Raw genomic sequence first — 242,500 nt, 5'->3', positions numbered from 1 at the left:
GGCTTTTGTATGGTAAGTAAGGAGAGATAGTACAATCCAATATACAGTTACCCCCATCTGCTGCCCATCCTCATCAAGAGAGCGGAAGAAGGGTGAGAGTAGGGGCACTGATGGATTGATAGAAAAATAGCCCCAGTATCCCCTGGTATCTCCGTTGTCGGTGTTAGAGTAGTCCTGTTGCCATAGGCATTGCAGGACTGCAATGCGCCGCGGAGACCAGCAGGATACCTGTGAAATGAGAAAGGAGAGTGTGTAGACCTGAAAAGGCCAGAGATTAATAAATACTAAATTTGAGCTCAAAATCACTTGTTGAATTTAGTACACTAATGTACTTTGTAAGAGTGATCCGTAGCTTATGGCCACTCCAAGGCATATACACAAATTGAGAAAAAATTGAGAAAAAATTGTAGTCCCAAGCTTTAGATCTTATCAGCATATGCAATATTTTTCAATAACTAAGATCATTCAATAAAGAGTGGAAGCAGAACACTGCAATCTGTAGGTATGCAAAAAAAAACCTAGGGTGTGTGGTGTGTGGTGGGAACTTTGCGGTCAGCGGTTGACCGAAAGTAACCTCACCGCTGACCGCAAAGTTCCCACCATTGGCTACAATGGAGCGCATAGGCGCTACATTGTATCTCTGCCGTGTGCTGCCTCACAGACACTACAGGAGCACACAGCCAATCAGGAGAGTGCCACGACGTGGCGCTCCCTGATTGGCTGAAGGGACCCTCTTTGACAGGAGTCAGGGGGGGTCCTGGCAGTCGGGGAAAGGGGTCCCATGTGTAAACATGGGACCCCTTTCAGTGCGTGGTCGGGTTTCCGTTTTTTTGTTTTGCCAAGTACGTGGATTATTACAAAAGGACACGACACACAGGATTTAGGCGAGTATAATTTTATTTTCAGGTACCCTGGAATCGCCGTTGAGACGTGGGCCGAGTCGGCATGTGAACATAGGTAAGTATGTGTGTGTCGGAATGTATGTAATAAAGTTGTACTTTCAAGGTGTGTGTGTCCTGTTTTTATTTCGGTATTTTTTTTGCAGAAGAACTATAGGTACCAGCGGGCCCGTTTAACCCCCGCATGCTGGTACTTGTGGTTCTCCAAGTACCAGCTTGCGGGGGAGGCTTGCAGGGACTTGTAGTTCTTGTGCAAAAAACAATATTCTTTTATTTTACACTTGGCTATCAGCCCCCCCATCCACAGCCCATGGATGGGGGGGACAGCCTCGGGCTTCACCCCTGGCCCTTGGGTGGCTGGAGGGGGGCCACCCCTTGATTTAAGGGGTCCCCACTCCTCCAGGGTACCCCGGCCAGGGGTGACTAGTTAGTGATTTAATGCCAGGGCCGCAGGGACCAAGATAAGTGTCCCCCGGCTGTGGCATTATCTCTCTGACTAGTGGAGCCCGGTGCTGGTTCAAAAAATACGGGGGACCCCTACGCTTTTTGTCCCCCGTATTTTTTGGACCAGGTGCAGAGCCCGGTGCTGGTTGATCAAATATGGGGGAACCCTTGTAATTTTTTCCCCATATTTTTTAATCCAGGACCGGCTCAAAGAGCCCTAGGCTGGTTATGCTTAGGAGGGGGGACCCCACGCAATTTTTTCCAGATTCTTAAACACTTTAAAAACCTTTTTAAGGTACACAATGAAGCCCTGCACGGATCTCACAGATCCGGCCAGGATTCCTTGTGTTTTGTCAGGCAGTGTTTTACTCATCACTACCGTAAAACACTGCCTGATATTACGAATCACATCGACATCGGAAAATACGAATTGTGAAAAGTCGGCAGCTTAGTGAATGACCGTATCAGGATTCAAAAAGTTGCAGTAAAATGCACCCGATACCATTCGAGTTCAAAACGGCCAAAACACGAATCTTTGTAAATATACCCCCATGTTGGGAGGACCAGATATGTGGTATTAGTAGTCAGTAGTAGTCAGGACCCAAACTGGGTCGATATTATATGGACGATATTATATGGACTCATGGACATGCTCAAAAGTTAGTATTTAAGTGTTATTCTTCAGATTAAGTAAGCATTTATGTACCAGGAATTTACCTGCAATGAATTTCACACCTTAATTGCATGGCCAATTGACATAGAAATGAGGAGCTTGCCATCGAGAGGACTGAGAAAAATGAACGTGCATATTTGTACAGAAAAGGTACAAGAAAGTAGTGAATCTGCTGTCAGCGTTAGGCACAGAGTATGCCAATCACTCCAAACTCTACTAAACTAGGTCTTCCTAGGAGGTCTCCCATCAAAGTACTGACCAAGCCCAACACTCTTAGCTTCCAGTGTTATGTTCCGGTATTCCAACTCGGGTAGCCTGCAGGGTTGAACACAGGTTCAACCCGGTGAGCTGTGCTGTGTAAATGGGAAGCCGGGTCGATGTGACCTGTTTCCCGTTTACACTGCATGGATGGACAGCAAAGCACCATCCTGGTCGCGTCACCACTGATGTCACCAACCCGGCAATATGCCGGGTTGGAATCATCGGTTGTGAGGGGCCTGAGGTGGGTCATACACGGGAAGCTCCCGTGTCAGGCTCCCAGGTGTGACCCGCTATATTAGGTGTAAAAGGAGTATTACAAACACAGTACTGTATTTATGCTGCACTATATTAAGATATTTCATCCATGGTTCATATGCTCTGATTTAGCAAAGTATTGTGAACATATGAGACATTGAATAATTTATTGGTATTCACATTATCCTGCTAAACAGCATATGATCCAAGGAAGTGATTCATTTATTTTAACGGGAGGCCAAAGTAATTGGTGCCTGTCTGAGCAATTCATCTGGTGCTTTGATCGAACGACCATCACTTTTCCTGTGCCGAAATAGATGGGATATACCTGTATAAAGTCCCGGTTACAGTGCCCATACTCCAATTTGGGTGCACAAACCATGGACTTCTAGCACCTTAGCTGGCTTAGCTGTGAGAAGAAATGTGTCCTCCTATGGCTAATAAGTGTCCAAACAGAACAACAATTGAATTGCTCTCTTTTGCACCCCCTAGTGGCAGGGAGAAACATTTGACTCATCCATCAAGACTCCAATATCCTAAGTTAGCGTATACAAGTGTGTGTGTGTGTGTGTGTGTGTGTGTGTGTGTGTGTGTGTGTGTGTGTGTGTGTGTGTGTGTGTGTGTATATATATATATATATATATATATATATATATATATATCAAACGTTTGGTCCACACTCACGTTTTCAAATTTTCTGCTGGGGTGCCTTCCAAAACTGGGGATCTTAAACAGAATCACCAGTAAATTGTATAGACGAAGAGAAATGGGAGCACTCACCAGTCTTCATTATAGTGGTAATTTATTTGAATATCATGTCAGACAGAGCATCGACGTTTCGGTCCTCACTTGGACCTTTGTCAGGATAATTATACAGTGGAACGGACAGCCTTATAAACCCAGTATGTGCCCACCCACCACTTCAATAAAAACCAATCAGAGTGAAATACATATTAACCATTAAAAGATACACATGTGTGGGTGATCAAGTTATAACACTTAGCATATCCCCATTACACCTGTATACACACCTTTAGCCACGGATGTCCTCCCTGTGTCCAGCACTTCCTCATGCTGACTGGCGTGCGTTCCACTGCCGCCATCAGCTGTTTCTTTGAGACCTAGAACGCCGGGGACTCAGCTCACGGCCGCGTCTCCCTCCGGCAACATCACTTCCTGTCTGTGGAACGCATATCCGCTCCCGATCCCGGAAGCGTATGCGTTCCACTGCGTACTCACACATCTATGAGTATTGTATGTGTGCTGATTTGGCAGCATCGCGGCAGTGCTCATATCAGCGCTGATAGATGGGTAATAGATATTAAATCCATATCATTGGTGATTCTCAGAGGATTTATTAATATGTGAGGACACAGGGAATATCTCCATAGTGTCCGGGCGTGTATACTCATGACAAAATAGAAATACACATAGGAAAACCTGTTCCATATATATCAAATGTGCATATAGATAGATTATGCATAGGTCCATATTACAATAACATGGATCCATGCATAAGTCTCATACACATATCTTGACCTAATAGTAGACAACAATCCATAAGGAAAATAGATGAAAAATAAATGAAAAAAAGTCATTAAAAAGGCTATAAACCCTCACGGAGCGAACCTTATTGCACTACCCCAAAAAAAAAAGAGAAAAAGGGGGAAGGGAGAAAAAAGAAAAAAATTTTCAAAAAAACACATGTCAAATGTGAGAAAATAAAAATAATGTCACATTTGACATGTGTTTTTTTTAGAGATGAGCGGGTTCGGTTTCTTTGAATCCGAACCCGCACGAACTTCACTTTTTTTTCCACGGGTCCGAGCGACTCGGATCTTCCCGCCTTGCTCGGTTAACCCGAGCGCGCCCGAACGTCATCATGACGCTGTCGGATTCTCGCGAGGCTCGGATTCTATCGCGAGACTCGGATTCTATATAAGGAGCCGCGCGTCGCCGCCATTTTCACTCGTGCATTGAGATTGATAGGGAGAGGACGTGTCTGGCGTCCTCTCCATTAGAATAGAGATAGATAGATTAGATAGAGAGAGATTGTGCAGAGTCGCAGACAGAGTTAGTTTACCACAGTCAGTGACCAGTGCAGTTGCTAGTTAACTTTTATTTAATATAATATATCCGTTCACTTCTCTCTGCTATATCCGTTCTCTGCCTGAAAAAAAAAACGATACACAGCACAGTCAGTCACACAGTGTGACTCAGTCTGTGTGCACTCAGCTCAGCCCAGTGTGCTGCACAGTCATCAATGTATAAATTAAAAGCTTATAATTAATTGTGGGGGAGACTGGGGAGCACTGCAGGTTGTTAGCAGGTGCCAGGAGTACAATTATATTAATTAACAGTGCACACTTTTGCTGCAGGAGTGGTGACCAGTGCCTGACCACCAGTATAGTATTGTTGTATACTACTAATATCTCTTTAAATATCAACCAGTCTATATTAGCAGCAGACACAGTACAGTGCGGTAGTTCACGGCTGTGGCTACCTCTGTGTCGGCACACGGCAGGCAGTCCGTCCGACCAGAATTGTATTATTTATTATTATATACCTACCACCTAACCGTGGTTTTTTTTTCATTCTTTATACCGTCATAGTGTCATCCTAATTGTTACGAGTATACTACTATCTCTTTATCAACCAGTGTACAGTGCGGTAGTTCACGGCTGTGGCTACCTCTGTGTCGGCACACGGCAGGCAGTCCGTCCGACCAGAATTGTATTATTTATTATTATATACCTACCACCTAACCGTGGTTTTTTTTTCATTCTTTATACCGTCATAGTGTCATCCTAATTGTTACGAGTATACTACTATCTCTTTATCAACCAGTGTACAGTGCGGTAGTTCACGGCTGTGGCTACCTCTGTGTCGGCACACGGCAGGCAGTCCGTCCGACCAGAATTGTATTATTTATTATTATATACCTACCACCTAACCGTGGTTTTTTTTTCATTCTTTATACCGTCATAGTGTCATCCTAATTGTTACGAGTATACTACTATCTCTTTATCAACCAGTGTACAGTGCGGTAGTTCACGGCTGTGGCTACCTCTGTGTCGGCACACGGCAGGCAGTCCGTCCGACCAGAATTGTATTATTTATTATTATATACCTACCACCTAACCGTGGTTTTTTTTTCATTCTTTATACCGTCATAGTGTCATCCTAATTGTTACGAGTATACTACTATCTCTTTATCAACCAGTGTACAGTGCGGTAGTTCACGGCTGTGGCTACCTCTGTGTCGGCACACGGCAGGCAGTCCGTCCGACCAGAATTGTATTATTTATTATTATATACCTACCACCTAACCGTGGTTTTTTTTTCATTCTTTATACCGTCATAGTGTCATCCTAATTGTTACGAGTATACTACTATCTCTTTATCAACCAGTGTACAGTGCGGTAGTTCACGGCTGTGGCTACCTCTGTGTCGGCACACGGCAGGCAGTCCGTCCGACCAGAATTGTATTATTTATTATTATATACCTACCACCTAACCGTGGTTTTTTTTTCATTCTTTATACCGTCATAGTGTCATCCTAATTGTTACGAGTATACTACTATCTCTTTATCAACCAGTGTACAGTGCGGTAGTTCACGGCTGTGGCTACCTCTGTGTCGGCACACGGCAGGCAGTCCGTCCGACCAGAATTGTATTATTTATTATTATATACCTACCACCTAACCGTGGTTTTTTTTTCATTCTTTATACCGTCATAGTGTCATCCTAATTGTTACGAGTATACTACTATCTCTTTATCAACCAGTGTACAGTGCGGTAGTTCACGGCTGTGGCTACCTCTGTGTCGGCAGTCGGCAGGCAGTCCGTCCATCCATAATTGTATTATTATAATATATACCACCTAACCGTGGTTTTTTTTTCATTCTTTATACCGTCATAGTGTCATACTAGTTGTTACGAGTATACTACTATCTCTTTATCAACCAGTGTACAGTGCGGTAGTTCACGGCTGTGGCTACCTCTGTGTCGGCAGTCGGCAGGCAGTCCGTCCATCCATAATTGTATTATTATTATAATATATACCACCTAACTGTGGTTTTTTTTGCATTCTTTATACCGTCGTCATAGTGTCATACTAGTTGTTACGAGTATACTACTATCTCTTTATCAACCAGTGTACAGTGCGGTAGTTCACGGCTGTGGCTACCTCTGTGTCGGCAGTCGGCAGGCAGTCCGTCCATCCATAATTGTATTATTATTATAATATATACCACCTAACCGTGGTTTTTTTTTCATTCTTTATACCGTCGTCATAGTGTCATACTAGTTGTTACGAGTATACTACTATCTCTTTATCAACCAGTGTACAGTGCGGTAGTTCACGGCTGTGGCTACCTCTGTGTCGGCAGTCGGCAGGCAGTCCGTCCATCCATAATTGTATTATTATTATAATATATACCACCTAACCGTGGTTTTTTTTTCATTCTTTATACCGTCGTCATAGTGTCATACTAGTTGTTACGAGTATACTACTATCTCTTTATCAACCAGTGTACAGTGCGGTAGTTCACGGCTGTGGCTACCTCTGTGTCGGCAGTCGGCAGGCAGTCCGTCCATCCATAATTGTATTATTATTATAATATATACCACCTAACCGTGGTTTTTTTTTCATTCTTTATACCGTCGTCATAGTGTCATACTAGTTGTTACGAGTATACTACTATCTCTTTATCAACCAGTGTACAGTGCGGTAGTTCACGGCTGTGGCTACCTCTGTGTCGGCAGTCGGCAGGCAGTCCGTCCATCCATAATTGTATTATTATTATAATATATACCACCTAACCGTGGTTTTTTTTTCATTCTTTATACCGTCGTCATAGTGTCATACTAGTTGTTACGAGTATACTACTATCTCTTTATCAACCAGTGTACAGTGCGGTAGTTCACGGCTGTGGCTACCTCTGTGTCGGCAGTCGGCAGGCAGTCCGTCCATCCATAATTGTATTATTATTATAATATATACCACCTAACCGTGGTTTTTTTTTCATTCTTTATACCGTCGTCATAGTGTCATACTAGTTGTTACGAGTATACTACTATCTCTTTATCAACCAGTGTACAGTGCGGTAGTTCACGGCTGTGGCTACCTCTGTGTCGGCAGTCGGCAGGCAGTCCGTCCATCCATAATTGTATTATTATTATAATATATACCACCTAACCGTGGTTTTTTTATACCACCTAACCGTGGCAGTCCGTCCATAATTGTATACTAGTATCCAATCCATCCATCTCCATTGTTTACCTGAGGTGCCTTTTAGTTCTGCCTATAAAATATGGAGAACAAAAAAGTTGAGGTTCCAAAATTAGGGAAAGATCAAGATCCACTTCCACCTCGTGCTGAAGCTGCTGCCACTAGTCATGGCCGAGACGATGAAATGCCAGCAACGTCGTCTGCCAAGGCCGATGCCCAATGTCATAGTACAGAGCATGTCAAATCCAAAACACCAAATATCAGAAAAAAAAGGACTCCAAAACCTAAAATAAAATTGTCGGAGGAGAAGCGTAAACTTGCCAATATGCCATTTACCACACGGAGTGGCAAGGAACGGCTGAGGCCCTGGCCTATGTTCATGGCTAGTGGTTCAGCTTCACATGAGGATGGAAGCACTCAGCCTCTCGCTAGAAAACTGAAAAGACTCAAGCTGGCAAAAGCACCGCAAAGAACTGTGCGTTCTTTGAAATCCCAAATCCACAAGGAGAGTCCAATTGTGTCGTTTGCGATGCCTGACCTTCCCAACACTGGACGTGAAGAGCATGCGCCTTCCACTATTTGCATGCCCCCTGCAAGTGCTGGAAGGAGCACCCGCAGTCCAGTTCCTGATAGTCAGATTGAAGATGTCAGTGTTGAAGTACACCAGGATGAGGAGGATATGGGTGTTGCTGGCGCTGGGGAGGAAATTGACCAGGAGGATTCTGATGGTGAGGTGGTTTGTTTAAGTCAGGCACCCGGGAAGACACCTGTTGTCCGTGGGAGGAATATGGCCGTTGACATGCCAGGTGAAAATACCAAAAAAATCAGCTCTTCGGTGTGGAGGTATTTCACCAGAAATGCGGACAACAGGTGTCAAGCCGTGTGTTCCCTTTGTCAAGCTGTAATAAGTAGGGGTAAGGACGTTAACCACCTCGGAACATCCTCCCTTATACGTCACCTGCAGCGCATTCATAATAAGTCAGTGACAAGTTCAAAAACTTTGGGTGACAGCGGAAGCAGTCCACTGACCAGTAAATCCCTTCCTCTTGTAACCAAGCTCACGCAAACCACCCCACCAACTCCCTCAGTGTCAATTTCCTCCTTCCCCAGGAATGCCAATAGTCCTGCAGGCCATGTCACTGGCAAGTCTGACGAGTCCTCTCCTGCCTGGGATTCCTCCGATGCATCCTTGCGTGTAACGCCTACTGCTGCTGGCGCTGCTGTTGTTGCCGCTGGGAGTCGATGGTCATCCCAGAGGGGAAGTCGTAAGCCCACTTGTACTACTTCCAGTAAGCAATTGACTGTTCAACAGTCCTTTGCGAGGAAGATGAAATATCACAGCAGTCATCCTACTGCAAAGCGGATAACTGAGTCCTTGACAACTATGTTGGTGTTAGACGTGCGTCCGGTATCCGCCGTTAGTTCACAGGGAACTAGACAATTTATTGAGGCAGTGTGCCCCCGTTACCAAATACCATCTAGGTTCCACTTCTCTAGGCAGGCGATACCGAGAATGTACACGGACGTCAGAAAAAGACTCACCAGTCTCCTAAAAAATGCAGTTGTACCCAATGTCCACTTAACCACGGACATGTGGACAAGTGGAGCAGGGCAGGGTCAGGACTACATGACTGTGACAGCCCACTGGGTAGATGTATGGACTCCCGCCGCAAGAACAGCAGCGGCGGCACCAGTAGCAGCATCTCGCAAACGCCAACTCTTTCCTAGGCAGGCTACGCTTTGTATCACCGCTTTCCAGAATACGCACACAGCTGAAAACCTCTTACGGCAACTGAGGAAGATCATCGCGGAATGGCTTACCCCAATTGGACTCTCCTGTGGATTTGTGGCATCGGACAACGCCAGCAATATTGTGTGTGCATTAAATATGGGCAAATTCCAGCACGTCCCATGTTTTGCACATACCTTGAATTTGGTGGTGCAGAATTTTTTAAAAAACGACAGGGGCGTGCAAGAGATGCTGTCGGTGGCCAGAAAAATTGCGGGACACTTTCGGCGTACAGGCACCACGTACAGAAGACTGGAGCACCACCAAAAACTACTGAACCTGCCCTGCCATCATCTGAAGCAAGAAGTGGTAACGAGGTGGAATTCAACCCTCTATATGCTTCAGAGGTTGGAGGAGCAGCAAAAGGCCATTCAAGCCTATACAATTGAGCACGATATAGGAGATGGAATGCACCTGTCTCAAGTGCAGTGGAGAATGATTTCAACGTTGTGCAAGGTTCTGATGCCCTTTGAACTTGCCACACGTGAAGTCAGTTCAGACACTGCCAGCCTGAGTCAGGTCATTCCCCTCATCAGGCTTTTGCAGAAGAAGCTGGAGGCATTGAAGAAGGAGCTAACACGGAGCGATTCCGCTAGGCATGTGGGACTTGTGGATGCAGCCCTTAATTCGCTTAACAAGGATTCACGGGTGGTCAATCTGTTGAAATCAGAGCACTACATTTTGGCCACCGTGCTCGATCCTAGATTTAAAGCCTACCTTGGATCTCTCTTTCCGGCAGACACAGGTCTGCTGGGGTTGAAAGACCTGCTGGTGACAAAATTGTCAAGTCAAGCGGAACGCGACCTGTCAACATCTCCTCCTTCACATTCTCCCGCAACTGGGGGTGCGAGGAAAAGGCTCAGAATTCCGAGCCCACCCGCTGGCGGTGATGCAGGGCAGTCTGGAGCGACTGCTGATGCTGACATCTGGTCCGGACTGAAGGACCTGCCAACGATTACGGACATGTCGTCTACTGTCACTGCATATGATTCTCTCAACATTGATAGAATGGTGGAGGATTATATGAGTGACCGCATCCAAGTAGGCACGTCACACAGTCCGTACTTATACTGGCAGGAAAAAGAGGCAATTTGGAGGCCCTTGCACAAACTGGCTTTATTCTACCTAAGTTGCCCTCCCACAAGTGTGTACTCCGAAAGAGTGTTTAGTGCCGCCGCTCACCTTGTCAGCAATCGGCGTACGAGGTTACATCCAGAAAATGTGGAGAAGATGATGTTCATTAAAATGAATTATAATCAATTCCTCCGCGGAGACATTGACCAGCAGCAATTGCCTCCACAAAGTACACAGGGAGCTGAGATGGTGGATTCCAGTGGGGACGAATTGATAATCTGTGAGGAGGGGGATGTACACGGTGATATATCGGAGGGTGAAGATGAGGTGGACATCTTGCCTCTGTAGAGCCAGTTTGTGCAAGGAGAGATTAATTGCTTCTTTTTTGGGGGGGGTCCAAACCAACCCGTCATATCAGTCACAGTCGTGTGGCAGACCCTGTCACTGAAATGATGGGTTGGTTAAAGTGTGCATGTCCTGTTTTGTTTATACAACATAAGGGTGGGTGGGAGGGCCCAAGGATAATTCCATCTTGCACCTCTTTTTTCTTTTCTTTTTCTTTGCATCATGTGCTGATTGGGGAGGGTTTTTTGGAAGGGACATCCTGCGTGACACTGCAGTGCCACTCCTAGATGGGCCCGGTGTTTGTGTCGGCCACTAGGGTCGCTAATCTTACTCACACAGCTACCTCATTGCGCCTCTTTTTTTCTTTGCGTCATGTGCTGTTTGGGGAGGGTTTTTTGGAAGGGACATCCTGCGTGACACTGCAGTGCCACTCCTAGATGGGCCCGGTGTTTGTGTCGGTTACTAGGGTCGCTAATCTTACTCACACAGTCAGCTACCTCATTGCGCCTCTTTTTTTCTTTGCGTCATGTGCTGTTTGGGGAGGGTTTTTTGGAAGGGCCATCCTGCGTGACACTGCAGTGCCACTCCTAGATGGGCCCGGTGTTTGTGTCGGCCACTAGGGTCGCTAATCTTACTCACACAGCTACCTCATTGCGCCTCTTTTTTTCTTTGCGTCATGTGCTGTTTGGGGAGGGTTTTTTGGAAGGGCCATCCTGCGTGACACTGCAGTGCCACTCCTAGATGGGCCCGGTGTTTGTGTCGGCCACTAGGGTCGCTAATCTTACTCACACAGCTACCTCATTGCGCCTCTTTTTTTCTTTGCGTCATGTGCTGTTTGGGGAGGGTTTTTTGGAAGGGACATCCTGCGTGACACTGCAGTGCCACTCCTAGATGGGCCCGGTGTTTGTGTCGGCCACTAGGGTCGCTTATCTTACTCACACAGCGACCTCGGTGCAAATTTTAGGACTAAAAATAATATTGTGAGGTGTGAGGTATTCAGAATAGACTGAAAATGAGTGTAAATTATGGTTTTTGAGGTTAATAATACTTTGGGATCAAAATGACCCCCAAATTCTATGATTTAAGCTGTTTTTTAGTGTTTTTGGAAAAAAACACCCGAATCCAAAACACACCCGAATCCGACAAAAATAATTCGGTGAGGTTTTGCCAAAACGCGTTCGAACCCAAAACACGGCCGCGGAACCGAACCCAAAACCAAAACACAAAACCCGAAAAATTTCAGGCGCTCATCTCTAGTTTTTTTGAAATTTTTTTTCTTTTTTCTCCCTTCCCCCTTTTTCTCTTTTTTTTTGGGGTAGTGCAATAAGGTTCGCTCCGTGAGGGTTTATAGCCTTTTTAATGACTTTTTTTCATTTATTTTTCATCTATTTTCCTTATGGATTGTTGTCTACTATTAGGTCAAGATATGTGTATGAGACTTATGCATGGATCCATGTTATTGTAATATGGACCTATGCATAATCTATCTATATGCACATTTGATATATATGGAACAGGTTTTCCTATGTGTATTTCTATTTTGTCATGAGTATACACGCCCGGACACTATGGAGATATTCCCTGTGTCCTCACATATTAATAAATCCTCTGAGAATCACCAATGATATGGATTTAATATCTATTACCCATCTATCAGCGCTGATATGAGCACTGCCGCGATGCTGCCAAATCAGCACACATACAATACTCATAGATGTGTGAGTACGCAGTGGAACGCATACGCTTCCGGGATCGGGAGCGGATATGCGTTCCACAGACAGGAAGTGATGTTGCCGGAGGGAGACGCGGCCGTGAGCTGAGTCCCCGGCGTTCTAGGTCTCAAAGAAACAGCTGATGGCGGCAGTGGAACGCACGCCAGTCAGCATGAGGAAGTGCTGGACACAGGGAGGACATCCGTGGCTAAAGGTGTGTATACAGGTGTAATGGGGATATGCTAAGTGTTATAACTTGATCACCCACACATGTGTATCTTTTAATGGTTAATATGTATTTCACTCTGATTGGTTTTTATTGAAGTGGTGGGTGGGCACATACTGGGTTTATAAGGCTGTCCGTTCCACTGTATAATTATCCTGACAAAGGTCCAAGTGAGGACCGAAACGTCGATGCTCTGTCTGACATGATATTCAAATAAATTACCACTATAATGAAGACTGGTGAGTGCTCCCATTTCTCTTCGTCTATATATATATATATATATATATATATATGTATACAGAAAAATCTGTAATGTTGTTGTGCCATAATTATTGATGATGCGCACAATCATACAGCGCTGATAGTTCAATACTCACCTCAGAACCCTGTTCTTGATTTCATTATAAACTAGACTCAAATGTTAAAATGCTATAGTGTCAACCTAAATATTTGTCATAATAAAAATACATTGGCAATATTTCTGTAAAGAAAATTGAGGATTTTTATCATCATTTATTGGAGAAATAAAATAAAAATATTTTTTACAATATATGAAAAAAACTCAGCAGCAGCACAGAAATAGTCAGCTGCCTTGGCGATAGTAGCACAGAAGGGTAAGGGATAATATGCAACTTCGCTGTGACAGTCTCTGCTGCTATATTCATGGGTCACCCAGCTAATTGACTTTCAGTTCCACCGATTGAATAAAAAAAAATCTGTTACAGACTATTTTACAATGAAAAAAAAACTTACGTAGTAATAAAATGCTTTTTTCCAGGGGTAATGCATATTTATTGTTGTGCATCATAACACACCAAGGCTGTGTATATCAGAGTCCTACCACACACCCAAGAGTGGTATATCCAAATAAATATATATATATACAATACATACATACATACATACATACATACATACATACATACATACATACATACATACATACATACATACATAAACACATGACGAGAAATAGGATTTATTTGGAAGCGGAATAGAACAGAGAATGTTTAGGTCATGACAGTCTTTCAAACTGTCAGTTTTAATACAATATATGCAAATAAAACCGCTCAATGTAACTTAATATTATTTGGTGACTTATATTACAGAGTACCTATAATCCTATTTTGTACTGCATTTTCTTTTTGAATTCATCTGAATAATATGAGGTGTTAACTAACTGGGATCCGGGCTGTCAAAATACTGGCAATACTGGGATCCCAAACGATTGAGTGCGAGGTCGCAGGACAGGTAAGCCATGGGAGCAGAAGGTTAGGTTTAGGCTGTAGCGGAACTCTTAGGGTTAGGCTGCAGGCTGGGGGGGTTAGGTGTAGGCTGGTGGTAGGGTGGTTTAGGTTTAGACACCCCTGGGGAGGGTAATGGTTAGGCTGCAGAGGCGAGGGTTAGGTTTAGGCTGCAGGAAGGGGGTTAGGTTTAGGCACTGGCCCGCTAGTCAGGACTCTGGCTTAGTACTCACCACTCTTCATTCTTCTGGCTCTGTTAGGGTTGGTAGCGTGCGGGAATGTACGCTCGCCGTGGTGGGGCTTGCGAATAGTTCCCTCAGAAGCTCAGTATCCTGTCATCGGGGGACGGGACCATTAACCCTTCAAGAGGTTGGTCAGTTCACGCCCCTAAGTCCCACAAAGCAGTCAACCAGCCCTGCCTGAAAATAATAAACATATAAAATAAATGCAGAAAACTCTTCAGGAACTTCCATAAGCATGACAGGCTCCTCCGAGTAGATTTTCTAAACTGAGTCTGGTAGGAGGGGCATAGATGGAGGAGCCAGCCCACACTATCATATTCTTAAAGTGCCCATGGCTCCTAGTGTCCTAGTGGACCCGTCTATACCCCATGGTACTAAATGGAACCCCAGTATCCTCTAAGACATAAGAGAAATCAAACAGGTTTTGTGTTTCCTAACTAGTTGGCCAGACCATTTTCTTCATTATTTTTTTTCACGTGGGAGCAAATGGCTGGTTATCATTTGTTCTTATGCACTGCAAGATTATCATTTGGAATGATATTGTTCTGATGAAGTGTCGGATTGGAGCATGAAGGGCCCACCGGGGGTATGCAGTGTTAGGGGCCCATGATTAGAGGTGTGGCCAGCCTCCAAAGGGGGTGTGGCCAGCCACCAAAGAGGTTTGGTTAACCATTATAGAGTACCTGGTCTGGACTCCTTGATAATTTATATAGTAACTAATGCTAGTGCATGCATGATAATGTGCCAGATTAATGACAGCAATATACTGTAGAGAATACATCATAATCCTGTGCGGTATAAGGTAACATATGTATAATATATAATTCAAGTGCACAGTCTAGAATCTGATCCCTAGAGGAGGAGGGCCCCTTAGACAGTGGGGCCTACCGGTGGTTTCCCCTGTACCCCTGTGGGCAAGTCCGAGCCTGTTCTGATGTATGGTCAGCATTAAGAACAATAAGTAATCCTGTATCATGATCAAATGCAATCAGAGCCATAAATAACATAAAATAAGAAAGTATTACAGCAAGTAGAAAAACATATAATGCAGGGTTGGTGCAGTCATTTTGGGTAATACATTCTATGGGTTATATATTCAATCCAAGAAAGGTACAAGGAGCGGCAGTCATGTTGGGCGCACTATGTAGTTAGCTTCCCAACAGATGGGATCCCAACGGTTGATATACAGATGCTGGGATCCCGAAGTAGGAGGCAATGAAGACGTTGAGATACCGACGCCGCACGGGATGCCGGCATCACATTATGGACAGCCGGCATCCCGATCGTACTGCCACGGGGGGTTAGGGTTAGGTTTAGTGTAAGGCTGCAGGGCCGGGAAGGTTAGGGTTAGGGACCAGGGAGGGAGGGTTAGGGTTAGGCACATAGAAGAGGAGGTTAGGTTTAGGGACTGGGGAGGGAGGGTGAGGGTTAGGCATCAAGCAGGGAGGGTTAGGATTAGGCAGAGGGCAAGGGAGGGTTAGGGTTACGCACAAATTGGGGAGGGTTACGCACCACCGGGGAGGGTAAGGGTTAGGCCCCCACAAGGGAGGGTTAGGGTAGGGGGCAGATGAGGGATAGGGGATTTACTGGTGGGCTGTCGGGATTATGATGGACGGGATGCCGATGTCAGTAATCAAACCAGTAATCAAACCACCCTCATTCCATCCATCGGCATATCATATTGAGCCCCAGGTGAGCCAGCCATGTTCGGAACATTGTAAAGGTTACTTTGTGGGAGGAATGAGACACTACTTACTTCCACCTGGCATTTCACTGAGCAGAAAAGGCCATGCCTGGAATTGATGACACATAATTGAGGAGATAAAATGCTTGGCATGAACCTTGCAAGTTCATCCAAACCATGCATTTTTTATTCTACACAGAGCCCCAGATGAGGAAGCCATGTTGTTCACACTATGTTGGTTGCAGTGTGCAAATAAGAAATACATGGAACTGGTACATACAAGGATAAAGTGAACAGTGGACTAATGGGATAACCACTGCATAAAATTTCCATGGGTCAATCATCCCGCCCTTGACAGTACCAGGTGAGGCAGTCATCTAGGGTATACCACATAGGTTACAGTGGGCAAGGTGAGTGATTTATAAAGGTGTAACATATAGTGGGGAATTCCAGAGAAAGAAAGAGACAATTGAGGTGGAGTCCATGATGCGGCAGATAGAAGAGAAGGTAGGTAGGACATCAACATAGGGCAAACAAAATTCAACTAAATTTAAACAGAAGTCATTAATAGCTGTAGAATTTGCAAGCTTGATGGTTCAGCAATAGATTTTGGAAAATTAAGTCTGTGGGAGCAGGGATGTGTGTTTTACATTATTAGAGTTATACATGAGTTAAACAAATGGCAAACAGTTGGATAACAGTAGACCTGAAATTTCTACTACTCTAAAGCTACTTTGAAGAAACTGCTTTGGCTTTTCTCTAATTCAAAGACCTGCTTTCTTCATATCCTGGACACCCTGCATGGACATTGCAGGAAGATATCGCTTGCTACACCTTTGATTGTTTTAAGTCTTTTCCCTATAGCTCCTGCTCTCCATCCTGGACGTGTTTGGGTTTGTGTGACCGGCAATCGGGAGACCACTGGTCACCACACCGACGCCACTCAGAGGACTCGGTGGCTCGCTGCGCACACCACAGGTTCTATTCCCACTCTGAGTGTCGTGGACACCCATGAGTGGGAATAGTCCCTGTAGGTCAGCATGCCAATCAGCGGGCTATTAATTGTTCGGGATCCTGGCATTGGTATTGTGGCTGGCGGTCTCCTGACCGCCAGTCACATAACCGCATCCCCCTGGACACTCTCCCAGCTGAATCTTGGGGACCTGGCCCTGAGTATCTGTCCACATACCCTCTAACCCTTATACCTTAACCCACACACTCAGAGGTGGATTTAGACCTCATCGGGCCCTACGCAAGACATTGGTTTTGGGTCCCCTTCCTCAAACTGATTTTAGCATGCACATTGACCACGGCATAAAGCTGCAGTAGTATGGTGTCAAAAAGTTGCAGCTGATTCTCATTTTTCATCCACTTATGAATGACCCCCACTGTATAAAACAAATAGTCTACATCAGGGTAAACAATACTATAATTCATGTGATCGGCAAAAATGTATAATCTGTAGAGCTGCATCTTTTACCATTTGCTGAGCTAGGGTTCATCAGCAGTCAGTGTGTGGTGGCCTGGGGGAAGCTGGGAGTGCTCGTGTCTCAGAGCAGTTCCCATACACACTGCTGCCCTGCTGAGTGCATGGAATGCTTGGTGGGTCACCTGCACAATCACATTGCAAGGAGGTGGGAGGCAGCGCCTCTCTTCCTCCTCCTCCTCCTCCTCATCCTATTTACTCTAATGCCCCCTGGCCTCTTACATTCTGTGCTGAGGGAGGAATTGCGTTCTGACTCTGCTCTCTCTCTCCTCATTCTCTTTGGGCTGTCTGTACAGTGTCCACAGCCACATTATGCCCGATAAATTGCAGCGCTGCCAGCAGGAGAACCACATGCTTTGGTCCCCACACAATCCACATGCCACCCCCCCCCCCCCCCACCCCAGCACTGTCAGCCACGCCTCCTCCCATAATAACTGCACTGGCCAGAACACTCAGTTAAGAAAAGCAGATGCCTGCCCCCAACCCTGCCACTACCCCCCTGCTACCCCTCTTCCCCCAGCTTAGCTACTAACCTGATCGCCACCCCTCTATCATTCAACAATGTTCTCCAGCCTTCTCCTCCCTGCTGCTCAGCTACTGGACATTTTACTGCTTCTCCTGTGATGCAGATACAGATACTAGGAACCACAGCAGCAGTTAAATGTCCATCCACCTGCCAAGCCATACCTCCTGCAGTGGTGGTACTGGGTCACCTGGCTGTACCGCCCTGATGGCAGCCCTGATGGTGTGTTACTGGGTGCAGGGGGGAAGGCGGGCCAAGGAGGTGGTACGGGCTGGGAAGTACTCAGCAAGCTCGGCTATCACAATAACACATGCGGCTGCCCTCCATAATGCATTGTGAACTGTGAGGTGGTCAAAATTGGCTGAAAATGACAAAATTAATTTTATTAAGGATTATAATGCTGTATGAAACAAAAACACCTCCAAATTATGTGATTGTAGCTGTATTTAGCAATTTAAAAAATACAGATACGAAACACGGGGGTCAGCGCACATCTCTACATGACTCGGAATCAGACACTATATCAATGGTTTCCAAACTTTTTTGAATCACGGCGCCCTAGAATATCAGAATTTTTTTCACAGCACCCCTAGGCCAAAAATTTCTTATTGAGAAATTTAGAAATAAATATTACATTAAGTAGATCGCGTCTATATGTCCTCCTTAGGGTCAGTTGTGTGGTGAGGGACAAGATTTGCTTCTGTTTGGCCACATATTTTATGACTGGCAGCCACCAGCACTGGTTTTGCCTATTATATTGACCATGAATAATTTGAATTGGTCCTGGACCACCAACCCAGGGCACCCCTGCAAGTGTCCCGAGGCACCCCAGGGAGCCACGGCACACAGTTTGGGAACCTCTGCACTATATATTTCCATAAGTAACATGACTAATAGATGTCACAGCTTCTATATATTGACGGTATTCTAAATACCCCATAATACATGGAGTGTGTGTATGTGTGTAAATATATATATATATATATATATATATATATACACACTCACTTTTCCCATGGCTGAAAAAAGAATTAGACCAGCACTCACGTTTTAGTTGAAGAAAAAAAGGGTTTTTTTTATTCCTGATAAGACATCAAGGATACGTCAAGGATACACCCCACTGTTTACAGTACGCCCAACAGCCGTTTCAACACTTGGTGGTCTTCATCAGGGGCCCCTGATGAAGACCACCAAGTGTTGAAACGGCTGTTGGGCGTACTGTAAACAGTGGGGTGTATCCTTGACGTATCCTTGATGTCTTATCAGGAATAAAAAAAAACCTTTTTTTCTTCAACTAAAACGTGAGTGCTGGTCTAATTCTTTTTTCAGCCATGGGAAAAGTGAGTGTGTATATCAATCATTAGGACCTTGCACCAATTAATTTTTGACTTTAGACATAGAGTGCTGTCACTTTGCCATATTTTATATATATATATATATATATATATATATATATATATATATATATACACACACACAACTGAGGATTACTAGTGCCAACTGTAAAATATGCTGTGTTAATAATAAAACAATGTGATGGTAAGGTCAGAAATGTAGAAAAAAATAGATAATAAATAAACCAATCATGAATTACTGGTAATGAATCTCCTTTAATGAACTCTAAGGTTATCAAGTTTATTATTAGATATTCATTACTAGTATTTACAAAGGTGGATCACATTTCTCTGACAATACATACCCTCCAACATTTTACACGTAAAAATCAGTACAAATCTGAAAAAGGGTGTGGCCACTGGTAAAGGGGGTGTGACCACGCCCCTTTTCCTATACTTTCAATGGAAGTTTGGAGAGCCAAAAATCGGTACAGACCATAAAAACAAGGTACTGTACCTGCCAAAAAGGTACAGCTGGAGGGTATGACAATACAGTATATACGAACTGCTCTGATAAAGAGATACATACAATCACATGCTGCTATGAACCATGTGAAGTGCCACATGTATTTTTTATTGTAGTGATTGGGTTATTTGTAGTGTGTGTCATGTTTATATCCTACTTGCCTACTTTTGAAAAATAGTTTCAGGGACATTGTAGGAGTTAGCAGAATGCGCCATTGAGAGGGCGTGTCATGTTCCACCCACAGGGCATGTCTAGCTCCACCTTTACATACAAACACACTGATGATATTATCCAGTGCAATAAAGCTGTCACAAAACTTTGTAAAGCAGGCCATTCAACACTGCTTTCACATACAGGTATATTTGTTCTAATGTCTGTTATAAGGCTGCAGAAAATATCATAAACTCCTAAGTATCAGAGTATTTTCATTACATGAATACTCCAGAGGTGCTATTTATATAAGGTATCAATCCCGTATTCACATATCAGTTCCCTAATAGTGCTGGTCATACAATAAGTGTGTGTGACAAGATTCATCTTAGAGAGGATTCAAACTAAGAATTCCTATAATATTACCCAGAAGTGTAATGGGTCAATGACACCAAGGGCAAAAATAATAATGTCACCCCTTGAAAAGGTGTCTTGTGTTGTGGTTCCCCTTGTATTTTCTTAGAACTCCCATTTATTCCCCATAGTGATACTTTGTATATGCCCTGTAGTCTCCCCACTGTCAGCATATTCCCCGTAGTGACCCCCTTGTCAGCATATTCTCTGTATAGACCCCTCTGTCATCATATTTCCCGTAGAGAACCCCTTGTCGGCATATTCCTCATAGCATCCTCCTTGTCTGCATATTCCCCTCTGTCACCCTATTACCTGTAGTGACCCCCTTGTCAGTATATTCCTTGTAGTGACCCCTCTGTCCGCATATTCCCTGTAGTAACCCCCCTTTTCAGCATATTCCCGTAGTGACCCCCCTGTCAGCATATTCCCTGTAGAGACCCTCCTGTCAGCATATTCCCCGTAGAGACCCCTCTGTCAGCATATTCCCGGTAGAGACTCCCCCGTCAGCATATTCCTCGTAGTGACCCCCTTGTCAGCATATTCCCTTCTGTCACCCTATTACCTGTAGTGACCCCCTTGTCAGCATATTCCCTGTAGTGATCCCCCTTGTCAGCATATTCCCCATAGTGACCCCCCTGTCAGCATATTCCCCGTAGAGACCCCCCTTTCAGCATATTCCCTGTAGAGACCCCTCTGTCAGGATGTTCCCTGTAGTGACCCCCCTTGTCAGCATATTCCCCGTAGAGACCCCCCTGTCAGCATATTCCCCGTAGAGACTCCCCTGTCAGCATATTCCCCGTAGAGACCCCCCTGTCAGCATATTCCCCGTAGAGACCCCCCTGTCAGCATATTCCCTGTAGTGATCCCCCTTGTCAGCATATTCCCCATAGTGACCCCCCTGTCAGCATATTCCCCGTAGAGACCCCCCTGTCAGCATATTCCCCGTAGAGACCCCCCTGTCAGCATATTCCCCGTAGAGACCCCCCTGTCAGCATATTCCCTGTAGTGATCCCCCTTGTCAGCATATTCCCCATAGTGACCCCCCTGTTAGCATATTCCCCGTAGAGACCCCCCTTTCAGCATATTCCCTGTAGAGACCCCCCTTGTCAGCATATTCCCCGTAGAGACCCCCCTGTCAGCATATTCCCCGTAGAGACCCCCCTGTCAGCATATTCCCTGTAGAAATCCCTGTCAGCATATTGCCTGTAGAGATCCCTCTGTCAGCATATTCTCTGTATAGACCCCTCTGTCATCATATTTCCCGTAGAGAACCCCTTGTCGGCATAGTCCTCATAGCATCCTCCTTGTCTGCATATTCCCCTCTGTCACCCTATTACCTGTAGTGACCCCCTTGTCAGTATATTCCTTGTAGTGACCCCTCTGTCCGCATATTCCCTGTAGTAACCCCCCTTTTCAGCATATTCCCGTAGTGACCCCCCTGTCAGCATATTCCCTGTAGAGACCCTCCTGTCAGCATATTCCCCGTAGAGACCCCTCTGTCAGCATATTCCCGGTAGAGACTCCCCTGTCAGCATATTCCCCGTAGAGACCCCTCTGTCAGCATATTCCTCGTAGTGACCCCCTTGTCAGCATATTCCCTTCTGTCACCCTATTACCTGTAGTGACCCCCTTGTCAGCATATTCCCTGTAGTGATCCCCCTTGTCAGCATATTCCCCATAGTGACCCCCCTGTCAGCATATTCCCCGTAGAGACCCCCCTTTCAGCATATTCCCTGTAGAGACCCCTCTGTCAGGATGTTCCCTGTAGTGACCCCCCTTGTCAGCATATTCCCCGTAGAGACCCCCCTGTCGGCATATTCCCCGTAGAGACCCCCCTGTCAGCATATTCCCTGTAGTGATCCCCCTTGTCAGCATATTCCCCATAGTGACCCCCCTGTTAGCATATTCCCCGTAGAGACCCCCCTTTCAGCATATTCCCTGTAGAGACCCCCCTTGTCAGCATATTCCCCGTAGAGACCCCCCTGTCAGCATATTCCCCGTAGAGACCCCCCTGTCAGCATATTCCCTGTAGAGATCCCTCTGTCAGCATATTCCCTGTAGAGATCCCTGTCAGCATATTGCCTGTAGAGATCCCTCTGTCAGCATATTCCCTGTAGAGATCCCTCTGTCAGCATATTGCCTGTAGAGATCCCTGTCAGCATATTGCCTGTAGAGATCCCTCTGTCAGCATATTCCCTGTAGAGATCCCTCTGTTAGCATATTGCCTGTAGTGATCGCCCTTGTCGGCATATTCCCCGTAGAGACCCCCCTGTCAGCATATTCCCCGTAGAGGCCCCCCTGTCAGCATATTCCCCGTAGTGACCCCCCTGTCAGCATATTCCCTGTAGATACCCCTCTGTCAGCATATTCCCTGGTAGTGACCCCCTTGTCAGCATATTCCCTGGCAGTGACCCTTTTATCTGTATGTCCCCCTTGCTTGCATTTGTCCTATAGTGATCCCGCCCCAATCTTTATTATAGTTACTTGCCTCCTCCCCCCAACCTGTATGTTCCTTACAGGGCTCTCATTCCCCTAATCCTCCTGTTAGAGCTCCCAGCGGGTGTAGTATGGTATACCGGCGGCCGGGATCCTGGCGACCAGCATACCGGTTTAAGAAAAAAGCTTTTTTGGGACCGCACTAGTCTTGCAATAAGGTTGTAATGCCCTCTGAAAAACTGATTTATGACGCTAAATTGCGTTATGGATACAGCAACTTTGTGCATAGGGAGAAAAATCCGTTTTGCAATTATTTGTTGCTATCAGTGGTGCTCCCTAGAGTCAAGAAGAGTATCAACAAAGAAAACCCAACAAAGAAGAAAAGTTGGAAAGTAGACTCTTGTGTGGGAGCATTCAATTCAGAGGATTATATTAATCAATTCTGATAAAACATAATTTTATTAATTCATTAAAACTATAATTGTAGGAGTAAGTAATACGTAAGATAGTGTAGCTACGCGAAAATATAACACTCTATTATGTGTAATTAATGTGGTTTTCGATACCACAATAGAAACCGGAGATCAAATATATGGGCTATTGGTTTTACTGAGATAACAGTAACACCTTTGTATAGTATATGACCATCATTTATTCTACAGCAGTCCTATTTAGGATTAAGTAGTCGTAGAGAATTGAATCATAGGTCATACAGAACCGAATGCCAATTGGTATTATTAGGGATCACTCTAGATCGGGCAGAAGAATATTTTGCAGTACCAGGGTGTTCCAAGGTGGTCTCCCATCTGAGTACTGACCCGGCCCTCCACTGCTTGGCTTCCAAGATCAGACGAGATCGGGCATCTCCAGCGGGGTATGTCCGCAATTTCTTAATCTGCCCGTTCAGTCAATCCCAATACCCGTATCGACCGAGTTGTATGTCAGTGGTGAACTGAATCAGTCGTGTATTCAGTATTTTAATTTGTCTCATGCCCATGAAATTGAATTTGTGGCAATATTAGTCATAATGCATAAGTAAAATTACATTAAGGACAGTTAGCATATGAAAAAGATTTTTTTATGCAAGGGCGTCCACTTGCATATGATGATGATATATAATCAGGCAACAATTATAGCAAACCTGTTGCTGTATATAATATATGAGGCCTCAAATAATGTATACCATATACGCCACCACAGCAGAAAATACTGCACACAGAGATAGTAGAGTAGTACTTTGCTGCAAGTGTGCAGCTGGATATAATCAGGCAACAATTGTAGCAAACCTGTTGCTGTGTGCAATATATAATATATATGGCCTCTAACAATTTATACCGCACACGCCACCACAGCAGAAAAAATTTTACACAAAAACATTTATAGTTGAGTAGCAATTTGCTGTAAGCGTGCAGCTAATGAGCTTCTTTAAGATTCCTTGTGCAAGAAATCTGCCGTATCTAGGAATATAGTAGTTTACTCCTAATACCTTATTAGATACCATATAAGTCCAGCACCTCTTGGAGCATTTGTAAAATGTGTATGCACTAGGGTAGTCAGATAGCTATAAATTTAGACTATCAGTGATAGACATATAGAACATTATACAATGCACATACACATATAGGCAGCATCTAAATATTTTAAGGCAAGTTAATAGCCTATTTGGGCAGTAGTGAATATACAGAGAAAAATTTATAGAGTTTCTGTAATAATACGATACCAATCCCAAGGGGCTGCCTGTAGGAAGCTGCCGTTTGTAATCTCCTGTAAGTGACAGGATCCTGGAGGTGTAGTGAAGCCGAAGTGGTGGTCGGCTATTTCCTATGCTGGCAGTGTCCGCTGCTCCACAGCGTGTGGTAGCTGAGTGCCTCCCGGCTCTCAGCCGCTGGACGCGGCTGGACGCCGTTGCCCGGGTAACTGTCCTGAAGTTCCGGTTGGTGCGATCACGTGTGCGCACCACGTGACCGCAGGGGGAGATGACGTACGTTTCGCAGTGTAGCTTGATCACAGAACGTAGTGTGATCAGTATGAGTCTCTTATTTACGGACAGTGCTAGGTGTTCATTGGGTATTCCATTGTGATGGACGCTTTGTTTAGCCTATCCTTAAGTTTGTAATGACATCAACCAGGGTGAGGGGAGAAAGGGGAACGTAACAGTCTACACATACTTATTTATCCCATACAATTGGCACATAATTATTAAATGATAGATATTGTAATGATACTATATATGTATATATATATATATATATATATATATATATATATATATATATATATATATATATACATATATATGATATTGTGTATGCCTATTCAATAGCCAGTATAGTTGTGAATAATTGATGCACATTTCTCAGCCGCATTATAATAAGTGGAATTTGAAATCTGAGTACTGACAATTTAGCAGGTTATTTGCCCTAAAGGTGATATGGAAATAACCATGTACATGTCATTGTACATATCTGAATAAGCTGATTATATTAAAGTATAAATTTATATTTAATGATTGTAGGATTCTTATATATAAATTTAACCATTAAAAATTAATTAATTAGTATATTGGTTATTATAATAATAGTAGTGTTTATATGTTAGAGGGCCTATATAATTGTTATAGACGGATGGAGGGGTGAAAAAAGATTTGCTAGGTGGGGGAGGGGGGGCGGGGGGGGTGGAGGAAAGGGAAAGTTTTTGGGGGTTGGGAAAGGAGAGAATTTAGTTAATACGGAAAAATCGGCAGGGAGGTTTTTGGAAGGGGTTAAGGGAGTTTATATGGGTGGGTGGGATAGTGAATGTGGGAGGAGGGGGAGTGAGGGAGTGAAGGAGAGGGGGAGGGGAAGTGGGTTTTATGTGGAATATTGGGTAGAAGGGGATGGGAGAAGGGTTATAGTTAGTTCAAAATGATAGTAATGAAATGTGTGTGATAAATAAAAAGTGAGGATATAGATAAAGGTGATTATGTGATAACAGTAAATTGGTTGATGGTGTATTTAATTAGTGATAAAATGACAAAATGACAATTAGAAGTGTAAAGACAGTATCTTAGTTTGTATGTGGACAATTAATGACATGGGAACCCATGTTGAAATGAGGTGAAAATAGGTGTGTGATGGTATTGGATAAAGATCGTTGATGGTAGTGATTATGATAATTATAATGATGTTCTATATTGTGCTACTATACTGGCTATATGTTAATTGGCATATACCAAATTAGTATGTACAAAAAAGAGGGAAAGAAAATGGGTTCTCTATGGTTCTGATGGTGAGTTGGTTAATTCAAAAAAAACCAAAGTTGATGTTTTCATTCATGCCAGCTGGATATATAGTTCCCATCTTGAAGATCCATTCGCTTTCTTTCTTCAATAGGCTGTCCGTTAAATTTCCTCCTCGTATTCCAAGTCTGATCCTTTCTAGTCCAAAGATCTTTAGCTCTTCATACCTGCTCCCATGGCAGGTGTAGAAGTGACGGGCAACTGATGTCAGTTGTTTCATCCTTTGCCTATCCGTGATGGCATTACGTATGGATCCTATGTGTTCCAGGATACGCTGTTTAAAGGGACGTGTCGTCATGCCAATATATTTCTGGTTACAACTACAGCTGAGGCAGTAGATGACACCTTCCGTTTGGCAGTTCATGTAGTCTGTAATTGTAATTGTATTACCATATTTGTCCTCTACTTCCTTTGTGGGGACAATAAATTTACAGGCTTTGCATTCCCGCAAGGGTATGTACCCGTGATTATTGGTTTTTTGTCAGGGAATTTCTGAAAATGACTTCGTACTAGTTGGTCTTTTAGGTTTTTTGATCTGCGCCAGCTCATAGAGACTTTGGGACCAAGTTTCTTAGACAGTGTAGGGTCTATATGTAAGATATGCCAGTGCTTTTGTATTGCTTCATTCACCCTTCTCCATTCTTGGCAGAAGTTACCGACGAAGCGAATGGTGTTTTCAGACTTTTTTCCTTCTTTTTTCTGTTCCTTGAAGACAATGTCTTCTCTCTTAATGGTTTTGACAGATTTTAATGCTTTTTTCACAGATGTTTTGCTGTATCCTCTATTGCAGAGTCTTTGTGCTAGATCCGTGCTTTGTATTGTAAATTTTTTATTGTCTGAACAGTTTCTACGCAAGCGAAGAAATTCCCCTTTGGGGATATTTTCTATCGTCGGGGGAAAATGAGAGCTTGTTTGATGTAATAATGTGTTGGTCGCAGTGCTTTTGCGATATAGATTTGTAGCAATCATTCCCTCTGGGTTTTTGTAAATCAACAAATCCAGGAATGGTACTTCCACTTGACTTATAGTGTGAGTGAGGCGGATGTTGAGATCATTCTTATTCAGATGTTTGATGAATTGATGCAGTAATTGCAAGTCTCCTTCCCAGATCATAAGAATGTCGTCTATGTACCTATTTCACATGATGACATGAGTTGTAAAATTGTCATTATGATCTTTAAAGACACATTCTTTTTCCCACCATCCAAGGAATATGTTTGCATATGTGGGTGCACAGGCAGCCCCCATAGCTGTGCCTCTTGTTTGGAGGTAAAATTGGTTGTTAAATGTGAAAAAGTTGTAGTGCAGGACAAAATGGAGTAATTTGGTGAGAAAATCATGGAAGTCCTCTTTACCATTGTTGTTCAAAAAATATTCTACTGCCATTAACCCATCTTTGTGACTAATGGAGGTATATAGTGCCTCGACATCCAAGGTTACTAGGTATTGATTATCTTCTAACCTTAGATAGTGTACTTTCTTGAGTATGTCAGTTGTATCCTGAACATACGAGGGGAGGTCTAAGACAAAATGTCTTAGGTGTAAATCGAGAAAGATACTTGCCTTCTCCGTTAGCCCCCCTATACCGGACACTATGGGTCTCCCGGGGGGGTTTGTCTGTCTTTGTGTATCTTTGGCAGCATATAGAATGTCGGAATTCTGGGGTTCTGTACCTGTAGGTAGTCGTACTCCTGCTTGGTGATTGCACCTTGTGCAGATGCCTGGTTGATAATTTTTTCATAGATGGTTTTATAATTCTGTAATGGGTTGAGTAACATTCTTTTATAACAGTCAGTGGTAGTAAGTTGTCGCTGTGCTTCCTTGATGTAATCTGTTTTGGACCAAATGACAATGTTTCCCCCTTTGTCGGAGGGTTTTATGACCACATCTTGCCATGTCTGTATTTCTTTTATGGCTTTCCTTTCTTGCCACGTTAAGTTGGAATGACCCTGGTATCTTTTTTTATTAAGATGAATTTGATCGAATTCTTTGGCTACCAGCTTCGTAAAGACCTGTGCTTCAGGGCATAAGTGTTCTTGTGGGAAGTACGTTGACTTCTTTTTGCAGATTGGTCTGGTGGAAGATTCAGCTCCAGTCCTGGGATTTTGCTCTTGCTCTAATTCTTGTAGGGCAATGAGAGCATCTTGTTCCATCTGAGATAAATTGGAGGATCTTGATTCCAAGAGTATTTGCGATGTGGAAAGTGGGGTTGATATATCTTCTTCCATATTGGTCTCAGTTATTAGTGGTGCCAGAAGCCCAACTGCTGGCATACCAACAGCGTGGTGAGCGCAAATGAGCCCCTCTCTGCGTTCGCCACGCTGTGGGCATGGTGGCGCGCTATGCATGTCACGCTATTTATTCTCCCTCCAGGGGGGTCGTGGGAAAAAAAGTGTCGGTATGCCGGTTGTCGGGATTCCGGCGCTGGTATACTGTGCGCCGGGATCCCGACAGCCGGCAACCTGAAGACCACCCCTCCCAGCTCCCCACAGTAGTTGCTCTCCATAGTAGAAGGGCCACCTTCCTTCTCTCTGCAGTCTCGGCTCCTCTCTCACAGGCAGCTGACTCTTCATCAGCACTTCCTGATGCTGCTGCGGGATGAGTCTCGCTGCTGCAGCCGGGGAGCCTCCTCTATACCTTCCTCCTGTGTGCATGCAGAGCATGACTGCGGGTGGCCCTGGACCCCATGCCATTGCTGCTTACACATAAGGTCTGGTTTATATGTCCTAGTAAAATGTTTATATGGAGGAGCTCTTTAATCAGTGACCCAACATCTGTAGTAACAGATCCTCTCTCTCCTCTCTTCCTCCTCCTCCTCCCCATCTCAGTCTGCTTACTATGACACCCCCGGGACCTTACCATTCTGTGCTGAGGGAGGATCTGTGTGACTCCGCTCTCACTCTCCTTCTGCTCTTCGGGCTGTCTGCGCTGTGTCCACAGCAGCCACATTATGCCGATCACTGCAGCTGCCGGCAGTAGCACCACATGCGCCAGTCCCCACACAATCCTCTCCACCGCACACGCCCCCAACACAATCAGCCACACCCCCTCCCATACTAACTGCACTGGTCAGAGGGAGCACTCAATTAAGTAAAAGCAGATGCCCGTCTCTTCCCCCTGATTGTAGGGCAGGGCCGATGTATAACTGTGTGAAGGGGGATATGCGGGCCCAGAGGCGGGTCAGATCCGGATGTGTTCAACAAGCGCAGACAGCATAATTGCATACCTCCCAACTTTGTCTATAGCTTAAGAGGGACACATGCGTGTTCCCAAAAAGGGGGCGTGACCTAAGAAAAAGGGCGTGGATTTGCGGAGAGCGAGCCATGCCCCCATTTTCATCACTGAGGGGGCATGCCCAGCGCTCCATGAGCCGCTGGCATGCCCCCTCTCCTCCTGTCTCCACTGAATAGACACTGTGCTAAGCAGAGTAGCGAGTGCAGGAACTTCCCAAATGCCCCACCTCCCACCGCAGGACACTGTGGCCCGTGGGTGGAACAGTCCCCAAAAAACGGGACTGTCCCACAAAAATCGGGACAGTTGGCAGGTATGCAATTGTATGTGCAGCTGCAGTGCATAAAATAACCCTGTAAGTGGGATCCCTGACACCTGCCTGGCCATAAGCGGCAGCTTATGTTGCCTAGTGGTCACTCTGCTCCTGCTCACCCTTATACCTTAACACTCACCCTTAATCCTAACACTAATATCCTAACCCTTAACCTTAATTGAGTGGTTCTCAAACTGTGTGCTGTGTCACCCTGTGGTGCCTCGGGACACTTGCAGGGATGCCTTGAGTTGGTGGTCCAGGACAAATTCAAATTATTTATGGTGATTTTAATAGACAAACCAAGTGCTGGTGGCTTCCAATCATAAAATATGTGGACAAATATAAGCAAGTCCTGTCCATCACTACATAACTGAACCTAAGGATGACATATAAACACAATTTACTGAATTTAATATCTCTTTCTAAATTTCTCAACAAGAAATGTTTGGCCTAGGGGGGTGGGGGGGGGGGGGTGTGTGTGTGTGTGTGTGTGTGTGTGTATATATATTTATATATATATATATATATATGTGTATATGTGTGTGTATATATATATATATATATATATATATATATATAAAAAAATGAAGTATAAAAAGCGCCTAATAGTGTTGGTGAATCACTCTTCGTGAATAAAAATGTGATAGTAAAACAGACAAAGTATAACAACTTAGCTGCGGATGTCTTCCTCACATTAGGACGAAATGCGTTGGGACAGGGACTGGATGCTCACCCCTTTGACTTCCCATTCGTGGACAGATAAGCCATGTTTTTACCTTTTATCTTGTACGTTTGATACTTGCATTTACGGATGAAATCTAATCCGAAAACTATATATGTGGACAGATAAGCCTGCTATACTTCTTAATATTGTACGATTAATACCTGCATTTAGTATTGAATCAGCTGCTATATATGTCCTTAAAACTTTGTTACTGTTTTGTCTATGTATGTAACCTGCATGTATGGCAGGAGTGTGTTTATTAAACTATTGTTTTTAACTAACATAGTTTTTTACTATAAATTTGGAACCTGCACAGTTCCTATAAACTGTTTTTTAAACACCTGTGGAAATTTAAAAACAGTACACACTATGTCAATTTTATCTCTCCTTTACATGTCCGGCTTCTAAGAGTCATCTACCAGAAATATCCGCAGCTAAGTTGTTATACTTTGTCTGTTTTACTATCACATTTTTATTCACGAAGAGTGATTCACCAACACTATTAGGCGCTTTTTATACTTCATTTTTTTATATTTATCTTCATATTGTTTAAGAGCTGCCACTTACTTATTTGTGAGGAGTGTTAGGCCTGACCATATAGTCATTATATTCCTCTGTTTTAGGGGGTCTTATTGAATTTACCTAGGCGCTATCCTCTATTGTTTTACCTATATATATATATATATATATATATATATATATATATATATATATATATATATATATATATACACACACCATACCTCCCAACTGTCCCGATTTTGGTGGGACAGTCCCGTTTTTTACGGTCTGTCCCGCTGTCCCACCCGCGGGTCGCAGTGTCCTGCGGGTGGCGGAGCAGTTGGGAGATCCCCCCTGTCACTCGCTGCTCTGAGCAGAGCAGCGGTGAATAGATGCTGTGCGCATGCGCACGCGCACAGCGTCTATTCACGGCAGAGAGGGACAGGGGGCATGACCAGCAGCTCTCACAGCGCTGTTCATGCCCCCATAATGATGAAAATGGGGGCGTGGCTTGCAATCGCTGCACTTGCCACGAGGCCACGCCCCTTTCCGATAGGCCCCACCCCTAATTTCGGTTGCAAACCTCCGGTGCGCGAAAATGTCCCTCCTTCCTGCACTCCAATGTTGGGAGGTATGACACACACACACCCCTAGGCCAAACATTTCTTGTTGAGAAATTTAGAAAGAGATATTAAATTCAGTAAATTGTGTTTATATGTCCTCCTTAGGTTCAGTTATGTGGTGAGGGACAGGAATTGCTTCTGTTTGTTCACATATTTTATGATTGGAAGCAATACATACACACACACACACACACTGTATGCCAGCCAAAAATACTGTGGAGCATCATACATCCCCCTCCCCTCCACACCCAGTGCCAAAAGATGCCCCCCCCCCCCCCCCCCGCATTCCCCCACCTCTGTGGAAGCCACTCCCCCTAATCTCTTTGCAGAGTGCAGCATAAACTGGGCAGAGCTGGACATAGGTATTATAGGCAAATGCCTATCATTTGGAATGCATAGGGACATCCCAAGTCTAGGGCCAGCCTGTATCTCACTGGTGGCAAAGTGTTTTAAAAATGAACAATTGCAGTGTAGCCTTTGGCTGATGGAGGAGGGGAACGGGGATAGAGTAGGCACTGTGACTGATCACCTGCTCACCCAATTAATTACTTTGACATACTGATCTGACCACCATGGTGATCAGTGTGTGGATGCCGGGGCATGGTGTGGGTGGTGCAGGAGTTGATGCATACCTCCCAACTTTGATAGCAGCGGAGAAGGGACATTTTAGGGGGCATGGCCTCACGGCAAGTACTGCGATCGCAAGCCACGCCCCCGTTTTCATCATTATGTGGGCATGAACAGCGCTGTGAGAGTTGCTGGTCATGCCCCCTGTCCCTCTCTGCTGTGAATAGACGCTGTGCGCATGCACACAGCATCTATTCACCGCTGCTCTCCTCAGAGCAGCGAGTGACAGGGGGGATCTCCCAACTGCCCCACCCCCCACCCGCGGGACACTGCGACCCGCAGGTGGGACAGCGGGACAGACCGTGAAAAACGGGACTGTCCCACCAAAATCAGGAGAGTTGGTAGGTATGGTTGATGAGAAGTGAAGGCAGGCTCCAGCAGTCATGGACAATACTGCTGCTTTTACCTGCTGCAGTGCTGTGGGCCAAAGGACCCACAACTGTCCAATTTAAAAATTAATAAAACCATGTTCTAAATATTTAGAACATGGTTTTATTAATTTTTAAATTTGGTTCTTTACTTAAGATGTGGTAGAAGAAATAGAATTCTAACATATGAGTCTGTCCTAGGATTATATATACTGTATGATTAAAGTAATTTTTATGTGTTTTGAATAATATCTTTATGTATTGGAAGGATTGAGTGAACAGGTGTAGATTGTTTGGTGATTAGCAATGGTATAAATATCTGACCAGCTCAGTTACACAGATATCCTTTGATAAAGCTGCAGTGCCTGCAGTGAAACGCGTCAGGAACTTTTCTGGGTCATCATCTGATATATCTTCACTGCCTGTGCATGTCCGGACCAAAACTGGACTTTGATTGGAGCAGAAAAATTGTGGTGATCAAAGTTTCTGAAATCCATCAGCTTATCACCTCCATGAGGAGGACACCGTAACCTAATGAGGAACCCATAATTGGACATTTGAATTACATCAAAGATATCCAAGGGACTTCACCTCTAACGGCTTTGGTAAAGTTGTTTGGTCAGACTGCGCAGTCAGTCTATTTTCATCTAATCCACCCATCTGCATATCCAGTTTATCCTATAGGAACGGACTATAATACTACAGGCAGTTAATTTTGAGACCCTCAGTTTTTAAGTAATTTGATATATGAGCTCGGTATATATGTTCTTAATTGTGGCTTAAATTGCCATTATATTAAATGTGAAGTTTTTATCACTCAATCCTTCATGTGTTACTACCATATTAGCGCTGCTATTGTTTGGTATTCTGACTACGTAGGCATTTTGAACATGTTGGTGTAATGAATGTCGGTATTTTGACCATGTCAGTATTTTGACTGTTGGTCAATGGCTGTTGGGATTATGACCATTGGTATTGTGTTTGTTGGTATATCAACTGCTACCCACCATATGTGCTATGACCTTACCAAGTAATGCACTATTGGCTGCGGTCATATCACATACATTATTGCCAGTTAAGAGGTCAATCCAAACCTTGATCCTAACAATATGCTCTAACCAAAACTTTAACCCAAACCCCTAATCCAACTGTAACCCCTAACCCTAATAACCACACCCTAGAAACATAGACAAGATGGCCAAATGGTTCTTATCTGCCTTCAAATTCTATATTTCTATGACATCATGCAACCTGGGTGGAAAAAAACAAACTTTTAATGTGTTGCCTGCCAGTCTCCCTCTTTCTGCCTGTGCCCTGCTGAATACAGCAGGAGCGCAAGTAATGGGAGCACATGATCTGGAATCCTAAGATTACTAAGGGGCAGGAGTCCCTCAGAATCTTGGAGCCCAATACAAACGTCTCCTTTGAGCCTTCTGTTGCCAGACCAGCATTGTGCTTTTGAACAGAGCCGAAACTAGGGAGGGGCTAGGGGGGCATGTGACCCGGGCGCTGGATTGGATAGGGCGCTGGGATCAGCTGCATCTGACACAGCAGAGAAGGTAGTGTAGAAAAATGGGATTTGCAGTCATGTGTGCTACTGCTTAGATTTTATGCAGTAACAAACAGACTACAAATCCCACGATGCATTGCACCGCTGCTGGAGCTTTAGTAGTCAGGACAGCGTGTGTAGCTTCCCTTCCTCAGCGGCGAAAAAGTATACCAGCCGCCCGCCCTAGCTATGAAAGTGGTCATGCTGCTGACCTTTCACTGGCCCCACACAGAGCTGCATTCAGGCTGAGTCGCTGACAGCACAGTGATGGATGTAAGCACTGAGCAGGACGGCAGCCTTCACCTCCACCTTAGTAAAGAGCGAGAGGACTGGAGGTAAAACACACACACACACACACACACACTGTCACTCTCTCTCTCTCTCATACTCACTGTGACTGGTGTTAACCCCTGCAGTTCATTTATACTGTAGTTTTCTTAAACTTATATACAGTATATTGCCCTAATCTATAAATGCTGAGACCGCTTATTTTCACCACTGTGACAACTACAGAATATATATATATATATATATATATATATATATATATAGTGTATGTGGGTGTGTACACACACACACATATATATATAGTCGGAAATAAATGGCGTCACTCCAGGTCTTGCAATCATCAAAATGTGTATTTAAAAAATTAACACAGTGCCAACATTTCGGGGCCCGTAGCCCCTTTGTCAAGGTGTGTGTGGTATAACAGAAAATCATCTTACCTTATATCACACACACCTTGACAAAGGGGCTACGGGCCCCGAAACGTTGGCACTGTGTTAATTTTTTAAATACACATTTTGATGATTGCAAGACCTGGAGTGACGCCATTTATTTCCGACCGTCTGTATACATTGCTATGGAGGGCACCCAGGCAAATTGAAACCGTAGGACCAGGAGTGCCGGGTAATACTGCTACTATATATATATATATATATATATATATATATATATATATATATAGTATTATGCCATGTTTGTATTACTGGGGTCTGCTGGTCTGAGGGATATCTGTTTTGAATTTTGTTGTTTGTTTCTTACTTACTTATTTTTTATTTTATTTTTTTATATTTTATTTTATTTTTCTATGTAATTCTGTATTTAATATATTTCCTTTTTGTGTGTGTGTGTGTGTGTGTGTGTGTGTGTGTGGGGGGGCGGGCGCTAAATTACGGTCTTGCCCCGGGTGCCGTTAGTCCTAGTTTCGGCCCTGTTTTGAACACCCTTGGACTCTCCTCTGGATTGTTCTTTGGACTCTGTGGGCCTAATTCAGACCTTATTGCAGTAGCAAATTTGTTCTCCAAAGGGCAAAACCATGTGCACTGCAGGCGGGGCAGATATAACATGTGCAGAGAGTTAGATTTGGGTGGGGTGTGTTCAGTGATAAGAAATTATAATTATCAAGTCTAAAACCTGATAATTAACCACTTAACTGGCATGGTCAGATCACGTGACTGCGCCGGCCCAATGTCTCCCCGAGTTTTTGACGAGGAGATCCGTTCTGCAGATGTGCAGAATAGACTATTTAAATATTTGAAAAAATCTGTTTTAAACTATATTAAATAAAATGTACAAAAAATAATTTTATAAACTGTTTTGAAGCGAAAAATTGTCGGTTAAGTGGTTTTAATAAATAGACCTCAAAATGAGATAGGGAAAGGGGGGACTGTTACCTTGCAATAAAAATAGTTATTTTGTCTATTTTTTTAACACCAACATAAACCTGGTTTTATGCTGCTGCTATAAAATCTATGATATTGGAAATCACATGACAATAACACTTCACAATATAAACAAAGAAATACAATAAACTATTATATAAAGCTATAAAACCTTTTTTTATTTTGGGGTGGTGTTAATTCACTGTCAAATACCTTGAAGTGCCCCACATTTTTGCAATTTCCTAGGTACTCTGTGATACTGCAGTACTAGAATGCAAACAGTTTAAGTAGAAATAAGATTGAACAAGATTATTTTGCAGCAGGTTGGGGGTGTATAAATTCACTGACAAATACCACAGTAGTACCCTGATTTTTTGCAGCTTGCTAGGTAATATGTAAATACTGGCTTATGCATGTAGTCTACAAACGTTGGGCAGCTATATTATTATACTGCAATTTAGATCCAATTTTGACACGCCCCTCATTACATCTAAATCTTTCTGCACATTTTACATCTGCCCCACCTGCAGTGCATTCCCAACTTCAAATCAGGCCCTTTGTTACAAACACACCTTATGCAAATAGGTGTAGGTTTCTTTCGTTTATTAGAAAACAAACTTACATTGTTATACAAATAGTCTCCGGCCCCCCGGAATCCTTCTTCCTTTTATATCCCCAGACCCTCTTAGTCCTATACTGGAAATCCAGGTTATTAGAAAACAAATTGTTATATTTTTATACAAATACTCCCCAGAACGAATCTTTCCTCTATATCCCTAAACCCCATTGTTCCTATACGGGAGATCCAGAAAATTGGCCTTGGTTATCATGAAAATATGCAGCAAATTGGTCTCCATGAATATCTGTGGATGAGCCTTGGTCTGCAAAATAGTTTCCAGAAGAATCGCCTTGGTCACGTGCCATAAAGGTGTTGCCTTGTTCCTGTGTGGTAATTGGCGGTGGTCCTGCTCCTGATCCCTTGTCTTCATTACCTACAAAAATAAAGATGTGGTTGCAGTCAACGGTCTATCTGAGCGTGGGAAGATTTCTATTAGATAAAATCTACATTACCCATTATCCAGTGAAGCATTGGGCCTGCACTTTGTGACTATTCTTACTATACCCACATGGTGCAGAGTTGACAATGTTCCTCCACTGTAAAATGATACTTAGAGGCTGATTCAGTTAGTGGTGATGTGCACCAGGGTTCATCTGAGAACATATCCGTGATGTGTGCAGTTCTAGAATGGCACATTGCAGTCTATCTGATAAATGGTCAGTGTATAACCATTTGCTACAAATGGGTATTCTGGCATTTTGGGCCTTGGAGAAAATATTACTGATCAATTTTATTAAAAGTGGATGAATTGGACCATTTCATCTGAACTTTTACCTGGGCAACAATGTAAATCTATAGAATGACATATAGGAACAGTAATTGTTTATGAAGTACAATGCAAACAACTCCTTAGAAAAGTGCTACATTGTTTATTAAGTTTCTTATTTAATACAGCATATTACATAGCACTTTACAATTTATACAAACAATTAATTTTAAAATTCTTATAAAAGACCCCTGGCTGCTGTCTTCTCTTACTGCCTAGATATCAGTTATTTATTAATATATATGGGCTAATTTGCCCTGTTAGAAATATATATATATAATGTATTTTATAATGCAGATAGTTATCAATCAATCCACTTAGAGACTTATGGGCCCTACACACTTACAGATCTCACTTCATTAATGAACAAGAACTCATTCATATCGTGCAGTGTGCAGGCACCAATGATTAACGATACGCGGACCCATGCTTGATAATCGTTGGTGCTAGGTGGCTTATGCATGCAGGCCAATATGGACAATCTCGTCCATATTAGCATGCACTGCTATAGAGCCGGGTGACGGGGGGGAGTGAAGAAACTTCACTCCCCCGTCACCTCCCCCCTGCCACCGGGTCGCCTGTCAGCCGTATCTGCCATCAGCCAGCTCAGCAGCGGATCGCCGAGTGTGTAGGGTCCATTAGTAGTGTTCTCTCATTGCTTTCAGTGTATCTTTTATTTAGTGAGATTAGATTTATCACTTCCACAAATACTGTATCTCCTCTATTATATAGCTGCAAGTATTTATAACTTTATTGGCTTTCAGCTATTCCCTCTGTTATAATTATAGAGGTGTAATCCTACTATGCAGCATTGTTATTACGCAATGAATCTAATAATTCTCTTAATGTGTGATATTCAATATTATAGTGATCTTATAAGGGATGAGCACGTGTTATCTTCAAATTGCTCATTCACTTATACTGCCAATTTCCATAGTTATAAGATTTCCTTTAGTAGAGACAGGTCTGATTGATACAGATATATATTATTTTAATGAATGATAGATCTCACTGAAGTTACTGTTTTGATTGTCAGACCTTCTTATAGCATCTAAATGTGCCAAAATTCTCCCCGTGAGGTTCTTAGCACATTTGCCAAAAATGCCAGCCCATCTACCACATCACTGTGAAGCCCATCAGGTGAGTCCTAAATACTAACATAAAAATACAGGAACTATAGATTGCTAGCTCCACTGGGCACGGACTTATGTGAATGGCCAAATATTCTCTGTAAAGCACTGAGGAATATGTAAGTACTTAATTACCGGCAATAAATAAATAAATAGGGGGCATTCAATTACCCACAAAATATTTTCAGATGAAAAAAAGGGGCTATTAACACAATTTTTGCCCAATGGTAATTATCAGGCTATCCAATTACAGTGCATTTTTTTCAACCAAAAAATTACCTTTTTTCAGGTTAAAATTATGTTCAATCCAGGATAAGTTCATGGACCCATGTCTGTTCATGCAAAACTGGATCTCTAAAGCACCGTACACACGGGTGAGATATGTGCTAACAACTCAGCACACATCTCTCGCTCAGCATGATGTGTGCTGAGTGAGGGCGGGGGCACTCATTTCACCCAGCAGTAAAATGAGCGCTCACACTAGATTTGGCATACAAGCAAGCCAAATCTAGAGCCGGCGATAGCAATGCGCGGGCTCAGCTTAAGTGCCCTTTATGTAAACTATGTCTACACACACAATAAATATATATACACCACACATGTTGCCAGTGTGAGCCTGAATGGATAATAATAAAATACAGTAGCACAATATTAGACATTCTTATCACCAACTATAATCCCACACATCAAACACATGTATATGTTATATGGTCATACCTGGACAGTCAGTACATCCATTGCTGTTGATCTCAACTATAGGGTAAGAATAAGCCATCATTAGTTATTTGTATTAGTTGTACAGTCTTTGTAGTTGTACAGTATCTACTGTATGTGGAGTTATCATGTAAACTGCATATAAATGTGCTTTACTATCACAGTATATACAAAACAAACATTTCTATGTATAACTGATGCTTCCTACAAATATCAGAACCAGGAATTTGCTGTATCTTCCACACGGCAAATTCTCGGGTCTTAGCCCCGACCCTGCTAAAGAGCAGGTCAGGTACTTAGGGGGTAATTCAGAGTTGATCGCAGCAAAATTGTTAGCAGTTGGGCAAAACCATGTGCACTGCAGGATAAGCAGATATAACATTTGCAGATAGAGTTAGATTTGGGTGGGTTATATTGTTTCTGTGCAGGGTAAATACTGGCTGCTTTATTTTTACACTGCAATTTAGATTTCAGTTTGAACACACACCGCCCAATTCTAACTCTCTCTGCACATGTTATATCTGTATCCCCTGCAGTGCACATGGTTTTGCCCAACTGCTAACAAATTTGCTGCTGTGATCAACTCTGAATTAGGCCCTTAGTCTCAGGTAGCTTGCATTCACACAGACACAAGCCCAGGTCGATGCACATTCATGTGCAAAAGCCTAGGACTTTTGTGCTAGTGTGACAGCGATATAAGTAAATGAATCCTAGATATTTCCCATATACACACAAATAGTTTTATTTGCAATGGTCACACTCGTAAAAATATTTTACAGTACAAAGAGTAACATAATATTACATTAGCATGTAAATAACTAGTTAATTTACTACTACACTATCAGAGCTTAGTATACTATAGATCAGAGTTTCCCAAAATCTGCCATTACAGTCCAGGTTTTAGGGAGATCTATAATTGAGCACAGGTGACTTAATTAATACCTCAGCCTATATGATTTAATCCTCTGGACTCAAGCATGGATATCCCTACAACCTGGACTGTAATGTCAGAATTTGGAAAAATTGTGCTATAGAACATGCAGTAGGCTCCAAAACTCAGTCCTCAGGACCCCAAGAAAACATGAACTGTTTGTGGATCCAAGGACTGAGTTTTAGAACTTTTGCTATAGATGTGATAATGGCAGAACTACAGTAAGTAGATATATTGTATACACTCATGCACATATATAGCAATACAACTAATGGGAGCATGACTTACCTGGTAATGACAGGATGCTGGTAAAGCAGCAGAGGGTGAGTATGAGTGCTAGCTGCATTGTGAGCCACAGATCTGAGTCAGTACAGAGTATAAGGAGAGTGAGTGAGGAGTGGAGGTGAGAGGAGTCTTTATATAGGAGTCCCATCCTACTCTCCTATTGTATGTTGGAGGTCTGTGTATTCTGGGAGGGGTCACACTGAACAATACAGACTCCATGTCTACAGTCACATAACAATGTTATCACACTACAAGTTACATTACAGGGTCACACAGCTACATGGTATCTCTAGTTATTAGTCTTATCTGCTTACATTTTACATAACAAACTTTACATCTCTTTCTCACCTAAATTGTTTCTGTTACACATTCAGTCATTCATCTTCTAAGCAGGGCCGGTTCTAGACCTTGTGTTGCCTAGTGTGAAAGTTTCCTGCGGTGCCCCCCCCCCCCCCCCCCAAGTAAAATAGAGTTGGTGTGCCCCCTGTGGCAGTGCCTCCAATAGTTGTGACCCCTGTAGCTGTGCCCACAGTAGCTTTGCCCAAGTAGCTGTGCCCCCAGTAGATTTTCCCCTTGTAGCTGTGCCCCCAGCTGATTTGCCCCTTGTAGCTGTGCCCCCTAGCTGTGCCCCTTATAGCTGTACCCCCTGTAGCTGTGCCCCTTGTAGCTGTGCCCCCAGTAGTTGTGCCCCCAGCAGTTGTGCCCCCTGTAGTTGTGCCCCCAGCAGTTATGACCCCTGTAGCTGTCTCAGTGCCCCCAGTAGTTGTGCCCCCTGTAGCTGTGCCAGTGCCCCCAGTAGTTGTGCCCCTTGTAGCTGTGCCAGTGCCCCAGTAGTTGTGCCCCCTGTAGCTGTGCCAGTGCCCCCTGTAGCTGTGCCAGTGCCCCCCAGTAGTTGTGCCCCAGTAGCACCGCACACACACACATTAAAAATAAAAAACATACACAATACTTACCGCTCCTGCTACGCTGCCCTCCATCTCCAGCCACCGGCTCCGCTCTACTATGGGAGAGACGTCATGACATCTCTCCCATAGTAGCGCCACACAGACACTAGGGGTCAATTATGAAAGCTAGTGTCAGTCAGTGACGCCAGCTGCAGCGGATGCCCACACAGCCCATGGCAGTGACATGCGATGGGGTGAGGCAGATGAGGCAGAGCCCTATCTGTCATACTAATGTTTGTGTCAGAGTTTTGACTGCGTAAAGTATATGAAAAATACCAAGAATATGTTTGAAATATCTTCTTTGCATTATTCTAGTAATTTTTATAACCAAAACTCTGGAGTAAAAAGTCTATGGCAGATGAAGCAGTGCCTCAAATGGCTAACTTTTCTGCACATCTCTGATCAAAACTCACCAAATTTCCAGGAGTTTATACTGCTGCACCTGTGTATAATGCCCAGAAGTACGCTTTGGCTCATATATTGCATGTAAATCTGGCTCTGGTGCTAGCCAGTGCATCCTGAGCTATTTAGCTCAATGCACAATCCTGGCCCACGGTGCCTGCTGCAGCGGGGGGGGGGGGGGGGGGGATTAGTATGCAGCTCTTGTCACGGTGGCAGTGGTGCCCGTGGGGCACGCGCGCCCAGGGCAAAAAGCCTGCTTGCCCGTGTCAAGAGCCACTACTGCTTCTAATGTTTCTGTTATTACTGATAGATGTACTGTTCACGTTATTTCCCAACATTATAATTGTTCTGTGTTCCGTATTGCAACATATTTTATTGTTACACACATAACATGTATACTTCACCCTTTATAAACTGGTGGGTGAGGGCTGCAAAGGGAACCATTCTAAAAAATGGGGGATATGTTCCCCCCATGTTGTAGGAGTGCCAGGCTCTGCGTGTTTGGATGCAGATTTCCTGGCCCCACAGCAGGAGTTCCGGTATCCAGCCTGAGTATGCTGGGACTGTGATTGATGGTGATCTGATGCTGTATCATCAGACGCAGTACTCGGGTCGGTGCTGCATGCAGGAGGTGTCTTTTTCCTCAGGAATATTTGAGCATCGCTGCTGTGACCAAAAATGCAGCATTAATGCTCCCTGCCTGCATCTCTGAATCAGGGCCAATGTCCACAATACAGTCAAACCTACCATCTGTGTTATATTGTATGTTGTATACATATACAATATTGTGTATATTGTATCTTATATAAATTGATTACTTATTGTATAACACAAAGAGGTTTCAATAGACACCAACCAGTCATTGTTACTATGATAGAAAAAGGGGTATACTATCAAGTAAAGAACCATGTTGTAGACAAGTTCTAAATGAGGCCATAGTCCCTTACAATGCCCATGCCAGACCCAGCTCTGACTACAGCCCAAGGCTGCACACACTTCACAGGAAAAAGTATTATTTAGCTAAAGCAGGGATGGGGAACCTTTGGCCCTCCAGCTGCTGTTGAACTACACATCCCAGCATGCCCTGCAGCAGTTTTAGCGTGGCCAAATTGCAAAACTGTTGCAGGGCATGCTGGTATGTGTAGTTCAGCAACAGCTGGAGGGCCAAAGGTTCCCATCCCTGAGCGAAGTCTCACAGAACTTATACTGTGGTTAAGTATTCAATTTAGGCAATGACAGCCAGGTGCTTCACTACCAATGTTTTTTTTTATCATCTTGCAACCACCAGCATTGTCGATTTTATTATATGCTGAAAGAGTCAGCGATCAGGTTGCCTAATGCTTATACCCTAAATTGCTGCCTGCATATAAAGGGGTCAGATCTTTACATTAATAATATGCCCCTTTCCAGTGCTTAAAGTCGTCCTAGAGAGGTGGTAGAACTGACCCTCCTCCCTCCCCCACCTCACCCCCGGCGCCCATGCAATAAAGGTATTGCACATGCCTGCGGTGTGCGGCCCTAAAAAAGGGCATTGTCTCAAAAAGAAAGGGGCGTGGTCACACAATAGTAATAATGCCCACAGTAGTAGCACCCCGTAATACACAATGCCCACAGCAGTAGTGCCCCTTATACAATGCCCACAGTAGTAGTGCTTCTTATGCAATGTCCACTGTACTGGTAGTGCCCACAGCGGTGGTGCCTTATACAGAGTCCATAGTAGCTTTTGACCCAGGTTGTGGCTCAGTGTGAACATTTCCTTGAAAAATAACCTGGGTCAAGTGCTCTGACATTACAAGGTAGCTTGCAGGGTTGAACAAGGGAGAAACACAGGTTGAATGGGCGATACCGCACAGATCATTGATGCTATGCTTATTAGGGTAAAGAAACCAAGATTAAACAAATATGAGGAGAAAATTCCTATTATTGTTTATGTTGGTGGTTCACCCTGAGTCAGTGTTATACTGGACAAAACAAAGGTGAGAGAGAAGACTTTTTTGGGTGCACTCTTGAAATTAGTCAGAAGATGACTAGAATATTAGAAAGTTAAAACATGTTTTATTTTATTAATCTGTTATTAAGAATCAGACAGTGGGTGTATCCTAAATAGACGTATAAACAGCATACACAAAAGTTAAAAACTTAACATCAATGGTCTCTCAATTATAAATGAGGCATAAGATAATTCCATGTTGGGAGGACCAGATATGTGGTATTAGTAGTCAGTAGTAGTCAGGACCCAAACTGGGTTGATATTATATGGACTCACGGGTATGCTCAAAAGTTAGTCTTTAAGTGTTATTCTTCAGATTAAGTAAGCATTTATGTACCAGGAATTTACCTGCAATGAATTTCACACCTTAATTGCATGGCCAATTGACATAGAAATGAGGAGCTTGCCATCGAGAGGACTGAGAAAAATGAACGTGCATATTTGTACAGAAAAGGTACAAGAAAGTAGTGAATCTGCTGTCAGCGTTAGGCACAGAGTATGCCAATCACTCCAAACTCTACTAAACTAGGTCTTCCTAGGAGGTCTCCCATCAAAGTACTGACCAAGCCCAACACTCTTAGCTTCCAGTATTAGCTTCCGATATTCCATCTCGGGTAGCCTGCAGGGTTGAACACAGGTTCAACCCGGTGAGCTGTGCTGTGCAAATGGGAAGCCGGGTCGATGTGACCTGTTTCCCATTTACACTGTATTGATGGGCGGCAAAGCACCACCCCAGTCGCATCACCGCTGATGTTACCAACCCGGCAATATGCCGGGTTGGAATCATCGGTTGTGAGGGGCCAGAAGTGGGTCATACCCAGGAAGCTCCCGTGTCAGGCTCCCAGGTGTGACCCATTACATTAGGTGTAAAAGGAGTATTACAAACACAGTACTGTTTTATGCTGCACTTTATTAAGATATTTCATCCATGGTTCATATGCTCTGATTTAGCAAAGTATTGTGCACATATGAGACATTGAATAATTTATTGGTATTCACATTATCCTGCTAAACAGCATATGATCCAAGGAAGTGATTCATTTGTTTTAACGGGATGCCAAAGTAATAGGTTCCTGTCTGAGAAATTCAACTGGTTCTCTGATCGAGCGACCATCACTTTTCCCGTGCCAAAATAGATGGGATATACCTGTGTAAAGTCCCAGATATGGTGCCCATACTCCAATTTGGGTGCACAAACCATGGACTTCTAGCACCTTAGCTGGCATAGCTGCAAGAAGAAATGTGTCCTCCTATGGCTAATAAGTGTCCAAACAGAACAACAATTGAATTGCTCTATTTTGCACCCCCTAGTGGCAGGGAGAAACATTTGAATCATCCATCAAGACTCCAATATCCTAAGTTAGCATATACAAGTATATATATATATATATATATATATATATATATATATAGTCCCATTGATCCGGCTCTCCTTAGACCTCGTTACTGCACCGGGTGCCTCCGTGATGCCTCAAATGATGTAATAGAGAAACAACAGACGCGGCACTCCTAGCAACTTGACCAATAAAAGCTCTCAGACAGGCAGAGTGTAAAGTTACAAAGTTTCAATGCCGCTTTTATTTGGGCATTTTCCTCAGGTATACAATAAAACATTAGAATCTTACCTTATAAGGACAAAGGGCGTGCAATGGTTAAGGGGTCGAAGCCCCTTGCAACGGCATCAACAGCGCACGCAGAGCCTTATGAATCACCTAGCTACAGCTTCGGCCAGCCAGACTTCATTAGATAAGTGTCTGGAAAGAGAGTGAGTGTGTGTGTATATACAGTGTCTGTGTATACTGTATATATGTGTGACTGTGTATGTGTGCAATGTATGTACAGTATGTATGTGTGTGTGTTTGTATATATGTGTCTGTTGTGTGTATGTGTGACTGCTGCATAATGTGTGTAAGCGTCACTGGTACAGGGGGCTTTACGTGTGTAAGCGACACTAGTACAGGGGGCATTACGTGTGTAAGCAGCACTGCTACAGGGGACGTTACGTGTGTAAGCGGCACTGGTACAGAGGGCGTTATGTGTGTAAGCGGTACTGGTAGAGGGGGCATTACGTGTGTAAGCGTCACTGGTACAGGGGGCGTTACGTGTGTAAGCATCACTGGTACAGGGGGCGTTACATGTGTAAGCATCACTGGTACAGGGGGCGTTACATGTCTAAGCGGCACTTGTACAGGGGGCATTACATGTGTAAGCGTCACTGCTACAGGGGGTGTTACTTGTGTAAGCGTCACTGGTACAGGGGGGGCGTGACATGTGTAAGCGTCACTGGTTCAGGGGGCATTACATGTGTAAGCGTCTCTGGTACAGGGGGCGTTACATGTGTGTCTCTACTACAGGGGTCATTATGTGTGCTGTGCGTTTGTAAAGTATGCGAGAGTGCAAATTTATAGTTTGCAGGGGGGGTGCCGAACACTCTAGCACCGGCCCTGACTGCACACCCACTACACTGCACAGCACTGTCACCTTTTACATTGATTCAGCGTCCAGACATTACCCTCCACGATATCACCCTCTCTATCCACTACATTAACCATCTTAGGGCTTTCAGGCCGGCAGCCCAGGTGCTGTGTTGCGGAGTCAGGGCCTCTGGGGATCTGGGTGTGGCTGTGGGGGGGAGGCACTTCTGTGACATCACACGCGGAGCAGGCTCCGGGGCTCAGAGAGTATGCGGCGCAGGGAGGGCTATGAAAGCCTTCTGCTGCGCCGCTTTCATACACATCTATGCTGGTGGCCGCAGCAGCTTTTGTTCCACCTGCGGCGCGGCTAGGCAGTGGGGATTGTTGGTGCCGGAGGGGGCAGGTGGACTGGCAGCAAGACAGTGGTGGTTATTCCGAGTTGATTGCTCGCTAGCAGTTTTTAGCAGCCGTGCAAACGCTATGCCGCCCACTGGGAGTGTATTTTAGCTTAGCAGAAGTGCGAACAAAGGGATCAGAGAGCGGGTACAAAAATATTTTGTACAGTTTCAGAGTAGCTTCAGACCTACTCAGCGCTTGCGATCACTTCAGACCATTCAGTTCCTCATTTGACGTCATGAACACGCCCTGCGTTCGCCCAGCCACGCCTGGGTTTTTCCGAACACTCCCTGAAAACGGTCAGTTGACACCCAGAAACGCCCTCTTCCTGTCAATCACTCTGCGGCTGCTTGTGCGACTGAAAAGCATCGCTAGACCCTGTGTAAAAGTACATCGTTCGTTGTAATAGTACGCCGTAAGTGCGCATTGCGCTGCATACGCATACGCAGAAGTGCCGAGTTTTTGCCTGATCGCTGCGCAGTGAACGAATGCAGCTAGCGATCAACTTGGAATGACCCCCATAGGACGCTGCAGTAAAAGGATGTTTTCCCCTATCTACAGCGCAGAGACTTGCTGCAGATGCAGTGGCATACCCTCCGCTGCACCTTTTTGGCAGGTACAGGACCTTTTTTTTATGGTCTGTACCGTTTTTTGACTCTCCAAGCTTCCATTGAAAGTATAGGAAAGGGGGCGTGGCCACGTGACTGTACCCGTGGCCACGCCCCCTTTTCGTATTTGTATCAATGTTTATGTGTACATTGTTGGAGGGTATGTTGCTGCAGATGCAGTGGGACTATTTTGGGGTGTGGGGCTGGAGCTGCAGCTCCATCAGCCCCATTGCTAATCCTGCTCTGTGAAAACACAGCAGGCAAAGGGCAGAGCCTCCCATTGGATGTAACCTGTGTGGGAGGGCGTTTCTCGCCCAATCAGCTGCGGACTGCAGTGGCAAACGCAGGATTTGCATGGGGGGTTTCCAGAACTGGGTGGAGCCAATCACGGGGGTGGGGACTGAGGTGACCCAGTATATGCTGGGTCCGTAAAACTAGTGTGTGTGTGTGTGTGTGTGTGTGTGTGTGTGTGTGTGTGTGTGTGTGTATATATATATATATATATATCTCTACACATATATATCTCTACATATATATATCTCTACACATATATATCTACATATCTACACATATATATACCGTATATACACACACACACACATATATATATATATATATATTATATATAATATATATATTTATATATATATATACACATACATATACATAGCATATTAAACATGCATACATATATGTATATATATGTGTATATATATATATATATATACATACAGTACACGTATATATACACATGTATATATATCACGTGTGTGTGTGTGTGTGTGTGTGTGTGTGTGTTTATATGTATGTATATACATGTGTATATATGTATGCACATGGATATATATGTACTATAATTAAAAGAAAGTAAAATTTTATTTAGCACTTACAAGTGCCACCAGGAAGACATCAGGCTGCAGAGGATGCTAGACAGCCATTAATAATACTCATGGTGGAGGGGGGTTTCTGGGTGCTCGGAAACCCCCCTGGGTGCGCCCCTGGACTGGGTGTGATAGACATGCCACTAACCCAATGAGAGCTCCTAGCCACGCCCAGCGTTAGAGACCCAGGCACAGAATCACAGGGCTATTATATAGGAGATAGATATATATATATATATATATATATATATAATCCTTGGTTACGTATAATATAGGTATATTGGGGGTCATTCCGAGTTGTTCGCTCGTTAGCTGCTTTTAACAGCATTGCACACGCTAGTGTATCTTAGCAGTAGAGCGATTGAAAGATTAGCAGAATTGCGAATAAATAATTCTTAGCAGTTTCTGGGTAGCTCAAGACTTACTCCTACACTGCGATCAGCTCAGCCCATTTCGTTCCTAGTTTGACATCACAAACACGCCCTGCGTTCGGCCAGCCACTCCCCCGTTTCTCCAGACACTCCCGCGTTTTCTCCTGGCACGCCTGCGTTTTTACGCACACTCCCAGAAAACGGTCAGTTTCCGCCCAGAAACACCTACTTCCTGTCAATCACACGCCGATCACTTCAATGATGACAATTCTTCGTTCGGACATGAGTAAATCTACTAAGTTTTGTGCTAAAATACTTAGCGCATGCACGCTGCGTACCATGCGCATGCGCATTTTTGCCTTAATCGCTCCATTGCAAAAATCGGCAATGAGCGAACAACTCGGAATGACCCCCATTATGCAATACTAGACTATTGGTACATAATGCCTCCACCCAAGCTAAGTTTTACTTACTTTATTTTATTTTTAAAGGTCTGGCTTGGGACAGGAAGCTATACTTCGTTTATTTCCCTGTATTAAATGAAGTATTACCACTCTTACACTCTGTTGCCTTATGTTTTAAATAAATGTGACAATATTTAATTGTGATATGGTAGTACAATTTTACAAAGATTGTAATATAACAATACAATTTATAGGTTATACTTTCCCTTCTAATCCTACCCTCAATGCCTATACAATTTACCTGCATGCAATACAAAAATTACCTTTTATTATTTTATTTATTAGCAGTTTCTTATATAGCGCAGCATATTCCGTTGCGCTTTACAATTAGAACAACAATTATAGAACAAAACTGGGCAAAGACAGACAGACAGAGGTAGGAAGGCCCTGCTCGCAAGCTTACAATCTATAGGGAAATAGGCATTGATACACAAGGATAGATGCTACCTGTCACATAATGGTTCCCCAGGTTGCTAGGTTCTTAATGGGTTGTATATGATATGATCACCCAGCAATGTTGGAAGACAAAATGTGAGTTTATGTGGACTGTACAGAGGGGATGTAACTTGATAGGGAAGCTGTGAAGGTTATGTGTGTGGGTCTGAAATTTGGTAGGCTTGTCTGAAGAGATGAGTTTTCAGAGAACGTTTAAAGGTTTGGAGACTAGAGGAGAGTGTTATTGTGCGTGGGAGTGCATTCCACAGAGTGGGTGAAGCCCGGGTAAAGTCCTGTAATTTTGAGTGGGAACAGGTAATACATGTGGATGAGAGACGCAGATCTTGTGCAGAGCGGAGAGGTCTGGTAGGGAGATATTTTGAGATGAGTGAGGAGATGTATGATGGTGCAGTTTGGTTAATAGCCTTGTATGTAAGTAAAAGTATTTTATATTTGACACGGTAGAATAACGGTAACCAATGGAGGGACTGACAGAGCGGATCAGCAGATGAAGAACGTCTGGCGAGGAAGATTAGCCTCGCAGCTGCATTTAAAATGGATTGAAGTGGTGATAGCCTATGTTTGGGAAGACCAGTAAGGAGACTATTACAATAATCAATGCGGGAGATGATGAGTGCATGGATTAGAGTTTTTGCTGTGTCTTGTGTAAGATAAGGGCGTATTTTGGATATGTTTTTAAGGTGCATGTAACATGATTTAGAGACAGATTGAATGTGTGGAACAAAGGACAGTTCAGAGTCAAGGGTGACACCTAGGCAACGAGCTTGTGGGGTGGGGTGGATAGTTGCATTGTCAACAGTTATAGAGATATCAGGTTGGTAACTACTCTTAGCTGGTGGAAAAATAATTAATTCGGTTTTGGAAATGTTGAGTTTGAGGTGGCGAAATGACATCCAAGATGAAATGGCAGACAGGCATCCAGTGACACGAGCCAATACTGGTGGTGACAAATCTGGGGAGGATAGGTAGATTTGAGTATCATCAGCATACAAATGATACTGAAATCCAAAGGAGCTGATTAGTTTACCAAGAGAGGAGGTATAGATTGAGAAAAGCAGAGGACCTAAGACTGAGCCTTGCGGTACTCCAACTGATAGAGGTAGAGAAGAGGGGGTAGAATCAGAGAAGTGAACACTGAAAGAGCGATTAGATAGGTAGGATGAGAACCAAGAAAGGGCTGTGTCCTGAAGACCTAGGGATTGTAGTATTTGTATGAGAAGAGAGTGGTCAACAGTGTCAAAAGCAGCAGAGAGATCTAGAAGAATAAGTAGTGTGTAATGGCCTTTTGATCTAGCAGTGACTAGATCATTCACTACTTTGGTCAGTGCCGTCTCTGTGGAGTGTTGGGCACGAAAGCCTGACTGAAGTGTGTCACGATCCGGGTATCTGGACGCCATTACTTACCCTTCAGATGCCTCCTAAGGCTGGCTCAGCATTCCAGGACCGGATCCCGCTGTTTCTGAGTTTCCACATGCAGAATGTCAGAGTGGTGATTTCATCAGCCGCGGCCTCCGCTGTGCCCGCGTGGTTAAATGTGCGCTTGTCAGTCTGGCGTCTCCTGTCTCCTGTGGCCGGCGTCGCCATTACTGTTTCAATTCTCACATGGATTACAAACCAAACTTCCCTCCAAGTGTCTGCATGGGCGCAGCCATCTTGGTTTTTGTCATCTGATCATTTCCACCAATCTGCTGTCTGTATTGTTGATTTGCATAATTGCCTAGCCAACCCCTTCCTTGCTGCAGGTATAAGTAAGCTGTGCCTGAACAAGGAAGGCGTCAGTGCTTTGGTTGTCTAACCTAGTTCCAGTTTGTCTCTCTCCTGTGGTTGTCTTCCAGGTTCCAGCTCCTGTCTCCAGACTTCTGCTATAGAGACCCGCACCAGCATTCCATCTGCGGTGTAGCCTGACTCTCCGATCCATTCTGGACTCACCTGTTTCCAGCTACAGCAATCACCTGCTTCCAGCCGAGCTTCCAGCAGTGTACAACTTCTCTTAAAGGGCCGGTGTCCTTTCTGCAGTTTACCACTCTCCACCGGTATTATTATTTCATCGCTCTCAAGTCAATCACCTGCTTCCAGCCCAGCTTCCAGCAGTGTACAGCTTCCCTTAAAGGGCCGGTGTCCTTTCTGCAGTTTACCACTCTCCACCGGTATTATTATTTCATCGCTCTCAAGTTCGTTTATTATTTAACTGGTTCCAGCCAGTATCCACTCCGTACCAACAACAGTCTGGTTCCAGCCAGTATCCACAGCAGCCGTTTTACCTTCAGCAGCCCAGCCTTTCCTGGAACACCAGCTGGTACGATCCTGGGTTCTCTCCATTGCTACAGTCAGGCCTGGTAAGGACTTTCCAACTAGAAGATTATTAGAACTGTCTCACACTACCAGTGCCTGTGGCCCTTGCCACCCTGTAGTACCCAGGAACTGTATTATTGCCCTGCTGACTTTTATGTTTTCTTATTTTCTGCTGTGTTACGGAGTTTGTCATAATAAACATCATTGACTTTTATCCTGGTTGTCGTGGTCACGCCTTCGGGCAGTTATTCTACATGTTACTTACATGTCTAGGGGTCTGATACAACCTCCCAGGTTCCGTTACATCTCAGCCCCTACAACTGAGGTTGCCTCCCGTCAACTCAGGCCCTCAGTTGTGACAGTAAGCACTGACCTAATGAATCCAGCCGGAGACCAGGATCAAGCGGCCAGGCCGATGCAAGAACTGGCAGCCCGACTTGAACATCAGGAGGCTGCACAGGGCCACATCATCCGCTGTCTCCAGGATCTCTCCACACGGCTGGATGGGATTCAAACGACCCTCCGTGGACCTGGCACGTCCGGTGCGTCCACTACAGTGACACCAGCTGTAACCCCACCCACCTTACCCATTTCCAGTCCACATCTTCATCTTCCAACGCCAGCAAAATTTGATGGATCTCCAAGGTTCTGCAGGGGATTTCTCAATCAATGTGAAATCCACTTTGAGCTTCTACCTGGCAATTTCTTCAGTGACCGTACCAAAATTGCCTATATCATCTCCCTTCTCAGTGGCTCAGCCCTTGACTGGGCATCACCTTTATGGGAGAAGTCTGATCCCCTGCTATCCTCCTATACTGACTTTGTAGCTACATTCAGGCGCATCTTCGACGAGCCAGGCCGGATAACATCTGCTTCATCTGAGATTCTTCGTTTACGCCAGGGAACACGTACCGTGGGACAGTATCTTATACAGTTTAAAATCCTGGCATCCGAACTGGCATGGAACGACGAGGCCCTGTATGCTGCATTCTGGCATGGCTTATCAGAACGCATCAAGGATGAGTTAGCTACCAGAGACTTGCCCTCTAAGTTGGATGAGCTAATTTCTCTTTGCACGAAGGTTGATCTACGTTTTAGAGAGAGAGCAACCGAGCGAGGAAGATCATCTACTCCTAAATCTTCTGCTCCTCCTTCTCGTCAACCATCTCCATCCAAGGATGAGCCTATGCAAATTAGTCGTTCCCGTCTATCTCCTGCTGAGCGCCGAAAACGTCTCTCTGAGTCTCTCTGTCTCTACTGTGCAGCTCCGTCGCACACTATCAATGCCTGTCCCAAACGTCCGGGACTCCAGATCCTAGTTCGCCAAGGAGAGGGCCGGCTAGGAGTGATGATCTCCTCTCCATCTCCTCATGACTGTAACCTCCCAGTGTCGCTCCAAATTGCTCAACGTTACAGGAACGTCATTGCCCTCCTTGATTCCGGAGCAGCTGGGAATTTCATAACCGAAGCTTATGTTAAACGGTGGTCCCTACCCACCGAGAGACTGTCCTCGTCCATCTCTTTGACTGCCGTGGATGGCAGCAAGATTTTTGACGCAGTCATTTCCTTAAGGACTCTTCCAGTTCGTCTGAGAGTGGGAGTTCTTCATTCTGAGTATATTTCTTTTTTAGTGATTCCAAGAGCCACACATCCAGTGGTTTTAGGCCTTCCATGGCTCCGTCTCCACAACCCATCAATTGACTGGACGACTACGCAAATACTGGCATGGGGTCCCTCCTGTGCTGGGACTTGTTTAGCCAAAGTTCTTCCTGTTTGTTCTTCCTTCCCCAGGTCAACTGATGTTCCGCCTCCTCCATATCAAGACTTCACGGATGTGTTCAGTAAAGCCTCTGCTGATATCCTTCCTCCTCATAGAGAATGGGACTGCCCAATCGACCTCATTCCAGGGAAGGTTCCACCGCGAGGCCGAACTTATCCGTTGTCTCTGCCCGAGACACACTCCATGGAAGAGTACATCAAAGAGAACCTGGCGAAGGGTTTCATCCGACCATCTTCTTCTCCAGCCGGCGCAGGCTTCTTCTTCGTTAAGAAGAAAGACGGTGGTCTGCGTCCGTGCATCGACTACAGGGGTCTGAACGACATTACCGTCAAGAACCGATACCCTTTACCCCTGATTACTGAGCTCTTTGATAGAGTTAGTGGTGCAACCATTTTCACAAAGCTGGACTTGAGGGGTGCCTACAATCTCATCCGAATCCGTGAGGGTGACGAGTGGAAGACCGCCTTTAACACCCGTGACGGACATTATGAGTACCTCGTCATGCCCTTCGGATTGAGCAACGCTCCAGCAGTCTTCCAGCACTTCGTGAATGAGATCTTCAGGGACATCTTGTACCGCCATGTCGTGGTTTATCTAGACGACATCCTCATCTTTGCTAATAATCTCGAAGATCATCGTTTCTGGGTAAAAGAGGTTCTTTCCCGTCTCCGTGTCAATCACCTCTATTGTAAATTGGAGAAGTGTGTGTTTGAAGTTAAAACCATTCCGTTTCTAGGTTACATTGTGTCCGGTTCCGGACTAGAGATGGATCCTGAGAAACTCCAAGCAATCCAGAATTGGCCTATACCCTTAAGCCTCAAAGGGGTCCAGAGGTTCTTAGGGTTCGCCAATTATTATAGAAAATTTATACGAGACTTTTCCACCATTGTGGCGCCTATCACTGCATTAACCAAGAAAGGTGCTAATCCGTCCAAGTGGTCCGAGGAAGCTACACAGGCCTTTCACCTTCTGAAGCAACGGTTCATCTCTGCACCAGTTCTGAAACAGCCTGACACCGACTCTCCTTTTATCTTAGAGGTAGATGCCTCCTCCGTTGGAGTAGGAGCAGTGTTATCCCAGAAGGCCAAAGATGGACATCTACATCCTTGCAGTTTCTTCTCCCGGAAGTTCTCCCCAGCTGAGCGCAACTATGCCATTGGCGATCAGGAGTTGCTAGCCATCAAGCTCGCTCTGGAGGAGTGGAGATACCTGTTGGAGGGAGCTTCCCACTCAATCACCATACTTACCGACCACAAAAATCTTTTATATCTCAAAGGCGCACAATGTCTCAACCCTCGTCAGGCCAGATGGGCACTTTTCTTTTCCAGATTTGACTTTAAACTCCAGTTCTGTCCGGGTTCTCAGAATCGTAAGGCCGATGCCCTTTCCCGCTCATGGGAGCAAGAAAATGAGTCCGAGTCTGCAGACAAGCATCCTATTATTAATCCGTTGGCATTCTCCACGGTAGGGATGGACTCTACGCCTCCACCAGGGAAAAGTTTTGTTAAGCCAGTTCTAAGGAAGAAGCTCATGCATTGGGCCCATGCTTCCCGTTTTGCTGGACATACAGGCATTCAGAAAACCCTTGAATTTATTTCTAGGTCCTACTGGTGGCCAACTCTGAAAAAGGACGTTATGGAATTTATTGCCTCCTGCCCAAAGTGTGCCCAACACAAAGTCTCCCGCCAGTCGCCTGCGGGGCAACTGGTTCCATTATCTGTTCCCCGTCGACCATGGACCCATTTGTCGATGGACTTTGTTTCCGATCTACCTATCTGCAACAAGTTTAATACCATCTGGGTGGTAGTTGACCGGTTCACCAAGATGGCACATTTCATCCCTCTCACCGGTCTTCCGTCAGCTTCCAAGTTGGCTCAAGTGTTTATACAAGAGATCTTCCGACTTCACGGTCTTCCTGAAGAGATCATCTCGGATCGTGGAGTACAATTTGTAGCCAAATTTTGGCGAAGTTTGTGTCAAGCCCTCCAAGTCAAGTTAAAGTTTTCCACGGCTTACCATCCTCAGACCAATGGTCAAACCGAGAGGGTGAATCAGGACTTGGAGGCCTTCCTCCGTATATATGTGTCTTCCTCTCAAGATGACTGGGTTCAACTCCTTCCTTGGGCCGAGTTCAGCCACAACAATCAATACCATTCCTCATCTTCTTCTACACCATTCTTCATTAATTATGGATTCCACCCTAAAGTCCCAGAATTCCAACCGCTTCCCGCAACTTCTGTTCCAGCAGTGGATGTCACCTTGCGTCAGTTTTCAAATAACTGGAAGAACGTCCGCGCAGCCCTGCTTAAAGCCTCATTCAGGTATAAAAAGTTTGCCGATAGGAAGCGTAGAGCGGTTCCTGCTCTCAAGGTGGGTGATCGTGTGTGGTTGTCCACGAAGAATTTGAGGTTGAGAGTTCCCAGCATGAAATTTGCACCTCGCTACATCGGACCCTTCAAGATTGAACAAGTCATCAATCCTGTTGCCTACAGGTTACAGTTACCATCCTTCTTGAAAATACCCAGGACATTTCATGTTTCTTTGTTGAAACCGCTGATCCTGAATCGGTTTCATTCCGCACTTCCTCCAGCTCCCAAAGTTCAGACTCAACGGGGAGTCGAGTACGAGGTGGCCAAGATTTTGGACTCACGTTTCCGCTACGGTCAGTTACAATACCTCATTGACTGGAAGGGCTATGGTCCTGAAGAACGCTCTTGGACCAATGCCTCAGACGTCCATGCTCCTGCCTTGGTCCGAAATTTCCACGCAAAGTTTCCTTTAAAGCCTAAGAAGTGTCCTGGGGCCACTCCTAAAGGGGGGGGTGCTGTCACGATCCGGGTATCTGGACGCCATTACTTACCCTTCAGATGCCTCCTAAGGCTGGCTCAGCATTCCAGGACCGGATCCCGCTGTTTCTGAGTTTCCACATGCAGAATATCAGAGTGGTGATTTCATCAGCCGCGGCCTCCGCTGTGCCCGCGTGGTTAAATGTGCGCTTGTCAGTCTGGCGTCTCCTGTCTCCTGTGGCCGGCGTCGCCATTACTGTTTCAATTCTCACATGGATTACAAACCAAACTTCCCTCCAAGTGTCTGCATGGGCGCAGCCATCTTGGTTTTTGTCATCTGATCATTTCCACCAATCTGCTGTCTGTATTGTTGATTTGCATAATTGCCTAGCCAACCCCTTCCTTGCTGCAGGTATAAGTAAGCTGTGCCTGAACAAGGAAGGCGTCAGTGCTTTGGTTGTCTAACCTAGTTCCAGTTTTTGTCTCTCCTGTGGTTGTCTTCCAGGTTCCAGCTCCTGTCTCCAGACTTCTGCTATAGAGACCCGCACCAGCATTCCATCTGCGGTGTAGCCTGACTCTCCGATCCATTCTGGACTCACCTGTTTCCAGCTACAGCAATCACCTGCTTCCAGCCGAGCTTCCAGCAGTGTACAACTTCTCTTAAAGGGCCGGTGTCCTTTCTGCAGTTTACCACTCTCCACCGGTATTATTATTTCATCGCTCTCAAGTCAATCACCTGCTTCCAGCCCAGCTTCCAGCAGTGTACAGCTTCCCTTAAAGGGCCGGTGTCCTTTCTGCAGTTTACCACTCTCCACCGGTATTATTATTTCATCGCTCTCAAGTTCGTTTATTATTTAACTGGTTCCAGCCAGTATCCACTCCGTACCAACAACAGTCTGGTTCCAGCCAGTATCCACAGCAGCCGTTTTACCTTCAGCAGCCCAGCCTTTCCTGGAACACCAGCTGGTACGATCCTGGGTTCTCTCCATTGCTACAGTCAGGCCTGGTAAGGACTTTCCAACTAGAAGATTATTAGAACTGTCTCACACTACCAGTGCCTGTGGCCCTTGCCACCCTGTAGTACCCAGGAACTGTATTATTGCCCTGCTGACTTTTATGTTTTCTTATTTTCTGCTGTGTTACGGAGTTTGTCATAATAAACATCATTGACTTTTATCCTGGTTGTCGTGGTCACGCCTTCGGGCAGTTATTCTACATGTTACTTACATGTCTAGGGGTCTGATACAACCTCCCAGGTTCCGTTACATCTCAGCCCCTACAACTGAGGTTGCCTCCCGTCAACTCAGGCCCTCAGTTGTGACAAAGTGGATCCAATAAGTTGTGCGAGTTAAGAAAGTGTGTAAGGCGAGTGTAGGCAAGCCTCTCAAGTAGCTTGGAGGGACAGGGTAGCTGAGAAATGGGACGGTAGTTAGAGAGTGTGTTTGGGTCAGAGTTGTGTTTTTTTAGAATGGGAGTAATGACGGCATGTTTAAACAGAGAGGGAAAGATACCAGTAGAGAGAGAGAGATTACAGATTTTAGTTAAGGTTGGGATAAGCACAGGAGACAAAGTTTAAAGCCCAGTACTCACGGGCCGATCAAGGAGAGATGCGTGCTGAGCGAACCGCTCAGCACACATCTCTCCTGCCGCTCAGCACAGCGCGATCTGTGCTGAGCGTGCGGGGGGAGACGGGGGGGCCGCTCACTTCACCCAGCGGGTGAAGTGAGCGACCCGCTAGATTGGCCTGCATGCAGGCCAATCTAGCAGCGGCGATAGCGATGTGCGGGGCCGCGCATCGCTATCGCCGAGGGGGCTACACACGGAGCGATCCTGCCGATATTCTAAGCAATCTAGTCAGATTGCTTAGAATATCGCTCCGTGAGTACCCCCCTTTACTGACCTGTGAGGGTATAGGATCAAGAGGAGAGGTAGTGGAGTAGGAGGATGAAAAGAGTGTTGATACTTCATCTTCACTTGTGGGATCAAATGAAGAGAAAGTGCCAGAGGGTTCAGGTAGGGAATTGAGCAGGTCACTGGCTGAGTTAGAGCATACCATTTCATCTCGGATTTTATCAATGTTATCCTTGAATCTTTTGGTAGCTACCAGAATTTGTCTGGGCAATAAAAATACTACAAGGTGTACACCAGGGTTGCGAACTAAATGTCATGCATGACACACCTCTACATATGCACAATTTAGTCAAAGTAATTATATTTTAGAGAAAAATGCATACATCTACACTGTTGTGTTAATATAACATATAATCAGATAAACACTTAGTTTTAAGTTAAAATTCCCTTCAAGCAATTTGTAATGTCTGAATTCACCTAAAAATACCTTATGAGTATATGTAAATATTGAGGGCATATACCAGATCTTGGAAGCGAAGCAGTGTTGGGCCTGATCAGTACCAGAAGGGGAGACATCTTGGGAAGATCAGGTACTGTAATCTAGATCGAAAATACCTCTACAAGTGTGTAATAATAATATCAATTTCAACATTCACTGCTCAGTCACATCTACTAAATATACTGCACTGTTTAATATACTTATTATTTTCACTAGGAATCACTAATAGTAGTAGTTTAATTTACAACTCCAGCACTTTACTAATATTCCTTTATTCCATCTGTAGTATAAGCACTTTAAATGTGCACAGCGCAGTATTATACTTATACTTAATACATTAGTAATGTATTGAACAGCTTTGTTTAAATCACTGTTAATCCTTGTCCTTCTTTTAGACTGCTAAATATGCACTCCCTGTATTAGAAATTACATGGCCTTCTACTATTTACATTTTTTTCTGCTAATTTCCATGGAAACCGGCTGTAAAAAATGAAGACTGTACTGTACCCTGGTATCCACTAAAATGGCTGCCGCATTGAACTCAATACAAGAGACTCTAAGAAAATGGCCGCCACAATATGTGACATATCGCCGCCGAAGTCCGGGCTCTATGATCATCATCCACCTCCGGAGAGGACAGCAGGCGCACGTGCGGCAGGTCCCCGGAAGTGGGGCGGAAGTACCGAGCATGCGCATAGATGGCGTGAGTACACCGGAAGTGTGGCGGAAATACTGCTTCTGTTCATTTAAAGTCATTTAAAGACGTTCTCTTGCATTTTATAACTCTTTAAAACATTTGTTTTTACTGTATTCATATGTAATACTTGTTTATTATGGCTATTGGTTATTTTAACCATAATACCAACTCCAGTAATTAGTGGCCTAATTTCAAGGCAGGATATGATGTCATAATTAAGTGTTGATCAGTACTAGCATAAATAGATGCCCAGTCCCATTCTGCCTTCTTTACCCCTTGATGAAGTCTGTGTGACGAAATGCGTTGGTAAACCTGTACTAACCTCTAATCCAGATAAGATACTTACCTCCTTTTTACAAATATTCTGCACTTTACTCAGATTTATAATGATTTATTTTTGTATATGTGCTTTTTTTATCCCATTTTTTTTTTTAAAGAGAATTGTATATTTTAGAATATTGTGAATAAATTACTTGTTATATTTTTATACTGGTACATCACTTTATTATAGACACCGTTGGTTGCTATACCCCCCATCCCTTTTTTATCGGTAGACCCACCTGTTTCAGGGATTTACCATCCCTGTGTATTTGGGGGTCAGCAGACGCCCTGTATTTTTGGGAGTGTCATTACACATTTGTCTGATAATTTCTATTTTTAAAATGTTCTATTTCTTTGATTGGTGTTGGTTTCACAAGTGGCGTAGTATTTTCCTTTGGCTTCCAATATGCAAAATTTAGTCAACGTAATAACATTTTAGAGAAAAATACATGCATCTACACTCTTGTGTTAATATGACATATAATCAGATAAACACTTTAGTTTTAAGTTAATGTTCCATTCAAGCAATTTGTAATGTCTGAATTCAATTAAAAATACCCTATGAGTATATGTAAATATTGAGGGCATATACTGGCACCTTATGCTGATGCTCAATGAGTTGTTTTACACACTAAATCTTTGCCAGAGTTATCATGGAATAAATACACTGACTGTATTCCTATATGCTCCAGTTGAATATGGTATGTTGTCTGGAAGGTTTCCATAGGGTAAATTACTCTTACTTTCTCAGACAGCAAGTTTCAATATTGTAGCTTTTACTCTTGTATCCAGTATATGTACACAGTCTGGCAGTGCTCCCAGGATCCCAGAATCTAAAGTTACTTTTTTAGCCAGACAATTTTGATACAGTTAATGTGTCCTTAGTGTTACCAAAGCCTTATTAAACCTGTCTGGCAGCACACTCCTGATGTCTCTCTTATCAGTTGTATATTCTGAAAGTCACTCCTTACTTGACGCCAGATATCACTGTACTTGTAATGAATTTGGTTGATAGCTTTCTTTATACTAGTGCTTGATCATCAACAAACTGCAGCCAATTAAATGTCAATGTTCGGAGTAAGCTAGTGGAATACTATAGCTTTTGTGTCTATAGAACAGGCATTCCCAACCGCGGTCCTCAAGGCACACCAACAGTGCAGGTTTTAGTGTTATCCAGGCTTCAGCACAGATGGTTAAATCAAAATAACTGAGGTACTAATTGATACCGCATTCAGATCGCAAATGCCGGATCCCACCCGGTAAAAGAAACGTGTCCTTACCGGGTGGGATCCGGCATTTGCGCTCCTCTGCTGGCTTTTTGACCCGGCAATATACCGGGTCGGTTACCATAGCAGTGGGGGAGGCGCAGCAGCAGCGGGGGTGGTGGCGGCGCTGTGAGATGAGCTCATCTCCTGCGCCGCCTCTCCCTATGCTGTGAATGGGAACCGTGTCGCATCGACGCGGCTCCCATTCACACTACACCTGACCCGGTATTCAACCCGGGTATAATCCTTCTTTTATACCGGGTTGAATTACCGGGTCAGGCGACCCGCTAATTCTTGGAAAGTGCTTTCACATCGCACACTGACCCGTGTCGACATGGCAATATGCCGTGTCGATACCGGGTTATTTGTGCGATGTGAAAGGGGTATAAGTCACCTGTGTTCAAGCCTGGATATCACTAAAACCAGGACTGTTAGTGTGCCTTGGGGACCGCGGTTGGGAAACACTGCTATAGAAGTTCTAGGTGAGTGTAAGTTTTAGTTCTCACCCATCCACGACTTATCTGGACTCACTGCTCTCCCTTGTTCTCTCAGGCTGCTTCTCAATGTACTGCTCTGGGTGAGGTGGACACTGTCTCTCCCTCAACATTCTGCTCTATGACCAGCACCTCGTCTAACTATGCTTGGCTTCTGCATACAGGAGAGAATGGTGACCTACAGCTAAACTCTGTCACAGCCCGGAACTCTGTGGCCACATGTACAGCTGACCAAGCGAGCCCTATCCGCTTGACGTTAACATCTATAAGTGCCCTCCGTTTTCCTGCTCTGTGTTTACAGCATATAGATGCAGGGTGTAAGAGGTGCCTTAGATGTGCCCAACTCTTATGTGTATTAGGAGGGTAGCTTTCTAATCTCCCCTGCTGCCCACTCAATGTTTACAGTTTAGGATGAGTGGCAGCAGACAGAGTGTGATAGATGCTATACTACCTCCCAGGCAAGCATATAATGCTGCGGCCTCAGGGGGTCATTCCGACCCGTTCGCACGCAGCGGTTTGTCGATGCGGTGCGAACGGGCCCGGAATGTGTATGCGCGGCGGACGCACTGCGCCTGCACGACGTTGCCCAGCGACAGGTGTCACCGGGTTATGTTTAGAAGAACGAAGAAAGCAGTCACAGAGCCGACCGCAAGAAGATTGACCTCTCTTCCCGCTCTTGCAGGTTATTACACTCCATGGTAACCTGTACAGTATGTAAGTCTATACTGCCTGCCACAGCTGCTGTACCTCTACATGTGCACTACAACTTTATTTACGTGGCTATGGACAAACTGCCTCATTACAGTACATTGACAACCACTGTATATATATATATATATATATATATATATATATATATACAAATACAATAAATTACATACACTGTACACCTATATACATATATCTTCCACACAACATATCTATTATTTACCTATGTTATAGATGCAACATAAATAATGAATTTTTACTTATATAAAAATATTTTATATTTTTATTTATTTAATAAAATAATACCTGAATATATATTTTTATATTTTTACATATAACCACTATATTAATATTTATTTATTTACTTATTTATTTATTGCATGGCTACATATATAAGGTAATCACTACAGTATGCCAATGCACAATCACACACCACTGTAACACCAGTGTCCCACCATAGGATTGCGTTCTTCAACATTACTGACTGGTCAATTTCTTTCCCTTAAAATACATCTATAGATATCCAGAAATAAATATCTCAAACATGTGAGCAATGATGTTTTATGTAGCAAGATGAGCACCATCTAATATGTAATATTTTTTTAAATGAGTGAAGCAACCATTTAATATCATTGTATACAACTAAAGCAATAGAACAAAGGTGACAGAACAAAACAAAGATATGAGAGAACATAGAAATAGTATGACTCTAATTGGGACAAAGCAAATAAAAGCAAATTTATCACAATGCACAACTCAGATGCGGATGGGATGTTATAAATTCGCCCCAAGCTGCAATGCGTTAATTGAATATATCACAGGGATATACACCGTCAAGTCACATTATCGTGACCACCAGCTAATAGCCAGAGTAACCACCGTGTGCAGCACAGACAGCAGCTAGATGGGCTGACCTTTTATTTTAGACACACGTCTGTTAGCCCCCAGGTTCATTTTGACGGTGAGCAGCTCCACTGTAGTGTGTCGGTCGGCCCTCACACACACCTGTAGCTGACGTTCACCTCTCACATCTATGGCACATTGTGGTCCACAATTTTCATGTCGGTTATTCACAATGGTGCCATTTGTCCAGTCTCATACCCTCCATACTGTATCTGTTTGGCCGGTACAGTAACTTTTTTTATGGTCTGTACTGGCCAAAAAGGGGCTTTGTACCGATTTTTTACTAACAAAATCTCCATTGAAAGTATCGGAAAGGGTACATGGCCACGCCCCCTTTACCCGTGTCCACGCCCCCTTTCCTAATTTGTACCAGTTTTCGAGTGTAAAATGTTGAAGGGCATGCAGTCACAGTACATCTTCACCACAGCAGCACACGAACAGTTAAAAAACTGCACTGTTTCAGAAATACTGCCACCCTTGGCATGAAAGCCAATAATCGTCCCTTTTTGATAAATAGATTGTGCCTTTTACTCATTACAGCAACAAGTGATATGTGTGCAGACAGCCTAGTGCACACCTTATTTACCCACCAATCCAGCAATGTGACGTACTTCAAGGGCTATGCAATGCCTATGTCAAATGTAGGAGGTGATCATAATTATGTGACTTGCGAGAAAGCTTTGCCCCTGTGAATCTCCTTTCTGCAAATCTCAGGTTGTTTTTTTGTGAAGAATACCCTAAGATTGTGTCCGCGCACAACAACTGACAGGCACCCCCAGGGAAGGCTGCGCAGGGGTACTTGAACTAGAGGGAAGCCCAGATAACACTATCTCAAGATAGCGTTATTATCACAGGGCTCCCTCCAGTATTGTTTTATAATTATGTTTTAGTAAATTTGGACAGATCGCTTTTCCCATTACAAGTATGTGAAATGCAATCTGGAATGTAAATTTAAGGGCTTGGAGAAGAATTTTGCTAATTTTACTCCAACTGGCCTTTAGTACATTCCTGTGATACTAACATAATGTGAAAAGGCTGTGGAAACACCCTTTTTCACATTATTTTAGTAAAAATATTATGGGTGAATATGTCTGATAGTGAGAAACATTATGGTAGAAAACAATGGACGGTGTTATGGTTAGCATTACTGCTTCACAGCACTGAAGACATGGGCTTGATTCCCATCATGGCCCTAACTGTGTGGAGTTTGTATATTCTCCCTGTGCTTGCGTGGGTTTCCTCTGGGTAATCTGGTTTCCTCCCACAATCTAAAAATATACTGGTAGATTAATTGGTTCTGAAAAAAAATTAATCCTAGTGTGACTGTGAATGTGTGTGCCTGTATGTACATGTGGTATGGAATATGAATTGTAAGCTCCACTGAGGCAGGGACTGATGTGAATGGGCAAATATTCTCTGTACAGTGCTGCGGAATATGTGTGTGCTATATAAATAATTGGTAACAATAATAATGTCTGTGACATGTATACAGACACCACACAATGAGATGTCTGCAATGTGCCCAATATACTTCAGTGTATGTTATGAACATGTACATGACACACAGTAGCGGATCTTGCCACGGACATGTACATGACACACAGTAGCGGATCTTGCCATGGGCAAGCAGGACTTTTGCCCGGCGCGCCGCCTTCCGGAGGGCGCCGCACCAGGGCAAGATCCGCTGCTGCTGTGCCCCCCGCTGCCCGCTGCCCCCTGCTGCCGCTGTGAAGGGAAACTAGACGCGTACGCATCTAGTTTCCCTTCGTGGAGAGGTCCTTTACTGTGCGGTGCGCGATGACGTCATCGCGCACCGCACATCATTTCAGTCAGTACAGGGGGCGTAAATGACCACGCCCCCTGTACGAAGCCACGCCCCTATTGTTGCCCTGGGCGCACAGCGCCCAAGAACCGGCCCTGATGACACACAGAGAGAAACATAATACAGTTATCAATATTAATCTTTTGGTGATTTTTGCTGCAGGACTTAAATCTACAAAAGCTGGCAAATGGGTTTGGAAAGCCAGGGAATGGGACAAATGTCATCACATTACAGTTATCACTGAGTAAATAGACAGACCTTCAGACATGCAGATTTGAGTAGAAAATGCCTGTTTATCTTGCAAATAGAGTCTCCATAGAGCCTGCCACAGGCACTTCCTGATAAGGGGACAACACAGTGTGTTTGTCCTCAAACTTGGATAACAGATGTATGGAGATTGTGTTAATTACTATAGAATGAGAATATTCTTTATCCTTCTAACTATTCATTAGCATGCTATGACTTGCATATGAAAAACAAAGGAATGGGGCTGCAGGACAGTACACAGACGCACAGACACGTGCTTCAAAGTCTTTCATTTCTACAAAACAAACATAGGTAGAATCATTGACTTGTAAATGAGAGGAGTTGGAATTTGAAACAATGAATGAAACAAACAATTTAATCAGGAAAACAATCAGACATCCAGTTTCTGCAACAACAGAAAATATTGTCATAAGAAATTGCTGACTATTGTGCAATGCTGCTGTGACATTCTCTCATGATCATATCCAATAAAAATGCAGTTTACGTAAACACAATATGACTACAACTATGAAAAGAAATGTGTGAAGCATTCAAGTATAGTGTGTACCACCGACCAATAAATACTGTAAAAGATAGATAGATAGATAGATAGATAGATAGAGATGTAGTTGGAATCCCGACGGTCGAAATCCTGACGGTCAAGATACCGATGCCGGAATCTCGACCACCAGAATGTCGGCAGTGCCGTTGGCGCCACAGCTATTCCCACTCCTGGGTGTCCACGACACCCATGGAGTGGGAATAGAACCTGTGCCCACTGAGCCCACAGCGTGGTGGTCTGACGGTCGGGATTCCGGCGTCAGTATTTTGACCGCTGGGATTCCGACCGCCGGGATCCCGTACCCAACCCGATAGATTAGATAGATAGAGATGTAGTTAATTTGCCGGCAGTTGGGATCGCAGCTATCAGGAAACCACGACACCCATAGAGTGGGAATAGAACCTGTGGCGAGCGCAGCGATCCCACAAGGGGACTCTTTGCACTCGCCCCACTGCCGGCATACTGGCGGCCGGGATGTCATTGTTGGTATACTGACGGCCGGCATCCCAGCTGTTGGTAAATCATGACAGACAGACACTGACTGACTTCTTAGCACCCTAGGCAAATCTTCAGCTGTCTCCCCCTCCCCCCAAAATCAAAAACAAAAAATAAGAATTTACTTACCGATAATTCTATTTCTCATAGTCCGTAGTGGATGCTGGGAACTCCGAAAGGACCATGGGGAATAGCGGCTCCGCAGGAGACTGGGCACAAAAGTAAAAGCTTTAGGACTACCTGGTGTGCACTGGCTCCTCCCCCTATGACCCTCCTCCAAGCCTCAGTTAGGATACTGTGCCCGGACGAGCGTACACAATAAGGAAGGATTTTGAATCCCGGGTAAGACTCATACCAGCCACACCAATCACACCGTACAACTTGTGATCTGAACCCAGTTAACAGCATGATAACAGAGGAGCCTCTGAAAAGATGGCTCACAACAATAATAACCCGATTTTTGTAACAATAACTATGTACAAGTATTGCAGACAATCCGCACTTGGGATGGGCGCCCAGCATCCACTACGGACTATGAGAAATAGAATTATCGGTAAGTAAATTCTTATTTTCTCTGACGTCCTAGTGGATGCTGGGAACTCCGAAAGGACCATGGGGATTATACCAAAGCTCCCAAACGGGCGGGAGAGTGCGGATGACTCTGCAGCACCGAATGAGAGAACTCCAGGTCCTCCTCAGCCAGGGTATCAAATTTGTAGAATTTAGCAAACGTGTTTGCCCCTGACCAAGTAGCTGCTCGGCAAAGTTGTAAAGCCGAGACCCCTCGGGCAGCCGCCCAAGATGAGCCCACTTTCCTTGTGGAATGGGCTTTTACAGATTTTGGCTGTGGCAGGCCTGCCACAGAATGTGCAAGCTGAATTGTGCTACAAATCCAACGAGCAATAGTCTGCTTAGAAGCAGGAGCACCCAGCTTGTTGGGTGCATACAGGATAAACAGCGAGTCAGATTTTCTGACTCAAGCTGTCCTGGAAACATATATTTTCAGGGCCCAGACTACGTCCAGCAACTTGGAATCCTCCAAGTCCCTAGTAGCCGCAGGTACCACAATAGGCTGGTTTAAGTGAAACGCTGAAACCACCTTAGGGAGAAATTGAGGACGAGTCCTCAATTCTGCCCTGTCCGTATGAAAAATTAGGTAAGGGCTTTTATAGGATAAAGCCGCCAATTCTGAGACACGCCTGGCTGAAGCCAGGGCTAACAGCATTACCACTTTCCATGTGAGATATTTTAAGTCCACAGTGGTGAGTGGTTCAAACCAATGTGATTTTAGGAACCCCAAAACTACATTGAGATCCCAAGGTGCCACTGGAGGCACAAAAGGAGGCTGTATATGCAGTACCCCCTTGACAAACGTCTGAACTTCAGGAACTGAAGCTAGTTCTTTCTGGAAGAAAATCGACAGGGCCGAAATTTGAACCTTAATGGACCCTAATTTTAGGCCCATAGACAGTCCTGTTTGCAGGAAATGCAGGAAACGACCCAGTTGAAATTCCTCTGTAGGGGCCTTCCTGGCCTCACACCACGCAACATATTTACGCCAATACGGTGATAATGTTGCACAGTTACATCCTTCCTGGCTTTGATCAGGGTAGGGATGACTTCATCCGGAATGCCTTTTTCCTTCAGGATCCGGCGTTCAACCGCCATGCCGTCAAACGCAGCCGCGGTAAGTCTTGGAACAGACAGGGTCCCTGCTGGAGCAGGTCCTTTCTTAGAGGTAGAGGCCACGGGTCCTCCGTGAGCATCTCTTGAAGTTCCAGGTACGAAGTCCTTCTTGGCCAATCCGGAGCCACGAGTATAGTCCTTACTCCTCTCCTTCTTATGATTCTCAGTACCTTGGGTATGAGAGGCAGAGGAGGGAACACATACACTGACTGGTACACCCACGGTGTTACCAGAGCGTCCACAGCTATTGCCTGAGGGTCCCTTGACCTGGCGCAATATCTGTCTAGTTTTTTGTTGAGGCGGGACGCCATCATGTCCACCTTTGGTTTTTCTCAACGGTTCACAATCATGTGGAAGACTTCTGGGTGAAGTCCCCACTCCCCCGGGTGGAGGTCGTGTCTGCTGAGGAAGTCTGCTTCCCAGTTGTCCACTCCCGGAATGAACACTGCTGACAGTGCTATCACATGATTTTCCGCCCAGCGAAGAATCCTTGCAACTTCCGTCATTGCCCTCCTGCTTCTTGTGCCGCCCTGTCTGTTTACGTGGGCGACTGCCGTGATGTTGTCCGACTGGATCAACACCGGCTGACCCTGAAGCAGAGGCCTTGCTTGACTTAGGGCATTGTAAATGGCCCTTAGTTCCAGGATATTTATGTGCAATGACGTTTCCATGCTTGACCACAAGCCCTGGAAATTTCTTCCCTGTGTGACTGCTCCCCAGCCTCTCAGGCTGGCATCCGTGGTTACCAGGACCCAGTCCTGAATGCCGAATCTGCGGCCCTCTAGAAGATGAGCACTCTGCAACCACCACAGGAGAGACACCCTTGTCCTTGGAGACAGGGTTATCCGCTGATGCATTTGAAGATGCGATCCGGACCATTTGTCCAGCAGATCCCACTGAAAAGTTCTTGCGTGGAATCTGCCGAATGGAATCGCTTCGTAAGAAGCCACCATTTTTCCCAGGACCCTTGTGCATTGATGCACTGACACTTGGCCTGGTTTTAGGAGGTTCCTGACTAGCTCGGATAACTCCCTGGCTTTCTCCTCCGGGAGAAACACCTTTTTCTGGACTGTGTCCAGAATCATCCCTAGGAACAGCAGACGTGTCGTCGGAATCAGCTGCGATTTTGGAATATTTAGAATCCACCCGTGCTGTCGTAGTACTACTTGAGATAGTGCTACTCCGACCTCTAACTGTTCCCTGGACCTTGCCCTTATCAGGAGATCGTCCAAGTAAGGGATAATTAAGACGCCTTTTCTTCGAAGAAGAATCATCATTTCGGCCATTACCTTGGTAAAGACCCGGGGTGCCGTGGACAATCCAAACGGCAGCGTCTGAAACTGATAGTGACAGTTCTGTACCACAAACCTGAGGTACCCTTGGTGAGAAGGACAAATTGGGACATGGAGGTAAGCATCCTTGATGTCCAGAGACACCATATAGTCCCCTTCTTCCAGGTTCGCTATCACTGCTCTGAGTGACTCCATCTTGAATTTGAACCTTTGTATGTAAGTGTTCAAGGATTTCAGATTTAAAATAGGTCTCACCGAGCCGTCCGGCTTCGGTACCACAAACAGCGTGGAATAATACCCCTTTCCCTGTTGTAGGAGGGGTACCTTGATTATCACCTGCTGGGAATACAGCTTGTGAATGGCTTCCAATACCGCCTCCCTGTTGGAGGGAGACGTTGGTAAAGCAGACTTCAGGAACCGGCGAGGGGGAGACGTCTCGAATTCCAATTTGTACCCCTGCGATACTACCTGCAGGATCCAGGGGTCCACTTGCGAGTGAGCCCACTGCGCGCTGAAATTCTTGAGACGGGCCCCCACCGTGCCTGAGTCCGCTTGTAAGGCCCCAGCGTCATGCTGAGGACTTGGCAGAAGCGGGGGAGGGCTTCTGTTCCTGGGAAGAGGCTGCCTGCTGCAGTCTTTTTCCCCTTCCTCTGCCCCGGGGCAGATATGAGTGGCCTTTTGCCCGCTTGCCCTTATGGGGACGAAAGGACTGAGCCTGAAAAGACGGTGTCTTTTTCTGCTGAGAGGTGACCTGGGGTAAAAAGGTGGATTTCCCAGCCGTTGCCGTGGCCACCAGGTCCGATAGACCGACCCCAAATAACTCCTCCCCTTTATACGGCAATACTTCCATATGCCGTTTGGAATCCGCATCACCTGACCACTGTCGCGTCCATAACCCTCTTCTGGCAGAAATGGACAGCGCACTTACTCTTGATGCCAGAGTGCAAATATCCCTCTGTGCATCTCGCATATATAGAAATGCATCCTTTAAATGCTCTATAGTCAATAATATACTGTCCCTGTCCAGGGTATCAATATTTTCAGTCAGGGAATCCGACCAAGCCACCCCAGCACTGCACATCCAGGCTGAGGCGATTGCTGGTCGCAGTATAATACCAGTATGTGTGTATATACTTTTTAGGATATTTTCCAGCTTCCTATCAGCTGGTTCCTTGAGGGCGGCCGTATCAGGAGACGGTAACGCCACTTGTTTTGATAAGCGTGTGAGCGCCTTATCTACCCTAGGGGGTGTTTCCCAACGCGCCCTAACCTCTGGCGGGAAAGGGTATAATGCCAATAATTTTTTAGAAATTAGCAGTTTTTTATCGGGGGAAACCCACGCTTCATCACACACCTCATTTAATTCATCTGATTCAGGAAAAACTACGGGTAGTTTTTTCACACCCCACATAATACCCTTTTTTGTGGTACTTGTAGTATCAGAAATGTTCAAAACCTCCTTCATTGCCGTGATCATGTAACGTGTGGCCCTACTGGAAAATACGTTTGTTTCCTCACCGTCGACACTGGAGTCAGTGTCCGTGTCTGGGTCTGTGTCGATCATCTGAGGTAACGGGCGCTTTAGAGCCCCTGACGGTGTTTGAGACGCCTGTACAGGCAATAACTGATTTGCCGGCTGTCTCATGTCGTCAACAGTCTTTTGTAAAGTGCTGACGCTATCACGTAATTCCTTCCATAAGACCATCCAGTCAGGTGTCGACTCCCTAGGGGGTGACATCACTATTACAGGCAATTGCTCCGCCTCCATACCATTTTCCTCCTCATACATGTCGACACAACGTACCGACACACAGCACACACACAGGGAATGCTCTGATAGAGGACAGGACCCCACTAGCCCTTTGTGGAGACAGAGGGAGAGTTTGCCAGCACACACCAGAGCGCTATATATATACCGGGATAACCTTATATAAGTGTTTTTCCCTTATATAGCTGCTGTATAGATTTATCTGCCAAATTAGTGCCCCCCCCCCCTCTCTTGTTTTACCCTGTTTCTGTAGTGCAGGACTGCAGGGGAGAGTCAGGGAGCTTCCCTCCAACGGAGCTGTGAGGGAAAATGGCGCCAGTGTGCTGAGGAGATAGGCTCCGCCCCCTTCTCGGCGGCCTTTCTCTCGCTTTTTTAAGGAAAAACTGGCAGGGGTTAAATGCATCCATATAGCCCAGGAGCTATATGTGATGTATTTTTTGCCATCTAGGGTGTTTTTATTGCGTCTCAGGGCGCCCCCCCCCCAGCGCCCTGCACCCACAGTGACCGGAGTGTGAAGTGTGCTGAGAGCAATGGCGCACAGCTGCGGTGCTGTGCGCTACCTTATTGAAGACAGGACGTCTTCTGCCGCCGATTTCCCGGACCTCTTCTGTCTTCTGGCTCTGTAAGGGGGCCGGCGGCGCGGCTCTGGGACCCATCCATGGCTGGGCCTGTGATCGTCCCTCTGGAGCTAATGTCCAGTAGCCTAAGAAGAAGCCCAATCCACTCTGCACGCAGGTGAGTTCGCTTCTTCTCCCCTTAGTCCCTCGGTGCAGTGAACCTGTTGCCAGCAGGATTCACTGAAAATAAAAAACCTATACTTAAACTTTTTCACTAAGCAGCTCAGGAGAGCCACCTAGTGTGCACCCTTCTCGTTCGGGCACAAAAATCTAACTGAGGCTTGGAGGAGGGTCATAGGGGGAGGAGCCAGTGCACACCAGGTAGTCCTAAAGCTTTTACTTTTGTGCCCAGTCTCCTGCGGAGCCGCTATTCCCCATGGTCCTTTCGGAGTTCCCAGCATCCACTAGGACGTCAGAGAAACATAAAAACAGCCCCTCAGGTGAAAAGTCAGTGTCTTATAAGTGCCTCTTATCTCCTATATATTAGCCCAGATCTGTGACTTTGTGACTCATTTGTTAATGCTGGGCGGAGTCACAACACTGGGCGGAGTTACAGATCTGGCCTAATAGGTTACAGACAGTTACAGACACCACACAAACACCCATCACCACACCTCCAATTACTGTCCGACCCTCGCCCCGACCAAGGAGACCGACCCCCCTGCACCGCCCCATCCTTCTCACCCGTCCGTCTCACATGCGTGGGTCATCAGCGGCGTGTGGTGCCGGGAGCACCGACTCCCCTTGCACCGCCCTGTCCTTCTCACCCGTTCCACTCACGCGGGTGATCAGCGGCGTGTGGTGCCGGGAGCACCGACCCCCCCCGCACCGCTCCCTCCTCCTCACCCATTCGTCTCACGCGGGTGATCAGCGGCGTGTGGTGCCGAGAGCCAGTAAGAGCCGCCCGCCGCCTTCCTCCTCCCCTCTCCTGGCTTGGCTGCTGCTGTGTGTACGCTGGGTGCTGTGCAGCAGGAGGCGGCAGCCACCGCTCAGGAGAGCACAGCGCACAGCGAATCGATAGCAGGCAACCCCCACCCCGAGGCCTGCGGTTTATCGCCATCCCTGCCCCCGCCTACCAGGCTGGAGCAGCCGGCCCTGCAGCTGCATGAGTGGAGCGCCCGGGTCCGGCCTCGGCACCGCACAATGAGCTGCCCCCATCATTCTCTGCCTGGTGTCAGCGACTCGCCGGGGAAGTGTCCCATCCAGCTGCACCAGGGTCACTGCTGCTGCCACCCACTCACATGCAATGTCCCTGCTGCTGACACAATGGCTGGGCAGGGGGCCCTGCCACTAGATGAAGATGGCCATTACTTATATCCTGCAGCTAGGGGGACATTGTGACATGTGGGGTCATACATGGCCGTGTACATGTGTCTGCAGCTACGTGTGCGTGTGTGTGTGTGTGTGTGTGTGTGTGTGTGTGTGTGTGTGTGTGTGTGTATGTAGGGCAGTACTCTCTGGTACAATGTAAAATTTCTCTATCCGCGGCACCCCCGCATCCACCCCTCGCCCAACCCGCGGCACCTCCGCACCCGCCCCTCCATCAACCGCAGCATCTCCAGACCCCTTGCCCCATCCGCCGCACCCACATCCCTCCCCCACCGCCCCACCTCCGGAACCTCCTGCCCCACCTGTGGCACCTCCACACCCGCCCCTCCACCAACCGCAGCGTCTCCATACCTCCTCACCCATCCGCGGCACCCCCGCACCCGCCCCTCCACCAACTGCATCTCCAGACCTCTTCCCCCATCCGCCGCACCCACGTCCCTCCCCCACCCGCCCCACCTCCAGAACCTCCTACCCCACCCGTGGCACCCCCGCACCCACCCCTCCACCAACCGCAGCATCTCATACCTCCTCACCCATCCGCTGCACCACCGCACCAACCCTTCCCCCAACCACGCCACCTCCGTACCCCCTACCCCACCTGCGGCACCCCCGAACCCGCCCCTCCTCCAACCACAGCGCCTCAAGACCCCCTCCACCATCCACAGCCCCCCCTCCCCATCGCAAGGGGCTACGCCCTCTTCACCATCGGACGCCCCTTCGTTGTGCAATATTTAACCACTAACATGACTAGGAATGCAGGTAATACTCCATCTCCTGCATAATAGCCCAGAGTGACTGTGTGGCTAACGCTGGCCATGGCTAGGAGCTCTCATTGGGTTAGCACCAGGGTAAATCCTCCCCCTGGTGACGTCAGAGGTCACTTCACAACTTATTAGTGGCAATGTCAGATAGCGCTGCTGCGGCTGTGTGTAGGGCCCGCGCCTCCGCCACCAGAGTAACATGCACGTGCTGTGGCACTCTGGACCGCCGTTTAGCCTCTGCCGAGCTGCTCCCGCTGCCCGGAAGCCGTGCCATGGAGGGAGCACCGTAGCGTGTCACCGCGGCTGGCTCATCTGCATGCTGCGCTACATCACCAAGGAGAGGGGGCGTCTCCACACAGGAGACTACCAGCTGGACTTCAGTAAGCAGTGTGCTGCTGCTCTCCCCTTTCCTGCTGTGCACAACACATGGCCTGGCTCTGCGGCGCCATGTGCCACCTATGCTGTGCCTGTGTCCCCTATACTGTCACCTCTGCGGTGCACCACCTGGATGCACCTCATGCAATCCCGCACCCCTCCCAACCGCAGCACCACCACACCCTCCCCTACCCGCGGTGGAACACCTGCATCCGCCCTTCCCCCAACCACGCAACCCCCGCACCCAGCCCTCCCCCACCCACTGCACCCGCTCAACCACCCCACCCGCAGCACCCCCGCTACCCCCCTCACCGCCACCACGGTGGTTCAGGACTCTCCCCCACTCGCCGCTCCCCTGGACACCCTCCCCCATCCACGTCTATCCCGCACCCGACACTCCCCCATCCACAGCACCTCCGGCCTCCTCCCCCATCCGCCCCCCCTTCACCCTCCTCCATCCGCAGCATCCCCCTCATCCACCCCTCCACCGCCCTTAGCACTCCCGCAACCACCCCTCCCCCACCTGCGACACCCCTGGCCCCCCTCCACCATCCGTGTCTCCCCCGCACCCGCCACACCCCCAACCACAGCACCTACTAGGTGATTCATCATGCCCTGCGTGCGCAGTTCACACAGTCGCAAGGGGCTATGGCCCCTTAACCATCACACGCCCTTTATCTGCATACTATTTAACCAATTACACAATTATGTGTGGAGGTAATACTCTATATAATCAACATATTGCATGCCCAAAGGCCGTGCAAAGCTTAAGGGGGCGTAGCCCCTTGCGACGGTGTGAAGAACGCCCGTAGGGTGCGATGAACCACCTAGTGTGTGTATATATATATATATATATATATAAAATCAAATGTATAAGTGCGCGCTCAGGTGGGCCAATGTATTCTGTAATTATATATTTTAAAAATTATTTTAAAAGAATAATTTAATACAAACACACATTTTCAAATGCATTCCTCACAATCATGAGTGGCTGCTGATAGCTATTTGTGACAATTAAAATATGTTAAAAATAAAAGTAATCAGCGCCTATTAATGCCCAGAAAATGGAAGTGGGAACATAAAGTGCAGTTTGGTGATTTAGTGATGTTTAGGAAATGGACGAGCACTTATCTCAGATGAGAATCTTCAGTCCTCAGACCAGTATAATCACAGTAATATGGAAAAAATGAAGAAAAACACCAGATAGTGTGTACCGTTTTAACCTATATGCACTTATAACATTTTTCTACTGGGTGGGTGTTAAATGGAAAACATCCCAAAATATCACACTCCACAGTGTTATAGTAGAAAGAGATTTTTCACATTTAATAAGTACATAAAATATATCCAGGGTTAAAACGAGCAGGTATCACACGTACAAGAAACAAATGATTTAAAAGCTTATCTGTCCATCAAAAGATGGTCCAGGGTAACTCCCGACACGTTTAGTACCTCTGGGACATTATCCCTATGATGAAGTCTTGCTTTAAAGACGAAACGCGTCGGGATTTACCCTGGACAATGTAACATTGTGCATAAAGTACATCATGTATATATATGTAATTGCGGGAGGGGGGAGACATGTAACATGCACAATGCAATTGTGGTGGGGCGGGGAGGTGTATGGTGTGGGACACCTGCTGGAGCCTGCAATCTCTGGGGGGGCGGTTAACATGAGAATGTCTGAAATCTTGGGGGGGATAGTAACATGCTGGACCCTGCAGTCACGGCGGGGGGGGGGGGGGGGGGGGGGTCGGCGGGTTACCTGCGGGTGTCTGCAATCACGGGGGGTGGTGATTAATATGAGGGAGCACAACCTTCGGGAGTCTGTAGGGGGGCTTGGAGTAACACGTGGGTGGCAGGAGCCTGCATTCATGGTGGGGGGGTTGGCGGGTTACCTGCAGAAGTCTGCAATCACGGGGGGGGGGTGAGTAGCATGTGGGAGCGCAACCTTCGGGAGTCTGTAGGGGGGCTGGGAGTAACGCGCGGGCGGCAGGAGCCTGCACTCACAGTGGGGGATAAACTGCAGGAGTCTGCAATCGCGGGGGTGGGGAGTAACGGGTGTAGTACAGCTGACCGGCGGTCTCCTGACCGCCGGTCAGCTTACCGACGCCGGGATACCGGCAGCTTACCGACGCCGGGATCCCGGCGGGGAGGGCGAGTGCAGCAAGCCCCTTTGCGGGCTCGTGGCGACCTGCGGCATGGGTTCTATTCCCACTCTATGGGTGTCGTGGACACCCACGAGTGGAAATAGTCCCTGTTGGTCGGCATGCCAACCATCGGGACAGTGACCCGTCGGGCTGGTGGAGGAGGTCATGTGACTGTCGGTCAGCTGACCGGCGGTCACATGAATACCACCCGGGAGTAACACGTGGGAGCATGCACTCGTGTAGGAGGAGGGCTGGTGAGAAACATGCTGGTGCGTAACCTTCAGGAGTCTGTCGCGGGGGAGGGGGGTGGGTATAACACGCGGGCGGCGGGAGGCTTCACTCGAGGTGGGTGGTAAACTGCAGGAGATTCTGCAATCGTGCGTGGGTGGTGGTGGGGAGTAACATGCGGGAGCATTCACTCGCGGAGGAGCGGGTAGAGTAACCTGAGGGAGTCTACAATCACGTGGGGGCGGTGGGTGTCTAACATGCAGAAGCCAGTTGCACTTACACAAATGAGCCGACTGATTACAGTTGAGGGCATGCTTCATCTCTGCTCCTCATCTCTTAAAGAAGAGGAGGAGCTCAGGTGAGCTAAGGGAATGATGAGAAAAGCATTCTTTCATCGGCAGTGTGCAGTGCCGCCCACCAGTGACAGGCGTTCACAGGCAGCTGCCTAAAGCTGCCTAATGGTGGCACCGGCCCTGGATAGACAAATTAAGTTTTAGATATGAGACGGAAATATTTATTATGACAAGTTTCTGACATTTGCTGTCAAATAGAAATAATCCATCCAAGCCTGTGTGGCAGCACTCAGTACACTCAGTGTACAAGAAATAAGGAAAATAACCAATACAAGCCAATGTTTTGCTGATTTCTCATTTTATCAAGGTTGAATGCATAGCTACTAACCTTTATCACCTCTATCCATGCCCTGCCACGCCTCCCACATGTATGTGGGTGGTGGTCTCTGATGACATCATCACTGGAGCCAGATAATTGAGCGTGGGTATAGAGAAATCTTTTATAGCATTAAAAGATTGGCACAGTACTACAAGCAGCCTAGCCAAGATTACATACAATAGTTTTCTTGATGTCAAAATTATCATTAAAAATGTCAAGGTCCTCACATCTTTGTACACACAACCTACAGTCAAGAACGCATTACTTCTTTTCAGTAGTCATCATCCAAAACTACTAAACAGTGGTTTACCATTTGCCCAATTTTTGAGGGTAAAAAAGCTCACTAGTGACCCAGAAAACACCATTATATAACTCAACTCTATATTAGAAAAATTTGTGCAAAGGGGGTACTCTAGGAATGAATAAGAAACCACCAAAAGTAGGGTTCTCTATATGATATGTGAGTAAACTCTTGTAGCTGAACTATAAAGGTATTTGTTATTGATACCTATTAGAGATGAGTGGGTTTAGTTCCCTGAGAACCAACCCCCCCCCCGAACATCACACTCCAAGCTCAGATCCGAGTCCGGCTCGGGACTTCCAGCCAGACTCGGAAACCAGAACGACGCAAAACGTCATCATCCCACTGTCGGAAACTCGCAGGTTTTGGATCCCATATAAACAGCTGCACATTCGCCGCCATTTTCACACCGGACTTGGAGAGTGAGGGAGACAGACCTCTGTCTCTCTCTGTGGGTGGTGGCATCGGGTAGGGTTAGTGTGTGCTCTGAAGGGATGCTACTGCAGTCACTGTGGTGAACATGTGCTGTTTTTGGGGTGCTGTCCTGGCTATCCTGGCTGGCACTGGCTGTCCCTGATTTTTCATGTGCTGCAGCTGTGTTGCTGTCCTTGCTGTCACTGTGTTGTACAGGGTGCAGGGGCACTGTCCTCCTGTATGCTGGAAAATATAGGGGTGCTGCTGTCCCTGTATGTTGTAAAAAATCAGGGGTGCAGTTGTTAAAAATTAAAAGCACACCGCTCCTGTATGCTATAAAATATTGAGGTGCTGCTGGTCCTGCATGATATAAAAATTCAGGGGTGCAGTTATTAACAATTAAAAGCAAACTGCTGTATGCTGTAAAATATAGGGGTGTTGCTATTCAAATAACATTACACTGGCCCTGTATGTTGTAAAAATTCAGGGGTGCAGTTGTTAAAAATTAAAAGCACACTGCTGTATGCTGTAAAATATAGGGGTGTTGCTATTCAAATAGCATTACACTGGCCCTGTATGCTATAAAAATTCAGGGGTGCAGTTGTTAAAAATTAGAAGCACACTGCTGTATGCTGTAAAATATAGGGGTGTTGCTGTTCAAATAACATTATACTGGCCCCGTATGCTTAAAAATTTTTAGGGGTGCAGTGAAAATCAATGTACACTGCCTCTGTCTTGTATGCTGTAATAATTCTAGGGTGCAGTGAAAATCAATGTACACTGGCACTGTCTTGTATGCTGTAATAATTCTAGGGTGCAGTGAAAATCAATGTACACTGGCACTGTCTTGTATGCTGTAATAATTCTAGGGTGCAGTGAAACTCAATGTACACTGGCCCTATCTTGTATGCTATAATTATTCTTGGGTGCAGTGAGAATCAAAGTACACTGGCTCTGTCTTGTATGCTGTAATTATTCTAGGGTGCAGTGAAAATCAATGTACACTGGCCCTGTTTTGTATGCTGTAATTATTATAGGGTGCAGTGAAAATCAATGTACACTGGCCCTGTTACGTATGCTGTAAAATTACAGGGGTGTTGTGAAAATACAGGGGTGCTGGTACTATCTGCTGTTGTGTTTTCTAGTCCTGAACTTCACTACACTGTATGAGAAGAGGAGGGTCCTACCACCATTTGCACGCCCCCTGCAAGTGCTGGGAGGAGCATCGCCAGTCCAGTTGCTGATATTGAGATTGAGGCTGTCACTGTAGAAGTACACCAAGATTTGGAGTATATGGGTGTAGTTGGCGCTGCGCAGGAAGTTGACGATGAAGATTCTGATGGTGATGTGGTTTGTTTGAATAAGGCACCAGTGGAGACAGTTGTTGGCCATGGGATGAAAAAGCCCATTGTCATACCTGGGCAAAATACCAAAAAAGCCAAAAAGGTGTGAAATTATTCCTCCACAAATCCGGACAACAGGTGTAAAGCCATCTGTTGCCTTTGTCAATCCATAATAAGTAGGGGTAAGGATGTTTACCACCTTGGAACATCCTCACTTATACGTCATCTGCAGTGCATTCATCATAAGTCATTGTCAAGTTCAGAAACTTTGGGTAATAGCGTAAGCAGTCCACTGACACCTAAATGATGTGGTTTGGTTTGTTTGAATATTATTTCTCTGTGAGGATGAGGATGTAAACACTGAAGGAGGGAGGGATCTGAGGATGAAGACGACATTTTGCCACTGTAGAGCCAGTTTGTGCAAGGAGAGATTAATTGCTTCTTTTTTGGTGGGGACCCAAACAAACCAATAATTTCAGCCACAGTCATGTGGCAGACCCTGTCGCTGAAATGATTGGTTTGTTAAAGTGTGCATGTCCTGTTTATACAACATAAGGGTGGGAGGGAGGGCCCAAGGACAATTTTATCTTGCACCTCTTTTTCTTCTTTGCATTATGTGCTCTTTGGGGACTAGTTTTTAAAAGTGCCATCCTATCTGATACTGCAGTGCCACTACTAGATGGGCCAGGTGTTTGTGCCACTTACTTGTGTCGCTTAGCTTAGTCATCCAGCTACCTCATTGCACCTCTTTTTTCTCTTTGCTTTATGTGCTCTTTGGGGCCCAGTTTTTAAAACTGCCATCATGTCTGACACTGCAGTGCCACGCTTAGATGGGCCAGGTGTTTGTGCCGCACACTTGTGTCGCATAGCTTAGTCATCCAGCTACCTCATTGCACCTCTTTTTTTTCTTTTTTATTATGTGCTCTTTGGGGCCTAGTTTTTAAAAGTGCCATCCTGTCTGACACCACAGTGCCACTCCTAGATGGGACAGGTGTTAGTGCTGCCCACTTGTGTCGCTTAGCTTAGTCATCCAGTGACCTTGGTGCAACCTTTGACCTAAAAACAATATTGTGAGGTGATCAGAATAGACTGGAAATGAGTGGAAATGAATGTTATTGAGTTTAATAATACCGTAGGACCAAAATTACCCCCCAAATTCTGTGATTTTAGCTCTTTTTATAATTTTTTCAAAAATCATCCAGATCCAAAACCAAAACCTGAAAGGGTGGTTCTGGCAAAACAAATTCAGATCCAAAACACAAGCTGGGATCCAGATGCAAAACCAAAACACAAAACCCGAAAAAGTGCACGACGCACATCTTTATAATGTGATCCAGAGGCAGAACTATCAGTTGTGCAGCCAGTGCAGTGCACCGTGGGGCCCACTGCCATCAGCATTTCCAGCAGGTCAGCCAGGGAATGTGGTTAAGATGTCGACTGTCGAGATCCCAGCAGTCAGAATACCAACGCCACAATCCCGACACTCATCAGAATGTTAATGACAGAATCGCGAAAGCCGGCATCTCGACCATATGTATAGCGGGTGGGTTAGGGCTGGTTGGGAGGTGATGTTTAGATGCCACCCAGGGGGAAGGGGGGCGTTAGTGTTAGGCTGCGGGGGGGATGGGGGGGGGGGTTGGTTTTGGGTAAGGCATCACCAAGGAGGTTAGGTTTAGGCACTAAGGGGGAGGGTTAGGGTAAGGCTGTGGGGAATGGGGGTTAGGTTTAGGCACCACTGGGGGGAGTTTAGGCACTAAGGGTGAGGTTAAGGTTAGGCTGTGGGTAGGGTGGTTTAGGACTAGGGGGTAGGAGAGGGGGGTAACATACTTACCTCAGCCCTGTCAGGATTTCAAACATCAGGATGCCAGCATCGGTATTGTGACCGCTGGCATCCCATACGGCAGTCAAACATACTAAACCATAGCCAGGTACTACTGATGAGTCAGAATGACTCATTATAGTACCTGTGGCCACCTCAATAACAAAGAAGTAAAATTAGGTATCCCCTCCCCTCATCTCACCCCAGTTCCTCCACCTTCTGTTGCCACTCAAGGGTCTAAAGACCTTAGGGTTAAAAACAGGCCAGAGAGGAGCTATCCACCTACACCAGCCAGCCCTGTCAGTTGCTTTCCTCCCAACTGCCGTGGCAAAGAAGATGCGTACAGAATAGGTAAGTACAGATCACTACTGTGGCATAATGTGCATAAGGGGCACTACCATGGCATAATGTGAATATGCCAGAAGGGCCATATGCCAGAAGGGCCAATGGCCTGTTAGGCCAGTCCGGCCACACTGAGATCCAGGATGGCCACTCACAGCACAGCTTTCTGACATCCCTCCATGCCCAATATGTAGCTGTATCAATGTAAGATAGGGGAATATTACGAGATGCCCAACAAGCAGTAGGCATGTCCCCTGTAACATGCATGCACAATACATGCCAGGGCTGAAAAGCCCCAGTCCATCCCTTATGTGCAGTGTGTATGTATGTACATTGTTTGTATGTGTGCAGTGTTTCAGTGTGTGTGCAGTGTGAGCAGTAGGGGGGAGGGGGTGATGTGGGGTGGTTATGGGGCAGTGAGCTCTCATGAGAGCAATGTGATCAGTAGAGGGGCAGTAAGGGTTGGGGGAGCAGTGAAGCTGGAAGGGGGCAGTGAGCGGTGGAGGAGCAGTTATGTGGGCAGAGATGTATGATGGGGTAGTGAGCTGGGGGGGAGAAGTAAGGCGTGAGGGGGAAGTGTGAGCTGTTGGGGATCACCACACGTATTATGTCCAGTACCTGCTCTTTGTCAGTGGTTCTGCTTGTTGCCAGGGGTTATGCTCATTGTCAGGGGTTCTGCTTCTGCTTCTTGTAAGGGGATTTCCCCCACCCCCACACACAGGGTGCTGCTGACTCTGTCGCTGCTGCGGGTCTGATGTCACGGCGGGGGCCGCTGTTTGCCCCTGCCTGCTTTAACTATTAAAAACGTCCCTCCCAAAATGTCTGACCCCTCAGAGGAGACAGTTATTAAAGATACTAGAGGAGGTCTCCTCTAGTATTTTTTAATAACTGTCTCCTCTGAGGGGGCGGTCATTTCTGGAGGGATGTTTTCAATAGATTGCTGCAGGCGGACGGGAACTGACGGGGACGAACGGTGGTGAGGGTAAGGAGGTGGGCAGGTGGTGGCATGAGCGGCCCCGGCCCTCCCCTTTCTGTCAGAGAGGCCTGGCTGGGGGAAAACTGTGCCCCCAGTACCCACCTGATGGCAGCCATACACACATAGCTTGATAAAGGGTCCTGAGCAGATCTGAAATGCTGCTGCCTCTTGCACCAATTAAACACAAGTATTTTATGAATGCAAACTGTTTTCAGAGTACTGTTCCTGCACAAATATCTTCAATATGTTTGGGCATCTGCAAGAATATCTGAACATCTGGAGTGCCCACCTCTACCCAAATATATATATTTACAAAAAAATATAGAGGGTACCACAAAACATTAAATATAGCTAGACAAAAATGTATCCAACCGACCATAAATACAATCTCTTTGAAGTGCAAATGTTGTTGTTGTCCCAATTTTCTGATTTTGAGGTCCAGCTGGCAAAATACAGAGCATCGCAATCCAAAAAGGTTCAGATACCAAAGTCGCTTTTTCAAATGGATTTTTGATGGAGGGCTAACCTCAAAATAAATAACTAGAATATAAGGCCTGATTCAGATTTGTGTGCTATGCCGATGTTTTTGCCATTTTCAGTGTATATTCTGTCAGCTGCGATGATGTATTCAGAGAAACATGGCACCTGCATCGCTGCTGTTGAATCCAGTCTGCGTAGCCATATGGCTACTCGAGCAGCCAATGTTCCTTATTTCTGCGTTTAGGCAGTGTACACAATTGCGAATGAGTTGCGATGACTCTGGTGGAAGTCTCATTTCATTTGTGGCTGGCAGCTTCACTTGCTAACATTAGCAGTTCCATAGCCTAAAAAATTAGAAAATCACAATTGCTTAAGTGTACAACTCTGATTCAGACCATTAGTGTAATTCTGTATAATAAGGCTCCAAGTGGAATTAAACAATAAATACTCATTCTAAAGCTCAGAAATCTCCAGGCATATCAGAGGAATCTATCTGGCCAAAGAAATCAAATACAATTCCACGATAGACATTCAACCACATCAATTTCATGAAAAATGAAATCATCATGGTGCAGTATATTGGTAAGATGGAAAAATGCAGTAGGGATTCTTACCTATAGAAGGTAAATTAAAACTTGGTAGTAGTAAAGGTGGCCATACATTAAGCCGACGTATCACATGCATCCTCGCATGCGATACCTCGTCAACGCCTCGCTGGCGGCTATATCTCATACAATACATCGTATGCGGTCATTTTGCATACCATTTACTGCCTCGGGATACGATGTATACTTGGTGCAGCAACGACAATCTCTGGATCTGATCCGATGTACATGTCGGAATCAGAAGTAAATTACACATGATTTGACACTTTTCATACAAATTATCATCCCAATGCATCAAAATCGTGTAGAAAAGGGCCAAATCATACAAAAGTATTGAGATCTTGACATGAATTTCATCATAACTTCCAACCATGAAACAATTTACCACCAATATTACCTTAATGGAAACATTAAAATAGCTATTAGAAGTAGCTGCCTGTACTTCAATGTAACAAAAGAATTGCTTATCTGAAGCACAGTATGAAAGGTCCTCAACCAGATAACATTGAAAGTGATCCAGAAAGAGGTCATGGTTGGGTGTCCCATGGAGTCCCAAAGCATTTAATACGGTGTGTGTATTTATTTATTTTATATATATATATATATATATATGTATGTGTATATATATATATATACATATATATATATAAGTTCCAAACAGTCCACACTCTGGCCTTTCAAGTATATGCTGGGGTGACTTCCATTATAGTGATAGGTATTGGTCTATCACTTTCCAATATACATCCAAAAGTAAAGGAGCACTCACCAGTCTTCAAAAGCAAGTTTTCTTTATTTTCAGTGGATCATATGAAACAGGGGTGTATCGACGTTTCGGTCCCCAGTTAGGACCTTTGTCAAGAACATCTAGTATTGGAAATAGCCCCTATTTATACCCAAATGTGGCCCTCCCACCAATCATCCAATTAGAGGGATCCCAAATTTTATACATTAAAATACAAACATAGTACAACAAATACAAACAAGACTTACTAACATATAACAATAAATGTGCAAATCTTACTTTAAAATCGTATATCCATTGTGAACCGCCATATAGAATGCTATAATCACTACAAAAGCGGCGTGCGTTCCACTGCGTCCCGTACTTCCGGTCTGTGGAACGCACGCTCCGGTCACATGACCGGAAGTGTGTATTGAAAGCTAGTGTAGATAAACTTAGAGTGCTCTGCAGATCTCAGTACTTCCTGTCTCTGGAACGCACGTTCCAGTATCCTATCGGGGAGTAATAAGTTTATATAAATAATTGCCTCCGTTATGATAGTGGTCAATAGTCTAAAACGAGATACTAAAAAGTATTAGACTGCTGTGATTATTACAGAAGCAGCGTGCGTTCCACTGCGTCCCGTACTTCCGGTCTGTGGAACGCACGTTCCGGTCACATGACCGGAAGTGTGTACTGAGAGCTGGTATAGATAAGCTTAGGGTGCTCTGCAAATCTCCGTACTTCCTGTCACTGGAGCGCAAATTCCAGTATCTTATCAGGAAGTGATAGATATATGTAAACAGTTGCCTCCGTTGTCATAGCGATCAATAGTCTAAAACGTGATTCTAGGAGCATTCATATATTAGCAAGTATCACCATGGATATATGTATCTCAAACAAGGCCATATTTGGCTAATATTACAAAGACTCTGGTATGATTACATTCTAATAGTGTAAAACTATACTGTTGTTATCTAGTTTATCTGTCAACAAACTTCAACAATTAAGGGCATGGGCACAGACCATCCTTATTATGGAAATCCAAAGTCGCAGAAAAAAATATATGATAATAGGAAAAACAAAAAGTAAAAAGTAAAAAATAAAAAATAAAATAAAAATAAGAATAAAAATATGTATTTATTGAAGATGTGAATTTAGAGGATTATTCCAAAAATATTCCATAGTGAATGCCTTCATTTAGGCCTCGCGGGCGAATAGTGTCAAGCCGGTAGATCCATGATGCCTCTCGTTGCAACAATAATTTTGCTCTGTCTCCTCCCCTTTTCAGGGGTAATATCCGATCTATGATCATGCATTTGAGTGATGCCAGAGTATGCTTCGCTTCATAGAAATGCCTTGCAACAGGCTTGTCTGAATGTCCAACACTTAGTGCTGTTCTGATGGATAGGCGATGATTCGCCATTCTTTCTCTAAATGGACGAATCGTTTTGCCCACATACATCAGAGAGCATGGGCACATAAGTATGTAAATGATAAAATCAGACATACAGCCTACTCGCTGCTGAATCTTAATTTTCTTTCCAGTATGCGGATGATGGAAATATTCACCAGAATTCATACTTCTGCACGTAGTGCAGTTGACACATCGATAGCACCCCATTTTCTGTGGTTGTAACCATGAGTCAGAGTCAGATTTTAGTGATCTATCAGGTTGCATAAGTATATCTTTCAAATTTCGCCCCCGTTTGAAGCTAATTAGAGGCTTAGTTGGTAGATATTTGTTGAGAGCTGGATCACTTTTCACCACCGGCCAGAGATCTTTTACTGCTTGTCGTACTGCCGAACCTGCAGTGTCAAATGTCGTAGTGACCACAAATGGATTTTGCACCTTCTGTTGTTTCCTCCGATTTCCAGAGGAGAAGATCTTCCGTGCTTTATGCAAGCAGTTGTTGATAATCTGTTCGCTGTATCCTCTAGAGAAAAATCTCAATTTCATCTCTTCAAGTTGTATATTGGCTGTATCTGGGTCTGAATTGTTGCGAAGTACTCGCAAGAATTGTGAGACCGGCATGTTTAGTTTAAGAGAACCAGGATGGTAACTTCCAAACTGCAGCAGAGTATTGCGATCCGTGGACTTCCTGAATAGTCTGTGTCCATACCCAAACTCTGTGGCATAGATGGTGACATCTAAAAAATTAATTTCATTCCTACTGAACTCCATAGTCAGCCTGATTGGAGAATCCAAATCATTAAGGCTTTTCAACATATTTTGCAGTGCCACCTCATTATTTGTCCAAATCAGAAATATGTCGTCTATAAAGCGACGGTAGAAGCCGATACTATCTCCAAACAGTGGGAGTATCTGTGTATTCTCATAGGTATCCATAAATAAATTAGCATACGATGGCGCAATGTTGCTTCCCATCGCAGTACCAGCTGTTTGGAGATAGTATCGGCCGCCATATTGAAAATAATTGCACGTTAGAGTTAATTCCAACAAATCAATCAAAAATTCAATCGGTGGTGAACCCGTGTGTGTTCGAGATAAAGCTCGACGAACAGCCATCAGTCCTTCATTGTGTGGTATAACAGTGTATAAGGACGCCACGTCCATCGTCACCAGGATTCCATGTTTGGATGCCGGAAGTACCTTTATCATTTTCAAGAAGTCATCTGTGTCCTTTATGTAGCTCACTGTGTTTTTCACACATTTCTGTAAAAAGCTATCTAAGTACTGTGCCACAGGTGAAAATAAAGAGTTACGGGCCGATATGATTGGTCGGCCCGGAGGTTTCACTAACGTCTTGTGTATCTTAGGCGTCAAGTACAAGATGGGACAAATAGGGTATTCAGTTTTGAGAAAAGATAATGTATCGGCATCTATCCAACCATTATTGAAACCTATATCTAGACTAGTGTCTAAACGTTTTTTAAAAGATGTTGTAGGGTCTCCCCCTAATAGCTTGTATGTGTTACTATCTGACAGTTGTCTAGTGGCTTCATTGTCATAATCCTTAGTATCTAGTACCACCACCGCGCCCCCCTTATCGGCTGGGCGTATTGTCAATAAAGGATTATTTTTCAAATCTCTAAGTGCTTTTTTCTCAAGAGGATTTAAGTTAAATCTCATATGTTTTTGTCTGGAGAGTGATTCCTGTATATTGCAATCCAGTAACCTGGTAAAAGTTTTGATACTTGGGTTTAATGAGGGTGGGTCATACGTACTCTTCTTTTTAAATTTTATTTTAGTGTAATCCATTTTACTGGTGTTTTGAAACTTTTCAGTAAGTCTTAGTTTTCTGCCTAGTTTGAATTTATCAACCGACCACCGAAATTTATCAAATCTAGGTGTTGGTATAAAGCTCAATCCCTTGGATAATAAACTTATCTCAGGTTCAGTGAGTTTGTGAGATGATAGGTTGATTACCGAGTCTTCGGAGGTTTTGTTGTCTTCTTTTTTTCTGTATTTGCCCCGCCTGAGGTGGGGCCTTCTGCGTTTAAAGCAGAGTTATTAATTTTTGAACGAGTATTAGCCCTTGGTAAAGGTGGTTTACCAGTGGTCTGGGAGTCCGAAGAATCCCTATCAGAGGATGAAAAACTATCAAATTGGGATTGATTATATTGGTGTTTATTGTTTCTGCGTCTAAAGGGTACTGAATTATCACTGCCTGTGAGCCACCTGTAGACTCTGTGGTCCTTGTAATCACGTTCAACTTTGATCAACTTAGCTCTTTTAAATGTCACTAGATCTTTGTGATATTTATCAATTTGATCTTTGAGTTTACTAAGCCACTGTTGTGAGCTATCTGCTTGTAAAATATCAATTGCTACAGCACGAGAGGCAGTCAATTCAGTTCTCACTTTCTTTAGATCAACCCCAACTTCTTCTATTACAAGTAGAAGTAAATCGAAAGAGCATTTATTAAGAACCGTGCACCACTTGCTGCAAAAGGCTGGATTACTTCTACCAATTGTCGGGGTATTTTTTATACGAAAACCCCTAGGTAGCTGTTTTTTGCGATAGTAATCTGATAGAAATTGCCCATGCAGCAAGAGGTCCACTTCCTTCTTTTGTAGATTTAATAATTTATGGTACAAATCTAATGCACTTTCTGCCGGTAGTTTCTCAAAATCACTGAACTCAGATAGCACCCTTTCCGCATCCTCATCTGTCAGTGCTAATAGTTCATGTTCAGCTGAAAATAACAGTTCAGCTGATACCAGATTATCCATATGAAAAAGGGACAAATACAGTTTTAAGGAAAAAATATATACATACACTTTATACTGATGTTTAAGTGACCCAAACAATTCAGAAAAAATTTAGACCATCAATGCCACAGAGTAAATTGAAAAAAATGAAAAAGAAAAAAAGAAAAAAGAAAAAAGAAAGAAAAATTATACGGAAAAATCAAAAGTCCAGAGTCCTGTAAAGATCTTCTCCTCTGGAAATCGGAGGAAACAACAGAAGGTGCAAAATCCATTTGTGGTCACTACGACATTTGACACTGCAGGTTCGGCAGTACGACCAGCAGTAAAAGATCTCTGGCCGGTGGTGAAAAGTGATCCAGCTCTCAACAAATATCTACCAACTAAGCCTCTAATTAGCTTCAAACGGGGGCGAAATTTGAAAGATATACTTATGCAACCTGATAGATCACTAAAATCTGACTCTGACTCATGGTTACAACCACAGAAAATGGGGTGCTATCGATGTGTCAACTGCACTACGTGCAGAAGTATGAATTCTGGTGAATATTTCCATCATCCGCATACTGGAAAGAAAATTAAGATTCAGCAGCGAGTAGGCTGTATGTCTGATTTTATCATTTACATACTTATGTGCCCATGCTCTCTGATGTATGTGGGCAAAACGATTCGTCCATTTAGAGAAAGAATGGCGAATCATCGCCTATCCATCAGAACAGCACTAAGTGTTGGACATTCAGACAAGCCTGTTGCAAGGCATTTCTATGAAGCGAAGCATACTCTGGCATCACTCAAATGCATGATCATAGATCGGATATTACCCCTGAAAAGGGGAGGAGACAGAGCAAAATTATTGTTGCAACGAGAGGCATCATGGATCTACCGGCTTGACACTATTCGCCCGCGAGGCCTAAATGAAGGCATTCACTATGGAATATTTTTGGAATAATCCTCTAAATTCACATCTTCAATAAATACATATTTTTATTCTTATTTTTATTTTATTTTTTATTTTTTACTTTTTACTTTTTGTTTTTCCTATTATCATATATTTTTTTCTGCGACTTTGGATTTCCATAATAAGGATGGTCTGTGCCCATGCCCTTAATTGTTGAAGTTTGTTGACAGATAAACTAGATAACAACAGTATAGTTTTACACTATTAGAATGTAATCATACCAGAGTCTTTGTAATATTAGCCAAATATGGCCTTGTTTGAGATACATATATCCATGGTGATACTTGCTAATATATGAATGCTCCTAGAATCACGTTTTAGACTATTGATCGCTATGACAACGGAGGCAACTGTTTACATATATCTATCACTTCCTGATAAGATACTGGAATTTGCGCTCCAGTGACAGGAAGTACGGAGATTTGCAGAGCACCCTAAGCCTATCTATACCAGCTCTCAGTACACACTTCCGGTCATGTGACCGGAACGTGCGTTCCACAGACCGGAAGTACGGGACGCAGTGGAACGCACGCTGCTTCTGTAATAATCACAGCAGTCTAATACTTTTTAGTATCTCGTTTTAGACTATTGACCACTATCATAACGGAGGCAATTATTTATATAAACTTATTACTCCCCGATAGGATACTGGAACGTGCGTTCCAGAGACAGGAAGTACTGAGATCTGCAGAGCACTCTAAGTTTATCTACACTAGCTTTCAATACACACTTCCGGTCATGTGACCGGAGCGTGCGTTCCACAGACCGGAAGTACGGGACGCAGTGGAACGCACGCCGCTTTTGTAGTGATTATAGCATTCTATATGGCGGTTCACAATGGATATACGATTTTAAAGTAAGATTTGCACATTTATTGTTATATGTTAGTAAGTCTTGTTTGTATTTGTTGTACTATGTTTGTATTTTAATGTATAAAATTTGGGATCCCGATGATTGGTGGGAGGGCCACATTTGGGTATAAATAGGGGCTATTTCCAATACTAGATGTTCTTGACAAAGGTCCTAACTGGGGACCGAAACGTCGATACACCCCTGTTTCATATGATCCACTGAAAATAAAGAAAACTTGCTTTTGAAGACTGGTGAGTGCTCCTTTACTTTTGGATGTATATTGGAAAGTGATAGACCAATACCTATCACTATAATGGAAGTCACCCCAGCATATACTTGAAAGGCCAGAGTGTGGACTGTTTGGAACTTATATTTGTTTCAACATATAGTTGAGACGTTATGTCCGGCACCAGGCTAAAAGGATTGAATGTTTTATGAAATAATTTTTTTCAACCGGATTAACTACTTGGCATGTATAAATACAATGGCTCTTTACAGGACTCTGGACTTTTGATTTTTCCGTATAATTTTTCTTTCTTTTTTCTTTTTTCTTTTTTCTTTTTTTCTTTTTCATTTTTTTCAATTTACTCTGTGGCATTGATGGTCTAAATTTTTTCTGAATTGTTTGGGTCACTTAAACATCAGTATAAAGTGTATGTATATATTTTTTCCTTAAAACTGTATTTGTCCCTTTTTCATATGGATAATCTGGTATCAGCTGAACTGTTATTTTCAGCTGAACATGAACTATTAGCACTGACAGATGAGGATGCGGAAAGGGTGCTATCTGAGTTCAGTGATTTTGAGAAACTACCGGCAGAAAGTGCATTAGATTTGTACCATAAATTATTAAATCTACAAAAGAAGGAAGTGGACCTCTTGCTGCATGGGCAATTTCTATCAGATTACTATCGCAAAAAACAGCTACCTAGGGGTTTTCGTATAAAAAATACCCCGACAATTGGTAGAAGTAATCCAGCCTTTTGCAGCAAGTGGTGCACGGTTCTTAATAAATGCTCTTTCGATTTACTTCTACTTGTAATAGAAGAAGTTGGGGTTGATCTAAAGAAAGTGAGAACTGAATTGACTGCCTCTCGTGCTGTAGCAATTGATATTTTACAAGCAGATAGCTCACAACAGTGGCTTAGTAAACTCAAAGATCAAATTGATAAATATCACAAAGATCTAGTGACATTTAAAAGAGCTAAGTTGATCAAAGTTGAACGTGATTACAAGGACCACAGAGTCTACAGGTGGCTCACAGGCAGTGATAATTCAGTACCCTTTAGACGCAGAAACAATAAACACCAATATAATCAATCCCAATTTGATAGTTTTTCATCCTCTGATAGGGATTCTTCGGACTCCCAGACCACTGGTAAACCACCTTTACCAAGGGCTAATACTCGTTCAAAAATTAATAACTCTGCTTTAAACGCAGAAGGCCCCACCTCAGGCGGGGCAAATACAGAAAAAAAGAAGACAACAAAACCTCCGAAGACTCGGTAATCAACCTATCATCTCACAAACTCACTGAACCTGAGATAAGTTTATTATCCAAGGGATTGAGCTTTATACCAACACCTAGATTTGATAAATTTCGGTGGTCGGTTGATAAATTCAAACTAGGCAGAAAACTAAGACTTACTGAAAAGTTTCAAAACACCAGTAAAATGGATTACACTAAAATAAAATTTAAAAAGAAGAGTACGTATGACCCACCCTCATTAAACCCAAGTATCAAAACTTTTACCAGGTTACTGGATTGCAATATACAGGAATCACTCTCCAGACAAAAACATATGAGATTTAACTTAAATCCTCTTGAGAAAAAAGCACTTAGAGATTTGAAAAATAATCCTTTATTGACAATACGCCCAGCCGATAAGGGGGGCGCGGTGGTGGTACTAGATACTAAGGATTATGACAATGAAGCCACTAGACAACTGTCAGATAGTAACACATACAAGCTATTAGGGGGAGACCCTACAACATCTTTTAAAAAACGTTTAGACACTAGTCTAGATATAGGTTTCAATAATGGTTGGATAGATGCCGATACATTATCTTTTCTCAAAACTGAATACCCTATTTGTCCCATCTTGTACTTGACGCCTAAGATACACAAGACGTTAGTGAAACCTCCGGGCCGACCAATCATATCGGCCCGTAACTCTTTATTTTCACCTGTGGCACAGTACTTAGATAGCTTTTTACAGAAATGTGTGAAAAACACAGTGAGCTACATAAAGGACACAGATGACTTCTTGAAAATGATAAAGGTACTTCCGGCATCCAAACATGGAATCCTGGTGACGATGGACGTGGCGTCCTTATACACTGTTATACCACACAATGAAGGACTGATGGCTGTTCGTCGAGCTTTATCTCGAACACACACGGGTTCACCACCGATTGAATTTTTGATTGATTTGTTGGAATTAACTCTAACGTGCAATTATTTTCAATATGGCGGCCGATACTATCTCCAAACAGCTGGTACTGCGATGGGAAGCAACATTGCGCCATCGTATGCTAATTTATTTATGGATACCTATGAGAATACACAGATACTCCCACTGTTTGGAGATAGTATCGGCTTCTACCGTCGCTTTATAGACGACATATTTCTGATTTGGACAAATAATGAGGTGGCACTGCAAAATATGTTGAAAAGCCTTAATGATTTGGATTCTCCAATCAGGCTGACTATGGAGTTCAGTAGGAATGAAATTAATTTTTTAGATGTCACCATCTATGCCACAGAGTTTGGGTATGGACACAGACTATTCAGGAAGTCCACGGATCGCAATACTCTGCTGCAGTTTGGAAGTTACCATCCTGGTTCTCTTAAACTAAACATGCCGGTCTCACAATTCTTGCGAGTACTTCGCAACAATTCAGACCCAGATACAGCCAATATACAACTTGAAGAGATGAAATTGAGATTTTTCTCTAGAGGATACAGCGAACAGATTATCAACAACTGCTTGCATAAAGCACGGAAGATCTTCTCCTCTGGAAATCGGAGGAAACAACAGAAGGTGCAAAATCCATTTGTGGTCACTACGACATTTGACACTGCAGGTTCGGCAGTACGACAAGCAGTAAAAGATCTCTGGCCGGTGGTGAAAAGTGATCCAGCTCTCAACAAATATCTACCAACTAAGCCTCTAATTAGCTTCAAACGGGGGCGAAATTTGAAAGATATACTTATGCAACCTGATAGATCACTAAAATCTGACTCTGACTCATGGTTACAACCACAGAAAATGGGGTGCTATCGATGTGTCAACTGCACTACGTGCAGAAGTATGAATTCTGGTGAATATTTCCATCATCCGCATACTGGAAAGAAAATTAAGATTCAGCAGCGAGTAGGCTGTATGTCTGATTTTATCATTTACATACTTATGTGCCCATGCTCTCTGATGTATGTGGGCAAAACGATTCGTCCATTTAGAGAAAGAATGGCGAATCATCGCCTATCCATCAGAACAGCACTAAGTGTTGGACATTCAGACAAGCCTGTTGCAAGGCATTTCTATGAAGCGAAGCATACTCTGGCATCACTCAAATGCATGATCATAGATCGGATATTACCCCTGAAAAGGGGAGGAGACAGAGCAAAATTATTGTTGCAACGAGAGGCATCATGGATCTACCGGCTTGACACTATTCGCCCGCGAGGCCTAAATGAAGGCATTCACTATGGAATATTTTTGGAATAATCCTCTAAATTCACATCTTCAATAAATACATATTTTTATTCTTATTTTTATTTTATTTTTTATTTTTTACTTTTTACTTTTTGTTTTTCCTATTATCATATATTTTTTTCTGCGACTTTGGATTTCCATAATAAGGATGGTCTGTGCCCATGCCCTTAATTGTTGAAGTTTGTTGACAGATAAACTAGATAACAACAGTATAGTTTTACACTATTAGAATGTAATCATACCAGAGTCTTTGTAATATTAGCCAAATATGGCCTTGTTTGAGATACATATATCCATGGTGATACTTGCTAATATATGAATGCTCCTAGAATCACGTTTTAGACTATTGATCGCTATGACAACGGAGGCAACTGTTTACATATATCTATCACTTCCTGATAAGATACTGGAATTTGCGCTCCAGTGACAGGAAGTACGGAGATTTGCAGAGCACCCTAAGCTTATCTATACCAGCTCTCAGTACACACTTCCGGTCATGTGACCGGAACGTGCGTTCCACAGACCGGAAGTACGGGACGCAGTGGAACGCACGCTGCTTCTGTAATAATCACAGCAGTCTAATACTTTTTAGTATCTCGTTTTAGACTATTGACCACTATCATAACGGAGGCAATTATTTATATAAACTTATTACTCCCCGATAGGATACTGGAACGTGCGTTCCAGAGACAGGAAGTACTGAGATCTGCAGAGCACTCTAAGTTTATCTACACTAGCTTTCAATACACACTTCCGGTCATGTGACCGGAGCGTGCGTTCCACAGACCGGAAGTACGGGACGCAGTGGAACGCACGCCGCTTTTGTAGTGATTATAGCATTCTATATGGCGGTTCACAATGGATATACGATTTTAAAGTAAGATTTGCACATTTATTGTTATATGTTAGTAAGTCTTGTTTGTATTTGTTGTACTATGTTTGTATTTTAATGTATAAAATTTGGGATCCCTCTAATTGGATGATTGGTGGGAGGGCCACATTTGGGTATAAATAGGGGCTATTTCCAATACTAGATGTTCTTGACAAAGGTCCTAACTGGGGACCGAAACGTCGATACACCCCTGTTTCATATGATCCACTGAAAATAAAGAAAACTTGCTTTTGAAGACTGGTGAGTGCTCCTTTACTTTTGGATGTACATATATATATATATATTCGTTCAAACAATTAATCAGGGGGCGCTAACAATCACTTCCCATTAAACCAGCACTACAATTGACCACATATATGGATAATAACAATTTATTAAAAGCACAATCCGCTGTTAGAGATAACAAATACACAAATCAATAATTAGTGTCATAGATGAAATGAAGGGTATTTTTTCTCTCTTCAACCCTGACGCGTTTTGTCCTTTGCGGACTGCTTCAGAGGGATGTTCAAAATAGCTATAAAATCAATCCAAAATTGACAATCAAAGGAAACACCAGGCCCGTTGGCCCATTTTACAGTACAGATTTGTTGGACAATTTCATAAAATGGGACCTCTATCCATGGTACGTAAGGGTCCAATCAAATAAAAGCAAATAAATATCCCACTTTGGGTGAACTTCAATAATAAGTGAAAATCTCCACAGATGGAAAGACCTAGTTCAAGTGTGCTCCTGTGTGCTCTCCCAAAGTGCAAGACTTGACTTGCACTTTGGGAGAGCACACTTGAACTAGGTCTTTCCATCCCATTTTATGAAATTGTCCAACAAATCTGTACTGTGAAATGGTCCAACGGGCCTGGCGTTTCCTTTGATTGTCAAATTTGGATTGATTTTATAGTTATTTTGACCATCCCTCTGAAGAAGTCTGCAAAGGACGAAACGCATCAGGGTAGAAGAGAGAAAAAATACTCTTTATTTCATCTATGACACTAATTATTGATTTGTGTATTTGAAAGGGCTATCTCTAACAGCAAATTGTGCTTTTTATAAATTGTTATTATCCATATATATGGTCAATTGTATTGCTAGTTTAATGGGAAGTGATTGTTAACGCCCCCTGATTCATTGTTTGGAGGAGTGTTTTCTTTGGTCCCAGCTAATAGTAGGACCGTTTCAGAGGGCAGCAACAATACAGCACAGGATGAGGGTGTTTTCGGCTTATATATATATATATACACTGCTCAAAAATATAAAGGGAACACTAAAATAACACATTCTAGATCTGAATGAATGAAATATTCTTATTAAATACTTTGTTCTTTACATAGTTGAATGTGCTGACAACAAAATCACACAAAAATTATCAATGGAAATCAAATTTATTAACCCATGGAGGTCTGGATTTGGAGTCACACTCAAAATTGAAGTGGAACAACACACTACAGGCTGATCCAACTTTGATGTAATGTCCTTAAAACAAGTCAAAATGAGGCTCAGTAGTGTGTGTGGCCTCCATGTGCCTGTATGACGTCCCTAAAATGCCTGGGCATGCTCCTGATGAGGTGGCGGATGGTCTCCTGAGGGATCTCCTCCCAGACCTGGACTAAAGCATCCGCCAACTCCTGGACAGTCTGTGGTGCAACGTGGCATTGGTGGATGGAGTGAGACATGATGTCTCAGATGTGCTCAATTAGATTCAGGTCTTGGGAACGGACGGGCCAGTCCATAGCATCAATGCCTTCGTCTTGCAGGAACTGCTGACACACTCCAGCCACATGAGGTCTAGCATTGTCTTGCATTAGGAGGAACCCAGGGCCAACCACACCAGCATATGGTCTCACAAGGGGTCTGAGGATCTCATCTCGGTACCTAATGGCAGTCAGGCTACCTCTGGCGAGCACATGGAGGGCTGTGCGGCCCCCCAAAGAAATGCCACCCCACACCATTACTGACCCACTGTCAAACCGGTCATGCTGGAGGATGTTGCAGGCAGCAGAACGTTCTCCTTGGCATCTCCAGACTCTGTCACGTCAGTCACATGTGCTCAGTGAGAACCTGCTTTCATCTGTGAAGAGCACAGGGCGCCAGTGGCGAATTTGCCAATCTTGGTGTTCTCTGGCAAATGCCAAACGTCCTGCACGGTGTTGGGCTGCAAGCACAACCCCCACCTGTGGACGTCGGCCCTCATACTACCCTCATGGAGTCTGTTTCTGATCGTTTGAGTAGACACATGCACATTTGTGGCTTGCTGGAGGTCATTTTGCAGGGCTCTGGCAGTGCTCCTCCTGTTCCTCCTTGCACAAAGGCGGAGGTAGCAGTCCTGCTGCTGGGTTGTTGCCCTCCTACGGCCTCCTCCACGTCTCCTGGTGTACTGGCCTGTCTCCTGGTAGCGCCTCCATGATCTGGACACTACGCTGACAGACACAGCAAACCTTCTTGCCACAGCTCCCATTGATGTGCCATTCTAAATGAGCTGCACTACCTGAGCCACTTGTGTGGGTTGTAGAGAGGTCATACAGGGACGTGGAGGCCACACACACTACTGAGCCTCATTTTGACTTGTTTTAAGGACATTACATCAAAGTTGGATCAGCCTGTAGTGTGTTTTCCCACTTTAATTTTGAGTGTGACTCCAAATCCAGACCTCCATGGGTTAATAAATTTGATTTACATTGATAATTTTTGTGTGATTTTGTTGCCCGCACATTCAACTATGTAAAGAACAAAGTATTTAATAAGAATATTTCATTCATTCAGATCTAGGATGTGTTATTTTAGTGTTCCCTTTATTTTTTCGAGCAGTGTATATATATATATATATATATATATATAATGAGTACATGGACCGGCACTCCACCTTCTCAGCCTGGGGGGGTCATTCCGAGTTGTTCGCTCGCTAGCAGTTTTTAGCAGCCGTGCAAACGCTATGCCGCCTCCCACTGGGAGTGTATTTTAGCTTAGCAGAAGTGCGAACAAAAGGATCGCAGAGCGGCTACAAAATAATTTTGTGCAGTTTCTGAGTAGCTTCAGACCTACTCAGCGCTTGCGATCACTTCAGACAGTTCAGTTCCTGTTTTGACGTCACAAACACGCCCTGCGTTTGCCCAGCCACACCTGCTTTTTTCCGAACACTCCCTGAAAATGGTCAATTGACACCCAGAAACGCCCACTTCATGTCAATCACTCTGCAGCCAGCAGTTCGACTGAAAAGCTTCGCTAGACCTTGTGTAAAACGACATCGCTCGTTGCAATAGTACGACGCGCGTGCGCATTGTGCCGCATACGCATGCGCAGAAGTGCCATTTTTTCGCCTGATCGCTGTGCTGCGAACAAATTCAGCTAGCGATCAACTTGGAATGACCCCCTATGTTGCTCCGATGCCCTCTTAAAGAAGATGCATACTTTTTAACAGAGTAGCAGCACTCGGAGGCTGCGAGAAGTCAACGTGTATTTCACAAGAAACTCTCCAATGTTTCAGGGTATTCCAACCCCTTTGTCAAGGTGAACAAACAGTGTATAATGTAAACATTGTACCTTATAAGCTGAAGAATCCCGCCAAGTGCTTCACGGCCATCCGGCCACGCGCGTCCCGGCCATCCGGCCACGCGCGTCCCGGCTCTTCTTCCGGCTCACTGTGTGTGACGTAATCACACAAGCGCCGGGCAGTCATGGTATCTCTGGATGCTGACCGGCCAGCCCAGCCATCAATAAATGCTACTAAATAACATAAGGGACATTTGAAGTGACAACTGCAGCGAGGGTGTAAGCCGTGTTCTAGGACAAAAAAACGTCCTTGACATGAGCTGAAGATATTTATATATTCTGTCACATATATTTGCAATTTAATATTAGTAGAGTTACAGGCCAAATAAAGTGAGTTATAGCATGTTAAAGGGTAGAAATCCTAAAGGAAGCTCACATCTCACGTTCCCCTGTGGTGATATACTTGAGTAAATTCCCTAGTATAGATACCTAGAGTCTATACTGCCCATTGTAGTGTAAAGGCACTTTATTGAGACTAGTGACCTGCCCACACGTTGGTTTTGAACTTGGTTCTATATTATTGTGAATTTACCAATAATATATGAACATGAACTCACTGTAGCATATCAGTGAGCTGTATCTGTCACCAGCCTGGAGGTGTTATAGCTATATAGAGCAACCCTACGGGATGCCACTTTTCTCACTGTAGCATACCAGTGAATTGTTCTTTGATACCAGATTAGAAGTGTTATAATTATATAGGGCAACCCTAAGGGATGCCAACTTTTAACCCGTGCCCAAATAAAACATTTAAGATGGAGCAATTGGGTCACAACCTTTTATGATTTATGATCTTCAAGGTCTTATTTAAGCATTGAATGTTGTCTACACAGTAAATCTCACACTTAAATTGTTTTACTAGCTGTATACCCCTGATGAAGTCTTGATAGACGAAACGTGTAGGGTTCACCAATCAATACCTGCCATGTTCTAGTGTTTGAGAATTCCACCCAGAGCTCACACCTTTTGCTAAAGGTGAGGGTGGAGTACATTTCAACTTTCTGTACTTAGACATGTGTTTGGATTAATTGGGTCTATGTCATTATTCGTGTATTTTAATGCATTTTTAGAAGTAAAAGAAAAAGTTTGAACTATATATGTCTGATTTATTCATTTTGGGTGATTTTTGGTGAGAGGGTATATTTATAGGGAATCTTGCCCTGACCATCTGAGCACCAATTGGCTTTGACATATTGGTTATCGGATGATCCTTCGTGAACGGCTTCTTCTTGAATTGAATCTACAGTGACATATATATTAGTGCACCGGGATACTTGGTTTTGTTTTTATAGATGGAATACATATAAAGGTGCTGAACAATAGGGCACTAATTTGAAGGCACATTGGACCTAATTAAGACCTTTCGACGCCCAGACAGAGTGAATACCCACCCCGCGCAAGTCTGCGTATGCCTTGTGAAAAGCTTTGCAAATGCTGGTCAGCTGCAAATCCTTTTGCAATTCACTCACCATGTAATGATTTTTCCAGTCTGTGCGGTCTGTGCATAGGATAGGGCTTACTCCTACAGTGCGATAGAAACAGGCTATTCGGGGCTGGAGCTGACGTCACGCACTCTCCCTGAACACATTTGGGAACACCTGCATTTTTCCTGAAACTCCCAGAAAACGGGCAGTTACCAAACCCAAACGCCGGTTTCCTGTCAATCAACTTGCGTATGCCTAGCAATCAAAAAGGACGCTGGATTATTTTGCAGTGTGGCCTCGTACGTGCGAACTACGATCTGTACGCATGCGCAGTCGATTGATAATTTGACTGCAAATTCGCACATCAGCGTTCAGGTCTGAATTAGGCCCATAATCATGATGTTAATATAAGACTTGAAGGTGGTAGAATTAAGACATCACTATTTACTATGACGGACCATAATAATCTATTACACATGCAGTTTTCACCCAAAGGTCCAGATTTATCAAGCCTTGGAGAATGATAAATTGCACAGTGATAAAGTACCAACCAATCAGCTCCTAACTGTCATTTTTCAAACACAGCCTGTAACATGGCAGTTAGGAACTGGTTGGTTGGTACTTTATCACCATGCAATTTATCACTCTCCAAGGCTTAATAAATCTGGGTCTTACCTCTTAAAAGGGGCTTTCCATATTCACAATTATTACGTATCAGACGAAGGTGCTTAAACTGTGTAAAAGAGCACTTCTTGAAAATAAGGACGTTAGAAATGATAGCATGCTTATCCTATGGGTAACATAATTTAATAAAGTGAGTAGCGTCATACAAACCAATTAGGATCTCAAGTTAGGTGATAAAAAAATAAGAATTTACTCACCGGTAATTCTATTTCTCGTAGTCCGTAGTGGATGCTGGGTACTCCGTAAGGACCATGGGGAATAGACGGGCTCCACAGGAGACTGGGCACTCTAAAAGAAAGATTAGGTACTATCTGGTGTGCACTGGCTCCTCCCTCTATGCCGCTCCTCCAGACCTCAGTTAGGGAAACTGTGCCCGGAAGAGCTGACACAACAAGGAAAGGATTTGGAATCCAGGGTAAGACTCATACCAGCCACACCAATCACACTGTACAACTTGTGATAACCATACCCAGTTAACAGTATGAACAACAACTGATCCTCCTTGTACGGATGGCTCATAACAATAACCCTTTAGTGAAGCAATAACTATATACATGTATTGCAGAGAGTCCGCACTTGGGACGGGCGCCCAGCATCCACTACGGACTACGAGAAATAGAATTACCGGTGAGTAAATTCTTATTTTCTCTGACGTCCTAGTGGATGCTGGGAACTCCGTAAGGACCATGGGGATTATACCAAAGCTCCCAAACGGACGGGAGAGTGCGGATGACTCTGCAGCACCGAATGAGCAAACTCAAGGTCCTCCTCAGCCAGGGTATCAAACTTGTAGAATTTAGCAAATGTGTTTGAACCCGACCAAGTAGCAGCTCGGCAAAGCTGTAAAGTCGAGACCCCTCGGGCAGCCGCCCAAGAAGAGCCCACCTTCCTCGTGGAATGGGCTTTTACTGATTTAGGATGCAGCAGTCCAGCCGCAGAATGTGCCAGCTGAATCGTGCAACAGATCCAGCGAGCAATAGTTTGCTTTGAAGCAGGAGCACCCAGCTTGTTGGGTGCATGCAGGATAATTAGCTAGTCAGTTTTCCTGACTCCAGCCGTCCTGGAAACATAAATTTTCAAAGCCCGGACTACGTCCAGCAACTTGGAAGCCTCCAAGTCCCGAGTAGCCGCAGGCACCACAATAGGCTGGTTCAAATGAAACGCTGATACCACCTTTGGGAGAAATTGGGGACGAGTCCTCAATTCTGCCCTGTCCATATGGAAGATCAGATACGGGCTTTTACATGACAAAGCCGCCAATTCTGACACACGCCTAGCTGAAGCCAAGGCCAACAGCATGACCACCTTCCACGTGAGATACTTTAGCTCCACGGTCTTAAGTGGCTCAAACCAGTGTGATTTCAGGAAATCCAACACAACGTTAAGATCCCAAGGTGCCACTGGAGGCACAAAAGGGGGCTGAATATGCAGCACTCCCTTAACAAACATCTGAACTTCAGGCAGTGAAGCCAGTTCTTTTTGAAAGAAAATAGATAGGGCCGAAATCTGGACCTTTATGGATCCTAATTTTAGGCCCATAGTCACTCCTGACTGTAGGAAGTGCAGGAATCGACCCAGCTGGAATTCCTCTGTAGGGGCCTTCCTGGCCTCACACCAAGCAACATATTTTCGCCATATACGGTGATAATGTTTTGCTGTCACATCTTTCCTAGCTTTTATCAGCGTAGGAATAACTTCATCCGGAATGCCCTTTTCCGCTAGGATCCGGCGTTCAACCGCCATGCTGTCAAACGCAGCCGCGGCAAGTCTTGGAACAGACAGGGCCCCTGCTGCAACAGGTCCTGTCTGAGAGGCAGAGGCCATGGGTCCTCTGAGATCATTTCTTGTAGTTCTGGGTACCAAGTTCTTCTTGGCCAATCCGGAACGATGAGTATAGTTCTTACTCCTCTCTTTCTTACCATCCTCAGTACCTTGGGTATGAGAGGAAGAGGAGGGAACACATAAACCGACTGGTACACCCACGGTGTCATCAGTGTGTCCACAGCTATCGCCTGAGGGTCCCTTGACCTGGCGCAATATTTTTTTTAGCTTTTTGTTGAGGCGGGACGCCATCATGTCCACCTGTGGCAGTTCCCAGCGATTTACAATCTGTGTGAAGACTTCTTGATGAAGTCCCCACTCTCCCGGGTGGAGGTCGTGCCTGCTGAGGAAGTCTGCTTCCCAGTTGTCCACTCCCGGAATGAACACTGCTGACAGTGCTAGCACGTGATTCTCCGCCCATCGAAGAATCCTTGTGGCTTCTGCCATTGCCATCCTGCTTCTTGTGCCGCCCTGGCGGTTTACATGGGCGACCGCCGTGATGTTGTCTGACTGAATCAGTACTGGTTGGTTTTGAAGCAGGGGCTCCGCTTGCCTCAGGGCGTTGTAAATGGACCTTAGTTCCAGTATATTTATGTGTAGTGAAGTCTCCAGACTTGACCACTGTCCTTGGAAGTTTCTTCCCTGAGTGACTGCCCCCCATCCTCGGAGGCTTGCATCCGTGGTCACCAGGACCCAGTCCTGTATGCCGAACCTGCGGCCCTCGAGAAGATGAGCACTCTGCAGCCACCACAGCAGAGACACCCTGGCCCTTGGGGACAGGGTGATCAACCGATGCATCTGAAGATGCGATCCGGACCATTTGTCCAACAGATCCCACTGAAAGATCCTTGCATGGAACCTGCTGAAGGGAATTGCTTCGTAAGAAGCCACCATCTTTCCCAGGACTCGCGTGCAGTGATGCACCGACACCTGTTTTGGTTTCAGGAGGTCCCTGACCAGAGATGACAATTCCTGGGCCTTCTCCACCGGGAGAAACACCTTCTTCTGTTCTGTGTCCAGAATCATGCCCAGGAAAAGCAGACGCGTCGCAGGAATCAGCTGCGACTTTGGGATATTCAGAATCCAGCCGTGCTGTTGCAACACTTCCTGAGAGAGTGCTACGCTGACCAACAACTGCTCTCTGGACCTCGCCTTTATGAGGAGATCATCCAAGTACGGGATAATAATAATAACTGCTTTCTTCCGAAGGAGTATCATCATTTCGGCCATTACCTTGGTAAATATTCTCGGTGCCGTGGACAGGCCAAACGGCAACGTCTGGAATTGGTAATGACAGTCATGTACCACAAATCTGAGGTACTCCTGGTTAGGTGGGTAAATGGGGACATGCAAGTAAACATCTTTGATGTCCAGCGACACCATAAAGTCCCCCTCTTCCAGGCTTGCAATGACCGCTCTGAGCGATTCCATTTTGAACTTGAATTTCTTTATATAAGTGTTCAAGGACTTTAAATTCAGAATGGGTCTCACCGAACCGTCCGGTTTCGGTACCACAAACATTGTGGAATAGTAACCACTTCCCTGTTGAAGGAGGGGGACCTTGATTATCACCTGCTGGAGGTACAGCTTGTGAATTGCCGCCAGTACTACCTCCCTTTCCCTGGGAGCAGCTGGCAAGGCAGATTTGAGGTAACGGCGAGGGGGAGTCGCCTCGAACTCCAGCTTGTATCCCTGAGATACAATTTGTACAGCCCATAGATCCACTTGTGAGCGAACCCACTGGTTGCTGAAGTTTCGGAGACGCTCTCCCACCGCACCTGGCTCCGCCTGTGGAGCCCCAACGTCATGCGGTGGACTTAGTGGAAGCAGGGGAGGATTTTTGTTCCTGGGAACTGGCTGCCTGGTGCAGCTTCTTTCCTCTACCCTTGCCTCTGGCCAGAAAGGATGCTCCTCTGACCCGCTTGCCTTTCTGAGGCCAAAAGGACTGCACTTGATAATACGGTGCTTTCTTAGGCTGTGAGGGAACCTGAGGCAAAAAAGTCGACTTCCCAGCTGTTGCTGTGGATACGAGGTCCGAGAGACCATCCCCAAACAATTCCTCACCCTTATAAGGCAAAACCTCCATGTGTTTTTTAGAATCAGCATCACCTGTCCACTGCCGAGTCCATAATACTCTCCTGGCAGAAATGGACATTGCATTAATTCTAGATGCCAGCAGGCAAATGTCCCTCTGGGCATCCCGCATATATAAGACGACGTCTTTTATATGTTCGAGGGTTAGCAAAGCAGTATCCCTGTCGAGGGAATCAATGTTGTCTGACAGGGTATCAGTCCATGCTGCTGCAGCACTACACATCCAGGCTGAAGCAATAGCAGGTCTCAGTAGAGTACCAGAGTGTATATACACAGACTTCAGGATAGCTTCCTGCTTTCTATCCGCAGGCTCCTTTAGGGCGGCCGTATCCTGAGACGGCAGTGCCACCCTTTTAGATAAGCGTGTGAGCACCTTGTCCACTCTAGGGGATGTTTCCCAACGTAACCTATCCGTTGGCGGGAAAGGGTACGCCATCAGTAACCTCTTAGAAATCACTAGTTTCTTATCAGGGGAACTCCACGCTTCTTCACATAATTCATTTAATTCATCAGATGGGGGAAAAGTCACTGGCTGCTTTTTCTCCCCAAACATAATACCCCTCTTGGTGGTAACCGGGTTCCATCTACACTCGAGTCAGACTCCATGTCGACATCTGTGTCTACCATCTGAGCTAGCGGGCGTTTATGAGCCCCCGACGGCTTCTGAGTCGCCTGGGCAGGCGCGGGCTGAGACCCCGGCTGTCCCAAGGCTGCTGCGTCATCGAACCTTTTATGTAAGGAGTTGACACTGTCGGTTAAGACCTTCCACATATCCATCCAATCAGGTGTCGGCCCCGTCGGGGGCGACACCACATTTATCTGCCCCTGCTCCGCCTCCACATAACCCTCCTCATCAAACATGTCGACACAGCCGTACCGACACACCGCACACACACAGGGAATGCTCAGACTGAGGACAGGACCCCACAAAGTCCTTTGGGGAGACAGAGAGAGAGTATGCCAGCACACACCACAGCGCTATATAACACAGGGATTCACACCATAAAAAGTGATTTACCCAATAGCTGCTTAAATATCTTATTTGCGCCTAAATTTATGTGCCCCCCCTCTCTTTTTTACCCTTCTTGTATCAGGATACTGCAGGGGAGAGCCTGGGGAGCTGCTTCCAGCGGAGCTGTAAAGGGAAAATGGCGCTGGTGTGCTGAGGAAGAAGGCCCCACCCCCTCAGCGGCGGGCTTCTGTCCCGCGTTTTCTGTAACTTAATGGCGGGGTTTTTTACACATATACAGTTAACAGACTGTATTATGTGTATTTTATGCCAAAAGGTATTATAATTGCTGCCCAGGGCGCCCCCCCCCACCCCCCCAGCGCCCTGCACCCTACAGTGACCGGAGTGTGTGGTGTGCTGTGGGAACAATGGCGCACAGCTGCAGTGCTGTGCGCTACCTTAATGAAGACAGGAGTCTTCTGCCGCCGATTTCATCGCTTCTCTTCTGTCTTCTGGCTCTGCAAGGGGGACGGCGGCGCGGCTCCGGGAACGGACGATCGAGGTCAGGCCCTGTGTTCGAACCCTCTGGAGCTAATGGTGTCCAGTAGCCTAAGAAGCACAAGCTACCTGCAAGCAGGTAGGTTTGCTTCTCTCCCCTCAGTCCCACGTAGCAGTGAGTCTGTTGCCAGCAGATCTCACTGAAAATAAAAAACCTAACAAATACTTTCTTTTCTAGCAAGCTCAGGAGAGCCCACTTGGAGCACCCAGCTCTGGCCGGGCACAGATTCTAACTGAGGTCTGGAGGAGGGGCATAGAGGGAGGAGCCAGTGCACACCAGATAGTACCTAATCTTTCTTTTAGAGTGCCCAGTCTCCTGCGGAGCCCGTCTATCCCCCATGGTCCTTACGGAGTTCCCAGCATCCACTAGGACGTCAGAGAAAATGAATGTGTTGCTGCACTTATAGGGGTATATTTACTAAAGTGTGTATTAATAGAAGTGGAAATGTTGCCCATAGCAACCAATCAAATTCTACTTATCATTTATCTAGCACTTTCTAGAAGATAAGGGGGGTAATTCCCAAGTTGATCGCAGCAGGAAATTTATTAGCAGTTGGGCAAAACCATGTGCACTGCAGGGGAGGCAGATATAACATGTGCAGAAAGAGTTAGATTTGGGTGTGGTGAGTTAAATCTGCAATCTAAATTGCAGTGGAAAAATAAAGCAGCCAGTATTTACCCTGCACAGAAACAAAATAACCCACCCAAATCTAACTCTCTCTGCAAATGTTATATCTGCCTCCCCTGCAGTGCACATGGTTTTGCCCAACTGCTAAAAAAAAATCATGCTGCGATCAACTTGGAATTACCCCCAATATGTAGAATATGTAACAGGCCAGGTACTTCCTGACACGCAAAATCAGGCTGGCTAAAAACCGGTTCTCCAACAAGCTAACTAACAATCTTTCGGCCAAAGACCCCGCATCTGTTTGGAGAGGTATGCAAGCCATAACCAGTTACAAGAAAACCCACTGTCATGCACCAGGAACTGGCGGACGAGCTGAACAACTTTTACTGCAGATTTGAGAAAGAGGCCCCCTGTCCCAGTCCTACCCCTGTCCCAGGCGAAGCTGACCACCCACTCCGCTATCCTGGTCCCCACTCCCAGGCTCTGCGGGTGGTTCAGAAAGAGGTAGAAGGAATGTACAGAAGAGTCAAACCTAGGAAAGCCACAGGCCCAGATGCAGTATCGCCATCTGCCCTAAAGAACTGTGCTGTTCAGCTCGCCCCCATCTTCTCCAGGATCTTCAACACCTCACTGGAGACGTGCAAGGTTCCCTCCTGGTCTAAATGTTCAACAATCATCCTGGCTCCAAAGAGCGCAGCTGCAAAAGACCTAAACGACTACAGGCCGATCGCACTAACATCTGTTGCAATGAACGTGTTTGAACGGCTGGTGCTGAGCCTCCTGAGAGAAACGACTAACACCCACCTAGACCCCTTGCAGTTCGCATACCGAGCGAACAGGAGTGTCGAGGACGTAGTTAACTTGGGGGCTGCACTACATCCTACAGCACCTAGACCGGCTGAGCTCTTATGCGAGGGTCCTATTTGTCGACTTCAGTTCGGCATTCAACACAATCGTCCCCAGTATCCTACAAGCCAAACTCCTCTCCTCAGGGGTCCCAGAATCAACATGCTTCTGGATCATCGACTTTCTGACAGCAAGAAAACAGGTGGTGAAAGTCGGGTCATTCACGTCTAGTGGGCGCACGATCAGCATGGGGGCCCCTCAAGGATCTGCCCTCTCCCCCCTGCTCTTCTCTCTATATACCAACGACTGCACCTCAGCCGAGCAATCAGTAAAAATTATAAAATTCGCAGACGACACCACAGTCATCGTCTTAAACAAGGATGAATATGAATCTGCATACAGACGCGAAGTGGTATGGCTAATGCAGTGGTGCGGCAGGAACAACCTTGACCTAAATCCCCTCAAAACAGTTGAGATGGTGGTGGACTTCAGAACTTCTGAATCAGAAGGAAATCCAATGCCATGAAACCACTCGTAATAGCCAACAGCGTGGTTTCATAGGTCGACTCCTTCAAGTTCCTAAGGTCAAAAATTTCCCGAGACTGCAATTGGGGACCCAACATAAGCACTGTCGTAAAGATGGCCCCACAGCAGATTTTCTTTCTGAGGCAACTCAGGAAATTCAACATCCTGCAGAAGCTGCTGCTCATCTTCTACACAGCGATCATAGAATCGGTCCTACAGTATGTTCCTTGATCACAGTCTGGTATGGAGCTGCCAATGAGAGTGACGGACGGAGGCTGCAAAGGCTGGTGAGGACAGCTGAATAGATCGTTGGGTCTGACCTTCCTCCCATCCAGGAATCATACCAGTCAAGGGTCAGGAAGCGAGCGCAGAAAATCATGGCAGATATGCAGCACCCAAACTGTTCGAACTGCTTCCATCAGGCAGACGCTACAGGACCATTCCCGTGAAGTCGACCAGATCCATTAAACGCTTCTTCCCACTAGCTGTCCACCAGCGGAACAATATATAAAAACTCTAACATGTATAATGGGAGTCATTCCGAGCTGTTCGCTCGCTAGCAGTTTTTAGCAGCCGTGCAAACGCATTGTCGCCGCCCACCGAGGAGTGTATTTTTGCCTTGCAGAAGTGCAAACAGCTGTGCAGCAGAGCGCCTGCAAAAACATTTTGTGCAGAACAAGACCAGCCCTGGACTTACTCTTCGTGTGCGTTGATTCTAACGTTGGAGGGTTGGCTTTTGACGTCACACACCCGCCCAGCGTTCGCCCAGCCACGCCTGCTTTTTCCCTGGCACGCCTGCGTTTTTCCAAACACTCCCAGAAAACGGTCAGTTGACACCCAGAAACGCCCTCTTCCTGTCAATCTTCCTGCGTTGTGCCATGTGACTGAAAGCTTCGCTAGAATCTGTGCAAAACCTCAAAGGACTTTGTACCCGTACGTCGCGCGTGCGCATTGCCGTGCATATGCATTAGCCTGATCGCTGCGCTGCAAACAATGGCAGCTAGTGATCAACTCGGAATGACCCCCAATATGTCTAATATGTCTATTGTACAGTTGCAATGTGCAGTATGAACTCATACGTTTAATGGCCCTCATTCCGAGTTGTTCGCTCGCTAGCTGCTTTTAGCAGCATTGCACACGCTAAGCCGCCGCCCTCTGGGAGTGTATCTTAGCTTAGCAGAAGTGCGAACGAAAGATTAGCAGAATTGCGAATAGAAAATTCTTAGCAGTTTCTGAGTAGCTGGAGACTTACTCTGCCACTGCGATCAGTTCAGTCAGTTTCGTTCCTGGTTTGACGTCACAAACACACCCAGCGTTCGCCAAGACACTCCTCCGTTTCTCCAGCCACTCCCGCGTTTTTCCCAGAAACACCAGCGTTTTTTCGCACACGCCCAAAAAACGGACAGTTTCCACCCAGAAACACCCACTTCCTGTCAATCACACTCCGATCACCAGAACGATGAAAAATCCTCGTTATTCCGTGAGTAAAATACCTAACTGTTGTGTAAAATAACTAAGCGCATGCGCTCTGCGAACATTGTGCATGCGCAGTAAGCGACTAATCGCAATATAGAGAAAATCGGCAACGAGCAAACAACTCGGAATGACCCCCAATGTTTGTAATGTATGCTACGTTTTTCTCCCTTCTTATGCTATGTATTCCCCCTTCATGTTGCTGCTTGGTGATGCATTGTACCGCAAAAAAATCCTAGTGTACATCAGTACACCTGGCCAATAAAGCTGATTCTGAATCTGATTGGATGCTATGGGCAACCTCTCCACTTGTATAAACCAGCGCTTTAGTAAATATAACCCATAGCCATAATTTAAAAGACATATTGGTTAAGACTGATATCACCAGTTGTGGGGCAGAGAATAATACCAATAAGAAGGGATATATTAAGTGTTCATGTATCACATGTTGTTACCTCATTGCAGGGGACACTTACCACCACCTACATTCTGTAAAGATGTGTAAGATAAAGCATAAATTTACCTGCAACACAAAATTAGTTTGATTCCAGAGAATATATATTCCTGCGGAAGGCATGGCGGCCCACCGATGGGGCATCAAGGCTGCAATCAGCATTGGTGACAGCAGGGGTGGATTGGGATGGAATTTTCTGGATGCAGCCATAATAGAGGCGGGGTCTGTTTAGGGGATGGGGTTTGTTAAGGGGGCAAGATACCTCCTCACAGGGCCTGATTCTGAGTCCTGATGCAGCTGAACTTACCCGCCAGTGCACCTGCCTGACAGAGATATATATATATATATATATATATATATATATATATATATATATATATATATATAGTTTCTGCGATGGAGTTGGGAAGGTGGAAGGGAAAGCTCAGGGGGAAGGGGAAGAGCATATGAAGTGGGAGGTGAGAAGGGCATAGGGCTGCTCCCAGAGGCAGGATAACCCACAGTTAATAGCTACACACTGTGGGGGCTGGAGCTAGGTGCAGGGCAGAGAATAGCCCTGAAGGCGGATGGGTAAGGGCTGTGGGAAAAAGGAGGGTTAATTTTTTTTTTTGTTGGGAGCCAATTAACCTACCAGTATATTTTTGGAGTGTGGGAGGAAACCGGAGTACCCGGAGGAAACCCACGCAAGCACGGCTAGTATATACAAACGCCACACAGTTCAGGCCAAGGTGGGAATTGAACCCATGACATTAGTGCTGCGAGGCAATGATGCTAACCATTACACTGTCTGTGCGTCATTAGGCCCTGCCTTTGTCTTGGCAAAAGCCTTGCAGCAGGTCCCCCCACAGACCCAAAATTCTCTGTATTATCTCCTCATCCTGCCCACTTCATGTGGAAGTAGGCAGGATGTGGGAGATCCACCTATGTTTTTTAGAGTGCTGCGGACCATTCATCTTGGCTGGGAAGCGGCAGCACGTGCACTCCTGTTGCGACTAGGCGTGCCTACGTTGGCCGCAGCAGGATTTGTCTTCTGCCACTCCATATACTTTCAACGGGGCGCGGGTACGACTAAAAAGCTTGCGCTCGGTGGCGTGCACGAACATCATGGCAAATGAGCTGCATTTGAGTGTGGCTACATCTGTAGGTATTATTGGGCTGATTCAGAGTTGGGAGAAAAGCACAGAAAGAGTAACTTTGAACCTTAGAAAAACCATGCTGCACTGCACGTGGGATATATTTAAAATGTGCAGAGAGATCTAGATTTGGGAACGGAATGTCCAAACCTAAATCTAACTTCCAAAGTAAAAATATACAGCTGGCCAATATACAGCTGGGCTACATCAAAAGCAGACAGTATTTATCTCACATGCTAAAAGTAGGTACAGTATTTGCACCTTTTCTATTGCCGCATGGATTGCCCAGGTTCTGTCTCTTATACCCCTTTCACATCGCACTAAAAACCCGGTATAGACACGGCATATTGCCGTGTCGAAACGGGTTAGTGTGCGATGTGAAAGGTCCTTTTCAGAATTAGCGGGTCACCTGACCCGGTAATTCAACCTGGTAAAAAAGAAGGGTTATTACCGGGTTGATTACCGGGTCAGGCGCAGTGTGAATGGGAGCCGTTCCGATGCGACACGGCTCCCATTCACAGCATAGGCAGAGGCGGCGCAGGAGATGAGCTCATCTCCCGGCGCCGCCTCCACCCCCGCCCCTGCTGCTGCTGCGCCCTCCGCTGCTATGGCAACCGACCCGGTATATTGCCGGGTCGGAAAGCCAGCAACGGAGCGCAAATGCCGGATCCCACCCGGTAAGTACACGTTTCTCTTACCGGGTAGGATCCGGCATTTGCGATCTGAATGCAGCATGAATTATTGTAAAGCTTAAAAAAAATAAAGTGGATGCAAAAAGAGCTTGGAAATATGTCCTATTGTACATAAATATGTGAAACGTAGAATTCATACAGGGTATTATGAATGTAAATGATCTAAAGTGTTTGCTAAATGTGATGATAGTCCCCATACAACATTTTTAGAATTGATATTTTAGATTGCATAGAGGTCTCTTTATCTACACATCTCTAAATGATAATCTATGAATCTGGTCACAAAAAGGATTGTTATACAGTATTAGATGTAGAATTCTTCTTCCTTACCTTGCATTGGCTGTAATTATGGCAGATTGTCCAAGCAGTGCAACTGCCTTTGCTAGAGGTTCAGGATGACAGTCAGCCTCCAAGCCGTTGGGAGGTTGCATTGCTTGTTTTAGAAATGTGTTGCCCCTTCAAAGTAATGTTACTAATGATTCTGGTATCTGTGCCTATATGTGACTGTTACTGGCTGCTCTCATACAGCATAGGCCAACTGGTATTTCAGGTTTAGGGACATTTTGGAATGTATTACAGAGGTTCCCAAACTGTGTGCCGTGGCTCCCTGGGGTGCCTCGGGACACTTGCAGGGGTGCCCTGGGTTGGTGGTCCAGAACCAATTCAAATTATTCATGGTCAATATAAAACCAGTGCTGGTGGCTGTCAGTCATAAAATATGTGACCAAAGAGAAGCAAATCTTGTCCCTCACCATACAGCTGACCCTAAGGATGACATATAAACGCGATCTACTTAATGTAATATTTCTTTCTAAATTTCTCAATAAAAATTTTTTGCCCTAGGGGTGCCGTGAAAAAAATTCTGATATTCTAGGGCGCCGTGATTCAAAAAAGTTTGGAAACCACTGATGTATTACATAGAGATGTGCACCGGAAATTTTCGGGTTTTGTGTTTTGGTTTTGGATTCGGTTCCGCAGCCGTGATTTGGATTCGGACACATTTTGGCAAAACCTCCCTGAAAATTGTTTGTCGGATTCGGGTGTGTTTTGGATTCGGTTTTTTTTTTAAAACTTCAAAAACAGCTTAAATCATAGAATTTGGGGGTAATTTTGATCCTATAGTATAATTAACCTCAATAACCATAATTTCCACTCATTTCCAGTCTATTCTGAACACCTCACTCCTCACAATATTATTTTTAGTCTTAAAATTTGCACCGAGGTCGCTGGATGACTAAGCTAAGCGACCCAAGTGGCCGGCACAAACACCTGGCCCATCTAGGAGTAGCACTGCAGTGTCAGACAGGATGGCACTTAAAAAAATTGTCCCCAAACATCACATGATGCAAAGAAAAGAGAAAAAGAGGTGCACTGTGCTCGCTGGATGGCTAAGCTAAGCGACACAAGTGGGCAGCACAAACACCTGGCCCATCTAGGAGTGGCACTGCAGTGTCAGACAGGATGGCACTTCAAAAAAGTGGCCCCAAACATCACATGATGCAAAGATAAATAAATAAAAAAAGAGGTGCAAGTTGGACTTGTCCTTGGGCCCTCCCACCCACCCTTATGTTGTATAAACAGGACATGCACACTTTAACAAACCCATCATTTCAGCGACAGGGTCTGCCACACGACTGGCTGAAATGACTGGTTGGTTTGGGCCCCCACCAAAACAAGAAGCAATCAATCTCTCCTTGCTCAAACTGGCTCTACAGAGGCAAGATGTCGACAACATCATCATCCTCCGATTCCTCACCCCTTTCACTGTGTACATCCCCCTCCTCACAGATTATTAATTCGTCCCCACTGGAATCCACCATCTCAGATCCCTGTGTACTTTCTGGAGGCAATTGCTGGTGAATGTCTCCACGGAGGAATTGATTATTATAATTAATTTTGATGAACATCACCTTCTCTACATTTTCTGGAAGTAACCTCGTACGCCGATTTCTGACAAGGTGAGCGACTGCACTAAACACTCGTTCGGAGTACACACTGGAGGGGGGGCAACAGAGGTAAAATAAAGCCAGTTTGTGCAAGGGCCTCCAAATTGCCTCTTTTTCCTGCCAGTATACGTACGGACTGTCTGACGTTCCTACAGTGATGCTGTCACTCATATAATCCTCCACCATTCTTTCAATGGTGACAGAATCATATGCAGTGACAGTAGACAACATGTCAGTAATCGTTGGCAGGTCCTTCAGTCCGGACCAGATGTCAGCACTCGCTCCAGACTGCCCTGCATCACCGCCAGCGGGTGGGCTCGGAATTCTTAGCCTTTTCCTCGCACCCCCAGTTGCGGGAGAATGTGAAGGAGGAGCTGTTGATGGGTCACGTTCCGCTTGAGTTGACAGGTGTCTCACCAGCAGGTCTTTGAACCTCTGCAGACTTGTGTCTGCCGGAAAGAGAGATACATTGTAGGCTTTAAACCTAGGATCGAGCACGGTGGCCAAAATGTAGTGCTCTGATTTCAACAGATTGACCACCCGTGAATCCTTGTTAAGCGAATGAAGGGATCCATCCACAAGTCCCACATGCCTAGCGGAATCGCTCCGTTTTAGCTCCTCCTTCAATTTCTCCAGCTGCTTCTGTAAAAGCCTGATGAGGGGAATGACCTGACTCAGGCTGGCAGTATCTAAACTGACTTCATGTGTGGCAAGTTCAAAGGGTTGCAGAACCTTGCACAACGTTGAAATCATTCTCCACTGTGCTTGAGTCAGGTGCATTCCCCCTCCTTTGCCTATATCGTAGGCAGATGTATAGGCTTGAATGGCCTTTTGCTGCTCCTCCATCCTCTGAAGCATATAGAGGGTTGAATTCCACCTCGTTACCACCTCTTGCTTCAGATGATGGCGGGGCAGGTTCAGGAGTGTTTGCTGGTGCTCCAGTATTCGGCACGCGGTGGCTGAATGCCGAAAGTGGCCCGCAATTCTTCGGGCCACCGACAGCATTTCTTGCATGCCCCTGTCGTTTTAAAAAAAATTCTGCACCACCCAATTCAATGTATGTGCAAAACATGGGACGTGCTGGAATTTGCCCACATGTAATGCACGCACAATATTGGTGGTGTTGTCCGATGTCACAAATCCCCAGGAGAGTCCAATTGGGGTAAGCCAATCTGCGATGATGTTCCTCAATTTCTGTAAGAGATTGTCAGCTGTGTGCCTCTTATGGAAAGCGGTGATACAAAGCGTAGCCTGCCTAGGAACGAGTTGGCGTTTGCGAGATGCTGCTACTGGTGCCGCCGCTGCTGTTCTTGCTGCGGGAGGCAATACATCTACCCAGTGGGCTGTCACAGTCATATAGTCCTGAGTCTGCCCTGCTCCACTTGTCCACATGTCCGTGGTTAAGTGGACATTGGGTACAACTGCATTTTTTAGGACACTGGTGATTCTTTTTCTGACGTCTGTGTACATTCTCGGTATCGCCTGCCTAGAGAAGTGGAACCTAGATGGTATTTGGTACTGGGGACACACTACCTCAAGAAATTCTCTAAGTCCCTGTGAACTAACGCCGGATACAGGATGCACGTCTAACACCAACACAGCTGCCAAGGCCTGAGTTATCCGCTTTGCAACAGGATGACTGCTGTGATATTTCATCTTCCTCGCAAAGGACTGTTGGACAGTCAATTGCTTACTGGAAGTAGTACAAGTGGTCTTCCGACTTCCCTTCTGGAATGACGATCGACTCCCAGCAGCAACAACAGCAGCGCCAGCAGCAGTAGGCGTTACACTCAAGGATGCATCAGAGGAATCCCAGGCAGGAGAGGACTCGTCAGACTTGACAGTGACATGGCCTGCAGGACTATTGGCTTTCCTGTCTAAGGAGGAAATTGACACTGAGGGAGTTGGTGGTGTGGTTTGCGGGAGCTTGGGTACAAGAGGAAGGGATTTAGTTGTCAGTGCACTGCTTCCTCTGTCACCCAAAGTTTTTAACTTGTCAATGACTTCTGATGAATGTGCTCCAGGTGACGTATAAGGGAGGATGTTCCTAGGTGGTTAACGTCCTTTCCCCTACTTATTACAGCTTGACAAAAGCAACACACGGCTTGACACCTGTTGTCCGCATTTCTGTTAAAATAATTCCACACCGAAGAGGTGATTTTTTTTGTAATTTGACCAGGCATGTCAATGGCCATATTCATCCCACGGACAACAGGTGTCTCCCCGGGTGCCTGACTTAAACAAACCACCTCACCATCAGAATCCTCCTTGTCAATTTCCTCCTCAGCGCCAGCAACACCCATATCCTCATCCTGGTGTACTTCAACAGTGACATCTTCAATTTGACTATCAGGAACTGGACTGTGGGTGCTCTTTCCAGCACTTCCAGGGGGCGTGCAAATGGTGGAAGGAGCCACCTCTTCCCGTCCAGTGTTGGGAAGGTCAGGCATCGCAACCGACACAATTGGACTCTCCTTGGGGATTTGTGATTTAGAAGAACGCACAGTTCTTTGCTGTGCTTTTGCCATCTTAACTCTTTTAATTTTTCTAGCGGGAGGATGAGTGCTTCCATTCTCATGTTAAGCTGAACCACTAGCCATGAACATAGGCCGGGGCCTCAGCCGTTCCTTGCCACTCCGTGTCGTAAATGGCAAGTTTACGCTTCTCCTCAGACGCTTTTAATTTAGATTTTTGGGTCATTTTACTGAACTTTAGTTTTTTGGATTTTACATGCTCTCTACTATGACATTGTGCATCGGCCTTGGCAGACGACGTTGATGGCATTGAATCGTCTCTGCCATGACTAGTGTCAGCAGCTTCAGTACTAGGTGGAAGTGGATCTTGATCTTTCCCTATTTCACCCTCCACATTTTTGTTCTTCATTTTTTAATGTGTGGAATTATATGCCATTAATATTATTATATCAATAGCAATGGCCTACTGTACTGTACAACTATATACTGTTGGTCACCAAAATGCTGCACTGTACTACTATATATATTGCTCACAAAAATGCAGCACAGATATGGAATGGATACTTGCAGTGACACAGAGCTGCAAGATACAGCAATGGCCTACTGTACTGTACAACTATATACTGTTGGTCACCAAAATGCTGCACTGTACTACTATATATACTGCTCACAAAAATGCAGCACAGATATGGAATGGATACTTGCAGTGACACAGAGCTGCAAGAAACAGCAATGGCCTACTGTACTGTACAACTATATACTGTTGGTCACCAAAATGCAGCACACTGAGCACAGATATTTGCAGCAAACTGAGCACAGATATGGAGCTTTTCAGGCAGAGAACGTAGATATTTGCAGCACACTGAGCACAGATATTTGCAGCACACTGAGCACAGATATTTTCAGCACACTGAGCACAGATATGGAGCTTTTCAGGGAGAGAACGTAGCCACGTCCTCTCCGTTCAATCTCCAATGCACAAGTGAAAATGGCGGCGACGCGCGGCTCAATATATAGAATACGAATCTCGCGAGAATCCGACAGCGGGATGATGACGTTCGGCCGCGTTCGGGTAAACCGAGCAAAGCGGGAAGATACGAGGCTGCCTCGGAACCGTGTAAAATAGGTGAAGTTCGGGGTGGTTCGGATCTCGGAGAACCGAAACCGCTCATCTCTAATTACATTGCTGATAGTGGGAAGTAACTGATGGACTACATGTATCCATACTGCAGCCATATTTGTGTGCTGGTGATGTGAGCAGGAGTACCCAATCAGGAGGGAGTTTTTCCACCCACACATTGTCCCGAATGTATTAAGAGATAAAGTGGAGACGCATATTAAGGAGTGATAAATGAAAAGCCAATCAGCTTCCTAACTTGTTATTTTTCAAACACAGCCTGTGACTTGGCAGTAAGGAGCTGATTTGCTGGTTATTTATCGCTCCTTATCCGTCTCCACTTTGGGGGTCATTCCGAGTTGTTCGCTCGTTGACGATTTTCGCTATGCTGCGATTTGTTGCAAAATGCACATGCGCAAGACACGTAGGGTGCATGCGCTTAGTTATTTAACTTAGCAGTTTTGCTGTGGATCCTGCGGCACTTTTCAGTCGCACTGCTGATCGGTGAATGATTGACAGGAAAGGGGCGTTTCTGGGTGGTAACTGAGCATTTTCCGGGAGTGTGCTAAAAAACGCAGGCGTGTCAGGGAAAAACGCGGGAGTGTCTGGAGAAATGGAGGAGTGGCTGGCCGAACGCAGGGCGTGTTTGTGACGTCAAACCAGGAACTAAACGGACTGAGCTGATCGCAATCTGTGAGTAGGTCTGGAGCTACTCAGAAACTGCAAAGAATAAATTAGTAGCAGTACTGCTAATCTTTTGTTCGCTATTCTGCTAAACTAAGATACACTCCCAGAGGGCGGCGGCCTAGCGTGTGCAATGCTGCTAAAAGCAGCTAGCGAGCGATCAACTCGGAATGACCCCCTTTATCTCTTGTTAAAGCTTGATACATTTGGACCTTTGTTCTGTATCATGTTGTGGAATATACTGAAACATAAACTACCACACCCACTATACCACTATGGGCTATTTTGCTTATTACAGGTTGAGTATCCCTTATCCAAAATACTTAGGACCAGAAGTATTTTGGATATCAGATTTTTCCATATTTTGGAATAATTGCATACCATAATGAGATATCATGGTGATGGGACCTAAGTCTAAGCACAGAATTCATTTATGTTTCATATACACCTTATACACACAGCCTGAAGGTAATTTTAGCCAATATTTTTAATAACTTTGTGCATTAAACAAAGTGTGTGTACATTCACACAATTCATTTATGTTTCATATACACTTTATACACACAGCCTGAAGGTCATTTAATACAATATTTTTAATAACTTTTTGTATTAAACAAAGCTTGTGTACATTGAGCCATCAGAAAACAAAGGTTTCACTATCTCACTCGCGCTCAAAAAATCCATATTTCAGAATATTCCATATTTTGGAATATTTGGATATGGGATACTCAACCTGTAATATATAAGACATAGGGAGAGATTCAAGTGTTTGAAAAGTCAGTTGTGAGTCTGTTTTTTCCTATCTAATAGACAGGAAAAAACAGACACCCAACCGACTTTTCAAACATTTGAATTCCACCCATAGAGTCAGTGTAAGCAGCAGTCTGCAGGGACTGTTCAGCTACAGTATTACCCATGACTTGTCTAGTTCAAGTGAGAGAAATGGGATATATCATTTGTGTAACTGATAGTAAATAAAGGCCATTGTTGTTTTTTTATTTTAGGATTATTTCCTCTTGTGATAACAACTTTCCCCCTTAGTAACAGATACATTTGTACAAATTAGAGATGAGCGGGTTCGGTTCTCAGAGAACCGAACTCTACCGGACTTTGCCTTCCGAGTTCGGTTACGAGCCCGGCTCGGGTTTTCCCGCCTGACTCGGAAACCCAAACGCGGCAAAACTTCATCATCCCGCTGTCGGATTCTCGTGGGATTTGGATTCCATATAAGGAGCTGCACGTCGCAGCCATTTTCACCCCAGTCTCGGAGAGTGTATTGAGAGGACATGTCATCAGTGTTCAGTGTCTGTGTCGGGGCGGGAAAGTGGGGTGGCAATTCTTGTGCTGTGTTGTGCTGCTCAGTCCAGTCCAGTGTAGTCACAGTGTTGGTGTCCTCTGCTGCCATATATCCAGTGTAGCTGTATAAAGTGGTGCTGTCCAGTCCAGTGTAGTCAGTGTATTGTGCTGCATCAGTCCAGCCAGTCACTGTGCTGGTGTTCTCTGCTGCCATATATCCAGTGTAGCTGTATAAAGTGGTGCTGTGTTGTGCTGTCCAGTCCAGTGTAGTCAGTGTATTGTGCTGCATCAGTCCAGCCAGTCACTGTGCTGGTGTTCTCTGCTGCTATATATCCATTGCGGTCGTATAATAATAATAATAATAACAACAAGTCCCTTACAGTGTTGCTGTGTTTGTGCTGCATCAGACCAGTGGTAGTGTCCTGTCTCATCAGTCATTCCAGTGACGAGGCAGTCACAGTGGTATACGCTTCTGCTATATGTCCACTGCTGCCGTATAATAATAATAATAATAACAACAACAACCACAAGTCCCTTACAGTGTTGTTGTGTTGTGCTGCATCAGACCAGTGGTAGTGTCCTGTCCATCAGTCATTCCAGTGACGATATACGCTGCTGCTATATGTTCACTGCTGCCGTATAATAATTATAACAACAACCACAAGTCCCTTACAATGTTGTTGTGTTGTGCTGCATCAGACCAGTGGTAGTGTCCTGTCTCATCAGTCATTCCAGTGACGATATACGCTGCTGCTATATGTCCACTGCTGCCGTATAATAATAACAACAACAACAACAACAAGTCCCTTACAATGTTGTTGTGTTGTGCTGCATCAGACCAGTGGTAGTGTCCTGTCTCATCAGTCATTCCAGTGACGATATATGCTGCTGCTATATGTCCACTGCTGCCGTATAATAATTCTAACAACAACCACAAGTCCCTTACAGTGTTGTTGTGTTTTGCTGCATCAGACCAGTGGTAGTGTCCTGTTCATCAGTTATTCCAGTGACGATATATATGCTGCTGCTATATGTCCACTGCTGCCGTATAATAATTAGAACAACCACAAGTCCCTTACAGTGTTGTGTTGTGCTGCATCAGACCAGTGGTAGTGTCCTGTCTCATCAGTCTTTCCAGTGACGATATACGCTGCTGTTCTATGTCCACTGCTGCCGTATAATAATAATAACAACAACCACAAGTCCCTTACAGTGTTGTTGTGTTATTCTGCATCAGACCAGTGGTAGTGTCCTGTCTCATCAGTCATTCCAGTGATGATATATGCTTCTGCTATATGGCCACTGCTGCCGGATAATAATTATAACAACAACCACAAGTCCCTTACAGTGTTGTTGTGCTGCATCAGACCAGTGGTAGTGTCCAGTCCATCAGTCATTCCAGTCATTCCTGTGCCGCATATTGTCTCATATAACTCCCAATAAATTATGGAGAACAAAAATTTTGAGGATAAAATAGGGAAAGATCAAGAAGAACCACTTCCTCCTAGTGCTAAAGCTGCTGCCACTAGCCATGACATAGATGATGAAATGCCATCAAAGTCATCTGCCAAGGCCGATGCCCAATGTGATAGTAGAGAGCATGTAAAATCCAAAAAGCCATAGTTCAGTAAAAAGAACCAGAAAAAGAAATTAAAATCGTCTGAGGAGAAACGTAAACTTGCCAATATGCCATTTAGGACACGGAGTGGCAAGGAACGGCTGAGGCCACTGGACTATGTTCATGGCTAGTGGTTCAGCTTCACATGACGATGGAAGCCCTCATCCTCCAGCTAGAAAAATTAAAAGAGTTAAGCTGGAAAGAGCACAGAAAAGAACTGTGCATTCTGAGATGGTATCACAAATCCCCAAGGAGAGTCCAAGTGTGTCGGCAGTTGCGATGCCTGACCTTCCCAACACTGGACGGGAAGAGGTGGCTCCTTCCACCATTTGCACGCCCCCTGCAAATGCTGGAAGGAGCACCCACAGTCCAGTTCCTGATATTCAAATTGAAGATGTCACTGTTGAAGTACCCCAGGATGAGGATATGGGTGTTGCTGGCGCTGAGGAGAAAGTTGACGATGAGGATTCTGCTGGTGATGTGGTTTGTTTAAGTCATGCACCAGGGGAGATACCTGTTGTACTTGGGATGAAGAAGGCCATTGTGATGCCTGGGCAAACTACCAAAAAAGCCACCTCTTCGGTGTGGAATTATTTCTCCACAAATCCGGACAACAGGTGTCAAGCCATCTGTTGCCTCTGTCAATCTGTAATAAGTAGGGGTAAGGATGTTAACCACCTAGAAACATCCTCCCTTATACGTTACCTGCTGCGCAATCATCAGAAGTCAGTGTCAAGTTGTGAAACTTTGGGAAGAGCGGAAGCAGTCCACTGACACCTAAATCCCTTCTTCCTTCTGTACCCAAGATCCTGCAAGCCACACCACCAACTCCCTCAACGTCAACTTCCTCCTCAGTCAGGAACATCAGTAGTCCTGCAGGCCATGTCACTGTCAAGACTGAGGAGTCCTCTCCTAACTGGGATTCCTCCATGGGATCCTTGAGTGTAACGCCTGCTGTTGCTGCTGCTGCTGTTGTTGCTGCTGGGAGTGGATTGTCATCCCAGAGGGGAAGTCAGAAGACCACTTGTACTGCTTCCAGTAAGCAATTGACAGTCCAACAGTCCTTTGCGAGGAAGATGAAATATGACAGCAGTCATCCTTTTGCAAAGCGGATTACTGAGGCCTTGACAGCTATGTTGGTGTTAGACGTATCCACCATTAGTTCAGTGGGACTTAGAGAACTGTTTGAGGTACTGGGTCTCCGGTATCAAATCCCATCTAGGTTCCACTTCTCTGGGCAGGCGATACCGAGAATGTACACAGACGTCAGAAAAAGAATCACCAGTGTCCTACAAAATGCGATTGTATCCAGTGTTCACTTAACCACGGACATGTGGACAAATGGAACAGGGCAGACTAAGGACTATATGACTGTAACAGCCCACTGGGTAGATGTATGGCCTCCCACAGCAACAACAGCAGCGGCACCAGTAGCAGCATCTCACAAACGCCAACTCGATCCTAGGCAGGCTATGCTATGTATCACCGCTTTCCTTAAGAGGCACACAGCTGACAACCTCTTACGAAAACTGAGGAATGGCTTACCCCAATTGGACTCTCCTGGGGATTTGTGATATCGGACAACGCCACCAATATTGTGCGTGCATTACATCTGGGCAAATTCCAGCATGTCCCATGTTTTGCACATACAATACATTTGGTGGTGCAGAATTTTTTTTTAAATGACAGGGGTGTGCAGGAGATGTTGTCGGTGGCCCGAAAAATTGCGGGCCACTTTCAGAATGATTTCTGTCTTGTGCAAGGTTCTTCAACCCTTCGAACTTTCCACCCGTGAAGTCAGTTCAGACACTGCCAGCTTGAGTCAGGTCATTCCCCTCATCAGGCTTTTGCAGAAGCAGCTGGAGAAATTGAAGGAGGAGCTAAGACAGAGAAATTCCGCAAAGTATGTGGGACTTGTGTATGGAGCCCTTCATTCACTTTGCCAGGATTCAAGGGTGGTCTTTCTGTTGAAATCAGAGCACTACATTTTGGCCACCATGCTCGATCCTAGCTTTAAAGCCTACGTTGTATCTCTCTTTCCAGCAGACACAAGTGTGCAGAGGTGCAAAGACCTGCTGGTTAGTAAATTGTCAACTCAAGCGGAACGTGACCTGTCAACAGCTCGTCCTTCAATTTCTCCCGCCACTGGGGCTGCAAGGAAAAGGATAAGATTTCCTAGCCCACCCGCTGGCGGTAATGCAGGGAAGTCAGGAGCGAAAGCTGACATCTGGTCTGGACTGAAGGACCTGCCAACGATTACTGACATGTCTACTGTCACTGCATATGATTCTGTCACCATTGAAAGAATGGTGGAGGATTATATGAGTGACAGCGTCCAAGTAGGCATATCAGACAGTCCGTATGTATACTGGCAGGAAAAAGTGGCAATTTGGAGGCCCTTGCACAAACTGGCTTTATATTACCTAAGTTGCACCCCCTCCAGTGTGTACTCCGAAAGAGTGTTTAGTGCAGCCGGTAACCTTGTCAGCGATCGGCGTAGGAGGTTACTTCCACTAAATGTGGAGAAGATGATGTTCATCAAAATGAATTATAAATTCCTCTGGGAAGACCTTTACCAGCAATTGCCTCCGGAAAGTACACAGGAACCTGTGATGGTGGATTCCAGTGGGGACGAATTAATACTCTGTGAGGAGGATGTACACAGTGAAAGGGGTGAGGAATCAGAGGATGAGGATGAGGTAGACATCTTGCCTCTGTAGAGCCAGTTTGTGCAAGGAGAGATTGATTGCTTCTTTTTTGGTTGGGGCCCAAACAAACCAGTCATTTCAGCCACAGTCGTGTGGCAGACCCTGTCGCTGAAATGATTGCTTTGTTAAAGTGTGCATGTCCATCTTGCACCTCTTTTTCTTCTTTGCATCATGTGCTGTTTGGGGACGTTTTTTTAAGTGCCATCCTGTCTGTAACTGCAGTGCCACTCCTAGATGGGCCAAGTGTTTGTGCCGCACACTTGTGTCGCTTAGCTTGGCCATCCAGCTACCTCATTGCACCTCTTTTTCTTCTTTGCATCATGTGCTGTTTGGGGCCTATTTTTTAAATCTGCCATCCTGTCTGCCACTGCAGTGCCACTCCTAGATGGGCCAGGTGTTTGTGCCGCACACTTGTGTCGCTTAGCTTAGTCATCCAGCTATCTCATTGCACCCCGTTTTCTTCTTTGCATCATGTGCTGTTTGGGGACTAGTTTTTGAATAGTGCCATCTTGTCTGCAACTGCAGTGCCACTCCTAGTTGGGCCAGGTGTTTGTGCCGCACACTTGTGTCGCTTAGCTTAGTCATACAGCAACCTTGGTGCAACTTTTAGGCCTAAAAACAATATTGTGAGGTGTGAGGTGTTCAGAATAGACTGGAAATGAGTGTAAATGATTGTTATTGAGGTTAATAATACCGTAGGAGAAAAATTATCCCCAAATTCTGTGATTTTAGCTGTTTTTATAAAACATCATCCGGATCCAAAACCAAAACCAAAACACGAAAGGGTGGTTTTGGCAAAACCAAGCCAAAACCAAAACATGAAAGTGGAATTAGAACCAAAACCAAAACACAAAACACGTACTAGATAATTATGATGTCATATCCTGTTTGGGGATTTCTAATTGCTATGAGGACCAGGAAATAATATATAGCCTATAAAAATTTATTAAGGGATATCAGTATATAATGTTCATTATTGGTTATATAAAAAAACGAATGTTTAGAAGCTGTATTCCGCATCAAACATCGTAATTGCGGCACTTCCGCCACACTTCCGGTTGCGTCTGTCCATAACTGCACATGCGTCGAACATCCGTCTCACTTCCGGGTAGATTTCAGCGCACGCGCTGGCTGCCTTGTCTCTTGTATTGGTGATGTGTACCCGGAAGTCCCGACCTGGTGGACCACAAACTGGAACGCATCCAACTTCCTGTAGACTTGTTCCTTCGTCCTCCGTTCATGGGAGCGGCGGCAGCCATTTTCTAATAGTTATAGACAAAAATTCATTCAGAGACACGTGCCCTGTCATCTGGATTAGCGCTCCATCAGCATAATAAATAAACAAAGAGAAAAATGTATCAAAACCCAGTATTATTATAATCTTATAAAATGTATATCATTGAGGTGAATCATTTTGGAGACTGGAGTGCCGCACCTGTAGCTGTACACTATATATGTTTATATACACTGCTCAAAAAAATAAAGGGAACACTAAAATAACACATCCTAGATCTGAATGAATGAAATATTCTTATTAAATACTTTGTTCTTTACATAGTTGAATGTGCTGACAACAAAATCACACAAAAATTATCAATGGAAATCAAATTTATTAACCCATGGAGGTCTGGACCCTCAAAATTAAAGTGGAAAAACACACTACAGGCTGATCCAACTTTGATGTAATGTCCTTAAAACAAGTCAAAACGAGGCTCAGTAGTTTGTGTGGCCTCCACGGGCCTGTATGACCTCCCTACAACCCACACAAGTGGCTCAGGTAGTGCAGCTCATCCAGGATGGCACATCAATGCGAGCTGTGGCAAGAAGGTTTGCTGTGTCTGTCAGGGTAGTGTCCAGGGCATGGAGGCGCTACCAGGAGACAGGCCAGTACATCAGGAGACGTGGAGGAGGCCATAGGAGGGCAACAACCCAGCAGCAGGACCGCTACCTCCGCCTTTGTGCAAGGAGGAACAGGAGGAGCACTGCCAAAGCCCTGCAAAATGACCTCCAGCAAGCCACAAATGCGCATGTGTCTACTCAAACGATCAGAAACAGACTCCATGAGGGTGGTATGAGGGCCCGACGTCCACAGGTGGGGGTTGTGCTTACAGCCCAACACCGTGCAGGACGTTTGGCATTTGCCAGAGAACACCAAGATTGGCAAATTCGCCACTGGCGCCCTGTGCTCTTCACAGATGAAAGCAGGTTCTCACTGAGCACATGTGACAGACGTGACAGAGTCTGGAGACGCCAAGGAGAACATTCTGCTGCCTGCAACATCCTCCAGCATGACCGGTTTGGCAGTGGGTCAGTAATGGTGTGGGGTGGCATTTCTTTGGGGGGCCGCACAGCCCTCCATGTGCTCTCCAGAGGTAGCCTGACTGCCATTAGGTACCGAGATGAGATCCTCAGACCCCTTGTGAGACCATATGCTGGTACGGTTGGCCCTGGGTTCCTCCTAATGCAAGACAATGCTAGACCTCATGTGGCTGGAGGGTGTCAGCAGTTCCTGCAAGACGAAGGCATTGATGCTATGGACTGGCCCGCCCGTTCCCTAGACCTGAATCCAATTGAGCACATCTGGGACATCATGTCACGCTCCATCCACCAACGATACGTTGCACCACAGACTGTCCAGGAGTTGGCGGATGCTTTAGTCCAGGTCTGGGAGGAGATCCCTCAGGAGACCATCCGCCACCTCATCAGGAGCATGCCCAGGCATTGTAGGGAGGTCATACAGGCACGTGGAGGCCACACACACTACTGAGTCTCATGTTGACTTGTTTTAAGGACATTACATCTAGAGATGAGCGGGTTCGGTTCCTCGGAATCCGAACCCCCCCGAACTTCAGCCTTTTTACACGGGTCCGAGGTAGACTCGGATCTTCCCGCCTTGCTCGGTTAACCTGAGCGCGCCCGAACGTCATCATCCCGCTGTCGGATTCTCGCGAGGCTCGTATTCTATCGCGAGACTCGGATTCTATATAAGGAGCCGCGCGTCGCCACCATTTTCACACGTGCATTGAGATTGATAGGGAGAGGACGTGGCTGGCGTCCTCTCCATTAGAATAGATAGAGACACTTGAGTTGATTTACTACTAACTTAGTAATTTTGGGGAGCATTAGGAGTACTCAGAGTGCAGAGTTTTGCTGATAGTTACTAGTGACCACCACCAGTTTTATCTATTATTTAATATAATCCGTTCTCTGCCTGAAAAAAAACGATACACAGTCACATACCATATCTGTGCTCAGCCTCAGTGTGCTGCATGATAATATCATCTATGTATATCTGACTGTGCTGAGTGCTCACTGCTCACACAGCTGAATTGTGGGGGAGACTGGGGTGCAGTTATAGCAGGAGTACAGTGCACACTTTTGCTGCCAGTGTGACTGACCAGTGACCACCAGTATATTGTCTGCCTGAAAAAGTTAAACACTCCTGTGGTGTTTTTTTTTTTTATTCTATAAACGCATTCTGCTGACAGTGTCCAGAAGGTCCGTCATTCATTATATTATATAAATATTTACCTGCAGTAGTGTTATATTTTTTTTGTTCATCTCTATCATCTTTATCATCTCTATATTAGCAGACGCAGTACGGTAGTCCACGGCTGTAGCTACCTCTGTGTCGTCAGTGCTCGTCCATAATTGTATACCTACCTGTGGTGGGGTTTTTTTTTCTATCTTCTTCATACTAGTAGTTTAGGAGTCTGCTGACAGTGTCCAGCAGGTCCGTCATTATATTATATATACCTGCAGTAGTGATATATATATATTTTTTATATCATTATCATCTCTATACTAGCAGACGCAGTACGGTAGTCCACGGCTGTAGCTACCTCTGTGTCGTCAGTCACTCGTCATCCATAAGTATACTAGTATCCATCCATCTCCATTGTTTACCTGAGGTGCCTTTTAGTTGTGCCTATTAAAAATGGAGAACAAAAATGTTGAGGTTCCAAAAATAGGGAAAGATCAAGATCCACTTCCACCTCGTGCTGAAGCTGCTGCCACTAGTCATGGCCGAGACGATGAAATTCCATCAACGTCGTCTGCCAAGGCCGATGCCCAATGTCATAGTACAGAGCATGTAAAATCCAAAACACAAAATATCAGTAAAAAAAGGACTCAAAAATCTAAAATAAAATCGTCGGAGGAGAAGCGTAAACTTGCCAATATGCCATTTACCACACGGAGTGGCAAGGAACGGCTGAGGCCCTGGCCTATGTTCATGGCTAGTGGTTCAGCTTCACATGAGGATGGAAGCACTCAGCCTCTCGCTAGAAAAATGAAAAGACTTAAGCTGGCAAAAGCACAGCAAAGAACTATGCGTTCTTCGAAATCACAAATCCACAAGGAGAGTCCAATTGTGTCGGTTGCGATGCCTGACCTTCCCAACACTGGACGTGAAGAGCATGCGCCTTCCACCATTTGCACGCCCCCTGCAAGTGCTGGAAGGAGCACCCGCAGTCCAGTTCCTGATAGTCAGATTGAAGATGTCAGTGTTGAAGTACACCAGGATGAGGATATGGGTGTTGCTGGCGCTGGGGAGGAATTTGACAAGGAGGATTCTGATGGTGAGGTGGTTTGTTTAAGTCAGGCACCCGGGGAGACACCTGTTGTCCGTGGGAGGAATATGGCCATTGACATGCCTGGTGAAAATACCAAAAAAATCAGCTCTTCGGTGTGGAAGTATTTCAACAGAAATGCGGACAACAGGTGTCAAGCCGTGTGTTGCCTTTGTCAAGCTGTAATAAGTAGGGGTAAGGACGTTAACCACCTCGGAACATCCTCCCTTATACGTCACCTGCAGCGCATTCATCATAAGTCAGTGACAAGTTCAAAAACTTTGGGCGACAGCGGAAGCAGTCCACTGACCAGTAAATCCCTTCCTCTTGTAACCAAGCTCACGCAAACCACCCCACCAACTCCCTCAGTGTCAATTTCCTCCTTCCCCAGGAATGCCAATAGTCCTGCAGGCCATGTCACTGGCAATTCTGACGAGTCCTCTCCTGCCTGGGATTCCTCCGATGCATCCTTGCGTGTAACGCCTACTGCTGCTGGCGCTGCTGTTGTTGCTGCTGGGAGTCGATGGTCATCCCAGAGGGGAAGTCGTAAGACGACTTTTACTACTTCCACCAAGCAATTGACTGTCCAACAGTCCTTTGCGAGGAAGATGAAATATCACAGCAGTCATCCTGCTGCAAAGCGGATAACTGAGGCCTTGGCATCCTGGGCGGTGAGAAACGTGGTTCCGGTATCCATCATTACTGCAGAGCCAACTATAGACTTGTTTGAGGTACTGTGTCCCCGGTACCAAATACCATCTAGATTCCATTTCTCTAGGCAGGCGATACCGAAAATGTACACAGACCTCAGAAAAAGACTCACCAGTGTCCTAAAAAATGCAGTTGTACCCAATGTCCACTTAACCACGGACATCTGGACAAGTGGAGCAGGGCAGACTCAGGACTATATGACTGTGACAGCCCACTGGGTAGATGTATTGACTCCCGCAGCAAGAACAGCAGCGGCGGCACCAGTAGCAGCATCTCGCAAACGCCAACTCTTTCCTAGGCAGGCTACGCTTTGTATCACCGCTTTCCAGAATACGCACACAGCTGAAAACCTCTTACGGCAACTGAGGAAGATCATCGCAGAATGGCTTACCCCAATTGGACTCTCCTGTGGATTTGTGGCATTGGACAACGCCAGCAATATTGTGTGTGCATTAAATCTGGGCAAATTCCAGCACGTCCCATGTTTTGCACATACATTGAATTGGGTGGTGCAGAATTATTTAAAAAACGACAGGGGCGTGCAAGAGATGCTGTCGGTGGCCAGAAGAATTGCGGGACACTTTCGGCGTACAGGCACCACGTACAGAAGACTGGAGCAACACCAAAAACGCCTGAACCTGCCCTGCCATCATCTGAAGCAAGAAGTGGTAACGAGGTGGAATTCAACCCTCTATATGCTTCAGAGGTTGGAGGAGCAGCAAAAGGCCATTCAAGCCTATACAACTGACCACGATATAGGAGGTGGAATGCACCTGTCTCAAGCGCAGTGGAGAATGATTTCAACGTTGTGCAAGGTTCTGCAACCTTTTGAACTTGCCACACGTGAAGTCAGTTCAGACACTGCCAGCCTGAGTCAGGTCATTCCCCTCATCAGGCTTTTGCAGAAGAAGCTGGAGACATTGAAGGAGGAGCTAACACTGAGCGATTCCGCTAGGCATGTGGGACTTGTGGATGGAGCCCTTAATTCGCTTAACAAGGATTCACGGGTGGTCAATCTGTTGAAATCAGAGCACTACATTTTGGCCACCATGCTCGATCCTAGATTTAAAACCTACCTTGGATCTCTCTTTCCGGCAGACACAAGTCTGCAGGGGTTCAAAGAACTGCTGGTGAGAAAATTGTCAAGTCAAGCGGAACGCGACCTGTCAACATCTCCTCCTTCACATTCTCCCGCAACTGGGGGTGCGAGGAAAAGGCTCAGAATTCCGAGCCCACCCGCTGGCGGTGATGCAGGGCAGTCTGGAGCGACTGCTGATGCTGACATCTGGTCCGGACTGAAGGACCTGCCAACGATTACGGACATGTCGTCTACTGGCACTGCATATGATTCTCTCTCCATTGAAAGAATGGTGGAGGATTATATGAGTGACCGCATCCAAGTAGGCACGTCAGACAGTCCGTACGTATACTGGCAGGAAAAAGAGGCAATTTGGAGGCCCTTGCACAAACTGGCTTTATTCTACCTAAGTTGCCCTCCCACAAGTGTGTACTCCGAAAGAGTGTTTAGTGCCGCCGCTCACCTTGTCAGCAATCGGCGTACGAGGTTACTTCCAGAAAATGTGGAGAAGATGATGTTCATTAAAATGAATTATAATCAATTCCTCCATGGAGACATTCACCAGCAGCAATTGCCTCCACAAAGTACACAGGGAGCTGTGATGGTGGATTCCAGTGGGGACGAATTGATAATCTGTGAGGAGGGGGATGTACACGGTGATGAATCGGAGGATGATGATGAGGTGGACATCTTGCCTCTGTAGAGCCAGTTTGTGCAAGGAGAGATTAATTGCTTCTTTTTTGGTGGGGGTCCAAACCAACCCGTCATTTCAGTCACAGTCGTGTGGCAGACCCTGTCACTGAAATGATGGGTTGGTTAAAGTGTGCATGTCCTGTTTATACAACATAAGGGTGGGTGGGAGGGCCCAAGGACAATTCCATCTTGCACCTCTTTTTTCTTTCATTTTTCTTTGCGTCATGTGCTGTTTGGGGAGTGTTTTTTGGAAGGGCCATCCTGCGTGACACTGCAGTGCCACTCCTAGATGGGCCAGGTGTTTGTGTCGGCCACTTGGGTCGCTGAGCTTAGTCATCCAGCGACCTCGGTGCAAATTTTAGGACTAAAAATAATATTGTGAGGTGTTCAGAATAGACTGAAAATGAGTGGAAATTATGGTTATTGAGGTTAATAATACTTTGGGATCAAAATGACCCCCAAATTCTATGATTTAAGCTGTTTTTTAGGGTTTTTTGAAAAAAAACACCCGAATCCAAAACACACCCGAATCCGACAAAAAAAATTCGGTGAGGTTTTGCCAAAACGCGTTCGAACCCAAAACACGGCCACGGAACCGAACCCAAAACCAAAACACAAAACCCGAAAAATTTCCGGTGCACATCTCTAATTACATCAAAGTTGAATCAGCCTGTAGTGTGTTTTTCCACTTTAATTTTGAGGGTGACTTTAAATCCAGACCTCCATGGGTTAATAAATTTGATTTCCATTGATCATTTTTGTGTGATTTTGTTGTCAGCACATTCAACTATGTAAAGAACAAAGTATATAATAAGAATATTTCATTCATTCAGATCTAGGATGTGTTATTTTAGTGTTCCCTTTATTTTTTTGAGCAGTGTATATATATATATATATATATATATATATATATATATATATATATGCACAAAAAAATGAGGCGGCACTTGGAGTCTGGTGAAAATGGTGAATGTTGTATTAGCAAACGAGTTGACGTTTCGGGGACGTGCTCCAATTCCTCAGAACAATCTAAACAGTGTGACATGTGAACAATAAATACCCCACTTACCCCGTGGACCTCACCCACCAGCGTGCATCCTCGACACGTTGCCCGCGGCTCCGGTCTAACGCTTCCGGCGGCGGGGCGGAAGTGACGCGGCGGGACCCGGCCTGGTGATCATGGTAACACTGTGCCTGACCGCCCGCTGTACTCCCGCGGTCCCATCAGCATCCCACAGCCGGGAGGATGTGACATCATGGAACCCGGCTCGGTTGCCTAGGAGACACTGAAACAAAACACACAAACAATAATTCATTTACAGTGCCCATGAAATCATCAATGCACAATACGTGATATACTCTAAAAGATAAAACCAAAAACCCTGTTAAACTCATCAATTATTGAATATGCTATAATATAAAAAAAATATAAAACTAAAACCAATTTTAGCATATAAAAAAGTGAACACAAGCATCCAATGCTAATCCATAGATCTATGTATAAACCACCTAACGTGCAGGCTGCAAACTGTTATAATATATCAGAAATCTTTAAAAAGGTGTACACATCATATTTGGAAAACTGCAATGCGCTAAATAAGTCATATAATCTAGCCTTTAACTGTTTCATTCTATTATAATGCAGCCTTCTTTAAAATACTGGGAAAAAACACATTGCCATTAGATATAATATTTGGGCTCTTCAGTTATCTTCTAAATTATTTGTCTAATAATAGCCCACATTATACAGAGTTCTCATATACTTATAGAAAGTGGATAAGACCTAGTGAATCATTCAGCCCTTTAGGACGTAACGTCTGAAGTCTGAAAATCCATCGGGATTCCAGTTGCAATAATTTCCTCCCCCTGTCTCCCCCTCTGATGGATTCAGGGACGTGGACAATGACTTCAGACGTTACGTCCTAAAGGGCTGAATGATTCACTAGGTCTTACGTACGTACGTACGTACGTACGTACGTACGTACGTACGTACGTACGTACATACATATATTTATTCTAAATATAGGGGGGGGCACCAATATTGCCTCCGGGCAACTGGGACGAACTTACGCCACTGCTACTGCATGCTCTATATTTGGAAACATTGTTTAAATGGATTCAGTATGATATCCCGATGGACAGAATGCTGGCAATCTGAATTCTGTCAGCAGCATCCCAACCATCAGAATCCCGAAAACCTCCCAGAAAGTACCCTAAGCCTCCCCTGCCCCCTATCCTAACCCCCCTTCCCCCCTCCCCGGTACCTATCCATAAACTTCCAGTCCCTGCACCCTAACCCCCTTCCACTGCCTAAACCTAAACCCCCATACACACACCTTCAGCAGTACACAAGTATGTTACGCTATAACAACGATCAGGAATTTTGACGCCGGTCTTATGCCGTCATTCGGGATTCCGACATCGGTATTTCAACTGCCAGGATCCCGTCCAGTGGCATTTTAACTGCATCCAGTTTAAATACACTGGCATCAACCTGCAAATTATTTTTATGTGTCAGTTCATTTAAAGTGTAGACTACAGATTTATACAACTGTATGTACTTAAGTTGTCACTCACTGGTTAGACTGCAGAGTGATTCTCTGCATTATTATACATTATATGTGTTTTTGGTATTGTCTTGTCTTGGATATTTTAAATGGAATTTAATAAAAAATGACTTTAACTGTGTATTAGAGCAGGGGTGCGAGATCGGGTGCCATTGTCAGCGTTTAAACGCTGCGGCAACAGCACATCACAACCTTTTTCTTAAAAGAATACACATCGCTGTGCCTGTAGTCACAGCATAAAAAAAATGTGTTGTTAAAAAAAAAAATGGTTTAAACTAGTGATGTACTAAACAATTCTCAGTGAATGATGTTATTTTGCGCCAGAGACAACTGCAGCTGAGGTCTCCTCTCAAGGGTACCAACACTTGAATAAATTTAGATCAACAGAAAAAAATGGAGTAGACCACCAGCGCTGTTAATGTTTCTTTATAACTGCAGCATAGGTCACTTCAAAAAACCGGATGGTTTTTCCTTAAAATATGGATAGGAATACTGGATGCTTCGTAAAAGATATTTTAATTCATAAAACAAAAATTGTCCATACATAAAATATTTTACAAAACAGGGATTACATCACTCCACTCCATACGGACCTCAAACATCAACCGATCTGCCAATCAAGTCCCCAAAAACAGCACAAAACGGGGGGGGGGAAAGGTTAATCTTGAGGAAAAAAGATCTTACTCCTTATATGGATGGGGATGTTTCCTCCCTGTAGCTCATATCACCTTTTTGAAGTGACCTATGCTGCAGTTATAAAGAAACCTTTGGATGAACATAGGGCCTAGACCAATGGTGAGTTCATTACCATATGCCCTTTTGATGCTGGTTTTAAAACTATAGGAAAAGATACCTTTATATGAGGAAACCTCACCGTACGTCGGTGAGTAAGGTATATCAAATTATCAGTTATCCTCCCTAAATTATTTACAAGGTATAAGAATTCATGGTTTGCCGACTCCAATCGTACAAAGAAAAGATACCTTTATAAGAGGAAATTTCATTGTACGGCGGTGAGTGAGGTTCATCAAACAAGGAACATTTGATTGAAAATATTCCCTGATGGTTGACTGAGGAGTAACATCAGTTGAGAGATATTCGCACATTTACTCGACATTAACAGCGCTGGTGGTCTACTCCTTTTTTTTCTGTTGATCTAAACTAGTGATGTGCACCGGACATTTTTCGGGTTTTGTGTTTTGGTTTTGGATTCGGTTCCGCGGCCGTGTTTTGGATTCGGCCGCGTTTTGGCAAAACCTCACCGAAATTTTTTTGTCGGATTCGGGTGTGTTTTTGGATTCGGGTGTTTTTTTCAAAAACCCCTAAAAAACAGCTTAAATCATAGAATTCAGGGGTCATTTTGATCCCATAGTATTATTAACCTCAATTACCATAATTTCTATTCTGAACACCTCACACCTCACAATATTATTTTTAGTCCTACAATTTGCACCGAACTCGCTGGATGGCTAAGCTAAGCGACCCAAGTGGCCGACACAAACACCTGGCCCATCTAGGAGTGGCACTGCAGTGTCAGGCAGGATGGCCGATTTAAAAAATAGTCCCCAAACAGCACATGATGCAAAGAAAAAAAGAGGCGCACCAAGGTGGCTGTTTGACTAAGCTAAGCGACACAAGTGGCCGACACAAACACCTGGCCCATCTAGAAGTGGCACTGCAGTGTCAGGCAGGATGGCCGATTTAAAAAATAGTCCCCAAACAGCACATGATGCAAAGAAAAAAAGAGGTGCAATGAGGTAGCTGTGTGGCTAAGCTAAGCGACCCAAGTGGCTGACAAAAACAACTGGCCCATCTAGGAGTGGCACTGCAGTGTCAGACAGGATGGCAGATTTAAAAAATAGTCCCCAAACAGCACATGATGCAAAGAAAAAAAGAGGCGCACCAAGGTGGCTGTTTGACTAAGCTAAGCGACACAAGTGGCCGACACAAACACCTGGCCCATCTAGGAGTGGCACTGCAGTGTCAATCAAGACAGGATGGCACTTCCAAAAAATTGTCCCCAAACAGCACATGATGCAAAGAAAAAAAGAGGCGCACCGAGGTGGCTGTGTGACTAAGCTAAGCGACACAAGTGGCCGACACAAACACCTGGCCCATCTAGGAGTGGCACTGCAGTGTCAATCAAGACAGGATGGCACTTCCAAAAAATTGTCCCCAAACAGCACATGATGCAAAGAAAAAAAGAGGCGCACCAAGGTGGCTGTGTGACTAAGCTAAGCGACACAAGTGGCCGACACAAACACCTGGCCCACCTAGGAGTGGCACTGCAGTGTCAGGCAGGATGGCCGATTTAAAAAATAGTCCCCAAACAGCACATGATGCAAAGAAAAAAAGAGGTGCAATGAGGTAGCTGTGTGGCTAAGCTAAGCGACCCAAGTGGCTGACAAAAACAACTGGCCCATCTAGGAGTGGCACTGCAGTGTCAGACAGGATGGCAGATTTAAAAAATAGTCCCCAAACAGCACATGATGCAAAGAAAAAAGAGGCGCACCAAGGTGGCTGTTTGACTAAGCTAAGCGACACAAGTGGCCGACACAAACACCTGGCCCATCTAGGAGTGGCACTGCAGTGTCAGACAGGATGGCAGATTTAAAAAATTGTCCCCAAACAGCACATGATGCAAAGAAAAATGAAAGAAAAAAGAGGTGCAAGATGGAATTGTCCTTGGGCCCTCCCACCCACCCTTATGTTGTATAAACAGGACATGCACACTTTAACGAACCCATCATTTCAGCGACAGGGTCTGCCACACGACTGTGACTGAAATGACTGGTTGGTTTGGGCCCCCACCAAAAAAGAAGCAATCAATCTCTCCTTGCACAAACTGGCTCTACAGAGGCAATCATCATCATCCTCCGATTCCTCACCCCTTTCACTGTGTACATCCCCCTCCTCACAGATTATTAATTCGTCCCCACTGGAATCCACCATCTCAGGTCCCCGTGTACTTTGTGGAGGCAATTGCTGCTGGTGAATGTCTCCACGGAGGAATTGATTATAATTAATTTTGATGAACATCATCTTCTCCACATTTTCTGGAAGTAACCTCGTACGCCGATTGCTGACAAGGTGAGCGGCTGCACTAAACACTCTTTCGTGGGTACACACTGGAGGGAGGGCAACTTAGGTAGAATAAAGCCAGTTTGTGCAAGGGCCTCCAAATTGCCTCTTTTTCCTGCCAGTATACGTACGGACTGTTGCGGTCACTCATATAATCCTCCACCATTCTTTCCATGGTGAGAGAATCATATGCAGTGACAGTAGACGACATGTCAGTAATCATTGGCAGGTCCTTCAGTCCGGACCAGATGTCAGCAGTGGCACTCGCTCCAGACTGCCCTACATCACCGCCAGCGGGTGGGCTAGGAATTCTTAGCCTTTTCCTCGCACCCCCAGTTGCGGGAGAATGTGAAGGAGGAGATGTTGACGGGTCACGTTCCGCTTGACTTGACAATTTTCTCACCAGCAGGTCTTTGAACCTCTGCAGACTTGTGTCTGCCGGAAAGAGAGATACAACGTAGGTTTTAAATCTAGGATCGAGCACGGTGGCCAAAATGTAGTGCTCTGATTTCAACAGATTGACCACCCGTGAATCCTGGTTAAGCGAATTAAGGGCTCCATCCACAAGTCCCGCATGCCTAGCGGAATCGCTCTGTTTTAGCTCCTCCTTCAATGTCTCCAGCTTCTTCTGCAAAAGCCTGATGAGGGGAATGACCTGACTCAGGCTGGCAGTGTCTGAACTGACTTCACGTGTGGCAAGTTCAAAGGGTTGCAGAACCTTGCACAACGTTGAAATCATTCTCCACTGCGCTTGAGTCAGGTGCATTCCACCTCCTTTGCCTATATCGTGGGCAGATGTATAGGCTTGAATGGCCTTTTGCTGCTCCTCCATCCTCTGAAGCATATAGAGGGTTGAATTCCACCTCGTTACCACCTCTTGCTTCAGATGATGGCAGGGCAGGTTCAGGAATGTTTGGTGGTGCTCCAGTCTTCTGTACGCGGTGCCTGAATGCCGAAAGTGGCCCACAATTCTTCGGGCCACCGACAGCATCTCTTGCACGCCCCTGTCATTTTTTAAATAATTCTGCACCACCCAATTCAATGTATGTGCAAAACATGGGACGTGCTGGAATTTGCCCAGATGTAATGCACGCACAATATTGCTGGCGTTGTCCGATGTCACAAATCCCCAGGAGAGTCCAATTGGGGTAAGCCATTCTGCGATGATCTTTCTCAGTTGCCGTAAGAGGTTGTCAGCTGTGTGCCTATTCTGGAAAGCGGTGATACAAAGCGTAGCCTGCCTAAGAACGAGTTGGCGTTTGCGAGATGCTGCTACTGGTGCCGCCGCTGCTGTTCTTGCTGCGGGAGGCAATACATCTACCCAGTGGGCTGTCACAGTCATATAGTCCTGAGTCTGCCCTGCTCCACTTGTCCACATGTCCGTGGTTAAGTGGACATTGAGTACAACTGCATTTTTTAGGACACTGGTGAGTCTTTTTCTGAGGTCTGTGTACATTTTCGGTATCGCCTGCCTAGAGAAATGGAACCTAGATGGTATTTGGTACCGGGGACACAGTACCTCAATCAAGTCTATAATTGCCTTTGAATTAACGATGGATACCGGAACCACATTTCTCACCGCCCAGGCTGCCAAGGCCTGAGTTATCTGCTTTGCAGCAGGATGACTGCTGTGATATTTCATCTTCCTCGCAAAGGACTGTTGGACAGTCAATTGCTTACTGGAAGTAGTACAAGTGGTCTTCCGACTTCCCCTCTTAGATGACGATCGACTCCCAGCAGCAACAACAGCAGCGCCAGCAGCAGTAGGCGTTACACTCAAGGATGCATCGGAGGAATCCCAGGCAGGAGAGGACTCGTCAGACTTGACAGTGACATGGCCAGCAGGACTATTGGCTTTCCTGGGTAAGGAGGAAATTGACACTGAGGGAGTTGGTGGTGTGGTTTGCAGGAGCTTGGTTACAAGAGGAAGGGATTTAGTGGTCAGTGGACTGCTTCCGCTGTCACCCAAAGTTTTTGAACTTGTCACTGACTTATGATGAATGCGCTGCAGGTGACGTATAAGGGAGGATGTTCCGAGGTGGTTAACGTCCTTACCCCTACTTATTACAGCTTGACAAAGGCAACTCACGGCTTGACACCTGTTGTCCGCATTTGTGTTGAAATAATTCCACACGAAGAGCTGATTGTATTTTGACCAGGCATGTCAATGGCCATATTCCTCCCACGGACAACAGGTGTCTCTCCGGGTGCCTGACTTAAACAAACCACCTCACCATCAGAATCCTCCTTGTCAATTTCCTCCCCAGCGCCAGCAACACCCATATCCTCATCCTGGTGTACTTCAACAGTGACATCTTCAATTTGACTATCAGGAACTGGACTGCGGGTGCTCCTTCCAGCACTTGCAGGGGGCGTGCAAATGGTGGAAGGCGCAAGCTCTTCCCGTCCAGTGTTGGGAAGGTCAGGCATCGCAACCGACACAATTGGACTCTCCTTGGGGATTTGTGATTTAGAAGAATGCACAGTTCTTTGCTGTGCTTTTGCCAGCTTAAGTCTTTTCTTTTTTCTAGCGAGAGGATGAGTGCTTCCATCCTCATGTGAAGCTGAACCACTAGCCATGAACATAGGCCAGGGCCTCAGCCGTTCCTTGCCACTCCGTGTCGTAAATGGCATATTGGCAAGTTTACGCTTCTCCTCAGACGCTTTTATTTTTGATTTTTGGGTCATTTTACTGAACTTTTGTGTTTTGGATTTTACATGCTCTCTACTATGACATTGGGCATCGGCCTTGGCAGACGACGTTGATGGCATTTCATCGTCTCAGCCATGACTAGTGGCAGCAGCTTCAGCACGAGGTGGAAGTGGATCTTGATCTTTCCCTTTAACCTCCACATTTTTGTTCTCCATTTTTTAATGTGTGGAATTATATGCCAGTATCAATAGCAATGGCCTACTACTATATTTACTGTGCAAAACTAAAATGCACCACAGGTATAGAATGTAGATGGATAGTATACTTAATGGATGACGAGTGACGACACAGAGGTAGGTACAGCAGTGTCCTACCGTACTGCTATATATAGTATACTGGTGGACACTGTGTCAGCAAACTGCAAAACTAAAATGCACCACAGGTATAGAATGTAGATGGATAATAGTATACTTAATGGATGGCGAGTGACGACACAGAGGTAGGTACAGCAGTGGCCTACCGTAATGCTATATATAGTATACTGGTGGACACTGTGTCAGCAAACTGCAAAACTAAAATGCACCACAGGTATAGAATGTAGATGGATAATAGTATACTTAATGGATGACGAGTGACGACACAGAGGTAGGTACAGCAGTGGCCTACCGTACTGCTATATATAGTATACTGGTGGACACTGTGTCAGCAAACTGCAAAACTAAAATGCACCACAGGTTTAGAATGTAGATGGATAATAGTATACTTAATGGATGACGAGTGACGACACACAGGTAGGTACAGCAGTGGCCTACCATACTGCTATATATAGTATACTGGTGGACACTGTCAGCTAACTGCAAAACTAAAATGCACCACAGGTATAGAATGTAGATGGATAGTATACTTAATGGATGACGAGTGACGACACAGAGGTAGGTACAGCAGTGGCCTACCGTACTGCTATATATAGTATACTGGTGGACACTGTGTCAGCAAACTGCAAAACTAAAATGCACCACAGGTATAGAATGTAGATGGATAATAGTATACTTAATGGATAACGAGTGACGACACAGAGGTAGGTACAGCAGTGGCCTACCGTACTGCTATATATAGTATACTGGTGGACACTGTGTCAGCAATCTGCAAAACTAAAATGCACCACAGGTATAGAATGTAGATGGATAATAGTATACTTAATGGATGACGAGTGACGACACAGAGGTAGGTACAGCAGTGGCCTACCGTACTGCTATATATAGTATACTGGTGGACACTGTGTCAGCAAACTGCAAAACTAAAATGCACCACAGGTATAGAATGTAGATGGATAATAGTATACTTAATGGATGACGAGTGACGACACAGAGGTAGGTACAGCAGTGGCCTACCGTACTGCTATATATAGTATACTGGTGGACACTGTGTCAGCAAACTGCAAAACTAAAATGCACCACAGGTATAGAATGTAGATGGATAATAGTATACTTAATGGATGACGAGTGACGACACAGAGGTAGGTACAGCAGTGGCCTACCGTACTGCTATATATAGTATACTGGTGGACACTGTGTCAGCAAACTGCAAAACTAAAATGCACCACAGGTTTAGAATGTAGATGGATAATAGTATACTTAATGGATGACGAGTGACGACACACAGGTAGGTACAGCAGTGGCCTACCATACTGCTATATATAGTATACTGGTGGACACTGTCAGCTAACTGCAAAACTAAAATGCACCACAGGTATAGAATGTAGATGGATAGTATACTTAATGGATGACGAGTGACGACACAGAGGTAGGTACAGCAGTGGCCTACCGTACTGCTATATATAGTATACTGGTGGACACTGTGTCAGCAAACTGCAAAACTAAAATGCACCACAGGTATAGAATGTAGATGGATAATAGTATACTTAATGGATGACGAGTGACGACACAGAGGTAGGTACAGCAGTGGCCTACCGTACTGCTATATATAGTATACTGGTGGACACTGTGTCAGCAAACTGCAAAACTAAAATGCACCACAGGTATAGAATGTAGATGGATAATAGTATACTTAATGGATGACGAGTGACGACACAGAGGTAGGTACAGGTAAGGTAAAAGGTAAAAGACATAATCTGTTTTTATATAAATTTGGTATGTGTTCACTTCATATATTTTTGCACTATTAGGTATTGCCACCTAATATTACACTATGAGGTTCCTTTGATATAGATCTATGGCCCTAACTGTGCGGAGTTTGTATATTCTCCCCGTGCTAGCGTGGGTTTCCTCCGGGTACTCGGGTTTCCTCCCACAATCCAAAAATAAACTGGTAGGTTAATTGGCTCCAAATAAAATGAACCCTAGTGTGAATGTGTGTGTATGTACATGAGGTAGGGGATATAGATTGTAAGCTCCACTGGGGCAGGGACTGATATGAATATAGATTGTAAGATCCCCTGGGGCAGAGACTGATGTGAATGGCCAAATTCTCTCTGTAAAGTGTATAGCGCTTGGATATATGGAGACGATAAAAATAGAGAAAGAGATTTAGAGAAAAGAGAAACCTTTTGGATTCTGACTTTGAACACTCTGAAACCCACAGGGTCAAATGAAGGGATTGAAATTAATGGGGCAGATGTATTAACCTGGAGAAGGCATAAGGAAGTGATAAACCAGTGATATGAGTAAGGTGATACACACACCAGCTAATCAGCTCCTAATTGTTAATTTACATATTGGAGCTGATTGGCTGGTTCGTTTATCACCTTGCACATATCACTGGTTTATCACTTCCTTATGCCTTCTCCAGGTTAATACATCTGCCCCACTGTGTTAACTCTTGTTGGGGAAGTGTTGTGTATATTGTTTACTATGATGGATTATCTGTTTCTGTCTGGGAATAGCTGACAGCCTGTGGCCGGCCACTCACGTATACCCCTTTTCCACTAGCTTTAAAAACACGGGTAAATGCGCGGGGGGGGCGCCCCTGCCGCGTCAGCAACAGCGTCACCAACCCGGCAATATGCCGGGTTGGTGAGCGCTGTGGGAAAGGGGGCTGTAGCACGGGTGGCAGCCGTGTCAGGCTCCCGGCTGCGGCCCATGCTACAGATGGAAAAGTGGTATTAATTACTCTCTTGCTCGATCATTCTGCTTATTTGTATTCTCTTTTTGGTGTTTACTAATTTGTGCAATTTTTGTAATTTTTTTTATATATGACATGGTATTAAGGATGTGGAATATCGATATTTTTTACTCTTATGTGCTATATTGCTTGGTGTGACCGAACACCTTTCTTTTCTGTCTCCTGTATAACAACCACACATGTTTGTTTGCACATGACCAATGTTTTTTAGTTTTGTTTACTGTATGTTTTGATATGTCCTATTTTATGTTTCTTTGTCTAATTCAGACCTGATCGTAGCCCTGCAAAATTTTGCACGGCTACGATCAGGCACACTGACATGCGGGGGATGCCCAGCACAGGGTTAGTCTGCCCCGCATTTCAGGCCCGCAACCCCCACCCCCGCAGAAGTACAAAAGCATCGCACGGCAGCGATGCTTTTGCACTTCAGGAGTAGCTCCCGGCCAGCGCAGCTTTTGCGTGCTGGCCGGTAGCTACTCGTCGCTGTGCATGATGTCTCGCTGCCGCTGCGGCCCGCCATCCGCACGATCCAGCCAGGCCTGCATTGGCCAGACCGTGCCCACAAAATGGTGGCCAAATGCCGCCATGTCGCCCCCTCCCGCCATGCGACCGCCTCTGCCTGTCAATCAGGCTGAGGCGATCGCTAGGCAACAACAGCCGTCGGCTGTCAGCCATGCGCCGGTGCACTGCGGCGCCAGCGCACTTCTGGCCTGATTGCTGCACTGCAATGAACGGCAGCATGCAATCAGGTCAGAATGGCCCCCTATATGTAAGATCCAATGAATTCTTTTGGTGGCATTTAAATTAGACAGCATTCGTCACAGACTCCAGCCCTCTGACAAAGTATACTACGAAAAGCATTTGGGGCGGGCGGAGTCTGCTGACGTCACCCACCACCAGCGTTGCCGGCCCCACGAGTGATGGCCGGAGTGATCCTACCTGCGGCATCCCTGGTTCAGAGACCAACAGTGGGGTGAGGAATCCATACAGCTGGAGAAGTGGTCTTCCAGCGTATGCCTGGTGGATAGTTTGGAATCATGTGGTAACCACTAGTCCACACAGGTTACCAGTTGGTACGAGCATAATCTATATGCTTTTCTAATGTGTCTTGTGAAATTCAACTTTTATTAAAATACTTATATGCACTATGAAGCGCCCCCTCTTTTAACACATACACACACACACAAACACACACACACACACACACACACACACATATATATATACCATCCAGATGTGGCGGCACTCAGCAAAAGATCACACAAACACAGGGATGCAATAGCAACGTTTCAATGTTATTTAATCGTCTTCAGGCACATTATGGGCCTGAAGACAATGAAATAACATTGAAACATTGCTACTGCATATGTATGGACACAGCACACAGCATCTATTCACTGCTACTCTGCTCAGAGCAGCGAGTGACAGGGGCAATCTCCCAACTGCCACCCACCCTTATCCTACCGCGGGACACTGCGACCTGCGGGTGGGACAGACTGTGAAAAACGGTACAGTTGGGAAGTATGTTAATCTGGAACATGTTTCATGAAAAACACTTGGAGACGATAGAAGTAGCGGCACATTTATTTGGAAATTGGAACACAAACTAGGAGATGTTATACCACATGTCTGTAAAGGGGGGTACTCATGGAGCGATCGCTGCTTAAATTCTAAGCAATCTGACTAAATTTTGCGCATCGCTATCGCTGGTGCTAGATTGGCCTGCATGATCTAGCAGGTCGCTCATTTCACCCGCTGGGTGAAATGAGCGGCCCCCCGTCTCCCCCCGCACGCTCAGCACACATCGCGCTGTGCTGAGCGGCGGGAGAGATGTGTGCTAAGCGCTTCGCTCAGCACACATCTCTCCCACATTGGCCAGTGAGTACTGGCCTTAAGAAGCACTATGGGCTCTATTTATCATCACTTAATTTCTGGAAAAGTAGGTTAAAAAAAAAAAACATTTTCACCTACATATGTAGAAATTAAGTATCTGGATAATTCATTATAACAGAACCGTACACAAAATCATGGGTGCGAACCGTCATTTTAGTGTGAAAGGGGTATCATACAGAACAGTAGCTGCCATTTGGTCACATTAATTAATATGTAACTCTAATAAATTTTAAGGTAACTGTATTATTCCTCATTATCTGATAAGAAGACTTTTGTCTGAGATGATATCTGATGGTGGGTATCAGACCGTTCAAATACAGATGAGTCTGTGTAAACATCTGCAAACTTTGCTGTGATTAAATTAACAAACAAGTGCTAATTATCTAATAATCAACAAATACAGGCACAAAAGAGAGACAAGATTTCAGGCTGAATGCAGAACAATTTACTTCATATTGGGGGTAATTCCAAGTTGATCGCAGCAGGATTTTTGATAGCAATTGGGCAAAACCATGGAAGTAATTCCAAGTTGATCGCAGCAGGAAATTTTTTAGCAGTTGGGCAAAACCATGTGCACTGCAGGGGAGGCAGATATAACATGTGCAGAGAGAGTTAGATTTGGGTGGAGTGTGTTCAATCTGCAATCTAATTTGCAGGGTAAATACTGGCTGCTTTATTTTTACACTGCAAATTAGATTGCAGATTGAACACACCCCAACCAAATCTAACTCTCTCTGCACATGTTATATCTGCCCTTCCTGCAGTGCACATGGTTTTGCACAATTGCTAACAAAAATCCTGCTGCGATCAACTTGGAATTACCCCCATTGACCCTAAACTAAATTTATTACCAATCCTTGGAAAATGTACTTTTTTTTTAGGCTTGCTGCATCTATTATGTAATGTTGATATTTATGAGGGTACTGCAGCAGAAATCAGAGTAACCTACTGTAGCCCCTTTTCTATCATGCGCAAAAACCATAGGTGTCTATAGGGACTGAGATAAAGGCAAATTTATCAAGATCCAAAAAGCCTAGCATCAGATGGAGTCCTCACAGATGTACTGGGGCAATGTCCCGATCCACTGACGACTGGCTGGGGGAATCAGGAGAATTAACCATGTTTAAAAAACCTGATTACCCGATCCCCTCTGCAAACAGTCAGAATAGGCAAACCGGGAATTTTTAATATGTCTAATTTCTCCAATTCCCTGACGGATCTTGATCATCGCTGGCCACTGATTGGTGAATCCAGTCGGTGGATCGGCATTGCCAGTGGGTGTTGGAATCGGGGTCGCTGATGTATGGGGGTCATTAGTCCATGGTATCTTACGAGCTACTGTTCAACATTTCTAATTGAAGAGGGATCCTTTGCCTGTCTCCCCTTCAGCCCATACTAGAGCATTAGCCTCTGTAGGAAGCTATCACTTTACTACCATTTCTGCATTGGGTTGGGCTCTTATCAGTGTCAGTATCCTGGCAAAGGACTGTTGCTAAATTCCATATTTATATAACTTTTTGCTACCACTATATGCAGAAAATATATTTAATTGGGCATAATATATAAAATTGTTTGAATATGACCCGAAATCATGGACCTCCTACTATGTACAAGATGGCTGTTCCAGGGAAAAGACACCGAACTGCAGAGGTCATTTATTAAAATATTGCTAAAGAGCAATTTTTAAATTGCTAAACACACCCCACCCAAATCTAACTCTCTCTGCACGTGTTACATCTGCGCCACCTGCAGTGCCACATGTTTTTTTCCATTATGATCAGGTCTGAATTAGGCCCTAAGGCAATATGTATGCATCCTGCTCTGCTGTTTGAAGCATTCACATAGGCCACTGGTTGTGCAGCGCCTGGGACAGGTACAGTGATGTAGAATTTGCGGTTTTAGGTGGTCATTCCAAGTTGTTCACTAGCTGCAATCGTTCGTTGTGCAGTGATGAGGCAAAAAATGGCACTTCTGCACATGCGTAGGCGGCGCAATGCGCATGCGCAACGTACTTTCACAACGGCCAATGTAGTTTCACACAAGGTCTAGTGAAGCTTTTCTGTCGCACTGCTGGCCGCAGAGTGATTGACAGGAAGAGGGCGCTTCTGGGTGTCAACTGACCGTTTTCAGGGAGTGTACGAAAAAACGCAGGCGTGCCAGGAAAACTCGGAATGACCCCCTTAGTTCTGACCTCACCATGCCTGCACGGACTCCCGCACATATTAGGAAATATGGAGGGGCCCCTGTAAGTGATGGACACTCACCACCTAAACTCTGCAATGTTTATAGTTGTGATCAAAAGGGTTGTCCTCTTATTGATGTATTCTAAACAGTTACTTACGTTGTGCACACATATTCTGCAGCGCTTTACAGAGATTATTTCCGTCATTCACATCAGTCTCTGCCCCAATGTATATTCCCTTTCACATGGACACACAGGGCCTTACTCTGAGATGGATGCAGATGCAGCTACTTCTGCGTCTTTTTGCTAATAAAGCATCCGATTTTGAAACAACTGAGACACCCCCTTGCAGCGTCTTAGGACAGTGGATTTCTGTCACTGTGGGTATTTAGACAAATGAGCGGTCACAAAAATGAAACCTGCAGCCTCCCTATGGTCCTGTGCCTACAGTGCATATGTGCTGTGTGCCAGACACCACTGGCGCACTGCTAGTTACGGCCCTGGCAACACCACTTTCCATTTTTAGAAACTTTAGTAAATCTACTCCTAAATCATAGAAAATGATAAAGGTCTAAAGCATTGCCGTGTCTGAAAATAAACCTGAGTGTCTGTGAAACGGGTGCGATAGTTAATGCCGGCGGTCACATGACTGACTGCGGCATCCCAACTTTTAAAATGCTGACAGGGGTGCCTACTTTTTCCTTGTACACTTACTAGAATTTCACACTCTAAATTGAGTAAAAGAAAAAAAATGCTATATTGTTCGTGAGATCAGCAAGGCAGATCTAACAGTTTTTTAAATTTAAATAGTGGCCTTATATTTTCCTGACTGCATTTGTACTGGAAAAAGCACACTTCTCATATTTTATGACTTTGGATATACTGTATAGTTGTCAGAGTACATGTACATCTAATAATATGCAGTGTTCAGAAAGCCCCCCAGCCCCCTTGTTAATATAAGATTGAAGTAAACAACCTCAAATACCAATTCATTTAAGACAAAGTTTAACTTTAAATAATTTGCTTTTGAGTTCTAAATGCATAAAAATACAGATTACATTGTTAATAGTTGAAACACTAGTATTATTACACAAAAGGCTTAATTTCAAATGTAAATTAGGTGTTGTGATAAATCCTTGTCTAGTACATGGTGCCTTCGTAACTGTCTGAGTGTAATCATTGAAACAATCAGTCTGATAATGTTACATTGTCCTCCTAGCACTTTTGTTCTCCCCATTAAACTCTGGACTGTAAGACTCCAGTACATGTCATTGATATTTAAGGACTTCAAAGCAGAATAGTTTACACATATAGGGGGTAATTCCAAGTTGATCGCAGCAGGAAATTTTTTAGCAGTTGGGCAAAACCATGTGCACTGCAAGGGAGGCAGATGTAACATGTGCAGAGGGAGTTAGATTTGGGTGGGGTGTGTTCAATCTGCAATCTAAATTGCAGTGTAAAAATAAAGCAGCCAGTATTTACCCTGCACAGAAACAAAATAACCCACCCAAATCTAACTCTCTCTGCACATGTTATATCTGCCTCCCCTGCAGTGCACATGGTTTTGCCCAACTGCTAAAAAAATTCCTGCTGCGATCAACTTGGAATTACCCCCATAGACTCAGACAGATTATATACCAGTCAGTGTTGGTAAAATGTATATTCTTATAACTTTAGATGAATCTTTTTTGCAATAATAATGGGTATCTGTGCATCTAATACATACAGCATTTGGTTTTCAGTGTTTCACTAGTTTTCTTATCAAAAGCAAAGCCACTGGAAATGAACCTCAAATCTTCCATTTTTAATCCCAAAATGTTACAAATCACCATGCAGATTTTTTACATATTAAGAATATAAATCATCAAATTTAATAAACTGCGATTTCACAAACTACCACAAAACTACCACAAAACTTGCAGTATGAATGCCAGAAAAAAAGAAGAAGTGACAGAGTGGTGAGATTGCAGGCAGTTTGAGCTATCTGACCGGTATGCGGTTTAAATACCACCCGTCAGGATCCTGGCAGTCGTAATACCTACGCCGTAATCCTGACAGGGGTACTATCCCGCCGCCAGAATACTGCTGAGGTAGGTGATTCTCCCTCTGTGGGTGTCCATGACACCCGTAGAGGGATAATAGAACCTGTGGCGAGCTAAACGAGTCACCATGCCCACAAGGGGCCTTGATGTCGGTATATTGACAGTTGGCATCCCATACGCCGGGATACCATACCGATCCCATCTGGCCAATTCTAACATAGGGACTAATTCACCATGGATTGCTGATTTGCAAAAATGTAAATCGGGCGATTATTGGCAGACTGCACATGTGCTGCAAATGCATTACACGTGCGAGAAGGCACAATGTGATTGGTCTGCATTTGCAGCCTAAGTGAAAAACGATCGCAATTTGATTGACAGGAAGTGACCTTTCGTGGGTGGTAACATGGCATTTCGGGGAGTGGTTGGGAAAATGCAGGTGTGTCATGAGCATTTTCGGTGCATGCATCCGACGTCAGCTGCGTTCCTTGCAATGAAAAACATAGGGGTCATTCCGAGTAGATCGTAGCTGTGCTACATTTAGCACAGCTACGATCATCTTCCCAGACATGCGGGGGGACGCCCAGCAGAGGGCTAGTCCCCCACGCATGTCAGTCCGGCCCCCCACACACACACAAGTACATAAGCATCGCACAGCGCGCAATGTTTTTGTACTTGAAGAGTAACTCCAGGCCAGAGCAGCTCCTGAGGCTGGCCAGGAGTTACTCATCGCTGCCCCAGGTCGCAGCGGCTGCGTGTGACGTCACGCAACCACTGCGGCCTGCCCCCCACATGGTCCGGCCACGCCTGCGTTGGATGGACCGCGCCCCGAAAATGGCGCCAGCGTGCCACCCTCTCCCACCCAGCGACCGCTTCTGCCTGTCAATCAGGCATAGGTGATCGCTAGGTAACAACGGTCTTCGGCCATCTGGCATGCACCAGTGCACTGCGGCGCCGGCACATGCGCAGTTCCGACCCGATCGCTGTGCTGCAAACAACTGCATCGTGCGATCGGGTCAGAATGACCCCCATAGTGTCTGGTGCAACTGCAATTGCATTATTTTGAATAGGCATGGGTCAACTGGTAATGGTGCTCAATTTCTGCGTATGCATCATAGTTATGTGACTGCATACGCAAATTTGTGAATGTAGCGGTGGGTGACTTTTTCCATTCTGGGCGGCTCTTCACTTGCGATTTATAGCAGTAGCAGTTTTGAGACATCGCTATTTCATTCTAAATAGCGATCTTTACTTAATTAGGCCCATAATAGGGAGACATGGGGGCTAATTCAGGCTGGATCGCAGTGTGCGATCCAACCGGAATTTTTGCTGAAAAGATGTGGGCGCATGTGCAGCACCTTCCCTGCGCATGAGCCCATATTTTCTGCAGGGGGGGCCGCAAAAAATGCAATCACCTCTGCATGGCGGGTGTACGGGGCGAGGGGGGGGGGGGGGGGGCAACACTCTGTTTCCAGGGAGGAGATCAAGCGTTGCGAGGGGCGGTGCTTCATCAACGGGGGGAGGAGGCGCACAAGTGGGGGCGTGTTGTGGGCGTTATCACGGCGGCTGCGTGACGTCACACACAGCCGCTGTGATCAGAAAACTGGCGCTCCCCCAGTTTCTGCTAACAAGCAGAAATTGCGAACGCTCCGCAATTTCTGCTTGTTCAACTGGGCGGCCTTGCTGGGCGGCCTTTCCCTGCGATGTGCGGCCCCCAGCATGCAATTCAAAGGATAGCAAATTCTGCTGATTAGCAGAATTTGCTATCTAACCTGAATTAGCCCCATAATACACAAATTAATTATGATGCCAATGATTATTTCTTGATTAAGAAGGCAAAAACAGTTACTAATTATCTTTATTAGGTCAAAATTATTTTGGATATTTAATGCCACGGCCGCAGGGAGCAGTATAAAAGTGTCCCCCGGCTGTGGCATTATCTGTCCAGCTAGTGGAGCCCGGTGCTGGTACAAAAAATACGGGGGACCCCTACGCTTTTTGTCCCCCGTATTTTTTGCACCAGGACCAGGTGCAGAGCCCGGTGCTGGTTGTTAAAATACGGGGGATCCCCTGTCATTTTTTCCCCCATATTTTGGCAACCAGGACCGGCTCAAAGACCCCGAGGCTGGTTATGCTTAGGAGGGGGGACCCCACGCAATTTTTTTTCGTTTTTTTTACCATTTTTTTAACATTTTTTGAATCAAAATCCGTCAATTGGTCCGTTTTCCAACAGCGGGACTGTTGAATCCGTTTTTTATTGAATATGTCGAATTCCGGCACCCGCCGGCCGGAATTCGACGGTCGAATTGTGTCGAATTTAAAAACGGGCGAAAAAGTGCCGCAATTCGCCCGGAATTGCATATACCCCATAAGCTTCACATGAACAAAAGATCGACATGGATAAAAGGTCGACATATGAAAGGTTGATGGGTTCAAAAGGTTGGCATGACAATGGTCAACACATTTTTGGGGGGTTACATGTTACAAATCATAACATTTAGTTCTATTCACAAATCATAACCTTTAGTTACATCGTGGCATGCGAAGCGAGATACCGTGCCCAAAGAGTGGCGAGCGCAGCAAGCCTGCGAGGGGCCGCGTTTCAACAATTGGTGGTCCCAGATGCCAAAACTATCCACACTAACCCAAAAAATAAAAATGTGTCGATCATTGTCATTTTGACCTTTTCACCCTGTCTAACTTTTGTACCTGTCAACCTTTTCCAGTATCAGCCTTTCATATGTTGACCTTTTTCTCCATGTTGACCTTGTGTCTGCCAACCATAAGGGGTCGACCTAATAACTGTAGACCTAATGCATGTTGATCTTCTATACCACACCCATTCATTATCATGCATGCACTAGCAATATTCTATCTATCTATCTATCTATCTATCTATCTATCTATCTATCTATCCCAGACCATGCACTCTGTAATGGCTAGCCAAGCAATGGTGGAGGCTACTTGATGGCATCAAAAATTGAAAGTACATGTAGATGAAGCATGTGCCTCTTTTCCACTGAGCCCCTCAATTGTGGGCCTGTTCACCCAATATCCAATGACCGGGCAGACAATTGTACAGGTGTGTATGCAGGACCTTTGCAGGAGCGTTAGGCTGATAAACTGCTTACAGCGCTCCTCCAACAGTCGGGATAGGGAGGTCATATCTCATGTGCCGTTTAATATTTATCTGCTTGACCTCCTGATCCCACAGAAACCTGTGCACACTGAGATATTTCTAGCACAGTGTGCATGGGAGGCACAGTGCGTCAAGCTGGGTACACTGTACCCAATTAGCCAACTTTTCATAAGGAATATACCCAGCTTTAGGGACAGATTCAATTGAATGAGAGCTGCTGCCGGCAGATCCCATTGTGCATGTTTCATTCCATTATCAAAGCTGAGTTGTACTTTCAGTTTGGTAGCTAGTAGGATTTAAAGAAGCCACAGAAACCGTTCCGGTGACACTCAGGCTTAACTGAATCTGCCCCTTGAATGGACAGAGCTATGGGGGTCATTCTGAGTTGATCGCTCGCTAGCAACTTTTTGCAGCGCTGCAATCAGGTTAAATCTCGGCAAAACTGTGCATGCGTATGCACTGCAATGCGCAGGCGCATCGTACAGGTGCAAAGAGGATCGGTGCTGGGCGATGGATTTAACGAAGAATCCATTCGCACAGCCGATCGCAAGTTGATTAACAGAAAGAGGGCGTTTGTGGGTGTCAACTGACCGTTTTCTGGGAGTGTTTGGAAAAACGCAGGCGTGTCCAAGCGTTTGCAGGGCGGGTGTCTGACGTCAATTCCGGGACCGGACAGGCTGAAGTGATCGCAGTGGCTGAGTAAGTCCAGAGCTACTCAGAAACTGCAAAAAACTTTTTTGTGCCGTCAGCTGCAAAAGCGTTCGCACACTTGCAAAGCGAAAAAATACACTCCACCAAAGGCGGCGACTATCTGATCGCAGCAAAAAGTTGCTAGCGAGCGATCAACTCTGTATGACCCCCTATAAATCCTCTGCAATGGAATGACCACATTCAGGACAAGAGCAAAAGCCTTTCAGAGGGCCAGAAGAGGAAGGATGTTCCGTTGAGATAAATGGTGGAAAAAATGAAGTTGCCAACAGTTGTCTACACATTTCTACAATGACTGTATCATCTTTCATGTCTGCACCTTACACTATCCTTATTCATCAATGTGCTAGATATCCCAGTCTACAATAGATACTGTAATAAAGATGGCTGATAATGCTCCAGACTTACAGGAGACACACACTTCTTCACCACAACCGTCTAAGCTCATATGGATGTTGCCATTTGTTTCATGCCATTGTATGTTACATATTCATATCACGATCCTTCTTAATGTACAGAAGCTTTTTTAATATATTGTTAGTTTATAAACAAAGATCAATAATAATAACAACAATGACCAATACTGTCACTGCTTCAGCATTCATGGTACGTAGCGTTGCACTGTGGTAAGTGCTTGTTTGATGATATCTTTGGGAAGTACACAGGGAACTCTAGCATGAACTGAACCATGTCCCAGCGCTAGACCTGCTATAACATTTATAATTAAGAGGAATATTCTCTGAGGACATCATCTGGAGCTTCTAAGGAATATTGTATTTCTGTTGTCCAAAATTGATGGTTCACAATGCAGAGCACAAAGCTTCAGTATCATTGTCCAACTTGGTGTTCAGATTGCACAAGATCCAAATATTTAGTTCTTGGTCCATGTGGTTGGGTCACTTTGGCTCCTCTTTGGCAGCTGTGATGGACCAGTAACAGTCATCTCCAAACTGTATTTTTCATAATGCCTAATAATGTCAGTTTTATTATCATACATAGCACTAGTTTTGGGCTTACACATGATGCAATATCAGGCCAATCACTTGCACTATAATAATAATAATAATAATAATAATAATAATTATTTTATTTATATAGCGCTCTTTCTCCAATAGGACTCAAGGCGCTTAACAGATACATAGCATAATATAGTACAGATAATAATGAAGTACATTTTCATAAAATACAGAAGCATGAAGATACTAAAAGGGACACAATGGAAATGCTTGAGTAAAAAGAAAAGTCTTGAGTCTACTTTTGAAGGATTCTATAGTTGGGGCCTCTCGCACTGTGCAGGGAAGTGAGTTCCATAGAGTCGGAGCCGCATGACTAAAAGCTCGACCCCCAGATGAATTACGGTAGATTCTAGGTACTGCTAAAAGTCCTTCATCTACAGATCGCAGTAATCGAGTGGGGCAGTATGGGGTCAGCAGCTGTTTCAGGTACCTTGGGCCTTGGTCATGTAATGCTTTGAAACTCAGTAAGCCAATCTTGAAGATGATTCGCCATCTTACAGGCAGCCAGTGAAGGGAGTAGAGGATGGGTGTTATGTGGCTAGAACGGGGCTGGTTGGTTAATAGCCTGGCAGCTGTGTTTTGCACCAGCTGTAAGCGTTGCAATTCTTTTGCTGGTAGACCAAGGTAGAGGGCATTACAGTAGTCTAAACGAGATGATACAAATGCATGTATGACTTTTGGCATGTCATCTGAGGGAATTAAGTGCTTGATTCTGGCTATGTTCCTCAGGTGAAAGAATGAGGATTTGATTGTGGCTGATATCTGATGTTTAAGTGTCAAGCCACCATCCAGGACAACGCCAAGATTCCGCACACGATCACTGGTCTGTAATTCTGAATCCCCGAGTGTAAGTCCAGTTGGTTGGCTATGCTGCAGTCTTGTCCTTTGATGTTGCGGTCGTATCAAAAGGACCTCTGTTTTATCCGGGTTCAGTCGCAGCCAACTGGCGCTCATCCACTCCTGTAGTTCAGCTAGACAGCCATTTAGGGTGGCTATTGGGTTATCAGTGCCCGGAGCAAAGGACAAGTACAGTTGTGTATCATCTGCATAGCAGTGGTAGACCAGGCCATGGCGCCTGATTATTTCGCCCAATGGGAGCATGTATACTGCAAAAAGCATGGGGGATAGTATAGAACCTTGTGGGACACCACATGGCAATGGCACTGGTGGTGATGAGTATAATCCAGATGATACTCTCTGTGACCTGCCAGTGAGAAATGATTTGAACCAGCTTAGGACTGTGCCATCCAGACCACAGAAATGTATCAGTCGCTCAATCAGAAGCCCATGGTCCACGGTATCAAATGCTGCCGAGAGATCCAGAAGGATTAATATTGAACAGTCACCTCTGTCTTTTGCCATCAGAAGATCATTTAACACACACACCAGGGCTGTTTCAGTGCTATGTCTTCTCCTGAATCCTGATTGAAATGGATCATAAATATCATGGGTTGTCAGGCGGGTTTCCAGTTGATTTGCAACGACTTTCTCAATAACCTTTCCTAGGAAAGGAAGGTTTGATACCGGTCTGTAGTTGGTCATGCAGTCGGGATCTAAATTAGGTTTTTTAAGAAGCGGTCTAACAATTGCTTCCTTTAGGGGTCCAGGAAAAATGCCTGTCTGCAAAGAGCATTGAACAATTTTTGTAAAGACAGGACCAATTATATCCATACAACCGATTAGAAGCTTGGTTGGGGCTGGGTCCAGATCACAGGTGGTGGGACGCAAAATCCGAGCAACAGAGTATGTGGCCAGTTTTGATGAATTAAACTATAATCTAATCTAACATGAAGGTATAGCTGTGCTTGGCTATTCTAATTTTTTTCCAGAAATCAGCGTAAACCATACAGATCAGGAAGAAAACGATTCTTGTATTTCCCGAGTTATAGGGGTACTGCCCCTTTAAGAGCAGACTCTTAATCACATATTTATTAACCCTGGGAGATGAATATAGTTCCCAGTTAAGGGGTATATTCAATATCTGTCAGATTCTTTCCAACGGAAAGGATCCAACAGGTCTATTCAGTGCCGGGCCAAACCCAACAGGTTTGGTCCATTCCCGACAATGGCAATCCGTCTTTCTTTAAAGTTGGATTGACATTGTCGGAAATGGGGTTAAAACCTGTTGGATTTGGCCGCGCTTCCGACAGCCAACATGGATTCCGACAATCCACGTGGTTTCCGACAATTACTGAATACACCCCTAAGTGTGAGAGAGCAAATTTCACTTAAATTAAGCGTTAGCTGTATGTAAAGAGTAATAGAGAAATCTCAATTGCACAAATAATATAAGAAAGAAATGTGGGGAAAACATCTGTTAGTGAAATATGAATGTTAATTTGCTCAGGCTGTCTCTCTGTAGTAAGTACTTGGTATAGGGATTGAAGGAGGTTAGAAAGACAGGTCTTAGGTCTTGATGAAGTGAATCTCTTTGCAGTGGCACACGCAGGAGTGGGTTTCTGAGTGCCCACAGAATTCCCTCCCGACAGACACGTGAATTGCAGCATTTTGCTGTGAGGGGGAGGGGCCTCATGACATGGTACTTGGACCCGCCCCCAGTATGGAAAGTGTGTGTATGCATGTGTGATGTGTGTATATATAATGTCAGTAATATCTGACGCTCAACTGCATAAAACAGGTACCTGCCCCATCGTCCTCCACAGCTCACCAATCCCAACAGGGTGGAATTCACACAATTATTAATCGGCAGCACTCAGGGACGCATAACACTCAAGTTGGCGGCACTCAAGTCACACAACTCCAGTTCCTACAGTCAACGTTTCAATGTCAGGTAAACATTTTAATCTGGACAAAGTGCAAAAAAGAACATGACCTCACACCCGGTGTACCCGTCATCATAGCAACATAGTCTAAACAGCAAAAATTATATACATGCTTATAGTACATATAAAGTTACAATAGTAATCAGAATCAGAATCCGCTTTATTGGCCAGGTGTACTCACGTACACTAGGAATTCTTTGTGGTACAATGCATCGCCAAGCAGCAACATGAAGGGGGAATAAATAGCATACGAAGGGGGAAGAACATAGCATACATTACACACATTACACGTATGAGTTGATACTGCACATTGCAACTGTACAATAGACTCAACATATTAGACATATTATACACGTAGGACTAAACACAAAGGCTGCTTGGCAGAGCAGCACCGAGGCAGCCATCCGCGGCGCCAACTAGAACTCAAACAATGCACATAATACAGAAGATTTAAGTATTACATCAAAAGATAAACCACACAGACAATAAAGACAGAAAGCATAATGCAGGGTTGGTGTAAGCATTTTGGGTAATAACCTCCAGGGGTTGTGTATTCCACCCTCACAAGGTACCAGGTGCGGCAGCCATCTTAGGCGCTCTGCGTAGGATTACCCAGGGTGGAATAGTCAACCCCTAGAAGAGAACACAAAACGGGGAGATTGCAGAGTCCTTAGGTTCAGAGTAGGGTTCCAATAAAACCATCAGGTCCATGTATTTTTCATCCCATCCACAAGTTTACCAGATAAGGCAGCAATGTTGGGCGCACTACGAAGGTTACACAGTGGGAGATGAGCCATGCAAGGGCCAAATGCATTCACGGGAAATCTGCCACGAGTGTAGGAGTATGCTATACACTGCATGGAAAGATCCAAATGAAGCACACCCTGCCCATGGAGGAACCATCCGAGGCAGCCATGTGAGGCGCACTTTGTAGGTTACTGCTGGCAGGGTGTGCAACCAATGGAGGTACACATGGTGTAATGGTCAAGCCACAGTAAAATATATGCCACTGTAAAATAAACACTCTATATATATATATATATATACACAGTATATGTGCGTGTGTGTAATACAGCCCTTTCAGGGCCATACTGCGTATCTATATATAATTCTTGCTCAATTTGTTTGTCTGTCCAGTTATGCATTCGGACAACCCTGCACTGACTGGGATGAAACCAATGCGAGGTGGTCCAGTTGGTTCCTGACCAGGTTTTAGGGGGGTTAGGGTCCTGGTCAGACCTCGCGGTGGAATGCACCGGGCAAACCTTTGACGCGGAGTGCCCATTCTGGGCCTTCCATTAGATGGCTTTTGAAAAAAACTTCAGAGTGGTAATTTTGGATCCCAGAAGACATACTAGGGGGGTTAGGGTCATAGTTGGACCTCCCATTTGTGTACGCTGGCCATAACTGTGACCCAGTCAGTCAATTCTGGACCTGCCACTGGATGGATTCGGAAAAAAATTCACAGAGTTGTAACACTAATTCCCAGAAGACATAATAGGGGGATGGGGTCGTCGGACCTCATGGCGGAATGCGCTGGATACAACTGTGACCCATTGACACTGTTCTGGGCCTTCCACTAGATGGATTTGGAATAAAACTTCCAAATCCATCTGGTAACATTGATTCCCAGAAGACATACTTGGGGTCCTGGTCAGTCCTCCTGTTGGTGTATGCTGGGCAGAACATTGACATTGGGAGCCTGTTTTGGGCCTTTCACTGGATGGATTTGGATGAAAACTTTAATGAACTGTAATAACTGACAGAAATAACAATAATTCAATGACCTAAAACAACTGACTGAAATAACCATAAATCAATGAACTAAAATAACTGACAGAAATGGAGGTGGGAAGACTAAAAATGTTGTGTACCCAAAAGACTTGGAATAGCATCATTGACAACAGAAGGAAAACTTAAAACCCATCTCGCAATGGAAAAGTGATTCTAAAAATGAAAATCCAACTCATTGATAACTTATTAACTGGAAAATGTAAACCCGGGCAACACTGGGCAGTGCACTTCAGCTAATATATATATATATATTAGTATGTTCCCTTAGTGCGCTCTTATTATACACTACTGAAATGTCTAATTACTTTATGTCAGTTAGTGTCTGAGTTTACTAACATAAGTACTATTATATTTCCAAACGGGAAAGCAAGCTTCAACACAGAGAGAATCCTTTGTCGGTAAGGATCAAAAATAGATAAAAGAAGAAATATCTCTATGGAGCGCTCTTATTCTATAATCTGATATAATTAGATGACTGTTGGTGGATGTTATATAAAGAGAGGATGACCTTACACATTTATACACCCATATTAGAATCACATATATCTCTTTATTAAAAGATTTTGATTTAAAACTTATCATAAAACTTTTCCTTTTCTTTTACATTGGAGATACAATTGTATATTTCAACATTATTTGTATAAGGAAAAAAACAACAATATAATGAGCTTTCACCCAACGCGTTTCGTCTATATCGACTTCTTCAGGGGTGTTTTCTAAATAACAGCTCTCTGTTTATATTGGAATAACTGTAGTATTCAAAAGGTATGAAGTTCTAATTGAACCAAAGTTGTACTGAAAAATATTTATTACCAAGTTGAAAAAACTTGAAGAAAATTATTCCCAGAATATGATAGCGTTTATTGGGATTCCTTATTATAGGCCACCTAATGAATTATATTCTTCTCCAGCATGTAGATATATATTTCATTCATTTTTCTGGGCTCATTGGGTTGGCATTTCCTCAGTTTTTCAAAGTATCAGTGAAGTCCAACAGAAGGGATCCACTTGTAAACTTAGGATAAAAATATCCCTTTAATTTTCCAGCAGTTGTCCTATAGGTCTGCCTGCATAGATTTCCAATATTGGATACCTATGCAGGCAGACCTATAGTTTTATGATAAGTTTTAAATCAAAATCTTTTAATAAAGAGATATATGTGATTCTAATATGGGTGTATAAATGTGTAAGGTCATCCTCTCTTTATATAACATCCACCAACAGTCATCTAATTATATCAGATTATAGAATAAGAGCGCTCCATAGAGATATTTCTTCTTTTATATATATATATATATATATATATATACTGCTCAAAAAAATAAAGGGAACACTAAAATAACACATCCTAGATCTGAATGAATGAAATATTCTTATTAAATTCTTTGTTCTTTACATAGTTGGATGTGCTGACAACAAAATGACACAATCAATTATCAAATTTATTAACCCATGGAGGTCTGGATTTGGAGTGACCCTCAAAATTAAAGTGGAAAACACACTACAGGCTGATCCAACTTTGATGTAATGTCCTTTAAACAAGTCAAAATGAGGCTCAGTAGTGTGTCTGGCCTCCACATGTTTTTCCACTTTAATTTTGAGGGTGACTCCAAATCCAGACCTCCATGGGTTAATAAATTTGATTTCCATTGATCATTTTTGTGTGATTTTGTTGTCAGCACATTCAACTATGTAAAGAACAAAGTATTCAATAAGAATTTTTCATTCATTCAGATCTAGGATGTGTTATTTTAGTGTTCCCTTTATTTTTTTGAGCAGTTTATATATATATATATATATATATATATATATATATATATACTTGGAATGTATTCATTTACATCCACAATGGGGAAAAAAGCTTCTAAAAATATGTACAAAAGCTTGCAATACTGTATATGATTCTTATACATGGGTGACCTCGCGTGGTAAAAAATGAGAATGCAGGAGACTATAAATAAAAATTAAACTGTATTTTAAATCCAACAACCTTCAATATATTATGTTGGAAATAGGAATATTGTAAGAATGTTATAATAAACATTGTAGACCCATAGTTTAATTTAAAGCTTTCGTGGCTATACAGCCTAAGAAAAAGATCCATTTTGCTTAATAACAACTTGCCTCTGGTTCGGGGTGGAACATAATCTATTATTTAATTGCACATGGAGGTAAGAGAATGCCCCAAACTGGCAAAGTGTCGGCCCACTGTCTGATCACTGGACCCTGTGAAGAGGGCTGCACGCCAAACTCTCTTTGAACGGCCGTTGTGTTTTACCTATATAATATTTGCCACACGGGCAAATTAGGACATATACAAAAAATGTAAGTGTACAGGTAGGAAACGAATTGCTTTTAAGTGTACAACCTGTGTGCGGATGTTTACCCATACTGCCATGAGCATATAGCTGCATGTTACACAGCCTGTACATTTAGAAGTCCTTTCTTGGGGTATTAAGAAATCCTGTAGTCACATTTCTACCAAATTTTGAGACAGGTGCCTTGTCATTTTGTTGATGAGGTCAGTTTGGAAAGATAATCTCTCCTGTACCAACCAGAATATGCATCCACTAACACAAGGTGCTCTTTCATTCTTCATTCAGAGATCTGCAACAGTGATGGACCAAGGGAGGTCAGGATCTTCATAGAAAGTGAGCCGTTCCCTGGCAAGATGGGCCTGTAAGGCATTGCAGAGGACATAAGCAGAGACAAAGCATTAAATGTCAACAACCATATAGGGCCAAAACAGGACACCCTTAGCCCACCATAAGGGGGGGGGGGGGGGGGGGCGCGGCTGCTGAGCATAGAAACCTTTAAGGGTATAAGATATCATGAAATACTGACCACACAGTCTCTCCCTGTTGTCTGCAATAGAGAAGGGGGGCAGCGGGACCCAGGCCACCTCCAGGCTCCTCCAACAGGCTTGGGTAAAGAGTACCCACTCACCCCCCTCTCTGTGCCACTGGTCATCCCTGAGTGTCACATCATGGAGCTCCTCCATACAGGGCCGTCTTAACAGCAGTGTAGGCCCCTGGGCAAAGCAATGCCCTGGGGCGCCTACCCATCCTCCATAGCACCGTCCTTGACTGGTTTACCTCTTACCTCACTAACCACTCCTTCTCTGTGTCTGCCTCCGGAACCACTTCACACCCTTCCATCCTTCCTGTTGGTGTCCCTCAGGGTTCTGTCTTAGGCCCCCTTCTGTTCTCCCTGTACACCTGTTCCCTGGGTGCACTCATTAACACATTGGCCTTCAATAACACCTCTATGCTGATGACACACAACTCTACCTCTCATCTCCTGATCTGTCCCCCTCTGTCCTCTCTCAGGTCTCCAGCTGCCTTTCTGCCATCTCCTCCTGGATGTCTGAGCACTCTCTGAAGCTCAACATGGACAAAACTAAACTCATTATCTTTCCTCCAACCAGAGCAACACCCACTACAAATATCTCTATCACTGATGACAACACAATCATCTACCCGTTTCCCAACTCCGCTGCCTGGGTGTCACTCTTGACTCCTCCCTCTCCTTTGCACCCTACATCCAAGCTCTAGCGTAATCCTGTCGGTTCCAGCTACGCAACATTGCTCGCATCAGGCCATTTCTCTCCCAGAGTGCAACTAAACTTATCATCCACTCACTGGTCATCTCACGACTCGAGTACTGCAATGTTCTCCTCACTGGCCTCACTTGCTCCCATCTCGCTCCCCTCCAGTCTGTCCTCAACTCCGCAGCTAGGCTTATCTTCATCTTCCGCTGCTCCACATCTGCCACTCCCCTTCGACAAAATCTACACTGGCTCCCATTTCCCTACAGAATCCTCTTCAAACTCCTCACCCTCACATACAAGGCCATCTCTAATTCCACTGCTCCCTACATCTCCAACCTCCTCTCCCTTCATACTCCCTCCCGCCTACTACGGTCGGCCGATGACTCCTCTTCCCTGGTCACTGCTTCCCATGCACGAGTTCAAGATTTTGCCCGTGTGGTACCCCTTCAGTGGAACGCGCTCCCCCGCTCCATTAGGTATCCGGTTGATAGATAGACAGTGTCTAGTTAAACAGTCAATAGACACCATATGTTACAGACATTAGGTCGACAGGGTCAAAAGGTCGACATGAAAAAGGTAGACAGTACAAAAGGTCGACAGGGTCAAAAGGTCAACATAAAAAAGACAGACAAATGTTTTTTTTAAATGTAACATGTTTTTGGACTATTTCATACCTTCTCTATCCATGTCGGCATAGAGTTGGTTATAAACCTTGTGGTGAGCGCAGCAAGCCACCGAGCCCGAAGCGTGGCGAGCGAAGCGAGCCCCGCGAGGGTATGCCTTTCTACAATTGGGGGTCCCAGATGATAAAACTATCCACGCAAACCACAAAAACCACAAAAATGCCCTTGAGCCCATACAAAAAGACGGCCTTGCCTTCATACACCTGGAGGAGATGACATCAAACTTCATGACATCCAGGTCATGATCAGCATCAGGGACTACTGAGTAATGGTGTACGCTGGTAATAAATAATTATGAGGCACGTTGTGAACACAGTTAGATGCCTGGGAATGTGGTCACTTATCCTCCACAACTGAATGACCACAGGAGTGTCCATGCATAATAAGATCTAAAGTCTTATCCAGGATGTTTATTTGAGATAAATGGTGCAGGACAGTTACAGTTGCCTGCCCATTACTTGGAATTTCTGCAGTGACTGGTTCTTCCTTTATGTCTGCACCATCCACAGCCTCTTCTCATTCCAAGCATACCTATCACATCACAGGCTTATGATGCTTCTGCCTCCGTTACTACCACACACCTAACACCAGCTAAGCTCATTTTAACAGGGCCATTTTTACATTTTGTTTCATATCATTGTATGTTATCTATCTGTATCATGATTCCCTCAATGTACAAAATAAAATGGTGCTCTATAAATAAAGTTAATGATTGAGACATCAGACACATGGCGCTGTTTCACCATTTATGATGCATTAAAAGTTGACTGAGTTTAGCTGATTGTTTGATCATGACAAAAAGTGGTAATCAAAGAAACTGCAGTGAAATGGGGCCCCTGAATGCTGGGCTCCAACAGCCTTACCGACGCACGGTGGGTACTTTACAGATATAGGGGTCAATTTACTAACCTTGGATGGAGATAAAGTGGATGGAGATAAAGTACCAGCCAATCAGCTCCTAACTGCCATGTCACAGCTATGTCACAGGCTGTGTTTGAAAAATGACAGTTAGGAGCTGATTGGCTGGTACTTTATCTCCAGCCACTTTATCTCCATCCAAGGCTTAGTAAATAGGCCCCTAGGGGTAGCAGAGCCTCACTAGTGCAATAACATATGTACCCAAAGTACTTGGTTTACATCACTCCAATGCAATACCACAGCCATACTTGCCTACTCTCCCGGAAGCTGCGGGAGGCTCCCGTTTTTTTGGGTAGCCCCCCGCACGCCCGGAAGAGTAGGCTGGTCTCCCGCATCATGCTCGCACCCTAGTGATGCGGGCAGGATGGAGACATAGGTGGTCATTCCGAGTTGTTCGCTCGTTGACGATTTTCGCTATATTGCGATTAGTCGCTTACTGCGCATGCGCAAGGTTCGCAGAGCGCATGCGGTTAGTTATTTTACACAAAAGCTAGGTATTTTACTCACGGCATAACGAGGATTTTTCATCGTTCTGGTGATCGTAGTGTGATTGACAGGAAGTGGGTGTTTCTGGGCGGAAACTGGCCATTTTGTGGGCGTGTGTGAAAAAACGCTGGCGTTTCTGGGAAAAACGCAGGAGTGTCTGAAGAAACGGGGGAGTGTCTGGGCGAACACTGGGTGTGTTTGTGACGTCAAACCAGGAACGAAACTGACTGAACTGATCGCAATGGCTGAGTAAGTCTGGAGCTACTCAGAAACTGCTAAGTAATTTCTATTCGCAATTCTGCTAATCTTTCGTTCGCAATTCTGCTAAGCTAAGATACACTCCCAGAGGGCAGCGGCTTAGCGTGTGCAATGCTGCTAAAAGCAGCTAGCGAGCGAACAACTCGGAATGAGGGCCATAGTCTCCCATATTCGTGGGTCCGTGGGGAGGGGTTCAAATGACTCGAATTGCATCATTTTAGCCCTGCCCCTTCCTGTGGACCCGCGAATCGCAGCAATTTTTTCCCCCTGTCTGGGGGGCAGGGCTTGATGATGTCACAGCCCGCCCCCGCCCCCTGAAGTCTCCTGCATTGTCCCCTCTCCGGGCTTCTCCCAGAGAGGAGAAACTGAAAATAGGTAAGTATGGCCACAGCTAGCCAGCCACCACATCCTCTTTCCAGAGACATAAAGTAAGTATAGGGTGCAGGGTGTGCTGGGTAGAATGCTATGATGGACTACACAAGTAGACTACAAGACCAAACTACACTCCTGCCAATCTGTCAGGACAGTAAATAACATTCACTTAGTTGCCAGGATGAGAGACATCAAAGGGATGAACGTTGTAGCACGGCATCAGGAGAGGAGTCATAAAGTGCTACAGCCAATGCTTTGGACAGCATGGCCCCAGAAGGAAGACACCATTAGGTTGGGACCTGTAGTGTGCTAGTAAAGCACAACAATTATTTCTATTATTAACACTTTATCAACTCCACACTCACCAATCTGGGTTATATCCAGTATGCGGAGAACTCGGAGGAAACCCATGCACACATAGTGAGGACATACAAATGCCACACAAATAGGGCCCTTGGGGGAATTCATGTACAATGTATCCAACTGTCCATGCACAGTTAACATTCTCTCCATTATGTGGATAGAAATTTATATATTCTGCATACATTACTGGCCTGGTCCCATTTCACCATCACCTGCCCAACACCTGTTGATTTCAATGCTACAGAATAAAACAGGGACTAGACTAGTGAAATCGATTTGTATTTGTTTGCACAGTCAAATTTTATGAAGACGTACTTCTTGATCACCTATACTGCGTTAAATCTTACCACACACTGTGCAAGATATCAGTTGGCAACTGATGTCTGTGGCCCTAAAAGGCTATGATACCAGATAATAACCATAGCATGAATTTTTACTGCATGATGAAAGCTATCGATGACCACTACAAGCCGCAATAATACAGAAAGTTATCCTTACACTCATTATGAGATACAAGAATCATTATGCTGTCCACTTATCATATCACTTATGCTTATGTGGCCAAAGTGAATAAGTGACTCAAGATTTCAAATTCTCCCTCCCAATCCCCAAACTTTTGTCACTAGCTTATAGTTAGGACCAAAAAAAATAAAAATAAAGATATGTCAGCACAGGATTTTCAAGAGAAGCCCCCCCCCCCCCCAAAAAAAAAAAAATTAAGTTTGACTAAATACTTCTACCTACTGGCTAAATATGGTATTGCAACATTTAATTTATGCTAAACCATTGGTTCCCAAAAATGTTTGAGTCACATCGCCCTAGAGCACAGGTTCTCAAACTCGGTCCTCAGGACCCCATACAGTGCATGTTTTGCAGGTCTCCTCACAGAATCGCAAGTGAAATAATTAGCTTCACCTGTGGACCTTTTAAAATGTGCCAGTGAGTAATTAATACACCTATGCACTGTGTGGGGTCCTGAGGACCGAGTTTGAGAACCTCTGCCCTAGAGAATCAGAATTTTTTTCACGGCACCCCTGGGCCAAAAGTTTCTTATTGAGAAATTTAGAAAGACATATTAAATTAAGTAAATTGTGTTTATATGTCAACCTAAGGTGCAATTGTGTAGCGACGGATGAGATTTGCTTCTGTAGAGTGACCATATTATCCCTTTTACCTGGGACGCTCACGGATTACACAGATTCTGTGGCTGGCTGACGTCAAGCCTACATTTCAGCTGGTTTTAATCAGCCACAGAACCTGTGTAATCCATGAGCGTCCCAGGTAAAAGGGATAAAATGGTCACTCTAGCTTCTGTTTGTCCACATATTTTATGACTGACAGCCACCAACCCTGATTTTGCATATCAGATTGACCATAAATCATTTTAATTGGTCCTGGACCACAAATCCAAGGCATCGCAGTTTAAGAACCACTGTGCTAAGCAATAATTGTAGCCAAGGGGGTGTGACACAAGCACCTGTAATTCAATCAAACATAATTTGCACATAATAACTATGAATGGATTTTGCATTATTACCAACACTGGAAGCCTCTGCAATGCTCACACGTGACAATTATGCATGAATTGGTAGGAGTCACATGGGCCCAGGGGGACAGCTGTGCACGGTAGTGTTTCACTCTGCTCACTTTGCATATCATTACAGAGTTGTCACAAGATGGGTGCGGGATGTGCGGACTGCACCTTGGTGTCACCCTTCTAGGGGGTAACACCAAAATGCTGGCACCTCCACAGTGACTGGGAGCCGGGTGCTGCAGTGTGACATTATCCTGCAGCACTCGACTCCTACCACTGAGAAAGAAGGACCTGGCAGTGCAGACAGTCTCCATGGATAGTCTAACATCTCCGGAGACACTGGGCACACCCCATAGTTGTGTGGGGGCCCCTTGTGTGTGCGTGTGTGTCCTTACATAGAGTGACCATTGTATCCCTTTTACCTGGGGCATCTAGGCTTGAAGTCAGCCAGCCACAGAACCTGTTTAATCCATGAGCATCCCAGGTAAAAGGGATAATATGGTCACTCTACCTTACAGTCTATTGTTTTGTTCTTTGTGCTCTAGCAGTTACTATTTACTACATAGGAGCATTTCAAGTAACTAAAAGTATGTTTTAATCATATCTGTGACCATAAGTCAAATACAAAGGTGGGGTATCACTAATGCCAACAATATCAAATACAAAATTATAATAAGTATGTGTAGAAGGAAATGAACACTTGGGGCGGGATGTATTAAGGTACATCGCTGCCCCTCGCCGCTTAACGCAGCGATGTTGATCGCATATGTACTAACATATGCAATCAATATCGCAATGCAATGACGGAGGCCCCCCGCGATACCTGTGAGGTCTCCATCACCTCCCAGGGGTCTCCACACTGCCTACACGCCGGGAAGCAGCAGCAGGCTGCCCCCGGCACCTCCTCCTCCCCCCTGCAGCCGGAAGGACCTCCGTCTGCGTTGCTAGGGGGAGGAGGAGATTACCTTCCGGTACCAGGGCTGCCTGGAGGAAGGTATGCCGTGGGGGGAGGGGGAGAGGCGTCTGCGGCGGAGGCGGCGGGTTGTGGCGGTCCACGATAAGAAGCCCATAGGCTACTATAGGGTATCGCCATCCAGAGATGGCGATACCCTGGATGGCAAAAAACGGCGGTACGGTCTTAGTACATTTGAAAATGCGGTAAAACCCCCGTTTTGGGGGGGTTTACCGCATTTTTCCTTTAGTACATCCCGCCCTATATGTTAAGATTTAAGCAAAACTGTGACCATGACTTTATGGGATTTGTAGTACTTTATGCTCATCCCACATGACTTGCCTTGATGCAGCACCTTGTCAGCAAAGTGCCCCTGGAAAAATTTAAAAATGTTTACTACTGTTCTCATTGATTTTAGTTATTTTGTACCTTGATTGTTGCCCTTGTCCATCAAAGGAAGCTGCAGGTGTCTACTGTTATACCACTCCCACTACTAACAATGGTATGCAGGGAATCAAATAGTATTTGGAATACATTTGGTTCATTAAAATGATAATTATGTACTTGGACATTCCAATGTCCTACCAAGCTGGGGATAATATAATGTATTGTCTGCAGTAAGTAATCCAGCTGGGTGGCAGACCCCTGATGCTAGATTTAGAAAAAAATGTTCTATAGCTATACAATTAGCTCTACATACAGATACTATAGAATTGGTGGATTCTTGTAGAACAACTTGTATTGTATCAACAGTTACATTAGAAAAGAACATCATGCAGATAAAAGCTGTCACCGGTCCTACTTTTCTGCAATGCAGATTTGGTCAGAGCAGGATTCATTATCTTGTCACGGTGTCTGTCCCCTGATAATCAGCATCAAAGCCATGATTTTATTTTATCTTCTATTCCAGGTTATAGAAACAGTTACAGCAGGGGTTCCAAACCTCGGTCCTCAAGGCACACCAACAGTCCAGGTTTTAAGGATAGCCATACTTGAGCACAGATGGCTTAATTAGTACCTAAGTTATTTTGATTTAGTGCCTTGAGGACCAAGGTTGGGAAACACTGAGTTATACCCCTTTCACACCAGAAGGAAAATCCTGGGTTATTGCACATTAAAGCACAACAACCTGGGATTTCTCTAACGTCCTAGAGGATGCAAGGGACTCCGTAAGGACCATGGGGATAGACGGGCTCCGCAGGAGACATGGGCACTTTAAGAAAGACTTTAGATCTGGGTGTGCACTGGCTCCTCCCTCTATGCCCCTCCTCCAGACCACAGTTTGATACTGTGCCCAGTGGAGACTGGGTGCTTTTCAGGAGCTCTCCTGAGCTTTCTGACAGAAAGTATTTTGTTAGGTTTTTTATTTTCAGGGAGCACTGCTGGCAACAGACTCCCTGCATCGAGGGACTGAGGGGAGAGAAGCAGCCCTACTCTCTGAGTTGCAAGGTCCTGCTTCTTAGGCTACTGGACACCATTAGATCCAGAGGGATTGGTACGCAGGATCTCACCCTCGCCGTCCGTCCCAGAGCCGCGCCGCCGTCCCCCTCGCAGAGCCGGAAGATAGAAGCCGGGTGAGTATGAGAAGAAAAGAAGACTTCAGAGGCGGCAGAAGACTTCATGATCTTCACTGAGGTGACGCACAGCACTGCAGCTGTGCGCCATTGCTCCCATACACCTCACATACTCCGGTCACTGTAAGGGTGCAGGGGGCAGGGCAGCAATATAAACCTCTTTTTGGCATAAATATAACATATATACAGCTGGGCACTGTATATATGTATGAGCCCCCGCCAATTTTACATTTTATGCAGGACAGAAGCTCGCCGCCGAGGGGGTGGGGCTTCTCCCTCAGCACTCACCAGCGCCATTTTTTCTCCACAGCACCGCTGAGAGGAAGCTCCCCGGACTCTCCCCTGCTTATACCACGGTAGACAAGAGGGTTGAAAAGAGAGGGGGGGGGGGCACATAATTCGGCGCAAATTATATACAGCAGCGCTACTGGGCAAACATTAAGTTACTGTGTTATTCCTGGGTTATATAGCGCTGGGGTGTGTGCTGGCATACTCTCTCTCTGTCTCTCCAAAGGGCCTTGTGGGGGAACTGTCTTCAGAAAGAGCATTCCGTGTGTGTGTGTGTGTGTGTGTGTGTGTGTGTGTGTGTGTGTGTGTGTGGTGTGTCGGTACGCGTGTGTCGACATGTCTGAGGAAGAAGGCTATGTTAGAGAGGAGCAGGAGCAAATTAATGTGGTGTCTCCGCCGACAGCGCCGACACCTGACTGGATGGATATGTGGAATGTTTTAAATGCTAGTGTAAACTCATTGCACAAAAGATTAGACAAGGCTGAAGCTTTGGGACAGTCAGGGTCTCAACCCATGCCTGATCCTATGTTGCAGGGACCATCAGGGTCTCATAAGCGCCCACTATCCCAAATTGTTGACATAGATACCGACACGGATTCTGACTCCAGTGTCGATTACGATGATGCAAAGTTACAGCCAAAATTGGCAAAATCCATTCGATATATGATTATGGCAATAAAAGATGTTTTGCACATCACAGAGGAACCCCCTATCCCTGACAAGAGGGTACATATGTACAAGGGAAAGAAGCCTGATGTAACCTTTCCCCCCTCACACGAGCTGAACGAGTTATGTGAAAAAGCTTGGGAATCTCCAGATAAAAGACTGCAGATTTCCAAAAGGATTCTTATGGCGTATCCTTTCCCGTCAGCGGATAGGTTACGATGGGAATCCTCCACCACAAAGCATTAACACGCTTATCCAAGAAGGTAGCCCTTCCGTCCCAGGATACGGCTACCCTCAAAGATTCTGCTGACCGCAAACAGGAGATTACCCTGAAGTCCATTTATACGCATGCAGGTACCTTACTCAGACAGGCAATTGCGTCGGCCTGGGTGTGTAGTGCTGTAGCGGCATGGACGGATACCTTGTCTGAGGAGATGGATACCCTAGATAAGGATACTATTTTATTGACCCTGTGGCATATAAAAGATGCTGTCCTATATATGAGGGATGCTCAAAGAGACATTAGTCTACTGGGTTCAAGAATAAACGCTATGCCGATTTCTGCCAGAAGAGTCCTATGGACACGGCAATGGACAGGTGATGCCGACTCAAAAAGGCATATGGAGGTTTTACCTTACAGGGGGGAGGAATTGTTTGGGGAAGGTCTCTTGGACCTGGTCTCCACAGCTACAGCTGGAAAATCAAATTTTTTGCCTTTTATTCCATCACAGCATAAGAGAGCACCGCATTATCAAATGCAGTCCTTTCGATCACAAAGAAACAAGAAAGTGCGAGGTGCGTCCTTTCTTGCCAGAGGTAGGGGCAGAGGAAAAAAGCTGCACAACACAGCTAGTTCCCAGTAACAGAAGTCCTCCCCAGCCTCTACAAAGTCCACCGCATGACGCTGGGGCTCCACTGGCGGAGTCCGGCCCAGTGGGGGCACGTCTTCAGAATTTCAGCCACATCTGGGTTCACTCCCAGGTGGATCCCTGGGCAATAGAAATTGTTTCTCAGGGTTACAAGCTGGAATTCGAAGAGGTGCCTCCTCGCAGATTTTTCAAATCGGCCCTACCAGCTTCTCCCCAGGAAAGGGAGATAGTGTTATATGCAATACAAAAATTGTATTTTCAACAGGTGGTGGTCAAGGTTCCCCTCCTCCAACAAGGAAAGGGATATTACTCGACCATGTTTGTAGTCCCGAAACCGGACGGCTCGGTCAGACCCATATTAAATTTAAAATCCCTGAACCTATACTTGAAAAGGTTCAAGTTCAAGATGGAATCGCTAAGAGCGGTCATCGCAAGCCTGGAAGGGGGGGATTTTATGGTGTCTCTGGACATAAAGGATGCATACCTTCATGTCCCCATTTATCCACCTCATCAGGCGTACCTCAGATTTGCGGTACAGGACTGTCATTACCAATTTCAGACGTTGCCGTTTGGTCTCTCCACGGCCCCGAGAATTTTCACCAAGGTAATGGCGGAAATGATGGTGCTCCTGCGCAAGCAAGGTGTCACAATTATCCCGTACTTGGACGATCTCCTCATAAAAGTGAGATCAAGAGAGCAGTTGCTGAACAGCGTATCACTTTCACTGAAAGTGTTACAGCAACACGGCTGGATTCTCAATATCCCGAAGTCGCAGTTGGTTCCTACGACTCGTCTGTCTTTCTTGGGCATGATTCTGGACATGGACCAGAAGAGAGTTTATCTCCTGATGGAAAAGGCCCAGGAACTCATGACTCTTGTCAGGAACCTATTGAAACCAAAACAGGTATCAGTGCATCATTGCACTCAAGTCCTGGGAAAGATGGTGGCGACATACGAAGCCATCCCCTTCGGCAGGTTCCATGCAAGGACTTTCCAATGGGACCTACTGGACAAGTGGTCCGGGTCACATCTACAAATTCATCAGCAGATCACCCTGTCCCCCAGAGCCAGGGTATCTCTCCTGTGGTGGCTGCAGAGTGCTCACCTCCTAGAGGGCCGCAGGTTCAGCATTCAGGACTGGATCCTGGTGACCACGGACGCAAGCCTCTGAGGTTGGGGAGCAGTCACACAGGGAAGAAATTTCCGAGGTCTTTGGTCAAGTCAAGAGACTTGTCTCCACATCAACATCCTGGAACTGAGGGCCATATACAACGCCCTACGTCAAGCGGAGGCATTACTTCGCGACCAACCAGTTTTGATCCAGTCAGACAACATCACCACAGTAGCTCATGTAAACCGCCAAGGCGGCACAAGGAGCAGAGTGGCGATGGTGGAAGCCACCAGAATTCTTCGCTGGGCGGAGAATCATGTAAGCGCACTGTCAGCAGTGTTCATTCCGGGAGTGGACAACTGGGAAGCAGACTTCCTCAGCAGACACGACCTGCATCCGGGAGAGTGGGGACTTCATCAGGAAGTCTTCGCACAGATTGTAAGTCAGTGGGGACTGCCCCAAATAGACATGATGGCGTCCCGTCTCAACAAAAAGCTACAATGGTATTGCGCCAGGTCAAGAGACCCTCAGGCGGTAGCTGTGGACGCCCTAGTGACACCGTGGGTGTTCCAGTCGATCTATGTATTTCCTCCTCTTCCTCTCATACCCAAGGTGTTGAGAATAATAAAAAAAAGAGGAGTGAGAACAATCCTCATTGTTCCAGATTGGCCACGAAGGACCTGGTATCCGGATCTGCAGGAAATGCTCACAGAAGATCCGTGGCCTCTTCCTCTAAGACAGGACCTGTTGCAACAGGGGCCCTGTATGTTCCAAGACTTACCGCGGCTGCGTTTGATGGCATGGCGGTTGAACGCCAGATCCTAGCGGAAAAAGGTATTCCGGATTAGGTCATTCCTACGCTAATACATGTTAGGAAGGACGTGACTTCAAAACATTATCACCGAATATGGCGAAAATATGTTTCTTGGTGTGAGGCCAGGAATGCTCCTACGGAAGAATTCCATCTAGGCCATTTTCTTCACTTCCTACAAACTGGAGTGAATTTGGGCCTAAAATTAGGATCTATTAAGGTTCAGATTTCGGCCTTAACCATTTTCTTTCAAAAGGAATTGGCCTCTCTCCCAGAAGTACAGACTTTTGTGAAGGGAGTACTGCATATCCAGCCTCCTTTTGCACCTTGGGACCTTAACATGGTGTTAAGTTTCCTTAAGTCACATTGGTTTGAACCACTTAAAACGGTGGATTTGAAATATCTCACTTGAAAGGTGGTTATGTTGTTAGTCTTGGCTTCGGCTAGGCGAGTTTCGGAATTAGCGGCTTTATCACATAAAAGCCCCTATCTGGTTTTCCATATGGATAGAGCGGAATTGCGGACCCGTCCTCAATTCCTACCTAAAGTGGTCTCATCCTTTCATATGAACCAACCTATTGTCGTGCCTGTGGCTACGCATGACTTGGAGGATTCCGAGTCCCTTGATGTGGTCAGGGCTTTGAAAATTTACGTGGCCAGAACGGCTAGAGTCAGGAAAACAGAAGCACTGTTTGTCCTGTATGCAGCCAACAAGGTTGGCGCTCCTGCTTCAAAGCAGACTATTGCTCGCTGCATCTGTAACACGATTCAGCAGGCGCATTCTACGGCAGGATTGCCGTTACCAAAATCGGTTAAGGCCCATTCCACTAGGTAGGTGGGCTCTTCTTGGGCGGCTGCCCAAGGGGTCTCGGCACTCGGCCGAGCTGCTACTTGGTCGGGGTCAAACACCTTTGCAAAGTTCTATAAGTTTGATACCCTGGCTGAGGAGGACCTCCTGTTTGCTCAATCGGTGCTGCAGAGTCATCCGCACTCTCCCGCCCGTTTGAGAGCTTTGGTATAATCCCCATGGTCCTTACGGAGTCCCCAGCATCCTCTAGGATGTTAGAGAAAATAAGATTTTAAACCTACCATCAGGGGTGTATCTTGGGGTCAGAGCGCCCCTGGCAAAGTCAGGGGCAGCCCCCCCCCCCACACACACACACACATACACATATTTGAAATAAGGGAGGCGTGTCAAAAAAGAAATGTGGCCTTGTGGGGAAGGGAAGGGGCATGGCCACACAATCGTACTTCCAATTCAAATTATGCCACACAGTATCACATTACACCGCACAGTAGTGTCCATTACTCACATTACCATGCACAGTAGTGTCTCTTATTCATGTTACGCCACACAGTCATACCTCTATAGAAAACACAGTCTATAAAGGGCATATGGGGAATGCAAATAGAAAATGGAAATGTGGACCAGTGCTAATAAATATGGGGGTAATTCCAAGTTGATCGCAGCAGGAAATTTTTTAGCAGTTGGGCAAAACCATGTGCACTGCAGGTGGGGCAGATGTAACATGTGCAGAGAGAGATAGATTTGGGTGTGGTGAGTTCAATCTGCAATCTAAATTGCAGTGTAAAAATAAAGCAGCCAGTATTTACCCTGCACAGAAACAAAATAACCCACCCAAATCTAACTCTCTCTGCACATGTTATATCTGCCCCCCCCCTGCAGTGCACATGGTTTTGCCCAACTGCTAAAAAATTTCCAGCTGCGATCAACTTCAAATTAACCCCTATGTTCCTAATTTTATATGGGGAATGCGGACAAACCACATTTGCCATTAGTATATCTGATCCTGCGCATAGGCACACACATATACACTTACATACATAGTCACACACAAAACACATACATATGATATACAGTCCAGTCACACATGCAGTATATACAAATACAGTCACATACATACATACATACATAGTTACACACTTATTCACATACATAGTCACACACTAATACACACATAAATACAGTAGATACTTATACACATACACACACAAACATACATTCATACATAGTCACACACATACATAAATTCAATCACAGACACACATACAGAGACTATATAGTATCCCCCCCACCCCCCACATTACAGACAGGGTACGCTGACTGCATGTACTTTAGTAGTTCATTGTCCCCTCTCCCTCTGCTGGGCTGCCTGGCAGTGAGTGTCCTGTTGTCCCACCCCCGTGCTTCCACTCCGTCCACGGCCCTAGCCCAATGCAGGGCAGTGCAGTACTGTGCCTTGACCCCCCCCCCCCCCCTCCCACCTCCCCATAATCCGGCTCTGACTGTACCTGGTGACTGTCTGTCACTGCCGATGCCACTGTCCAGCGGCACAGCTCAGCACTAGTAATCAATCAGACTCAAAGTAAACTATAGCTCCTAGCAGCCCTTGGTGCCGGGAGCTCCCAGCAACAAGGGCTGTTGGGAGCTGTAGTTATGTTGTGTCTGATTACAAGCGAGGTGCAGTGCACTGGCGCCGGCACTATCAGACAGTCACCAAGTCTAACAGTACCACTTGGTTCTACCCCCTGGCCATGGATGGCACAGCCGGACGGCGCCCCCTCCTTGCCTGGCGCCCCTGGCGAGTGCCATCCTGGCCAATAGGTAGATACACCCCTGCCTACCGGTAAATCTTTTTCTCGTAGTCCGTAGAGGATGCTGGGCGCCCGTCCCAAGTGCAGACTACTTCTGCAAGACTTGTATATAGTTATTGCTTACATAAGGGTTATGTTATAGTTTCATTGGTTTTGGACCGATGCTATGTTGTTTTTTCATACTGTTAACTAGATAGTATATCACGAGTTATACGGTGTGATTGGTGTGGCTGGTATGAATCTTGCCCTTGGATTAACAAAAATCCTTTCCTCGTACTGTCCGTCTCCTCTGGGCACAGTTTATCTAACTGAGGTCTGGAGGAGGGGCATAGAGGGAGGAGCCAGTGCACACCCAGATCCAAAGTCTTTCTTAAAGTGCCCATGTCTCCTGCGGAGCCCGTCTATCCCCATGGTCTTTACGGAGTCCCCAGCATCCTCTACGGACTACGAGAAAAAGATTTACCGGTAGGTTTAAAATCTTATTATTGCTTATAATCCCTTTTACACTGGGCTTTGACCCTGGCTATTGCCGGGATAATCTGGGTCACGGCTCGGTGTAAAAGGGTTTACCTGAGTCCAGTGACCTGAGAATCCAACCAGGATAGCTTGCAGGGTTGGTCCCGGGAAGGACCCGGGTCGCGGAGCAGTGTAAACGGATAAGCTGGGTCGATGCGACCCAGCACTCGTTCACTGAATAGGAAGAGGCAGCGCTTGGAGTTCATTTAATCTCCAAGCACCGCCTTCACACGCATCGGTGGTGACATCACCAACCCAGCATATTGCCACCCAGAGCCGGATTAAGGGGGGGGGGGGGGGGGGGGCAGGGGGTACATTACCCTGGGCCCTCCTCTCCCAGGGTCCCCCCGTCCCTGCCATCCACCCCGGGGTGTGTGGACAGTGTTCCCTCCGGCTGCTACTGCGGGGCACAAGGGTGCAAGCTGTGTGTGACTGTGGTAGGTGCAGGGTTGCGGTAGCCATGGTCCCGGACTGCCTTCAGGGGCCGCTGCTCCTCCTGTACCCTGTCCCACACACGACTACACAGCATTTCCCCCCCACCGGTATGCCAGAGATCTCTCACCACACAGAGCATTCTCCGCCCTCCCTGTCTGCCAGAGATCTGAGATGCCCGACTCCTCAGCGGCCCCACCACCCTCCCTCCTCCAGCAGCCACCCTGTGTTGGGTGTGAAGAACTTACCGGACAGTTCCAGGAGTGTCCTCGAATCTGGCCTCACACTACAGTGTGGCGCCATGGTGCTGCAATGGCGCCGGCACTCTGATCCTCCAGCCGCCGGACTCCTCTTCATCCGGTGCCTGGGTCCGGGGGCCTCACTAATGGTGAGCGACCAGAGAGCCTTGTGCCCTCCTGCTCTCAACCCCCCTGTGTGTGGTCCCATGTACCCCCCTGTCTTATGTGTGTTTGGCAGCCTTTACCCCCCTTAGCCTGGTGTGTGGCCTCCTGTGTCCCCCCTGTGTGTGTATGACCCCTTGTGCCCTCCTGCCCCCTCCCCAAACCCCTGTGTGTGGCCCCTCTACCCCCGGTCTTATGTGTGTGTGTGGCACCATCTACCCCCTGCCCCTGTGTTCATGATACCCTGTGCCCCCATTCCCCTATGTTTGATACACTTCGCACCCCCTGCACATCTGTGTGTGTGGCGCCCTGTGAAATATATTTATAGCAATGCAGGTGGCACGCAAAGACATGTAGCGTTTAGTGAATAAAACTGTGAAATGTTTATTTCAACGTTTCAGGGATCGAGTCCCCTTCGTCAGGAAACACAGTATTTATAAACGCTACAAGTCTCTGAGTGACGCCTGCATTGTTATATACTGTATATCTATGTAGTGACACTTCAAACTACAGGGCACCAGAGCAAGGTAATTTATAGCAGAGGGCGGAGTGTCGGATCAGGCCTGTTATATATATATATATACATATATAAAATGTTCACCGGCGGGACTCAAATAAAGATACAGGTCAGCTGAAGTGTAACCAACGTTTCAATGCTTTATATTAAGCATTTTCATCAGGGTGCAGAACAAGTGAGAGACAAACAAGATACTTACATAAATACCATCGGATCGTCCATGCCGCCGCTCGCCGCCGGATCCAGGCAATCTGATCAGCAAAGATGGCTGCAAATGTAGCAAACCATATTGACCTGTAACAAAATTAGCTGTAACAGAAATCTTGCATAGCTTATACCACAGTTTTATATAGAATCTAAATAATTATACTATCCATAACAGCCCACCGCCTATACCACGTAAAACAAACGCGCAATCGGCAGGGGATGGCATATAAAGAACCAGATAGGAAAAAGGTGTATATAAAGGTAGACTATATGGCAGCATTCTGATAGAAGACCAAGTAATAACTGAGGTCCATCTACGACCAAGCAAAATGGATGTAAAAGTAACTAGCGATTAAATAGTACATATAAAGCAATACGCATATCCCCAAAGGTTACAATTAGTGATGTGCACCGGAAAATTTTCGGGTTTTGTGTTTTGGTTTTGGATTCGGTTCAGCGGCCGTGTATTGGATTCGGACGCGTTTTGGCAAAACATCCCTGAAAAATTTTTGTCGGATTCGGGTGTGTTTTGGATTCGGGTGTTTTTTTACAAAAAACCCACAAAAACAGCTTAAATCATAGAATTTGGGGGTCATTTTGATCCCATAGTATTATTAACCCCAATAACCATAATTTCCACTCATTTCCAGTCTATTCTGAACACCTCACAATATTATTTTTAGTCCTAAAATTTGCACCGAGGTCGCTGGATGGCTAAGCTAAGCGACCCAAGTGGCCGACACAAACACCTGGCCCATCTAGGAGTGGCACTGCAGTGTCAGGCAGGATGGCACTTCAAAAAAATAGTCCCCAAACAGCACATGATGCAAAGAAAAAAAGAGGTGCACCAAGGTCACTGGATGGCTAAGCTAAGCGACCCAAGTGGCCGACACAAACACCTGGTCCATCTAGGAGTGGCACTGCAGTGTCAGACAGGATGGCACTTAAAAAAATAGTCCCCAAACAGTACATGATGCAAAGAAAAAAAGAGGTGTACCAAGGTCGCTGGATGGCTAAGCTAAGCGACCCAAGTGGCCGAAACAAACACCTGGCCCTTCTAGAAGTGACACTGCAGTGTCAGACAGGATGGCACTTAAAAAAATAGTCCCCAAACAGCACATGATGCAAAGAAAAAAAGAGGTGCACCAAGGTCGCTGGATGGCTAAGCTAAACGACCCAAGTGGCCGACACAAACACCTGGCCCATCTAGGAGTGGCACTGCAGTGTCAGACAGGATGGCACTTAAAAAAATAGTCCCCAAACAGCACATGATGCAAAGAAAAAAAGAGGTGCACCAAGGTCGCTGGATGGCTAAGCTAAGCGACCCAAGTGGCCGACACAAACACCTGGCACATCTAGGAGTGACACTGCAGTGTCAGACAGGATGGCACTTAAAAAAATAGTCAGCACTTAAAAAAAGTGGTCAGCAAAATTCTGCACTGTCCTCCTACTATAATACTGCGCACAACTACAATGCAGCACCGATATGGATAGTATACTTGACGACACAGAGGTAGAGCAATGGACTACTGTACCGTACTGCTATATATATATATATTGGTGGTCAGCAAAATTCTGCACTGTCCTCCTACTATATACTGCGCACAACTACAATGCAGCACAGATATGGATGGATAGTATACTTGACGACACAGAGGTAGAGCAATGGACTACTGTACTGTACTGCTATATATATACTGGTGGTCAGCAAAATTCTGCACTGTCCTCCTACTATATACTACAATGCAGCACAGATATGGATGGATAGTATACTTGACGACACAGAGGTAGGGCAATGGACTACTGTACCGTACTGCTATATATATACTGGTGGTCAGCAAAATTCTGCACTGTCCTCCTACTATATACTGTGCACAACTACAATGCAGCACAGATATGGATGGATAGTATACTTGACAACACAGAGGTAGAGCAATGGACTACTGTACCGTACTGCTATATATATATATATATACTGGTGGTCAGCAAAATTCTGCACTGTCCTCCTACTATATACTGCAATGCAGCACAGATATGGAGCGTTTTCAGGCAGAGAACGTAGATATTTGCAGCACACTGAGCACAGATATTTGCAGCACACTGAACACAGAAACTGAGAGAACGCAGCCACATCCTCTCGCTATCATCTCCAATGCACGAGTGAAAATGGTGGCGAGGCGAGGCGCGGCTCTTTATATGCAATACGAATCTCGCGAGAATACGACAGCGGGATGGTGATGTTCGGGCACGCTCAGGTTAACCGAGCAAGGCGGGAAGATCCGAGGCTGCCTCGGAACCGTGTAAAATAGGTGAAGTTCGGGGGGGTTCAAATCTTGACGAACCGAACCTGCTCATCTCTAGTTACAATATAGAGTGTGAAATAAACTATATTCAAGCCCATATAAATGAAACAGGCTGTGTCTCGCCTCCATGAAGTGATGTGCCACTGGTTGATCGCTGCTGTTTGAAGATATAGCATTTCTAATTGACCACCGGTGAGCTGCCATGCGTTCTTTGAATGCACTCTCACTTTTTCACATGGGCAGCTGATAAGGTATACTACGAATTTAGTGGTAAACATCACTGTTTGATACATTTTTAATTTCTTGCAGGACTAGAGGTGGTGAAATGAGTCACCTGGAATAATGTGATTACAGGTAGCACAGCCAGTGCATCTGTAGCATCCTGGATGGGCAGTACTAAGGAACATGTTGCTTTGTTTAACCTTAGTGATATCCGATATGTCGCATTTGACAAGAAAGTCCGTAAGATTGCGACCTCTTTGGTAAGCTGTCATAATTTTTTTATCCTGTAAAGATCTCAGAGCAGGATCTGTCGACACAATTGGCCGATGTGATTTAATGATCTTATTTCTGGCTGAACTTAACGTAGAGAAGGAGTTGACCCAGATTAATTTGTCATCAGATGTAGATTGTTTCTTGTTGGATCCTCCTTCTAGATCTCAAGGCTGTTGAAGACCTTTATTTTTTACTGTAGATAGATGTTCACGATCATAACCTCTAGACGCAAATTTCTCAACCATATTCGATAGAGATGTTTCCAAGGTAGAAGGGTCGCTGGTGATTCTGCGTACCCGCAACATTTGAGAATATGGTAAGCCTTTTTTAAGGGCTACTGGGTGGCGGCTGGAGGCGAGCAGTAGATTATTTTGATCTGTGGGCTTAACATAAATCGATGTAACAAACATATTGTCCTTAATTTCTATCAGAACATCCAGAAAATGGACAGAAGTTGGACTAACTTCACAGGTAAATTTCACAGGGGATGATGTATGATTATGCTCCAGTATAAGATTGTGGAAACATTCTGCAGAGTTGGACCATATAAGAAGCAAGTCATCTATGTATCTTGTATATAGGACGATTCTGTTGCTGATATCGGGGTTTGAAAAAAAGACTTGTTTCTCCACAGAGAACATGAAGCAATTGGCAAATGATGGGGCCACAGAGGATCCCATCGCACAACCCTGTAGTTGTAGAAAAAACTTGTTGTTGAACAAAAAATAGTTACGTTTGAGTGTCAGCTGTAAAAGAACCAGAAAAAAAATCGAGATCAGGGCCCATATAAAGAGGATTATGTGTAATGAGCTGATGTACAGCCGCCAATCCTGTATCATGGGGTATGCATGTGTACAGAGATTTCACATCAACTGTACACCTCAAGGAACCACTTGAATGTTGGTTACGTTAGCCAATTTCAACAGTAGTGAATTAGTATCTTTGAGATAACTGGGTTGTGCTTGAACACAAGGTTGTAATAGACTGTCAAGGTAGATGGAAACTGATTGGTATAAAGATCCGCGAGCGGAAATAATTGGTCTACTGGGGGGTTGGAGATGTTCTTGTGGATTTTTGGTAAGGTATACATAAGTGGTGTAATTGGATGTAATACCACCATGGCATCCATAACCAACTGGGAGATAATATTCTCTCTGACCGCTGTTTGTAATATCTTATCCAATTCAGCTTTATACTCAGCCGTAGGATCCCTATCCAACAGCTTGTAAGTACAGCTATCGCTAAACTGATGTTCAGCGATGTAATCACGCAGATCCTGGACAACTATTCCTCTACCCATATCGGCGGGGCGTATGGTAATGGTGGTGTCCTCGCTGTGTGCTTTCAAAACTGTCCATTCGGCTTTGGAGAAGTTGGAATGCATCTTTTGTAACCGGGTATCCGCTTCCCTCGTATCGCTGTCCACCAGACGATTAAAAGTTTTGATGGATGTGTTGTAAGAACGGGGCTCGAAGGTGGATTTTTTTATAAAGAGCTGACGGAACCTTTGGTTAATCCATTGCCAAGGTTTTTGGACTCACATCTCTGTTCTGGAAATATTCCTGAAGTCTAAGTTGTCTTCCTAATTTAAAATGTTCTACTTTACCCTGGAAAGAATTGTATTTATTAGTTGGTACAAAGTTCAAGCCTTTGGAAAGAACCTAAGATTCAACGGTGGTAAGTGTCCTTGAAGAAAGATTAAAGACAGAATTAGTCATTTGCGTCTCGGTAGCGGCGGCCTTCTGCCAGCACATCCTCTTGTGCTGGCCGCCCCTTCTGGTGAAGCGTCTGCAGCTAATTGTGCCCGTGATCGAATCCCTAAAGGGACCCGACCGCGGCCGTAAGCCCCTTCAACATCACTCACTGATGAAGATTCATCTCTTGATCCATCATTATCAAGGCCTTGACGGTTGAATCTGGACCCTGGGCGTTTCCTGTATGGACGTGTTGTTGGATCATGTCCAGTTAACCATGGATAAACATGGTGACGGTCGTAGTCGAGGCTCGCCTTTTCCATTTTATTTCGTTTGTATGCAATTAAATCTTTTTTATACTATTCCGTGTGTTGAGTTTTTCATTCCAATTAATTAGAGTATCTGTATTAAATGCTGAACGATGCTGTTGTTCAAATGTCTCAATTTTGGATCTGATGTCTGTAAGTTTACGAGTGACCTGTTCAATAACTGCCAGCATAAGGTCGAATGAACACTTATTAAGAATCGATGTCCATTTCTTGCTAAATGGAATATGAAAGCGTCCAATAGCAAATACATTTTTTATGCGGAAACCGCAAGGATTTTTTTTCTCCTTAAAGTAGTCGGAAAGAGTCACTCCATGATAATAGAAGTCACTCTCTTTACACTTCAGTTTTAGTAATTCATATTATATCTGTAAGTTTTCTGGTTTACCAGCTGTAGATGTCAGATTCTCTTTAAATAAAATGTCCCCATAATCAGAATCTGAAAAACTGAAGGTAGCAGCATGGGTTAACTCAACCCTGGTGTTAAACCTGCATCTTCCTCCAAAGTAGTAGACATATGCATAAAGTGCGTGATCAGAGTAAACACAGAATGTGCTAAGTGTCCACAAATATAAAGTGCAAGTGTATAAAAAGATGCTAGTGCGTTCCAACAATCCTTGTGCAGGGTATAATAAAATCCAAATAGAGGGTGCCTTCCAGTAGGCAGTCGCTAAGCAGAACAGCCCAATTTGCAGCAAAATGGATAAGGCGGCACTCCTCAAGTAGAAGACAGGTAAGTATAAGATTTAAAGTAGGTGCCCTCCGCATACCACAAGACGCTTGAAGTATATGTACAATGTTCACCGGCAGCACTCAAATGAAGATACAGGTCAGCTGAAGTGTTGCCACCTGTCTGAAAGTGGTCACAGCCGAGTTACTCCCAAGAAAGAGCTGTGCGACTTGGCATTTAGGTATAAAAGCGATATCAGTGTGAAAGCAGACTACACGGGATGACGGGCCAAATTTGTTAGCAGATGGGTAAAACCAGGGGCCTAATTCAGACCTGATCGTAGATGTGCTAAATTTAGCACATCTACGATCAGTCACACAGACATGCAGGGGGACGGCCAGCACAGGGCTAGTCCGCCCTGCATGTCAGGCCCGACCCCCCCCCCCCCCACCTTCCTCCCCGCACAAGTACAAAAGCATCGCACAGCAGCGATGCTTTTATACTTGAAGAGTAGCTCCCTATCAGCGCAGCTCCTGCGAGGGACGTAACGGCTGCGTGTGACGTCATGCAGCCGCCGTGGCCGGACCCCTGCATGGTCCGAGCACGCCTGCGTTGCCCGGACTGCGCCCCCTACATGGCGGACAAATGCCACCGGCCTGCCCACTCCCGCCCAGCGACCGCCTCTGCCTATCAATCAGGCAGAGGCGATCGCAGGGCTGAGACGGCCATCGGCTGTATGGCATGCGCCGGCGCACTGCGGCACTGGAGCATGCGCAGTTCAGACCTTATCGGCTGCTGTGCGAAAACGCATTACGGTGTGTGGTTTACTATATCACGGGCATTGTGGTATGTGGTATAATGTTTCAGGGGCATTGCAGTGTGTGCCATAATGTATAACGGGCATTGCGGTGTGTGGCATAGGGTATAACGGGCATTGCGATATGTGTCACAGGCATTACGGTGTGTGGTATACTATATCACGTGCATTGTGGTATAATGTCTCAGGGTCATTGCAGTGTGTGGCATAATGTATCACGGACATTGCAGTGTGTGTCATAATGTGTCACAGGCATTGTATGTGCTATAATGCATCAGGGGCATTGCAGTGTGTAACATAATGTATAACGGGCATTGCGATTCCTGTCATAATGTGTCACAGGCATTACGGTGTGTGGCATAATGTGTCATGGGCATTATTGTGTGTGGAATAATGTCTAAGGGCCATTGCAGTATGTGGCATAATGTATAATGGGCATTACTATAAGGAGGAAAAATGAAAAATAATGTAAGGGGCATGAATCAGGATTATTTTATTTCCTGTGGTGGCCAACGTCTGGGCGTGCAGGTTGCAAAACTGGGGTATAAGGTAGTACTTTCCTGCAAAGCCACGCCCATTTTTACGGCAAATGTTTTAGCTTGGGGGAGAAAAAATTGTAGTTACGCCACTGTTGGGAATGTCTGCTGTAGAAAATGGGTGTTATTCAGTATGGATCACATCTGAGATGCGATTGCATACTGACAATTTTATGAGTGCTCGTGTGCAGTGCCCGATCTGCCCGTGTGTGGGCCCGGCAATGCATTCACATCTCATTGATGCGAAAGCTTCTTCCTGATTGACAGGCAGAGTCATTCATGGAGCGATAAGGGGAGGCATAGCAACATTGCAGGGCATGTCATTGGAACACAGAAAGGTCCGGGACGTTTTTTGGGGCGGCCGCATGATGTCATATGCGGCCGAATTTAATTCCAATCGCATTGCTGACAGCCATTTGCATTCTGGGCGGCCTTGCCCTGTGCTGGGCACCCCCAGCACGCAATCGCAAGCAGTTGCAGTGATGCTGAATGAGGACAAATATGTGCAATTCAGGGTTAGCTCAATTCAGTTGTTAATATGGCATTCAGCAAAACCACCAGTGGTAGCATGCATGCAAAAAAGATCCGGACAGATCAAAAATAGCTTAATACTGTTGTTAGTTTCTATAGCAATAAAGATGTTAATCAAGCATTTTAGCCCAGTAACAGTCTCACGTGGCCACGCTTTTTATTTCTCAACAGCTTCAGTGCTCACATGGAATCAGTATGTCGCACCAGGTATGAGTTAGTCACACTGGTTGTGGTATTACTGTACAAATTCAATAACCGGATCCGAGAGCTAGCACTCTCTTTATGCGTTTTTCTGCCTAATTGCTTTTCGGCAGCTTCCACGGAGCAGCGGACAGTACGGATGGTGTAATGGTTAGCATTACTGCCTCACAGCACTGAGGTCATGGGTTCTATTCCCACCATGGCTCTAACTGTGTGGAGTTTGTATATTCTCCCCATACTTGTATGGGTTTCCTCTGGGTACTCCAGATTCCTCCCACAATTCAAAAATCTACTGGTAGGTTATTTGGATCCCAATAAAATAAACCCTAGAGTGAATGTGTGTGCTTGTACATGTGATAGGGCATATAGAATGTAAGCTCCACTGGGGCAGGGACTGATGTGAATGTCCAAATAATCTGTGTAAACTGCTGCGGAATATGTGTGCTCTATATAAATAACTGGTAATAAATAAATCATTAACAACAGAGTGGAGACATAAATGAGTTACATTCCATGTCCTGTATAACCGCAGAAAATAAAGTAGAACCTGCTTTTCATATTATACTAGTTGCACCGGGCAGGACTGTGCATTATTAGACTATTAGCTTGTGGTCATAATAATTTGGCTCGACTGTATAATTTCTATATCAGTAGAATGAAGACAGATAAAGGACAAAGTTTTATTCATTCAGTCAGCCTGCTGAGTGTCGCCTTCATTCTACTGCTACATTGGACACATCGTCTTAGGAGGGCACCAAAACAAATTGGTAACCCGCTGAGTGCCGGGCTCTACAAATCACAATCACTCTCTCTCTCTCTCTCTCTATATATATATATATATATATATATATATATATATATAAATATGGAATGAAGAAACGAGGCGGCACTCTGGAGACTTTGGTGAAGCAGCAAACTTTGTCAAGTGAGACTTTATCTACGTTTCGGGGTGCAAGCCCCCGTCATCAGGACACACAGTGATAAAACAAATGAAAAATAAACATTTAAATAGACTTACCAGGCGCGCTTCCAGCCGTGCTCTCCTCGCCGCTGCCCGACTTCCGGACTCAGCGCTTCCGGTCAGGTGACCCTGGTCCGTGACGCGAGCTCCCAGTGCCGTCATGCAGGGGGCGGGGGAGGCCGTTGCTATGGTGCGAGCTGTAAACACATACAAAACACACAGATCATAGTGCAATTCTTAAAACAAGACAGGCAATCTCACATCTGCCTGAGACATATCGTGTGATAAAGTAAACATTAAAACTTTAAAAACATGTGTATGAACTGTGAATGCTTAAAATAGATTTTTTAACAGTTGGTTACATCTAATAAGTTCAGAACCCCGTATTCCAGAAACTGTTCTGTACAGGTAAGCATGTTTGTTCTATTTGCCAAATATAAACATTTACTTCACAATGGCCTGCATTTTCAGGGGAGGAACTGTTAATCTGATCTATCACTACCAAATTGACATTTTCATTATACTTAGTCAAAAATCCCCAGGTTTCAAGCAAAACAACTCATACCCAGAGATTCATTGAGTCCTCTTGGTCTCAATGTTTCCAGTGCGATAATCCATTTAGTTTCTAATTGTAGGAGGCGCTTGGATCTATCACCCCCCCTAATGGAGAAGGGCACCTGGTCCACAATACGGTACCTGAGTGCTGAAAGTGAGTGTTTAGCTATGGCAAAATGCCTAGCTACCGGTTGTTCGCTGGTTCCTGCTGTTAATGCTGCCCTAATGGCCGATCTATGTTGTGTCATCCTCACTTTGAATGTGCACTCTGTCTTGCCCACATAGTGCAATCCACATGGGCAAGACAAGAGATACACCACAAATTTAGAGTTACACGTATAGGCGTCCTTCAATTTAATGGTCTTGCCCGTGTAAGGATGTTTAAACGAATCCCCAGGTACCAGAAAGTTACATGTAGTGCACCCGCACCTGTAACATCCCTTTCTAGACCTAATTAGACCGCCCTCTGATCTAATTTTTTTAGCCACATCAGTTTTAACAACTAGGCTTCTGATGTTTCGGCTCCTGGTGTAACACGGCATCAATTTGGTATCTTTGAACATCTTAAGCTCAGGGTCAGTATTTATGATGGGCCAAAATTCCTTAGCTCTTCTACTGGTGTGTCTGCTGGACGTGTTAAACTGATTAACCCAGGGGACCCTTTTCTCTTTGGTAGTTTGGACCCGTTCAGTTAACAATTGTTGCCTAGGTAGCCCAATGACTTTGGCCCTAGCCTCACGTAGTAACTTGTCAGGGTACCCCCGGTCTTTGAACTTAATGTACATCTCGTCCAGCTGCTGATCCCTCACCTGTAGATCATTATTGATCCTACAGACCCGTAGCATCTGTGAGTACGGCAAACTATTGATTGTGGCCCTTGGATGAAAACTATCATACCGCAACAAAGTGTTGCGGTCAGTGCTTTTGATGTACATTGATGTATTAATCTTACTGTTTCTAATTGTAATATGTACATCAAGAAAATCTATTTGCTGTGGGTCCACAGTCATAGTTAACTTGACCGGGCTGGAGGAGTTGTTATGAGCTGCAATCCAATCTTCCAGAATATATTGTGGCCCTGACCAGAAAAGTAACAGGTCATCAATGTAACGGAAATACAAAATTATGTACTGTGTTATGACTGGCTGACTGAGAAATAAATCCTGGTCAACTGCCCACATGTATGTGTTGGCGAACGACGGGGCCACACACGACCCCATCGCACACCCCGTTAACTGTATATAGAACTTATTGTCATGAACAAAGTAATTGTGAGTTAACGTAAACCTTAATAGTTTTAAGAAAAACTCTGTCTCTGGGCCTTCATACAATACATTATTAGTTATCAGTGCTCTTACTGCCTGTATCCCCATCTCGTGGGGAATACAGGTATAAAGGCTGGACACATCAAGGGTAGCCAATAAAGTGCTTTCAGGTACTGTCCCCAGTTCTTCAAACTTTCGTAACAAAGTAGAGGTGTCCTTTAGGTGGGTGTGTGTATGTTGAATGCACGGCTGCAGAAAGGCGTCTAAATAAATAGATATGGCCTCACATAATGACCCCCGGGCAGAAATGATGGGTCTGCCAGGGGGGTTATGTTCATCTTTATGTATTTTAGGGATAATGTAGAATAGTGGGACTACTGGGTGTGGTTTGGACAAAGCTCTAAACACTGTTTCTGATATGATGCCTTGACCAACTGCCTCAGACAGTAATGTGTTCAATTCTTTCTGAAACTGTTGAGTGGGATCCCGAGGCAGGCCTATATATGTTACAGTGTCACTCAATAATCTAGTGCATTCCCTCATATATTGTTCTTTGTCCATCACCACAATGGCCCCTCCCTTATCTGCTCCACGAATCACTATGTCCTCACGTGCTCCCAACTCCTTCAAGGCCAACTTCTCATCTTTAGTCAGATTGGGCCGGGTTCTTCCCCGATCCTCTGTCAAAGTACCCTCAAGCATCCGCGAAAAAGTTTTTATTGAGGGATTTACTGATACGGGCTCAAAGCTCGACTTAGGTCTAATTCTGCGTAAGACCTGGGAAGCCAACGTGTTGTCCGTACTGTCAGCAGCCTTAGGATTTTTACCGTAATGTTCCTGTAATTTTAGTTTCCTCTGAAGCCGGTAATTGTCAATTTTCCATTGTGTCTCATCTGGGGTATGTGTAGGAACATATGACAGTCCCTTACTCAATACCCCAATGGCTTCAGGCGAAAGGGGTCTAGAGGATAGGTTGAAAATTAATTGCGCGTTCCTCTCGGAGGCTTTTTGTCTGTCTTTGATCCTCTCCCTCCGCCTCGTCTGCCCCCCTCTCCTCGTGGGTTTGTTCTTCTGTTGTTGCCTCCAGCCCGGGTATGTGCCCCTAAAGGGCCACCCTGCGTGGTGTCAGCTCCTGTGCTGGTGTTAGGCTCGTCTGTATCACTTGCAGATGTACTAATGAACCGCACATTGGTTCTTCTCCTAAATGCTCCCTTGGGTCCTTGCTGTTGTTTAGGTGCATTCGCTCCCAACCACGAGTATACTTTATGTTGTGAGTAATCCTGCTGTACTCGCACCAATTTGTCTTTCTTGTATTTGATCAGCTCGCGTTGGTATTGCTCCAACTGCTGTGTCAGTTTGTCCATCCATTTAGTGGTGGTATCTGCGGACAAACTGGCCAGATGTTCTGATTCAAATTTGGTGATATTTTGTTTGGTCAGGGACAGCTCTCTCTTGGATTCCTCAATCACCAAGAGGATTAAGTCCATAGAGCATTTGTTTAACACCGAGATCCAGCGTTTGCAGAAAGGGATGCTGTATCTGCCTATGGTAGGCATATTGTGAATCCGAAACCCACGTGGAATTTGTTTTGCCCTGTAGTAGTCTGACAGGGTCTTGCCATGAAACAGGAAATCAATCTCTCTCTTTTTAAGTTTGAACAAATCTCTATACAAATCATCATTCGTAGTGACATCTTCCGCACTAAATGCAGGTTCGCTGTACAGGATATTCTCAGCCTCGGCTTCTGAGAAACTCAATGTTTCAAAATTATCACACTGCTGGAAGTATGCAGACAAATCATCTGCATCTTCTCCCCCTTGTGCCATTTTATGAAAAGTTTAAAACGTGAAAAAGTCCATGCAATGTGCTGATCCTGCAAGATGTCTATCCACCCGCTGTGAACTCAGCCGGTATATATCACCAGCCGTGATATGTGCAAAAAACTGCTGATTATGTGCAAATAAAGTGCTAGGAGTCACAACTCCTGTGCTGTGCAAAAAAATGTGAATAAAAAGATATTGCTGGAAGCGTCCTGAATAGGTTAAAACAAAGCCTTGAGGTGCCACGACTACCAATGCTAGTGAGGACTTCACTGCTGCACTGGACATATATAGAAGAAATATGTCTGGCACTCTCCCGTGGGCTGATAGAGCAAGGCTCACGCTCCGGTGCCCTCCCAGGCAAACCCGTTGGTCTGTATATATGGAATGAAGAAACGAGGCGGCACTCTGGAGACTTTGGTGAAGCAGCAAACTTTGTCAAGTGAGACTTTATCTACGTTTCGGGGTGCAAGCCCCCGTCATCAGGACACACAGTGATAAAACAAGTGAAAAATAAACATTTAAATAGACTTACCAGGCGCGCTTCCAGCCGTGCTCTCCTCGCCGCTGCCCGACTTCCGGACTCAGCGCTTCCGGTCAGGTGACCCTGGTCCGTGACGCGAGCTCCCAGTGCCGTCATGCAGGGGGCGGGGGAGGCCGTTGCTATGGTGCGAGCTGTAAACACATACAAAACACACAGATCATAGTGCAATTCTTAAAACAAGACAGGCAATCTCACATCTGCCTGAGACATATCGTGTGATAAAGTAAACATTAAAACTTTAAAAACATGTGTATGAACTGTAAATGCTTAAAATAGATTTTTTAACAGTTGGTTACATCTAATAAGTTCAGAACCCCGTATTCCAGAAACTGTTCTGTACAGGTAAGCATGTTTGTTCTATTTGCCAAATATAAACATTTACTTCACAATGGCCTGCATTTTCAGGGGAGGAACTGTTAATCTGATCTATCACTACCAAATTGACATTTTCATTATACTTAGTCAAAAATCCCCAGGTTTCAAGCAAAACAACTCATACCCAGAGATTCATTGAGTCCTCTTGGTCTCAATGTTTCCAGTGCGATAATCCATTTAGTTTCTAATTGTAGGAGGCGCTTGGATCTATCACCCCCCCTAATGGAGAAGGGCACCTGGTCCACAATACGGTACCTGAGTGCTGAAAGTGAGTGTTTAGCTATGGCAAAATGCCTAGCTACCGGTTGTTCGCTGGTTCCTGCTGTTAATGCTGCCCTAATGGCCGATCTATGTTGTGTCATCCTCACTTTGCCTATACGTGTAACTCTAAATTTGTGGTGTATCTCTTGTCTTGCCCATGTGGATTGCACTATGTGGGCAAGACAGAGTGCACATTCAAAGTGAGGATGACACAACATAGATCGGCCATTAGGGCAGCATTAACAGCAGGAACCAGCGAACAACCGGTAGCTAGGCATTTTGCCATAGCTAAACACTCACTTTCAGCACTCAGGTACCGTATTGTGGACCAGGTGCCCTTCTCCATTAGGGGGGGTGATAGATCCAAGCGCCTCCTACAATTAGAAACTAAATGGATTATCGCACTGGAAACATTGAGACCAAGAGGACTCAATGAATCTCTGGGTATGAGTTGTTTTGCTTGAAACCTGGGGATTTTTGACTAAGTATAATGAAAATGTCAATTTGGTAGTGATAGATCAGATTAACAGTTCCTCCCCTGAAAATGCAGGCCATTGTGAAGTAAATGTTTATATTTGGCAAATAGAACAAACATGCTTACCTGTACAGAACAGTTTCTGGAATACGGGGTTCTGAACTTATTAGATGTAACCAACTGTTAAAAAATCTATTTTAAGCATTCACAGTTCATACACATGTTTTTAAAGTTTTAATGTTTACTTTATCACACGATATGTCTCAGGCAGATGTGAGATTGCCTGTCTTGTTTTAAGAATTGCACTATGATCTGTGTGTTTTGTATGTGTTTACAGCTCGCACCATAGCAACGGCCTCCCCCGCCCCCTGCATGACGGCACTGGGAGCTCGCGTCACGGACCAGGGTCACCTGACCGGAAGCGCTGAGTCCGGAAGTCGGGCAGCGGCGAGGAGAGCACGGCTGGAAGCGCGCCTGGTAAGTCTATTTAAATGTTTATTTTTCACTTGTTTTATCACTGTGTGTCCTGATGACGGGGGCTTGCACCCCGAAACGTAGATAAAGTCTCACTTGACAAAGTTTGCTGCTTCACCAAAGTCTCCAGAGTGCCGCCTCGTTTCTTCATTCCATATATACAGACCAACGGGTTTGCCTGGGAGGGCACCGGAGCGTGAGCCTTGCTCTATCAGCCCACGGGAGAGTGCCAGACATATTTCTTCTATATATGTCCAGTGCAGCAGTGAAGTCCTCACTAGCATTGGTAGTCGTGGCACCTCAAGGCTTTGTTTTAACCTATTCAGGACGCTTCCAGCAATATCTTTTTATTCACATTTTTTTGCACAGGAGTTGTGACTCCTAGCACTTTATTTGCACATAATCAGCAGTTTTTTGCACATATCACGGCTGGTGATATATACCGGCTGAGTTCACAGCGGGTGGATAGACATCTTGCAGGATCAGCACATTGCATGGACTTTTTCACGTTTTAAACTTTTCATAAAATGGCACAAGGGGGAGAAGATGCAGATGATTTGTCTGCATACTTCCAGCAGTGTGATAATTTTGAAACATTGAGTTTCTCAGAAGCCGAGGCTGAGAATATCCTGTACAGCGAACCTGCATTTAGTGCGGAAGATGTCACTACGAATGATGATTTGTATAGAGATTTGTTCAAACTTAAAAAGAGAGAGATTGATTTCCTGTTTCATGGCAAGACCCTGTCAGACTACTACAGGGCAAAACAAATTCCACGTGGGTTTCGGATTCACAATATGCCTACCATAGGCAGATACAGCATCCCTTTCTGCAAACGCTGGATCTCGGTGTTAAACAAATGCTCTATGGACTTAATCCTCTTGGTGATTGAGGAATCCAAGAGAGAGCTGTCCCTGACCAAACAAAATATCACCAAATTTGAATCAGAACATCTGGCCAGTTTGTCCGCAGATACCACCACTAAATGGATGGACAAACTGACACAGCAGTTGGAGCAATACCAACGCGAGCTGATCAAATACAAGAAAGACAAATTGGTGCGAGTACAGCAGGATTACTCACAACATAAAGTATACTCGTGGTTGGGAGCGAATGCACCTAAACAACAGCAAGGACCCTAGGGAGCATTTAGGAGAAGAACCAATGTGCGGTTCATTAGTACATCTGCAAGTGATACAGACGAGCCTAACACCAGCACAGGAGCTGACACCACGCAGGGTGGCCCTTTAGGGGCACATACCCGGGCTGGAGGCAACAACAGAAGAACAAACCCACGAGGAGAGGGGGGCAGACGAGGCGGAGGGAGAGGATCAAAGACAGACAAAAAGCCTCCGAGAGGAACGCGCAATTAATTTTCAACCTATCCTCTAGACCCCTTTCGCCTGAAGCCATTGGGGTATTGAGTAAGGGACTGTCATATGTTCCTACACATACCCCAGATGAGACACAATGGAAAATTGACAATTACCGGCTTCAGAGGAAACTAAAATTACAGGAACATTACGGTAAAAATCCTAAGGCTGCTGACAGTACGGACAACACGTTGGCTTCCCAGGTCTTACGCAGAATTAGACCTAAGTCGAGCTTTGAGCCCGTATCAGTAAATCCCTCAATAAAAACTTTTTCGCGGATGCTTGAGGGTACTTTGACAGAGGATCGGGGAAGAACCCGGCCCAATCTGACTAAAGATGAGAAGTTGGCCTTGAAGGAGTTGGGAGCACGTGAGGACATAGTGATTCGTGGAGCAGATAAGGGAGGGGCCATTGTGGTGATGGACAAAGAACAATATATGAGGGAATGCACTAGATTATTGAGTGACACTGTAACATATATAGGCCTGCCTCGGGATCCCACTCAACAGTTTCAGAAAGAATTGAACACATTACTGTCTGAGGCAGTTGGTCAAGGCATCATATCAGAAACAGTGTTTAGAGCTTTGTCCAAACCACACCCAGTAGTCCCACTATTCTACATTATCCCTAAAATACATAAAGATGAACATAACCCCCCTGGCAGACCCATCATTTCTGCCCGGGGGTCATTATGTGAGGCCATATCTATTTATTTAGACGCCTTTCTGCAGCCGTGCATTCAACATACACACACCCACCTAAAGGACACCTCTACTTTGTTACGAAAGTTTGAAGAACTGGGGACAGTACCTGAAAGCACTTTATTGGCTACCCTTGATGTGTCCAGCCTTTATACCTGTATTCCCCACGAGATGGGGATACAGGCAGTAAGAGCACTGATAACTAATAATGTATTGTATGAAGGCCCAGAGACAGAGTTTTTCTTAAAACTATTAAGGTTTACGTTAACTCACAATTACTTTGTTCATGACAATAAGTTCTATATACAGTTAACGGGGTGTGCGATGGGGTCGTGTGTGGCCCCGTCGTTCGCCAACACATACATGTGGGCAGCTGACCAGGATTTATTTCTCAGTCAGCCAGTCATAACACAGTACATAATTTTGTATTTCCGTTACATTGATGACCTGTTACTTTTCTGGTCAGGGCCACAATATATTCTGGAAGATTGGATTGCAGCTCATAACAACTCCTCCAGCCCGGTCAAGTTAACTATGACTGTGGACCCACAGCAAATAGATTTTCTTGATGTACATATTACAATTAGAAACAGTAAGATTAATACATCAATGTACATCAAAAGCACTGACCGCAACACTTTGTTGCGGTATGATAGTTTTCATCCAAGGGCCACAATCAATAGTTTGCCGTACTCACAGATGCTACGGGTCTGTAGGATCAATAATGATCTACAGGTGAGGGATCAGCAGCTGGACGAGATGTACATTAAGTTCAAAGACCGGGGGTACCCTGACAAGTTACTACGTGAGGCTAGGGCCAAAGTCATTGGGCTACCTAGGCAACAATTGTTAACTGAACGGGTCCAAACTACCAAAGAGAAAAGGGTCCCCTGGGTTAATCAGTTTAACACGTCCAGCAGACACACCAGTAGAAGAGCTAAGGAATTTTGGCCCATCATAAATACTGACCCTGAGCTTAAGATGTTCAAAGATACCAAATTGATGCCGTGTTACACCAGGAGCCGAAACATCAGAAGCCTAGTTGTTAAAACTGATGTGGCTAAAAAAATTAGATCAGAGGGCGGTCTAATTAGGTCTAGAAAGGGATGTTACAGGTGCGGGTGCACTACATGTAACTTTCTGGTACCTGGGGATTCGTTTAAACATCCTTACACGGGCAAGACCATTAAATTGAAGGACGCCTATACGTGTAACTCTAAATTTGTGGTGTATCTCTTGTCTTGCCCATGTGGATTGCACTATGTGGGCAAGACAGAGTGCACATTCAAAGTGAGGATGACACAACATAGATCGGCCATTAGGGCAGCATTAACAGCAGGAACCAGCGAACAACCGGTAGCTAGGCATTTTGCCATAGCTAAACACTCACTTTCAGCACTCAGGTACCGTATTGTGGACCAGGTGCCCTTCTCCATTAGGGGGGGTGATAGATCCAAGCGCCTCCTACAATTAGAAACTAAATGGATTATCGCACTGGAAACATTGAGACCAAGAGGACTCAATGAATCTCTGGGTATGAGTTGTTTTGCTTGAAACCTGGGGATTTTTGACTAAGTATAATGAAAATGTCAATTTGGTAGTGATAGATCAGATTAACAGTTCCTCCCCTGAAAATGCAGGCCATTGTGAAGTAAATGTTTATATTTGGCAAATAGAACAAACATGCTTACCTGTACAGAACAGTTTCTGGAATACGGGGTTCTGAACTTATTAGATGTAACCAACTGTTAAAAAATCTATTTTAAGCATTCACAGTTCATACACATGTTTTTAAAGTTTTAATGTTTACTTTATCACACGATATGTCTCAGGCAGATGTGAGATTGCCTGTCTTGTTTTAAGAATTGCACTATGATCTGTGTGTTTTGTATGTGTTTACAGCTCGCACCATAGCAACGGCCTCCCCCGCCCCCTGCATGACGGCACTGGGAGCTCGCGTCACGGACCAGGGTCACCTGACCGGAAGCGCTGAGTCCGGAAGTCGGGCAGCGGCGAGGAGAGCACGGCTGGAAGCGCGCCTGGTAAGTCTATTTAAATGTTTATTTTTCACTTGTTTTATCACTGTGTGTCCTGATGACGGGGGCTTGCACCCCGAAACGTAGATAAAGTCTCACTTGACAAAGTTTGCTGCTTCACCAAAGTCTCCAGAGTGCCGCCTCGTTTCTTCATTCCATATATACAGACCAACGGGTTTGCCTGGGAGGGCACCGGAGCGTGAGCCTTGCTCTATCAGCCCACGGGAGAGTGCCAGACATATTTCTTCTATATATATATAAATATATATATTTAGAGAGAGAGAGAAAGAGAGAGAGAGAGAGAGAGAGACACACACACACACACACACTTGATGCTTACCCAGGACTTCCCATAGCGGACAGATAAGCCGTTTTTATATTTTTATCTTGCATGTTTGATACCTGCATTTGTGACTGGATTGTGTATATTAAAAACTGTATTTTTTTATTTAATCCGCTCTGTTACTGCTTACTGGGACCAGCAGTGTTCCTAATTATGGGGGTAATTCCAAGTTGATCGCAGCCGGAACTTTGTTAGCAATTGGGAAAAACCATGTGCCCTGCAGGGGAGGCAGATATAACATGTGCAGAGAAAGATAGATTTGGGTGTGGTGAGTTCAATCTGCAATCTAAATTGCAGTGTAAAAATAAAGCACCCAAATCTTACTCTCTCTGCACATGTTATATCTGCCCCCCCTGCAGTGCACATGGTTTTGCCCAACTGCTAAAAAATTTCCTGCTGCGATCAACTTGGAATTACCCCCTATGAGCTTCTGTGAAAACAGTTTAAAAACAGTACACACTATGTCGTTTTCCTTTTAGTTTACATGTTTACGCATCCATGAGTCATCAGCCTGAAGATGTTTCTATAAGCTAAGTTGCTGCTTTTATTACCACTGGGTCCCCACATACAGTAACTCACAGGGTGATCTCACTAAATTCAATGTGCCAGACACTAGTAGGTGCTCTTTTTCACTCAATTTGTTCTATATTTATTCACGTACTGTGCAAAAGCCACCACTCAGCTATTATTGGGGTGTGTCATGTGCTTTTTATAAAGTTTTATGGAATTGGTATTCTTAGAACACTAATTAGTGTGTGTTACTAGGATAATCATAGGCGCTGTGCTCTACTTTTCGCGATATATATATATATATATTTAGAGAAAGAGACACACACACACACACACACATACACATACACAAAGCCCTTGAGCAAGGGCGTAGCTACCATAGGTGCAGGCAGTGCAGCTGCTAAGAGGGGCCCACCTTCCCTGTCACAGTTATATGCGTTATAAACATTGGGTGGTACGTAGGGGCCGTTTCAAACTTTTTCCTTGGGGCTTGCAATATATCTAGGTATGCCCATGGACTTGCTCATTGTAGTGTGGTATAAAATGAACTGGAGGGCATTTTTTAATATTATATAATATGAATCGGAGCACTGTAATGAGGCACAATATGAACGGTGAGCACTATATATCATAATGTGAATTGGGGGTACTATGCGGCATAATGTGTACTGGCAGCTCTGAAATGTGACATAGGGTGAATTTAAGCACAACTACCATTCATAAAAGAAACTAGGGCACTACTATGGGGCATAACATTAAATAAGGCTCTACTATGGTTCAGAAAATGAACTAGGGCACTATAATAGGGCAGAAAATTAACAACTGCTGTACAGAAGTGTCTCTCTAGAAGCATTGGGATGGGGCCCACAAAGTTCTGGCTACACCCCTGCCCTTGAGTAAATCCTGCGTTTGCTCCTGTGCTTGATGCTTGGGGTGGGATGTCCCTGGAAATGGCATTCTCCAAGGTTTGCCTGCATTTTAAAGCTACATGCATACCACCCATAGTTAACAGTTGTACTGCCAAAGTGCGCAAATGCTTCAAGTTTTCACACTTGTCGAACTCCCGGTGCCAGCGTTCCACATTCTGCTTGTTGAGACTATGAATGTCTACAAGGCATACGTATTGCGTGAAAAGGCATCTCTCTTACCCAAATCATGTATAAATACATTCTCCTTGTATCTGAAGTTATAACAGGAGTCTCAAGTTCAACTCGAGGCAGCCCTGGACAATCGTGACTAGAGGTGTGTACACACGGGGGTCTATTCATGAAGCAGTGAAAAGTGTGGAGAAGTGGGCCAGTGGAGAAGTTGCCCATGGCAACCAATCAGCACTGAAGTAACATTTATAATTTGCATACTATACAACTGTACGGAGCAGCTGATTGGTTGCCATGGGCAACTTCTCCACAGGCTCACTTCTCCACTCTTTTCACTGCTTCATGAAAATACCCCACAGTGAGATCCTAGCTATGCCCGATTTTGACTATGCGATTTCCCTTGAACTTCCCAGAGCACAGATAGCACAGATTTTGACTATCTGTGCGTGAGATTTTGTCTATGTACGATTTTGACTAAGTGCCAATTTTAAATATACTCTGTACTAGAGATGAGCGGGTTCGGTTTCTTTGAATCCGAACCCGCACGAACTTCACTTTTTTTTCCACGGGTCCGAGCGACTCGGATCTTCCCGCCTTGCTCGGTTAACCCGAGCGCGCCCGAACGTCATCATGACGCTGTCGGATTCTCGCGAGGCTCGGATTCTATCGCGAGACTCGGATTCTATATAAGGAGCCGCGCGTCGCCGCCATTTTCACTCGTGCATTGAGATTGATAGGGAGAGGACGTGTCTGGCGTCCTCTCCATTAGAATAGAGATAGATAGATTAGATAGAGAGAGATTGTGCAGAATCGCAGACAGAGTTAGTTTACCACAGTCAGTGACCAGTGCAGTTGCTAGTTAACTTTTATTTAATATAATATATCCGTTCACTTCTCTCTGCTATATCCGTTCTCTGCCTGAAAAAAAAAACGATACACAGCACAGTCAGTCACACAGTGTGACTCAGTCTGTGTGCACTCAGCTCAGCCCAGTGTGCTGCACAGTCATCAATGTATAAATTAAAAGCTTATAATTAATTGTGGGGGAGACTGGGGAGCACTGCAGGTTGTTAGCAGGAGCCAGGAGTACAATTATATTAATTAACAGTGCACACTTTTGCTGCAGGAGTGGTGACCAGTGCCTGACCACCAGTATAGTATTGTTGTATACTACTAATATCTCTTTAAATATCAACCAGTCTATATTAGCAGCAGACACAGTACAGTGCGGTAGTTCACGGCTGTGGCTACCTCTGTGTCGGCACACGGCAGGCAGTCCGTCCGACCAGAATTGTATTATTTATTATTATATACCTACCACCTAACCGTGGTTTTTTTTTCATTCTTTATACCGTCATAGTGTCATCCTAATTGTTACGAGTATACTACTATCTCTTTATCAACCAGTGTACAGTGCGGTAGTTCACGGCTGTGGCTACCTCTGTGTCGGCACACGGCAGGCAGTCCGTCCGACCAGAATTGTATTATTTATTATTATATACCTACCACCTAACCGTGGTTTTTTTTTCATTCTTTATACCGTCATAGTGTCATCCTAATTGTTACGAGTATACTACTATCTCTTTATCAACCAGTGTACAGTGCGGTAGTTCACGGCTGTGGCTACCTCTGTGTCGGCACACGGCAGGCAGTCCGTCCGACCAGAATTGTATTATTTATTATTATATACCTACCACCTAACCGTGGTTTTTTTTTCATTCTTTATACCGTCATAGTGTCATCCTAATTGTTACGAGTATACTACTATCTCTTTATCAACCAGTGTACAGTGCGGTAGTTCACGGCTGTGGCTACCTCTGTGTCGGCACACGGCAGGCAGTCCGTCCGACCAGAATTGTATTATTTATTATTATATACCTACCACCTAACCGTGGTTTTTTTTTCATTCTTTATACCGTCATAGTGTCATCCTAATTGTTACGAGTATACTACTATCTCTTTATCAACCAGTGTACAGTGCGGTAGTTCACGGCTGTGGCTACCTCTGTGTCGGCACACGGCAGGCAGTCCGTCCGACCAGAATTGTATTATTTATTATTATATACCTACCACCTAACCGTGGTTTTTTTTTCATTCTTTATACCGTCATAGTGTCATCCTAATTGTTACGAGTATACTACTATCTCTTTATCAACCAGTGTACAGTGCGGTAGTTCACGGCTGTGGCTACCTCTGTGTCGGCAGTCGGCAGGCAGTCCGTCCATCCATAATTGTATTATTATTATAATATATACCACCTAACCGTGGTTTTTTTTTCATTCTTTATACCGTCATAGTGTCATACTAGTTGTTACGAGTATACTACTATCTCTTTATCAACCAGTGTACAGTGCGGTAGTTCACGGCTGTGGCTACCTCTGTGTCGGCAGTCGGCAGGCAGTCCGTCCATCCATAATTGTATTATTATTATAATATATACCACCTAACTGTGGTTTTTTTTGCATTCTTTATACCGTCGTCATAGTGTCATACTAGTTGTTACGAGTATACTACTATCTCTTTATCAACCAGTGTACAGTGCGGTAGTTCACGGCTGTGGCTACCTCTGTGTCGGCAGTCGGCAGGCAGTCCGTCCATCCATAATTGTATTATTATTATAATATATACCACCTAACCGTGGTTTTTTTTTCATTCTTTATACCGTCGTCATAGTGTCATACTAGTTGTTACGAGTATACTACTATCTCTTTATCAACCAGTGTACAGTGCGGTAGTTCACGGCTGTGGCTACCTCTGTGTCGGCAGTCGGCAGGCAGTCCGTCCATCCATAATTGTATTATTATTATAATATATACCACCTAACCGTGGTTTTTTTTTCATTCTTTATACCGTCGTCATAGTGTCATACTAGTTGTTACGAGTATACTACTATCTCTTTATCAACCAGTGTACAGTGCGGTAGTTCACGGCTGTGGCTACCTCTGTGTCGGCAGTCGGCAGGCAGTCCGTCCATCCATAATTGTATTATTATTATAATATATACCACCTAACCGTGGTTTTTTTTTCATTCTTTATACCGTCGTCATAGTGTCATACTAGTTGTTACGAGTATACTACTATCTCTTTATCAACCAGTGTACAGTGCGGTAGTTCACGGCTGTGGCTACCTCTGTGTCGGCAGTCGGCAGGCAGTCCGTCCATCCATAATTGTATTATTATTATAATATATACCACCTAACCGTGGTTTTTTTATACCACCTAACCGTGGCAGTCCGTCCATAATTGTATACTAGTATCCAATCCATCCATCTCCATTGTTTACCTGAGGTGCCTTTTAGTTCTGCCTATAAAATATGGAGAACAAAAAAGTTGAGGTTCCAAAATTAGGGAAAGATCAAGATCCACTTCCACCTCGTGCTGAAGCTGCTGCCACTAGTCATGGCCGAGACGATGAAATGCCAGCAACGTCGTCTGCCAAGGCCGATGCCCAATGTCATAGTACAGAGCATGTCAAATCCAAAACACCAAATATCAGTAAAAAGCCTCTTTTTTTCTTTGCGTCATGTGCTGTTTGGGGAGGGTTTTTTGGAAGGGACATCCTGCGTGACACTGCAGTGCCTCTCCTAGATGGGCCCGGTGTTTGTGTCGGCCACTAGGGTCGCTAATCTTACTCACACAGCTACCTCATTGCGCCTCTTTTTTTCTTTGCGTCATGTGCTGTTTGGGGAGGGTTTTTTGGAAGGGACATCCTGCGTGACACTGCAGTGCCACTCCTAGATGGGCCCGGTGTTTGTGTCGGCCACTAGGGTCGCTTATCTTACTCACACAGCGACCTCGGTGCAAATTTTAGGACTAAAAATAATATTGTGAGGTGTGATGTGTTCAGAATAGGCTGAAAATGAGTGTAAATTATGTTTTTTGAGGTTAATAATACTTTGGGATCAAAATTACCCCCAAATTCTATGATTTAAGCTGTTTTTTAGGGTTTTTTTAAAAAAACACCCGAATCCAAAACACACCCGAATCCGACAAAAAAAATTCGGTGAGGTTTTGCCAAAACGCGGTCGAACCCAAAACACGGCCGCGGAACCGAACCCAAAACCAAAACACAAAACCCGAAAAATTTCCGGCGCTCATCTCTACTCTGTACTAGATAATACACTAGATAGTCAAGACTGACTTGCCTGCACAGTCTATCTAGCCTTGCGATACCGACCCCACGGGAGTGCGCATCGGGATCGAATCAGTATCGCAAGCTGCCTAACACCTTGAGATATGCACTAACTTTTCATAAGATTTTGACTATATAGTCAAAATCTTACAGATTTATCTCACCGTGTGTACCCACTTTAAGGTTTATAGGGTCTATTTATCAAGCCCCTTAACTCTTGCAGGATTACAGTAGTATTTAGTATTTCTGCAATGTAAAACTATAGTAACAGGATATATCAGAGATGATCCATCTTCCCCACCCCACCCTAAAATCATCCCTGCCTTAAATACAAATAAAGTTAAAAACCATAAGAAGAACAGTGGCACTATGGCATCAATATTAATTGCATTATGGCATTACCAGAAGACTAAAGATTAACAAATGTGAAAATCAGATTACATTGGTTTTGTTTGTTTCTTAGAAACTTACTTGAATGCAGAAAGAAAAGCAGAACTGTATATGCAGAAACCAAAAAGATGCAATACAAAGACAGGTGTGTAAGGGTAAGATTTGCATCTCAGTAATGTATGTGATATACCACTGAAAGCCTGTAAGGGAGCATTACAACAAAAGACACACTGCAAAACAATACTCACTTGAGAAAACACATTGACATACTGTAGTGTTGCTGTATACTGGTGTCTCCAGCACCAGTGAAATCATTTAAATTATAATGTGATGAAGTTGTTTTGTGACATTGGAGAGGAGTCAGCTTTTGTTGTGATCTTGCCTATTCTAAAAAATACCTCCTCAAACATCACCAAACAGGATTAACCTCATAAAAAGGGAGCCCCCTGGTCCACCTAGACTTCACAGACATGGAGAGGACAATGCACCTGGCACTTATACTCACCCTCTGCTGCTGCAGCAGCCACGTCTTCTCTTCCCCAGGTAAGACCCAGTTATTATATACCGCTTTCACACCGCCAATGCAGGATCCCACCTGGGAATTGGAAACGGGTCCTTCCTGGGTGGGATCCAGCATTGGACCCTAAAACTGCTGGCTTCCTGACCCGGCAATTTGCCAGGCAGGTTGCCATAGTGGCAGGGGGTGGAGCCAGCAGCAGGGGCGGCGCTGGGAGATGAGCTCATCTCCGCGCCACCTCTCCCTATCTAGTGAACAGGTTCCCGGTTCGCATTGACCCGGGAACCCGTTCACGCTGCCACTGATCTGGTATGCAACCTGGGAATAACACTGCTTTGTTCCCGGGTTGAATTACCAAGTCAGGTGACCCGGGAATTCGACCATGGCCCTTTCACATCGCACACTGACCCAGCAATATGCCAGGTTGATACTGGGTTATTTGTGCGGTGTGAAAGGGGTAATACTGGATTCAGAGGTTGTACAGAACATATGGAATATCTTTATTTAATGTACTATAGAGTTACACATTTGAATCTACAAAGTTATCAGGATGTCTTCTAGCCATTAATACGGTAATTGTATGATATGTATGTTACCTCAAAGTTAGACATTGTCAGGGTCATATATTCTATGGATGAAGTGGGGGTTGAGGGGGGACTTTCAATATGCCTTCTAAAAAATAGTTTTCTTTCCTGCTTACTAGATCATGTTTATTATATTTTCCCCCTTTCCTCCTTCCACTGTACCTACTGTACTCAGCTGCCAATCACTGCACTCCCCATACAGTGACTATCCAATGAAGTGCTCATGTTCTTGCTCATGCAGACAGTCACTGGGGTGTATTCACTAATTCTTGGATGGAGATAATGTGGACGGAGATAAAGTACCAGCCAGCTCCTGTCATTGCTTAAATACAGACTGTAACTCGGCAGTTAGGAGACTTTTTTTTTTTTTTTTAACTGCGTCCACTTTATCTCCATCCAAGGCTTAAATAGTCCCCAGTCTTAGCAGTGGAAGAGAGTGGTGATTTGCAATAGGAATGGAGGGGACCAGTGGCGCACCCAGGGGGGGTTTCCGAGCACCCAGAAACCCCCCTCCACTAAAAAAAAAACAAAACCTTTTTTACATATATACACATGTATATACATACATACATACATATAAACACACACACACATATGATATATATACATGTGTATATATACGTGTACTGTATGTGTATGTGTATATATATATATATATATATATATATATGCATGTTTAATATGGTATGTGTGTGTGTATATATACACACACGGTATATATATGGGGTGGTCTTCAGTATGCCGACTGACGGGATCCCGGCGCACAGTATACTGGCGCCGGGATCCCGACAGCCGGCATACCGACAATTGTTCTCCCTCGTGGGGGTCCACGACCCCCCTGGAGGGAGAATAAAATAGCGCACCACCGTGCCCGTAGCGTGGCGAGCGCAGCGAGGCCGCAAGGGGCTCATTTGCGCTTGCCACACTGTCGGTAAGCCGGCGGTCGGGCTCCCGGCGCCGGTATGCTGGTCGCCGGGAGCCTGTCCGCCGGCATACCATAGTGAACCCTATATATGTGTAGATATGTGTAGATATATATATATATATATATATATATATACACACACACACTAGTTTTACGGACCCAGCATATACTGGGTCACCTCAGTCCCCACCCCCGTGATTGGCTCAACCCAGTCCTGGAAACCCCCCCATGCAAATCCTGCGTTTGCCACTGGGGACATAGATGGAAAGTTTATATTATACATATATAGTACATAAGCAACTAGGTTCTAGTATCACAAGCAACTATCATTCATCTGTTGTATTCCACATTTTCCCAAATCTGAAACTATCTAGCCACTCATGGCTAATGTGAAAATGTTGGGGTTATTTTACAGCAATAAAATCTACCTGTAGGACATATATGTAACTGTAGGCATCATAAGGATTTATTTAAGCACTTGTGTCCGATTTAAAATTGGATTTATTATTATTATTGTTGTTATTATTTATTTATTATTTGGATTTGAAACCAACTGCGGGCTGCCAACTCCTGCTGTGTCCTATAGCATAGCAGTCTCGGTTTAACTGCTGATCTCCTTGGTCAGAATCACAATGTAAATAATGAGCAAGAAAAAACGACGCTGCCATGTCCTATTCGGGCAACAAGATCAAGTTTTTCAGCCCTTAAAAATATATTTATTCATAACCAATAAAAGACATAATATTGGGGGTCATTTAGAGTTGATCATAGCCCTGCAAAATTTAGCAGGGCTACGATCATGTCCATAGATATGCGGGGGGACGGCCAGCACAGAGCTATCCCGCCCCGCATGTCAGTGCTGGCGCCCCCAGCAGATGCTTTTGCACTTTAGGAGTAGCTTCCTGCCAGTGCAGCTTTAGCGTGCTGGCCGGGAGCTACTCGTCGCTCCCCAGCCCGCAGCTGCTGAGTGTGACGTTACGCAGCCACTGCGGCCCACCTCTGCAAGGTCCGGCTGCGCCTGCGTTGGCCGGACCGCGACCACAAAACGGCAGCCAAACAACGCCATTTCATCCCCCCGCCCAGCGTCCGCCTCTGCCTGTCAATCAGGCAGAGGCAATCGTGCTGCAGCGACGGCCTTCGGCCATCTGGCAGGCACCGGCGCACGCGCAGTTCTGACCCAATCGCACCGCTGCGATAAACTGCAGCGTGCGATCAGGTCAGAATGACCCCCATATACATAAACAATAAAAATTGCAACTCATCAATAAAAACCTATAATAGTTATTCAAAAAGTATTTATTTTACCTTGTGCAGATGGATTAATGCAGGAACATTGGGGGTCATTCCGAGTTGTTCGCTTGTTATTTTTTTCTCGCAATGGAGCGATTAGTCGCTAATGCGCAATGTCCGCAGTGCGACTGCGCCAAGTAAATTTGCTATGCAGTTAGGTATTTTACTCACGGCATTACGAGGTTTTTTCTTCGTTCTGGTGATCGTAATGTGATTGACAGGAAGTGGGTGTTTCTGGGCGGAAACAGGCCGTTTTATGGGAGTGTGCGAAAAAACGCTACCGTTTCTGGGAAAAACGCGGGAGTGGCTGGAGAAACGGAGGAGTGCCTGGGCGAACGCTGGGTGTGTTTGTGATGTCAAACCAGGAACGACAAGCACTGAACTGATCGCAGATGCCGAGTAAGTCTGGAGCTACTCAGAAACTGCTAAGAAGTGTCTATTCGCAATTCTGCTAATCTTTCATTCGCAATTTTACTATGCTAAGATTCACTCCCAGTAGGCGGCGGCTTAGCGTGTGCAATGCTGCTAAAAGCAGCTTGCGAGCGAACAACTCGGAATGACCCCCATTATACCAGTGGGTCAAGCCTATGATATTTATATAGGATTTTATTCCATTTGGTACAGTACTGTTTATGATATATATATTTTATATTCTTTGTAGTGACTATTTTCTAACTGTTTGGAATTTTGTATAGCTCTATTCAGCGACTAAAACAAGGTACTTGAAATATATTTATGCGGAAAAGAAACTACTTCCTGTTTTTGTATTCTGAGTTTCTATTATAAGTTTCATTTATTTATACGATACCATTTTTGTTTATGTCTGTATTAAGGCCCCCATTTATCAAGCCTCGGAGAGTGATAAATAGCACAGTGATAAAGTAGCAACCAATCAGCTCCTAACTGCCATGTCACAGGCTGTGTTTGAAAAATGTCAGGAGCTGGTTGGCTGGTAGTTTATCACCGTGCTATTTATCACTCTCCAAGACTTCATAAATCTGGGCCTGTCTTTTATTGGTTATGGATAAATATATTTTTAAGGGCTGAACAACGTAATGTATTACCCCAATAGGATACGGAAACGCAAATTTTCCTTGTTTATTGTATGTATTGTGGGGTGGGAAATTGCCCCTTTACTACTGCTGCAGCTGTAGTAAATACCCCTCTGCTATATCAGGCACTGGGTATAACTAAACAGCAGACAGATCCTGTAGGTGGCTTCCATGGGGTGTGGTATGGAAGGTAGATAGTAACTAGGTCAACAGTAACTAGGTCGACAGGGATGCTAGGTCGACAGGGTCTCTAGGTCGACATGAGTTATTTATGTTTTTTTGTGTAGTTTTTTTCCGAAGAGTGACCGGGAATTCCAATTAGTGCACCCTGTTCATTCGCCATGCTTCAGGCAGGTAACCGTTCCCAGTTGTAGTCCACGCGGATCGTTAAGTGTGAAAAGGTTAAAAAAAAAAAAAAAAAAAAAACCGTGAAAAACTCATGTTGACCTTTTGACCTGTCGACCTAGTTACTGTTGACCAATAGTGGTCGACCTAGATAGTGTCAACCTAGTTACTGTCGAGCTAGAGACCGGATCCCACTCCCAGGTAAGCGTGCTCTCTGTCTGGATGCGTTTTAGTATGAGCCTTTATCATAAGGCCTTACTGTAGACAAATCACATGGCCGTATGGTGGGCACTGCTATTATGTAGTGTTAGGACTACTGATATCGGAGAAGCCTTCACGCGGCTCAGCAGCTAAACATGTCTTTGCAAATGCATGTGACCAATTTCTCTGAAATTCTATTACCCGATAGGTTCAGATATGGTTGCAGATCATTTTTAGTGTGCCCCCCCCCCCCCCCTCCTCTCTCTCTGTCTACTGTTTGTTTGTGACCCCTCCCCTTTTCTAGCACCTGACATATAGTTATCTCCAGGAATGATTGAGCAGCTACCATTGCTTGTTTGCTGGGTATAATTTGTATATGCACAACATAAATAAACCTCAAAATTCATTCCAATTAAAGAACCTCTGTATAATGTTACTGATAATAGGATAATGTCAGTATTATCTACTGCAGTTATATGTATTTTATTATTATGCATGTATTTATGTGTATACTTTCTCTACTATATAGTAACCACTTATGCCCCCATTTAGAATAATACCAGGTATTATACAGCACCTGCAGCTCTGAACAGACAGAGTGCTGCTGGGTCTTCGCATTCCAGAATTTGGTGAATCTGGCAGCATTGCTTCCCTCATCAAAACCTATGGTGGTTGCGGCAGATGGCAGGAATGGTGAGATCACAGCAGCTATCGTGATATATGCTGTGGTCCCTTTGTGACACATTCAGGGGATGCTAAAAATTTCCAGCGAAGCCCCATAAAATAGGATTTTATAAAATAGGACTACCGGTAAATCCTTTTCTCGTAGCCCATAGAGGATACTGGAGTCCATTTAGTACCATGGGGTATAGAGTTATAGACAGGTCCACTAGGAGCCATGGGCACTTTAAGAATTTGACAGTGTGGGCTGGCTCCTCCCTCTATGCCGCTCATACCAGACTCCGAGGAGACGGACATACTTTGAAAGAAAGATAGATAAGGATAGTTGTAAGTTTCTGAACCAGCACACACAACAAGAGGAAAGTAAAGCTAGCCAAACTTGAAACAGGAACAGCAATGGCTGAACCAACATTACTTAACCAAGTAACAGTGCAGGAAGAACAAAACACCAAGCAGGTGCCCAGTATCCTCTACGAACTACGAGAAAAAGATTTACCGGTAGGTAATTAAAATCCTATTTTCTCTTACGTCCTAGAGGATACTGGGGTCCATTTAGTACCATAGGGATGTACCAAAGCTCCCAAACCGGGTGGGAGAGTGCTGAGGTTCGAACAGAACTGATTGACCAAACTGAAGGTCCTCAGAGGCCAAAGTATCGAACTTGTAGAACTTAGCAAACGTGTTCGAACCTGACCAAGTAGCTGCTCGGCAGAGCTGTAAAGCCGAGACACCCTGGGCAGCCGCCCAGGAAGAACCCACAGACCTAGTAGAGTGGGCCTGTACAGATTTTGGACACAGCAAACCTGCCGTGGAATAAGCATGCTGACTAGTAAGCCTGATCCAGCGTGCAATGGACTGCTTTGAAGCATGATACCCAATTTTATTAGGATCATTAAGAACAAACAGCGAGTCAGATTTTCTGTGATGAGCTGTTCGCTTTACATACACCTTCAAAGCCCTCACAACATCCAAAGACTTTGAAGTAGCAGAGGTGTTGGAGACAACCGGAACCACAATAGGTTGGTTGATGTGAAATGCGGACACCGCTTTAGGAAAAAATTGTTGACGAATTCTGAGTTCAGCTCTGTCCTCGTGGAAAATTAAATAGTGACTTTTGTGAGATAAAGCCCCAGCTCCGACACACGTCTTGCTGAAGCCAAGGCCAACAGTGTGATGGTCTTCCACGTAAGATATTTTACGTCCACCTCCTGGAACAGTTCAAACCAGTCCGATTGGAGGAACTGGAGCACCACATTGAGATCCCAAGGTGCAGTAAGAGGCACAAAGGGAGGTTGGATGTGCAGAACATCTTTCAAGAACGTCTGGATCTCAAGGAGAGAAGCCAATTGTTTCTGAAAGAAAGTGGACAAGGCCGAAATCTGGACTTTTATGGAGTCCAGACGCAGGCCCACATCCACGCCTGCCTGCAGAAAAAGCAGGAAACGTCCCAGATGACATTCCACCGCAGAATAATTTCTGCTCTCACACCAAGAGACGTATTTCTTCCAAATACGATGGTAATGCTTAGACGCTACCCCCTTCCTGGCTTGGACCATAGTCAGAATAACCTTGTGAGGGATCGCTCTCCTGGCTAAAATCAGCTGTTCAACTTCCATGCCGTCAAACATAGCCGCGGTAAGTCCTGAAAGACAAAAAGGTCCTGTTGTAGAAGATCCTCGCAAAGAGGTAGAGGCCACGGATCTTCGAGGAGCATCTCCAGAAGGTCAGCGTACTAGGCCCTTCTTGGCCAGTCCGGAGCAATGAGTATTGCTTGAACCTTTTCCCTTTTCTTTTGAGAATTCTTGGGATCAGAGGAAGTGGAGGAAACACGTACACCATCTGACAGACCCATGGAGTTGTCAAGGCGTCCACCGCCACTGCTTGTGGGTCTCTCGACCTGGAACAATATCGCTTGAGCTTCTTGTTGAGACGAGAGGCCATCATGTCGATCTGTGGATATCCCTATCGACTTGTCAAGCACCTTAACACTTCTGGGTGAAAGCCCCACTCCCCCGGGTGCAGGTCGTGTCTGCTGAGGAAGTCTGCTTCCCAGTTGTCTACTCCCGGACTGACAATGCCACAGTGTTTCTTTCTGCCCAGAGAATTCTTGACACCTCTGATATTGCTGCTCTGCTTTTCGTTCCGCCCTGTCAGTTTATGTACGTCTCTGCCGTCACATTGTCCGACTGGACCTGAATGGCCCGATTTTGAAGATGTGAGGCCTGCAGTAGGGCATTGTATATGGCCCTGAGTTCCAGAATGTTGATTGGAAGGACAACTTCCTGACATGACCATCTTCCTTGAAACTGCACCTCCTGAGTGACTGCTCCCCAACCTCTGAGGCTTGCGTCTGTGGTTAAAAGAATCCAGTTCTGAATTCCAAACCTCCGACCCTCGACGAGGTGAGAAGTCTGTAGCCACCACAGAAGGGAGATCCTGGCTTTTGGCGACAGACGGATCCTCTGGTGCATATGAAGATGCGATCCGGACCATTTGTCCAACAGATCGAGATGGAAGTGTCGTGCGTGAAACCTTCCGTATTGAAGAGCCTCGTAAGAGGCCACCATTTTCCCCAGAAGGCGAATGCACAGATGAACAGACACCTGGGTTGGCTTCAGGACATCCCGAACCATCGACTGGATTACCAATAACTTCTCCAACGGAAGGAACACTTTCTGCGACTACATGTCCAGTATCATTCCCAGGAATGAGAGCCTCCTTGTTGGAACTAGGCGAGACTTTGGAAGGTTCAGAATCCACCGGTAATCCTGGAGGAGTTTGGTTGAGAGACCAATGCTGTCCAGCAACCTTTCCCTGGACGGTGCTTTTATCAGGAGATCGTCCAGGTATGGAATTATGTTCACTCCCTGTTTGCAGAGTAGAAAAATCATCTCTGCCATCACCATGATGAACACCCTCGGTGCCGTGGAGAGACTAAATGGCAGGGCCTGGAACTGGTAGTGACAGTCCTGTAATGCAAACCGTAGATAAGCCTGATGAGGCGGCCAGATCGGTATGTGAAGGTACGCATCCTTAATATCCAGAGACACTAGGAATTCCCCCTCCTCCAGACCTGAGATTACCACTCTCAGAGACTCCATCTTGAATTTTAACGTGTGTAAGTACGGGTTCAAAGACTTGAGGTTCAGAATCGGTCTTACCGAACCGTCCGGTTTCGGTACTACGAACAAGTTGGAGTAGTACACCTTGTTGAGCAGATGAGGTGGAACTGGAACAAAGACCTGAGTCTGTACCAGTTTTTGGATGGCATGCTGTAAACTTGTGAAACTGGCAAGCCTGATTTGAAGAATCTGTGAGGTGGGAGCTTTTGGAACTCCAGTCTGTAGCCCTGGGAAATAAGATCTATGACCCAGGGATCCTGGCACGAATGTGACCAGATCTGACTGAAGAATTGTGGGTGGGCTCCCACCTGACAGCCTTCCAGGCATTGCGGTCCACCATCATGCTGAAGTCTTTGAGGAAACAGAGCCTGGACTCTGTTCCTGAGCACCTGCAGTTGGTGGTTTGCGTGATTTACCTCTTGCGCCACTGGAGGACATAGAAGCACCTCTGGATTTGCCCTTGAACTTGGCCATCCAAAAAGACTGTAACTTAGAAGCTGAATAAGTCTTCTTTGTAGGGGGGGCTGCAGAAGGAAGATACGTAGACTTAACCGCAGTAGCTGTGGAGATCCATTTGTCTAGTTCATCTCCAAACAAGGCCTCTCCTGTGAATGGTAGGCCTTCCACGCCTTTCCTGGAGTCCGCATCAGCAGTCCACTGACGTAGCCACAAGCTCCTGCGTGCCGACACTGCCATAGCAGTGGTGCACGCGTTAAATAAGTCTTTCTTTTATGGCTTACACCATAAAGTTCGCAGAGTCCTGTATATGCTGCAGGAGTAAAACAACATCCTCCCTAGACAAGGAATCTAACCCCTCAGTTAGGTTACCTGACCATTTTGCAATGGCTTTTGTGATAAACGCACATGCAATAGTGGGTCTTTAGGCCACCCTAGCAGCTGTGTACAATTATTTGAGTGTAGTCTCAATTTAACGATCAGCCGTGTCTTTCAGGGATGCTGCACCAGGAACAGGCAATACAATTTTTTCGTGACAGCCTAGAGACTGATGCGTCCATTATCAGTGGATTTTTCCATTTTTTTCTATCCTCCAGAGGAAAGGGAAAAGATGAGAGTAACCTTTTAGGGATCTGACATTTCTTATCAGGATTAACCCACGGTTCTTCAAACAGGGTATTCAATTCCTTTGACACAGGAAAAGTGACTGAGGACTTATTTTTTACATTAAAATAAGATTCCTCACACTCCTTGGACACCTTATCAGGAATATGCAGAACATCTCTGATAGCCTCTATGAGAGCCTCTATTCCCTGTGACAGAGCTGCATCTCCCCCCCCCCCCCCCCCCCCCCCTCCCCAGTCTACCTCACCCTCCTACAAGTCTGACCCATCAGCATCAGTCAGATTGCAAGATATGGGCCAGAGATCGCTTTTGCGGACAAATGGGAGGGGATTGAGACGCTGGTTTGGGGACTGAGTCTCTGTTCATAAACTCATCCAAAGTCTGTTTTAAGTATTGCGTCTCTTTCTCATCGTGGGACAATTTTGTAGAAAGAGTGGAGATAATTCCTTTAAGAGAATTAACCCACTCCAGTTCAGCCCCGCTATTCTGTGAACTCTGAGTACACAGTAGTGAGCCCCTTGGTGAAGAGGAACACTCCACTGTACAAGAAACACACTCTTTGCCTGACATAATGTAATGTGACAGCACATACACACACACACAGGAAAAGGTTAAGCACAAGTAACCTACAAAGAGCCCTTCAAGTAGACACAGCGTTGTTTGGAGCAAGCCACCACCGCACCCTTACCACTAATGCCAAGCTTAGTCAGGTCGCAGACTAAGTACCCTAATAGGGGACTTAGTACACTAATAGTCGCACCCCTCCTGCTATGACCTCCTGGTACCGCTGAGGTAATTTGGAGTCACACCAGAGGAGCTTCACATCCCTGTCAATCAGCGTCTGTGTCCACTGCAGAGGGAAAATGGCGCTGGTGAGCTGCTGGATCCTCTCATAGTGAAGGCCCGCCCCTTCGATGGCACGCAGTCTTCCCGCTTTTTTTTTATACTGGCTGAGGTCATTTGTGTACTTAAAATGGAGCAGAACCGTTTTAAGGCCGTGTTTGCCAGTTTGGGTACTGTGTACAGTGTACTGAGACGCAGTTGTGTACTGTGTCTGGAGACGCATTCCGCCCCCTTTAGAAGCCATGCGTCTCCGTATCCTCGTGCCGCCATAATGGCCGGCACCCCGCTAACCAGGACGCTGGCTCAGTACTCACCACTCTTCATTCTTCTGGCTCTGTTAGGGGTGGCAGCGTGCTTCGGGAATGTACGCTCGCCGTGGTGGGGCTTGCGAATAGTTCCCTCAGGAGCTCAGTGTCCTGTCAGTGGGGAATGGGACCATTAACCTTTCAAGAGGTTGGGCCGTTACCTCCCCCTAAGTCCCACGAAGCAGGTAGGCTGGTGCCAACCAGCCCTGCCTGATAATAACAAACATATAAAATAAATACAGAAAACTCTTCAGGAGCTTCCTTCAGCATGACCGGCTCCTCTGGGCACATTTTCTAAACTGAGTCTGGTAGGAGGGGCATAGAGGGAGGAGCCAGCCCACACTATCAAATTCTGAAAGTGCACATGGCTCCTAGTGGACCTGTCTCTACCTCATGGTACTAAATGGACCCCAGTATCCTCTAGGACGTAAGAATATATATATCTCAAGGGGCCCAGACTATGCAGTCTCTCATGGTTAGTGAAGCCTCTAAGCATGGGCCCCTGCCCCAGCATTTTCCCGGTGGGCCATTCATGCCCCAGTCCAACACTGCACATGTATCTGTGTTGGGAAATAGACATCCCTTGAGGATCTAATTAGTAATTACTCAATCTTAACAAGTACTGTACAAGTGCTAACTTAGGGAGTGATCCAGAGATGGATGCAGTGAAGTAGCTGCCACGATGATTGTCACAGCCGCTACTGCTAAATTATGCAAATGCAGCAGGAGGCGTGTAAATAGGCGCCTCCTACATGCTTGTGTGATCTGCTGCTGCATCCGAAGATGTAGCATAGGATCACTTGCGTGAACATCGACCATACGATCAACCCTCACGCTGCGAAGGACAGTATATCTGCTTTGGAAGATATAGACCCTGGCCTTGACACACCTACACAACGGTGGCGACATGCCCATGTTTTTTAGAATGCTGTCCTGTGTCACCCCCTCCCCGTTCCCAAACATCTACAGCCTGTCAATCAGGCTGCGGCTTGGGTGCACTGCATGCAATCACGCAAGACTCGTTCTGCACAGGTACAGAACGAGTCCAGCTCAAATGCAGTCCCACAAATGTCGGAGATGTATGCAAACCGTTGGGTTTACGTACATCACTGAATCAGGAGCTTGATTCCTACTATAATACCCTTCAGAACAAACACACATACATATTCTAATGTACAGTTGAAGTTGATTAAGACTGGGATGTATTAAGAAAGGAGTCTCTGTCCGTGCCCCGCCTCTCCAGCCGGCAGTACGTTAGTAGTAGAGACTGGCTCTGAGCAGACACAGGTCTCTGGTGAACAACCCATGGTGGTCATTTTCCCTGCGATTTTTCTATAGCCACCATCAGCAATACAGTCATTAAGGCTAAACCACAATTCGGAATCAATTACTACTGCTCTTGGCAATCCATCAGTCAAAGACGTTGATTACTGCGGGCAATGTAATCCCGGTGTATAGTAAAACTACCCTTACACAAGAGCGACAACAGAAACACCTTATTATTCGATTACTTTATTGTTGTACTTTATCACTTATTTCCTTTATTTATAGTATTTTCCTGATGCCTATCATAGGAACAATAATTTTATTCTAAATTAATCACAGTTATTTTAATCTTATAAGACATACACACCGGTTCTTCCCAAAGGTCTCTTTTGTTCTCGCTCTTTTTTTGTATCTTTCTTCACTAGCTGTTTGTTGGCATTTTACAGTTCTATCATACACTATAGAGATTCTCAAATGAGGTTCTCAAGGCACAACAATAATCCAGGTTTTAGGTATATCCATGGCTCAGCACAGATGGTTAAATCAAATTGACTGAGATGCTAATTAAGTCACCTGTGGCCAAGCATGCATAAACTTAAAACCTGGACCATTGGGGTGCTTGAGGACCACATTTGAGAATCTCTGATATACTGTATGTTGAGGATTTACTAAATGATACAGCAAAAACAGACAAGACTTTAATTAAGCTAAGGGACTCTAAAGCTAGGTAGGTACACACTGGACGATGTGTCCCCAGATGATATCGGGCCGACACATCAGATCTGCTGCACTCTTACCACAGGAGGAGAAGAGTGCCTAGTGGTCATGGAGCGTGGTCATGGCTCATTCTGCAAGTGTGTGTGGGGTTAGGGGTGGTGGGTTAGGTGCACTGGCTTTTTACTTGTACTGGGCTCAAAATTGTGCTGGCAGCTCTGTATACATTGCTTCTTATTGAATTGATACCTAGGATACATTCACTACTCTCTATTACGTTACAATTAATCATAATCTTTTGTTTCTATCATAGTGACAACCTTCAAAACCCCCTGCACAGCTCCCTGTCAGTGGACACAATGGTTTAATGTTGACCATCCCACAGACCAGCCAGATGGGGGAGACTGGGAAACGCTGGATAATATCAGAGCCCATGGTTATAATGTGTGCAAAACACCTAAGGAAATCGATTGCCGTTCTGTCCAGTATCCCTATATCCCCTTTGCACAACTTATGAACAAGGTTCAGTGTGACGTACACACCGGGCTGGTCTGTACCAATAAGGACAATGTGGTCAATTGTGTGGACTTTCAGATCAAGCTGCTGTGTTGTCACTGTGACCAGGAACCAGATGCACCTGGATCTGTTACTACATTAACCTCAACTGTGCCCACAGGTAATTATTACTCTTACCAGAGATCGTTTCACAGCTGTATTTGACTACTCCTTATTAAAACTTCACTATCATAGAAACATGGGGCCAAATGTAATAGGGTCCAAGTTTTAAAAGTTGTGAGTTTGTCACAAAACTTGGCCGATGTAATAGTCTGCAAGATTTTAAGTTCAAGGCTATTACATTGTGCGCGTGCAAGTTTTTCTTGTATGAAAACTCGCACATTGTAAGCTGAGTTTCACAGAAGCATCTACAAATCAGTGAGATCCCTGCATGCTTCTGTCTGAGAAAGTTTACGTATAATAATAAAAAGAAAAAAAAAAAACACGTGCTGCCCCCTCCCCCTACAGCATAACCAGCCCGGGCCCTTTGAGCTGGTCCCAGTTGAAAATATATAGGAAAAAAACTTACTGAGGTCTCCTTTTATTTTAATAACCAGCACTGGGCACTTGGACTGGTCATGGTTCCAAAAAAATAAGGGGGGGGGGGGAAGACTTAGGAATGCCCCATATTTTTTAAACCAGCAGCGGGCTCCACTAGCCATGGAGGTAAGAGGTAATGACACAGCCTGGGGAGACGCTTATATGGGTCCTGTCGGCCATAGCATTACCCCTCACAACTAGTCGGCCTGGCCGAGGACTCCTGGGGAGTGGGGAGTGGGGACTCCCCCCCCCCCCCCCCCCCAATGAAGGGGTCCCTCCCCCTCCAGGGCACCCGAGGCCTGGCCTTAAGCCTGAGAATATCCTCAGGAACCTCTGGGCGATGGGTGCCAAGTTGATAGCTTTCAAGTGTGAAAGTTAGAAATAGTACTGTCTTTTACAGTAGAACTACAGGTTGCAGTACCATGTTTGTATTTGGAGAACCACAAGTACCAGCATGCGGGGCATTAAAGGGCCCACTGGTACCTGCAGTATTACTGTAAAACAGAGGTAGTTAGGTATATGCGCAGTGAGAATTATTAAGTGAAAGTGTGATGGGAACCTGACACACTCAATCCAGGATGCTACACCTATATTATTTGATACAAAAATTCTTTATAAAAACAGGGGGAGCTACCAATTACAGTAAGTAATACAGCTAACAATTTAAAGGAGAAAGGAACTGTATTGTTGGTGCAAAAGAGAAAATAATTATTGAAATATAACTTTAAAGTTATATTTTAATAATTTTCTCTCTTGTGCATCGACAATACAGTTCCTTTCTCCTTTAAATTGATATCTGTAGTACTGTATAAGAAATACACAAAAACACACACCATAGAAAGTAAGTTTATTAAACACCCTTGCACTTTCAAACTCACATACATACTCACACATACTTACCTACATACGCTGTAGCCCTTCCATCCTCTTGTCCAGTAGAATCCAGAGTAGCTTATAACAAAAAAAATATACTCACCTACTCCAGTGTAGATCGGTCCTCTTCAATCCAAAGTAGGCATCCAGGAGTTTAAAACAAAAATATACCCTGACCATATGGAATGCCGGCCTCTACATGACTTGTCACTACGAGAGCCGCCTGGCAATCAGGGAGCACTATGTAGTGCAGCTCCCCTGATTAGCTATGTGCTGCAGTGCAGTCAGTCAATCACCGTTCCCCATAGGCTTCTATGGTGAAAGGAGTCCCATAGAAGTACATCGTGGGAACCGCAGCATTAGCTGGATAACTGCAAGCTTAATTGAGGTTAAAATAGGTCGCTTGAGGTTAATACAGGTCAAGCTTGTGGTTCACCTCAATTAAGCTTGCGGTTAACCATATAATGCTACGGTTCCCACAATACACTTCTATGGGACCTTCTTACCATAGAAGCCTATGGGAAACGGTGATTGACAGTGATAAAAAGCTAGTGTATTTAAAGGTGAGTTTTTGGTGCGAGTATAAAACATACACTGGCCGAGTTGTATGTTTTCCTTTGGAAAAACTGGATGATTAAATAGTGAGTCTCCTAAAAACATGCGAGTTTTCATGTTCTTGGACCCTATTACATTGGTCGAGTTTACAAAATGTGCAAGTTTAGACCTAAACTCACATTTTGAAAACTCGGACCTAAATACTTTTGGTCAATAGAATTTGACAGCAGATAAGAACCACTTGGCCCATTTTGTACACGCACACACATACAAACTAGGGTTAATATTTTTCGGGAGCAGTATATTTCTGGAGTGTGGGAGGAAACCGGAGAAAGCCCACGCAAGCACGGGGGGAATATACAATCTCCACAGAGTAAGGGCCATAGTGGGATTCGTTCCCATGATCTCAGTGCTATGAGGTAGTAATGCTAACCATTACACCATCCACTTAGAAAAATATTGTCTCTCCCCGAGCCAAGAGGTCTGTCCCATGCAGCCATTCTTCCATTGGTCTTCTGTTTGATCTGACAGATGGGCAGACCTGAGTGACTTCTTTTATATACTGACCCATTTTAGGTTGTTGATGTCCCAGCTGTATTGGCTGCAATGGTAATGCCGGGGAATTGTAATTCCATAAGCTCTAACAGGACCTTGGGTGCCATGGTCAGGTTGGGATTTGTAGTACTACCAGCACCAGCATGCACAAACAGCCAATGGCTGTTAAGGTATGCTGAGACTTGTGCGCCCATAAATGTACTTAATTATTTAAGACTTCAATCAATGCACCAAATCAGACTCCATATAACAGCCCCGACTATAATAATGCCAATGTCCATATGATCTATATCTTCATATTCTACTCTTCTATAATATGTTGTGGATTTAGTACATAACAAGGATGAGTCAGATAAGGGTTTAATGTGCCATTAAATAGACTAAGGCAGAGTTTCCCATTAGTGCAGGTTTTAAGGATATCCATGCTTGAGCACAGTTGACTTAATGAGTGCCTCAGTCAATTTGATTTGGGATACGGTCATTAGGTCGACACCACTTAGGTCGACAACTATTGGTCGACATGCATTAGGTTGACATGGTCATTCGGTCGACAGTTCAAAAGTCGACATGAGTTTTTCAGAAATTTTTTTACACGTTTTGAACTTTCATACTTTACGCTCCACATGGACTACAATTGGGAACGGTAACCTGTGCCGAGCGCAGCGGTAGCGGAGCAAGACACCTTGCCCGAAGCATGGCGAGCAAAGCGAGCCATGGGAGGGGACACGGTGCACTAATTGGGGTTCCCGTCACTTTACGAACAAAACAACACCAAAAAAAGCAAAAAAACTCATGTCGTCCTAATGACTGTCAACCTAAGTTGTGTCGATCCAACGACCCATACCCATTTGATTTAACCCCTGGACTCAAGCATGGAAATCCTTAAAACCTGGACTGTAATGGCAGACTTTACTAGATGAATAACACAGATTCTACGTCTTGAGAAGAACTCTGTTCAGAAGTGGTTTGGTTAACACAAGGTACACACATTGCAGTGTACACAGCTTTACGCTAGGGCAGGGTATTCAACATGCATCCCCTCCAGCTGCTGTGGAACTACACCTTCCAGCCAGCATGCCCTGTCAATTTTGCTATTAAAGGATAATAAACCTATGTCTGCCGACCACCTGTACACCCAGCCAGACTGCCAAATATAACTGCAGATATATTGGACATCGACTGTGCTGCACAGCCAATGCAATATGTCTGAACAACGTTCATAGACACATTGGGGGTACACACCGAAGACGAGCTCACAATATATCACCCATTTGCTTGAACAGCTGATATATCGGCCAGGTGTTGGCACAGCATTAGGACCTTCTCTGTAATAAATTTACTTGTATCTACTTCATTTTTACAAATATATAATTGAAACTTAACTAGCCCATTCACCACTTCTGAATACTGAGTAAAAATACTTAAGCTGATCTGCTATTACATTGTCTCCCTCAAAAAGACTTGCACTCTGTCTTTAAAACTAATCCCTCTTTTGTTTTTATCCTTTCACTAATACTGTACATAAAAAGAAGTTTTGCCTCTGTTACCAACAGACTGGGTCATATTCTATTCAATTTCTGCCTTTGCACATCTCATTACCTTCTTAGCCTCCTTCTAACAAGATACAACTCTGTCCTCATTCTTAGTCTGCTTATATTTCCTAAAGTTTGATTGAAGGAGAATGTTTCAAGCCCATTTACTGAAGAAATAGTCCATATAGTCGAGGATTCCAGCCCCTCCAAGGAGATATAGACAGTGGAACTTTTAGGCACAGGTCCAAACTATTACAATCGTCCAATCTGTATCTTTATCTTGGGTTTATTGAAGTAATTCATACAGAGGCATAAGAAAGTTGATCATCCCAACATACACAGCTTGTTTGGGTTAAGATCACATGGTATCGTAACGCGGTTCACAGACACACTACCCACTTCCTCAGACTGCTAAAAACCAATCTGTAGGGAAACATGCAGCCATGTTCCATACTCCATGCGGAGTCTACAGGCAGCGGTAATAATGGAGTTTATAAGTAAGTGATTTATAGTCAGGAACACTGTATGTTTCCATAGAGATTGGTTCTCATCAGTCTGAGGAAGCGGGTTATTACTGGGCTTAGTGCCATTATAACCCTCTATCTTTATTTCTAGTCTAGTTTTAAGTTGTGGATAGTTGTACCAAAACATACTATAAAAATTGTACCAGACCATGAACCTATACTAAACATTTGTCTTTTACAGCGAATCACTGCAAAAACCCACACTGCACCTGGACACAATGGTTTAACACGCACCAGCCAACCACTGGCCCTGGCGGCGGAGACTTCGAGAACATTCACATGATCATGGAGAGCGGTTATTCTGTATGTGATGTACCTAGCGCAATTCAGTGTAGATTATCCAGGTTTCCCTATATACCACTGGAGGAGCTGTACTACATGCAGGTGTGTAGCGTGTCCATTGGTCTCAACTGCCTTAACAAAAATAATCCAGCCCCCTGTTTGGACTATGAAGTCCAATATTTGTGCTGTAATTGTGATGTCCACAACATGACCTCCACAATGGTTCCTACTGCTGGTCTTATGCAAACAACTACCAAGGCTAACGTTGAAGAAACTACTCAAGAGAAAGAACATAATGCATATTCACCAGCTGAAATGACAGATACCCCTAGCATTCTGACTCTAGAACCTGGTTCAGGTTCAGGCTCAGGTTCAGGTATGGGTAACAATTGAGAAAACCCATGACATACAAGGATCTCATCCACTTACATAACAGGCATCATATCATTCACTATCATGTTATTAATAAAAAAACATTACTTTAAATACTGTATATTAAAGTTGCTTTGTTCAATGTTATTCTGAAACTTAAAGAAATCGCATGACATACACAAACCCTTAGTATTCGGTGATTTCTACTTATATATAGGTACAGTTACATTTCTACTTGTAAGACCTCTTCCTGCTATAGTCTTGTATATTTAGAAAGTCGAGTGAAAAAGCGTCCATGACTAACTAGGAATTATGTATGCAAAGGAAATGACTTTTCAGATATAGGCCTATGTCACGGTTATCCGTCACAGGCGGACAGGACCCTCCTCATTGAATCAAATCTTCAAGCGAGATAAAGTACTAACCAATCAGCTTCTGTCATAGTACAGGCTGTGCTTGAAAAATGATAGTTGGGAGCTGATTGGTCAGTACTTTGTTTCTCTCCAATGTTTGATACATTGACCCCTTGGTCCTCCTTCCTAGTTATTCCCTGACACTAGTGTACCTTTTCCCCTGTCTTCCATCCTTTACCAGGGACTCTGATCCTGTGTGTCTGCCCACTCAGTGAGTACAGATTTTCATCCTACTCCCCTTTCCACAAATTCTCATTACTTGTTTTTACTAGCAATTGTGAGTCCATCTACCTTTCCCCTCACTTCCTCCTTCTATCCTGCATTTGGTTGTATAGCCATGTTATACTATGTACTGAAGTAAAATTATATTGTTAATCCCTGTACAGCTCTGCAGACACATTACTGTATAAATAAAATATAATATAATAAAACACAAAAATGTACTGTATACTTTCTATTAAAGCTTAAGTTTCATATACCTGACACCGCACATACAAACAAAATGAAAAGTATGAACTTTGTTTAATATAAAGGTTATTTTCTTCAAACTGAAGAAGCCGCACAAGACTCCTGGGGGATAAATTTACTAAATATCATTTATGGTCTATTTTAAAATGATGCAAACAACAAAAAACTGGAAACATGCGATTTAGACTCCGGCACGCAACATCGCTGTTAATAGATTTAAATTAACCCAATATCGATCTTTGGTAAATTTACCCCCGGTGTACTCTGCTCATTCTTTATTGTGCTCCAGACGTCAGGACACTGCCCCTATTACATGCAGCCTGGCTCTCACATACAGGGAGGGTGAATGCCTCCAAAAGCTGCAGACTAACCCATAGTAATACTCTGCGCTGCAGTGACCATTCTAATGATTTACACAGTATGGGGGTAATTCAGACCCGATCGCACGCTAGCTTTATTTGCAGCGGTGCGACTGGGTCTGAACTGCTTATGCTCCGCAATGCACAGGCGCGTCGGCGACGGGGTTTGCAGGACAGTGACAGATTTAACGAAGAAAGCGTTTGCACCGGCGCAAGAAGATTGACAGGAAGAGGCTGTTTGTGGGTGTCAACTGACCGTTTCCAGGGAGCGTCCGGAAATATGCAGGCGTGCCCAGCCGTTTGGAAGGAGGATTCCTGACGTCAGCTCCTGACCAGATCATCGCAGCGGCTGAGTAAGTCCTGAGCTGGGCAGAGACTGCGATCGCACCCCGGCACAGCGATTACCCCCTCCCCCTGTAGGCAGCAACTACCTGATCGCAGCACTGCAAAAAATCGCCTGCGTGCGATCAGGTCTGAATCACCCCCTATATACATGGCAAATTAAAAACCGGGTATACATGGTCATGGATGGTCTAAAGAATCATAAGAGAAATGTACGATGAGTCTCACACACCGTACACATCAAATAAGGAAGTGTCAGGAAAATTAATAAACATCCAGCCTTCACTTCTACAGCAATTCTCCAAAGGAAACGTGCATGAACAATGTAAGCTATAGAAACTACCAGCAATATTCTAAGAGATGTGGAAGGATATGAAAGAAAAAAAAAATTAGCATAATTATCCATTTATTAACTTGGACAGCTTATTAAAATGACAGACGGACATTAACAGCAGCATAATATGAATAAATTTACATTTGGGGTAGTAAATAGCCAGAAACGCAGGTGGGAAAGTCCAGTAATTATAACAGTATGTAGGATACAGAAACATTTGTGTGTGTGTGTACAGTATGTGCATGTGTGTATGATATATACACACCACGGTTTGCCTCATAGTACACAGTACACTGCATTATACAGAATTAAATATAAGAGTTGTGACACTGTCATGGATCATTCATTATTTAGAGTTCAAAGGATCAGCACATATATGTTCTGCGGCTTGCTAGGCCTTCCTGCATCCAGAGCCATACTATATGCACCATAGCATTTCTCATGAAGTTATAGTTACATTATTGCACCATTTGAAAAGAAATAGCAATAGTAGGACAATGCTGAGGTCATAGTCTGTTGGCTGTATCCAGTAATGTAAGTGGCCCTTATTTTGCATTGCCAGTAAGCTCACATTTATTGTCAGAACCTTCACCAAATGTTACTCACTTAAAGACAAGTACACCACAAACATCCCTTGTCTCCTGCCCAGCCATGCTTTACTCTCTTGGCTACTGACTCATTGACAGAGAACACACTGGTCCAAATGCTAGCAATTTTACTCGCTGGATTTAAAGTGGAGATTTTTTTTAAAGGGGTTGGCCTATTGGCCATTTATAAATATTGCTACTTTAAATCTTGTGACTGCCTGCAACTTTTAAGCTATTACATTTGGCCCACTACCTCCACTATCAGCTTGCCTCACACTCAGCTCTTCAGCCGCATGACCTTACAAACTATCATGGCGAACCTGCTTCTCGTTGTAAGAGAAGATGGGAGTTAGCAGGGAGTAAGGATCTGAAGGGCTCCATTGATTAAGATCTGCAGTGATAAAATAGGTGATGTGGTCAAAACATTCAGAGGACTTCAACTTGGTGGCAAACCGGAACGTTTTACAGAACTACAGCTTAGTAAAGGTTCCCCTCTTCCTCTTTTTTTTTTTTTTTACATCGTTGACAAAATTTTGATACACATGAAGTTCCCATTCACCATCGTCAATCCTGACCACCACCTGGTGGTGGAGAACTTAACTCCCACAAAAATGCTGATGACCAATTGTAACAAGTATTAATTTGCCATATTTGGCAAAGACTACCGGTGTCTCCCATCACTGTCATCAGCACAAGCAGTGTTACCTGAAACTACACTCACACTTCAATCACATCAATCCCTTTGTTTTTACAAGGGAATATTTGGGTAATTTTCAATCTTAAAACAGTCCACTAATTAACTCATCATCTGACTATTGATACTCACAAGCCAAACACATCGACAGAGAGCTAAAAAGTAATAATTTATCTAGGTAACTAATTTTACTCAGATTGTATATTCACTGTTCTCTTGTGCATGCCATTATAAAGTGATAAAGGTGAACTCTATATTATATACAACTTCGCTGGACAAGATCAGCTCAGCAATTATGCAGTGACACAATATTATTAACAAGATTGTAAATGAACCAAGGAACCATCAATACATTCCCACGAGGAACCAGCACCACTGTGGAAAAGGGCAAGGAATAAAATCTGGCCATACAAAATACCGTATATACTCGAGTATAAGTCGACCCGAATATAAGCCGAGGCACCTAATTTTACCACAAAAAACTGGGAAAAATTACTGACTCTAGTATAAGCCTAGGGTGGGAAATGCACGGTGCCAGGGGTTTTCATGCTCAGGGTGTCATGCTCGTTGCCAGGGATTTTATGCGGTAGGTGTTATGCTTGTTGCCAGGGGGTAATGTTTGTTTCTAGGGTTGTGCCCCCAGTGCCACATATACCCCCAGTGACAGATAAAAACATGCCCCCGTTGCTTTGCCCCCAGTAGTTATGCCCCTTCTTTGCCCCCAGTATTGTGCCCCCTCTTTCATTGCCCACAGTAGTTATGACCCCTCTTTCTTTGCCCCAGTAGTTGTGGTGCCCCCTTTCTTTGCCCCCAGTAGTTGTTGTGCCCCCTTTCTTTGCCCCCAGTAGTTGTTGTGCCCCCTTTGTTTGCCCCCTGTTACTGTGCCCCCTTTGCAGCTTACAAACATAAACACACACTAAAACAATACTTACCACTGCCCCGCTCCTGCTTCCCGACCGCTTCTTCTGCTGCTGCGCTGCTCCGCTCCGTCTGGCCGCCGCTCCATCTGTTCATCCGCTCCGTCTGGCCGCCGCTCCATCTGGATCCCCGCTCCGTCTGGCCGCCGCTCCATCTGGATCCCCGCTCCGTCTGGTCGCCGCTCCGTCTGGCCGCCCGCGCCGGCGCCCGCTTCCCGGCACCCGATCATCTCTATGGGAGAGACGTCATGACGTCTCTCCCATAGCAACGCCGCACAGACACTAGAGGTCAATAATGACCTCTAGTGTCTGTCCCTGGAGCCGGCTGCAGCGGACGCCCACACAGCCCACGGCGTCTGCTGCAGCCGTTGACTCGAGTATAAGCCGAGGGGGGCTTTTTCAGCATAGAAAACTGTGCTGAAAAAGTCGGCTTATACTCGAGTATATACGGTAATTGCATTATATCAGTTTGTTGGAAATAAAATGCCGCTGCTGAATTCTAATTTATAGTCCTCAGCAACAGTCAGATTACCAATGGGCGCCTGTATGAGACCGGATACTACAGACGTCATTTACTTGTAAAATCAAATAAAGGAGGGGGGGGGGGGGGGGGGAGGTTAAGTCACAATAATCAGGTGTACAAAAATAAAATAGCATTTTCTCATCACAACTCAATTTCAATATTCATCTACCCCAGCTTGGCACAAACAATCCCGCAGACTTCACTAACACTATACACATTCCCCCCAAAATACATGACACAGAATAAAAATAAAGACGGAAATAACAAACTGCCTTTGGTTTCTCAGTTCCCGTTTCAGCATACAGTCATTTCAATGCAAGACAAGTGCTAATAACAAGGTGAAGGTGCCAAGAGACCAATAAAGAGACTGCCATTATATGCTTATGTTTAAGTGGATACATCTCCCACACACACACACAGAGGGGAGGCAGCATTTTTATGGACTAAGGGGCTAAGTCAAGAGATATATGCAAACCCAATCGTTTACGTACATCTCCGAAAGGTTAGATCAGTGGATGCGATGACGGTCGCAGTGTACCTAAGTCACAGCACTATTGACATGATGCAGCCATTTGGGGATGGGTTGGCATCATGAGTGTTTTACAAAACCATGGGCTTGTCAACCCCCATTTGTAGATGTGCCAAGGCCAGGGTTGTGGCCTCTGAAGCAGATTTCCTGGCCTCTGCAGGGAGAGTAACCTGAGGGTTACGCAGATGTCCGATGTACTCACAGATGATCCGATGCTGCGTCTGCAAAGGTTGACAGGGTCAATAAGTCGACATGTGAAAGGCAAACACCTTAAAAGGTCGACATGGAAATGATCAACACAGATTAGCTAGACATAGAAATGGTCAACACACTTTTTTTGGGTGCCATTTACCATTTAAAAACACGAGACCCCAATTAATATACTCCTCGCTCGCCATCATTCGTGCAAGGTGCCTCTCTCCACAAGTTACTATTCCCAGTCGTAGTCCACATGTATGGTAAATGATGAAATAGTAAAAAAAAAATACATTTAAAAAATAAAAAACTTGTGTTGACCATTGCCATGTCCATCATTTGAACCTGTCAACCATATGGGGTTGACCTATTGACTGTCAACCCATCATTTGAAACACAAGAAACTCGTGTTGTAATGACTGAATGTTGTGCCAAACCACTAAATAGTTGCCTGCAGTGGGTGCAAGTGATAGGTCTTACTTAAGGAATAAGCATAATTACAGTATTTTGTTAAGAATATCACACTTTGAAAACAAAAATAAAAAACTGCATATCGTTTTCTCATTATTCATTTCCAAATGATGGCTGTAGCTGCTACAAGTAATGGTTATGAATCAGCAATAAATCAATAAACAGGTAAATCTAGTATCAATGCACTTCCAGTGTTAGGCATATCTTCCTACTCCATTATCCACCTGCACATGGACGGGTCAGACCCATGCATTTTCACCAGCTGAACCTATAGTAGTCTAAAGTAAGATGTAGTTATGTAATCCTGTGAATAGATTAGTCTGTGGCCAACAATAAACACGTTGCCCTCAACGAGCCCCATTACCGAATGATTGGATCAAACATGTCAATTTGACACCCGGAGCGCTGGACCAAGAGCTTCCCTAGATCTGTCTCTCCTGGTTCTAGGCTTCAGGCAACATGGACATTTTCATAGAAGTGTTAGTCTACAAGTGGCTTCACAGTTCCCTAAATAGCCATTATCAAATGAAATAGGCGGTTGAGTTGAGCTTGGAATGGTGGTTTCTCCACTAAATGTATGGCCTTTTATAGAGTGCAAACAACAACTCATCACAGAAACAGAAGCCTTGCCCATCACTTCCTACCGTACTACTGCTGTTGCACCTTTTTAAAAATGTTGCATTACCCAACATGGGTAATGCAACATGATGTTCTAACTAAAATCACATAATGATATAGTGCATACACCAAGAAATACTTAATTTAAATCTAAAAGAAAACCAAAACCCTCTTGATGCATGCAATTATCTATTGCTGAAATTTTGGTCACTAAAGCAATGATTAGCAGTTATCAATGGGGGTCATTCCGAGTTGTTCGCTCGTTATTTTTTTCTCGCAACAGAGCGATTAGTCGCTAATGCGCATGTGCAATGTCCGCAGTGCGACTGCGCCAAGTAAATTTGCTATGCAGTTAGGTTTTTTACTCACGGCATTACGAGGTTTTTTCTTCGTTCTGGTGATCGTAATGTGATTGACAGGAAGTGGGTGTTTCTGGGCGGAAACTGGCCGTTTTATGGGTGTGTGTGAAAAAACGCTACCGTTTCTGGGAAAAACGCGGGAGTGGCTGGAGAAACGGAGGAGTGTCTGGGCGAACGCTGGGTGTGTTTGTGACGTCAAACCAGGAACGAAACTGACTGAACTGATCGCAGATGCCGAGTAAGTCTGGAGCTACTCAGAAACTGCTAAGAAGTGTCTATTCGCAATTCTGCTAATATTTTGTTCGCAATTTTGATAAGCTAAGATTCACTCCCAGTAGGCGGCGGCTTAGCGTGTGCAAAGCTGCTAAAAGCAGCTTGCGAGCGAACAACTCGGAATGACCCCCAATAAAACGCCTCTGCTTAGGAGTGTCTTCACTGATCGCATGTAATGGCATTCAGGTTTAGAAACTTTTGAATGACACATGTAAAGACTGTTGTGTTTATAGGGCTCAGAACACAGGGAAAGCACTATATGACATTTTACTTCCCTACTACCAGAAAAAGGTAAATAAGGTATAATCCTGGCTTTCCCAGGACCTGATCAGTCTATACTATAATTCTCTTTACTACAATATGCACCAACACTGTGCACTGTAAAGGCTCAAGATACTGTTTTCTGGAATAATATAGGCAGCCTTACACAAAGCCCTTAACACTATGCAATTTTCTATAATGTGTCTCTCCTAAATATTGTGAGCCACATGTTGGGACACAACTGAAATAATAAAAATGTATACAATTTTACACAAAATTAAACTGTAGCACAAGTGTTTCACAACGATCTTCGCGGGGTGAAGTGCAATAAATCTCCTGTTCAGAGGGGCCGCCCTGCCTGCACGCTGTTGGAAAGTATCATAAAATCTTTGAGAAAGCAAAAAATAGGCGTCTCCTAATGGAGAAAATCGTCCAAAAAAACATCAATGTGAACCAAATGAAAGATGTGATAATATGGGTGGCCCTGTATCAGAAAACAAAAGTGCTTATTGAACTACAATTCTTTAGACATCATATATTAGAGATGAGCGGTTTTGTTTTGACTCGGTTCTTTTCGCCAACTTAGCACAAGTTCGGATATGAACAGATCTTATTGGCTATCCAAAACACAAGAGAGCTGGATAGCCAAAAAGATGACGTTTTCAGATGCAAACGTAACCGAGTCAAACCCAAACCGCTTTCTTTTGCACCTAACCTTTTATGATGGGTGTCTGCTTTTTCATATATAGATTTTTTTATTTTTTTTTATTGGATTGTCTGTACGAATATGAATGGTTAACTGTGGAATACAGTCCTGGGTTACTCTTGTAAAATTAATGTAGTGCAGTCTATTGTAATGACACGTTATATTAAGGTGCAATGAAATACTACACCTGAGCATGTTTCACATGGTCAACTGTAACACCCAATAACCTACGGTGCCCCAAAACAATTCTGGACATTGTAATGCTCATTTGCTAAAGAATATAGCTTAAAAATAATCTCAGAAGTAAATTGAGAAGGTATTTCCATTAATAAGGAGACTGCAGGATCAAAAGCATTGTGATGGAATCCGCAACTTGGTTAACGGTTTAGAAAATGTTGAGATCACAATGAACAATAACAAGCATCCACAATATAACATTTTATGGGTCGGAAAAAAAGTCAAGGGAGATTCCATCTTGGCAAGTCAAAAAGGACACTGGCAGGGGAAGGAAAACCGAACAAAGGAAGTGATGCCACTAAGAGTCGTCCACCATCTGGAGCAGGGAGTTGATAGCAGCTTCTTTGTTGCCTCGATGTTCCTCCAGGACCGATTTAATTACCTCAGGGTCCATGGTTGGAAACATATCTTGAATGGCTTTTAAATCCTCTTCCCGAGTCTCGTGTTGCGGGTTTAAAGCAGGCTGCGGTATAGTCATTGGTATCCCGGCATTGTACATACTTGGCATACCTAAGAGCATAAGGAGAACTTGGTTAACATTCAGTAGAACATATTCTCTTTAGAACAGTTACCAACAAAAGTAGTTATCACAGTTTTACTTGCAGACCTTAAACACTTTGTTTGATGCATATCAGTGGAAGGGAAAATAGTGGTGAGCTTTATTCCACAGCAAAACAAGAATGCTACGATGAAAATAAAGCAGTCTCTAAATAGAGGTGACTTTTTGAGGAAACCGTTCTCCATAATTCATTGCCACTTATTGCAGAATCAACAGATAATAAAAGAGTTCAGAGGCTCTGGAAAATCCATTCTGGGAAGCACAGTGTCAATCTGGTGCAGGGTAAAACTGTGTGACCTGGTAATAAGCAGAATTTAAATACGACGCTAGAAATTAAGTGATTGTGTATATTCTTCATTTGCATTTTTCCTGCACAAAAAGAAAGACTAGCCCTGGGTAAGACACAAGTAGATCACGTATTCTTTGCTTCTGCCCATACACTGTAGAGACTGTAGAGCACTGGAAAACAACTGGCTCCAAAGGGGAGCACTATCAGCATATACTTAAAGGGTGCCTCAGGGCCATTCCCCCCCTCATGCTTCTGTTCTGAACAGAAAACAGACATGGTCCTATTAATACAATTAAGCTACTGCTAAATGATTGATTTCCACCCCTAAAAAAGGATAGCTAGTGAGTCACTAGTTTCCTGAGCAAGGATATACTCTTTCATATGGTCCTCCTTGGTCTGTACTACGGCGAAAGCACTTCTGAGGTCCACCTTTTCTGTTGGAGAGGCCTACTCCCAGGGCTGACCACCTGCAGGTATTATGGTTCTGAGTCATGCCCAGCCATTATGGATGTTGTGTTTAAAATGATCTACACTCTATGTGACAATAGACTTTCCCTGAAGGCCTCTCAGGAACTATTGTACTTTTCTCCGGCAGGGTCCACAGGTTATCCACAGGATAACATTGGGATATGATGAAGCGGTCAAAGCTTTTCGGCCTCCCAGCATTCAACGGGCCCGTCCATATATCCCCGCCTCCTGGCTCAGGCAAATCAGTTTTTTGTTTGGTGCGACAGGAGCTGGACCATGGTCAAAGGGCTGCTGATTTTCAGCAGCCCTAAGCTTTCTTACTTTATTTTTATAGTCTTATTTTTTCTTGAGTGATCTTTCTAAAAAGCGTCTTATACGTACCTTAGAAAGAGTCGCTCCAACAACTTTCCGCTGAGTCGCGACAACGCTTACCCACGAGTATAGTGCTGTTTTCGGTGGGCATCTGTGTTGGATATACTACCAGGTCCAGCAGACGTTACCAGGCTGTGGCCAGAGCACGGGGAGAAGGTAAGGCATCGGTTCCACTTAGAAGTGGAATACGGACACAGCCGCACTGTTTTGGGAGGAGACTACCAAACAGTCGTTGACGCAGCTGCCACCACGGGTGCACCAGCGCTAGGCCTTAGGGATCATAGGCGCCAGGAATATATGAGGCCGCGATCCCTAGGGTTGATGTCAGCAGTGGGGAGTCAGAGGCTCTCCTGGTCGCCCCTCCCCCCAGTTCATGACCAGCTTCCTCCAGGCCTCCGGCCATGAACTGTTTTCCCGCTTCCGTCTGAGATGCTGCATACGAAGGGAATCCAGTCGCAGCATAGGCGGCTGTGTGACTGGTGCGTCTGTGTTCACTACAGGTTCATGGAGCGGCAGTGTACACTAGTAGCGTCTGGATCCACTCAGCGTTCTCAAAAGTATTGATCGGCCCTGGAAGCGGGGTGAGTCTCCCTGTATCCCACTCTGAGTACGGGCTATACAGCACTAAGTCTCTATTTACCTTTGAGTACGAATAGTTAGATAAAGTGACTGATGCATACAAGTCTGATAACTATTGCTGTGGTTTCCTTTTGCTGTGCAACTGAATATGTTTAAAATTCGTATATAAAGGTAATGCAGTAATATGTTTCGCCTACATACTTTAAATGTATTTGTAGTGGATTATGTGCTCATATTGCTTATTATACTAATGTATAACCTGTGACTGACTGCTAGTGTGATTGCTGACTTTACTATCAATTCCGTCAGTTAAAAATCTGTGTATTCCGATCCTCAATGCTGGTGTTAAGCAGGGTAGGGTTAGATTGTATGTCACTTTAATAAATTTTAAAGTGATTACAGTCACACATTGTGTAATAACACTGTAAAGGTGTGTGATTTATTTAAAAGGTCTTAGAGCAGCAAGGGTGAGGAAAATACACTTTCCACAGCAGCACCAACACTCGATTCATGTTGTCTTGCAGACTGAGGTTAACCTATCGTGGTTCAAGGGGATTATGTGCAAAATGGTTAGTTGTCTCCAAAGCCTCTTAAGTAACCGAGGCAGGCACAGGTTCTGGTTGAACCTTCATGGGGTATTTTGCACAGACATTATCCAATGTAGCTGAGCAGGTAATGCCAGCTCCTATACCAACGATAGGTTATCCTATTAACCCTTACATGCATCTTTCATTCTGAGGTTATCCACCTAGGGAATGACAGTCTCTTAATAAAGACAGGCTTAAAGGCCGGTGGTAAGTAAATCACAAAGACATAATACAACATCTTCACAGTCTACACATGTTTAGCTGAGGACTCATTGCACTTTGGAAGGTCTCAGCTCAGTGTATATCTGAGATAAGTAGTGCTGTGTAAGCCATTCTATCCTCATAAGCAGCAAAGCCTATGTTTGAAACCAAGGCAGCTGTGTTTAAACGTTCCAAAACAACTGATGGAAATTATGTTGGGTTTCGCCCAGTAGGAAGAGAATTCCAGGTAATGAAATTCCAATTATACTCGTCCAGTTGGGAACTATTAAGGGTGGCTCCATGGGTAGATTCGCAAATCTTAGATTGCTGCGAAAAGCTACGTTAATTTTGTTTTCTACATAAGACTCAATGGTTTTCTAAAGACCATATTTTACTTTTTGTCTGGGACAATCATTAGACCAGCTTTGGCTTCAGCCACATAGGCACAGCCTGAGCGGATGCACTGAAAGTAGATCTTTCAATGGCATCTAGAAAACAAAACTTCCATATGCATATCAAACAGGCAGCGGTAAGCAGACCTGGATATGGGTATATGTACATAGTAAGCTGAATCAGAATCCAGGAAGGTTCTGGAGTCTTATCTTGTTTACTGGAGATATTCTTTTTGGTAAAGAATTAACAGTATTTTGGAGTCAGAAGCAGACTCCAAGAAAGTGAAGGTTACTTTCACACATAAATTCAAGCCTAGTTTCGATCTTTCCGGTCCTTTCGGAATCAGGGAAAAGCAAAAGGAAAGGGTAAATACAAACAGTCCCAATCCAACAAGTCTAGTAAGACTAAAAGGTATTGGGCTACCAGAAGACCGGTTTTCAAATCTGAAGTTAAGCCATCAGTCTTGATGGTGCGGGCCTCTACCTGGGAGGACCCAGGGTGGGAGGCTGACTTCTCCAGTTTGCACAGAGCTGGCAACAGTGTACTACAGATGCCTGGGTGCAAAAAGCAGTATCTCACGGTTCTGATCTACAGCCACAAAACACTGGACATACCCAATTTTATCTGATCTTGGAAGCTAAGCGGTGTTGGTCCTGGTTATTACTGGGATGATAAACCACCTGGTAATACCAAGTGCTGCAGGTGGTTTCAGGAAATACCCTCATTAAAAATTTTTTACCAAACAGTCTTCTGTGGAAACGAAGACTAGGACTTTGCAAGCAGCAGTGATAATTCAGTTCCTTTTGCACAATGAGGACAAGGTTTGATTCCAACCTGTTTCTAGTCAGAAGCTAAATGGGTCATACCGACCCATATTCAATTCCAAAGCACTGAACAAGTACTTTTGGGTGCCTCAGGTTTCATATGGAGACTTTACGTTCCAGTATTTCTGCCATAGAGCAAGAGGATTTAGGACAATCAGGAATAGTCAGGATGCCTATCCACATGTTCATATGGCACTGTTCTATCAGCACTATGTTAGGTTGCTATCCTCCAAATGCTATTTCAGACCCTACCATTTGGGCTGACCACAGCTCCTACAGTATTCACCAAAATAGGGTAGTGATGGCATCTTATCTCTGTTAGCAGGAGATAAGTATTTTATAAAAATCCATACCTCAACGACTTAATAATCCTGGCACAGTCTCAGGAATTGTTCACTGTCATCTGTAACAGACAATAGCTGGTTACAGAGATAAGGTTGTCTCAAACTGGGCAAGGTCGCTCTGGTTCCGTCACATCGGACGACTCAATTGGGGGTTGTGTTGGAATTGGGTACTCAGAGTAATCTACCTCTGAACAAAATATCCAAAATTCATTTAAGGATTCAGGAGTTGCTACACATTCAAATGGTATCCATTTCCACGGTAGTGCGTGTGATGGGTTTGATGGTGTAGACAATGGACATGATGGAATATACTTGGTTCCATTAGATACATCTGCAATGTCTGATCATTTCTTGGTAGAAAGGTTTTTTATCAGACAATAAAAGCGCAGATAATGGTCTTCCTCTGGAAGTTAGGAGATCAATTGCTTGATGGTTATTGGACATCCTATCCTGGACAAAAAAAGGCTTCTTTGTATATCAGATGGCAACTCTGACAATGGATGCCAGCCTGTGGGGCTGGGGTGAAGTGTCAGGAAGGAGTTGCTTCCAGGGGCAGTGGACCAAGGGAGAAATGTTGCCTGCCAATAAATATATTGGAACCCTGGGTCATTATTTATCATTCAGGCAAAGAATATCCTTTTGATGAATCAAGATCGAATCTGCTCGGACACGCAATGGCAGTGGCGTACCTCAACCATCAGGGAGGATCTCGCAGCCAAAACATAATGAAGAAGGTACGTCACACTTTAAGGTAGACAGAACTTCATTATCCAGCCTTGTCCGCAGTACTCATTCCGGCAGTCTTAAACTGGGCAGCAGATTTTCTCAGTTAGCTCGCCATTCAGGTAAACGTATGGACTTATACCCCTAGGTCTCAAAAACTCTGGTAGATAATGGGGGATGCCGGAGATACATCTCATGCCGTTCTATCAGAACAACAAAGGTTTCGCATACGGGTCAAGAACAAACCCTCCAGCGATCTTCTGGAGGACTTGTCAACTTTCGTCTGGTTCATGTGTTTCCACCAATCACCTGGTGATACGAAAGGTAAGGCAAGGTAAGGGTGCTGTGATACTAACAGCTCCAACGTGGCCCAGAAGACATTGATACACAGATCTACAGAGGAGGTCAATGGATGCTCCACTCATACTTCAACGGCCAGATCTACCGTCTCAGGGTCATGGTTATCACAAACACCCGGATGGACTGTTTTTGACTCCCGAGACTTCCATCCTGAAGGCAAGAGGACTCTCACAACAGGTAAATTCTAAATATGCTCAGACCAAGGAAAATTCCTTAGTTCGCATTTATCACCAAATATGGCAAGACTATATTCAATGGTGTAGGGATCAAATATTTAACACTTGGTTTTTCTGAAATTCCATAATCTTAGCATTCTTTCAGGTATGAATGCATAAAGGATATGACCGACTTCCTTGAGAGCACAAGTGTCAGCATTGGCTGTATGGTTCCAAAAGAAAATTGTTAACCTACAGGATGTGCGCATTTTTTTCCAAGGAATGCTACACATTAAACCTCCTTTTGTTCTTCCTACAGTGCCTTGGGATTTAAGTTAGTGCTAAAGGCCCTTTAGGCTGTCCTAATTGAACCACCTGAAAGATTGGATCTTAGATGGTTGACAGCTAAAGTTCTTTTTCTACTGACCTTGCTTCAGTTAGAATAATTTCAGATTTAGGGGCATTGTTATGTCATTCTCCATTTCTGAATTATTTTTCCAGATAGAGCAGTTCTTTGAACCAAATCTGGGTATCTTCCTATGTTGGTTTCTAAATTCCATCTTAACAAAGAAATTGTAGTCTCGGTCTTAAGAGCCAGACTTTACTGCGGGAGATGCATCGTTGGACGTAGTCCGTGACGTGGAGCATACCAGTGCAATCAGAAAGACAGATACTCTCTTCATTCTCTATGAATTTCACAAGAGAGGATGGCTTGCGGATAAGCAGACACTGGCAGAGTGGCTTCGGATGACGAGTTAAGAAGCATATTTTCAAGCTGATCTCCCTGTTCCCGCTAATGTCTCTGTTCACTCTACTCGTAAGGTAGGTCCATCGTGGGCAACACAACATGGTGCTTCAGCAGAACAGATATATAAGGCAGTCACATGGTCTTCCATTAACACATTCTTTAGACATTATGCCATGGATACCTTTGCCTCTCATGATGCTGAATTCGGGTGAAGGATTCTCTGTCCAATCCTCCTGTCCAATCAGGAGCGTCCCCACCACTAAATTGCTTTGGGAAATCCGAACGCTATCCTGCGGATAACCCGTGGACCCTACCGGAGAAATATACGTTATGGTTAAGAACTTACCGTTGATAACAGTATTTCTCCTAAGTCAACAGGATCCACAGGGATCTCACCCAGACGCACCTGATTTGAGGATCCTTTTACTCACTAACCTCTTCCTTCTTGTACGGAAGGGTGTGCATGTGTATAGTATAGTATAGGACGCCAGGCCTATTAGGACGCTGCAGTGGCTAGTGTATGAAGTGGCTAGTTATTAAGTGGCAGCTAATATCAATAGCAGTGTTATACCTGTGTTTCATTGGTTGCATCTTCAACTGATATTTGGAATTGACTCCTGTCTCTCCTTTTCGCCAACAGGTAACTACAGCAGAGAGCTGACCACTGTTTGTTTCTTGCTAAAAGATATAATTGGTAACTACAGCAGAGAGCTGACCACTGTTTGTTTCTTGCTAAAAGATATATTTGGTAACTACAGCAGAGAGCTGACCACTGTTTGTTTCTTGCTAAAAGATATATTTGGTAACTACAGCAGAGAGCTGACCACTGTTTGTTTCTTGCTAAAAGATATATTTGGTAAATTGTTTAAGTGGATTATTACCTGTAGTCAGCAAAAACTTTGACTGGGGTTTAGTGACCTCACATTTGGTAGTTGATTAACATCTTTTGGTGGAGGGTTGCTGTGTGGGGGAGGGGGTTGTAATCATAAAGAACATGTGTTTGTAGACTTACTTATTCAGTATAGTATAGGACGCCAGGCCTATTAGGACGCTGCAGTGGCTAGTGTATGAAGTGGCTAGTTATTAAGTGGCAGCTAATATCAATAGCAGTGTTATACCTGTGTTAAACCGAAGAAAAACAGAAGGCAAACAAACTTACAAATTAACAGAAGGACTGCATTACAACCTAAAAACTCTGGAACTTTATGTGGCCTCTCCTCGCCTCAAACATGAGAACACCAAGACCAGGCTTACCACCTCTCTGGCTGAGAACATCAAGTCTGCCCCTGGGCCTAACCATCAAGATGAACAGGGAACTGTGGGGGCAGAGCACCAGAACCAGGATCAGCAGGGACATCCCCATTGCTTCTGAGTATGCCCCCCACATTCTCCTACCCACCCATACTATGATCTTACCAAAATAATGTTATCCCAATTTTACTTCTGCCACTAGTTACCTGCTATTGTGTGTTTTTTTTTTTTTCCTTCAATAGCTCGCTTCCACCCCACCATGTGTTTTTCCTGTAATGTTTACCTCCACTGATTGCACACCTTTCCATTGTGCCCTACATGCAGGGTACATCATACTACTACATAAGCATCAGTTTTCCCACATATGAACTTGGCCCTTGTATGGCTCACCTCCCACAGTGTAACCTTCAAAGTGCACCCAACATGGCTGCCCCATATGGTACACTTGTGGATGGGATGAAAAATACATGGACCTTGTGGTTTTGTTGGAACCCTACTCTAAACTGTAGGACTCTGAAATCTCCCCCATTTTGTGTCATCTCTTCTAGGGGTAGACTATTCCACCCTGGGTAATCCTCCGCTGAGCGCCGAAGATGGCTGCCACACTTGGTACCTGTGAGGGTGGTATACACAACCCTTGGAAGTTATTACCCAAAATGCCTACACCAATCCTGCATTATGCTTTCTGTGTGCTTAAGGTTTTCTTTTATGTCTGTGTGGCTTATCTATTGCTGTATTACTTAAATCCTCTGTATCATGTGTATTGTTTTTGATGTCTGTAAAGCGCCTTGAGTCCTGTTGGAGAAAGAGCGCTATATAAATAAAATTATTATTATTATTATTATTATGTGTGTTCTTCTCGCCTGATTAGGGCGATCTTTGATGCTCATGCCTTGAGCTTTGGGAATACAAATGATTTGCACAAGCCAGGAGGTGGGGATATATGGACGGGCCTGTTGCATGATGGGAGGCCGAAAAGCTTTGACCGATTGGTGCAAATCCACTGTCGCTTCATCATATCCCAATGTTATCCTGTGGACTTAGGAGAAATACCGTTATCAACGGTAAGTTCTTACCATAACGTATATATTAAACCCCAAGCAAGATACAGGCCTAAGTTTCATAGTGGGGCACATCAGTTTTGCCACTAAACTATCTGTGGCTAAGCATAGAGCGCCGACTCCAAGATTTTGCCTATGCTGCTCCCTACCTCTGGAATTCTCTCCTTCTCAGACTCTCTACAAAACTTTATCAAACTCAAACATCTCTCATCCTAAGCCCTCTGTGTTCCAAGCTCACTGTCTACACCAGAGGTTCTCAAACTCGGTCCTCGGGGGCACACACAGTGCATGTGTTGCAGGTAACCCAGCAGGTGCACAGGTGTATTAATTACTAACTGACACATTTTAAAAGATCCACAGGTGGAGCTAATTATTTCACTTGCGATTCTGTGAGGAGACCTGCAAAACATGCACTGTGTGTGCCCCCGAGGACCGAGTTTGAGAACCTCTGGTCTACACCATCGGTGTCACCCCTGTCGTCTGTCCCTCCCCTTTAGAATGTAAGCTCTCACGAGCAGGGCCGTCTCCCCTCTTGTGCTTTGGCTTTCCTTACTTATACCATCATCTACTCCAGTGGTTCTCAACCTCGGTCCCCAAGTACCCCCAACAGTTCATGTTATCCAGGTCACCTAGCAGTTAAACAGGTGTATTCATTACTCACTGACACATTTTAAAAGACCCACAGGTGGAGCAAATTATTTCACTTGCAATCCTGTGAATTGGAAAACATGAACTGTTGGGGGTACTTGAGGACCGAGGTTGAGAACCACTGATCTACTCCATACTTCGCTTCAACTGCACCTAACCAGTGGTTTTGCCACCCTGCTGCTTATTCGAGTGCTATGACTACTGTTGCAGAAATGTTTTTAAACCATGTGCCTGTCCTGCAATGTTTTGTAATGTCTAGTGTACTCATTTGTTTACGTACTCTGTTTGGTGCTGCGGAACCCTTGTGGCGCCATATAAATAAAGGATAATAATAATCATCAACCGTATGAACCCATTGTGCTATGGAAAAATGGAGAATTCTGGAGTAATGTTCCAATATAAAGATAATGGGTTCATACTGGGTTACAGTAGATACACACTTTCCCCACCACAGCTACTATAGTTACTTTTCCTTTATGAATCAAGTGTTCCTCACATCTCTGACACTGTAAGCTCATTCGACAGGACCTGCTGTTTTATGTCACTGTAATTTAGTTTGATTCATGATCTCTTCAAAGTACAGCTCTGAGTAATTAATCAGCACTGAATAAAGGAAAACGTGACACTTTAAGGCATTGTCATAACATAGATTGATGGGGTTATGCTTCTCAGATTATATTTTAACTAATCTTCATGCCTTTGCTCTATCCGGGTACATATTTAACCTCTGACAGTACCTTCACCCTCTTCCCCTTGATACAAAAGTCCGCACAAATAACATGAAACAAATGTATTATACCTAAAAACATTCTAGAAGCCAACCACAGTTACTGCAGATGGAAAATACACAAACAACTGGTAGAGGCCAAGGTCTAAAGCTGGGCACACACTTTCTACCAATCTGCATGACTTTCGTATCATGTGTATGTCCAGTGTGTTGTTCACTGAATCATCTCAATGGAAGCGCTGCATGTCCAATGACATGATTCTACGGCTGATACAGTACTGTTACATGTAGTGATACATCGCACTATTATAGAATGTGATGCACTGATGCAACGCATCACCACTTCGCAACATCATTCAGGTGTGCCCAGTCTCATGCTGGAAGTTGAGAAAATCAGCTATTTAATCCCCAGTAGTTCTCGCACATGTAGCAAAACTGTTTCAGTATTTTCAGCAAACTTTTGTCTTAGTTTTTTATTAAAGATTGGAAAAAAATTAATTCAAGAAGCTTAAATATACAGCTATATCCACCCACACGTCTTCTATAAAAACAAACCTTTAAAAAAAAATCCTTTCACAAAGGAGGACCCTCTGGTATCTAGAACGCATATTGCTTTTCTTTTAAAATATAGGTTAACAATGAAAGCTGGGCATTCCCGAAGTGGCTGCTAAGGTTTGGCCAAACGCATACATCTGCAGCCGACTTCTTCCAGAGGCACGTGTTCATATTGCCATTCTCACCAAGCATTCCATTTACAAAGCATATTCAAGCTTCTCTGGTATTATTCTCCCATGTGAAACGGGAGGTGGAGACGATAACTATCTTGTGATGAAAGAGCCTGATACTGTAGGTATTGATTATCCACACAAAATATATTCTAGCCAATCTGCATTATTATTAAACTTTGTGTCTACACACAGTGGGCCTGATTCTAAGATGTACCCAAAGCAGTCGCAAGTCCTGGCGGCTACTGCAACCAGAACTTGAACCATATACTAATTCCAATACACTCATGGGCTTCATGCGTATACCTGCACCACCTACTGATTTCCATCCGTAGTCACAACAATCATTAAAATCGGTACATACACCTACCCCAACTGGGTGCAGCAGAACCACCTTTAGTAAGTGTCCCTAGCCAAATGCACGGCTCAGATTATCACACACCAACACACATTTCACCGGCAGAGATCTGAATGGCCCGGTTACTAATATTTGCTATTGCATATGCACTGACGGACAACATTTGCTAGATCAAATCAACAGTGTGACAAACTTAAGTCATTGTGTTATTGCAGTGTACTAGCTGCCTCTGCATGTAAATAACAATCTTTGTGAAGGTTCTGCTTCCACTCCATTTTTTGCCACCATCACAGTCAAGTGGACTTGTCTACTGAAAATCTCATTAAGTAGCAGGCTTATATACAAGCGGTTCCACCGATTCTTATTACAATTTAATAAAAAAACAATACTTTTATACATACATTTAAATCGCTTCCAATGTTACTGGCACTCGCAGCATAATATGTGTATATGCACACAGCCCACACACATCTTGATTTCAGGCAGTGCACATTGTCACAGGTCATTTATAACAACCAGCATTACACACAGGCCCACAGGACTACACAGCGGACGGTTCACACGTCTACCCCATCTCACTACCACCCATCAGCAGATATAATTAAGGGTACTGGCCTAGGCAGGAAGATATAAAGATCACTTCAAATAGCTTCATTTTACATATACTTAAAAAAAAAAAAAACTTGATCTGAGAAGCTATATTAAGCAAACGACACTACATTATCATTAGAATATGATGTACATAAATGACTGAACGGGTATTATGTTGCTCACTGGGTAAATATAAATAAGAAAGCACGCAGTCACTGGTTTGCAAGTGTGACTGATAAAAAATATTTGGTTCATGAAGGTTATTCTAGAAGTGTATCACAGCGTATGCCTGGGATGGAGGTATACAAAAAGACATAGGATCACATTAGCTAGACGACAAAAGGAACTCACACACATTATGTGGTTAATTACAAAATAACTTTAAAAATATAAATCAGTTTTAAACTCTTTTCAAAGTCTAAACCCCCACAATGTTTTAATGCATTTCATGTTCTCTTTGTACAGCCAGGCATATTGAATAAACCCTATCACAATTATTCATACATTTGGCAGCCATTTCTATTTTTTTTATTTTTTTTTTAAAGAGTGCAGCTACGGGTGATCAGTGTAAGTGAAAGTGGTGCAGGGAGCATTCCTCCCAGACAGGGTGCTTGATAAAGGTGCTGCAAGGTGCCATGATAGAGTTCTCCACCCAAACAAAGAAACAAATATGCATTGCTAACAGGCAAAGGATCTGCAAAGTTCAAAGTGAGTGACTAAACCACACAACACCACTCAAACAGATGTGAAGGCAGAAGGAAAATAGGTGCTGCGATCATCATCAAGCAGGTAATGGGGAGAATCCAATTGTTTTTGCGTGCCCATTCGCCCGTCTAAAGTGACAAGGCGATATTCAATTCCTGTAGGATGTCCCACTTGTTGCAACCAAATGCACCGGGTTTAGAAGCATAAAGTGGCTAAGCCAGTCTAAACTGCTGCCCGTGACAAGGAAATGCTGCATGGGGTGCCAAAAGACAGCACCAATTTCTGCTCAATACCTCAAGAGGGTGCGAGATGAAATAATGAGTGCTCTTGGCACTTACGCCCGATCAGAGCAACAAGTTACAGCCACGCTAAAACAACTGAATTCCCCCCCAATGAGTAACAGCAGGTTTTCAGATAACATATCTTGCAGAGGTCTACACCAACTTACCCAGAGACAAATAATCAAGTCCTGGGTGGGCGTGCATGCAATAGAGATAGAAATGAGTACAACAAACAGCTAAGAATGTTAATGTTCTATACTTATATACAGTAGATAAAACACATTGAAAAGTAATGTAAATACTGAGTTACGTACAAAACGTTAGCCACACATATGCAATAAGGCAGTCGCTATCAGGTGACTGATTAAGTAACCACTCATTTGTCCCTACAGCGCCTGGCATGGCTGATAATAAGCCAAGCAGATCACTAATGAGCATCCTGGTAAAAGAAGTCAGAAGACTGCGGGTGATGAATATTGGCACGTGTGATAACCTGCCAAGTTCATTTGAGTGTGGCTAAATGGACAATTGTCCCATAGCCTTTATCACCTGTGTGACCATGTTAAAGTGCTAAAAATATACATATGTGGCTGAGAACAGGAGATGGCATGAGCAGTGTCACATGGGGCAGATGTATCAAGCCTGGAGAAGTGATAAAGTAGTTATAAGTGTAAAGTGATAACACACCAGCCAGTCAGCTCCTGTCATTTTTCAAATTTGACTTTATCCCTCTAGATCGAGGACGGGGAACCTTTGGCTCTCCAGCTGTTGTTGAACTACACATACCAGCATGCCATGGTAAAGTTTTGCTATTTGGCTATGCTAAAACTGTTGCAGGGCATGCTGGGATGTGTAGTTCAACAGCAGCTGGAGGACCGCCGGTTCAATACCCCCAATCTAGAGGGATAAAGTCGAATTTGAAAAATGACAGGAGCTGACCTTCTCCAGGTTAATACATCTGCCCCATAGACTGATTAAAGCCCCGTACACATGGGGGAGATGTGTGCTGAGCGATCTAGTACAGACCGCTCAGCACACATCTCTCCCCCCGGTCAGCACAGCGCGATGTGTGCTGAGCAGGGGGGGGGGGGGGGGGCGCTCATTTCACCCAGCAGTGTAATGAGTAATCTAACTAGATTGGGCATGTATTCATGCCAAATCTGGAGTCCGTGATTGCTACGCGCAGGGGCGTGCCTCACTATCACTATGTGCATACCCACGGAGAGATCCTAGCTTAATTTCTAAGCAATCTAGTCAGATTGCTTAGAATTTAAGCATGGATCTCTCAGTGTGTACCCCCCTTAACACCAGTTATTTAAATTCTGCACTAGCCTTTAGTAGGTAAATTACTATCAGACACTGCATTTCTTTCAAATGAACAACTCAGCTGTTTTACGCTTGTGTGACAATACAATGACATTTTAACTGTTC

General features: G+C 44.8%; 2 protein-coding genes and 1 pseudogene across 6 annotated transcripts in view; 1 reads left to right on the top strand and 2 right to left on the bottom strand.

The window, feature by feature from the left end:
- Positions 1–23,718: 23,718 nt before the first annotated feature.
- LOC134971338 (5S ribosomal RNA) lies at positions 23,719–23,838 on the bottom strand (annotated as a pseudogene).
- Positions 23,839–94,274: 70,436 nt separating this feature from the next.
- On the top strand, positions 94,275–220,652 carry LOC134968996 (mucin-5B-like). 3 transcript variants are annotated; one of them, XM_063944698.1, is made up of 4 exons: positions 94,290–94,377; positions 201,195–201,266; positions 214,360–214,722; positions 219,362–220,652. In XM_063944698.1, exons 2-4 carry the CDS (start codon positions 201,233–201,235, stop codon positions 219,853–219,855), a joined length of 891 nt encoding a protein of 296 aa, XP_063800768.1. In that variant the 5' UTR covers positions 94,290–94,377; positions 201,195–201,232; the 3' UTR covers positions 219,856–220,652. The 3 variants fall into 3 exon arrangements, 2 of the variants coding, with proteins under 2 accessions (XP_063800768.1, XP_063800767.1); XR_010189362.1 differs by lacking the exon at positions 201,195–201,266 and having other exon boundaries at positions 94,275–94,377; XM_063944697.1 differs by lacking the exons at positions 94,290–94,377; positions 201,195–201,266 and adding an exon at positions 201,381–201,664.
- A 7,583-nt stretch (positions 220,653–228,235) lies between these two features.
- The window catches only part of TOLLIP (toll interacting protein), a 159,477-nt gene continuing 145,212 nt past the window's right edge, over positions 228,236–242,500 (bottom strand). The window contains exons 6-8 of one of the 3 annotated variants that reach the window (XM_063944694.1): positions 241,237–241,257; positions 234,904–235,032; positions 228,236–228,630 (exon numbers count right to left, since the gene is read on the bottom strand). In XM_063944694.1, the coding sequence (XP_063800764.1) occupies positions 228,419–228,630; positions 234,904–235,032; positions 241,237–241,257 (362 nt within the window). In that variant the 3' untranslated portion in view covers positions 228,236–228,418. The remainder of the gene's footprint in view (positions 228,631–234,903; positions 235,033–241,236; positions 241,258–242,500) is intronic. The other 2 variants (XM_063944695.1, XM_063944696.1) reach the window with 2 other exon arrangements.

This window comes from Pseudophryne corroboree, chromosome 11, assembly GCF_028390025.1.
Source record: "Pseudophryne corroboree isolate aPseCor3 chromosome 11, aPseCor3.hap2, whole genome shotgun sequence".
In the NCBI taxonomy this organism is placed as follows: domain Eukaryota; kingdom Metazoa; phylum Chordata; class Amphibia; order Anura; family Myobatrachidae; genus Pseudophryne; species Pseudophryne corroboree.
The sequence above is the reverse complement of the archived record's forward strand: the minus strand, read 5'-3'. Positions and strand labels throughout refer to the sequence as shown.

Excerpts from the sequence above, each read along its gene's own strand:
- LOC134968996 (XM_063944697.1), top strand. The coding sequence starts at position 201,592 with ATGGAGAGGACAATGCACCTGGCACTTATACTCACCCTCTGCTGCTGC. Across the intron at positions 201,665-214,359 it reads CCACGTCTTCTCTTCCCCAG|TGACAACCTTCAAAACCCCC; the intron begins GTAAGACCCAGT and ends TTTCTATCATAG. Across the intron at positions 214,723-219,361 it reads AACCTCAACTGTGCCCACAG|CGAATCACTGCAAAAACCCA; the intron begins GTAATTATTACT and ends TGTCTTTTACAG.